This window comes from Equus caballus, chromosome X, assembly GCF_041296265.1.
Source record: "Equus caballus isolate H_3958 breed thoroughbred chromosome X, TB-T2T, whole genome shotgun sequence".
Taxonomy (NCBI): Eukaryota; Metazoa; Chordata; class Mammalia; order Perissodactyla; family Equidae; genus Equus; species Equus caballus.
Window position 1 is genome coordinate 45001919 of NC_091715.1, and position 241375 is coordinate 45243293.

Consider the following 241375-nt stretch of genomic DNA (forward strand, 5'->3'; position numbering starts at 1 on the left):
TTTGTAACTAGATAAAAGTGATGATTGCACAACATCATGTATGTACTAAATGCCACTGAATTATACACTTTAACAGGGTTACTTTTGGGGCCAGCCCAGTGGCATAGTAGTTAAGTTTGTGTGCTCTGCTTCAGCGGCCCGAGGTTTGCAGGTTTGGATCCTGGGTGCAGACTTACACACCGCTTATCAAGCCATGCTGTGGCAGTGTTCCACATACAAAACAGAGGAAGATTGGCACAGATTTTAGCTCAGGGACAATCTTCCTCAAGCAAAAAGAGGAAGATTGACAACAGATGTTAGCTCAGGGCCAATCTTCCTCACCAAAAAAAGAGAGGCTACTTTTGTCTTGTGAATTTTACCACAATTAAAAAAATCATTGCCTCCACATCTTAAAAAGTTAATCATAAATTTACCATGTGATCCAGCACTTTTACTCCTAGATATATACTCAAAAGAAATGAAAACATATGTCTGCATAAAAAATCGTACTCAGATGTTCATAGCAGCATTATTCATAATAACCAAAAGGTGGAAACAACCCAAATATCCACCAACTGATGAATGCATAAACAAAATGTGATATATCCATACTATTTGTCAATAAAAAGGAACAGAGTACTGATACGTACTACATCATGTATAAACCTCAAAGACATTTTACTCAGTGAAAGAAGCCAGACACAAAAAAAACACATATCATGAGTCCATTTATATGAAATTTCCAAAAGTCACAAATTTATAGAGACAGAAAGAAGATTAGTGATTGCCTGGGGCTGAAGGTGGGGTTGAGGAATGACTACAAATGGGCGTGAAGGGTCTTTTTGGAGAGATGGCAATGTTCTAAAAGTAGGTTGTGGTGATAGTTTTACAATTCTGTAAATATGCTAAAATTTATCGAATTATACACTTAAAGCAAATGAATTTTATGCTATGTAATTATATCTCAATAAAGCTGTTTGTATTAAAGGACAACAACAACACAGAACATTCTATCCAACAGCAGCAGAATACATATTTTTCTCAAGCACACATGGAACATTTTCCAGGATAGATCATATATTAGGCCACAAAATAAGTCTTAATAAAGTTAAGAAGATTGAAATCATATCAAGGATCTTTTCCAACCACAATGGTATGGAACTAGAAATCAATTACAAGAAGGAAATTGGTAAATTCAAAAATATGTGGAGATTAAACAGCGTGCTACTGAACCGCTAATAGATCAAAGAAGAAATCAAAAGAAATTTAAAAATGTCTTGAGACAAATGAAAATGGAACTACAACATACCAAATCTTATGGGATGCACCAAAAGCAGTTCTAAGAAGGAAGTTCATAGCAATAAACACCTAAATTAAGAAAAAGGAAAGATCTAAAATAAACAACCTAACTTTATTCCTCAAGGAGCTAGAAAAAGAGGAAGAAACTAAGCCCAACGTTAGTAGAAAGAAGGAAATAACAAAGATCAGAGTGGAGATAACTGAAATAGAGACTAAGAGGACAATAAGAAAGATCAATGAAACTAAGAGGTGTTTTTTTAAAAGATAAACAAATAGACAAACCTTTAGCTAGACTTACCAAGAAAGAGAGGACAAAAATCAATAAAATTAGAAATGAAAGAGGAGTCATTACAACTGATACCACACAAATACAAAAAATATGAGACTACTATGAACAACTATATGTCAACAAATTGGATAACCTAGAAGAAATGGATAAATTCCTAGAAACATACAACCTACCAAGACTGAATCATGATGAAATAGAAAATCTGAATAGACCAATTACCAGTAAGGAGATTGAATCAGTAATTGAAAACGGCCCAACAAAGAAGAGTCCAGGACCAGATGGCTTCACTGGTGAATTCCAGCACTCATTTAAAGAATAAATACCAATCCTTCTCAAACTCTTCCAAAAAACAGAAGAGGAGGAAATACTTTCAATCTCATTTTACAAGGCCAGCATTATCCTGATGCCAAAACCAGATAAGGACACTACAAGAAAAGAAAATTACAGGCCAATATCCTGGATTCAACAATACATTAAAAGATCATATAGCATGATCAAATGGGATTTATTCCAGGGATTCAGGGATAGTTCAACATCCACAAGCCAATCAATATGAGATATCACATTACCAAACCGAAGAATAAGAATCATATGATCATCCTAATGGATGCAGAAAAAGCAATAGAAAAAATTCAACATCCATTCATAAATAGAAACTCTTAACAAACTGGGTATAGAGGGAATGTACTTCAAGATAATAAAGGCCATATTTGATAAGTTCACAGCTAACATCATACTCAAAGATGATGGAACAAGACAAGGATACCCACTCTTGCTGGTTTTATTCAACGTAGTACTACAAGTCCTAGCCACAGCAATTAGACAAGAAAAAGAAAGGAAAGGAAGAAGTAAAACTATCTCCATTGCAGATGACATGATGTTATATACAGAAAACCTTAAAGACTCCACAAGAAAACTGTTAGAACGAATCAACAAATTCAGTAAAGTTGCAGGATACAAAATCAACATGCAAAAATCAGTTGCATCTCTATACACTAACAATGAACTATCAGAAAGAGAAATTAAGAAAACAATCCCATTTGTAATTGCAATGAAAAGAATAAAACACCTAGGAATAAATTTAACCAAGGAGGTGAAAGATCTGTACACTGAAAACTACAACACATTGATGAAAGAAATTGAAGAAGACACAAATAAATAGAAAGATATTCTATGTTCACGGATTTGAAGAATTAATATTGTTAAAGTGTCCATACTACCCAAAGCCATCTACAGATTCAATGCGATCTCTATCAAAATTTCAATGACATTTTTTCGCAGAAACAGAACAAACAATCCTAAAATTTGTTGGAACATCAAAAGACCTCGAATAACCAAAGCAATCTTGAGAAAGAAGAACACAGCTGGAAGCATCACTCTCTTGATTTCAAACTATATTATAAAGCTATAGTAATCAAAACAATGTGCTAGATGTCGACAGCCCCGTGGCTGGCCCCATGGCCAAGTGGTTAATTTCATGCACTCCGCTTCAGCGGCCCAGTGTTTCACTGGTTCGAATCCTGAGCACGGACATGGCACCACTTGTCAGGCCACACTGAGGCGGCATCCCACATGCCACAACTAGAAGGACCCACAACTAAAAAAAAAATATACAACTATGTACCAGGGGGCTTTGGGAGAAAAAGGAAAAATAAAATCTTAAAAACAACAACAACAGTGTGCTATTAGACCCTAAAAGTTCTCATCACAAGAAAAAAATTTTGTAACTATACGAAGTGATGGATGTTAACTAAACTTATAGTGGTAATCATTCCACAATATATGTTGTATGTCAAATCATTATGTTGTACACCTTAAACTTATATAGTGCTGTATGTCAATTATGTCTCAATAACACTGGGAAAAAGTATTTATTGGCATACAAACAGATACATTGATCAATGTAAGAGAATAGAAGCCCAGAAATAAACCCATGCATACATGATCAATTAATTTATGACAAAGAAGACAAGAATATACGATGAGGAAAGGATAGTCTCTTCAATAAATGCTGTTGAGAAATCTGGACAGCCAAAAGAGTGAAATTGGACCCCTATCTTACAACATAGTCAAAAATCAATTCAAAATGGAGTATAGACTTGAACATAAAACCTGAAACCATAAAACTCCTAGAAGAAAACACAGGGAGTAAGCTCCTTGATGTTGGTCTTGGCAATGATTTTTTGGATTTGACACCAAAAGCACAGGCAACAAAAGCAAAAATAAACAGTGGGACTACATCAAACTGAAAGTGTCTTCACAGCAAAGGAAACCATCAAGAAAATGAAAAGGCAGCCTATGGAATGGGAGAAAATATTTTCAAATCACATATCTGATAAGGATTAATATTTAAAATATGTAAAGAACTCATACAACTCAATAGCAAAAAAACCCAAATAATATGATTAAAAAATGGGCAGAGGAATTGAATAGACATTTTTCCAAAGAAGACACACAAATGGCCAACAAGTACATGAAATGTGCTCAGCATCACTCAGGAAAACGCAAATCAAAACCACAATGAGATCTCACCTCACAACTGTTAGAACGGCTTTCATGGAAAAGACAAGACATAACAAGGTTGGTGAAGATGTGAAGAAAAGGGAACCCTTGTGCACTGTTGGTGGGAATGAAAATTGGTGCAGCCACTAAGGAAAACAGTATGGCGGTTACTCAAAAAATTAAAAATAGAACTACCGTATGATCCAGCAGTCCCACTTCTGGGTGTATATGCAAAGGAAATGAGAACAGGATCTCCGAGAGTTGTCTGCTTTCACATCATTGTAGCATTATTCACAATATCCAAGACTTGGAAACAACCTGAGTCTATCAATGGATGAATGGATGAAGAAGATGTGGTATACAGGCATACCTTGTTTTATTTGCACTTCGCAGATATTGAGTCTTTCATGAGACCCTTCACCAGCAAAAGGATTACACTTCACTCAAGGCTCAGATGATGGTTAGCATGTTTTAGCAATAAAGTTTTTTTTTTAAAGATTTTATTTTTCCTTATTTCTCCCAAAGCCCCCCGGTACATAGTTGTATATTTTTAGTTGTGGGTCCTTCCAGTTGTGGCATGTGGGATGCCACCTCAGTGTGGCCTGATGAGCGGTGCCATGTCCGCGCCCAGGATCTGAACTGGCGAAACTCTGGGCCGCCGAAGCGGAGCGTGCGAACTTAACCACTTGGCAACGGGGCCAGCCCCAGGAACAAAGTATTTTTAAATTAAGGTATGTACATTGTTTTTTTAGACATAATGCTATTTCACACTTACTAGACTACAGTATAGTGTAAACATAACTTTTTTAATTTTTTAATTTTTTTAACTTTTGTTTTATTGAGGTTATGATAGTTTATGACATTGTGAAATTTCAGTTGTATGTTATTTTTTTTGAGTTCATAATAGTTTACATCATTGTGAAATTTCAGTTGTACATTATTTCTTTTCTTTTTTTTAAAAAAAAATTGGCACCCGAGCTACCAACCGTTGCCAATCTTTTTCTTTTTTCTGCTTTATCTCCCCCAAATCCACCCAGTACATAGTTGTATATTTTATTTGCAGGTCCTTCTAGTTGTGGCATGTGGGATGCCGCTTCAGCATGGCCTGACAATCGGTGCCATGTCCACACCCAGGATCCGAACCGGCAAAACCCAGGGCCACCGCAGCGGAGCATGTGAACTTAACCACTCGGCCATGGGACCAGCCCCTGTACATTATTTCTTGACTGTCACCACATAGATGCTCCCCTTCACCTCCTGTGCCCCCCCAACCCCTTTCGCCTGGTAACCACTGAACTGGTTTCTTTGTCCCAGTACTTGTTTATATTCCACATATGAGTGAAATCTTCTGGTGTTTGTCTTTCTCAGACTGGCTTATTTCACTAAGCATTATTCCCTCCAGGTCTTTCCATGTTGTTGCAAATGGGATGAATTTGTCTTTTTTTCTGGCTGAGTAGTATTCCATTGTGTGTGTGTGTGTATGTGTGTGTGTGTGGTGTATATATATGTGTGTGTGTGTGTATATATATATATATATATATATATATATATATATATATACCACAACTTCTTTATCCAATCATCAGTCGATGGGCACTTAGATAGTTTCCATGTCTTGGCTATTGTGAATAGTGCTGCTATGAACATAGGGGTACATATGTTATGGTGGATTGTTGATTTCGAGTTGTTTGGGTAGATACCCAGTAATGGGAAAGCTGGGTCATATGGTAGTTCTATTTTTAGTTTTCTGAGGAATCTCCATACTGTTTTCCATAGTGGCTGCACCAGTTTGCATTCCCACCAGCAGGGTATGAGGGTTCCGTTCTCTCCACACCCTCTCCAACATTTATTATTTTTAGTCTTAGTAATTATAGCCATTTTAACACGTATAAGGTGGTATCTTAGTGTGGTTTTGATTTGCATTTCCCTGATGGTTAGTGATGTTGAACATCTTTTCATGTGTTTATTGGCCATCTGTATATCTTCTTTGGAAAAATGACTATTCATATCCTCTGACCATTTTTTGATCTGGCTGTTTGTTTTCTTGTTGTTCAGTTGCATAAGTTCCTTTTATATTATGGAGTTAATCCCTTATCAGATATATGATTTGCAAAAATTTTCTGCCAATTGGTGGGTTGTCTTTTGGTTTTGATCCTAGTTTCTTTTGCCTTGCAGAAGCTCATTAGTCTGATGAACTCCCACTTGTTTATTTTTTCTCTTGTTTCCCTTGTCTGAGAAGACATGGTATTCGAAAACATCCTTTTAAGTTCAATGTCAAAAAGTGTACTACCCATATTGTCTTCCAGGAGTTTTATGGTTTCAGGACTTACCTTCAAGTTTTTGATCCATTTTGAGTTTATTTTTGTGTATGGCGTGAGATAATGGTCTACTTTCATTCTTTTGTATGTGGCTGTCCAGTTTTCCCAACACCATTTATTGAAGAGACTGTCTTTTCTCCATTGTATGCTCTTGGCACCTTTGTTGAAGATTAGGTGTCCATAGATGTGCGGTTTTATTTGTGGGCTTTCAGTTCTGTTCCCCTGATCTCTGTGCCTGTTTTTATACCAGTACCATTCTGTTTTGATAACTATGGCTTTGTAGTACATTTTGAAGTCAGGATTGTGATGCCTCCAGCTTTGTTCTTTTTTTCTCAGGATTGCTTTAGCAATTCGGGCTCTTTGGTTGCCCCATACAAATTTTAGGATTCTTTGCTCTATTTCTGTGAAGAATGTCATTGGGATTCTGATTGGGATTGCATTGAATCTGTAGATTGCTTTGGGTAGTATGGACATTTTAACTATGTTTATTCTTCCAATCCTTGTGCGTGGAATCTTTTTCCATCTCTTTATGTCATTATCTATTTCTTTCAATAATGTCTTATAGTTTTCATTGTATAGGTCCTTCTCCTCCTTAGTTAAATTTATTCCTAGGTGCTTTATTCTGTTTTTTTGTGATTGTAAATGGAATTGTATTCTTGAGTTCACTTTCTGTAAGTTCGTTATTAGAATACAGAATTGCAACTGATTTTTGTAAGTTGATTCTGTACCCCGCAACTTTACTGAGTTAATTATTTCTAATAGTTTTCCGATGGATTCTTTAGGGTTTTCTATATATAAGATCATGTTGTCTGCAAACACTGAGACTTTCAATTCTTCACTCCCTATTTGGATTCCTTTCATCCCTTGCTCTTGCCTAATTGCTCTGGTGAAAACTTCCAGTACTATGTTGAATAAGAGTGGCAATAGTGGGCATCTTTGTCTTGTTCCTGTTCTAAGAGGGATGGCTTTCAGCTTTTTCCCATTGAGTATGATGTTGGCTATGGGTTTGTTGTATATTGCCTTTATTATGTTGAGCTAATTTCCTTCTACCGCCTTTTGTTAAGAGTTTTTATCATAAATGGCTGTTGGATCTTGTCACATGCTTTCTCTGCGTCTGTTGAGATGATCATGTTGTTTTTATTCCTCATTTTGTTAATGTGGTGTATCACATTGATTGATCTGCAGATGTTGAACCGTCCCTGTGTCCCTGGAATAAATCCCACTTGATCATGATGTATGATCTTTTTGATGTATTGCTGTGTGCGGGTTGCCAATATTTTGTTGAGGATTTTTGCATCTATGTTCATCAGTGATATTGACCTTTAGTTTTCCTTTTTTGTGCTGTCCCTGTCAGGCTTTGGTATCAGAGTGATGTTGGTGTCATAGAATGTGTTAGGAAGCGTTCCATCTTCCCCAATTTTTTGGAATAGCTTGAGAGGGATAGGTATTAAATCTTCTCTGAAAGTTTGGTAGAATTCCCCAGGGAAGCCATCTGGTCCTGGGCTTTTATTCTTTGGGATGCTTTTGAATACTGTTTCAATCTCTTTACTTGTGATTGGTCTCTTGAGATTCCCTATTTCTTCTTGATTCAGCTTTGGGAGGTTGTAAGAGTCTAAGAGTTTATCCATTTCCTCTAGATTGTCCATTTTGTTGGCATATAGTTTTTCATAGTATTGTCTTATAATCCATTGTATTCCTGTGGTATCCGTTGTTATTTCTCCTCTTTCACTTCTAATTTTATTTATCTGAGCTTTCTCTCTTTTTTTCTTTGTAAGTCTGGCTAGGGGTTTGTCAATTTTATTTATCTTCTCAAAGAACCAGCTGTTTTTTTCACTGATCCTTTCTACTGCCTTTTTTTGTTTCAATAGCATTAATTTATGCTCTGACTTTTTTTTTTATTTCTTTCCTTCTACTGAATTTGGGCTTTGTTTGTCTTATTTTTCTAATTCAATTAGGTGTAGTTTGAGATTACCTATTTGGGTTTTTTCTTCTTTGTTAAGGTGAGCCTGTTTTGAGATGAATTTCCCTCTTAATATGGCTTTTGCTGCATCCCATATGGGTTGGTATGGTATGTTTTCATTTTCATTTGTCTCCGGGTATTTTTTTATTTCTCCTTTAATTTCTTCAGCAATCCATTGCTCGTTCAATAGTATGTTGTTTAGTCTCTGTATCTTTGTCTTTTTCTCAGCTCTTTTCTTGTAATTAATTTCTAGGTTTATAGCACTGTGATCGGAAAAGATGCTTGTTATTATTTCAGTTTTAAATTTATTGAGGCTTGCCTTGTTTCCAAACATATGGTCTATTCTTGAGAATGTTCCATGTGCACTTGAGAAGAATGTGTATTCTGCTGTTTTTGGATGGAGTGTTCTCTATATGTCTGTTAAGTCCATCTGGTCTAGCTTTTCATTTAATTCCACTGTTACCTTGTTGATTTTCTGTCTGGATGATCTATCCATTGAAGTGAGTGGAGTGTTGAGATCCCCTACTATTATTGTGTTATTATTAATGTCTTCTTTTAGGTTTGTTAATGGTTTCTTTATGTACTTTGGTGCTCCTGTGTTGGGTGCATAGATATTTACAAGTTTTACAAGTGTTATGTCTTCTTGATGGAGTGTCCCTTTGATCATTATGTACTGCCCCTCTTTGTCTCTCTTTACCTGTCTTTTTTTTTTAATTATTATTAAAGATTGGCACCTGGGCTAACAACTGTTGCCAATCTTTTTTTTTTTCTGCTTTATTTCCCAACCCCCCCTGATACATAGTTGTATATCTTAGTTGCAGGTCCTTCCAGTTGTGGGATGTGGGACGCCACCTCAACGTGGCCTGACGAGTGGTGCCATGTCCGCGCCCAGGATCTGAACCCTGGGCCACCACAGTGGAGCGCACAAACTTAACCACTCGGCCATGGAGCTGGCCCCTACCTGTCTTATCTTGAAGTCTACTTTGTCTGATATAATTATTGCAATACCTGCTTTCTTTTGTTTGCCATTAGCTTGGAGTATCGTCTTCCATCCCTTCACTCTGAGCCTGTGTTTGTCATTGGAGCTGAGATGTGTTTCCTGGAGGCAGCATATTGTTGGGTCTTGTTCTTTAATTCATCTCGCCACTCTGTGCTTTTTATTGGAGAATTCAATCCATTTACGTTTATGGTGATTATCGATATATGAGGGCTTAATGCTGCCACTTTATCACTCGTTTTCTGGTTCTCCTGCATTTCCTTAGTTTCTCGTCTTGTGTATTTTGGTCTACCAATCTAGTTATGTAGTTTTTTATATTGTGTTTGTTTGTTTTCTCCTCATTTATTATTTGTGTCTCTGTTCTGCTTTTTTGTTTAGTGGTTGCCCTGAGGTCTGTATTCAAGATCTCGTGGATAAGATAGTCCCTTTTCTGATGGCCTCTAATTTCCTTAGACTAAACCTATTCAGTCCCTTTCCTCTTCCCCTCCTAAGTTGTTTTTCTCACATCTTATTCCATCTTGTGTTATGAGTTTGTGATTAAAATGACAAGATTATCTTTGTTTTTGGTGTTTTCCTTCCCTTTGTCTTTAATGCTATATTTAAGTATTTGCTATCCTGCTCTGATACTGTCTACCTATTTAACTCCTTACTCTATGCTTTGTAACCCTTTTTTCCCTTTTTTTTTTCAAGTGTGAGGGCCTTCTTGAGGATTTCTTGTAGTAGGGGTCTTGTGGCTATGAACTCCCTCAGCTTATGTTTGTGGGGAAAGTTTTTATTTCTCCATCATATCTGAAGGATATTTTTGCTAGATAGAGTATTCTTGGCCGAAAGTTTTTGTCCTTCAATGATTTGAATATGTCATTCCACTCTCTCCTAGCCTGTAAGGTTTCTGCAGAGAAATTGGCTGAAAGCTGATAGGGGTTCCTTTGTAGGTTATTTTCTTCTGCCTTGCTGCCTTTAGTATTCTTTCTTTGTCATTCACTTTTGCCAGTTTCACTACTATATGCCTTGCAGTAGGTCTTTTTACATTGACATATTTAGGAGATCTGGCAGCCTCTTCCACATGGTTTGGGAAGTTCTCTGCTATTATTTCTTTGAACAAGCTTTCTACTCCATTCTCCTCTTTTTCTGGAATACCTATAATTCTTATGTTGCATTTCCTAATTGAGTCAGATATTTGTTGGAGACTTTCTTCATTTCTTTTTAGTCTTAGTTTTCTCTCCTCCTCTGTCTGGAGCATTTCAACATGTCTATCTTCAATTATGCTGATGCACTCCTCTATGATGTCTGCTCAAGCATTCAGGGAATCCACATTTTGTTTTATCACTTCCATTGTGTCTTTCATCTCTAATATTTCTGATTGATTCTTCTTTATAGTTTCAACCTCTTTTGTGAAGTAGCTCCTGAACTCATTGAATTGTTTCTCTACATTCTCTTTTACCTCGTTGAGTTTTTTGATGATAGCAGTTTTGAATTCTTTGTCATTTAGATTACATATTTCTGCATCCTCAGGACTGATTTCTGGGTACTTGTCATTTTCTCTCTAGTCTGGAGATCTAATATAGTGTTTGATATTGCTAAGGACTCTTTTTTTTTTTTGCATCCTGGCATTATTATGTTGCAGTTACCACCTATCGTCACTGGATGGGGGTCAAGAGCCCAGTATTCTGAGCCCTCTGCCTTCAACTGAAATCCCAGGGGCTGGAGCCACGCTGAGGGGGTAGGGGGAGGGATACTTTCTCCTACATTTTCCCTCTCTGCTCTCCTGGGGTGTTGGCTTGATGAGGTCACCCCCACACACACACTGAAAGCTTTCGCCCTTGTAGTGGGCTTCCCTCTAGGCTGCAAGGGCCCTATGGAGTCCTTGATGTTCCAGGGAACGATCATCCCCTCCCCTGTTCCTTCCCTCTGGGAGGCCTCTCCCAGTCCCCATTGCAGTCTTTAGGGGAGGGAGCGAATTTCTCTCTTACCCTATTCCACCTCCAAGGGGGGCTCCAGCCTCTCTGCCCTCCGTCGTATGGCTGTGTGGATCTCTCCAATGTTTTTTTGTGTTGAGTTTGGATGTCCTATGTTGGAGTATGGATTTTTTTCATTGTGTATTGGAGGGGGAAGATTTCTTTCTTTCTTTTTTTTGAGGAAGATTAGCCCTGAACTGACATCTGCTGCCAATCCTCTTTTTGCTGAGGAAGACTGGCCCTGAGCTAACATCCGTGCCCATCTTCTTCTACTTTATATGTGGGACACCTGCCACAGCATGGCTTGCCAAGCAGTGCCATGTCCAGACCTGGGATCTGAACCAGCAAACTCCAGGCTGCTGAAGCAGAAAGTGGGAACTTAACTGCTATGCCACCGGGCCAGCCCCTGGAGGGGGAAGATTTCTGAGAGAACTCACTCTGCCATGATGCTGACGTCACCAGTCAGTTGTACATTATTACTTGTCAGTCATCCTATAGGTGCACCCCTTCACCTTTGTGCCCACTTCCCACCCCCCTTTCCCCTGGTAACCACTAATCTGTTCTCTCTGTCCACATGTTCTTTATCTTCCACATATGAGTGGAATCATACAGAGTTTGTTTTTCTCTATCTGGCTTATTTTGCTTAACATAACAGCCTCAAGGTCCATCCGTGTTTTTGTGAGTGGGACAATTTTGTCATTTTTTATGGCTGAGTAGTATTCCATTGTATATATATATATACACCATATCTTCTTTATCCAGTCATCGGTCAATGGGCACTTAGGTTGCTTCCACATCTTGGCTATCTTGAATAATACTTCAATGAACATAGGGGTGCATAAGTCTCTTTGGATGCTGATTTGAAGTTCTTTGGATAGATACCCAGTAGTGGGATGGCTGGGTCGTATGGTATTTCTATTTTTGATTTTTTGAGGAATCTCCATACTGTTTTCCACAGTGGCTGCATCATTTTGCATTCCAACCAGCAGTGTACGTGGGTTCCTTTTTCTCCACAACCTCTCCAACATTTGTTATTTTTTGTCTTGGTTATTACAGCCATTCTAACAGGTGTAAGGTGATATCTTAGTGTAGTTTTGATTTGCATTTCCCTGATGATCAGTGATGATGAGCATCTTTTCATGTGCCTATTGGCCATCTGTATATCTTCTTTGGAGAAATGTCTGTTCATATCCCCTGCCCATATTTTGATTGGGTTGTTTGATTTTTTTTGTTGTTGAGTTGCGTGAGTTCTTTATATATTATGGAGATTAACCCTTTGTCAGATATATGATTTGCAAATATTTTTTCCCAGTTGGTAGGTTGTCTTTTCATTTCAATCCTGTTTTCTGTTGCCTTGTAGAAGCTCTTTAGTCTGATGAAGTCCCACTTGTTTATTCTTTCTATTGTTTCCCTTGTCTGAGAAGACATGGTGTCCGAAAAGATCCTTTTAAGACTGATGTCAAGGAATGTACTGCCTACATTTTCTTTTAGAAGTCTTATGGTTTCAGGTCTTACTTTTAAGTCTTTGATCCATTTTGAGTTTATTTTTGTGAATGGCATAAGAGAATGGTCTACTCTCATTCTTTTACATATGGTTGTCCAGTTTTCCCAACACCATTTGTTGAAGAGATTTTCCTTTCTCCATTATGTGTTCTCTCCTTTGTCGAAGATTAGCTGTCCATAGATGTGTGATTTTATTTCTGGGCTTTCAATTCTGTTCCATTGATCCGTGTGCCTGTTTTTGTACCAGTACCATGCTGTTATTATTACTATAGCTTTGTAGTATATTTTGAAGTTGGGGATTGTGATGCCTCCAGCTTTGTTCTTTTTTCTCAGGATTGCTTTTGCAATTCAGGGTCTTTTGTTGCTTCATATGGATTTTAGGATTCTTTTAAACTTAACTTTTATACACAGTGGGAAACTAAAAAAATCATGACTCGCTTTACGGTGATATTCACTTTATAGCAGTGATTTGGAAGTGAACCTGCAATATCTCTGAGGTATGCATGTATATGTACAAGGGAATATTATTCAGCCATGAGAAAAAAGGAAATCCTGCCTTTGTGACAACAATGACAGACTTGGAGGGTATTATGCTAACTGAAATAAGACAGATAGAAAAAGACAAATATTGGGGGCTGGACCTGTGGCCTAGAGGTTAAGTTAGGTACATTCCACTTTGGTGGCCCAGGTTCAGTTCCCGGGCAAGGACCTGCCTGACTTGGCAGTGGCCATGCTGTGGTGGTGACCCACATACAAAATAGAGGAACATTGGCACAGATGTTAGCTCAGGGAAAATCTTTCTCAAGCAAAAAGAGGAAGATTGGCACAGATGTTAACTCAGGGAAAATCTTCCTCAGAAAAAAAAAAGAGACAAATATTGCATGGTATCACTTATATGTGGAATCTGAAAAAAGGAAGTGAAACTCATAGAAACAAAGAGTACAAAAGTGGTTACCAAGTGCTGGGGGTTGGGGGAAATGGGGAGAGGTTGGTAAAAGTGTACTAACTTTCAGCTCTAAGGTAAATAAGGTCTGAGGATCTAATGTATAACGTGGTGACTATAGTTGGCAAAACTGTATTGTATAATTGAAATTAGCTAAGAGAATAGAACTTGAGTTCTCACCAATAAATAAATAAATGTATATATTAATACAACTACAACACCGCCTTCAGTGCCTCATCACTCTCTAGCTTCTGCCCTATTTCTCTATTCTCTGTCATGGGCAAACAGCTTGAGAAAGTTGTTTGCACTCCTGTCCATACTTCCTCGCCTCCTGCTCACTTTTTTCTTTTACCTTTTTGTCCTCTGGTCACTTCTTAACCCATTGCATTTGGCTTCTGCTCCTTCCTTCTTAACCCATTGTAATACGCCATCCACCCCTACCACTCTGTGTTCTCTGCAAGACCACCAGTGATCTTGTTGCTAAATCTAGTAGATGGTTTTCAGACTTTGTTTTGTGTAATATTTGGCGTGTCGACAATTCCCTCCATTTGGAAGATGATTTGCCCTTGGTCTCTGGGACATCACACTCTCCTGGTTCTACTCTTTACCCTTTGGCCACTACTTCTCGGCCCCTTTTGTGGGTCTCTCTTTCTCTGCCCTTTCCTTAAATGTTGGTGTTCAATAAGGTTATATCCAAGGCCCTTTCCCCTTTTCACTCTTTACAGTTGCAGTGGGCAATCTCACTCATCCATTCCTATGGCTTTAAAAACCATCTCCATGCTGATGGCTCCCAACTCTATAGCTCCTGCCTAGATTTCTTTCCTCAGTTTCAAATCTATATATCCAACTGCCTCCCAAATATCTCCCCTTGGATATCCCACAGACACTTAAAACTCAGCAGGTCCAAAGTTGAATTCAGTGTTTTTCCCCTGAAACCTGTTCTTCTTTGGGTGTTCTCTGTCTCGGTGAATCGTTCCATCATCCACTCAGCCACCTCAGCCATAAACCCAGGCTTCCTCTTTGACTCACTCTGTTAACTACCGCATGCAATGCATTCACTAATCATATTGATTTTTGCCTCTGAAATATTCTCTCATTCAGATTCTACATAGGGGTTCGTGGAGGGTTTCAGAGAATCCATGAGCATGCTGAATGGTAGGCAAAATTTGTCACGATTGTGTGTATTAGCATTTTTCTGAGGGGAGTATGCAGGCCATAGCTTATGTTCTCAGACAGATGTCTGACTCAACAAAAGTTTGAGCACATTGCTCTAACTCCATCCATTTCTCTTCACCCACCCGCCCCCTCCCCCAACTCTGAACAGATGTAGTCACTTTAAAGGACTATTTCTCCATTAACAGTCTCTCAGCTCTCTTAGGGCCTCAAATAAGGAGGGGATCTTGCTGAGGACAGGGACTGAGGCTAGCAGGGCTGGATGCACTCTGCCCCAGGGGACTCCTGTGTGCCATCATGGCCTGCTCCTCTCCCCTCTTTCTGCCAACAGATCATTTATTCTGTCCCTTTTCCTCCCCTCCCCCATCTCCCCTTCTTCTTCATCTTCTCCTTTTCCCTTTTCTCCATTCTTTTTCTCTTTTCCTCTCTTTTCCTCATATTCTCTCTAATGCTTCATTAACACACTAATTAAAGGGTCTCTGACACACATAGCTTGAAGTCTTTTAAAACCAAGACTAGAGGCAGCATTCACTCTGCTCATTGGATCTTTCTTGCAGAGAGCTTCCAACATCCCCTCCACAGAAGAGGAAAGGGGAGTAGGGGCCCTCAGTTTGGAGGTGTGGGATCGGAAAGTAGGGAGACCTCAGCTCCAAGTATAACTGTAGTGAGTTAGGAGACTTATGTGGGGCAGGTCAAGGAATCACAGACCACACAATCTTTGATTAAAATTTAAAGTTTGGAAGAAATTTTAGAAGGTACCTAACCCAATCTTCTTCCCATCTAGTCGAGATAGTCCTTCCTGATTCCTTTCTTTTCCTCACCCTGTACATCTACCAACTAGTTCTGTTGGCTCTGCCTCAAAATATATTCCATTTTGTTCCATTGATCTATATGTCTCTTCTTTCTTTAATACCACTGTTTTGTGTACTGTAGCTTTATAGTACTGTAGCTCTCTTGACACCAGGTAGTGTGAATCCTCCAACTTTATTCTTTTCTTCAATATTGTTTTAGTTATTCTAGGTCTTTTGCTTTTCCATATAAACTTTAGAATGATTTCGTCTGTGTCTACAATATAACTAGCTGGTATTTTGACTGAAATTATGTTGAATATATACATTAAGTTGGGAAGGATTGACATCTTAACATTATTGAGTCTTCTTATCCATGCACATGGAATATATCTTTATTTATTTAGATCTCTTTTGATTTCTTTCATCGGTATTTTGTACTTTTTCACCTTCAGATCCTGTACATATTTTGTTACATTTACACCTAAATATTTCACTATTCTGTTGCTATTGTAACTAGCATTTTTTAAATTTCAAGTTCTAATTTTTCATTGCAGGTATACAGAAAAGCAATTGATTTTTATGTATTGACCTCGTATCCTGTGACCTTGTTATACTTTCTTTTTAGTGATAGGAGATTTCTTTTTTGTAGATTGTTTGAGATTTTCTACAACCCCAGAAATTTTGATAAATTGTATTTTCATTTTCATTTAACTCAAAATATTTTATAATTTCTCTCATGACTTCTTCTTTGACCCATGTGTTATTTAGAAAGGTGTGGTTTAATTTCTAAATATTTGGGGGTTTCACAGCAATTTTTCTGTTACTGATTTCTAGTGTAACTCCACTGCGGTTGGAGGGCATACTTTGTATGATGCCTATTCTTTTAAACATGTTAAGATGTGTTTTATGGCCCAGAATATGGTCCATCTTCGTGAATGTTACCTGCAAGCTTGAGAAGAATGTGCATTATGTTGTTGTTGAATGGAGTAGTCCATAAATGCCAATGAGGTCAAATTGATTGATAGTACCGTTCAGGTAAAAGCATATTCCAAATCTGTCCGCTTATCTTTTTCCACCATCACCCTCCTTGCCCAAGCAGTCATAGTCTCTTGCCTGGACCTCCTAACTGGTCTCATAAATACCGTCCTAACTGGTCTACCTGTTTCCAGTTTTGCCCCCACTCTAATCTGTTCTCCGCACATCAGACAGAGTGATCATAGGCCATGTCACTCCCAGCTCAAAACCCTCCAATGGCTTTTCATTGTGTCTAGACTAAAATCTAAACAGCCTCTCATGGCTGACATGGCCCTACCCAGTCTTGCCCCAGAACTTCTTTCCTGCCTCATCTAGTACCAGTCCCTCTTGCTCTCTCCAGTCAGACTTCTTCCTGAAGTCCCTTGAATACACCAAACTCACTCCCACCCTAGGACTTTTGCCCTTGTGTTTCACCCTGTCTGGGATGCCATGCCTCTGGATCTTCATGAAAGAAGATCTTGTCATTCAATCTTGCTTCAATCGCCACGCCCTTGGAGAGACCTTCCCTGACTACTCTATTTAATCTTGCTCCCCATCCCCACCCAGTCACACTATCTTTGTACTGTTTTTTCTTTGTTTTCATTGACTTTTTGACTTTTTGAAATTATCTTATTAGTGTATTTGTTTGCTTGTTTGTGTCAGTCATCTTTCTTCTAAAGTGTGAGCTCCAGGAGAGCAGGGACCCTCTTCACCACTAAGTCTCCGGCACCTAGAACAACACCTGGCACCTACATATTTATTGAATGGCTGTGCTTTTGCTTGAACATTTCCAGTGACTTGGAGCTGACTACTTTGATCTATGAGGTAGCCAGTGCCTCTTTGAATGATTTTGTATGTTAGAAAGTCCATCTTTCTCTTGAACTAAATACTGAATTCTTGACCATATAAACAGATTAGAAGAGGAAAAAACCCTTATGATCATTACAAAAGATGCTGAGGACGCCTTTGATAAAGTTTAACACCTGTTAGTGATGTAAAAATGTTCTTAGCATCCTAGGAATAAGAGGGAAGTTCCTTAACCTGATAAAAAAGCATCCTCTAAAATCCTAGAGCAAACACATATAATGGTGAAACATTGAAACTTTCCCTTCAAGGTGAGTAACAAGACAGGGATGCCCATTATTGCTCCTTTTGTTCAGCATTGAACTGGAGATCCTGCACAGTAAGACAAGGAAATGGAATAACAAGAATGAGGATTCGGAAAGAAGAAACAAAACTGTCATTTAAATCTACCTTCTCATATCTTTTACCCACTGGTCCTCCTGTTTCCTGGAGGCCCACAGACCAAGGCTGTCCCCTCTTTTGCATGACAGCCCAGGTCGTCTTCCCTTTCTGGGCCTCAGTCACCTCATCTATAAAATGAAGGATTGGACAAGGTTATCAAAAAAAGGGCTTGTGGCTCCTTCTTTCCATGATTCTATGAGGCCATATCCTTTCTCCTGCAGGCTAAACATCTCTATTTTCCTCAACAGTTCCTAATAGTGATGATTTCCAGAGCCTTCCTTTCCTATTAACACACTTTCTTTTGTTTTTTAAAAATATATGGTGCCCTGAACTGGGACAGAAGGCGAAGAAAGGATAGGGAACAGAATGATTGGAGTAGAGAGAGTTAGACTGAAAACAGAGCATAAAAATGAAACGGTAGGGATAGGCAGCAGAGGGAATGGGCAGGGGATAGTACCTGAGGGAGAAGTTGCCTGAAAGAGGAGAGCTCCTTGACTTCTTTCCCTGGGATGGGAGGAAAGTCCCCTGCATGGTTTTGGGGACAGTGATGGGGACTGAGTCTGTGGTTGTCCACAAGCATTTGGTGACTCTGTCAGTCCTTCCTTCCAGCTTTCCTACCCCTGGGATCCAGGACCCTCCCTCTCATAGCTGGAGATGAGGGTGGGGTATTGACAAAAGCCAGCTCCGGATGGGAAAGGAGGCTGCACAGAGCCAGGTCCCTGTCCGGGAGGCAGGAGCAGCCGCCACAGTGGGAGGGAGCAGTAAGCCAACAGCTGAGGGAGACAAGGCCTGGGTTATTTTTTTTCCAATTTGTTGGCATGTGGGTGGATTTTTCTCCTTTTTTCTTCTCTCTTGCTCTCTGCCGTTTCCACAGAGATGTGGGAGTTTGCAAATTTGTCTCAGTGGAGGGGAGAGGCAAGAGCTGATTTGGGGGGTCCTTCTCAGGGACCAGGGGAGCAGAGAAGGACATTACAATCCTGGTAGCAAGAAAACTAGGACTCATTCCTTGGTGGTATCACTGGGGCAAGGAAGGCTCTCATTCTCTCTCCTTTCCTCTTGAGGCCGCAGGGATGCCTTCTCACCTCTGCTCAGCTTTTGCCTCTCAAATCCATCTTGCCTGGTGATTGCAAAAGCCTCTCTCTGCTTCTTGCCTTGCTCTGCAATGCCAAATGCCCTTTCCCCAAGGCTCTGGACAAACTATGGGCACACCTGAGACTCTCCTGCCCGGAGGTTGCTCCCCTCCCCAGTACCTCTGGGGGCCTGGGGGTGGGGGCCAAGGAGCTTTCCCTTTTTTCTAGTTATACATTTAAATGATTAAAGAAACACCCAGTATACCTATAGCACATGCTAAGTGATGAAAAAGTGTTTTAGGCTTTCAAAGGGAGCAGGTTTCTGAAAGGATTAAGGGGCGGGTAGTTTAGGGACTGCTTCCTAGAGGATGTGGGACCTAGAAAAACTGACAGAGTAGGCAAGAGCATGCCAGACAGGGGCAAAGAGTGTGAGGCTGTGGGTCTAGATGCCTAGATGGTGATCCCGGTTCTACCATTAATTTGTAACGTGATGTTGAACAAGGAAGTTACGTCCCTTCTCTTGGGCTTTCTTTCCTCATCTGGAAAACAGGCTGTATCTCTAAAGCTCTACAGATCTGTGGGGCCTGAATCCTGATTCCTGGCCTTGGGAGTTATAAGCCATTAAATGAAATCGTGTGTACTTGGAGTGCATTGAACACCATAAAGGGGTAGGATGACCAACTATCCCAGTTTGACTGGGACTCAGAGGTTCCCTGGGAAGCAGAACTTCAGTGCTGAAACAATCCTGGGCAAACCAGGATGGTTGGTCACCCTAGCAAGGACCACATCCACTACTTAGCGTTGTTAGTATTGTTATTATCACTAGAGGGCAACACTCTCTTATGCCTGGGAGGAGGCCTTATCCTCACCCAAAAGGTGCAGAACTGTCCCCTCATTCCAGGAGCTCTGGGACTTTCTCCTGTAGAGGAGAACACTGAGGAACAGAGAGATCTGTGGGTCTCAAATCCCAGGAGCTTCCTTTTGGCCTTGCCAGCCCCACTTGGTCTGATTTTGCCAGTTGTGCTCAAATCCCGATCAGCACTCAGATGCCCAGTCTATCCCATCGTGGCAGAAGGAGCCTGCTTCTCAGGGGAATGGGGAAATAGAGGGATGCTGACACGTAGCTTTGGTTTGTCTGAACATAACAGACACTTTCACAAGGCTATGCTGTTCGTCCCAAGCTTTGATTGTCTGGAGGTGTATGCATTCTACAAGGCCAGCTCCATTGATACAGGAGCCAGCTTCCTCCTTCACAAAGAATTGATTTCTGTATTACCTTATACCCCTTATCACAGTGAATTGTAGTTATAACTGATCTATCTATATATCCCATCAAATTGTTGATTCATGCATTCGACAAACATGGATTGCTTATTGCTTACTTACCATGTTCCAGGCTTTTTGCCAAACCCACGGTACAGTGGGAGCAAAACAGACAGGGTGCCTGCCCTTGTAGAGCTAACAGTCTAGTGAGGGAGGCAGGAGGGAAGCAAACAAAGAACTGCACAAAGCAACATGTAATTACACACTTGTGAGGTCTGAGGAAGGAGAAGGGCTCGCTGAGAGCATGTATGAGGGGGATCTGCCTCTTTCGGGAGTGAGAGAAGGTGCCGCTGATGAACGGACATTTGAACTGAGATCTGAAGATGAATAGGTGGTAAGTAGGCAAAGGCAGTGAAAAGAGCTTTCCATGCCAAAAGAACAGCAGTTGTGCAGGCCCCGAGAGGGGAAGAGCTCAGCTCCCAGGAGGAGCCATTTGTTCCTCGAGGGCCCAGCCTCTTTTTCATCTCTTCCTATAGCTCCAGGGCTGGCACACACAGATGCCAAATAAATGTCTGCTGAATTGAATTGTATGACATTTTGTCATGGAAAGCATCATAGGCTGGGGGTCAAAAGACTTAGCTTCTACTTTTTTCTGGGCAATTCAACTCAATTTTCCAACTGCTTACTGTGCGCCCACCATGCGCAAGGACCTGGGGCCAGGCCCCACTGGGGGATTGAAAGGTAAACAAAACTGTCTGTGCCCTTCAGCAGCACATGGCCGGGTGAAGTGGCTGACAGGTAGACAGGCCCCTTCCACTCTCTGTGCCTCTTTCTATCCAGTCCTAAAATGAGGGATTGGGACGACAGAATCTCTAAGGCCCCTTCCAGCTCTAACGGTCTTGACTTGCTTTTCCTCAAATGATGGCTGGTTAGATGGTAGAGGGACCAATGGAGCTGATTCTTCTATTTCTCCTGCCCTATGGCAGTCACATGGCATAGGACTGGGGAAATGCAGGCTTGGGTTCTGTTTATGGACCTTTCCTTTTACAAGGGTCTCAGGAGCAGTTAGGGCTTACTGCTTTTTGCTAGAATGTTCCAGCATTCAATGAACTTTTGTTTCTTTCTTTCCAGTCCCCTCTCCCCAAATACCTCCCCTCCTCAGTCTTCTTTTCTACATCTAGGACTGTGTTTTGCATATATCAGGGCTGGAAAGGGCCTTTACAATCATCTTATCCAACCTCTCCATCCAGTGTTTATATTCTCTATGCAACAGACCCTCCAAATGAGGCCGTGCAGCCACTATTTGAACACCTCCAATGACGGTGAACTCACCATCTTCATTAAGCTCTGCCTGTGAGAAGTTTCTTCCCTCTGGTAATCTATCTCCCTGTAATTTTCACCCATTGCTTCTGCCTGTGCCCTTTGAAACTAAGCAGAATAATTCCATTACATCGCCCCCATGATAGCCTATTGGATATTTGAAGCCAATAATCATGTCTTCAGAAGTCTACTCTCCTCTAGACCAAATATCATCTGTTCCTTCAAATGTTCTTCATTGGTTCAAATCCCCTTAGCATCTGTAAATATAGTTTAGTTTATGTAAGATTTATATTTCACCTGCCTTAAACTGATGTTAGGCAACTCATCAGTTACAACATGAAAGAAAGACAATTGGGGATTAAATTGTGGAAGAAAACAGACCAGAGCCCATGTAAAGGAAGCAGGAATAGATGTTGCCAGGTACCTAAAATGAACTGGATTATAATTGGACTTTGAATTTGGCTCGAAGTTTTATGGCAGCTAGGACAAAATTGGAAACACATAGGGTTATGTGGTTTTATGTTCTGACAGGATCAAGCTTACAAATTTTTCTTAAAATGAAACTCCAGACTAGCCTATTAGGATTCCTTTCTGTGAGACTGCTCAAGACTGACAGGTACTTTGGTTACGTCTTCCCCCTTCCCCCACTAGGGGGAAGGGGGCTGGAAGGATAATTAATTAGCCAAATGCTGTCTTAGTTTTAAGCACCACTATCTCTTTAGGGATCTCCACAGAGATGAGAGTCTTCCTTTTTGCTTCCCTTTTCCTTCTGCTATGTTCCTCACAGATGGTCACTTTCCTACCGTTCTGCTCTTTAAAGCCTGCAATCTTAAGACTCTGTGGAACACCAGACCTCAGGAAATAGCCCAAGTAAGGAATTGCAGTCTAATGGTCATACAGCAATCGTGCAAATCATTTATCTCTGTTCCTCAGTGTACTCATCTGAAAAAAAGGTCACTTCAGCTCTGATATTCTGGACTGTAAACTCCTTGAGGGAAAGATTAATGATTTTTTTTAAATTTTGATTTTCCCATCTTCTCTCTGGCAGCTAATAGATATATCAGAAGATCTGCTTATGGCGAGAGCTGTGAGAATCCAACAGGAAAACCCAAGTTGAACAGATGCCACCTTTGCATCTGAGGAAAACATTTCATGGCTCTCATTATCATGACGAGTTCTTGTTGACTGGATACTGGCAGTGGTGAGATGTCGTTTTCAGAGTTCTTTCCTGCTCTAGCTTCGCATTCCTTGGCAAAGCTGGCCCTAGGGTAAGGGGAGTTGGAGCAATCACACCAGGGACTGAGGCTTCTGGGAAATGGCTCCGGGAGGCAGCAGGCAGGAAAAGAAGGCAGTGCCACAGTCTCTGCTGAACAACAACAAATCAATACAAAACTCACCTTGTAATATGTAACATTTGGTGCATACAATATCCATGTAGACCCCCTCCCCTCCTACCATGTTACTCTCCCGCTCAAAAACTTTCCATGACTTTTCATTGCATATAAGAGAAGGTCCAGATGCTCCAGTTTGGCAATGGAGTCTTCTCGAAGCTGAATCAAGCCATACCTTTCCATCCCCTCCTATCCCTTACAACACACACACACACACACACACACACACACACACACACACACACACAGGTGCATCTCTCATGCTCTCTTCAACCAAATTACATGTGGTTCCCTAAACACACATTGTTTTCCTGACTCTGTTCCTTTCCTCCCACTGCATGTGGCTCCCTTCAACAGGTATTTCTCAGCCTATCACTTCTACCTATTGAAATCCTAAGCTCGGCTCCAATACTTTCCCATCCATAGAGACCTCCAAGCACCCCAGTCCTGGTGCCTCCATTCCAGCGCTTTGCACATTCTGTCTTGTTAGTCTTGTTTGTGACTTGTGGTTGTAGCTCTCTGACTAGACTGGGAGCTTCCTGAGGGCACAGGCTATGTCTGATTCACCCAGAGCTCTCCATCATCCTTCCCTGCTGTGTCTTTCTCCAGAGCACCATCTGTGCTGATGTTGAAGGGCTGCCGTAATAAAGTACCACAAACTGGGTGGCTTAAAACAACAGAGATTTATTCTCTCACAGTTCTGGGGGCTACAAGTCCGGAATCAACTGTTGGCAGGGCCGTGTTCCCTCTGAAAGCTCTAAGGAAGAATCCTTCCTTGCCTCTTCCTGGCTTCTGGGGGTTGCCAGCAACCCTTGGCATTCCTTGGCTTGTAGACTCCAATCTCCGCCTCCATATTTACATGGTGTTCTCCGTGTGTGTGTGTCCAAATTTCCCTCATAATGACACCAGTCATTGGATTAGGACTCACACTAATAGATTATGACCTCACCTTAACTTGGTTACATCTGCAAAGAAACTTCTTTCCAAATAAGGTCATATTCACAGAGTGAATATCAAGATTTGGGGATACTATTCAACCCAGTACACCATCCAACACGCTCTCTATGTTCTATTTATATATTGTCTCTCTCTCCTACTAGAATGTCAGCTCTATGAGGTTAGGGACTGTTGTCTATTTAGCTCATTGCTATATCCTCAGTGTCTGGAACAGTGCTTGACACATAGTTGACACTCAAGAAATATTTTGTGAATGAATATTTGTACCTATCTGCCCTCTGCCCCACAGGGAATCTGAATGAGAGAAGCAGGGATAAAGATGGGAATGCAGGTATTGCCTAGAACATAATGAGTGCTCTGTAAATGTTCACTGGATGAATAGAAGTATTTGATGGATATATTAATTAAACACTTACAGAGCACCTATTTTGTACAAGGTACTGAGGAAAGGTACAAAGAAGTGAGAAGGAAACATCTGAGCGTCTTGGCTATGCCTCTGTGTGACCCTGGGCAGATCATTCAAACTCTGGGTTTCACTTGCTTCACCCGTAAGATGGAGGTAAGTGTGTTTGTACGTGTAAAGTGTTTAGCACAGTGCCCAGAACATGGTAAGCACCAAAGACATGTTATTCATTACTGTGTAGTTGCTGTTATGTGCTAGACTCTGGGCAAGGTGTTTTTTTAAAAAAAAAAACAAACTGGCTTTATCTAGATATAATTGACATATCATAAAATTCCCCATTTTAAAATGTACAATTCAGTAGTTTTTAATTAACAGGGCTGTGCAAGCATCACTGCAATCTAATTTTAGAACATTTTCATTCTCCCTCCAAAAAACCCCATACCCATTAGCAGTTACTCCCCTTTCCCCAACCCATGCCCCAACCCCTGGCAACGATTACTCTACTTTTTATCTCTATGGATTTGCCTATTCTGAAATTTCATATAAATGGAATCATACAATATCTGACCCTTTGTATCTCTTTCAGCATAATGTTTTTGAGGTTCACCCATGTTTTAGGATGTATCAGTACGTCATTCCCTTTCACGGCTGAATAATATTCCATTGTGTGGCTATACCACATTTTGTTTACCCATTTATCGATAGACGAACATTCAGTTGTTTCTACTTTTTGGATATTATGAATAATGCTTCTATGAACATTCATATACAAGTCTTTGTGTGGACGTATGTTTTCATTTTTCTTGGGCACATACGTGGGAGTGGAATTCCTGGGTCATATGTTAACTCTATGTTTAACATTTTGAGAAACTTCCAAGCTGTTTTCCAAAGTGACTGCACCATTTTACATTCTCACCAGCAATGAATGAGGGTTCCAGTTTCTCCACATGCTCGTCAATATTTCTCTTTGTCTGTCCATTTTATTTTAGTTATCATAGTGGGTGTGAAGAGGTATCTCAGTGTGTGTGTGTGTGTGTGTGTGCGCGTGCGTGTGTTTTAAGAAGCCGATGTTTATTTTTCAACAACCCTACTTCCATTTTCTGTTTAAGAGCCTGTGGAAGAACAGCTTAAGACCACTCAGGGGTCATTCCTACCCACTCAGCGACCTGAGTGGTGGGAGCTGCAGACCAGTCTTCAGTGGCAGGCTGAGCACTCCAGTCTTCAGCAGGGAAATGCTGGATAGGCACAGAGGGCACCTGCATGCTTTCAGACCAGTCTGCGACCTCGAGTTTAGCAGCAGTAAACTCAGGAGCTGAAGAAGTCCATTCACCCTGAAATTCCTCCTTGGTCACAACCTTTGCTGCAGCAGCTGCTCTTCCTTTTCAGTCTCTTCAGATCTTTGTAGAAGTAGAGATCAGACATGACCTCCCATAGATGCTCATGGGAGATGGTGCCACACATGCGCAGAACTTCCCAGGCCAGCGTACACCACATCAGACCCACTGAGTGGGCTCCCTTTTTGTTGCATGGGAAGGCAAAGTCCACGTGGCACAGAGGAGAATCTGTGTTACACAGAGGCATGGTAGGCAGGTTAACATAAGACATCTCTGTGTGAGGCCAGTGGTTAGCCCTGGGATCAGTAACCACCAGAAGTCGTGGCTCCCTGAAGGTGTCCTAGATCTGGTTAGTGAAGGTTCCAGGAGTGAAGGGGCCAGGAATGGGAGTGGCCTTGATGGCAGCAGCACACTTCAGCACAGCTCGCTGGCTAGTATTTCTGGAGGACATGACACTAACATCAGCCAGGTTTTCAATGGCGACAATGGCACAAGCCATAGCAGAAGCTTCTCCCAGGTTCTCTTCAGATTTATTATGTAGATGCCATCACTTTTCCTTATGTAGATGCACTGTTCCATTTGGAAGTCAAGGTTGGTGCCACCTAAGTGGTTCTCAGCTGCAAGGAATTTAAGTACATCCTCCTTTTTCACCTGCAAGACATCAGGGGCTCCGGACACTGTAAAAGTTCCTCTTTAAGTTATGATGGGAACTCAGAACAATGCCTTATGGGTAGCACGGAAAGCTTGTGTGGTTTTGATCTGCATTTCCGTGGCGGCTAATGATATTGAGCATCCTTTCATGTGCTTATTGGTCATTTGTACATCTTCTTTGGAGAAGTGTCTATTTAAACCCTTTGCCCATTAAAAAAAATTGAGTTGTCTTTTTTGTTGACCTGTGAGAGTTCTTTACATATTCTGGACACAAAGCCCTTAGATATATCATTTGCAAATATTACCTCCCATACTGTGGGTTATCTCTTCTGTGTTAAATGTTTTTGCATGCTTTTTTCCAAGACCACCTCTGTGAGGTAGGTGTTATTGATAGGGAAATGGAAGTTCAGAAAGGAGAAGATGGAATTTAAATCTAGTTTTGTGTGACAGTAAAACTCGTACCTTCTCCTCTACCCCAACCTGCCCACAAAGATGAGTGACAACATGTTTCTGGCTTTAAGGAACTCATCTGGCGGAGGACATAAAACAAGAACACAAATGAATGTGCTATGAAGCAGAGTTCCACTTGTCCCACAAGTGCCACAAGAAAGGTGTAGGGGAAATGCAGTAGGAAGTCAAGAGGAGAGAGAAAGCGAGCACTTCTGGCTGGGGAAATCGGAGCTGGCTTTGGCATGCTGGCATTTAAGTCCTGAAGGCTGGGTATAGTTTCATTGGATGGAGATGATGGACTGAAAGAAGGAGAGCATTTCCAAAGGAGAGCAGAAAATGAGGGTTGAATGAAGGAATGGAGCTTTGATCCTGAGATTGGCTGCCATGGGGAGTCCCAGGGCTTGCTGGGATGGGAGATCCTGGGACTGCCTTGGTTGGAGGACAAGGAACTGGCTAACCCGTGGGATCCTGGGGTGGGCTGGGATAGGGGAACTGGGCATTGGCTTGGATGAGAGTTTAGGGGCGGCTGGAGTAAGGGATGCCTGTGATGTTGTGTGTGGGAGGTGCAGTGTACCAGGGTCTGCCTGGGATGGGGGAGATGGGGACTGGCTGGGCTGGAGGGACACAGGCCTGGCTGGGATGGGGAGATGGTCCAGAGACCGGCTAGGATGAGAGATCCAGCGACTGCCCATGACATGGGCTGGGGGGTGGTCGCCTGAGATAGGTCCAGGCGTTGGAGGGGATGGGGAATCCGATACTGGGCTTGGCAGACTCAGGGAATGGGGAGTCCGTGGAATGCCTGAACCTGGGGTCTCCCTGGCATGGGGGTTCCTGGGATGTCTTCGGTGAAGATCTTGGGCCTGGCGGACCCGAGGGACATGGGAATGGATTGGGATAGAGGGCTTCGTTAGGCTGCATTAAGTGAGGACCGGGACTGATGGAATGGAGAGATCTCTGACAGTTCCTGATGGGACTAGGCCTGGCTTGGCCTGGGTGCCTCGAGGCGGGTCGGGCTTCGGGTGCGGGTGGCAGCTGCAGGTGGGGCACGCGGGGGCGGCCTGGGCGAGCAGGGTTGGGGCGGGGGCGGGGGGCGGGCCAGCGGCCGGGGCGGTCCCGCGCGGCCGCGCTGCGCAGTGACTCCGCAGCGGGCGGAGCGCCGTGGGCAGCGTCCTCCCTAGCCGTGGCGGTGGTGGTGGCGGCGGCGGCAGCGGTAGCGGCAGCCGCAGCCTCAGCTCCTGCTACCGGTGCCGCCGGCCCCAGCGCTGTCTCCCGGGCCCCCCCGGGCCCCCGGGCCCTCGAGCCCGGTGCGTGCCCTCGCGTCCCGCCGGCCCCCTCCCCCGGCTGGGCCCGGGGGAGGGTGGCGCCGTGAGCGAGCGGGGACTGGGCTCTCTTGCCCGTTCCCCTGCCCCTGGGCCGCCAGAATGGAGGCGGGGTCGGGGCCCCCGGGCGGTCCGGGATCAGAGAGCCCCAACCGGGCGGTGGAGTATCTGCTGGAGCTGAACAACATCATCGAGAGCCAGCAGCAGCTGCTGGAGACCCAGCGTCGGCGCATCGAAGAGCTGGAGGGCCAGCTGGACCAGCTCACCCAGGAGAACCGCGACCTGAGGGAGGAGAGCCAGCTGCACCGCGGGGAGCTGCACCGGGACCCCCACGGCGCGCGGGATAGCCCCGGCCGCGAGAGCCAGTATCAGAACCTGCGCGAGACCCAGTTCCACCACCGCGAGCTGCGGGAGAGCCAGTTCCACCAGGCGGCCCGGGACGTGGGCTACCCGAACCGGGAAGGCGCCTACCAGAACCGAGAGGCTGTGTATCGGGACAAGGAGCGGGACGCCTCATACCCGCTCCAGGACACTAGCGGTTACCCAGCCCGCGAACGCGACGTTGCCCAGTGCCACCTGCACCACGAGAACCCAGCCCTGGGTCGTGAGCGTGGCGGGCGGGAGGCCGGGCCAGCGCACCCGGGCCGAGAGAAGGAAGCTGGCTATTCGGCGGCGGTGGGCGTGGGGCCCCGGCCACCGCGGGAGCGGGGCCAGCTGAGCCGTGGCGCATCCAGGAGTTCCAGCCCCGGGGCCGGCGGTGGTCACAGCACCAGTACCAGCACCAGTCCGGCCACAACCCTCCAGAGAAAGTAAGGAACGTGTGTTTGTACCCCCCGGCTCTTCCCCTCTAGTTCCCTCTCCAACTTGTCCGCCTGGTAAAGTAAGAAGCCAGTGTCTGATTCCATGTCCTTTTCTCCTGTCCCAGCCTGTCAGGAGAAGCCAGGTCCCCCTCATGCAGCGACACCCCTTCTCTAGTCACCCCAGACGGGGCTGGTCGGATGAGTGCAGGCGTCTCTTCTTTCTCAAAACCGTGGCCAGTGAGGGCCTAGAGCGGTCATCACCCCCTCCACTTCCTTCACCCCCTGGCTGTATCCTTGCCAGAAGATGGTTTTTCTTTTACTTATTTATTTTGAATATGCTGGTTGGGATTTTTATTGTCTGCGATGTTGTCAAGTCAGACCCCCAAGGGAAAGAAAGCCCTCCCCCCACTTTTTTTTTTTTTTTGGCCTATTCGGGTCTCTTCTGTAGGTCCTTAGTGCAGGCCTGATCTTGTCTCCTCCGGCTGCCTCAGCTCCATCCTTTCCCAGGGAGGCGGGTGGGGGCCAGAACGCCTGCTGGAGGTTGAGACATCCCTCTGAGGAGAACTGCCGTACATCCTGGCTGGGAGAGCAAAGATGGGGGAGCAAAGATGGAGGCCTGACCCTTGGCTGGTTCCTCAAAGACCACCCCCTCTCCACCCCCAAGAAAAACACCACCCAATTAAACAGTGTACCAGAAAGGGAAGTCTACAGATCTTTCCTCTTTTGGATCAGAGCCAGTTTCTGTGCTAGGGTCTGTGTGTCTGCCTATTTGGGACACCTTGGCAATATCTCTTGGGTTGGTGGGCCATGGGCTGGGTGCACTTCTTCCATGCAGATACCATGGTGAGCTGGCTGGGATGAATGTCAGGCTGAGAGAGTCAAGGGCACGCAGGCTCACAGGGCTGCCCTAAAGGCTTCCTGATTTCTGTTCCGCTGTACTGGAGACAACGCTGAACTGGGAGTTAGGAGACCCGGCTTCCCCTTCCAGCTCTGCGACCTTGACTGAGTCCCTTCCTCTCTCAGGCCATCAGTTCCCTCATATCTTTCTAAAAGGCAAGGTCTGCCTTAAATGCTCTTTGAGGACCCCTCCTGCTTAGATTTGATGGTTCTGTGGCTAATCCAGCCACACTACAGAGCAAGTCTGAAGTCCTCTAGCGAATGGACAGCCTTCCCCCTTCTCTCACTGCTCAGCTGGTCCTACCATGTGCCACAACCAGTAGAGTGTCTCTTGGAGGCTGGGCTGGGGGTGGGGAAGCCTTCTGCCTCAGGAAATCTGCTGGGAGACAGCTCTCTGCAACTCCCCCGTGGTGAGGCAGCAGGCTGGGGTGCTGGGTTGAGATGGCTGCGCCCCAGGAGCAGCAGCTGCAGCTCGAGGGCTCGGTTGGGCTCCACTGCAGTGCACCCTCAGCTGAATTTTGGTGTGGGCTGCCCCAGAGTAGTCTTGGGGTGAGGGAGATGGGCTCTCCTGTCCAGGTGGGGCTGCTGGGAACTGATTCCTGGAGGACTGCCTGAGTGCGGCTTGGGGCCCCACACTGGAGGAAGGGTCCAGCTCAGTCAAGCAAGGCCCTTTCAGGAGAGGGCCATGGTGGGGTGGGGGCAGTGGGCGACTTGATGGGCATTGTGGTCCTTGAGCTTGGGCTGCAGAAGACTTTTCTATCGTGGTCAGGCCAGTGATAGAGGAAGCAGCCTCCTTATGTGTGGCTCCAGGGAGCAGAACCAGGAGCAGTGGGAAAATTTGGTGTAAATCAGGAAGAACTTTCCAATCTGGCCATCTGCAGCACCATGTGGGGGTGGGGGCTGGCTGAATGTGTCCAGCAGAGGCCCAGTGGGGGTCAGAGAGAGCTGGAGAAAGCATAATTCCTGAATCGGTATAAAGCCCAGTGAAATGACCTAAGTCTTCCCCAATTCCAGGATTCTCTTACCCTCAGATTCTCTATCTACAGACCTGGGTCTGAATCTCTTGGCTGGCTGGGAGCCCGTTTGCTCTTGAGCTCTGTGCTTCTGCCATCCATGCAAGCCTGCCTCTTGGTCCTTCCCTCTTTTTGTGCACCCTCCAGGCTGTTTGTTGGATTTCCTTGCTTCACATTTCCTGCTGGATTAATAAGGGGATTTAAATAGTACTTTGAATTTCTCCTAACCATATATTCAATATTTGCACATCCATTTTTACCTTTTTTGGTCCTCACAACAGGCCCTGTGCAGTGAGCGTTAGCAACTCCATTTTAGAGATGGGGAAACTGAGGCTCCAAGGGGGAGGGACGTTGCTCAAGGTTATGCTGCTGGTTCCTAATGGAGCTGGGACTAGAACCCAAGTCCGCTTGTCTCCGAGGCCTGTTGTTTTTCCACTAGAGCTCTCCAACCCACAGGAATCTCTTGGCATCAGGACCTGGCCAGGTCACGAACTGGGAGAGGCCAGGAGAACCTTAGGTATCTAGAGGATTTGAGCTAAAGGAGATGACTCTTGGATGAGTGGAGGAGTCAACAGGGGAGGGGAGAAGGCTATGTCTCCCTCCTTTCCACTCTCCTTCCCAGCCAGGCGTCAGGAGGGCCTGTTGATGCAGTAGCCATTGCTGCCACCACAGCTGCTGCAAGGGACTCCTGTGCCAAGCCTGTTCTGTGTCTGTAAGGAGTGGGTGAGAAGGCTGCTGCTGGAAGCCAGGGCAGGCAGGGTGGGAGTTTAGCAGCAGAGGCTGCAGCATTGGGGGAGGATAGGTAGAGCCGGTACAGGCTGGGCGCTTCTGGTCCCCAGGCTCCCTCTGGTGGAGGAAGAGGGGAGAGACGGGCCTAGGCCCAGCTGCCGCTTGTTGAGGGCCGCTTTGCCTAGGGACTTATTCAGTCCTCCCAATGACCATGAGTGTCTGTCACCACAATCCACATTTTTACAGCTGAAGAAACTGAGGGCTCAGGGAAGTGAAGCAACACACCAGAGGTCACACTACCCATAAGACAGACTCCTGGTCCTGTGAACTTTCCCTATATGGTTGATAGCAGCTGTCATGTCCACTCCCACCCATGTCATGCCCCCAGGATTCCCACCTCCTCCCGCACTGTCTCATCTGGACAGGTTTCTGGATGCCAGGCTGCCTTCTGCTGTGCTCTGGGTGTGGCCTTTCTAGTGCAGCATAGAGCCAGATGAGGCCTGACTTCCTGCTGGCCGCTGGTCCTCTGTATGTGAGGGCTTTGCTTGTTTGTTTTTCAGTAGCTGCTGGTCTCCACCAATGCTCAGGTCTTTTTCTTTGGGATTGTTGCCTCTCTCCAGATGATTAGAGAAGGGCTGTGCTTTGGCGTTGATCTTGGCCTGACCCTCCTTGCAGGTCTGGTGCCTGGAATGATTTATAGGCGTGCTGGGGGCCACTGCTCAGTTGCTCCACGCTGAAGAGAGCTGCATTTCCCATACTTTTTGCATGGGCCTAGCTCTGGCTCTACTGTGGGCGGTGGGGGGCTAAGGCTGGTTTGGTGGTAACTGCATACTCTGCCCCCACCCCATGCCCGCCCTGCAAGCTGGCTCACTTTGGGGGACAGCTACCAGAGGGGCCAGCCTGTTCTTGACAGCCAGGGCAATGTGTGATCTACCACATGGCTGCTGGCCTGTCTCCTGTGTGCAATGGGGTGTCAGAGTGCTCCCCGCAGGAGCTAAGGGCACTGGGAGGGAGGGAGAGAGTGGGCCCAGGGAGGGGCCCTGGGGAAGTCTGTCTTCTTTGGGGTCTTGAGGATTCTTCCCAGGGGGATTCTCTCCTTCTTCCCAGGAGGAAAAACCATTTACTGTCCCCCTACTGTGTTGGAAGCCTTATACTTGTGTGGGAGGAAATGATAATGTCGAGTTGAATGAGAATTAGAGGAGTCTTGCTTCTCTGTCTAGATCCTGGGCAAGAATGGGGTTGTTTTCATCCACAAACATTTCTTGGCTGTGTGCACAGAGCAGAAGGGGCCACCAGGCTCAGCAAACACCGTGCTCTCTGTCCTGGAGAGCCCCTCTCCCCCTGGCCAGAGACACAGGGTTCCAGGCCTGCCCATTGCGATGGTACTCAGGACAAAATGAGTAGCAAGGGTGGTGAGGAATGGAGGTTTTTCGGACGAAGGAGAGATCAGGTCAGGCCAGGCCACTGGTCGAGGACCCGGGAGGGGAGCTCTGAAGAGAGTGGGTGTCTTCTGGTGTCCAATGGAGGGCGAGGTAGGAGTAAAACTGGACCCAGGCTTGCTCTCTGCTACTCTTTCATCTGTCCCACACCCTGCCTGCTGTGGCCTCTGAATTTGCTGGGAGTGTAGTAAAGGCATGGAGCATGGCGAAAAGGCCACACGCGTCCTGAGTGAATCTCAGCCAGGCACCACCCTATGTGGCTTTATGTAATAATAGCTAACATTTTTTTTAAACTGCATTTACTGTGTGCCAAGCACTATTTGTTCTAAGCGCTTTCCATGTATTAGTTCATTCAGTCTTCACATGAATCCTTTGATGTAGATATTGTTGTTAAATCTGCTTTACAGATGAGGAAACTAAGGACCAGAAAGGTTGTTTAACTTACCCAAGGTCACTCAATGAATAAGCAGCAGAAGTGAGAAGGAGCTAAAAGGATTCCAGGTGGTCGGGCCCCACAGTCTGCCTGCCTCCTTCTTACCCACCATGCAGTATTGCCTCTTATCTCATTCGCAGAGTCCCTTCCAGGTGGGTGTTATTATTATCCTCATTTTTCAGACGAGGAAACAAGAATCAGAGAGGTGCGGTGACCTGCCTGAGGTTACACAACTGCATGGGCCCAGAACTGTCTGGCTCCCGAGCCCATGGTACACCATTGCCTCCTGCAGGCTGGGTATGAAGATGTTGAAGATACTCCAGGCATGGCTCCGGGCTTGCCCCAGCAGAGCTCTGGGGACCACTGCTTGAGTCAGGCTCCCTCTCCTGATGGCCTCCTGGATTTTTGCCGTAGTCTTCTAATAGATGCCCCTCCTGCTCTTGCTCCATCAAGCCTCTGATGAGGTACGGCCAGGCCAAGGTTTCTGCAGAGCTCCAGTGGTTTCACTGTCTCTTGGCCTGCAGGAGAATGTTCAGACTCCTCTGCCTGCCATGCACAGTCCTCTTGGGATCTGCCCCCAACTTGCCTTTCTCTTCTCATTTTTTCATAGTCCCCTTTACATAGACCGGGCTGCAGCCAGACTGGCCTGTGTGCCCCAACGTTAGCTCACGCAGCCTTCTAATGACCTCTAGGTCTTTGCTAATGATGTTCTCTTCTCCTGGGCTGCTCCATCTAGTTCCCAGGCTGAGGCCTGCTGTTACCTCTCCCATCCTGTCATCTCTCCCATGTTTTTTCTTTCTTTTTTTTTTTTTAAAGATTTTATTTTTCCTTTTTCTCCCCAAAGCCCCCCAGTACATAGTTGTATATTCTTCGTTGTGGGTCCCTCTAGTTGTGGCATGTGGGACGCTGCCTCAGCGTGGCTTGACGAGCAGTGCCATGTCTGCGCCCAGGATTCGAACCAACGAAACACTGGGCCGACTGCAGCGGAGCGCGTGAACTTAACCACTCGGCCACGGGGCCAGCCCCTCTCCCGTGTTTTTTCGCTGGTCGCTCCCAGTGCTCGGTCTATCCCTGACCCTTGAAATGAGCACTTTGCCCCTTTTTGTACCTTGATGGTTATTTGTTTACATCTTGTGTCCTACTACATCGAGAGCCCCTTCAGATTGAGATTTAATGACATATATCAAGTGCATTTTGTGTCAGTCCCTGGACTAGGAGCTGTGGGCATGAAGGAGCTGGAAACACATAGCACAGCACATAGTAGCTGCTCAATAAATGCTGAGTAGACAAATGAATGTCAGATTAAGTCCTGGTGCACTAATAGCCAGAGATGCCTAAGTTTTTCTTCATTCCAGGACTCCTCTAGAGATGACTCAACTTCAGAATTCTCTTGGCTTCTGTATGGCTTTTTCCTCGTGCTCCCTGGAGCTGTTTGGCCTCTGCTCTCTGTGCTCCTCACGCTCACCAGCCTCCCAGTTGGTAGAATGTCAGGGTAGCAGACTCAGACTAGTCTTTGGAGACATTTAGGCCAATCTGCTTATTGTTAGCTCTCCCTCCTGTGCCACGGCCATGTCATACGTGGTCTGGACCCTCAACATAAGATCTTCTGTTCTGAAAGGAGCAAAGAGGCCTGTGTAGGACCTGTGTGCAGTTCGCCCAGTCCAGCGGGACGTTACTTATTTGTCTGTCAAATCTGTATTGGGCTCAAACCCTGGGCTGGACACAGTGTCTTGGAGTCGGAATAAGGTGCAGCCCCTCTGGCTCATTCCCTGCTGTCTTCCCTGGCAGAATCATAAACATTGGTCATGGGGAAGAATGATGAATAAATGACTTCCTTCCTCTTTTGAGGTAACTCATTTAGGGCAAGAGCATTTGCTAGTTACTCGAACTTCCTCACGGTGTTTGGTCTCTCCTCAAGCATCCATGTTGAAAGCATTTACACAGGGAAGCCCATTCTCAAACACTTAGCTGAAGCTCTCTGGGACCTTAGCATTTGAAGAAAGTGTGGTGCTGTGGAAGGAGGATTTTGTGTGACTCTAGGCAAGTCACTTAACTTCCAGAGCCTCAGTTTTCTCAAGTAGTAAATGGGGATAAAACTGTATTTTTGGATATACAAGATTCGTCTTGCCCCGCCCCCACAAAAATGTATCAGGAAATTTCCTGGCTGCCTAGCACACCCATCGAGGTCCTGATCAGGATGGAAGACTGAGAGACAAGGACGGAAAATAATACGTGAGGCTGCCCTGCCCCCTGGAGGTGGACTGTAGCAAACCAAACAACCCAGCCGAGGTTGTCGCATCACATTCTTTTCAAAACAAAGATGACAAGCCAGAGCTACGTGGCCCATCAGGATGATTTTGCTACCATTTTAGAAGGAAATGTATCACCATTATCACCTGATATGTACCATTTCACTAATATCAACCACATTTCTTTGCAGCTATGTGATTTTTATACCTTTTTTTGAGGGATAATATGACTACATATCTGGGCCTGGTAATTTCCTGCTGGATTCCAGGATGCAGTATACTGCATTCACTTAAATAAAACCAATATTTTCCTCTATATAACCACTTTAAAATTATTGTCATTATATCTGTGATAAAAAGTACCTAATTTCTTCCTTCCCCAAAATTTCCTTATAAAACTGGGAGGCATGTCACACAACTGTATATGTATAGGTGTAGGTATAGGTATAGGTATATGCTAACCAATTCATAAGTAACCCATATTATCGTGATTGTTGTGAGAATTAAATAAGATGACATATATGAAGTGTTCAGCACATAGTGCATGTTTAGTCAGTGATAGGCATTTTTATTATTAATAATAACTTTGCAAAAATGCCATGGAAGGGCAGGAGGGAGAAGCCATGTGGGAGCTCACCACATTTCTGAGAGAGAGGTCAGTCCAGTGAATATTGTGTGCCTCATATGTGCCATGCCTTGTGCTATTGCAGGTAGGGAGTGCTGTAATTAGTATTAGTTAGTTCCTGGCTTCAGGGTGCTCACAGTTTTGTGGAGAAGATGACCGTGGGGGCAGCCCTGTGGCCGAGTGGTTAAAATTTGCGTGCTCTGCTTTGGTGGCCCAAGGTTCGCTGGTTCAGATCCTGGGCGCGGACCTATGCACCACGCATCCAGCCATGCTGTGGCAGCATCCCATGTGGAGGAACTAGAATGACTTGTGACTAGGATATACAACTATGTACAAGGGCTTTGGGGAGGAAGGAAAAATAGGAAGATTGGCAACAGATGTTAGCTCAGGGCCAATCTCTCACCAAAAGGAAAAAGACTTCTTTAAAAAAAAAAAAAAAAGATGACTATGGAAACAGATGATTGCAGTGTGGTTTCCTGTGTGCTATGCCAGAGGGGAGCTAAGGGGGCCTAGGTACCCAAATGAGAGACGTCTACCCAGACTGTCGGAGAGGGCTTCCTGGAGGAGGTGATGTCTGAACTGAGGCTTGGAGGATGAGTGGAGCTAGCTGGGTAAAGAAGGACAGCATGTGGGTTGGTGAGAATTGGGGGCAAAAGAGAGGTTAAGGCAGAGGGGACAGCATGAGCAAATGTACAGAGGCACGGAACCAACAGGATACGTGGATGTAGAGCACTTTTATCAGGTCAGTACAAACTAGAGCACAAACAGGGAGGCAGAGAGGGTCAGGAGAAGAGTCTGAAGAGTTGGATAGCCCAGATCACGAAGACACTTGAATAGCAGGATAAGGAGCTTTATTCTGTTGGGAATTGGGAGCCGACATAGGGTTTTAAGCTGAGGGAAGAGGTATGCATTGCAGGGCATGGGGTGATGTGTTGAGAGCCAAGTTTTGGAGAGATCTCACTGGAGGGCAGTTCGGAAGATATATTGGAGGGCATTTGTGAAGAGGCTGGTGCGATAATCTAGACAATGGATGATAAGGCCTGAGCTTGGGCAGTGGGAGTAGAGATAATCTATTGGAGGAGAAAGACAGTCATGGTACATTGACAAGTGCTGTGACAGAGGGGAGTGCGGCCTACTCTGGGAGTTCACAGGAGTGTCAGCTATGTATGACCAGCAGGATTTTAATAATACCAGCATAAAAATCAAGAAACTTCAAGCTGGAAGGAGCCTTAAAAATCATCCAGCTCTCCAACATCCATTTATGGTAAAAACTCTCAATAAAATGGGGATAGAAGGAAAATACCTCAACATAAGAAAGGCCATATATGACAAACCCATAGCCAACATCATACTCAACGGGCAAAAACTGAAAGCCATCCCTCTGAGAACAGGAACAAGACAAGGGTGCCCACTCTCACCATTCTTATTCAACATAGTACTGGAGGTTTTGGCCAGAGCAATTAGACAGGAAAAAGAAATAAAAGGAATCCAAATAGGCAGTGAAGAAGTGAAACTCTCACTGTTTGCAGATGACATGATCTTATATATAGAAAACCCCAAAGAATCCATTGGAAAACTTTTAGAAATAATCAACAACTACAGCAAAGTTGCATGGTATAAAATCAACATACATAAATCAGTAGCATTTCTACTCTAATAACGAACTAACAGAAAAAGAACTGAAGAACACAATACCATTCACAATCACAACAAAAAGAATAAAATACCTTGGGGTAAATTTAACCAAGGAAATGAAAGACCTATACAACAAAAACTACAAGACTTTCCTGAAAGAAATGGATGACAACATAAAGAGATGGAAAGACATTCCATGCACATGGATTGGAAGAATAAGCATAGTTAAAATGTCCATATGACCTAAAGCATCTACAGATTCAATGCTATCCCAATCAGAATCCCAATGACATTCTTGACAGAAATAGAACAAAGAATCCTAAAATTCACATGGGGCAACAAAAGACCCCAAATTTCTAAAGTAATCCTGAGAAAAAAGAACAAAGCTGGAGGCATCACAATCCCTGGCTTCGAAATATACTACAAAGCTACAGTAATCAAAACAGCATGGTACTGGTACAAAAACAGGTGCACAGATCAATGGAACAGAATTGAAAGCCCAGAAATAAAACCACACATCTACGGACAGCTTATCTTTGACAAAGGAGCTGAGGGCCTACAATGGAGAAAAGAAAGTCTCTTCAGCAAATGGTGCTGGGAAAACTGGAAACCACGTGTAAAAGAATGAAAATTGACCGTTTTTTTTCACCATTCACAAAAATAAACTCAAAATGGATCAAAGACCTAATGGTAAGACCTGAAACCATAAGGCTTCTAGAAGAAAATATAGGCAGTACACTCTTTGACATCAGTATTAAAAGGATCTTTTTGGACACCACGTCTTCTCAGACAAGGGAAACAATAGAAAGAATAAACAAATGGGACTTCATCAGACTAAAGAGCTTCTTCAAGGCAAAGGAAAACAGGATTGAAACAAAAAAACAACCCACCAACTGGGAAAAAATACTTGTAAGTCATATATCCGACAAAGGGTTAATCTCCATAATATATAAAGAACCCACACAACTCAACAACAAAAAATCAAAAAACCTAATCGAAAAATGGGCAGGGGACATGAACAGACATTTCTCCAAAGAAAATATACAGATGGCCAATAGACACATGAAAAGATGCTCATCATCACTAATTATCAGGGAAATGCAAACCAAAACTACACTAAGATATCACCTTACACCCGTTAGGATGGCAAAAATAACCAAAACAAAAAGTGACAAATGTTGGAGAGGTTGTGGAGAAAAAGGAACCCTCATACACTGCTGGTGGGAATGCAAAGTGTTGCAGCCCCTATGGAAAGCAGTATGGAGATTTCTCAAAAAATTAAAAATAGAAATTGGATGATTGGATAAAGATGATATGGTATACACACACACACACACACACACACACACACACACACACACACACTGAAATACTACTCAGCCATAAAAAAGGATAAAATCGTCCCATTCACAACAACGTGGATGGACCTTGAGAGTATTATAAGTGAAATAAGCCAGATAGAGAAAGACAATCTCTGTATGACTCCACTCATATGTGAATGTTAAACATGTAGATAAAGAGAACAGATTAGTGGTTACCAGGGGAAAGGGGTGGTGGGGGGTGGGCACAAAGGGTGAAGGGGTGCACCTACAACACGACTGACAAACAATAATGTACAACTGAAATTTCACAAAGTTGTAAACTATCATAATCTCAATAAAAAGTTAAAAAAAGGAGATTTTTGGTTGGCTAAGGTTAAGATTAGAAGGGAATAGGAATTGACAGCTCATGGGTTTGTTTTAGGGGTGATGAAAATGATCTGGCACCAGATAGTGGTGATTTTTGCACCACTTTATGAATATACTAAAAATCACTGAATTGTACACTTTGGTTTTTTTTGCTTTGTGGCCTACTTTACTCACTTAAGAGTGGCTCAAAGACATTGTTTCAAATCAATCATTGTTTCATATAAATACATTGTGACTCAGAAATTCTGCACTTAAGTGATTTATCCTATGGAAATAAAGTAGAGATGCCAAAAACAAAAATCATCCAGCTCATTTTTCATCTTACAGATGAGAAGACTGAAGCCCAGAGAAAGGACTTGTATGAAACTACTCCACATGTGAGCAGAGGAACTCTGATTAGAAGAGTCACTCTAGTATTAATGCCAGTGTTCTAAGCGTCATTCTTTAAATGTGCAGTTTGATGCCTCGCAATCCTGGAAAGGTTGCAGGGATCATTATCTTTGTGTCCTCCAGATGAGAAAACTGGGGCCCATGGAGGCTGGGTGACTTGTTGGGGAGGAAGTGATAAAGAGGAGGCATCACCTAAATAATGGGTCTCTTGTTTGATGGTAGACGGACCCTCTGCTCTGATTGGTTCAGCCCTTTGGAAATCAGATTTGCTAGATTCATAGCTGGGGAGTGGCCCCAGGTTTCCCTTCCTCCACCCAGCTCCCAACCTTCTTTCTGTTGGTTTCTGCCTTAGAGGTCCTCATTTAATGTAACTAAGGCAGCTCAGAGGCAGTTTCTGGCCTGACAGCCAGGTCTGTCATCACCTTTTTTCTGTTTTCCTGGAAGAGGGTGGCCCTGTGTCTGTCATCACTGTGTCCCCATTGCCTTGGGCAGGGCGTCTCTGGCCTGGGTGCCTTTGTTTTAAGGCCCCGTGGTATGATACATAAAGAATGAATTTTGGAGACAGACAGACCTAAGTTTGAGTCTATGCTCTGCCCCAACCCACTGGATGACCTTGGGTAAGCCATTTTACCTTCTCTGAGCTTTAGTTTCCTCGTCTGTAAAATGGGAGGACAATACCCATCTCTCAGGATTAACCAGATCATTTGAAAGGCATTCCTTGATACTTGTAGGTGCTCAACAAACAGTCATTTCTAGGGGAAGAAAACCAGTGAAATAAGTCCTGATCATGCCAAAGCATATGCTGTTATACTTCATCTCATAATCATGAGATCACCTGAGATTCTTTGGTTTTTATAGGAGGTAACTCATCCAAATATCTAAATAGCACATCATTAAAATAGGACAACTTAAAGTTTAGCAAAACAAAACAGAACAAAACAAAAACAGTCATTTCCTTCTCATTCATGAAATCTCCCATGGACAATGACTTGAGGATTCAGTGCTAGGCAAAGATTTGCTTCCTCTGAAAACCGGTATATTTCCTCCTTCCTAATATGAGGCTGCCATGGCTCATTGTATCTTGCTTTCTGCCTCAGCTACCAGTTAATTTGAAGTATAGCTCTAGCATCTTTGTTGATCTCTTTTTCTGAGTTCTTATTTTGTAATTCAATTTGTATTCTTTCCTTATCTGTGTTATTGGAGTAAGCCACCTCAAATCCTTTGTGACTCAGGCAGGTGAATACCTAATGGGTGTAAATAGTTGAATGAGTGGAAGGCTGGAGAGGCCGGACTGGCGACTGGAGTTTGAAGAGGACTGGAGGGTGGTGCAGCCTGGGGCAGCCGAGAAGTCATCTGCGTGGATGACTGAGGTACTGTGAGGAGTCAAGGGGTTAGTTAGGGGAGAGTCAGTCCTTCGCTTGCCTATCTTGGTCCTGCTCTAAAAAGAAGCGTGGATTGGACAAGAGGACCTCACATTAGCTAGAATCACCAACCTCCCCATTTTGTATGTACCGTGTGAGAAACCGAGGTCCAAAGAAAGAGGAGGACTTGTTCTTAAAAATTAAATCAAAGTAGTACATATACTGAATTTTAAAAAGGCAAATGGTACACAAGGATGTATATAGTAAAAAGCTGACATCTCCCTGTCCCCCACTTCCCAGTGCCCAGAGGTGACCTCTTTTACCATTTAGGTTTTCTGGTGCTAACCTCATATCTCTAAATATATGCTTCATGGTTATTTCTTCATTTATCAACTTTAAACATTATCTATTGACTTTTTCCTGCTATGATAAATGAGAATTTAGCTTATTTACAACACTTGACTCTTTCTCTCCCTCTCCCAAATTTTGATAGTTATATTTCTATTTTGGTTCCTCTATTAGTTAACTTTGTAACTTTATTAAATACTATTTTAAACTGTGATTTTTTATTCCGTCAATTTTCCACAGTATCTCTCGACCACTCAGTTTGTAAGACTTAGTTATTAGTGCCCCATCCTTCCCTCCGTCTCTCCTCTGCCCTTCCATCTCCCACTTTCTGTGTTCTGTACTTTTGCATCCAGTGAGGTTGATTACATTTGCACTCTATCCTGTAATGATAATAAGGTCTCCAGCGCTTTATCTAGACAAATTGATTTTAAAAGTGGACCACCAATACACTGCGTTTATGTGGTTAATGACTGTGTCAGTATTATTCATTGCGGGGCCAAATAGTGTACTATAATTGCACCTTACTCCTCAGAGGTCCACTGTCACAACTTCTGTACTCCCAGGAAAATGTTTCTAACATTAAGATGAAATGAATTTTCCTTTCTTATGCTCTACGAATTGCTCAAAATCATGCCACTTTTTACTTTGTTTCATATTTGGACCAGGACTTTCTTTCCGCCTTTCTTATTTGTTTATTTACTCCTGCGAACCTTGGGATAATCATAGCACATCTTCTGGGGACATTTTACTTGGAGATTTTTTAGGAGAGGGACTTTTTTTTACTTCCCACTTAAATATAATATGCATATAGAAAAGTGCTCATACCACAAATGAGTAGCTTGGTCAATTTTTACAAGCCAGACACACCCTTGTAACCAGCACTCAGCTCCAGGTCTGTTTTTCATTTATCCTACCTGGTGCTCGGTGAGCCCTTTCAATTTGATGCACTTTGTGTTTTCATACGTAATTTCTTTGATGGTTTCGTCCCCTTCATTTTCTCTGTTTTCTCTTTCTGGAATGTCTGTTAGTTGGATGTCGAACTTCCTGGATTGATCCTCTAAGCCACTTACGTTTTCTCTCATATTTTCTATTTTGAGTTAATGGAAGGCCTGACTGAGATGTCTGTATATCCAGGTTGGCTCGTCCACTCACTGGCTTTATTTTAGGTGAGCCACCAGGGAGCTGACTGTTATAATGGGTGCCCTCCCAAATGCCAGTGTGAAAAGCAGTTTATTCGAGGGGCACCAACATGCCACTAGGTGCTATAGATCAACCCAGATCGTTTAATTCCTTCAGCCAGGGGCCCTCTGATATTTTGCCCGGGGGTGAATGCCAGGCAGCTTGTGCTCTGGATCTGGTGCTTGGGGGCATGGCGGGGAGGATTTCATATACTTACCTTCAGTTTGCCCCCCTGTTTTCAGCTCCTGATTGCTCCTGCCCTCCCTCCTACGTACCATATCCAAGTCCAGACTCTCTGGGCCTCTGCTGGCCCAACTGGCTCCCTTCTCAGCTGCAACCTTCTGAGTGGTGTCCCTGGCTTTCCTTCAACCGTGAACACTCTTCTCTTTGTTTTTTGCTTCTGGAAATTTGCTGAAATTTCTTATCCGTTCATATCACCCTCTCCCATCCTCTTCACTGTTGTTAGTTCCTATCTTATTTTATTCCTTCACTTTCATTTTAGTGGGGCCCTGGGAGAGAGGGGAGATAAATATTTATACTCTTATAGTCCAAACTAAGGCTAAAGCTACTTTTAAAAATGGTCAGTCCATTTTGAGATTCAATCCAGATTGAGAATGGAAATTATTAGTAAACCCCCCAAATACCCAACCCTGGGTGGCCTCATTTTGGCATGTGTTGTCTCTGGCTCCAGCCCTATCATGAGCATTCCTGTGGCAGCTTCCAGAGTGCCCCATTTTCTCTGCTTCTACCATTTAGACCATGTAGTCAAGACAGCCCTCAGCTGAGGAACTGGAGCCCTGGGTTCTGACCCCCACCCTGCCACTGTCTCCCTCTAGACCCCTGGACCAGCCCCTCCACCTCTCTGGGTGCTCTCTCTGTGACTCGAGACGATCTGGGCCTGCTGTGAGCTGTGGTTTGACAGGAGTGGGTGGGTGCTTGGAGAGCAGCCCAGCCTCCTTTGCTTAGGCAGTGGGAGCAGGTGGGCCAGAGGTGGGCCCCAAGCACACGGGAGGGGGCTTTGAGGCTGAGCTGAGGCTTCTGCCACAGCAGGCTGCTCTGGCTGCTCCTGCTGCCGCCTACTCTCTTTCCCATCATGGCTGAACCTCCATCCCTCTGCCTCCAGCAGAGGGAGGCAAGAAGGGAGGGCTGGAGAGCCAGTTCCATTTTCCTTTTCTTTCTCTCTTTTTCTCTTTCTCTCTCTCTCTTTTTTTTTTTTTTTTTTTACCATAGTTCTGAGCTGATCTGGACTGCAATACCTCTGTATAACCCCACTTTCCCTTTTTGGTGCTCCCCACTTCCGTCCTTGAATGATTGTCTCTTCCAGAAGCACTCCTTGAATGCTCGTGGTGTGGGGAGACTTGGGCTGCACTATGCGGAGGAGAGATCAGAGCCAGGTGAGGGAAAGAGGCCAAGCTTGCAAGCTGGTAAGGGAGATGAAGTGCTGCTTAGCTCTGGCGTGATAGAAGGAAGCTGCAGCTATAACAGTTAAAAGCATTAGTTTTGGAGTTAGACAGACCCAGACTTGAATCTCAGCTTCACTACTTATTAGCTGTGTGACTCTAGGTAAATCACATTGCTACTCTGAGCCTCAGTTTTCACATCTATACAATGAGAAGAATAGTAACTTCCTTGTGCAGCTGTTATGAAGAAAACACAAGTCCTAGACCATTGTAGGTGCTTCATAAATAGTCACTTTATTCTTTTTGGATTATTATAAAGCAGAATAGGGCCGGCCCGGTGGCTCAGCGGTTAAGTGCGCACGTTCTGCTTTGGTGGCCCGGGGTTTGCCGGTTCTGGTCCCCGGTGAGGATATGGCGCCGCTTGGCACACCATGCTGTGGCAGGCATCCCATATATAACGTCGAGGAAGATGGGCACGGATGTTAGCTCAGGGCCAGTCTTCCTCAGCAAAAAGAGGAGGATTGGCAGCAGATGTTAGCTCAGGGCTAATCTTCCTCAAAAAAAAAAAGAGAAAGAATATGCTAAGGACCAACTAAAGCCTGCTTTAGTGATTGAAAGGAGCATGAGGTTAGGAAGGCAGCATTTGACCTCCCCCCTCCTTGGGCCAAGTTGCCTAGGGGCTCCCCAGCAATTACAGGGTGAAGTTCACCCTCTGTTGCCTGGTGTTCAAGGCTCTCTCTGTTGTAGTCACTGCCTGTCTTTCTTCTCTTTAAAACAAAAATGTGAAGTGATACTTGCTTCTTTATTTCCTGAAAAAGGAATTTTAAAAGTGATAGACAAATATCTCCTTTGAAGTTTACAGCAATCTTTATCATCATCATCATCACCATCATCATCATGATCATCATCATCCTTATCATCCCAGAGCTTGTTCAGCGAGTGGTGGTAAACAAGGACTCTAGGAAGAGTAATCAGCAGCAAAGGGATAGCCAGCAACTGAAACCACCACGGCCTTCCTTTTGCATCTCTGCCCCCATCTTGGCCTTTGGTGTTGTGTGGATTCATTGCGGAAAGCTGTTACATTATCCAACAAGCTTTCTGATTTGTCTAGTTGTTCTTCTCTTTTAATAATGTTTTAAAGATTTTCTTGCATGTCACCATTACCTTATCCACCTGACTTCTATACCTGGCTATTGTCATTTCTAGGGCGGATTCTTGGCTTAAATTGGCCTCTTAGAAAGGAGTCTTCCTCTCCACCTGAATTATCTTTCAAAAGGTTTTTACTTTTGCTTTTCACATTATCGTGATTTAGCTGGCATTTGAATTTGAGAGGCATCTTTGCCTCTCCCCTAGTGCTTTTCCACTTCCTGGCTGTCACAAGTAGGTCTTCATGCCACTGTGGTCTAGGAAAGCTCTTGTGTGCTCCTCTGGGTAAGACCACAGCTCCACTCATTTTTCTAGCCATTCTGTTCCCTTCCTGACCCTGCACTCAAGCTGTAAAGAGCCATCTAGGGTTCCCTAAGCATAGTGGACTTCTTTATGCTTCCTTGCCTGTATTCTGGCTGTCCTCTGGCCAGGAATGCTTTTTTACCCCTGTCTACGTGGCAGATATCTACTCGACTGTTGAAGAAAATCTTCATTCTCCCACTGTTCCAGGCACTTGGAAACAGTGAACGAAACTGACAAAACCTCTGCCCTGCAGAGCTGACCTTCTAGTGTGTGAATGTGAGGGGCGGGGACAGAAAAGAAACAAATAAACAAGAAGATACAGAATATGTCAAATAGAGGTAAGTGCTATAGAGAAAAATAAAGCTGGGCAGGGGGATGGGGAATGCATAAGGCCCAGTCAACTCTACCATAACCAATATTTGCACAACCTTTTAAGCAACCTTTTCTCATTTAAGCATTTTCCAATGTTATTACGTATTCATTACAACCATAATCCTTCCAACAACTTTATCTGCTTAGTGCTATTATCATCTCTATTATATTGATGAGCAAACTGTGCTTTAGAGATGTAAATCACAGTTAGGAGGGGCAGAGCTGGAATTTGAACCTAGGTCTCTCTGACCCAAAGCTTGTGCTCATAACTGCAAAGCCATTGTGCCCCCGACAAGCTTCACCACAACTCTCTGAAGTTGGAATTTTTATTACTACCTATTTTATAGTTGGGGAAACTGAAGTTCAGAGAGGGAAACGGACTCATCCATGGTTGCACAGCAAATAAGTGGATTTGAATTCAGATCTGTCCAATGCTCACGAGTAGGCCCTTCTACAAATCCTGAGGCCTAGGGACCTATGGATTTGCCTGCCTCTGTATTTGTGGGGCCCAGGCAAGGTACCAGTTGAGGCCCTTGGCTGTCCTCCCTTCTCTTCCCACCTCTGGTTCATATGGAACCTAGAGATGTCTATGGACAACCCAGCCCACATCCAAGTCCTATCTATCTTCCCTTCCCCTTAGCCACCCGCTGAGCCTAGCAGATGGATCTGGTTAATAAGATTACACAGCTCCTGCAAGCAAGCTCAAGGAATATGGGCAGGGACTGCTGGGGTCCTGGGTATCTAGAGTGCAGTCTAGAAGGGAGGGGGCCAAAGATGCTGATGAGCATATTCCTTTAGCCCCACAGACTCTTTACCTCACAGAGAAGGGCCTCTAAAGTGTGGGGCCCAGTGTAAGGGCTTCTGTTTCCCAGTATGGCCTATGATACTGTGATTTGTAATAGGCTGGGCTCCAAGATCCTCCTCCTTTGGCTTCCTGAAGTAGGTCCTGCTTTGCAGTGAGGGGGGCGGCGCGGCATTCCATGGGTGCGGGCCTTCAGGGTCTCTGGCCAGTGAAGAACGGAGCCTTCCCAGCAAGCACTGCTGGATGTGCACACAAACCCTTAGGTCTCCTTCACAGTGTTTTGTTCATAGCACTCTCAGGACACTTATCTTCATTTCTTAAGAGCTTTTTAAAAACTATACATGTAGTGCACTCCTCCATTAAAAAACTTAGAAAAACTTGGAAAAGTAGAGGAGAAAAACATTACCCATAATTACAGCAAACAAAGGCAGCCACTCTGAACATTTAGTGCATTTCTCTCATTCTCTGCATTCTTTTCATATATTTGAAATAATACAGCACATACAATTTTTTCTTGCTTGTTTCATTTGAGCATTTCCCCATGTAATTGCATATTCTTCATAAGCATCATTTTTCATGGTAACTGATATACCGTAATGTACTTAACCATCCTCTGAAGGTAGGGCATAGAAGCCGACCCCATTTTCTCACTGGTCTAAATCATGCTGCAGTGAGCATCCTTGCACATTACAGCTTTTAATGAACTGGCCTTTTATAGGAATAATCGTATTCAGCTTATTTCCCTTTCTAGATGGTCCATGTGCCTGGGTCTGATTGATTCTTATAGTCATTCATTTATTCATTCATTCCATCACCATGTGCTTACTCTGTACTTCTGTGGACCAGACCTAGGGAACTGGGGGTATGGGCATGACTAAGACATAGCACCAGACTGCCAGGAGCTCCCAGTCTGCAGGGAGAGTCAGGCATGGAAATGGACACTTTCAGAACAGTTTGATCAGGGCTGTGATGGAGGCAAGAAAAGGATTCTGTGGGAGAACAGAAGAGAGCCTCCTCATCCAGCCTAGGGACATTAAGATAAGCTTCCTGGAGGAGGTCTTGCTTAAATGAGTCATGGAGGATGAATAGGAGTTGGCTGGAATAAGAAGGGGAACTTCCTGTTAAACACAACAAATTGAATAAACTTATTTATCTCTGCTGCTTCCCCAAATCCCACTGAACTATGAGTAAAGGAGTGAAAAACCGTAGAAACATATAAGGTCTGGGATGCTGGCCAGAAGTAAACTATTACACCTAGAGAGCCCCAGAAATTCTCAGGATTCAGAGGTACTATGAACCACAGACGGCAGGGTGAGGTGTAGAACTGAAAACAGGGAGAACATTGAAAGTCTGTTAACAGACCCTCTTAGCCTCTCCTCAGCCCCCTCCAGTCAAGGATTCCCCCCCAGACTCCGCCAGCCCCATCTCCGCAGATGGAGGTTGATTCTTTGGAGAAATTGAAGTTAAAAGGCTCTGGGATTGGGGGCATCAGGCGCAATAAAGGATGGGGTGAAACAGGGTTGCACACAAAAAGGATCTGCATCCTAAAACAGTGAAGCCCTAACTGCCATCCATCCCCTATTTCCAGGACACGTAGTCAGAAGCACGCAAGAGAGCAAAGGATTCCTCTCCAGGGAAACTGAAAGGCCCCAGAAAAAGACCTCCAAAAGGTGACTTTTGGGAGTGTTCCAACAAAAGAACAGGTTTTCAACCCAGTAACTCTGTAGTGAAGCCTACCACCTGTCAATCTCCATCAACACAGAGCTTCCCATCAGCTTGTTAGTGTCATGGGAACTGATCACCAAGGATCACTAGCCAAGGACCCTTAAGATAGGTATATTTCATTTTATGTAAATTAAAGCTCAATACGACTAATGTTTAAAAAATCCCCAAGCCTTAGGTAGCCAGAGATGATCAGATAGTACAAGGCTATTTGAAGAAGACCATCCACCTGCAAGAATGACCAAAAAAAGCAAACATTACCTGGGAAATTAAAGATACTGAGAGCCAAAATAAAGATTTCAGCAGAAGGATTAGAAACTAGAAGGTGAGGACATATCCTAGGAAGCAGAATAACAAGATGAAGAGAGGGACAACAGAAGAGAAAATATGAGAAAACTGGAGGATCAGTTGAGGAACTCCAACATCCAACAATAGAAGTTCCAGAAATAGAGAATGGAGGAAACAGCAGGAAGGAAATGATCAAAGACATAATATAAGAACATGTCCCAGAACTGAAGGAATGAAAATCCCACTGAGTAACCAGCAAAATAAATGATAAAAAGAGCCACACCAAGGTATGCCACTGTGAAATTTCAGAATACCAGGGATAAAGAGAAGATCCTACAAGCTTCCAGAGAAAAAACATACCATATGCAAAGGATCAGGAAAAAGAATGGCAATTGGACTTTTCAACAGCAACACTGGAAGCTAGGAGACAATGGAGCAGTGTTCTCAAAATTCCAAGGGAACATAATTTCCAACCCGGAAGTCTATACTCAGCTGAATTATCAATCAAGAGTGAGGGTGTAGTAAAGACATTTTCAGACATGTGAGATTTAAAGATTTTATGTCCTATGCCTCCTTTCTCAGGAAGCACTGGAGAATGAGCTCCAGCAAAATGTGGACAAAAACTCAGAAAAATGGCCAAGAAATCTAGAAAACGGGAACTCCAACACAAAAGAGAGGTGAAAGGATTCCCAGAATGGTGGAGAAGGGAGAAGATCTTAGGGCAACCTTGTGCAGGCCTAGAGAGCAACCAGTCTAGATCACAGCAGGGACAGATGTCTCAAAGGAAAAAGCTCCAATAGATGACCTGATGTGTCGAAACAGATTGAGAGGAGAACTGCATTTGTGGCAGAGTTTGGGGAGAATTGATCATATATGTGAAGAAAACGAAACAAGCAAAAAAAAGATAATAGTAATCAACGCCAGAGAAAAGAAAAAGTTGTATGAGAAAGGAAATGTAATTATAGCATATGACATGATTTATCCATTATTAGTATCGATGCAGTCATAATAATGTAAGCCACCAATATTGATTTCACCAATACTTCATGGTATAACTATGTGGTAGTGTGAGAGGAGGGGCCACACGCACCTGCATGAGGATTGGGGGCTAGAGGTGGTGGTGCGTGTAGGAGTGCTCTGTCCTCTCCCTGCATAGTGGGAATTTAGTACATAATATATAAAACTAAAAAAATAAATCAAGAAATAGAAGCATGCATGTGTTTTTTAGAAACGAGGAGGTAAATAGCCGAAAAAGCAGTTTAAAGACTCAAAAATGGTTTTTCTCTGAGAGTGGGAGTTGAGGGTAAGGAGGGGTAGAGTGGGGAATTTGTGTTTTTTGTTATAATCCTTGCAGTACTGGGTGACTTGAAAAATCTATATACATGTATTACTTTGGTAAAAAATAAAATTTAAAAAGCACACGTAAGAAAAAAATTTCAAAAATGGATTAACAATATGACCATATACTTTAGAAATATGAACGTGAACTCAGAAAGAAATAAAAAGTTGAAAAAGAGAATATTATTTTTGTTAAGATTCTTTTACAATTTGACTTTTTAAAGTATTTTAGGTATTGCTTTAATAAAATTAAAAAAAATTAAAAACCATGAAGAGAGGCAAGAGTGTTCCAGGTAGCAAATACTAGATGTGCTAAAAAAGTAAATGGGAGGGCAGAGTGAGATTTAGAGCTTTGGAGAGCTTGGTTTGTCTGGCAGGGATGTTGCTGGGGAAATTACTGAATATTTGAAGCAGGAGAACCACGTCAACTGATTTGCGCTTTAGAGATGCTCCTTTAACAGCCAGTGTGAGAAGGGAGCTGTCCATTAAAGAGACTTGCGGTTAGACAAGTTGATGTTTGGGAGAGAAGGTACCTGGCTGCCCCAGGGCTGGTTCTCAGCGTTTAGAGAGACCTGTGTGACCCCTGGGCCAGGGTACCCACCTCTTTCTCCTTGGGAAATTCCTGAGAAGAACCCTGTTCACCCCTTCAAGTTTCCTTAAAAAAAATCTACCTTCATTGGTGTTCAATCTCCTTTCTGTTGAACACCTGATTTTTTAGACATGTTACTGAAATCTTGGCTTGAGGACCAGTCTGGCTCTTTCAGGTAACTTGGCATATCTCATTTCTGATGCATTTTATGTTTATTAGCTTAGCTCTCAGAGGACAACCTTGTTTATCTAATTCCAGGTTCTTGGAGAGATGCACCCTATTGTTTCCCCAGGTACTGTTTATAGTTGGCTTGGAGGATCAAAATCAGAGGCAGGGAATCCAGTCAGGAGATGAGGGCAGAAACCCCAATATGGCAACTTGAGGGCCTATATTCTTTTCAATTATTCTGCCCTATTGTCCCCATAAGTCCCCAGATGGTTTAGGAACTTCCGATATTTTGCCATTCTCCCCTCCCCCATCTACCAGATTGCCTCTTGTACCTGGAAGCAGCAACATCAAAATCCTTCATCAGAATACACGCCGAGTTTTTGGTTCAGAAAATATACTCCCTATACCCATAGGCTTCAATAAATTACCGCTTATTGAGCTTTGCTCCTGAGGACGGGAACTGGCATAGCCAAGCCTTTTGAGAAAACTGGGATCCTAAGTGGACTTTCATTAAGAGAAGCCTGTGGGAGTAGCAGGAGAAATCTTTAATCTCCTCTCCTGACATGGATTGATACGGGGAGCCCTGGAGCCCTGGGTCTTTGCTTCTATGTGTAGATAGCTGAATCCAGTTGATAAAAGAGAGAAACTTTGGGATTCTGAAGAAAACGAAATATTTTAGGGCCTGAAGATTGGAACTCAACTAACAGAGCCCTATTGTCTTATAGATGAGGAACCAAGGTCCAGAGAGCAGTGACTTGTCTAAGTCTACGCTGCCAGATAAAGCATGAGTCATAAGAGAGCCCAGCATTGTTTATACCAGTCTGTGCTGCCTCCCAAAAGAGTGGTGGCCCAGCTTCGTGGCGTGAGAGGTTTTTTGACCGTTGGGTAGGGCATTCGCCCTGAAGAGGCATAGGATAGCACAACGTTAATGATGAGTGTTATCTATACATAACCAATAATATACTAAATGTATAAAGGGCTGTAAACCCCTGAGGTGGGATGCACTCCCACACCAAGGGTCCTATGATGCCGTATACCCTCAAACTAGTAGACTCAGTCTACAGTGAAGAGAACTGGCTAATTAGCTCTGCATCATGACTTGGAGCTCTTTTGCTCCCCTTAGCTGACATCTTAACCACTGTAACCCATCGTATAGAAATGCTTTTGAAGCAGAGGTACATATCTGATAACCTCTCAGAAGAAAGAGCCCTGGAGAGGAAGGGTCTGTCTTGACCTTGGGGAACTGGGATAAAGGAACTTAGTTTAAGGGTGTACAAGTGCCCGACACTGAGCTACTGGGACAGTGGAGCGTGGTGGTAAGAGGACGAGCTTTGGGGTTCGCTCTAAGCTCCCCTACTTGTGTGACCTGGGGCAAATCATTTCAACTTCTCTGAGTCTCAGTTTCATCATCTCAAAGTTGGATGAGTAATTCCCACTTTGCAGGATCAAAGGAGACATGCACAAGAAGAGCCTGCCACCATGCCTGGAACGTAGTAGTGCTCAGTGATCGTTCACATGCTAGTGGAGATGTTTATATTTGTTGCTTATGCTCTCAAGTAGACTGAGGTGGGGGACCAGTTCACGAGCTCCTTGAGGGTTTTTATTCCTGAGTTGGGGCCTGGTATCCAGTAGACTGGATAAGTATGTGCTGGGGTTCGGGGGTGGGGTGGAGTGGTAAGGAGACCAGCCAGCCTGGAGCAGAGGGAGAGAGGCTGAGGGGCTTGGCCTCAATTTTATAGGCAGCTGGAGAGTCATTGAAGTTAGGCCCGTCTGGCCTGGTGCCTGTGAATAATTGAGCCAGGCTTCAGATGCAATCTTGTCGCTGCTGAGTGAGATGGAAAGTTTTAATAAATGTGAAACGGTGCTCTGTGGCTCTGGTCCTCTGTCCCTTTACGGGGTTGTGAAGGCTAAAGAGTAGTACCTCTGTCGTTGGCTGAGCATGCCCTATGTACCAGGCACTGTACTTGGCTGAGCTTCACAGTCAAGGGATTCTCACCCCCTGCTCCATTTGACAAGTGAAAAAGCTGCAGCTGGACCTAGGGGAGTGCCTTTTGGATTATATGGCTAGTGAGTAGCAGCACTGGAAGCGCTGTACTCACTCACTGTCTGAGCTCCAGCACCCTGACGCTTGCCTGCCCCACCTCGGTGGTGGGTGTTCCATTCACTCTTCCAACAAATGCTCCCTTCTGAGGTTCACCCCCCTTCCCTGTGGGTCCTTCTCTCATTTTTCACTCAGCATAGATGATGCTCCCCTCGCTAAGGTGGTCTTGGTTCTTTCACCTGAGGACAGAGCCTGTGATGTGTTTATCTCTGTCTTCTCTGCAGTCAGTATGGGGTGCAGGGGCTGGAGGATAGTTAAAGAAGGAGGAAGAAGACAAAGGGAATGAGGAAGGCTGCCCCCCGCACTCTCCCACTTCTTCTTCCAAGTTCCCTCATCCTTCTTCTTCCCCTTCCCCACCAACAACGCACTAGCTCCACTGTCCTAACCCTCCCTCCACTACACGCACACACACACACACGCACACACGCACATACATGTGTGCATGCACACACATTCCTCTCGGGGAGGAGCAGCTGGAGGGGTGTGGTTCAGATTTCACTCATTTCCTTGGTTCCCTCAAAGTTGTCCCCAACTCCATTCTCTTCCCTTGCCCTTCCTTTGCCTCTGAGGGTGCCTCATGATGAAGAAGGCAGACCAATGTAATAGAAAGGAGCCCAGCAGCTGACTGACTTACCCTCTCAGCTTAATTCTCTTCATCTGGAAAATAAGCAGCTTGGACCAGGCAATTGGCAAAGCCTTTTCCATGTTGTTAATAATACCTGGCATTTGTCTGCTGGGTTCCAAAGGGCTGAATCACCCAACAGCCCTATGAGGATTGGCCTGATGTTACAAGTGGGGAGACTGAGGCTCAGATTCCGAGAGGGGAAGTGACTTGCCCGGGTCACAGGCCTGGTAAGTGGCAGAGTCAATATCTGAAGCTAGGTCTCTCTGTGTTTAAAGCTTGGGCTTTGCCCATGCCTGCAGCTGCAGACTGCCTCTCAGCCACTCCGAGGAAGGCCTCACTCCTCACCATGACCCACCAGGCCCCACATGGTTGGTTCCTGGCACCTCTTGGACCTCACCTCTGACCATACTTCCCCTCACTCACTTCACCTCAGCTACACTGTCCTCCTCCCTGTCCCAACAACTGGCCAGGCCCTTTGCCATCTCACGGCCTTTGAACTGGCTATTCTCTCTACGCGAAATACCCTACCCCTCATTTTCATAACATGTGTTAGGCCTCAAGGCCACTGCCTAGGGCAGAGGGAGAAGAAGAGTAGAGAGCATATGCTGACTGTCAGGTTTTTTTCTGTTTCCTTTTCAGATCTGATGGTGAGAATTCCAGAACAGTCAGGTCAGTACCTCCTTTCTTTTGTTGTTGGGAGATGGAGCAGGGACTGGGCTAGGGGTCTCCATTTTGTTACTTCGGGATCCAAGGGCAGGGGTGGGGGCCAACTCCAGGGGTTTTGTCCTGTTGGTATTAGGGGTGGGTATGGAGTGGGCTGGAGGGCTGGGGTGAATGTGACGGGCATGGGGAGGGAGTTGAAAACTGCTCCTCAGTTCTTCTGACCCTAAATGATTCAGGGCCTGGGCTGAACCCTGGAGGGGCTCATGGGAGCTGCCCAGATGAGAAAGCCAACCTACAGAGAGGTCAGCCCTGAACTTGACATCTTCTCCTCCTAGGAGAAGGGAGCACAATAGAAGTGGTGCTTCCCTGGTCTGGCGTTTGCGCTCTACCCTGAACTGCACTAGCCCTGAGTAGTGGGATTTGGATAGACTTTTGATGTGACACATTCTACACATTAGAAATATACATTATGAGCTTTGTGCAATGGCAGTATCGTAGCCAATGAGGTTTATCTGAGGCGCGATTATTGCTAATAGAAATATACATTATGATAACTGCACATTTTTTTTGCATGCTTGATAAAAAAGGTTTACAAGCTTTAGTAAGATTTTAAGGTGTGATCAATCTGCCACTTGAGGAGGCGGGAGTAAAACTAGGGTAGAGACAAGGGCTATTTGTGCATTTCCTAGGCCTTAACCTATCAGAAGCTTTGTGAAGCACGAATGTCAAGTATAGGGACTCTCTGAGAATGATGGGGGACTGAGGGTAGGGCCCAGTCACTCCTAGCACCCAGGTCAGGGGCGATGGGGTGGGCCTCTGAGATGACATGGGTCCAGGCAGCAGAAGCATAGGATGGGTACGCTGGACTAGCATATACAGGACGTTTGTGAAGAGTAGAATCCACTGAATGGATCAGTGGATTGGAGGAACGTTCCCTTTCCATTGATATACTGCAGCCCTTTACCAGGGTTCCCAGCTCGGTGAGCGGAGAGCACAGGTTGGATTTCAGCTCCAACTCATGCCCTCTTGGCTATGAACTCTTGTGCAAGGCACAGCTTGCCCAACCATATGCAGCAGCCCAGGTCCTGGCATGCAGGCAGTGGATATGGGAGAGGGGGGGCAGAGGATCCCAGCATACAGACGGAGGTGTGTAATGAGACACACCATGTCCTAGCATCCCAGGCAGGGGGTATGGAATGAGCACACTCATGCCTAGGGCCAAAGTAGAGGCTGTGGGATGGGAGCTCACTTGGCCAGCAGAAAAGCAGGAAGAATGTGATGGATGCAGTCAGGCCCAGTGTCTAGGCAAGGGGTATATGATGAGACACATTTAGTCCCAGCATGCAGCCAAGGAGTACGGCATGGACACAGCCTGTCCAAGCATTTAGGAAGGCACGAGTCTAGCAAATGATGTGGATCCTACTGTCCCACTGTGGGTTTGGAGAAAGGCAACTTGGGCTGACTCTGAGCACAGGACCCCAGGCGTCCTTGTTGCTATGCTTGCTACTTGTCGAGGAACCCAATTGAAGGCATCTCTACCTCGCAGCTCCTGCCAGCAGGGGAGTTCTTGCGACCTATAGTTCAGGGTATTTAATAATTATCATAATCACAAGTCATATGGTGACATATATTGGGCCTTTACAACTTACAGAAGTTGTCAGGGAAATTCTTTGGCGTGATCCTCTCACTGACGCTGTAGGTGGAACCTGGGCCGACCTTATCATCATTGCTTTACAGTTGAGGAAACTGAAGCTCGGCCTGGTTATGGGTTTTGCCTACAGCCACACGACTAATATATGGCTGAGCTGGGATTCAAACCTAGGTCTGCCTGGCATCAAGCTAAGAGCTCTGCCCATGCCATCCCTGTGGGAGCTCTTGACAGTCTTGCAGATAATAATCATCCTCATCCTAATATTAGTAATAATAACAGTTATCATTTGCTCCTTACATACTAAGAACTCTGAACATGATCTTATTTGATGCTCACAACCACCCTTTTAGACATGGATTAGGATCCCTAATTTATAGATGAGGAAAATGAACTTCCCCAGAGGGTCAATGCCTTGCCCAAGGAAAGAAGAGCAGTGGGGCAGGGTGGCATCACTCTGACTCATACCCTGGGCTGTCTGGTTCCAAAACCAGCGTTTGTTTAACTAAGACATGCTTCCCGACATCTATCCTGGGCCCACAGTCAAGGAGGCTACAGAGGCCTTGAGAACTTGGCAACTGGAGAACAAGGATCAAACTTGGGCTGTGGAGGGGCCTAAAACACAGCCCTTGTGGGGCAAGATCTTGCAAACGTGGTGGGAAGACCGTTTATCTTGGAACCAGGGCCAGGTGGGGCCGTCTGATGATGCTCTCAGGACCTGCATGTAAATTCTTGAGCTTACTTCAGTTAGGGGTCAGGGATAGCTTCCTGAGCTGGGCTGTGGAGGACTAACATGCACACTTTGCATAAGGAGGGCAGCCCTGGAAATGGAACCAGCATGCATCGGAAGTGCGGTGGAACTAGAGATGGGGGTAGTCGGTTGGGCTAAAACGATCTGGGCAGGAAAGAAGCAAATGTTAAAGTTCAGAATGCTGGTTGGGGCTGGGTCACACATGCCTTCTGTCGTCAGTGGGAGCTGGGGAAGGTTGGAGGAGAGAGGCTGGGCTCTGCAGCATAGAAAGGGCGGCAACTGGATCCAGGCACAGGGCTCCGTCTATGGCTAGGTTCCTTTCTAGTTACGTGACTTTGGACAAATCTGTTTGCCCCTTGGAGCCCCAGTGTCCTCATCTAATAAACATTGGGAGTGTGTGGAGGGGGAAGGTTAGGAGCATAGAAGGAACACCAAGGAGAGGGGCTAGGCCTTGGCTGTTGTGGAAGCAGAACAGCAAGGAGTGAGTGGGGTTGCTGGATTGAAAACCACCTGTGGCAGGGCTCCGGCCTGAGGGCTTCTAAGGATGGGGTGCCAGAGGAAGTGTGGAGTCTAATTAGAGCTGAACAACTGGTGGTGCAGGAGGGCTGTGGGCAGAGGAAGGTGCCTGGACTTCCTGTAGATTTGTGAGAAGTTGTCAACCTACAGGCACCTTAAACCAAGGTCCAGAGAGGGACTGGTGATGGCTCAAGGTCACAAAGCTAGCTGTCGGCAGAGCTTACTTCCTAGCTGTGTGTGCTCTTTGTGAAATCACTTAACTTCTCTGATCCTTAGTTTCCTCATTGGTAAAATGGGGACAATAATTCTGACTTCTCTGGGTTGATGAGAGAACTTGAAGTAAAGCAGTGCTCAGCATAAAATAGTGGCTCATTACATTGTATAGTGCCTTGCGCCCTCCCCTAACCCACTCCATTGTCATATACTGGATCGGCAAGCTTGAGAAATGTGAAGTGTGGAACTTAAAAACAGAGAGGGGCAGTGGGGGCCAATAACTCTGCCACCAGAAGCAGAGGGAGCCCAGGCCTGGAAATGCTGCAGCTGAAGTGAGGTCAGGCTGGAACACAGGGGCCCTAGGGACCAGGCTGGGGTTGCTAGGCACGCAAAGAGGAGAGCCAGAGGAGGTGGCCTGTTGCTAGGGAAGGAAGGAGGGGGTGGGGGAGCCAGGGACGTCTCCGTGGCAACGGGAGCAGCTGCCACTGCAGTCAGGAGGAGAAGTGGGAGGAGGAGCCACTGCTGGCTCTGTTCCCAGAGGAGGCCTCCCACTCTGGGCCTCAGTGCCCCCATCTGTCCAACGGGAGTTTGGATTAGATAATCTCTAAGATTCTTCGTTGTTTTGACCTCCTGGCAATCTGGGGTGGCTGAGACTTCATGGACCTTCTGTAGTTCCCCCATCCACATGTCCAAGACACCACCAGTCCCCAGAGCTGCCCCAGCTACATCCAGCTCTTCCCTCCCATGCTGCCTCCTGTTCAGCACAGCTTGATTGCCCACCCTGCGCAGCTCTCTGTTGCCACACTTCCTTTGCCTAGAAGCTCATTGCTCATGGCCTGCTGAATGCTCTCTGGCTTTGAGGGGTCCAACTTCAGCCTTACCCACTCTGGGAAGCCTTCCCTGGCTGCCTTAATCCACCTTGACTGCCTCCTCTCTCCTGGGCTTCTTTGGCCCAAGGGTCTGAGCGCTTCCTGCTATCCTTAGTAATCAGTGCTACGATTTATCTAGCTGCTTCTAAGAGCTGAGCTCCACACAGCACACTTGACATCCTCAAATCTTCACAGTAAATCTATGGGGTCATGTTGCGAATCTCCATTTTACATATGAGACAATACTCTGAGAGCTTATGGGACCTGTCTGAGGTCCCCAGGTAATACGTGGTGGGGCCAGGCTTGGAACTTGGCTCTGGATAATTGCTGCTACCCTAGGCCTGAGGCAGGGTGTTAGTTAGCAGCAGCAGCAACACTTACTGGGTAATAGCTAAAGCTGTTATATGCCAGGCACCATGCTGGGCACTTTACCTGTGTTCTCTCATTTAATCCTCACGATAATCCTATAGTCTTGTCATTTTACAGATGAGGAAACTAAGGCTTAGAGAGCTAAAATGATTTACCCCATGGTAGAACCAGCATAGGAATCCAGACCATTAGAGTTGTGGTCACCATGCTATCCTGGGGTTAACCCAGTTGTATTCCGGGAGTACATACAGAGCATTCCCTGTGTACTGGGCCTGTGGTGGGTGATGCATGGAGGGGGGATGGAAGTGAGGTACAGATACAGATGAGCTAGCTCTGGCAAGCCCAAATGGGAGTGTGCTAATGAGGAGAAGCCGGTTGTAAGGACAAGAGTCTAGAGGGGGTAGAGCTGGAATCTAACAGTGGGATGGAGGAAGAGGGAGGCAGGTGGAGTTGGGTAATTTTCCCAAAGGAGATACCTTTCCAGGAAGCTCACGAGGGGCAAGAAGGGCTAAGAGGGTCCTCTCCTTCGCATTTGCATTCCTCTACCCCTGCCCAGCCTGGCCCCACAAAGTGGGTGACCCTTAAGCTGGCTGCATGCCTGGTTGGCACCAAAATAAACTTGCCTTCTCTCCCCTTGCACTTCCCCTCCCCTCGCCTCTGTCCCCTCTGTCCTGGCTTTAATTAGCAGCCCTGGGAATGAGTCACTTGGCAGCAGGGGAGGGAGGGTGCGCCGAGCCCAGTGAAGCCTTCACTCCTGCCCCAAGCCTTTTGGGCAATGCCACTGTGTTCGTGCGTGTGGGTGCGCTCCTGCATGCTGGCTGGCTCTGTGTCTGTGCGGGTGTGAAGAGCACAGGGGTAGCGCTGTGTGCTGACATGTCCACGCATGTCAGGGTGTCTGCATAGAAACAAAGCTGGTTTTTGCTGCATTTGTTTCTGTGTGCCACGGAATGTCAGTGTGTGTGAGTGTGTGGCTATAAGCGTGTGTCTGTGGTAGCAAGTGTCGGGAAATGAGGGAGCATTTGGGTGAAAAAACATAAATGTTTTATAATTGCATCCACCCCTCCCTACAAGTGTTCTTTATGTGTTTTTGCTTATGCAAGCCCTGCACTTATATCCCCAATTTTCCCTTGTCTTAGTCTGGGTACATTTTGTTGCAGGGAACAGAAATCCACTCAAACTTGCTCAAGAATAAAGGGTTGGGGGGCAGGGAACTATTGTGAGGCTATGTCTCACAGAATTGTAGAACAGTAAATGAAGTGTAGCTAGCTCTCATGCCAACTGGAAGAGGGACCAAGAAGTCAAGGACCAAGATTGCTCTCTTCCTCTCTCTCTCTGCATCACCCGGGCCCATGTCTGTCTCCCTCCTTCTCTCATAGCTTGCTTAGTCCTTGTCATCTCTTTGTCACTGACTCCTCTCTCTGGACTGGCTTCCTCTACGTTCACGTAGCCTGACGTGGCTGCCAACCTGGAAGCTACCTTCCAGCTTCAGGGTCCACCCCCATATGACAGTGTTTCTCTCCAGCCTATGGTAACACAAGGCGGCAAGGGGCTGTAGGTGGGGGTCAGTTCTCTTAGAAGTGGGTGAGGGTAGAGAGGTCAGATGCTTGGGACTTGGTGTTTCTTCTGCAGTGACCACAGTGAGGTCAGAGCCTGGGGAGCAGTCTGCTCAGACACCCATGATTGTAAGATTGCCCCTCCATCAAGGTTTTGCTTCCTACTCCAATGCAAAGTGACCTTTTCTCACTATGCTTTCAAGTTCTGTGCTCTTACATCAAAATGCCCTGTTTTATGTAAAAATTTCCCCTTATTTTATGCCAAAATAGCTTTTAGGTGCCCAGTGCATATTACCATTGCTACCAGTGTGTGGTGATTTTCATAGCCTCGGAACAACTGGTGTAATGCTACTCATGGTACAGCTGCTACCAACTTCTTGGTTGCTTCAGGAATTTTTACATTTTATTAGTGCAGTGACTGAATTTATGGTTATCTGCAGTATGTAATTACAAGCACATATTATCAATATTATCAGCTTGACGCTTGAGCTTACTTTTCCCTTAATATAAACCCTGCAGTTTTTACATTAATTACAGAGGGAATTAACGACCCCTCAGACAAGTTTTCACCTATGAGTAAAGAGTTTGGAAGCAGCTGTGCCTGTAATGACTGTTCTCCAGATGCAGGGGCAATGTGCACGGCTCTGACCTCGGCCCTGGCCTTACATCCTCTGGCTGAGACTAGAGGCTGCCCACCACCTCCTTGGGAGCCTCCTGTTTCTAGCCTGGCACATAGCAGGTGCTGTTGTTATTTTTAATAAAAAGGATAGTTTTCTTGTTATTGTTAAAGCCGTCTTCTGTATACAAATGATAAATCTGAGTGGGAGAGGTCATCCAGGCTCAGGGCAGAGTCTTCTTCAACTCCTTCCCTCCCCTTTTTCGCTCTTCCAAATATTATTAATTGATGTGATTCAAAAAATGCTGTGTGTCAGGAATTGTTAGGAAGCACTCGACACACATTATCTTTAATCCTCCTGGCGACCCTGCCAAGTAGGGGTGACTGTACCCACTTTACAGATGGGGAAACGGAAACCTAGGGAGATAAAGTGACTTGCCCAAGGTCATCCATCCATCCATTTATTCATTCATTCATTCACTCAAAGCTAATTTATTCTGTACCTACAATGTGCCAGGCAGTGTGCAGAATTAAATGCAGTTGATACAATGATGAATAATAGAGTCCTGCTCTGAGGAAATTCACGTCTGGCTGGGAACCAGATGAGGAAACAAATTACAGACAATTACAGGGGAAGTGTAGCGTGTTGTGGGACCACCCCGGAAGTCTACCTGAGGGTCAGGGGGGCTTCTCCAAGCTGATGTCTAAGCTGAGACTTGGAGGAGGAGTAGAAGTTAGCCAGGTGAGGGGTGAGGAGGAGTGAGGAGAAGTGGGAAGTGTTGCAGACAGAGCAAAAAAGGTCTGCCAGGGCTGTGGGAGGAGTGTTTGGCACCTGTGTTTGGGGAGAACTAAAGCTGTATCTGCAGTGGGATAGGGCTGTCGTGAAAAATGGTCTGGAAAGGAGGTAGAAGGTAAATTGGGAGGCTGGGATGGAGACCCTGGTCAATTAGGCTCAGAGCTGAGGAGCTGCAGGACCCAGGAGCAGAATTTTCATGCTTCCATGCATGCCTGGTTCCTCGCCCAGCCTGGGTCAGCCTGGCTAGTGTCAGGCCAGGATTCCACTGACCGCAGTGCCCTCTAGTGTCCACCAGCCCATCTTGCAGCCTCCACCTCAGTGTGGATTGTCTGTCTCCCTGCAACACTTGCTGACCTGTGTGACTAGGTGCCCTTTGCTGGATGCTGGGGACACTGGGATGAATAAGACACGACCCCCTGTCCCCACAGAGCTCTCGGCCCAGAAGGGGCAACAGCATGTGAACAGACAGTGCTGAGAGAAACGCAGGGTAGGAAGGACACAGGGTAGGACTTAGGGCAGGTTTCCAGAGGGCACAACCTCTGAGCTGACTTGTGAAGAACAAGGGGGAGCTAGTGAAGTGGGGAGGTGATGGAGTGGGGTGGTGGGAAAGGGTCTTTTGAGCAGGGGGACAGCACAAGCAAAGATGAGGCGTGGACAGCAAAGTGTGACAGAGAATTGTAAGCACTTCTGTCTGGGTGGAGCACAGGTTGAAGTTGAGGGGAAGGCTGAGACTAGCTGGAGGTGGAGGGTAGGGGCTAGCTCACAGAAAGTTCTAGGATGCCTGCTACTAGCTCCTAGTAGGCACTTAATGAATGGAACCATATGAGGAGCTTCTCTGCCCTTTTGGGAACACAAACCCATCTGAGGATCTGATGAAAGCTATGCTCTCCCAAGAAACTTGTGCTTTCTCATTAATTTTTCATACAACTTGAGGGGCTTCAGAGACACCCCCCCCCCCCCCCCCCCGCCCCATGCCTATCCACGAACCACAGATTGCTGCCACATTGCTCTTAGTATAAATGCCGAAACTTTACCGTGGCCTCCAAGGCTTTGCATGGTCAGGCCCCTGCCTACATCTCCAGTCTTGCCCCTCTCCCCTTTGCTTTTTCCACTCAGCCATGTTGGCCTCTTCGCAGTTCCTGGAAATACCACCTCAGGTCCTTTGCCCAAGCTGTTTCCTCTGCCTGGAACACTCTCCCCCTGCTACCTCCACTTTCTGCCCAGCTTAATTCCATTAGTTGTTGAATGTCTATCTTCTCACACTTGGATATAAGTTCCATGAGATCAGGATGTTGACTGCCCTTAGTCACCACTGTTATCCGGCCCCAGCCCAGTGCGCAGTCTACAGGATCTGTTGAATAAGTGAATGAAGGCTCCACCAGTGCTCTGTGGCTGGGTCAAGCCCCTCACCCTTAGTTCCTTCTTTCTTTCAGCCACTAGTAGGTCATCACATGAGTCTACCCAACATGCTCAGATATATCTGAATGCCGAGAGTGGCCCAGATTAAGAGATATTTTCCTAGAAATCTTCACATCTTTGAAACGAACAGCCTTCCCATGGGTCTCCTCTGCCTCCCTGGGAGAAGGGTCAGACTCTCTCAGGCTTAAGCTGAGACTCTTCCTCATGTGCACATTCGTCTCACTGACTCCTCATGAGAACCTGTGAGGTAGAAATTGCCACTGGTCTTTTATAGAGAAATAAACTAGGCTTCGGAGGGGTTACCCAGGTAAAAAGTGGTAGAGCTGGAACTTGTACTCAGCTCTACCCAGCACCAAAGTGTAGGCTCTTTGCCTCACCAGAGAGGGGAAGGCCCTTGTCCAAGGTCACACAGCATCAGCCTTAGGGCCAGGACTAGAATTTCTGTCTCTCAACTCCTGCCAGGCCAAGAGGAAGATTTGGGCCAGAGGTGCAGCTCTTAGGGCAATAACTGCAAATGGGCATGAGGTGCAGCTGCCACAGGAGCTAGAAGAGTTGCTGAAGGGGAGAGAAAAAAGCAGGGGCTGAGGCCAGAGTCCTGAGGATCAAGGGGCTTTTGGGGGTGGGCAGAGGGAGAGGAGGCCACTAAGGGCCCACAGATGCTAACTTTGCCATGGTCCAGAGAGCCTCTCTCTCTTTGCCACTTTGGCTTTCTTGAGAGGAACTAGCTGCCCCGGCAGGGAGGCAGGAAGGCAGGAAGGCTAGCCTGTTGCCTGTCAGCTCCTATTCCTTCTAGATCACTGGCCCCTTGGCCCCTCCCAGGGCCGCCTTCTGCTCAGAACAGCCAGGGACCTGGACTCTGGGGCCGTGAAAGGACAAGAGTGCTCTGCGCTGCATCTGTGGTACTCTTCAGGAACCCTGTAGCCTTTGAAGCCTCAAAATTCTCTCCTTTCTCCAGCCCCGCCCTTATGGAGGGGAGAGAGAGAGAACTGTGATAGGTAGGTAGGGAGTCGGGGCACCTGGATTCTAGTCTGACTGGCTGTATAAACTTTAGGAAGACTCTTCTTGTCTCCAGACCTTGATTTACCCATCTGTAAAACCAGGTGGGATAATTTCCTTGGAAGAACAGCCTCTTGATTGTGAATAGCATTTCATCTGATTTTTGCTTTTCTCTTTAGGGAGCATTTCTTTAGCAAGTCCAGAAAATAACACAGAAGAGAGTAAGAGCTTATTGTAATGATCAAGAATATTGGCCAGGGCCTCATCTTGATTTCCCAAAGTGGGTGATTTGAATTTTACTTGATCTGGAGCACCCCAACATAGCAACCAAACAGAGTCTCTTTCACTGTACAGAAGATGAGAACGTGAAAAGCTTCTATGGAACGTTTCTGTGTTCGTGAGGCAGCACTATGGCCAAGGGGACAGATTCCCAATTTGGGAATGGCCAAACCAGGTTCTGATCTTAGGGTTCTGCCGCTTACTAGCTGTATTACCTGTGCTGAGTTACTTAATGTCTCTCCATCTCAATTTTCTCTTCAGGAGAATAGGGCTAGTGACACATACTTGACAGGGTGCTTGGGGAGATTCCAGTGGAGGTGCCCATAGGGAGCCCAGCCTGGGGTTTGGCCCAGAGGAGTCAGTGGGAGCTCTCAAAGCTGCTTCCTCTTACAAGGAGTTCCCAGCCCTCCTGGGGGAGCAGGGGAAGGAGCAAAGTTTCCAGTTGCAGTCTGGCCTACAGCCCAGCTGGCCTGGCCCCGCCTCCTTGGTTCCTCCTTCTAGGGAAGGGCTGGGGAGGAGGGGGTAGTGACACGGTGGAGGCACCGCCCGGGCCAGGGGGCCTGCCCTCAGGACAGGTCGAAATCCATGGAGCCCCCTGGGAAGAGTAGCAGGTAGGAACCTGGCTCCCCACCCTGCAGCCTGACCCCTTCCCTCCCTGCTCAGGCCTGGACTAGGTCCCTGGGCTGCTGATTCAGCAGCCTCCTGGCTTCCTGGTTCCTGGCTCCCCTCTTGGACTCTTGGAGGCCTTTGGCTTAGGGGAGGGACCCAGCTCGAGTGAGTGAGCCTGTGGGTATCTGGGTGCCCAGCACTGTAAGGACCCTAGAGCCCTGAGCAGCACAGTCCGTGGCCTGTGAGGGGTGTGATTGGTGGCTGCCCTGGTGTGCTAGCCTGGCCCAGCACTGCAGGGCTCCCCATAGCCGCTGAGATTCTCTGATACCAACATTCCAGCAGCCTAAGGGTCTCTGAGTCTCAGGTTTAGTGAGATAAGAGTCAAGGACTTGGGCTGGTGACTGGGACATAGATGGCACTTGAGAAACAATTGTTATGATGTTGAGGATTATTCCAGAGTCTCTGATGAGAAGAGTCTCAGATTCCAAGATTCTCTGTAAGGTTCTAAGATTTGGGCATCCTCGAATTTGCAACAAGTGAGATAGTGGGCATCTGGCCTGGCCTGCAGGCACATCTCCTGGCCTTTACTCAGTCTCTTGAATGGCCAGGCCCTGACTGTGACCTGCTTTCAGGGGCTTGTGGGGGACAGGGCCTAGCTGACTTGGAAGGGCCAGCTCCACTTCCAGCATCTGCCCTGTGCTGGGTAAGGCTGGGACCGGGCCCTCAGCCTCACTACCCTGCTGTCCCTCCTCCCCCTCCCCATTCTCTGGACTTTAATCACGAGAAGCAGGAGGCAGAGGGGCCTTTGGACCCGGCACTAGGGGTAGGGGCAGAGCACTGGGGAGTGGAGTGCAGGGGCCCTGCACCATGCTGGGGGGGGGGGGGCGCAACACTGGCCTTGGAATCAGAGGCCCCACCCACCCACTCAGCCCCCAGTCCTATCCTGTCACCAAGACCACTGAGACCTTGTCAGCTCTCCTCCGCCCTCGCCTCTCCTCTCCTTTGCTCTGGCACTCTCTGCCTCTCCCTGTCTTCTCTCTGTGTCTTTTGTCTCACCCTTTCTCTGTCTTCCTCTTTCTCTGTCTTTCTGCTTTTCTGTCTTACCCTTTCCTTGTCTCTTTCGGTTTCTCTCTGTTTTTCTCCCTTTCCTCCTACAGTGTTTCCTCCACCCGCCTGGTCTGGGTTCTTTTCCCTCTTTGGACCCAGAGCCTCTCCTCTCTTCATCCTTCCCTCCCTACTTGTGAGGGGTCTTCTATAAGGGGGAGCCCCCCCACACATCTTTTCCCTTTCTCTTTCATCCCTCCTTCCCTCTCCCCTCTTTCCTACCCGTGTGGCGTCTGGTGTGAGGAGGGCTCCCTTCCCCCTTCCCTGCTGTGGTGTCCCAGTGTCTCCGTGGCTGAGGTCCCCACGGAGTCACCTGGAGCACAGGAGGCCCAGCCTGGCTCTTTCGTCTCTGCCGCCCCCTGTTGTCGTTGTGTTCTGTTTGTGGTTCGAGTGCCGTCCTCTCTTTCTTGACTTTGTGGTTTTTTTCTTTTTTTCTTCCTTCCTTCCTTCCTTTTTTCCTTCCTTCCCTCCCTCCCTTCCTCCCTCTCTTCCTGCCCTCCCTCTCCTCCCTCCTTCCTTGCCTCCCACCGCCTCTTCCATTCCCTATCCTCTACCACCCATTCCTCCCAGTCTTCCCTTTTCCCCTCCCCAACTTACTCTCACCTCCTTGTACCCATTCCCCACCCTTCCTCTCTCCTCCCTCCCTGTCTCTCTCTGTCTCTCTTTCTCTCTCTGTCTCTCACTGTCTCTCAGGTCCACAGCGTCTCATACTCTACACCAGTATTGCTGTCCTACTCAGGTCCTTGACTCCATGAAGCTTACCCCCTCAGGCAGGCTGGCAGAGAGCAGGTAAGAGCTAGACCTGTCCTTCCCTCAATCCCTCACCCCACCAAGACAAATATGCAATATCATTGCCAGCCCTTCCCCTATTGCCCTCTAGCCCCCCCTGCCCCCCACCCCTGGGTGATTGTGTGATTGTGGCATGGGTGTCTGAGCGTGTGAGGAGAGTGACTGGGGGACAGGTCAGGAGACCAAAGAGGACATTCAAAATCTGTTTGTAGTTTGTGCTTCCTTAAAAAAATCCTTCGCTGGATACCTGCTCCCAAAAGCAGGAGTAGTTGGTCCTAGAATATGTAACATTTGAGCTGTTTTGAAAAATGAGTAAGAGTTTGCCAGTTGGATAGGAAGGGGAAGCGTGTTTAGGCAGAAGGAATAATCTGCCCACACTTTGAAGAACAACATTGTTTCCAAGTTAATTGGAAAACACATTTTATATTTTCTAATTATAATGTAATAAAATGACATATTAATAGCAACAGCAAAAAGGCTAGGCCCATTTGAAAGTTTAAAAATACTTGTGTTAAAGAGGAAATAAGGATGGAATGTATAGACTATTTAGAATAAATGTCAATGAGAATGCTATATATGAAAACCTAGGGGATATGACCATGGAGGTTCCCAGAAGAAAATTTGTGTTCTTGAGCTTTTATTAGAGAACGAGACAGTTTAAATTAAATAAACTAATTATTCTTCTCAAGAATCTAGAAAAAGTACAACCAAAAGAAAGCAGAATAAAGTAAGTACTATAGATAAAATCAGAAATTAATGATATAGAAAACAAAAGATTTGATAAACTAAGAGGTGGTTTTTGAAAAGACCAGTAAACTACACAGACCATCTTCTGGCAGATGTGACTGAGAAAAAGGCAATAAAACATAAATAAGGTATGACAAAGAGGATTTAACCACAGATTTTGAGGAGATGAAAAAAGTCATAAGAAAATGGTTTGTATAATTTTATACCAATAAATGTAAAAATTTAGATGAAATGGGTGGTTATCACGGAAAATATAAATTACCAAAATGACATAAAGAGTGGCAGAAAGCCTGAATAGAATAGAACAGTATAGAAGAAAGTTAAAAGATGGTCAAGTTTTTTCCTCAGAAATGATATCAGGCCCAGTTGGTATAAATGGAAGTTGTGGTATGATGGAAGTTCTGTCGAATCTTGAAAGATCAGATAATAGGAAAAGGTGGACAGCTTCCCAGTTCATTCCAGAAGGCTAGTATAACTGGACAGGTTTAGACAAAAAAACAAAAACTATAGCTAAATCTCATATATTGACAGAGTAACAAATATTTTAAATGAAAGATTATCAAAGTGAACCCATCAGTGTATGAAAAGAAGAATGTATTGTGACAAATGAAGGTTTGTCCTAGGAATGTAGGGATTGTTCAACATTAGGAAAACTGTTATTATAATTGATTATATTAATAGATTAAAGAGAAAAGATCATATAAGTATCTCTATAAGTACTGAAAAATTAATCTGATAAAATTACACATCCATTCTTGATTTAAAAACTCTTAGTGTCTTAGTTATCTCTTGCTATATTGGGGTAATTTGTTATGCAGCAATAGATAACTAGTACAGTAAGCTAGGAATCAATGAAAACTTCCTTAATTTGGTAAAGAATTTTTATCAGGTAAAGAATTTCATCAAATGTAACAATGAAGTACTAGATAAATTTCTGTTAAATTCAGGAACAAAATAAGGAAGACTGCTATCACTGTCACTAACCCATGTTTTTCTGGAAGTTTTAACCAATGGGATTGACAAAAGGAATGAGTGGTATAAGTATTAGAAAGAAAAGGTCAGAATTAGCATTATTTGAAGATGATATGGTTGTCGACTTAGATAACCAAAGAGAATAAAAGGAAAAATTATTAGAACTAATAAGAAAATTCAATGAGATGGGTAGATACAAGATAAATATACATCTAAACCATTAGCTTCTCTGAATACCAGCAATAACTAATTATAACATGTAATAGAAAAAGATTCCATGCACAATAGCAAAAAAAAAAAAAGATAAAATTCCTAGGAATTTATAAGAAATGTAAAATACTTCTCTGTAGAAAATTATAAAATTTCATCGAAGGCTGTAATAAGACTTGAACAAATCAGGAGTAGTATCCTATTCCTGGATGGGAAGATTCAATATGGTAAAAATGACTTTTTTTCCCCAATTTGGTCAAAGGGTTCAATGCATTTCTCATTAAAATTTCAGTGGTATTTTCTTTTGGAGTTGGGCAATTGGATTTTAAAGTTCATTTGGTAGAGTAAATGCCCATGAATTACTAAAAATTTTGAAAAAAAAACAATGAAGAGAGATTTGCTCTATTAGATACAAAAACTTACTACAAAGCTGCAGAAATTACAAATATTATATCACCACAGTAATAGAGGATTACATAAATGAGACAAAATAGAGAGTTTAGACAAACATATATTCATAATGGGAATTTAATTTATGATAAAGAGCACATTTCTAATTAGTGGGAAGTCAGTAAATGGGATGGGACTATTGACTATCATTTGGGAAAAAAGTTAAACCCCAACCTCATACAAAAACAAATACAAAAAATAGAACTGTAGAAGTGCTAGAGGAAAATCTAGAATATTTTTATAATATTAGGGTGGAGAAGCCTTTCTGAGCATGACTTAAAAACCCAGAAGCCATGAAGTAAAGGGCAATAGTTTTAACAACATTAAAGTTAAGAACTTCTGTGTGGAGAAAGATACTATACACAAAGTTAAAACAAAAACAACAAGCGGGGAGAAAGTATTTGCTACAGAGGTATTAGGCAAAGATTAATATCTCTGCCTATATCTATATCATCTCTTGGAAATCAATCAGAAAAAGGTGCACACCTATTTAAAATGGAGAAATAACATGATTTGGCAATTCAGAGAAGAAATAGACAATTAGCTAATGAATAAGAAAGGATGCTCACGCTTACTAATATCTAAAGAAATGTAACTAAAACAACAATAAAGTACCAATTTTAATGTACCCAAATTTACAAGATTAAAAGGATTGTGAGGAAACAGAACCTCTCATATTCCTTGATTAGAGTGCAAATTGGTGCCATAAAAATTTTTTTAGCTGCCACCAGAATCTTAAATGTGCATATACTTCCAAGCTGAGAGCCATGTCTTGGAGCTAGATTTCTGTAAGGTTTTACTACTAGATGGACTCCAATTTGGCCAGCCAGAAGCCTTTTCTAAAACACTCTAGTCCCAACTGCAAACATAAGTCATACTGTGCAACTCTTTATCACATGCTGTTGTAGGATAACATTCTCAACCAACTCATAATGAAAAGGTTGCATGATGTATGCTTCTCAAAATAAAGACAGAATTATATGGGTAGGAATAATCTTTGTTTTTAGCCAGTCTATAAAAATGTTAAAGCAACAGAAATAACTTTTATCTACATTTTAAACAAAACGTGCATTTCTTTGGTCCAGAAATTCAACTTTTAGGAATCTATCTTTCAAAACTACTTCCAGACATATGCAAAGATGTTTATTGCAGCATCGTTTGTAATAGCAAAAAATTAAAACAACCTACCTACATGTCCATCAGTAGAGAACAGCTTTTCCTTCACGATCCACCCATACTATGGATTACTCTGTAACAGATCAAAAGAAAAATATCTATATACTGGCATGGAAAGATCTCCAAGACTTAGTTATATGAAAAAATCAAGTTGCAGAACAAGGCTTCTAGTATGATCCCACTCTTGTAAGGAAAAGAAAACCCTCATGACTGTGAAAACATATTGTACACATCCTGTCATAATTTCAAAATTATTGGCCTTTTTCCTTGGTTCCATTTCCTTGCTTTTATTCACTCATTTCTCTCCTCTATACTGTTTACCTGTATCCAGCTGTTCAGATCTTGCTTTTCCTTTTAATAACTAGCTCAAATACCAACCTCATTCATTTAGCAAGCATTTGGCCTGCCTGCTCTCAGTTAGGGCCTTAATCTGAACCTTGATGGGATATGGGAGTGAATTGTTTCTGTCCTACCATTAGGGAGCTCAATTGTCTAGAAGGGAGAGAGACACATAGACAGTGACAGCATAGTGTGGTTCAGGATGGGACAGAAGTAGCCTCAGAGGGCTGCCAGAGGAGGTGCACCTAACCCCATCTTTCCCTTACGGGGAGAGCTGTGTGTACTGAGTCTTGAAGGAGTAATAGCTTTCCTTCATTCCCTAACCCCGCCAGAAATGGTGTTTCCCATTTTTTGGCTCTTCCGAGCAGGATGACCCAATGGGGGAACAGTAGTTGAGTCAATACCTTTGTTCAAGTCCAAGTTTGGCCACTTACCAACTCTATGACTTTGGGCAAGCCATTTAACCCCTGAGCCTCTGTTTCCTCATCTGTGTAATGAGGATAATGCCTACTTACCTCTCAGGGTTGATTTTAGGATTAGAGATGGTACATGTAAAACTCCTGGGTGGCTATCAACGCTTGAAGGGCAGGGACTACTCGTCTCTTGTTTTCCTCATAGCCGAGAGTGTAGCACTGGATTGGATTGGATCTAAAAGCTGTACATGTCTGGAGATGGTTCTGGAACAAAGGACGAGCCTGACCAAAGTGGGACTTTGGGATGAGGAGGCTTAGAGTAGTACATGGGTTGGAGGGGATTGCACTATAAGAAGAGAGAGCCAGGTCCCTGGTCTTGGCAGGAAGATGACACAGGAGTGAAAATAAGAATAAGTGGCCCTGGGAAATGGAACCCGGGCAGGGCTTTCTGGCCCTGGTTCTTGGTCCTGTTCTGCTGATGCCATCTCCCAATCTCACAGTCCAGGGTAGGGAAGCATAGTGGACCAATCCTTGCATTGGTGCCAACACCTCTCATTTTCGATCCCAACTCTGTCACTCACTAGCTGGGCGACCTTAAACAATTCACTTCACATCTCTGAGCCCAGTTCCTTTTCTGTTAAAAAGAACACAATTTAACACCAACATCATGGGATTTATTTATTGAGGAGTAGATGAGATCATAAATAGAATTGACCTTACTGAGTACCTGGCACACAATGGGTACTTTAAAAAGGGTAGCTGTTATTAGTATTCATTTCAGTAGACACTTAAGGAGTTCTGCTGTGGCCAGGGCCTATGCCGGGCAATAGTTCTTGCCTTCCACAAGTTCCCAGTGAGTTGGGGAGACTGAGGAGGGCTACGACAAAGGAGAGCATGGGGGGCTGTGGAAGCCCAGAGGTAGGGAACTGGCCTCGTCTAGGGCTGCTGGTACTGGTCGACTAGGCCTAAGGGTTGAGTCTTAGAGGATGAGTAAAAGGTAGCCAGAGACAGAAGGGTGAAGTGTGGAAGAACATTCTAGGCAGAAGGAACAGCATATGCAAAATAACCTGGATGTTATTGGGTAGGGCCAGATGTTCTTAACCTGGGTTGCATGGGTTCCAGATGGGCTTCAGGTAGCCCATGAACCTCCTGAAATTGAATTCAAACTGTGTGTGTGTATATACCTATGTGCATTTTTTGTTGGGGAGATGGTCCATGGCTTTCATTAAATGCATAAAGGGTTTGTGTTCCTCCAAAAAGGTTAAGAACCAATGTTGCTCGTGATGAAGTGTCATGTGAATGGATTCTAAATAGGAGAGAAATTTGACAAAATTTGTGTTTTAGAAACATCGTATTAGCAGTCAGTATGAGAAATGGATTGTATGCGTGGAGGCCAGCTAGAGGGCCTAAACTGGGATATTGGCATAGAAGACATGCATTCGAGCAGGGCTATTGTATTGCACTACTCCAGTGGGCACCATTCATATAGAAACATTTTACTTTCAAATTATGGAATCTAAATCTTTTGAGAGTTATTAATAAAATGGGCCTGATAGAAGGTGAGAGAAAGGGAGGAGACAAAGATGAGTTGGCATTAGCAGAGAGCCAGAAGGACATGAGTCCACGGTAATAGTGCAAGAGGAAAAGGGAACCCTTATTAATGCTCACCCAGCACCCAAAGTCCTTGGTCTCAGACATAATTACTAACTTCCATCCTATTCCTGGTTCTTGGAGATCCTGAGTGATACTGGAGACACTTACTTTTCTATGAATTTTGGAGAGGAATTACTTCTGATTTGTGAATCAGGTGGTTTCCTGAAGAAAGTAGTATTTGAGCCAGTCATCCGAGGTCCATAAAGATTTTGAAAGATAGGGATAGGGGAGGATGCTCTGAGAGTATACACAAAGACCTGGAGGTGAGAAATGGTGAAACTTAACATTGTAGGGTGCAGAGGTTAGACATGCTCAAACAGCTGTCTGGGGAAGTTCAGTCTTCTTTTTTGTGGTAGGCAGCTGGAGAGGCATGAGCAGTTCTTGAGTAGGAAAGTAACCTGATTGAATTAGCATTTTAGAAGGAAGGGAGACTAGGGAGGAAGCTGTTGCAGTAATCCAAGTGAGAGATAAGCTAAGGTAGCGGCTGTGGGGATAGAGCAGGGGAGACGGATTTGAGAGGTGATTGGGAGGAAGAGAGGACTGGAGTCAGAGACTGACTAAATAATGGGGGAGAGGTGGAGATGACCAAGGGTGAAGTTCACAGTAAGTTGTGGTGTTCAGGCCTGGTAATGGATTCATTCATTCAACTGATATTTATTGTATGTCAGACACTGTGCTGGGCATTAGGGATTTAGCATTGAACAAAACAGATGCTTGTCTTGGTGGATCTTACAGTGGGTGAGACAGATAATAAATAAACAACTAAATATATAAAATGTTTCTGGTGCCTCACCTCTCTGGGGCATTATGTTCCAGATGGAAGGAGCATCGAATGCAAAGGCCCTGAGGCAAGAGTCTGCTTGTTATGTTTAAGGGACAGCCGGGAGACCAGAATGATTGGAGAAAGAGTAAACAAGGAGTGAGAGGAGAAGATGAGGTACAGGAGCCAGATCATGCATAGCCTTTTAGAGCCATTTAGGAGATAGAATCAGTGGGATTTGGTAACTGACTTACTAAGGGAGCAAGAAGAATCTAGCAGGACTCCCAGGTGTATTTTGGGTTTGGGCGACTGGATGAATAGTAGTGCCTTTCACTAAGGTGGGAAATACAGGAGGACAGGTTTACAGTGGTAAGATGCTGAGTTAGAGGTCCCTGTGAGCTCTGAAGGCCCTAAGGGCCATCCTGGTGGAGCTTCCAGCAAGCATTAGGCTTGATGGGTCTGGGACCCGGGAGAGAGATCCATGCCAGAGAGAGAGATGCAGGGGTCCTCAGCCATACCAGAAGTTATGGAATGGAATGAGATCACTGACAGTGTGGAATGAAAGATAAGAGGACCAGAGCAGAACTGGGGAAGAGGTACCAACACATATGGAATGGGGAGAGGAAGAAGAGATGGGGGTGGGCAGAGAAGTAGGAGGAAAACCAGCAGGGAGGGGGCTCACGGAAGCAGAGGAAGGAAAGAGCCATTGGCACTCAGGACGGACTTGTTAAGAGTGGCAAATGTTACAGCTGGGGGAAGTAAGATGAAGGTGGAAGAGAATCTATTGGCTTTAACCACTAGGAGGTCTTGAGCGACCTTCTTAAAAGAAGTTTCCATAGCATGGTGGGCGCATGAGGCAGATTGCAGTGGGTTGAAGAGCTTGTGGGAGTACTGAGGTGGAGATGGCCGGTGTAGACGAATTTCTCAAGAAGCTTAGCTGTGAAGAGGAGAGAGGGACAGTGATTGCTAGAGGGAGATGTGGGGGCAGATAGAGGGTTTTTATTCCCAGATGGGAGAGACTTGAGCTTCTATAAATGTTGGTAGGAAGGAGGCAACAGAGAGGGAGAGGTTGAAATATGGGAAAGAGAGGGGATGATTGTTGTGGAGGAGGTAGCAGGGGTGGATTCCAGAGCCTAGGCCCTGGAGGGACTGGCCTTAAATAGTATAGGGGCCCTCTTTTTCTCACAGAGAAGGAGAGCAATGGTGGTAGTGGGAAAAATACAAGGGCGTTGAGGGGATTGGTGAAAGAAATGCTTCTGGAAAGCTCAAAGCAACAAATGGAGATCCTTGACCAAGCACATGGATGCTAGAACTAGGAGGAAGCAGAGAATACTTCTGGTTGGGAGTCAGGGAAGACTTGTGCAGGAAGCAGTATTTGAGCTGGGCTGTCAAGTTCAGATAGGATTTTAATAGGCAGAGATCTGTGCAGAAGGAAGAAACAAAGTTAGCAAAGGCATAGAGGCATGAAAAGGCTGGGCATGCTGATGGAATAATGAACAAGCTAGTTTGATGCAGGCTGGGTATGAGTGAGCAGGATAACATTGATGCCACTGATAATGACAGTAATAATAATAGTTACTGTGTGTAAAGCACCAAACCTGCCCTGTGGCAAGTGCTTTACATACTTGAATTTGTTTAATCCCACCTCATCCTGCAGTATAGATATTTTCTCATTTTTTGCAGATAAGGAAAATAAATCCTAGAGAGGTGAAGAAATGGACCCAAGGTCACCCAGCTAGTAGGTGGTGGGGCTGATCTGGAAACCCAGGTCTGACTCTAAAGCCCATGCTTTTTCCACCTGACAGGAAAGACCAGGTGAGGCCATATGGTGGGGGAGCCTTGAATGCCAAGTTGAGGAGTCTGCATTTTATCCAGGAAGCAATGGGGAGCCAAGGTGGGTGTCTGAGCAGAAGAGATTCATGCTTAAAGACTCCATTAGGAAGGCTAACAGGTCCAAGAGGGTAGGGAGAAGAAATCAGGAGGTGACTGCAGTGTCAGGGTGAGGGGTAGCAGAGGCCTGGTCTGAATACAAGAGGAATAAGCAGTGGGACTGAGAGATAATTTGTTCCTCGTGATAGCCTTGAGAGGTGTGGAGTTTTCTTCTCCTTTTATAGATGAAGAATGGGAGACTCAGAATGGAGTTACTTTCCTAGGACTTGAGCCCTGGTTCATGTAGTTTTGCTGGCTCAGTGACTTTGTGGAACAATGTGTCAGAGGGAGCTCTGAATATGAGGAAGGTGTGCATGTGTGCTTGTGTGCCTGTGTGTGTACGCATGTGCATGCTTGTCTGTCTGTCAGATGGACAGCAGTGCCTTCCCTTGCCTGTCCTCTTTCCTTCTCATCTCTTCCCCATCCTCTAGTTTCCTGGATTCCATACTTACTGCCTCCCCTGAGCCAAGGGATCTGGGAGTGAGGTGAGACTGTTTCATTGGCTAGCCCCAGAAAATCAGCCTTTCACTCCCAAGGCACGTGGTCCTCCCCTAGCCCAACTGTCTGTCCATCCACCCCAAGAAACTGTAGCCCAGCTCCAGTGAGTGCCACATGCAGACTGGCCCCTGGTACCACTCCCCAGTACCTAGGGACAGGCACTTGTTCCTGCATTGACTCCTCCTCGCTGCTGTGTGGGTACTGTGACACGTCTGTGTAGGTACAAACAGCCACCTTGGGAATTAGATTCAGTTCATGAGCAGTTAACAATAACCACCACCATATTCACATTGCTCTTGTTTGCCAGGCACTTGACGTATGTTCTAGTCCTTGCAACAATCCTGTGGAGTTGGCATCATGAGCTCCATGATGCTTACAGATGAGGAAACCGAGGCTCTAAAAGGGGCAATAACATACCCGGGGGACATAGCCTGGAAGCACTTGTAGAGCTGGCATTAGAACCCAGGTTTATTTGCTTCCAAAGCTGTGGGCTTGCCATATTCCATTCTGTTTTCCTGACCCCGAGCCTTGAGGAAATGCAAATCTTTGTCCTTCAAGGGCAGAGTGGATTTCTACAGATACTGCCAAGTTCACCCAAAGGACCTGGTAGAACGAGTCTGAGACTTGGAGCTCCAAGAACTCCAGGTTTAAGTCCAGACTCTACCACTCACCTAACTACGTGAGCTTGGGCAGCTTATCTAACCTTGCCAAGCTTCTATTCCCTTGTCTCTAAAATGATGCAGAGTTGTTGCAGGGGTTAAGTGAGATGATATACGTAAAGTGCCAGCATAGAGCAAGTTGCTACTATTTATATTAAAATGAGGTTGGGCACCTGTCAGGGCATATACTCTGGGCATGACCTTAAGACTGAGCCCAGCCTGGGTGTGGGGGAGGGCTGTCCCAGGAGGGGACCAGCAACAGACTCCTTGGAGACTGAATTGGGTGTGGCCCTGCATAATCCGTCCTACTGGCCTCCCCATTCAGACCCCCATCCTAGCCCCAGCTCCCGGGTTCCAGCCCTTCATGTATCTCCCCTGCTCTGCAAACTAATGCCTCTGCCTCTCTCTGTCACCTGCCGCCTGTGGCCTCTACCCTGCCCTTCCTGGCCCCAGGGAAGAGGAGGAGGAGGAGGAAACTGAGGAAGAGGAAGAGGAAGACGCTCATCAGTTCTGCTGTCCGGCCTCCGAGTGCAGTAGTCCCTCCTCTCGGTAACTGAGAGGACAAGGGTCATTTTCTATGCAGAAGCAAAAGCCTTAACCAGCCCCACCCCGCCCCTGCGATCCCCCATGGGACCCCATCCCTGCTTCAGGAACCAGATGGGCAAGCATCATGCCCCTCCCTCCCCCACCTCCTTCTTGGAATTCCCACCCCCCACTGCTGTCTCCCCTGGACTCCAGCCCCCAAATTATAAAGGCTGGAGCCCTAGGTCTGACTAAAATGTGGGAGCAGCAGAGCTTGGAGCTTGGAGCTTGGAACCTGGACTCTCCCACACCTGCACCCCACTTCCCAGGCACCCTGGAGCCTGCCACTCCTGGAGAGGTCTCTAAATGACATCCCAAGGACCTACCTCTGTCCTCTGTGAGCACAAACAGAGATGCAGGGTGCCTAGGGCTCAGAGGACCAGACGGGGGCGGGACCCAGCCTGCCTAGTTCCCCGTCGCTCTTTCCTTCGCTGTGGCCATCGCTGCCATCTCCTCCACTGCTTGAAGGCCTTGTCCCATGCCCCCTGCTACTTCCATAGGCCTTTCAGAGTGCGTGTCGTGTCGCTGTGTACAAAGGAATTTCCATCAATAAAAGCTGATCTCTTCTCTCTGTCTGATGTATGTTCCACCCCACTTCCGCTTCCCTCTCCCCAACCCCCCCAGGGCCTTACCTTCTTTCCTATCCAGGACTGGGAGAGAGAGTAGGCTTTGATTCATGGTAATATTAACACCCAAAAAGCACTCAATAAGTGAATGAGTGGTGTGGTGCTCCCACCATGGGCAAGCCTGTTGCCTTCTCCAGCCCATCAGCCCAAGGTGACCTGAGTTGGCCAACTTGGACATGTTGCTTGGCCTTTCTGCTACCAGGTTTCCCAGTGGGTAAAAGGAGGAGGGGGGTTGGATCAGAGGATTTCCAAGGGCTCCTCCAGCTCTGACGTTCTGTCAGTCTGAGATGCTACAATTTTAAGAAGCTATGATTACTTATGAACTTAAGATATGATAATTCAGTGACACATTCCATGCAATTCTGTGGTTTCTATTTCTACAATGCTGTGATTTTTGGATTCTCCAATCCTGTGGTTTTAAGATTTAATGATTCTACCATTTAAAACAAATTCTGATGATGTGATTTTAATATTCTGTGATGTTAAGAGTCCTTGATTCTGTACTTTCAAGGTTCTGATTTTACAACTTGAGGGATCTCTGAATCTGAGGGGAAGCCGTTTTCCCCAGATACAATGACCCTGAATATTTCCTGCCAGAAGCTGGTTCTAAGAATCCCTGGAGGCTGTTGGCAGGTGGGTGGAAGGTGTTTTTATGGGCTGTAAGACCCACACCTTCTATGATGTGTCTCTGTCAGGAGCAACGCCAGGAGGTCTCATACCCCGACTTTCCCTTTTTGAGCCTTTGGCATGAGACAAATCTGAGTTTACCTTCTGGTTCTGTCACTTACTTACTATCTGTGTAACCTTGAGCAAGTATTTTCTTCTCCTTAAGCTTCATTTTCCTCCCGAGTACAGTGAGAATATATCTACCTTTCTGGATTGTCATGAAGATTAGCAAGAAAATGCAAGGAGCCCAGCATAGAGTCTGGTGCACGGTTGGGCAAGTGTGCAGTGGTTAGTGGCTCTGGTTTTGATTAAGGCCCAGGTGAGAGTCCTTCCTCTCCTTTCTTTCCTTCCTCCCTTCAACATCCCCATCACACTGATCCTGTAGCTTTCCTGGAGGCTTACCTGATTCCCTCACTCTTTGCTTAACTCATTTAGTCACTCAACTCATCTACTCATCCACTCATTCAAATTCTCATTTGTTTCCCCTCTCCCTCCATCCCTTCCTCCATCCTTCCCTCTCTCTTTCTCTCTCCCTTATTTGCTTTTCCAGAAGGTATTGCTTGAGCACCTACTGTGTGCAAGGCTTCAGGCTAAAATACTGTGAGGGATAAAAAGTAAGACAGTGGCTGTGTTCTCCATAAGTTCTCCATCTGCCAAGGGAGGTGAGAAATGCTTTGGGAAAGTAGGCAAAGTATGATGGGCAGAAATGATTGAGCACATATGGCTGCAGTAATGAGCAAAATATGTTCCTGGCCCAAAGAGGAAGGAGCTGTCAAGGTGGGCTAGGTGGGGTGGTGTCCAGGAGGGCTTGTTGGAGAAAAAGGGGCAAGAGTGTAAGGCTGGGAAGGGTTTGAATAGGTGGCAGAAGTGAGGCAGCATTACAGGAGACAGGGATAGCATGGACAATAACCTGGGGAGAGCTCCAAGGTCATGTTGTGGAATGGTATGTAGACTGCTCTGTTCGACTGGCTCTCCAGGGCGTGTGAGTCTAGGTGACCTGTGGCTAGGGAGGAGGAGACCATTCTACCCTTCATTTGACTGGAGGTAGAAGGAAGTAGGGGGAGCAGGGGTTCAACTAAATGGAGGGAGAGGGCAAGTCAAGGTCAGATGGCCATCATGGGAGCCATCGTATAGACTCCTGTGTAGGCAACTGAATTGGCTCAGGGCCTGTGCTGTGGGAAGGGGAAGGTTTCTATCAGTTGTGAGGGAAACGTGTGTGCTTGCGCATATGTGTGCATGTCTTTATGTGAGGCCAGGCAGGTCTATCAGGAGTGAGATACTGTGGACTGTTATGTATCTGAGGGAATGTGATTGTGTGAAGCTGAGGGTGAGCAATTCTGAGTGTGAGGTCGACTGTGTGAGGTGGTGACTTTCTGTGTCTGGCAGGCTCTCTGCATGTGCCTGGTGGAGATAATCATAAGACTGGATGGGTGACTGTGGGTGGCTTTTGATCATGTGGGGCTGTGGCTTTTAGGATGACAGTTGTCAGGCAGGATGGTCACACAGATGTACAGACACACATGACTGCTACCTGTGGTCTTAGGGCCCCAAGGCAGCTGCTGAGCACGTGCTGTATGCTGGGCCCTGGCCTGGGCATGGATGGTCCACAGAGGTGAATCATACTAGGCCACTGCCCTTGGGGAACAGGGGCAGGGTGGGGGATGGACACTTCAAGAAGGAATCACAAGTTAGTTGGTGATAAGGACTGCCTGTGACATGAATGTGCATGAGACATAGAGTGGGGAGTAGCTGACCCTGTCAGGTTCTGTAGAGGGTGGGAGTAAGTCAGAACTGACTTCCCAGGATGGCTCACCTGCTCAGGGTGCTGCAAGATGCAGATGAGCTCACCCAAGCAGTGAAGTCTGCGGGTGAAGGGGAGAGGGAGGACCTCCTGGGCAGAAGAAACAAAGGAAGAGCATGAGTACAGCCATGGTGATATGGGTCAGCTTGCCATAGCCTAGGAAGTGCAAGTAGCCTGCTGTTGCCCATGTCTAGGAGCTTAAAGGTGTGGGGATGGGGGGTGCTGGACAAATTCAGCTAAAAAACTAAAAGTGGGACACTACCCTGGAAGGTAGGGGATTTGGGTTCTTGTCCTATGTGACCCTGGGCAAGTCACTTTGACTCTTTGGGCCTCAGTTTGGATCTGTGGGATCAGATGGTTCGTAAAGTCCATCCCAATTGTCTGGATCTTCTACCCTTGGCCAGCCAAACCCATGAGTCATTGCTTTCGAAGCTATGCACTTCTTCAATCTAACCTCAGTCTTTCTGGCTTCCTGGATTGCCTCCTCACTCACACACTGCACAAATATTTACCCAGCATCTGGCCCTCTGTGTGCTACTGTGGGAAGGCATGGGGAGCTAGAGGATGCAAGGATTCCACCTTGGAGGGGCTGCTCATGTCAGGTGGTGGGTAAGAGCATGAGCGTTTGTTTTGAATCCTAGTTCCATCACTGCTGAGCTTTGAGACTTTGGGCAAATTAATTCATTTTTCTGCACCTCAGTTTCCTCATCTGTGTTATCCACTTCAGGGAGAACAACCCAGACCTTGCAGAGTTGCTGGGCCTAGCAAAGAGTAACTATTCAGTCAACGACAACTGTTATTTTTAGGGCTGCAAAGAACCAGAGCTGGGATTCAAACCCAGGTCCGTGTGCTCCTAAGCCTGTGTTTGCCCACTGTATAACCCGTAGGCCCCTTTGATGGCCTCCTTCTCCCCGGCCGGCCCCTGTGCCAAGCCAGGCTGGCCTCAAGGTTGGAATCTCTGTGGTGCTGGGATTGGGTAGCAGAAACAGCTTGCAGAAGAGCTATCAGAAGAGAGGGAGGTGACTGGAGTCCCTCCGCCCCTCTGCCCCCACCCCTCCACTCGGTCCAGTCTCCTTGCCCAGTCTTCTTCCAGAGCCCAATGCCCCAGGCCTCATCTAGGTGTTGCTGACCTCCACGTCTTGTTTTCTTGTCTCTCACTTCCGGTCCCCCGCTTCTCGCCCAAGTTGTCATGGGGATAGTCCTCAGCATCCCTAGCTTCCTCTTGCCCTCGTCTTATGTCTTATGGTAGCCATAGCAACAGCCCCCATTCATTTCCATGGCAACTGCATCCTGATCCCATCCCCTGCTGGCTATCTGGCTCTAGGTAGTGCCAATAAAGGGAAGGAGGGAGAGAGACCTCCCATTAGGAACATCATCTGGAGAGGGTCAGTGCCCCCACTATGAATCCCTGTGGAACATCCTGCCCCACTTCTCCCCATCTTAGTGCCTTGGCTCACCAGGCCCCTCACTCCTCATCTCTACCAACTCCTCCTAGGTAGGACCCATTCAATAGCTTCCTCTCCCAGGAAGCCTTCAAGGTAGCAGGGGAACCAGCACAGGCTCTGGGCTTTGAGTCCCTGTTCTGCCATTTGCTAGCTCTGAGACCTTTGGCAGTGACTTTCCCCCTTGGACCCTTTTCCTCACCTGTAAAATAGGAATCCTAATTCTTCCTTCATGTTTGCCATGCAGATTAAATAATGTTCAGAAAATGCTTGACACAGGGAAGTTGTGCTGTAAGTGCAAGTTTATCTTTATTCTGCTCAGCCACCCCCAAGCAGAAGGAAGCTCTCTCCTGAGCTCCCCCAGCACTTCCTCTGTTCCCCAGCCCTGAGAACTTTCAGCTTTGTACTGTGGTTATTTGTGTAACGTGGTTTATTTCTCCCACTTGAGAGGATGTGCTCCAGTTTCCCCCACAAAATAGCCCAGCAGACAGTGCACATGGGTGTGTGTGTGCATGTGTGTGTTTTCTTTGCTCCTAGCGTGGAGGAGTCCAGAGAGAGTGGGGTCTCCCAGGCCCTTTCTGAAGTCCAGGAATCCAAACAGGGAACTGCATTTCTTCCGGCCCTGTGCAGATGAGAAACAGGTGCAGAGAGGTGAAGGGCCACGCCCAGGCACACCCGGCTGGTAAATGGCACTCAGGACCTGAGCTTAGGCCTGCCTAGCTTTTTACTGCAGAGCATGTTCTGTATGTGTGCATGTGTGTAAATGAGCATGTGCGGGAGAGAGAAGAGAGATTTTCCATGTGATCAACATGTCCCTGAGAGTTTTGGGGGCTCTGAGTTAAGGGATTCCACGTCCCTGCGTCCCATTTCTTCAGTAGTATGTATGACATCAGGAGCAATACCCTCAAGCACTGTCCTTTTTGCCAGGCCCTCTTGGGGGAACCTGTGTTGACAGCCTGACCTCCCTGCCACTATTCCCTTTGCAATCAAAACAGGCGTGAGCTCTCAAGGGGGGAATTGCTAAAGAGTGGAGAGTGAGGGCCAGCATGGGACCAGAAGTGGGGACAGGCAACGAGATGTCATGAAAAGACAGCCTGGGCCCTGGGATTGCATCCTGATTTTCTCACTTAATAGCTGCATGACCTCGGGCAAGTTTGCATCACCTCTGTGAGCCTCAGTGTCCTCATCTATAACATGGGGCTAATGGCATCTGCCTCAATAAGTTGCCAGGCTTCAATGAGCTAATTAATGCCCTTGCCCTAAGGATAAAGGTGACTCTAGGGTCCTATGGCAGCACAGAGGAAGGACCTGTAAGCCAAACTGTGTGGAAGGGGCAGGCAGACATGGAAGGGCACAGCTGAGCTAAATGTTGAAGGGTGAGCAGGAGGTAGCCAGGTTGGGGTAATGGGGCAGAGGGTGTATGAGGCAGGGGTCATGTCAGGAGAGCCATCCATGGCTTTGGTGAGGAAGTTGGAGGTTATCCTATGGATGATTCCTGCAAAACCCAAGTTAGATCACATCCCTCATCTCAATCAGAGCAAAAGTCAAAGTCTTTATAGTGGGCTCAGTGCCCTTCATGATCTACTGTCACTTTCCCCTTGTTCACTCTGCTCCAGGTACACTGGCCTCCTTGCTGTTCCTCACACATGCCAGCCACAGTTCTACCTCAGGGCCTTTGCACTGGCTCTACCCTCTGTCTGGACTGCCCTTGCCTCAGATAACCACACAGCTCACTTCTTCACTTTCATCAGGGCTCTGGTTATATGCCATTTCTTCAAAAAGACCTTCCCTGACCACTGCATCTAAAACAGCACCTTTTATCACTCTGCTGTAGTTTCCTTCCTCGCATTTATCTCTCCTTGAAATGATAGTATATATTTATAGTCTGTTTCTTCTACTATAATGTCACCTCCCCGAGGGAACAAATTTGATGTGTCTTGTTCACTGTTTTATTTCCAGCACTTAGCACTGTGCCTGGCATATAGAAAGTGCTCAATTGTTGTTTATTGAATGAGTTATGAGGAGCTGTGGAAGGGTTTTAGTGGAAGAGCAAAATGGTCAGATTCGTCCTTTGGAAAGCTCCCTCTGGCCACAGGATGGAGAACAGATTGGCAGAGGAGACTGGAGGCTGTGGTCAAAGTTCAGGTGAGAGGACTTACCAGCACGGCCACCAGAGCTGTTCATTGAATCCCTCATGCTAGAAGCTTTTATTGACCACCTACTCTGCTCCAGGCCTTGCGCTCTGTGCTAGCTAGGAGATTATCCAATTCTCTTCCTGTGCTGGGATTCTGGGAGTCATGAACACAAATAGCTGTCACGCTTTGCCAAAGCTAACCTGCACCATAAAAAGAAGGACAGACATGTGCTGTGTGTGGGAGCCCTGAACAGGATCGGCAATAATTTCTGGCTGGAGGCGGGCTTCAGGAGGGCTTCTTAGTGGTGGCGTATGACCTGAATCTTGATGGAACTAAGATGTGGGGGGATTTCTCAGATTGCAGATGGCAGAGATGATAGGGAATGCATTCCAGGTGGAAGGTACTGTATGAGCAGTTTTGGAGGTGGAAAGCAGAGGAGTATTTGGGAGAAATAGGATCTGGGCCGGGCTGGAGGGCAGAGTGGGATGGGATGGGGGGCTGGCAGTCAACCCCGCAGTATGGCTTAATGTTTAAGAGTGGGAGCTCTGGAGTCAGACTGCCTGAATTTGAATCCTGGCTCTATCATTAATAGCTCTGTGACCATAGATATGTTACGTAACCTCTCTGGACCTTAGTTTCTTTATATGTAAAATGAAGATTAGTAACAATACCTATCTTATAGGGTATTATGAGGAGTAAACAAATTATTAAATGTGTAGTGATAAGAACAGTGCCTAACGTGCTAAGTGCTCTATAAGCATTTAGTTATCGTGTCTTGGAGAGGCCTCAAATGCCACAATAAGGAACTTGGGCTATCTCTTGTGGGCAGTGGGAGCTACAGATAGTTCATGAACAAAGGAGAGAGTTGATCAAAACTGGGCTTGAGCCGTGTGCTGGGATGGGAAAGGTTTGAGAGGTTGATGGGCAGGATCCTGCAGTACCGAGGTGAAGGAGGGGAGCATCTTAGGTGCCTGGGGGCAAGGGGCTGGGCTGGGTCTGACCTCTGGAGGGGGACTTCACAGGCCCCTGAGGCCCAGGAGGAGAGAGAATTGGGGGTGGAAAGCAGCCCCCTAGTCTGTTTCCACCTTGCTCCTGGCAATATTGCAGACTAACACTTGGGAGGGTGGAGGATGAGCAGTGGGCAGGAGCTCCCACCAGGGCTGAGCCAGCCCCGCTGCTGCAGCCCAGGACCCAGCCTTGTGGGTGCAGCCTCCCCACTGCGCCAGCCCTCAGCCCAAAGTGCTCTTCTGCAAGGCTGGCAGGCCTGATGCAGCTCAAGCTCCTGCAGTGGTAGGGAGCCCCCCTACAGCCACCCCAGCTCGTCCCCGCCCTGCACCCTGACCTCTGCCAAGTGGCGGCTAGGGAGTGGCCCCTTAACCCTCTCACCCCTTAAGCCCCCTCAACCCTGTGCCTGCGCAAACAAGATTATTCTCTGGGCCCCAGCCACACCCATTCCCCACCAAACCCCTCCATGCCTCACCTGCATGTTCCTCCCCTCCCGACACTCCCCCTCTGTTCTCCCTGCTTCTTTGGCTCCTCACCATACCTGCTCAGCTCAGGGCACCTGGGCTCTGTTGCTACCTGGGTTCCCTGGCAGCCTGGTTGCCATGGCACCATGGGAGTAGGTCTGGCAGAACAACAGCTCTGGGTAACCAGGGCAGGCAAGGCCCAGTGCTCAGCTTCTGCTACTCTTCAGCCTCAAGACCTATGCTCCCCTCCCCCAGCTGAGCAGAGGGGGCCATGAGGAGAAAAAGGAAGTTGTCCCGCAGAGCAGCTCTTTACCTGTGAGGATGCTGGATGGGAGGCGCCTCCCACTGTCACCGTGCCTATACCCTTGCAGCCAGGGAACCCTGAGAACTGGCCAGGCCAGAATCCAGGCGGCTGAGGGCAGGGGCGGGGCTGCAGGGGGAAGGGCTGAGCAGGGGAGGGGAGAGCCTAGAGGCGCAGGATGCAGGAGGAAGCCTCGGGCCTGGGGACAGGACTGATCTGGAGTGGTGCTGAGGATCAAGCTGGGAGGGAAACCACACCATGTTGGAGACAGAGCCATGAGGGGATGGAGCTGTGAGAGGAAGAGGTCTGGGGGGAGGGGTGGAGCTGTGAGGGACCTGGTCGATAGGGGAAGGAGGCTTTGGGTATGGAGCTGTTAGGGGCCAGGACTATGAGAAAAAGGGACTTGAGGGGACAGGACTGGGGGGAAACTAGTCTGGGGATAAGGCTGTGAGGGGATTTGGCCATGAGGAGTCCAGGCTGTGAGGGATGAGTAGGACTGGGAACAAGACTATGAGAAGGCCCAGCCTTGAGGGAAAGGAGTCTAAGAAGATGGAGCTGTGAGGGGATGGGGTCTGTGAGGGGGGCGAGGGCGTTTGAGGATGGATCTATGAGGGAAAGAGGCTGAAGGAGAATGAGGATAGGGCTGTGAAAGCAAGGGGAGCCTGAAGGGAAGGGACTGTGAGGGTGGAGAGGAGACAGCTTGGGGAGTAGGACTCCCCTGTGGCCTTTAAGTATTGGGGTCCCTATATGTGTGAGGAAACTGGGGAGGAGGGGGTTGTGGAAAGGGATCTGGTCCACCCACTCTCAGTCTGGCCCAGCAGGCCTGTCTCTTGTTCCCACATCCTGGCTCATCTTATCTCATCCCCACAGTGTGGAGGGTGATGCCCCAGGCAGTGACCTGAGCACAGCGGTTGATAGTCCTGGGAGCCAACCCCCCTACCGGCTGAGCCAGCTGCCCCCCACCAGTAGCCACATGGGGGGCCCCCCTGCTGGGGTGGGCCTTCCCTGGGCTCAGCGGGCTCGCCTCCAGCCAGCCAGTGTCGCCCTGAGGAAGCAGGAAGAGGAGGAGATAAAGCGCTCCAAGGCCCTATCGGACAGCTATGAACTCTCTACGGACTTGCAGGACAAGAAGGTGCAGACAAGATGGCTCTGGCTGGGAATGGGAGTGGGAATGGGGGTGTGAGAGAACAAGGGAGGGATTGGGATGTGGCACTTGAAGGCGGTATCTAGGGAAGGATAGCGGGACTGGAAAGGGATAAGACTGGCTCCAGGACCCTTTACCCTAATGGGGACTCACTTACTCATTCGCTACCCATCCACTGAGTCTTGTATTCACTCAGCAGTGGTTGAGCTCCATGCCGGGCACTGGGGTATAAAGATGAATGAGACTTGGACCTGGGCCTCAAAAATCTGTCTAACGGGAGAAACACACACATATGTTGGCAATTTCAGAACAGTGTGCTACAATGTATCCCATATATTACACAAGATATTGTTTAGCTGAAAAAAGGTGCGGGGGGGGGGGGGGCAGGGGGGGACACAAAATCCTATATATAGAAAATAAAAAGGTGGAAGGACATATACCAAAATGTTAATTGTGGTTTACACCTAGGTGTTGGGACTGTAGGTGAACCAATCTTCCTTCTTTCCCTCCTTCCTTCCTCCCTCCCTCCCCCCTCCCTTCCCTCCCTCCTCCATCCCTCCCTCTTTCCCTCTCTCCCCTCTCGGCCCTTCTCCCTCCCTTTCTTCCCCACCTCTCTTCCTCCTTCCTTTCCTCCTTCTTGCTCTCAATCTCTTTCTTCCTTTCTTTCCTTTTTGGGCTTCTCTCTTTTGTCTTAACTTTTTTTGAGTACTGAATATCTACTTCCTGTAAATAAAAAAAAGAAAACCACGACCCTGTCCTGTGTGGCAAGTGCTATCTGAGATTAAAGTGAGAACAACACAGAGCTCAGCCTGGTGCACTCAGGCAGCCGTGAGCAGTTAGCTGTGACTTGGGTGGCTGTGTGGTTGAGGCCCAGGGAGAGGAGGCTGTAGTGAGTTCTGACCTTGTTCCCCTCGACCCTCCCCTGCCAGGTGGAAATGCTGGAGAGGAAGTATGGGGGCTCCTTCCTGAGCCGCAGGGCTGCCAGGACCATCCAGACAGCCTTCCGCCAGTACCGCATGAACAAGAACTTTGAGCGGCTCCGCAGCTCAGCTTCAGAGAGCCGCATGTCCCGCCGCATCATCCTTTCCAACATGCGGATGCAGTTCTCCTTTGAGGAGTACGAGAAGGCACAGAACCCCGCGTACTTCGAGGGCAAGCCTGCCTCGCTGGACGAGGGTGCCATGGCTGGTGCCCGGAGTCACCGGCTTGAACGGGGGCTCCCATATGGAGGCTCCTGTGGAGGGGGCATCGATGGTGGGGGAAGCTCCGTCACCACATCTGGAGAGTTTTCCAATGACATCACAGAGCTAGAGGACTCCTTCTCCAAACAGGTCAGCATCCCTGAAAAGATCCTTTCCTCCCCATCCCCATGCTCTGGCTACTCCTGCAACTTTTTACGTACACTTCAAACTAAAAGAAGTTGCCCAACAAGCATTTGATAACAACAAATAGCTACCAACTGAGTAGGGACTGTGAGAATGATGAGAAAGAATTGGCAGGACAAAAAATTATATAGTTAAAACAAGCAAGTTAAAAATCTGGGTGTAGAGAACACGTAAGAAAATTAAAGTTCTCACTCTTTTGCACTTCATCCACTATCAAATTAAGGCCTAACTAACAGGTGATGAGCTCCCACTCTGTGCCAGGTGCCGGGTATGCCTCATAATGACCTGTGAGATGGGGATCGTTATCCCGATTTTACAGAGGACACTGAGGCTCCAAGGCCCTGAGAGGTAAAGTGACTTTTCCAAACTGGATTGGAACTCAGCTCTGTCTGGTTCCAAAGCCTGTGCTCTTTCCCTTATACCACAGACCAGGCTTTGTTCTGGGCACCGTGGAGGAGACAGATGAACCGGCCCAGGGTTCTTGTTCTCAAGGATCTCCCATGTGCTGCCTGGCACAGACACATGGCAGACACATGACTGCCTCCTGAAGTAGAGTGTGCTCCGAGCCATGAGAAAGGATCACATTTGGTACTGTGGGAACCCAGGGGAGGGAGAAGAAACTTTCTTCTGGGAGAACCAGAGAAGGCTTCTTTGAGAAAACAACACTGGAGCTTGGCCTTACCAGACAGATAAGATTCAGCAAGTCAGAGATAGTTGGGAGGGTGTTGCTTGAATAGGCATTGAATTAGCAAAAGCATGGAAGGGTGGGAATCCAGCAGGCAGTGATGGTGTTGGGAGATCAGTTCTGGGCTTGGGGTGTATCAGCATAGCTGCTCAGGTACCAATCCCAGGTTTGCTATTTCCCAGCTATGTGACCTTGGGCAAACTGTTTAACCTTACTGAAACATGATCAATAAAATGGAGATAAAACCTTCTTTTATAACTGTTTTGAAGATTCAGTTCAGCTAGGTAATACGTATGAAAGCACATAGTATGTAGTAGCTGCTAAGTACATGTTAGTTTCCTTCCTAAAACCAAGGAGGTATTTGGCAGAAATTGTTGAATGAATGAATAAATGAAGCTTTATAAGAGAAGAAATCACTCTGCTCTAACTTCTGTGATCTGGCCCTGCTGTCAGCCTGGGCATGTTCCCTGTAGCTAATGAAAGGATATGTGGGGCGGGGAGTGGGGGTAGAGGAAAGGAAAGAAGTATTAAAGGGGAGATCTAAATCACTCACCTGTTTATTCATACAACAGACATTTTAATTGAACATCTCTTCTGTGTCAAGCAATGTGTTGAGCTGAACTAAAAAGAGAAACTGGGCCTGGACCCATCCCTCAAGGAGGAAATGAGGGTTAGGGGCTCACAGTCTGATGGCAAGATTGAGGAACCAGGCCTGGGCCCAGCTCTCAGTGCTATCCAAGTCTGATGTGTATTAGTTATCTATTGCTGTGTAACAAATGACCCCAAAATTTAGTAGCTTAAAACTGAACTTAAAGACTGAGCTTAAACAACAAACATTTATTATCTCATATAGTTTCTGAGGGCCAGGAATCTGGGAGTGGCTTGGTTGGTGATTCTGGCTCAGGGTCTCTCATGAGGCTGCAATCAAGCTGTAGGGTGGGACAGCAATCTCTAAAGACTTGACTGGGGCTGACAGGTCTGCTTCCAAGCTCACTCACTTGGCTGTTGGCAGGAGGATTCAGGTCCTCACCATGTGGGCTTCTCCATAGGACTGCTCATGGCATGGCTTCCCCCAGAGCCAGGGGTCTGAGAGAGAGAGCACAAGCGAGTAATGGAAGCTCAAGCCTTTCACAACCTAATCTTGGAAGTGACATCCCATCACTTCTGCCACATGCTGTTGGTTCCACAGACCAACCCTGGGACAATGTGGTACACAAGGGTGTGAATACCAGGAGACGGGGATCATTAGGGGTCAGTTTGGAGGCTGGATACCACAGGAAGGTGGTTACCAGCCATGGTCCAGATTCTCAAGGCTGAATATTATGGATTTCCTAAAAGAGAACCAGACAGAGGGCTCTGTGAGCCCAGAGGAAGCTGAGATTTTGGTTTACCTTGGGGGATGGCAGAGGCAGGAATGTGGATTGAATCAGCGAGGAGGTGGCATTGACTTGGGTCTATATAGACATGAAGGAGATAATGGGATAGCTGAGAAGGGAACTTGGCATTCATCCCAGCTACTGTGAGCTCACAATGGATCCCTGGGAGTTATTTTATATACTGCAGAGAATCTGTGGAGGTGGGGGAGGGGAATCCCTCTTCTTGGCTGACCCACCAGGAAGATTCCTCCTTTTTCCTTCTCTCCCTCCCTCATTCCCACCCTTCCACCATCCCACCATCCTTCCCTTCATCTTTCCTTCCTTTCTGTCTCTTTCCCTCCTCCCCTTCCCCCCACACAGGTAAAGTCTCTGGCTGAATCCATCGACGAGGCCCTGAACTGCCACCCATCGGGGCCCATGTCTGAGGAGCCAGGGTCAGCCCAACTGGAGAAGCGAGAGTCGAAGGAACAGCAAGAGGACAGCTCGGCAACATCCTTCAGTGACCTTCCTCTCTACTTGGATGACCCAGTTCCCCCACCTTCCCCTGAGCGACTGCCCAGCACAGAGCCTGCACCCCAGAGCCGTCCTGAGTTCTGGGCACCAGCCCCTCTCCCGCCAGTTCCTCCACCAGTGCCACCAGGGACCCGGGAAGATGGTAGCCGTGAGGAAGGCACTCGAAGGGGTCCTGGGTGCTTGGAGTGCCGGGATTTCCGGCTGCGGGCTGCTCACCTTCCCCTGCTTACCATTGAGCCTCCTAGTGACAGCTCCGTGGACCTGAGTGACCGCTCAGATCGCGGCTCTGTTCACCGCCAGCTGGTCTATGAGGCTGATGGCTGCAGCCCCCATGGGACCCTGAAGCACAAGGGGCCACCAGGCAGGGCCCCAATCCCTCACCGCCACTACACAGCCCCGGAAGGCCCAGCCCCAGCCCCGCCAGGGCCCCTGCCACCAGCCCCCACCGGTGGCACTGGGCCCAGTGGTGTGCCTGGGGGTCGGAGGTTGGGGAAGTGCGAGGCAGCAGGTGAGAACTCTGATGGTGGAGATAACGAAAGCCTTGAGAGCTCCAGCAATTCCAATGAGACCATCAACTGCAGCTCTGGCTCCTCTTCACGGGATAGCCTGAGGGAGCCTCCAGCCACCGGCCTGTGCAAGCAGACTTACCAGCGAGAGACAAGGCACAGCTGGGACTCGCCAGCCTTCAACAATGACGTGGTACAGAGGCGGCACTACAGAATCGGCCTCAACCTCTTCAATAAGTACGTGCTCCCCATTCCCTCCTCCTCGCCCCTTCCTGCCCTGGGCACTGTGACCCCTGGGGCTGAACTCCAAACAGTGATCCTGTTTCTGCCATCCTCTCATTTTGTGGATGGTGTTTCTCCCCAGCCATTCAGGGAAGAGGATTGGCAACAGGGTGACAGAGTAGAAAGCTCCCCCCACCCACACACACATACCATCAGAGGCAGTTCTAGTCCTAGTACTGCTTCTGACTGGCTGTGTGATGTTGGGTGAGATGTTCCCCTTTCTGGGCCCCAATTTTCTGGCTATGGGATGGATTCTGAACCTTGGGTCCCCCAACTTCCCTTTTTGGTGGGGAAGTGATAAGGTGTATAAAGAACTCTGCTCTGAGAAACAGGAGACCTGGACCCCTAACCTGCCTTTGGTGTGTTCCTTCCTTGGGCTTCAGTGTTTCCACCTATCAACTAGCAGGGTGTGTATATTTGAGGTGTTGGGGGCGGGGTGGAGTGCTGGACTAGTCAATGACCATGACCAAGCTCTTTCTAGGTATTTGGTCTTGTGCCAGGTGCTTAGGAGTGCGGTGAGAGTGTGACGTTTGATTAAAAAATAATTAGAAAACAAATGCCTTATGTCTTTATAGCCTATAAGACACTGCCACCTAGGTTTCTCACAAGAGCTCAGCAAGGTGGGTAGTGGTATCCCTATTTTATAGAGAAGGGACTGAGGCTTAGAGAAGTAAAGGGAATTGTTCTGAGTCATACGACTGGTAAGTGATGGATCTGAGACTCCTGTGACACCAAGTCTCTTCCAAATTCTAGCCTCGTGGGGTCCTGAGTCTCTGGGGTTTTGAATATGGGATAGTACAGACCCAGATTTGGCCTAGTGGAAAGTAGAGAGCACTTTGTCTGTAGAAACACTCACAGAGGCTGGGTGATACCTTTCTGGGTGTGATGTGGGATGCAGACAAAGTAACCTCTTTACTTCTTTCCTACTCTGAGGGTCTGTGACTCTGACAGAAGGGCTTAGCCTGGAACTCAGATCCCTCCGTGCCTGCTGGGCATATCAAAGCTCTTGGCATAGGGCAGGCTCTCAGTAGATCTCAATTTTCTTTCGGTTGTAGTGTGGCTCCAGTGGAGGAGAAAGTTAGGTTGAGGATACCTTGGAATTTTGAAGCTCTCTGAAATGGGAAAGTGACTTCCTCTCCTTGGGCCTCAGTTTTCTCATCTGTACCATGAAGGGATTGGACCAAATTATACATTTGACTTCCTTGGTTCTCTGAGGCCATGGTTGGGCCCAAAATTAGTTCAAGAAATGGGATAGAGGGCAGAGTTCCAGGAGGACAGTCATCTCATCTACCTCCCCTCTTTCTGCAGGAAGCCAGAGAAAGGCATCCAGTATCTGATCGAGCGGGGCTTCCTGTCAGACACACCAGTGGGAGTGGCTCACTTCATCCTGGAACGGAAAGGCCTGAGCCGGCAGATGATCGGGGAATTCCTAGGAAACCGGCAGAAGCAGTTCAACAGAGACGTGTTGGAGTGAGGACCCTAAGATGGGGCAGGCTGGGGCCAGGGATTCCTGGAAAAGGAGAGCAGGAGGGAGGAAGGGGGCAGCCTGTCCTTTTTGCTCAAATAAACTTTGCAAAACAGGATGAATAGACCTTCCTGCTCTCACACCCCTCTGCCGCAAAGAGGTCTGATCTCTCGGCCCTATTCCTAAAGTCTTCTGGGTGGCCCCAGGCAAGGCATGCTTGTCCTATGGCCTGCTTTGAGCCTCACTTTTCCTGTCTCTGAAACGAATGGGCCAATGGAAAGGACCCTTAGGAACCGCGTGTCTGGCCTTGATTTTCTGGGATGGATTCAATTTCAAACGTTCCATCCTCATGTGTACTTGCTTGGGCCATGGGTCCAGATTTTGGAATTCTTATCATTGGGGATGTTTGTCTGTTTGAGCAGGTCAGGATGGGTCAGAGGTTTTCTGCAGAGGAATTGAGAGTACCATACCCCCTTGTTTGCTCCTCAGCTGTGTGGTGGATGAAATGGACTTCTCCTCCATGGATTTGGATGACGCACTCCGGAAGTTCCAATCCCATATCCGGGTTCAGGGCGAGGCCCAGAAAGTGGAGCGACTCATAGAAGCCTTCAGGTGTGCCTACTTCCCAGTCCTGAAGCTGCCCTGTCCTACTTGGGGGGTGGGGCAGCATAGTATATGCTTACAAGTTATCTCTCTGAGCCTCATACTTTCCTCACCAGACAATGGAAATTATAAATCCTGTCTTTCAAGGCAGTTGTGAGGATCAGAGGTCATGTGCCTAAAGTATCTAGCTCAGCATCTGGGGCCTGGGCATCCAGTAAGGGATGACAATATCAGCAACAATAGCTAACATTCGCTGAGCACTTACCAGGTATCAGGTGCTGAGCTGGGCACTTTACATGATTATTTTGCCGAACAACCACAATAACCTTTTGAGTTAAGTGCTTTTATTATTATTCCCATTTTGCAGATGAGAAATCAGAAGTTTAGAGAGGTTAAGTAACTTGCCCAGAGTCATACAGTGAGTAAGCAGTGGAAGCAGGATTTAAACTCATGTGCCTGACTCCATGGCCCGTGCCTTTAATTCTGTCCTCTACTGTGAATGCTTTGGGGATCAGGCAGACCGGGGTATCAATCTGGCTCCACCACTTTGGGGTTTTTAGAGGAGAAACAGGACAGTTGCTGAGAACTTGTTTCCCATAATGGGAGAAGGGTTTGCTTTACAGTCAGAAAGATTGAGATTTTCATCCTGGCTTCACCATTTACCTTGGGCAAGTTACCTTACCACTTTGGGTCTCAGTCACTTCATCTGTAAAATTGGGCTGCAGGATTGTGATAGGATTACATGAGACAATGTACATAAATCCCCTGGCAAAGCTCTCTAAAAGGTAGCGATTGTGATTTTTACGTGCTAGTCTTGGGGAAACGCAAAAAAGAAGAATGAGGACAGACCCAAAGGACTCGGGAGTATTTCTTGGAGGAGAGGGTTAGTGGTGTCACACTGGGAGGATGACGAGTAGGTGGAGATTACTGGTGCCTGATCCTGGCCCTGACCCCTCCTGCCTTGCAGCCAGCGGTACTGTGTGTGTAACCCAGCCCTCGTGCGCCAGTTCCGGAACCCAGATACCATCTTCATCCTTGCTTTTGCCATCATCCTCCTCAATACTGACATGTACAGTCCCAGTGTCAAGGCTGAACGCAAGATGAAACTAGATGACTTCATCAAGAACCTGAGAGGTGACCCCAGACTTCCCTATCAGCTTTTCCTGTCCTTTACCTGGGAAGGGAAAGTGGACCGGGTCGGGGCTGGGGAGGGACGAGGGAGATGGCATGTGCTCCCTGGAAAATTAACCTGTGGTGCTCTCACTTTCTGCCAAGATCCATCCACTCATTCCTGCACTGAGTATTGACCAAGCAGATCCTGAACAAGAGAGAGAAAAGCTCTGGCTCTTAGGGAGCTTACATTAATTCACTCAGTCATTCATGTGCCTGTTCACTCGTCACTCCCTCTTTCCCTCTCTTCTTTGTTTATGCCCATAAAGACTCATTTAATTATTTTAGGTACCCTTTTCTCCATCCGTGCATTCATTCCCTCAGCCAACCAACCAGCCACCCAGCCAGTCGACACTGAGTGCCTGGTGTGTGCCAGGCCCTGTGATGGGCGCTAAGGACAGTGGCATTTGCCATAGTCCCTTCCCAGAGAGAGCTCGCTCTTTGTGGGTGAGACCAACTTGTGGTACCAGACAGCCAACACAAGACAGGAAGTGAAACATGATGTCAGACAGGCCAAAAGTACAATCACAGCTCAGGAGGGAGAGCCCATCTCCAATGCACTTCCTGTAGGAAGCAGTATTTTCATTTTAAGGTGGGCCTTGAAGGCATGGATAATGTGAGAGAACGGGTCATAGAGGAGGCTTACCTGGTATTAAGAATAACAAAGGCACAGAGGTGGGAAAATGTAAAGTTGTTTGGAGAACAATCAAGATGGGGTGGACGATCCAGCTGGGAAGGTCAATTGGAACCAATATACGAGAGCCTCAAATGCCAGGTGAAAGGTATCACCTTGACCTTTTTTTTATGGTTTATTGTATTGATGTTAAGCCCTGCCTCTCACCAAAGAGCAACCTACTAAAAATGGCACCGATGTTAGGATTATTTAAACAGAAACGAAAGAGGGAAATAGAATTGAGGAAAAACAAATAGACAAGACAAATTTGCTGACCGTCACAGTTGGGCGTTAAGCTCTCTGGCAGCTGAGGTAAAACGGCAGTGCGGTGAAGGACGTTCCGTCAGCACTTGTCCGAGGGAGAGGCCTGGCATCTCCAAAGGAGAAAATGTTTTCCCTAGCAGAAGGTTTAGAGAGAAGAGTGAGTGGGTTTCACTCAGCAGACAGTCAGGGGTGGAGAAGGATGGCAGACTCGGCAGGAGAGTGTGTCTCCCAGAATCCTGCTATTAGTCATTCGTTTGTTCATTCATTGGTTTCATTCATTCTCCCTCCCTCTCTCTCTGTCTATATATGTGTGTGTGTATATGTATACACACACGTGTATGTATAAGTATTTTATATATATGTATATCTTTTCTCCCTTTAATTAGTAAATAAATAAGGAAACAAATGAAACAAATACCTGCTCATTCCAGAACTTTTGGAAATATAGAAAATTAGCAAATTTCTTTTAATCACCCAAAATTCTGCCCCCTAGAGGCAACCTTGGTTAATATTTTGATGAATTCTAGTCTTTTTTCCCACGGATGTGTAACTTTTTATATAATTAAGATCATGCTGTGTGTACAATTTATCTCGCTCTTTTCACTTAACTTGCTACAAGAATTTTCTCATGCTTTTTGTAAATGTCAAGTTTTTAATAGCTATATGTTATTTTATTAGATGAATATCTTCAACTTTACTTAACTGTTCCTTCTATTGTTAGAACTTAGGTTGTTTCAGATTTTTCCCATAAGTGGCACTTGTACATATATCGTTGCACATAATTCCTCAGGGTAGATTCCTAGAAGAGGAATCACTGAATATTTAGATTCTTGCCAAATTACCTTCCAAAATAGTTATGTTAATATACATGCCTGCTTCCCTGCCCTCTTACTAATACTGTATATCATCATTTAACATTATTTTTGCTGGTTAAAAAAGAAAAAAAAATATCTGATTGTTTTAATCACAGTGTGCTCTGAGTTGTGTAGACAAAATCCCCACCCTGAGGAAGGAAGAAACTGGCTGTTTTGTTGAAGGGCACCTTTCCTGGTCTGATCTTGACCAAGGGTGCCCACTTCCTCCAGTCCTGGTCACTGTTATGGCCCACACCTGGTGTGGGGTGTTGTGGAGAACCCCTGCCACCCACTCCCCATATTCGTGTGTTGTATCCCTGTGTTACTCCCCAACCCAGGGGTTGACAATGGTGAAGACATCCCTCGAGACCTCCTGGTGGGCATCTACCAGCGCATCCAGGGGCGTGAATTGCGGACCAACGATGACCATGTATCTCAGGTGCAGGCCGTGGAGCGCATGATTGTGGGCAAGAAACCGGTAAGTGTCTTGGGAGGCTGCAGAGGGCGGACAGGGTTTGGATTTGGGTTTGCTTCTGCCACCGGGTGATAAGTCAGTGCCCCTCTCTGAGCCCCAGACTCCCATCACTTGCCGAATGGTGCAGGTTTATCATGCATTCCTCAGGGATCACGGTGCAGATTGAGGGAGACGCTCTATGGGAATGCATTTAGCACATTGCAAGGCACATAGTGGGTGCTGTATAAATATTAGCATCCTTCCCACCTCTTGTTCTGCCTTTTCATTCCAAGTAAGGAGCCAAGCTAATAGTTAGCTGATAACCAAAGCAAAAACACACTCTAGTCTTTTAGGCAACAAAAATTTACAGATGCCTTTCACCGAGCCTGGCATTTTGGCATTTCACTGGGCATGAGGGACACAGATATGAATCAGACACGGTCTCTGTCCTTGGGGACACTCACAGACCAGAGGAGTGGCAGACAAAGACACAATACTTCTGACTTATGGTTAGTTTAGGGGAGCACAAAGGAGGGACAGGTCATTTTCAGCCCGGGGAGATCAGGAACGGCTTCTTGGGAGAGAGAACACTGGAACTGGGACTTGGAGGAGGGGTAGAATGTGGCCATATGGAGCTGGGCAAGAAAGGCCTTCCAGACAGAGGGTGCTACAGGGACAAGAGTGAGCTTAGGCCTTAGTTGCTTAGACTCCTTGTGTCGGAGTGACAGTGATATGTATTAGAGGTCAACTTCATCTTGCAGTCAAAGTTAAGGTGCTGGAAGCCTGAAGCTGGCGTGCTGGCCTTGCTGACACCTATTTCTTTATGCCTTATCTAGGTCCTGTCTCTTCCTCACCGTCGACTGGTTTGTTGCTGCCAGCTCTACGAGGTGCCAGATCCAAACCGCCCCCAGAGGCTAGGGTTGCATCAGCGGGAGGTCTTCCTCTTCAACGATCTCCTCGTGGTATGAGCTCTCTGGGGGTGGAGATGGAGAGGAGGTGGTGAGCTTAGACCCTGGGTCTGGTGTGAACCATGTTAACATTGGCGGGTAGAGGAGTAGTGGGTGAGGTGCTCTGCCATGTGCTCTCTGCGGTCTTGGACAAGGCATAGGCATCTAACCCTCTTTACCTCACGGATCCATTTAGAGGTAGTGACAGCCACACAGGGGTAGAAAATGTGAGGACCAGGACAGACTTACAATCTGGGAAGTGGTAGGAAATGTCCCTGTCCACCTCAATAGCCCAGAGGGTTGGCTGGAGGAAGGTGAACCTGTGACCCTGCGGTCCATCTGAAACCTTCCAGTGGTTGGGGTGCTTGAAGTGATTGTTAAAACTGTGCTCATCGCCAGTGTAGATGTACATCTTTTAGAGCTGGGACTCTTAGGACTCTGCAGGTGGGAAGGGAACTTCAGGGTCTCCTGTCCAACCTCTTACCCAGGGCAAGAACCAGCTTCCTGCATGGCCCCCTGCTTGCATGACTGCTAGGAGAGATAGCTCTGACTGCTAGAATCTGTCTCCCAATAGGTTTCCACCAATGATCTTTACTTGACCCTTGGGATCACAGAGAACAAGTATTCTCCCTCTTCTCTGAGGCAGCTGCTCAGAAATTTGATGACAGTGGCCTGTCCCCTCTTGGTCTTATCTCCTTTAGAGCAGGGTCTCTCAACCTTGACACTATTGACATTGGCATATTGGCCGGATAAATTCTTTGTTGTGGGGGCTGTCCTGTGCATTGTAAGATGTTTAGCAGCAGCCCTGGCCTCTACCTGCTAGATGCCAGTAGTACTCCTTCAACCAACAATGTCCGGACATTGCTAAATGTCTCCTGTGGGGCAAAGTCACCCCTAGTTGAGAATTGCTGTTTTAGACGAAGCCCCTCCAATGCCCTCTCTGAGCCTTAATTTCCTCCTCTGTGAAGTGGGACTAATCCCTATCTCAAAGGGTTATCATGAGGATGAAATAAGAGCTCAGATGTGGAATAACGTAAGCCAGAGGAGTGCCTGGCCCATACAGGTGCTGAGTAAATGTTTCAACATCTGTCATGCACTGACGCGTGTGTGTGTCTAGCCCCATGCTAGGTGCTGCGTTCACAGAGATAAGTGAGACTCAGTCCTTGTTCTTGGGGAGCTCATGGTCTGAAGGACTAAATAAATGCTTTGTATAACTGTTCACTATAACCATCTGGAAATCAAATAATTTGCTTTTAAACGCTACTTGCAGACTGTCTGAGATGTTCACAACCTATGTTGGTTGAGTCCAGAGTGCCCAAGTACTTAATAAAGGCCTTGGGTTGTTGAGAGGAAGACTTGTTAACTCTATACATAGTTTCATTGGAGATTGCCATTGTGTGCAGGTCCCATAGGAATGGGCGAGATACACCAAAGCCAAACTCCTGCCTCTTGGTGCTCCTGGTCCAGCAAGGGGCGATCACATACTCAGAGTGCTCTCCTAAAGCCTGCCGGTGAAAGGCATTGAACCAGCACTCTGGAAGTTCAGAAAAGGGGGGGAATTCTGTGTGTGAGGAGTTAGGACAGGCTTCCTGGAGAGAGCAGAATTCAGTTACTTCCTGTAAAAAATCATAAATCCCTGTTGTGCACCATCATTACATCAGGAACTTGCATTTTCTCCCATTTCTCCCATTCTGCTTCTTAAGCTTCAGTTCTCCCCAACTTGTGGGTATGTGTTTGTGTGTATATGTCTGTTAGTAGTAGTGGAAGGGGAGAGTGGCTATGAGAAATAGGTGCCATATGGAAATTCCCTACCCCAAACCCTGCCTCTTGTCTTTTTCCTACCCTTGCCAAAGGTCACCAAAATTTTCCAGAAGAAGAAGATCTTGGTGACATACAGCTTCCGTCAGTCCTTTCCCCTCGTGGAAATGCACATGCAGCTCTTCCAGAATTCATGTGAGTCCCTTCTTGGATTCCAGTATCCCAAGAGTCTATGCCATGGCCCCTGTGCGCATCCTTCATCCACACCAACCTCCAGTTTTTGGAGTTCTTTGCAACGAAGCTGAAGTCTCCAAGGCACCTACTTGGTCCTGGGATGTAGGGAAGGCCAGGGTGGAGTATGACTTGGGTCTGTGTCCTGGGGAACTCGTGGTCTCGCAGAGAACCACGGTGTGTATGTTTTCTGGTGGGCTGAAGAGATGGTGATCATGCTGCGCTTTGAAGGACTGAGCCAGAGGATCTTTGTTGGGTGGCCTTCTGCGCAGCAGATACAATGTGAGTAGAGGCAGAGGTGTGAAGGAAGGGGTTCTAGAGAGCAGCCAGTGTTCAACTTGCCTTTACATCCCAGGGCATAGGGAGCAACAGGGACATGACTACCAGGAATTTGGGGGCATAGGGGGCAAAGGGGAGCCACTGAAGATGCTTGAGCAGAGAAGAGGCTGGATCAGAGTTGGATATTAGAAAAATTATTTCACCTATGAGCCACCTTGCTTGAGTCCTGACAGAGGTGCCCGACTTCCCCTTTTCCCATAGATTACCAGTTTGGGATCAAGTTGCTGTCTGCAGTACCTGGTGGGGAGCGCAAAGTCCTCATCATCTTCAATGCCCCCAGCCTCCAGGACCGGCTGCGCTTCACATCCGACCTGCGTGAGTCCATCGCTGAGGTGCAGGAGATGGAGAAATACCGCGTGGAGTGTGAGTAGCCCCACCACGTCTCCTTCCCCCTCTCCTGATACAGTGCCCTGCTGACGCCAATAATCCTGTCCTCTGAGAATCTCAGAGTTGAGGGTTAGCTTGTCCAACCTTCCTACCCTCATTCCAGGAACCCTTTGACCTCTGCTTGAATACCTTCAGTGACAAGGGTCTCATTACTTCTCAGCCTCAGATTATTATTCCAAGCCCTAATTACGAGCCAAGTCTTCCTTCTTTTGAAGGGCAGCAGGGAGAAGGATCAGGGTATTGGAGGTAGGACTCTGGTTTCAGATCCCAGGGATGCTACTTATTACCTGGGTAAACTGTGGCAAGTTGCCTGACTCCGAGCCCCAATTTCTTCATACATGAAACTGGGATAATGAAATCTCCTTCACAGAGTTGTGGAGATTCAATGAGATAAGGTAGATGAAGTGTCTTACATATTAGTAGGGCACTAGTGTTGAACATCTTAAGTGTCCAACAAATGTTCTTCCCCTTCCCAGCCTCTCCTGTCCTCTCTCCACATTCTAGTTTCTAAGCTGAGATCCAGTGACCCATCCTCCCAGCCCCCACGGGCCACACCAAGTCATTTGATCATATATAATGGAAAAGAGTGATTACATCTCATTCCTCCCAATGCCCTCCAAGTTTTCTCTTCTCCAGGCTAAGCAGTCACAGTTAAGTAACATGGTGTTAAGGAGAAAGAGGCAGGCAGACAGAGAGAGAGAGAGAGAGACAGAGGCGTCGGACAGCTCCTCGGTGAGGCCTTCACCGTTCCAGGGTCTATTCTACTCCTCAACAAGGCAGGGTCACCCATTTCAGTTCCTTGTTGGCCCAGGGACATTCAGAGAGAGGGGTGAGCATACCAGGATGAGGGGAGGGTGATAGACAAATGTTTCCATGACCTCCACAGGGAGGTGGGGGTGTAAGGAGGCCAAGGAACACAGCTCTGGACTCAGGCAGACCTGCTTCCAGAATGTCAGCTCCCCGATTTCCAGCTGCATGGCCCTGGGAAAGCTCTATGACTTCTCGGATTCTCAGTTTCTTCCTCTGAAAAATGTGGATGATAATACTTACCTCCGAATTGTCGTGAGGATTGAGAGAGCAAGTACACATAGTGCCCAGAATTCTGCTGGCGCATAATAGAGGATTTGATTCCTGTCGGTTTCCTGCTCCTGTCCTTCCAGGAGCCCTCTTCTCTGGAGCAAGGTGTCTGAGAACTGAGCGGACTCTGGAATGATTTCCCTCTGCCATAGGCTAAAAGGGCCTTCCTGCCCCTGCTGCAGACCACCTGCTGTGAAGCTCTGTTTTGAAGGGTGGGGTGCTTTGGGAGACCCAGCTGAGAGTGGGCAGAGGAGGGGAGAAGCAGAAAGGGAGAGAGAAAGGGGAGAGGAGCAGGAGGAACAGGCTCTGAGAGGGATGAAGGGAAGACTCAGCCAGAGGAGATGGTGTAAGATAGGACTGGGTGCTTTGGGGGCTTTGGAGATGTAGCTGAGGTTTTGGGGGAATGTGCTGGTTGTCCAGGGGACAAAACAGGAGTCCTGGGGACAGAGTGGGCGAGGAGGGGGAAGGCCCATGAAAGTCTGGGGTCAGTCAGGTGGCTTCTTGCTCCTGTTCCTGACCTTCACTCCCTGTCTCCCCCACTGCCACCCAGCGGAGCTGGAGAAGCAGAAAGGTATGATGCGGCCTAACATCTCACAGCCAGGAGGGGCCAAGGACTCAGTGAATGGCACGCTGGCCCGCAGCAGCCTGGAGGACACATATGGGGCAGGCGATGGGCTCAAACGGGGCGCACTCAGCAGTTCCCTGAGAGATCTTTCTGACGCAGGCAAGTCTTCTGGGCCCCTACCCTGGCTGGGGAGACGTGGGACCGGGTGTCTTCTTTGCCTCCTATCATTGACCGCCAGCCTTCCCTGTACCCGCCACACGTGCACACACCCTGCCTTCATTCAGAGCCCTGGGCGCCGCACTGTAGGGGCCTGGGAGCCAGGTCAGAACAGGTGGAGCCCAGGGTTTGGTCCAGGGAGTGTGAAGTGGGGCCACAGTCTTAGCCCCTCTCTCTTGCTGCTCCACCTCTCCTCCTTTCTTTCCTCTTCTGTCTCTCCAATACCACCTCTCCTCCTTCTCCATCTTTTCCTCTTGCTCCTCCTCCTCCACCTCTCCTCCTCCCCACCTCCCCCTCTTCAACGGGGGAAAGGGAATAGGGGTGTCTGTCCCCGGGAGGGGCCCAGGCCTGGTGCCCAGCTCTGGAGCCCAGCAGGGTGGGGAGGGGGGGTTGCTGCTCTGACGCTGGGCTCCTTGCTTGTGGGTGCAGGGAAGCGGGGGCGGCGTAACAGCGTGGGATCGCTGGACAGCACCATCGAAGTAAGTGCCAGCTCCTGCCCCACTCATCCTCTGCATGAGCCCTGCCCCGCCATACAGCCCCAGAGGAGGAGGGGACCTGTTGCTTCCCCCTCTTCCCTGCTGGGAACCCTGTGGCTGCCTCTCCCAGCCAACCACTCTCTCCATCTGTCCTCAACTCTGTCTGTCCTCACTCTGCCTGTCTCTCAGTCTGTCTTCCACTCTCCCAAGCTCCCTCTCAACCCCAGGACTGACTCCAAGTAGTGATGCCCTTGGAGTTGGGTGACAAGAAGCTCTTACCTCCGAGTCCTGCTCTTTGAGCCTGAGCAAGTCTCTCTGTCTCTCTGGGCCTAGCATTCTCCCTGCCTGCAAAATGGGGATGAGGAGGAGGCACTACTAATTCTTCCTCTCTCAGCTGAGTCTCAGATGAGATAGTGGATGTGACAGCAGAGCTCTGCAAGCTGGGGAGCTCCATGTACAAGTACAGGACTGTTACTTGCTTTTCATTATGCCGTGGGGGTTCCTGTCTCCCCAGCTCAAGCCCTCAGGGACCGGGTGGAGTTTAGGGTTGGGGGTTTAGGACATCTAGACTGGCCTGACTTCCCCCCCTCCCCGCTTCCAGGGGTCTGTTATTAGCAGTCCACGCCCTCACCAGAGGATGCCACCTCCGCCCCCACCCCCGCCGCCAGAGGAGTACAAGAGCCAGAGGCCCGTCTCCAACTCCTCATCCTTCCTGGGCTCCCTATTTGGAAGCAAGCGGGGCAAGGGGCCCTTCCAGATGCCACCACCGCCAACAGGCCAGGCCTCTGCCTCCTCTTCATCTGCTTCTTCCACCCACCACCACCACCACCACCACCACCATGGTCACAGCCACGGTGGCCTGGGGGTGCTGCCTGATGGGCAGTCCAAGCTCCAAGCCTTGCATGCCCAGTATTGCCAAGGACCCGGCCCTGCCCCACCACCCTACCTCCCACCCCAGCAACCTCCTCTCCCCCCACCTCCTCAGCAGCCCCCGCCCCTGCCCCAGCTGGGTTCCATTCCACCACCTCCCGCCTCAGCCCCACCTGTGGGGCCACATCGCCACTTCCATGCCCACGGCCCAGTTCCAGGCCCCCAGCACTATACTTTGGGCCGGCCAGGCAGGGCTCCCAGACGGGGGGCTGGAGGACACCCTCAGTTTGCTCCACATGGCCGCCACCCCCTGCACCAGCCAACATCCCCACTGCCCCTGTACAGTCCTGCCCCCCAGCACCCTCCAGCCCACAAACAGGGCCCCAAGCACTTCATCTTCAGCCATCACCCACAGATGATGCCAGCATCAGGGGCCACTGGAGGCCCTGGATCCCGGCCTCCAGGGACCTCCTATTCCCACCCCCACCACCCCCAGTCACCATTGTCACCACACTCACCCATCCCACCTCACCCCTCCTATCCACCCCTGCCCCCACCCTCACCCCACACCCCGCACTCCCCCCTGCCACCCACCTCCCCCCATGGCCCATTGCACGCCTCTGGGCCCCCTGGCACAGCCAACCCACCCACTGCAAACCCCAAGGCCAAGCCAAGTCGGATCAGCACCGTGGTCTGACGAATGGAGAGAGTGAGCTGGGGCCCAGGGAGGTCTGGGGAATCCACAGGAGAGGGGCCTTGCACCCTCTCTGCTTCCTCAGTTTTTCCAAAATATATATACACATAGAGATGTCCTCCTCCCTACTTCCTCCCTGCCTCAGGACCCCTCCTCTAACCCCCAACAGTCGCCATGGGGTTTCCTTCCAGATTCGAGGATCCTTACCACTTGAAGCCTGGATGCAGGGCTCTCGAGCTCTGGGGAGTGGTGAGGATCTTCCTGAGATCCTCGTCCTCGTTTTCCTCTCTTCACCCTCCTCCCTTTCTCCGCAGGGGTCTAGCTGGGTGGCCTCAGACCTCTGGACCAGTATGAGCTCCCTGTTAACTCTGGCTGGGAGGGAAGGGCAGGTGTCAGGAGCAATGAGAGCAAAGGCTTCCCCAGGGCACCCCTGGCCATGTGGGGCTAGGAGGGAGCTCTGTAGAGTTGTGGCCAAACCTCAGCTGGCTCGGCCCTCTCTCTGACCTCAGGGCCTAGCCACACAACTCCATGTGTCTCTCTGCCTGCTGGAGGACATGGACTGTCAGTGCACTCGGTGGGTGGGCCCCCACTTATGCTGTCCCCGAAATGGGGCAGTGCTTCCTCTCTGGAGCCAGTCTATGCCCTCTCTCCAGTGGGCCCCAGCCCAGACCTCTTCAGCTTCAAGACCTTGCCTCTCCTTGCAACGTTCTTATCCTGGTCAAAGTCCAGACAGGTTTAGGGGGGCTCAGGTCTGGGATGAGAAGGGCACTGCCCTCCCTCACCCATGTTGCATGCCCCGCCCTATTCCCTAACACCTACCCCACCTACAACTGAAGACAATGCACTTTACAGATATCGCCCACACACACCTCGCCGGGGCAGGGCACCCAGCATCAGCCCTGGCAAGAGAGGCTCCCAGAGGGCCACCATGAGCCCAAGATTTCCTTCCTGAGGCACAGATTGAAGCCTCAGAGCGGGGACTGGGAACCAGGATGCCTGAGTCCTTCTGTCTGTCAAAATCTCCGCTGCCTCTCCAACCCCTTTACAACCCTGTTTATTTATTATAAATATATTTTTTACAAGCTCCAGCTCCTCTTCTTGCCCTGCATACCCAGCTCCTTTCTCAGCTCCTGCCTCCCTCTCCCCTCTCCACCATGGGCTGAAGTACAGACAGACAGACCCTGGCTGTATGAAGGGCCAGGGACCCTGAGGCTTGGGGTGGGGGAGGGTGGCAGCGGGAGGGGCTGTATGGAGAGGGGCTGGGGTTCAGGCATTGTCTTTTTTCCTCCTTGTATATAAGAATGTATATTTGATGCCTCATAAAAGACCTTGTGCTCATCTCCCGCCTCTGCCTCCTACTTATGCCCCCTCCTCCACGGTGGAGCCCATGGAGAGAGAGGCCTTAGCCCTGGGAGGTGAGGCGCTAATGGTAGAAGCTCAGGCAACTGGATGGGTAAGATGCTTTGGTTGAGTGGGAGGTGGGCGTGAGGGAGGTTTTCCTATCTCATCTCATTAACCATCTGTGTAACAGAGTGGCCAGGGTCTGGGCTTTAGAGTCTATCCAGTTCAAATCCTGGTATTTTCCCTTCCTAGGCACGCGCACTTGGGGAAAGGCACCCTCTCTGAGTTGCAGTTTCCTTAATTTAAAACTTGGGGTGATAAGTCATTGCCACATGGAGTTGTGATGATGACATGAGGTAACAAACGTCAAGCAGCCAGCATGTAGTAGGCGCTCAGCAAGTTCCCTTTTCTTCTTTCGTAGGTTGGATATGTACAGGTTAGATACTTCCGTCTACTCTTGTAGCATCTATTCTCACCCTTCCTGTGGCTGGCCTGGCTTTGCCCTGGAGCCCTGCCCCCCTCCCCATGGCTGGCCACTCTTTTGTTCTTGAGGGTAGTGGGGTGGGTGACCTGAGCCAGGGAGCAAGGGGCTAGATACTTTATCAGAGCTCTGTGTATATACTTAGATGTTAAATAACAAATTGCTGGACTCCCTTTAGTTTGCAGAGGAGGAGACAGGCCCAGAGAAGGGAAGGGTCTTTCCCAAGGCCACGTAGCAAGTCAGGATGGGGATTCCTTACTTCTAGGCCAGGCCCCTGTCCAGTCCCCCAAACTGCCTCCCTATTAAATTGACATGTTTCCAGCACCACTGATCATGTCCTGAGTCTCAGCAGAGCCCAGGAGGAATGGGGAGAGCAATGGCTCTTGGTTAGGATCAGCAAGGTCCCAAGAAGCATCAGTCAGTAAATAATTTTGGTGCCTTCTTAGAGTGTGGAATGGCCTCTAAGAGGGAAGGGTTTGAACCAGTGTCTTTGTTTTCTTCCTCATATGCACATTTAAGCAAAAGCAGCAGCTGGGGCCATCTAAGCATTTGATGTCTCCTGGAAGACCAGCATTTGAAGAGCTTAGACCCAGGGCGTCCAGAATCAAGTCTAATCAGCATTTTTTTGTTTCTTTCCTGGTGGACCAAGCTAGACTGCCTTTGGTCGCTCCTCCTTCTCCCACCTTCAGCTTGATGCTGGTTTCGTCTTCCCAAAGCTCAGCTTTTAGCACTCAAATCATGGCTCAGTCATAGACTTGACTGTTGTGTTTGGCAAGTCAAGTAGCCCCTAGGAGCCTGGTCTTTTACCTGTAAAATAGGGATGATAATTTTACAGGGCAGTTGTTAATAGATGCATGTGAAATGCCTACCTCCTGCCAGACACACAGTCAGCTATTTTTGGGCCCCTACAGAAACAAGTACAAACTCCTTGTCTTGATGTTGGAGGTCCTCCACCGTGTGGCCCGATCTCTGTAGTCTTAACTCTCATGCCTTGCCCACACTTTGGCCATCCACTCACTGTTCCCTGAAAAGGCCTGTGTGTGTAAGTTCCAAACTCAGTATTTCACCTGTTCCCTCCCCACTGCCAGACGTGCTCCCCCAACATCTCTGGTGAAGGTTTTCTCACTCTTGTGAGATGGGCTTAAAGGACCTATCCCTCTCAAAATGTGCCCTTGATCACATTTTCTAAGATCCCTCATGTCAGTATCTATCTTCTCCACCAGTCCATAAGTGGCTCAAGAGTGACACTGGTCTGAATCATCTCTGTTTAGAGCACTGCTGAGCATAGTGCTTGGCACAGCACAGATGACACTAAAATTTTGTTGATTTGAATGAATGAATGAATAGTTCTTTCTAAGCTAAATCTTAGAGTAAGGTATCTTTGCATTGGTTGATTTGTTGATAGATGCAACCTGTGTACCCAGCTTTTGGGCCCCTCTGGGATCTCCACATGCTTCCATCAGCTCTTTCCTATGTTCTCCTCCTCCCCTCTTCATTGCAGTCCCAGCACTGGGCTGTCCCTGCCCCACCCTTCCCCTCTCCTCAGAGGCTCACTGTCCAGATTGGGGTGGGTGGGGGGGTAGTTCAGCTCCTCACCTCCCCATTTCTTCAAGGACCTGAAGACAGCAGGCCCATTGGCTTTCCTCATATCAAAGGTTCTATTGCCAATCTCTTTGGGGATATGGATGGGGAGAGACAACACATAACAAAAGACAAAAGTCCTAGAATCTCATAGAGTTCTTATCTTTGTCTTAGACCAATGCTGTCCAATAGATCTTTCTGTAATAATGCGAATGTCCTATACCTGCGCTGTTCAATACAGTAACCCCTAGCCACATGTGGCTATGGAGCACTTAAAATGTGGCTAGTGAGACTGAGGAACCTAATTTTTAAATTTAAATTTAAATAGCCACATGTGGGTAGTGGCTACCATATTGGACAGTGCAAGACAAGAACTTCAGGAGTGACCAGGCTGGTGGAGATAATGTCAATATAATATAATAATAAGTATAGGCCCAGAAAGAAGCACAGGCCCAGGAAGGAGGCACAAAGAAGGGAAAACCCAGCTTGGGATAGGGGGATCAGGGAAGGGTTTCTGGAACTGCCTCTTTAGCTAAATCTTGAAGGGTAAGTAGGAATTAGCCCAGTAAAGAGGGCATTTGTCAGAGAGAGTAGCATATGCAAAGGCCTGGAGGTGCACAGCTGTGTGATGTTTTAGTGGAATAGTGAGAAAGGAATGGGAGAGGGTAGCCCAGGTGGTGGGCACAGCATATCCCAAAGCACAGAGGTGGGCAGTCCCTGTCTCCTTATTCCTCTGTTGCCAACAGGTTTTCTCACCCAAGCCTCAATAGGAGCTAAAGTAAGACCAGGTGATACATTGGGCTACATAGTGTCTCCACTGTAAAGTTGCTATTTTTCCCTTTGTGATTAATGAGTATCTTGTGGAGAGATGCATTGAAATTATGTAAATATCCTGTTACTCCTCAAACTTTCACACACCAGTATTAGCATTCACTGATGACTCTCCAGGTTGCCAAATGGTGATTTTCAAACGCCATCATTCTTTTGACATGGATTAATTGGCTTTCCACTATCGGGGAGAGCTTTCCCTTCTACATTTATTTATTTATATCCTCATGGACTCATGGTTGTCTGTTTTATTCAATGAGTTATATATAACCTATTAATATAATTCTTTATTTTGATATTAAAAATGTCCCAGATTTGGCAAGCAAGAGTCCCTCCAAGCTGGCTCCTGTGTCCTTTTGGCAGGTCTCCATCTTTCTTTGAGAACTTGCTTGTTTTCTGGCACCACAAGATGCTCCAGGCCCATCTTGTACTTTCCCTGCCCCAGCTCTGGAATCAGTGATTCTTTCCCCAAGGAGTCCTGGTTCTTTTTAGTTGAGAATGGCATTTAGGAACCAAGATTTGGGCACTAAGTGTTATAGCTATGTTTTAAGAGTTTGCTTTTTTATTTGGAAAAAGCTTGAGTATCTATTGATGATTTTCTAACTCTATCCTTTAGAGAAGAACTTACCCTTTTCCTTCATTTTACTTATTTATACCAGTGTGGAGTTAGGGATTTTTATTTTACTCAATGAGTTATAATCTATTACTATCATAATTCACTTGGAATTATTGTTTTGAATATATTATTTATATGCATGAAGCACATAATCTCTCTCTATATATACATATATGTGTATGTGTGTGTGTATATGTTCACACAGGTGAGTTCACACAGATACCTTGATACCTTGAGGAGTCTCTTTTCATAATCCAGGCTAGAGATACTAAATGACTTTCACAGGGAGTAGAAGATTAGAAAATGGCATGGGGGGAGGGGATGGATTCCAGAGCTATTTAGGAGTTAGAACTCACATCTCATACCTACTTCAGAACTAAAAACTAAAAAACCTATTTTACAAATCAAAAAAGTGAGGCACAAAGTCACTCTTATCCAGTTCATCCAGAAAACATGGATGGGGTGAGTGTGGTCCTGAGCCTGGCTGAGCTTTCCAGTCACTGCTCTGCCCCAGGTCCATGCCAGAGCCTCTCTCCCAGGTGGATGGGTGAAGCCAACCTAGCCCCCAGTCCAGGGTGAGCTCCCTAATGCTTCCCAATTCTTAACCCTGCAGTGCCCAGACTCAGGTTGGTCCCCAGCAAGACCCAAGGCTTGAGACAGGAACCCGTTTCCTGAGCACCTTAGCGTGTATGTGTGTGGGGGGGGGGACACCATCTGACACTTTTACAGGCAGAATTGTATGGCAGTCAGACAGACTTGGGTTTCAATTCTGGTTCTGCCACTTACTAGTCATGTGACTTGGGTAAGCTTATACTTTTCTGAGCTTCAGTCGCCTCATCTGTAAAACAGGGATAACAATACCTATTTCATAGCACCTGGCCCTTGATGAATGGCAGCCATATTATCGCTAATCTTCATAACTACCCTGTAAGGAAGGGATTATATAGCCTCACTGGATAAAAGAGAAAATCAAGGTTCAGGGAGGTGAGGTACTTGGCAGATATCAGTGGGTAAATGTCAGATTCAGGAAAGTAGGGACCATGTCTGTCCATGTAGGGACTATTATATTCCCAGGGCCCAGAAAAGTGCCTGGTGCATAGCAGGAATTTAGAAATATTTATGAATGAATGAATTGGATCTGAATGGCTTCAAAGACCACGCGATTTCCATTTGCCCTTCTAGGATGCTGGGAGGATGTCTGGGCTAATGACCTCAGAGAAGGCTGTGGGAAACCTGGGCTAAGCTGAGACCCCAAACCTGGTCTCCTGAGTCCTGACTCCTGCTCTTTGCCCTTCACTGAGCTGCCTCCAGATGGAAAGGCTGAACTTCCTTCAGCCCAGGATTTGGCATATTCTCCCACCTTCTTCATTCCTCTCCTGCCCAGTTCTATTCCTGGTGAGAGCAAATGACAGGAAGAACATTTGACCAGGAGTCAGCAACTTCCTGTGTAACAGTGGGCAAGTTGTTTAATCTTTCTGGAACTTGTTTCCTCATCTACAGAATGGGTGAATTGACCTACATATTTCCCAAAACTGTTGCAAAGATTAAGGGAAATAATTGGTATGAAAGAGCTATGTGGGCTGTAGGATGCTTACACATATGAGAGGCTAGTGATTTTACTGTTATTAGCACCACCTCGCCTAGCTTTCTGTTTCCTGTCCAGATAGTTATTCAGTTGGGTCATTCATCTGTGCTTCTGGTGGAGAGAGGCTGAGGTTTCCTCTGACACCTAGAAAACTAGAAAAGAGATGTCACTATTTGTATTGCTTGAGACAAATTTCCTAACAAGCCAAATGGGGATAAAGATTCCAAACATTCAAGGTAATATAAAAATTCAGGTGATTAAACAAATATGAAATCAGGGGCCAGCCCGGTGGCGCAGCGGTTAAATGCGCATGTACGGCTTCGGCAGCCCAGGGTTCACCGGTTCGGATCCCGGGTGCGGACATGGCACCGCCATGCTGTGGTAGGTGTCCCACATATAAAGTAGAGGAAGATGGGCATGGATGTTAGCTCAGGGCCAGTCTTCCTCAGCAAAAAGAGGAGGATTGGCAGCAGTTAGCTCAGAGCTAATCTTCCTCAAAAAAAAAAAATATGAAATCACTACGCACAATGCCTGGCACAAAGGAGATTCTTAATGAGTTTTGACATGTTGTTGACTCTCAGAAATAAAAATAATGGTTAACAGATACTGAGGGTCTTCTATCTGCCAGGTACTATACAACAATCCTGCAAGGTAGCTATTATCATCCCCACTTCAGTTTCAGAAGTTGGGACTTGCCCGAGGTCACATAACTAGAAAATGGCAGAGCTGGTGGGACTAGAAATCAGGCTTGTCTGACCCCAGGGTGTGAGCTCCTACCGGTGTGCCCTGCTTCCTCAGATAGGATGTCCTTAATGCAGTCCTGAAGAATACAGAATGATGTACCTAACTGGGACACAGTATATGATTAGGAACAATTAACTAAATGAAGGAATGACACTCCCCACCCCCGTCAAAGTATTCAAGCTTATAGTAGATGGATAATATACACAGGAAATGTTTTCAAAGAGTATATATTATTTTCAGTCAATATATACTAAGGCTGCTCAAAAATATACATTCATTTTTCTTTTGTTTACTCAACATTAATTTACTGCTTACCATGCCAAGTGCTAAGGATGTATAAGGCCACATGATCCCTGCCCTTAAGGAATTCACACAGTCTGATGGGGGAAAACAAAATAAGCACTAAATCAGCATGTACACAAGTACTCTAATATGTGCACAGTAGTTGTTCAAACTGTATGCAGTAGGCCCACAACTGATAAATAGATGATCCTCAAATAGAATAGATGCCTGATGTATGGGCAAAGTACTGGTTTGATACTCATTCAAAATAGTTGCAATAAACCTATTCAGAAACTGCTCAATGAACATACACACAATAGGAGTAGAGGTACACATAGTAGGTACCCAAATGCATATGACAGGGGCTTTATACAACAAATACAATCCATGTACGCGGATGTTTGATAAGTACACTGTAGGCTCACAAATGGGCAAACAGTAGGTGTTTCATACGGTGGGCACTGGTAGGCAATAAATACACTGTTGCTAAACATCTGATAGTTAATATATATATACACACTCAGGCTTGTTTTGTGGGAGTACACGCTACAAATATGCACACAATAAAAGTGCATACAGAACAGCTGAAAACGTTCATTAAAAGGATGACTGACAATGACTCTTTGGGGGGAGGATGTAAGCACCATCTCTGAGAAGCCTCTACGCATAACCTTGGACGAAATAAATATTTCCTTCCTCTCCTTGGGACCCAGGATTCTAAAAATCCATAATCCCCGTGGTGTGAGCAGCCTCCTGCCTGGCTTCTTCTAAAGCCCCAGAGGTGTAAGCGCCTAGAGCTGGGAGCTCAGTACGTCTGCGGGCCAGCAGAAGGGGTCCCTCGCAATCAGGCACCCGAAGCCACCTTCCTGGGCCAGCACCGGAAAGACTCCGGAGACGGAGAGAATGTTGGGGCGGAGCTTGCGCTAGGGCTGAGGTCATCGAGGGGGTGCCAGTTGGGGCTCACCACCCACCAACGCCAGCTCCTCTTCCGGCCTGTCTCCATAACGCGCATGCGCACCATTGGCCTTTAAACGTGCACCGCCGGTGCATCCGGAAAAAGGATCCGGCAGTTTAATTACAATTTTGTTCCTCCGCCGCTGAGGTGGACTATTTACTCTCAGTCTGGGAGGTGCTTTTGAGTTCCCGCTTCCAAATAGGAAATCCATGCCTACCGATTCAGCTAGATCCCCACGGGATGAAGGCTTCCTACGGCTTGGCCTCACGCAAAGTATACGAGGCTCGGAGGGACACCTCCGCGGAGGGATCCGGTTTGTTGTGGTGAGGGGCGGGGGAGACGCTGACAAACCAAGATGGCGGCGGCGGCGATGGAGGCCGCGGCGGTGGGGAGGTAACTGTGGTGGTGAAGGCTCCGGTAGTCGGGAGGCAGCGGCAGGGTTTGCAAGGAACGGAGCAGAAAGAAGAGGCGGTAACAGTAGCGTCAGCCTGAGCCTCTCAGAGCGCGGCAGCCACACGCCCCCTAGGCCCCCGGCGGGCGGCGGCCGCCCCGCTTAGGGCCTAGTCTCCGAGCAGTGCCTCGGCTTCATCCAGTGGCGTCCGCCATGAGTCCTTAAGGGAGGTCCGAGCCCTCTAGTCCTAGGGCCCACCATGGAGCCGGGGTCCGACGACTTCCTACCGCCGCCGGAGTGCCCGGTGTTCGAGCCTAGCTGGGCCGAGTTCCGAGACCCTCTTGGCTACATCGCAAAAATCAGACCCATCGCTGAGAAGTCGGGCATTTGCAAGATCCGCCCACCCGCGGTAAGGCCCGGGACCGGTGGTCGCTTGCAGTGAGGCCGGCGATGAAGAACTAGGGTAGCCGGCGGAGAAGTCTGGGGCGGAGGGCAGCTCGAGATGTGGGGGAACGGGGTGGCTGGGACCATTGTAGATGCGGCGCGGGTTGGAGAAAGTCTACTGGGGCCAGGGGTCCTCTCGTGGTGTGAGGCTCCCAAGTGACCTGGGGCCAGAGACCCACCCCTACTCCTGCCCTGCCTTTCAGAATCAGTCGTGGTAAGGGTCGAAGACAGGAATGCCTAGTGGGCCGGGGAGAGTTCACAGAGAGGCACCCACACATCTCTTAGTTAGACAGGACCACTTAGGTCAAGGCTACGCTAAATAAGGACTTTCTCCCATCTACTGTCATCACTTCCCTTAATGCAGACAGTGTGGTGTAGTGGGAAGATCACAGCTCTGAAGGGAGGCAGACCTGGGTTCAAAACTGTACTCTGCAGCTTACCAGCTTTGTGACCTTGGACAAGTAGTAATTTCTCTGAGCCTGTGAAATGAATCCCATGAATGGTTATTTCGAGAACTGATTGAACTAGATAGCGTCTGTGTGTAGTAGGCACTAGGTAAGTGGTAATTATTGTGACTGCGAAGGTGTTTGATGTGGTCATTGGTTTGCTCCTATGTGGATTGACTCATATTTACTCACACCCTGCCAGACCAATCCATTTATGATAATATCCTGGCTTGATAGATCAGTCTCACGGGGAATGCTCTACCTGCCTCCCCTGAGGTGGATTCAGGGAGTTGTCCCATTCTTTTCCTAGTTGAAGGCAATGTCAGGGCCTTTCCTGCACATCAGTCTCCAGACTTCTATGGAGAGGCTTGAACCAGTCAGCTTGGGGGTGGGTTATGAGTCCTTCTCAGAAGACTTCTACTCTGCTCTATCCAAGGATGTAGGAGGTTCCAGAGAATAGGGTATTCTTGGACTCCCAGAAACAGAGTGGAGGTTAGGAAGTCTGCCTCCTTTGGAACACTTGATTTCCAGAGGTCGGTGACAAGGGCCTATCTTTGCTCCTGGGCCTGGCTTCAGGCCAGAAGACCCCCAGGGCTAGAATAGGTTGCCGCCTTGCTCTCATGGAGGATAAATGATGATAGATGTTGTTTAATCACCATGTGGGATTCCAAGGGCAGGAATTGAGTTTGTTTGGACCAGGGTGTTTTTGAGTGGGTGTCTCCTGGATGAACTGAGATGGGAAGCCTTACTGCCACCTGAGGAGGGCACCACAGGCCTCCTTATTCAACTTGGTGCTTTCTGGTGTCCAGCCACAGATCTAGGCTGGTTTCAAATGGATCCTCTGGGAGGTGTTGGGTAAGCTAATCTCTTCCTTGTTGGAGCCTGGCCACAGATCTCTGAGGTATCCCTGTCCATGATGAGGGAGTGGCAGTGGGTAGTGAGAGGTCAAGAAGGCTAGCAGAAAGGAGACACGAGTCCTGGGCAGCCTCAAGGAGGCGCTCCCTTAAGTGGTCCGGCAGGCCGGTGGGAAGGAGGCCTATCTGACATAGTGGGTAATTGAAGCCTCACTTTCCATTTTCCTACCTTAGAGTTATCTGAGCAGGCTGGCCTTGTGCAGGTGTTTTTACCCTTCCTTGGGGGACTAGAAAGGGGAAAAGTGATGTGTCCCTGGAGTGTGTGTGACCTGCAGGGGGCCATGATTTGTTGTGCTTTGCTTCTCTACCCCAACAGTGTGCTTCCCTCCAGTCCAAGAGACCTGCCTCTCTCTGGTTTTGTTCTGGTTTTTTTCTCCTGTAGGATTGCTCCTAGGCTACCTAAATTTAGGCAGGGGGGCCTTCTGGCTGGAATTTGAAGCACTCACTCAAGTGGTGTTTGGGCCTAGGGTGGAAGTCTGTATGGATAGGTGCTTGGAAATTGAAGGTTTGCCTGAGGAAGGCGATTTGGGTCTGAATTGCTAGACAGGTGACCGCTACTTTTGGGGAAGATGAGTGGGAGGAGAGCGTTGGTATCCTGGAGTAGACCTAAGGGGGCTTGGAAGGGCCCTGCTTCTTGCCTCAGGTAGCCAACGTTTTTATCATCATCCTGATAATATTGACATAGCAAGTATTTGGCACATAGGAGTATGGGACTAAAGGCAGGATGAGGGAGCTCATAGGTCCGAGGGAGAGCTGGGCAGGGTGGTTTGCTGGACTTGCACCCACAGCTTCTCCTCTAGGATTCCGGTTCTGCCATTTCCTGTCAGGTTGCTTGGTGATGCACTTGTTTTTATCTAGAACTTGATTCAGCAGGAAAGAAGGGTGCCTGGAATTTTGGGTTTGAGCTCCTTTCTACCTGGGTTACCTAGGAAACTGAGGGGAGTGCCCTACTGATGGGAGGCAAGAGGGCATGGGAAGCTTGTCTGGGCTTGAGCCATGCCATTTTAGTCTACTTTTTTTTTTTTTGCCCCTGCTTCACTGAGCCCCAGGTGTTTGCTGCCTGCTTGTGTGTGTGTGTGTGTGTTGTGGGGAGTGGTATGTGCGCATTCAGGTATGAGTCCTCTAGCCCCTTTTCTAAAAGTGTGCGTGCAGAAGAGGCCAACAGCTTTTTCTTCTTTACCACCCCCCCACCGCCTCCTTCCATTTGTGTGTATGTGGGTATGAATGCTGGTAGCTTGATGTAGTGCAAAGAGCTTTGGACCAGATGGAGGTCAGAAGACATGGGTTCTAGTCTTGGCTCTACCACTAACTCAGCATGTGATTTGGGAGAGATCGTATTTCTTCTCAGGGGCCTCACTTTCTCCATTAATAAAATGAAAGCATTGGTCTAGGTTACTCTAGGTTCTTTTCACCGCCCCCCAGCAGGAGCCAGAGCTTTGGGGAGGAGAGGACTGCATGGGAGTTTTTCGGAGGGAGGTCATTGGGGAGGGGGCTCTCCACAGCCTTCCTTTGGGTAGGACACAACAAGCTCCAGCTGGGCAGGGCAGAGCCTCCCCCACTTTCATTATCTTTTCCTGACTTCCCTGTTCCCCAGATCCTCCCATTCTTTGCCACCACAGTCAGGCTTCCAGCACTTACACCCCACCCCACCCCGATTCCTCCCCTGCCTCTTCCTATACTGGGCAAGTGTTTGAGAGAGGACCCACAGGAAGCCTTCCAGATTGGGTGAGTGATGCAGATTCTTGCTTCCTGTTTCTTGTTCTTCCCTGCAGTGTCTAGCTCAGGCCCTTTAAACTGAGAGAACATTAAAGGCCCAAACCTTTAAATCCTGCCAGAGCTGAGCTCCCCTGCATGTGTGTTGGGTGGTGGGGTCAGTCTTAGATGTGAAGTCTTAATGACGACTCCTTTGAATAACATTTTCATTTGGAAATCAGTTTAATTTTCCATATCAGGCTTGTGAGGAAGCCAAGGCAAGTGTTCATATTCTCACCTTACAGATAAGAAAACAGGTTCAGAAAGGTAAAATCCCATAGCTAGTAAGTAGTGGAGCTAGAACATGAACCTAGGTCTTCTGACTCCAGGTCCTGTGTGCTTTCCAGTACTTCCAGAGTCTGTGTCCTACAGCACATGCCTAGGAGATGAATGGTAAATGTGGGTGTAGGGAGAGTTTGAGGTCAATTGTTTTGGGCCGCAACTCTCTATTTCTGGAAATCCTAGCACTGTACTTTTGGAAGGGACTTGGGAGAAGTTTACCAGAGCATGTGCATGGGACGTTTGGTCTGGACTTGAGGGGCTACTCAGGCCCTGTTGTGAGTTCTGTTGGGGGGGGGGGGTGGTAGTGATTTGGGTGTTTGCAAGGTTAAAAGGTCTAGGGTGGCTAGAGGTCTAGGAAGGCATGAATGGGGTGCTGAGTTGCTTTTGGTGCCCTCTGGTCTTGCACTATGTTAGAATAACCCAACTCCCTTTCCCCTCTGCACCCCCTCAGGACTGGCAGCCACCCTTTGCTGTAGAAGTGGACAACTTCAGGTTTACTCCCCGAATCCAGAGGCTGAATGAACTAGAGGTGAGAAGACTAGCAGCTGGTGGCGGGGTTGGGAGATTGGATACCTGAGCTCTGATCCCGCTTCCCTCATACCTTCTCTGGCTAAGGTACTTTACTAGTTAGGCCTTTATTCTTTCCTCTGTGAAGTTGCATGGAGGGCATAGAGGAAGCTTTAGAGCTCTGAATTTAACCAATAGCAGGGGCATTTAGCATATTTGATCTGATCGTCTAAAGGCTTGGGATTTCCCTTTTCTACAAAGGTTTGCTTCTTCTGAAGCTCTCCTGTCAGCTCACCTCCTCTACCTGGGTCAACAAAAGGGAAATATGGGCTGGCTGAGACCTTTCTTGCTTGGCTAGCTGAATGTGGCCTCATTATCCAATTCATCCACAGCCCTGTACTTCCTACCTTCCTTCCGTGGTGCTTGGTAAGCTGGGAGGTGAGGTGGATGGGTGGGAACAAAACAGATTTGGTCTTTTTGGAGACTGGAATGGTTATAAACTTGGGCAGGGGGTCAGGCGGGCAGGCTTTTCCCTCTCCTTTTTGTTCTGTACAGGAAGTCCAGGCCCTTTGCATGGGTAGGTGAGGTTTTCCACTAAGGGCTTGAGAATGCCCTGGGGTAATGAAAGTGGATGCCCTGAAGGCAGTTCCAGGTAAGATCCTGGAGTTTCCCATGCAGGATGTAGGTCGGAAGTATGCTGCCACCCCTCTCCGTCATTATTATGTATCCACGAGCCTTACTAGATGTCCTGGGGGCGATCTTAGGCCCAACTTAATACCCATGACCTGAAAGCATACTTTTCTTCTAGACCACAGTTCCTCAACCTTGGCACTATTGACATTTTGGCCCAGATAATTTTTTGGTATGGAGGGCTGTCCTCTTCTGCATTGTAGGATGTTTATCAGCATCCCTAGCTTCTACCCATTTGGTGCCACTGGTACCCTTTCCCACTTATGGCAACCAGAAATGTCTCCAGGCATTCCTAAATGTCTGCTGGAGGGTAAAATTGCCCCTCATTGAGAACCAGTATTCTAGGGTCTGTCTAGGTGCTGTTCTGATCAGGGCAAAAATCATCTCTTGTAGGGGTACAAATTCCTTAGGGAAATGGATCTGACTAGGTCTGTAGGGGTACAGCTAGGGAAAGATGACACCTAGCATGAGACAGGGGCAGGTTTTCTAGAGAGATCATGCTGGCTGATGAGAGACAGGAGTAGGGATGAAGCCAAGGTTGGAAAGGTAAGGGACTGAGATGGAGGGAGTCGAATTCCTGGCCTGTTAGAGGTTCTCACAGTTAAGGAGCCATAGGTTGTGTCTTTCTACAAATAGACTTTAGTTTTCCTCATCTGTGAAATAGAAAGAATAGTACCTGTTCCCCATAATACAATTAGAGCAAGATAGTGAATGGCAATGACTTGTCTAGTTCTCCCTTGAACCAGACCTTCTGACCAGGGTGGGGTGCTTATAGACTTGGGGCCTTGCAAACCCCTTCTTGGGTCACTGAGATTTCAGGGAAGCCTTGTTTCTAGAATCTTTGGCCTGCATCGGGTCCTGGGTTGGCCAGGTGCCAGTGCTGCTTTGGTACACCATCTCTAAGTTCTTTAGGCCGTTCTGTATCTAGCATGCATTCTCACCCTTCAGCCACCGTGGAAGAAGTTTCATGGTGTGTAAGAAGAGGTGAATGTGCTCTTTTGGAGCCTTTATTCTCTGAAACATGCCTAGAGCTTAGATACAATTCTGGAGCGTCCAGAGAACCTTCATTGTTCCTCTCATAAGTCCACCCTTCTGGGGTAAGTGGACTGGGCAGTTATTTTATTTCTTTTATAATCAGAAAACTGGGATCCAGAGAGTAGAATTGATTTCCTCAAGGCTATACGGCAAATCAGTAGCAGAGGAAAAGCTAAAACTTAAGTTATTTGTCATTCAGATCTCTTTTTTTAAAAAAAATAGAATGTAACGTTGTGTAAGTTTAAGGTGTATGGTGTGTTACTTTGATATGTTTGTATATTGTAATATGATTGCCAACGTAGCAATATTTATCATATTACATAATTACAATATTATTGTCTATATTTATTATACTGACATTCAGATTTCTTGGTACTTGTTGTGTGACTTGAGGAAATAGGATTTCTCTAAAAGAGATGATGATACACAGCCCTTTCAAGGAGATTGGATGTAAAACTTTGGCTGTTGTGACCCAACCCTCTCCATTTTGGGACCTTGGACTTATCCTATTGACTAGAAGGTGGCAGAGATGAGAGAGAGGTGGGCTAAGCACTGTCTAGAGTTTGGGATCCAGTTCACTGGGAGAGGCCCTGGGTAGTGGGTTGCTCTGTACCTTTCTGCTTCCCTAAGATTAGGCCAGAAGACAGAGGTCAGGTGGAAGGGGAGGCCAGCCTCTTTGAGCCATTTCTTCTCCAGGCCCAGACAAGAGTGAAACTGAACTACTTGGACCAGATTGCCAAATTCTGGGAAATCCAGGGCTCCTCTTTAAAGATTCCTAATGTAGAACGGCGGATCTTGGACCTCTACAGCCTCAGCAAAGTAAGAACAGGTTTTTCTCAAACCTCTTCCCACCCCACACCTTAATATCCTTGGTACTCTGGGGATTCCCTTGGTTTGGATATTGGATCTCTAGGCTGTAATGGAAGGGGCACAGCCTGGTGGCACACAAGCTGTCATCAGAACTTCTTGGCATCTCTTGTTGCGATTTGAGTCTGAGTGGTGGTGGTAGGAGTCGTGGGTAGCCCCCAGGGAAGTGAGGGGCTGGAGTTGTCCTCATTGCCTTTCCTGTAGGCCTATTCCCTCATATGCATACACACAGCACATCCACGTCCCTTCCTGCTTGTCCTTGCAGATCGTGGTGGAGGAAGGTGGCTATGAAGCCATCTGCAAGGACCGTCGGTGGGCCCGGGTGGCCCAGCGCCTCAACTACCCACCAGGCAAAAACATTGGCTCCCTGCTACGCTCCCACTATGAACGCATCGTTTACCCCTATGAGATGTACCAGTCTGGAGCCAACCTGGTGGTAAGGATGCCAGGCCAGGGTGGAAGGAGGCTTTCCCTCCCAGATGCAGATTTCCACACTTCCTCTTAATGGAACTGATTCAGTGAACTGGAGACCTGGGAGCCAGACTCTACCCTTTTTTAGTGGTGCTTATTCTCTTCCCACACTGCCCAGAGTCAGAGGTCCTGGTGTTAGCTGCAGGGCCAGTCTACTGTCCATTATGTGACAAGGTTTTAACCGATAGAGGAATTCAAAGGAGGGAGAGATCTTTTGGGCCAGAGAGGTCTGGGAAGAGATGGAGTCTGATTTAGTTGAGGGGAGGTGGTTGGAAGGAGGAATGGCATAAGCAAAGGCATGAAAAGAATTCCCAAAATGTGCTGGTGTCAGTGGTAAAGATCAATCGAGCAGGGCCTATTGGTGTGGGTCAGGGGGGTGCAAGCACAGCTTTGGTTGGCACCAAGTGAGGGTAGAAGGAAGTTGTTGCTGTTACCGGCTAGGGCCCCATGCGCTGACCCTTACCCCTCACCTGTCCCCAGCAGTGCAACACACGTCCATTTGATAATGAGGAGAAGGACAAGGAATATAAACCCCACAGCATCCCCCTTCGACAGTCTGTGCAGCCTTCTAAGTTCAACAGCTATGGCCGGCGGGCCAAGAGACTGCAGCCTGATGTGAGTACTTCCTTTTTTCTAACTTAGAGCTTTAGGGGTGGAGAGAGTCCTCTCCCTCCCTTTGGCCAAGGCTCTGTTCTCTGTTCCACTCTTTCTTCTCTTAGTTCTCTAGTTCTGAACAGTGGTGCACCTCTCTCTGGCTTCGCTCTTGATATTTCTTCCACTCTCAGCTGAGCTTCTGAGCTGGGTCTTGATCTATTCATACATATCTTTTCTACGTCTGCCCTTCTTACGTGCCTTGTTCCTTTCCTGATTCACTCTGCTCATGGGGATAGAACTCTTCTTTTTCCTTATACCTGTATCCTAGCTTCAGGCAGAAGCTTACGTGCCAGGCATTCTTCTAGGCACTGGGGATACAACAGAGAACAAGGTAGACACTGTCCCTGGGCTCACTGAAGCATGTGATTTAGCAGATCACATTAGTCACTGCCATTTATTGGTAGTGCCAAACATTTTTCTTTTTATGTATGTTATCCCCAAACCCCCTTGTAGCTATAAGATAGGAATTAATATTCTCATTTTATAGCTGGGAAAACTGAGATGCCGTTTTAATTCCTTTCCAAGAGAGGGATGAGGAAGTGGCTCACTCACCCCCAGTCTGCAAAAAGCAGCTCTGAATTCATGCCTTGGCCTGCCTATGCCTCAGCCCTTGGCATGAGCTCAAGTGATATATAGTCCAAGCTATGTGTTCTTTTAGGATGGAGCACTCTGCCCCAGGTAGCAGTCTTCATTCATTTCCTTCTTTCTTCCCAGCCGGAACCCACAGAGGAAGACATTGAAAAGAATCCAGAGCTGAAGAAGCTACAGATCTATGGGGCAGGCCCCAAGATGATGGGCCTAGGCCTCATGGCCAAGGATAAGACTCTGCGGAAGAAAGGTGAGGCCTGACAGACTGGGGCAATGTGAAGGATAGCTTCACTGGGGGAGAGGAGGCAGGACCCTGGCAATTCCAGACCTGTACTTTAGAGCCGCTCTGCTTTCTCACAGATAAGGAAGGGCCTGAATGTCCCCCCACCGTAGTGGTAAAGGAGGAGTCAGGCAGCGACGTGAAGGTGGAGTCAACCTCACCTAAGACCTTCCTGGAAAGCAAGGAGGAACTGAGTCACAGCCCAGAGCCCTGTACCAAGATGACCATGAGGCTGCGGAGGAACCACAGCAATGCCCAGTTTGTAAGGACCCAACCCTGCCTTCCTAATGCTCTGCTTCTCGTCCCTTCAACGAGCATTTCCCCAGCATGGCACTGGACCAGGTTGCATTAAGCAGAAAAGTGGGCCTGGTGGGCCCTGCCATCAGGTAGCTCACTTAATTGGGGAAAGCAGGCCAACTCACATGGAACAGAGAACAACAAGAAAGGGTGATCAAGTGCTGTCAACATGAAGTGCTGGAATGGTGCAGAGAAGGAGACTTCCTCTCCATTGCTTCAGGATAAAGGCTAAGCTCCTCATTACCATGCATGATCCAGTCCCTGCTGACCTCTAGCCTCATTCCCCAGCACTGCCCACCTTACTCCTCTGCTATAGCCACACTGAACTACTTGTAGGTATGTTCGGTTTTTTTCCCTGAGACAAGCCATGCTCTTTCTTTCCCCATCCTTTGCACATGCTATTTCTTCTGCCTGTTAGAATTTCTTCCTGTGCTCTGCCTCATTGCCGAACTTCAGTTTGCTTTCAGATTTCAGTTAGTTTCAAGTGTCACCTTTTTACTGAAGTCCTTCCTCAAGGCTGTCTCTCCTTTTCTCCAGTTGATTTGAGTGCTCCTTTTCTAGGCTCCCACAGTACACTTATGGGCTGCTTTTGGCAGTTTCCATACTGTGCTTTAATTTTTATGAACACATGTCTGGAGTACTGTATGTCTTGTCTTATTCATCACTATACTGCAGAGTCCAGCATAGTGTTGAACACACAAGTGTTCAGTAAGTGTTTATTGAGTGAATAAAAATGGGAGATTCAAGATTGAGTGATAAACTCTGTTCTCACAACTCTATCAGTTTATTTGGGGCAGTAGTACATGCGTGCAGTTAAACTCCAGACCTAGCATGACTAGCCTGTAGAGGGCCATGAATGACCCAGCCAGCAAGCCCAGCAGGTTTCTAATGAAAGCTCTGTGGACTAGGGTGCTGTCTGGAGGAATCTGATGTTTTAAGGCTGGACAGGGCTTAGGTTGATAATTGCCTCCCTCCCCTGGCAGATCGAGTCATATATATGCCGGATGTGTTCCCGAGGGGATGAGGATGACAAGCTCCTGCTGTGTGATGGCTGTGATGACAACTACCACATCTTCTGCCTGCTGCCTCCTCTGCCTGAAATTCCCAAGGGTGTCTGGCGGTGCCCAAAGTGTGTCATGGCGGTAAGGCCTTCCCAGCCCCAGTCCATGTCTGCCTCATAGTGTATCCTTGCCTTCCTTCATCTAGCTTTATTGAGAGCAGCCTCCTAGCTCAGCCACAGTCTTATGCTTTGGGTTTCTGGGGTTGGGCTAGGCTGGGCAGAGCTTTGGAAGAAAGAGGAGGTGGAGACTCAGCCTTTGCTTGCATCCTCTGGGAGCTTCCAGACCACCAGGGGAGGTAAGAGTCATGATTAGACAGACTGTATGTGGTGACGTATAATCAAATGCTAAATTGTCTGTTAGAAACTCTGAGGTATAGAAGTTCGGAGGAGAGGAAAATGACTAAGGGTAGTAATCAAGGAAAGTGTCAGGAATGAGATTTAGAGGCTAGGAATATGAAAAAAAATTGTTCTTTTGATTTCCAAGTTTTTTATTCTTTGTTTTTTTTAGAAAGCTTGGAAAATAGACAAATTACCTATCATCTCAACACCTAGAGACAACCATTGTTAATAGTCTGGTATATTTTCTTCTCATTTTTTTGTTATTGCATATGTATATATGTGCATATATATGTATAAAAATAAAACTTTAAAAGTTTGGGATCTCAATTGTATGTCTTCATTTGTTACTTTATAATCATTTTTCTATATTGTTAAATTATTCATAGGTATGATTTTCTTGTAGGGGGTTCATCATAGGGGTATAATATTTATTTAGTTGTTTTCCTTCTGTTGTGGTAATTAGATTGGTTTGCAATGAGGTAGACTTTAACTAGAAGAGGTGGGCAGGCATTCTAGACTGGGGAGTGGAGGGAATGCAGAAGCAAGGGGATATGGGGAGAATGTACCTAGTGCAAGAAGGGCAGTAAGGATAGCAGCTGAAGCAGCAGTGAGGGCTCAGAGGCCTGGGAAGTCTGCCAGGTCCGTTTCATGAGCTTCCTACCATCATCCAAATTCTGAGTGCTTATCTACATTTCTCTCTGGGTTTCTGGAGAGCAGACATTGATAGTCTCTTGCCTTATCTTAGGGACTCAACTGTGGTCTTAGAGACCAGGTGTGAACAATGCACACACACATAGACAAACACAGGTGAGGAAAGAGACCAGGGCAGTACATTATGGCCTTGGTAGTGGTGGAGGTTCCTTTGGGGAGGAGTTTGGATAACAACAGACTGTCAGCTCTACTTGGCTCTCAAAGTGGTTGTGGGCCAGTGAACCAGATTGACATTTATTTTTCAGACATGAGCAGAGTGTATGTCTGACTCTGGGGTACATATGGCACTCATCTAAAACCATGAATATAGGTACAAAGGGAGGTAGACCCACGTCCTGTCTTCTGAGATAGTCTAAAGAACAGGAATAGCGTAGGGTTTGACACTGTAGAAGCTGGTGCCTTCATTTCCCATCCTCCAAGCTACTAGAATATTCAGTGCCATTTTCCCAGGCCTGTAGTTCCAATCTGGGCATAAAAAAGCTTCTCTAAGTACCCTGAATAGACTCACGCTTTAGCTTGAGAGAACAAATGGTGGCAGAAGAGCTTAGGATAGCATATTTAAGTCAGAGCCCATGGTTTAGATAGTAAAGTCGTAAAGGAAGAGAAGGCTGAAAGCATGGTAGAAGTGCACGTGCGGAATGAAAATACTAATTAAGTTGAAGTGCCAGGAGAAAAAAAGAGGTAGAGCTGTAAAGTGAGGCCTGCCACACAGGGCCTTGAGTGCAGACTCAGGGCTGTTCTCCCTACTCCTACCCCATATTCCAGCTCCACTTCTGAGGATGCTCCACCTCTTTGCCTCTGCCTTGGTGACATATTCTCCTTTGGGTTTCAGGAGTGTAAGCGCCCCCCTGAAGCCTTTGGCTTTGAGCAGGCTACCCGGGAATACACTCTGCAGAGCTTTGGCGAGATGGCTGACTCCTTTAAAGCCGATTACTTCAACATGCCTGTGCACGTAGGTGATGGAGGGCTGGGGTAGTGTCAGGGCTAGGGTCGTAGGTGTTGGTGCCTGATGGTCTTAGCTCTCCTGGGTCAGTGAGGCCAGGATATGATGGGCCACAATCATCCGCCATTCCTGTTCCCCAGATGGTACCCACAGAACTTGTGGAGAAGGAGTTCTGGCGGCTAGTGAATAGCATTGAGGAGGATGTGACTGTTGAGTATGGCGCTGATATCCATTCCAAAGAATTTGGCAGCGGTTTCCCCATCAGCGACAGTAAGCGACACCTAACCCCTGAGGAGGAGGTGAGTGGATGATTCGTGGTTATATGTCAGCTGTGTGAGCTTAAGCAAGTCATTAAGTATCTGAAAGACTCAGTAGTTCTGTAGGATGGAGATAATTAGGCTTGCCTTACGTGGTTGCTGTGAGATTCAGATGAGACAATGCGTGTGTAAAGAACACAGCCTCGTGTCTGGCATGGCATCTCTAGCCGTCAGATTGGCTATTTCCTTGTCTGTAGATTGGGGATAGTATCTACCTTACAAATTTGTTATGAAAGTTAAATGAGAAGGTGTATGAAATACCTGGCAGGGTGCCTGGCTCATAAGAAGTGTTGAGGGACTGGGATTGTATATGCAGGGAAAAATGAGAGCCCAGGCCTGCCTTAAGGGAAGGGTGCATTTTGGTTCAGAGCAGGGGCTTTTAACTTGCAGGTGTTTTGGTGGGTGGGTGTGTCTGTAAACCTCCCTCATATTGAATTGAAATTTTGTGTGTGTGCATTCTGGGGGTAGAACACCTTTATAATGTTTCTTAGATGTTTCAAAAAGGTCTAAGCTCAAAATTAAGGTTCCCTGGGCTAAAGATCTCAGCTCTTTAGCATAACCCTCATCCCCTTTCCACAAACACCTGACCTGACAGGAGTATGCTACCAGTGGTTGGAACCTGAATGTGATGCCGGTGTTGGAGCAGTCCGTACTGTGCCACATCAATGCAGATATCTCCGGCATGAAGGTACCCTGGCTCTACGTGGGCATGGTCTTCTCAGCCTTTTGCTGGCATATTGAGGATCACTGGAGTTACTCCATTAACTACCTCCACTGGTGAGTGGGGCCCTGGGGAGCCAGGGAGGCAGTCAGGGGTGGACTCCCTCAGGACCACAGGTGTGACCACTCTGTGTGTCCTCTTTCCACTTGGACAGGGGCGAGCCGAAGACCTGGTATGGGGTACCCTCGCTTGCAGCAGAACATTTGGAGGAGGTGATGAAGAAGCTGACACCCGAGCTCTTTGATAGCCAGCCTGACCTCCTGCACCAACTTGTCACCCTCATGAATCCCAACACCCTCATGTCCCATGGCGTGCCGGTGAGTGCCCAGGAAACAGGGACAAGGGTAGAAATGATTTAGTGATATCGGTGGTGGTGGTGGTGGTGGTGGTGATCGTCATCATCTGGAATCTACCCATGCCCCTTTCTCATTCCTGTTCTATCTTAATTGGGCTATATGTTTGACGCCTCTAACAGAGACCCAAAATGATAGTGGTTAGATAAACAATGCGATGGTGAGCCCTCTGGGCCACATGTTTGAGGACAACACCTTAGGTATGGCTTCTTATCACATCTACATTCCAGCCAGTGGAAGAGGGAAATAGGGGAAGAACAGGGCAAGACAAGTCTCCTTACTTATAAGGGCACACATCATTTCCATTTGTCTCCTGTTAGTCATAGCTTAGTCACATGGCCACATTTAGCTACAAGGAAAACTGAGAAATATGATTCCTATTCTGGATGTTCATGTACCAGCTACAAATTGGAGATCATATTATTATGAAAGAAGGTGAGAATGAATATCGGGGGATAACTAGCAGTCTCTGCCATACTTTCCATACTATAACCCTTCTCGGGGCAGTGGGTTTAGGTTTTTTACTTATTTAACAGGTCAAAACTTCTATGGTGGTAATTATTTTGCAGTATATAAGTGTATCAAGTCAATATATACCTTAAACTTACATAATGTTATATATCTATTATATCTCAATAAAGCTGGGGGGGTGGCTGGCAAATAACCTGAAAAAATGTGCCAGTATCTTTCAATTTTTTTTTTTTAAAGTTGAACCCAGAGTCATGGCTTATCCTATTCTCCTTCTCTGAGGACTTCTGTCCCACCCTATAAAATGTTTTGCTGGGTGTACAACCTGGCTTACCTGTAAGGGATTATATATTCCTGGGAATTTCTAGCATTGATTAGCATCAGCCAGTTTTCTAGTGTGGATCTTAAAATAGCCTGATCAGCAGTCCTGTAGGAACAGGAGTTAGTATATCCTCCACCTTTGCTGTGAGTCTTACTCTGTACTACTTCTCCTCCCCGCTCCCTTCCACGCCCCCCATCCCACCCACAGCTTTGCCTGTCCTTCCACTTAGTCTAATGCATGGGATATGGTAGGCAATCAGTACATATTGAATTAATGTCTCCTTGAGATCCCTGGATATCTGTACAGTTGGGCTGTGGACTAGGTCAGTGGTTCTCACCCGAATTGCTTCTTGCCTTCACCTTGTTTTGCTTTTCTACTGTATATTGATAATATTTTTTATAATATTTTAAAATATACATTTTAGTGATATTTAACCAAGGATTGAGGTATCTAGGGAATTAAAGGAAGCATCCTACCTTCTCTCAGAGGACAGTATCCTTTTCCCTCTTCACCTCACTCCATTTAAGAATTACTGAACTCCAGATATCAAGATGATCAAGGTCCCTTCCACTTCTGCTCTTCACAAGTAGACATTGGGTCTGATCTTTCCTCAGACTCCTTTCTTCCTGACACAGTATCAGACTGGACTACAGTGTCAAGGAAAATTCTAAGAGTAGAAGAGGATTCTCCTTAAGGATTCAGACACCTAAGATGCATATGTATAGCTCTTCAATCCTTACCTCTCTTTAAAAAACTTTTATCACAGACTTTTAAACATGTGCTCTTTGCTTCCACCTCCACAGCATTTCTCCCACTTATGGCTTAGCAACTTCTCTGGCCAGCTGCTGCTTTACCACCGTGCCCTCTGTCTGCCCTGCCCCTCCTATAGGTAGTTCCCAGCAGCTCCAGGCTTTTTGGACTTGGCAGTATCCTCTCAATCCAAGGCATCTGTGATTTTCATATTCTCATGCTGGCAGACTGCAGGTTAGCCAGCTGTAGCTCCCCCAGAGCTATCTTTAGCCTACTCCACTCCTTCCCCTTTGGTGGGAGAAGGCCATTTCTTTTTATAGATATATAGTGTATTATTTTCATTATAAAAGAAACATGCCCCCTTTCCAAAAATAGAAATAGGTCATCCTTATTTCCTCCACATTTTGTTATGTTTCCATCTGTTGTTTTTCTATGTAAATTTTAACATGGCAATAATCAGTATATGGATTTTATAATCTCTTTTGTAAGTTTAATGATCCAGAACAACACTGTCCAGTTTGGTAGCCACTAGCCACATGTGGCTATGGAGCACTTGAAGCGTGGCTAGTCCCAACTAAAATGTGCTGGATATGTTGGATTTCAAGACTTAGTATGAAACTAGGAATATAAAACATCTCACTAATACTTTTGTATAGCAATTACACATTGAAATGATAGTATTGTGGCCATATTAAGTTAAATAAAATATATTGGAATTAATTTCACCTGTTTCTTTTTACTTTTTTAATGTGGCTGCTAGAGAATTTAAAAGTACATATGCTGCTGGCATATTTCTATTGGACAGTGCTGGTCTAGAATGATTTTTACTTCCTTACTATGAACCATTTATAACCATCTTTAAAAAAAAAACCAGATTCACTGCAGTATAATTTACTTAACATAAAATTCACCTATTTTAAGTGCATAGTTCAGTGAAGTTACAGAATTGTGCTACCATCACCACAGTCCAGTTTTAGAACCATCTCTATCACCCCAAAAAGATCCCTCATGTACTTCTGCAGTCACTCTCCATTTGAACCCCTAGACCCAGGCAACCACTAATCTGTTTTCTGCTTCTAGAGATTTGCCTTTTCAAGACAGTTCATATAAGTGGAATAATTTGTGGTCTTTTGTGTCTGGCTTCTTTTCACTTAGCATAGTGTTTTCGAGCTTCATCCATGTTGTAGCATGTGTCAGAATTTGATTCCTTTTTATGGTGGGATAATATGCCATGCATGGATATACCACATTTTGTTTATCCCTTGACCAGTTGATGGACATTTGGGTCATTTTTTAACAGCTGTAGAATGTGAGGGGTGCTTTTTTAAATAACTACATAGGCAGCAGTAAAGTGGCATTGCCAAAATGAAGCTGCAGGTTGAGATGAAGAGTCAGAACCATTAGGTTCTATTTCTGGCTCTGCTACATGAGGCTTCTCTGGGACTCAGTTTTCACATCTATAAAATTAAGGCTAGGACTAGATCATTCAGCAAATATTACTAGAGCTCCCTCTGTGTACAAGGCCTCTGGCCAACATCCTGAAGGTACATAAACAAGTCCCTGACTTCAGGTATGTGCAGTTGAGTGGAGGACAGGTGAGTAAACAAGTGGAATAAAATGTTAGAGGTACTACAGAAGAACAGCAGACTGGGTCATTAGGATGGGGGAGTCGGGACGGCATTTGTAGAAGTGATGACCCTGGAAGGAAGAGTAAAAGTTTGCCTGTCAGGGCTGTGGCTTTATCATATGGACATGAGGATTCAAGTGAGGGGTTCTCAGCAGGGGCATTACCTGGTCAGATTTGCATGTTTTAGAAGACAATTTTAGTGGTTGGTTGTGGGGGCCAGTGCAGTAACGTAGGCAAGAAATGCTCATGTTGCCTCTAAGTAGGGATAGATTTGAGAAGAAGAAAATGTATTGGAGTTGGGCGCTGACGCATGACCCGAGTAAATGCGGAGATGTATTCATGAATGGGAAGATTCAATATTGTTGGGATGTTAATTCTCTCCACATTAATCTAGAATCCTAGCAGACGAATCATTGGGTTGAAAGGTATAAACATTTTAAGTTCTTGATATGTATTAGCAATTTTGCTTTCCAGAGAGTAGAAGTTATTGGTCCTCTTACCAACCCTCTGTTTCATCAGCATTGAATGTTCATCTTAAGAAACTTTGTGAGACTTCTCAGTAAAGATAGTGAACTAAACATACACATGGCTACTTCCGTTCCTTACAGAAACTCCACTAAAATGGCACAAAGATTTTTCTTAAGGTAAAAAATTATGGAGATGGAGAAAACAAGAGAGAAGACAGTGATAAAATTCTTGAAACTGGAAAACAGATAAGAAAACTGAATCTTAAGCTAGTACTGGAACATCTGAGAACCAACCTGATTTATACCTCAGAATCTCCCAGAGGTTCAGTAGTCAGTGGCACCAGGCATTCTGGGAGTAAAGATGAATGGGGTGAAAATAAAGATTGGTTCATGTCTGTATAAGATGATGTGAGATCCCCTCCTTTTCTGGGCAGCTGGAAATATGACCCTCCCTCACTCTAGCAAAAGACTAGAGATTTGAAGACGTTGAAATAGAAAATCTCTGGTTTGAGGGCTTCTAGGTATAGTTGAGGGTGCAAGTATAGTGAAATACTAAGATTCATCGTTGTTGACATACTCGATGCTGAGATTCTCAGCCGTCTTCCTTCACTTGGCTGTTAGAATACTGACAGCCAGACTTTTTTACTTCAGGCAAAAAATAGAGTTTTCTCTGGGAAATCTGGCCCAAAAGGAAAGACCTGGAGTTTCCCAAACTAAATGGCTCAGCCTGATCACCCTGTAGTGCAGCTCACAGTTGACAAACTTCACCTGTGTATTCAGAACTTCTATTCAGCTTTTTCATTTCTTAGCTGTAAGTAGACAGCTGCAGATTAACCGAGGAAACTCTAGAAAACAAAATACAATCAAACAGAAAAAAAACAACTTGGAGAAACAGATTAGGCAGGGAGAAGTAAGCTTCAAAAAGAAAAGGAAAAGAAACCTCATTAATATCTTCAGGGATGAGCATATATTGGAAACATGAAATATTTAGGATACTATTTAAAAAGAACATACTGAGAACAAAAAAGGGCTCTTGGAAATTAAAATTATGATAGCAAAAGTGAAAAACTCAAAAACAAAGTTTAGAAGATGGTTAAGGAAATCTCCCAGAAAATAGAATAAAAAGATAAAGGTGGAAAAAGGTAGAGAAAATTAGAGAATTTGTTCAGGAGGTTCAATATTCAAATAATAGAAGTTCTGTAAAGAGAGAATAGATGAAACTTGAAAGGATCAAATCATTAATGAAGTTGTTCAAGAAAATTTCCCGGAACCAAAAGACTGAGTTTCCAGAATCAAAGGGCCTACCCCAGTACATGAATGAAAATAGATCCACACCAAGGTATATGTGGTGATTTTTCATATCAAACACTGGGACCAGAAAAATCCTACAAGCTTCATGAGGGAGAAAACAGGTTTAATTCAAAGATTAGAAGTCAGAATGGTTTCAGACTTTTCACAAGCAACGGTGGAATCTAGAAGACTGGAGCCATGCCTTCAGAATGATTTTCAACTTAGAATTCTATATGCAGTCAAATTATCAAGTGTAAGAGTAGAATAGAGACGTTTACCAAAAAAAAAAAGTTTTTCCCACTGTTTCTCAGGAAGCTGTTGGAGGACGTACTCAAGCACAGCAAAGGAGTAAACCAAGAAAGAGGAAGACATAAGATCTAGGAAACAGGAGATCCACCACGGTAGAGTGATGGTCCAGGGAGGATAGCTGGTCCAAATTGGAACAAATCATAAGGCTCCATGAGAGACTGCTACAGAAAGGTGAAAACTGATAGGAGAGAGGAAACTTGGACATTTGTCCAAAAGGTTGGGATTAAATTACTAATACATGCATAGAAAACTAAGCAAATTGAGAAATAGGAGGCTATTTCTAATATAGTCTAGAGGCATGTTATTTAGGGTCATTAAGGTAAATGCCAAAATAATCAGAAGAGGTGAAAGTGATTGGCTGTGGTGAGTGCAGAATGGCAGGGCCTGCTGATTTTATAACAAATTTTGTAGAACCATTTGGCTCTTGAAACTGCATATATGACTGATAAAAATAATTATTGATGAAAAAGACTTGGCCAGTTTAATGAAAAGTGATATTTTAAATCTTTGTAAAAATTACTAGAGAAGTTGAAATATTTTGGTATGTACATTTCCTTACTACTTTTGACTCAGATCTTCCTGTCATCTGTCAACACAAATCAAAACCTTGAGAGCAGAGACCAGTGGTCCTTCCAGTTGAAGTTGGAAGGTCTGGGAATCCTTCAGACTGTGTTCCCTCAGGCTTTCCTTTGTTCCTTAAAGACCCTGCACTTAGATCAGATTTCTGCAGACTGTGGAAAACCTCTATCTGAATGACCTTGGCCTTTCTTCCTCAGGTTGTCCGCACAAACCAGTGTGCAGGAGAGTTCGTCATTACCTTCCCTCGTGCTTACCACAGTGGCTTTAACCAAGGCTACAACTTTGCAGAGGCCGTCAACTTTTGCACTGCTGACTGGGTGAGTCTGTAGTGTGGTGGGCTGGCAGAGAGAAGCAGGAGGGTTTTGGGGAAGCTCAGGCACTAGAGCCTCCAGACTTGGCCACGCTCAACCTTGAACCTCTCCACAGTTGCCAGCTGGGCGCCAGTGCATTGAGCACTATCGCCGGCTGCGAAGATACTGTGTCTTCTCCCATGAGGAGCTCATCTGCAAGATGGCTGCCTGCCCAGAAAAGCTGGACCTGAATCTGGCAGCAGCTGTGCATAAGGAGATGTTCATTATGGTGCAAGAGGAGCGGCGTCTGCGAAAGGCCCTGCTGGAGAAGGTGGGTGGTAGGGAGAGTGCCCTGAATCAGGCACCCTAGCCTGGCAGAGGTAAGGGGAAGGACCTCTTAGTAGAAGATGTAGCTTCTATTTTTGGGGTGTGGTCAACAGAACTAGATGCATCTGCATTGGAAACCACATTCCATTCTCTGCACTACCATTTACCAACAACCATGAGCAAGTTAATTTACTTCACTGACGTGAGTATCCATATCTGAAAAATGGGGATTATAATAGTACTTATCTTTTTGGATAGTCAGTGGATTAAAAATAATGTTTGTTAAGTAACTGACCCATAGCAGGTGCTGGTATAGCTGCTATTCATCATTATTTAAATAACCTAACAAGACAGATTGGCATGTAAAACCCCCACTGTTGATTAGCTGGGTGACCTTTTCAAGTTATTTAACCTCTTATAGTCTCATTTCCCCACTCTGTAAAATGAGAATAAATACCTAACTTGCAAGGTGATTGTAAAGCTTGAGCAAGCTGCTTTATGTCAAAGCATTTATTTGTAATGTATGTAGCATTATACAATGTGTATATATATATATACACACACATACATATACATATATATACAATATAGCAACAGTGTAGCAGCTGCTATTATAACACATGAAGAAAATGATTGAAATATGGGACATTTCTTAGGAAATGCCATTTTATTACCTTCAGATGGTTCAGTAGCTCAGATTAGGGTAATATCACCAAGTAGAAGGCAGTCTTCCTTTAATTGATTTCTCATGAGCATGTATCAGTTGTGTTGTAGATGAGTGGGACCACTACTCCTGTGGTTCAGCTGCCTTCTTAAAGCTTCCAGTTGACTTACCCAGTTAGGGAATTGACTTAGTGAGAGTCCTCCATAGGATTCCAAAGGAGTGCTGGTCCTGAGGGATCCCTTGCTGCCCATTTAGGGTAATACTTTGTTGTTTTAAAGCTCATTTATAACTTTCCTATGAGCATGGGCTGTAAGGAGAGTTGTAGCTACGGTAAGTGTTGGAAGTCTTGGGCATGTCAGTCTGTAACATTAGTTAGTAAGCCCCTGGGCTTTTCCAGGCATCATTTTCTCTCTCCGCTGTTATTAAATGATAACTCTGGGGCTGTGCCAGACTACAGGAAGGAGCCAAAGCAAGATGGGAAGACTAGAAATTCTCATCCTGACATTCAGAATTCTTTATACTTGGCCCTTACCTTAGAGAAAGGTTCTGGACCCCCAGTCTTGGAATTCTGTAAAAGATTGTGGGGGGGATCTGTGTGTGTGTGAGAGAGTGTGAATACTTTTCTGGGGAGAGAGAGGGCTCATAGCTTGCATCCAATTCTCAGAGGAGTCCATGATCCAAAAATACCTAGGGGCTTTATGCTTAGAACATTCTCTGGCTCCAGGGTCAAAATAGACTGAAGTCAGATTCTCACTTTTGGCAAGTTACTGACTCTCTCTGAGACTTAGTTTCCTCCTTAGTTTAGTAAAATGAGATAGGCCTGTGAAGCAGGTATCCTTATCTGAAAATTAGAGGGAATAACAGTAAATATTTGTTGAGTGCTTATTCTCCCCCCATCCCGCATAGTCACCATGCTGTGCATTAGATCCCCTAAACTTACTCATCTTCTAACTGAAAGTTTGTTCCATTTCAACCAACATCTCCCCATTTTCCCTGCCCCTCAGCCCTTGGCAACCACTATTCTGTTCTGTTTCTATGAATTTGGCTTTTTTAGATTTCACATATAAGTGATATAGTGTTTGTCTTTCTCTGTCTTATTTGACTTAGTATAATGCCCTTCAGGTCATCCATCTTGTCACAAATGGCAGGATTTCCTTCTTTCTCATGGCTGAATAATATTCCATTGTGTATGTATACCACATCTTTATCCATTCATCTGTTGATGGACTCAGGTTGTTTCCATATCTTGGCTATTGTGAATAATGCTGCAGTGAACATGGGAGTGCAGGTATCTCTTTGAGATCCTGATTTCATTTTCTTTGGATATATACCCAGAAGTAGATTGCTGGATCATATGGTAGTTCTGTTTTTTAAATTTTTTGAGGAACCTCCATACTGTTTTCCAAAGTGGCTGTACCACTTTTACATTCCCACCAATAGTGTACAAGAGTTCCCTTTTCTCCACATCCTCCCAAATACTTCTTATCTCTTGTCTTTTTGATAATAGCCTTCTAATAGGCGTGAGGTGATATCTCATTGTGGTTTTGATTTGCATTTCCCTGATGATTAGTCATGTTGAGCATCTTTTCATGTACCTTTTGGCCATTTGTGTGTCTTCTTTGGAAAAATGTCTATTCAAATTTTCTGCCCATTTTTTAATTGGATTGTTTGTTTTTTTGGTGTTGAGTTGTATGAGTTCCGTATGTATTTTGGATATTAACCCTTTATCAGATAGATGGTTTGCAAATATTTTCTCCCATTCCGTAGGTTGCCTTTTCATTTTGTTGATGGTTTCTTTTGCTTTGCAGATGTTTTTTAGTTTGATGTAGTCCCACTTGTTTATTTTTGCTTTTGTTGCTTGTGCTTAGGTGTCATATCCAAGAAATCGTTGCTAAGATCAGTGTCAAGCCACTTTTTCCCTGTATTTTCTTCTAGAAGTTTTATGGTTTGAGGTCTTATGTTTAAGTCTTTAATCCATTTCAAGTTAATTTGATGAGTGGTATAAGATAAAGGTCCTGTTTGATTTTTCTGCATGTGATTATCCAGTTTTACCAGCACCATTTCTTAAGAGAATATCCTTTTCCCATTGAGTATTCTTGGCTCCCTTGTTAAATATTAATTGACTGTATATATGAGGGTTTATTTCTGGGCTTTATTCAGTTCTATTGGTCTGTGTGTCTGTTTTTATGCCAGTACTATACTGTCTTGATTATTATAGTTTTGTAATATAATTTGAAATCAGGAAGTATGATGCCTTCAGCTTTGTTCTTTCTCAAGATTGCTTCGGCTATTCAGTCAGGATCTTTTGTGGTTCTACTTATTCTAAGTGCTAGGATACTTTTCTAGGTCGTTAGTTGCTTTACCTTTGTTAATCCTCATAACAACCTAATGAGCATGGTACCATTATCTCCCTTTTACAACATAGAGAAACTGAAACCGAGAGAAATTTAATTTACTCAATATCACACAGCTAATAAGTGACAGAGTGTGATTTCTAATATGTAATGGACTCAGATGTTAGGCAGAGGTTAGGTGTTAAAGTCAGTATAGAAGACAAAAACTCTTAGTCAGATTTCCGTTTAAAATCTCTAAAATTGCCCATAATGTATGGCATTTTGTCGTCTTTCAATTACTCCAACATTGCTGCTTTTTCTCTGTTTTTGGAATGGATTGCTGTTTCTTAATCTGAGCAACAGATGACATCATTGGCTTATTATAGGTTTGGAAGCCCATGTTGTTGAAAAGAAAATTGTGTCTTTAAACACGGGACACAAGCACATAGAGTTTCATTTCTGTAAGTTATATATGTACACACAGTGTGTCCTGCCTGCTAAGCAGCCAGCATGGTACCTGGAACACAGTGGGCCCTCAGTGACTTGGAAGCCAGCGTTGCTCCCTAGTACACAGCCTACTCTCACACATTGCTACCTCTCTGGTGCCTTGGTCCACCACTTTGCTCACCTTCTCTCATCCTAAAGGCCCTTTCTGCTGATCTGAGTCTTACCTGATTTTTCTTCATCTCACCCACACTTATCTTGCCCTGGTTCATCTAATTGCCCAGCTTTGAAAGTCTGGACTTCATAGAGACAGTGTACTCCTTGGAGTTTGGTCTTCCCCACAGTTCTCAGCATAGATTTGAGTCTAATGTGAGGCTCAGTGGTGGCTGAGATGGGGGTTTCTGCGGCCCTGTTCTGGTTCTATTAATGTGTGTGGGTTGAACCACTCCCAGGGCATCACGGAAGCTGAACGAGAGGCTTTTGAGCTGCTCCCAGATGATGAGCGCCAGTGCATCAAGTGCAAGACCACGTGCTTCCTGTCCGCCCTGGCCTGCTACGACTGCCCTGACGGCCTTGTCTGCCTTTCCCACATCAATGACCTCTGCAAATGTTCCAGTAGCCGGCAGTACCTGCGGTGAGCCCAGGGGCCTACCTGGAGGAAGTGGGCTAAGGGGGGGAATGCAGAGCTGGACCAGATGTGCTCTTCCCTGTCCTCTTCCTTCAGGTATCGGTACACCTTGGATGAGCTCCCTGCCATGCTACATAAGCTGAAGGTTCGGGCCGAGTCCTTTGACACCTGGGCCAACAAAGTGCGAGTGGCCCTGGAGGTGGAGGATGGGCGGAAGCGCAGTGAGTGATGGGGGGACGGAGGGACTCTACAGGCAAGTTCTATTCCCTTTTCTTCTGTACCTCCAACCCCTTTCCTCAATACTGCCTACTCCTTGCTGCTCTCATTCTCTCTCCAGGCCTTGAAGAGCTGAGGGCTCTAGAGTCTGAGGCCCGTGAGCGGAGGTTTCCTAACAGTGAGCTGCTGCAGCGACTGAAGAACTGCCTGAGTGAGGCGGAGGCTTGCGTGTCCCGGGCACTGGGTCTGGTCAGCGGCCAGGAAGCTGGGTATGGTAGCAGGAGGCGTTGGGCACAGATAGTCTGCTGAGGAGCCAGCACCTAGGAAAAGTACTACAAGGGGTGGACTCTGAGTACCATTGGGCAGACGACATCAGCAGGAAGCTGACAAGCACTGCACTGTGAAGTGGCCTGGGAGGTGTTGGGGAAGGCAAGGAGACCAGGCACCTAGAATGGAGAAGAGCACCTCAGTGCTAAGAAAGCTAGAAATGTTTCTTTTTATCAGTACCTAGAGGAGATTTCAGACAGGATGGTGGATTTTGTGGGCAGGGAGGAGTTGTGGAAGGTTTAGGGGCAAGAAAAGGACACAGGAGCATAAATTTGATCATAGAGTTCACAGTAGAGGATGGATTGAAAAGGACGTCCAACTTCTGTTACCGTCAACTAATTTCTAAGCTCCCCCTCAAATATATCCTCTATTCCTCTCTTCTAATTCTTTCTTCTCATCATATGAATGCGCTTGTATCTTAAAACCCTCCCTCTAACCTGGGCAGTTGGGGGAAACGGTGAAGTATGAGAGATCAAAGTGGGCAGGTGTGAGGAAAGGTGTTGGGTCTCAGCACAGAGATGGAGGGAGGGGACTGGGTTTGGACCTGAAACCCCACATGTGAAACTCCATAGCCCCCACAGGGTGGCTGGTCTACAAATGACCCTGGCTGAGCTCCGGGCCTTTCTGGACCAGATGAACAACCTGCCTTGTGCCATGCACCAGATTGGGGATGTCAAGGTGAGGAGGGGTGGACTTGGAGTGCTGCTGAGGGATCATGGGGATTGGGGGACCTGAGCAGCAGGCCACTCTTGGCTCTCTTAAAAAGTGTCAAGTATTTGGGCCAGACAGGATACACATGTGAGAATAACGGGAGGTAGGAGACAAAGGGTCTAGCAATTGCCCCTTAAAAATGGGATTTGAGGGGCAGGTGGCAAGGGTACGAGTACAGGATGCAAAGTCAAGGGAGGGTTTCCTGGCAGAGGTGGAAGAGGAGAAAGGAAGTAACAAGGGTGTTTGTGGGCCTGGAAGGCTGAGTCAAGTGCAGGAAGGTAGAAGAGAAGTGGGATGGAGAGGGTAGTGGTTACCAGCGTGAGCCATAGGGGTTTGTGAGAATGCCAAGCATAGCAGAGCATTTTAGTGCAGAGGGTCTCCTGGTGCTATACATCAGAATCCTCTGGGGACTTAAATAAAGCACAGACTTCTGACCAACCCCTGTAAAGAATCTCTAGGGGTGGGGCCCAGGAATCTGCATTTTAACACATTCCTTAGGGTATTCTAACAGGCAGTGAGCTGTTAGGAACCACTGTCTTATAGCATAGTGAAGGAGGAGAGCCCAGCCCATGTTAGGCTCTCTTCACAAATACTGGAGGGTAAGAAGGTAGGTGGGGCAAGGGTATCTGGTGGTGGGACCTCTGAGTGGGCCCAGCTGAGGAGTGTGTTCTTCATCTATATCCTGGTAGGGTGTTCTGGAACAGGTGGAGGCCTACCAGGCTGAGGCCTGTGAGGCCCTGGCCTCACTACCCTCCAGTCCAGGGCTACTGCAGTCCCTGTTGGAGAGGGGGCGGCAGCTGGGGGTGGAGGTTCCTGAGGCCCAGCAGCTCCAGCGGCAGGTGGAACAGGCGCGATGGCTGGATGAGGTGAAACGCACGCTGGCTCCCTCAGCCCGAAGGGGCACCCTGGCTGTCATGCGGGGACTGTTGGTTGCGGGTGCCAGTGTAGCCCCTAGCCCTGCTGTGGATAAGGCCCGGGCTGAGCTGCAGGAGCTGCTGACCATTGCTGAACGCTGGGAGGAGAAGGCCCACCTCTGCCTGGAGGCCAGGTAGGTCCAACCTCTTCCCTTCCCTGCTCTGCCCCAATCTTCAAAGTTTAGTGAAGAAGCTGAAGATGATTCCAGTGGGTGGCCTTGGGCACCAGACTCCTGTGTTGGTATATTGACTTTCCTCCCCTCCTCCCCTTTTTTATTCCCTATCTGGACTTTTTTTTTTTTTTTTTTTTTAACTCCGTATACATATAAAGACAGAGATAGGCTCATGGGGAAGCAGAGATGGACAGATAGAGATGTAGAGAGGACTGGCTCCACAGGCTGATGTGTGCATATGTACAGGAGCACAAGTACCAATAAGCAGATGAACAGATGTCAGTAGAAAGACACCATGCACAGGACAATATGACAAACTACAGTATAAGATTAATACCACAGGTTGTCTGTGTAGGCACTGCCAGCAGTCTGACAGACTGGCAGACAAGCAGAGGCACAAGGGTTGTGGCAGAAGTTAGGTGCATGCAGTCTGGAACAACCAGGGACTGGCAGCCACCCACAGGCAGAATACATGCAAGTAGGCCCAAGTGGCAGCCCCTAGGGGCCTATGTTGATATATTTGGTGGTCAGACTGGGCTTTTGCTCAGGCAGACCACCCCAGGTTGAGGCCTCTTTTTTTTCCCCTACCTTTAGACAGAAGCACCCACCAGCCACACTTGAGGCCATAATCCATGAGGCGGAAAACATCCCTGTTCACCTGCCCAACATCCAGGCTCTCAAGGAGGCTCTTGCTAAGGCCCGGGCCTGGATTGCTGATGTGGACGAGATCCAAGTGAGGACCCTGTTGCCCCCTACCCTCTACTCCAGACCTTGAGTCCAGCCAGGAGAGATGGCATATATTGGGTTATGCTGGGTTGGGTTGGGTTCCTAGAGAGAGGAAGGGGTCACAGCACATTGTGAGAAGGCAAAATGTGCTTTGTGAACAGTGTGAGGAGGGGTTGCGAGCCTGGCCTGAGGGAAGAGAGGATGTTGGTTAGGGTAAGAATGGTGGGGGTAAGGAGGATAGAAGAGGCAAAACACAACAAAATAACCAGTCTGGTGTCCTGGGGGCTGAGCCAATGGTTGTAGGAGCTATGGGAGAGAGCCAGGCAGGTGGGCATGCCTGCCTTAGGACAAGCTCTGTTGTTTCCTGCCTCAAGATTGCATGAAGTCTAATCCATCTGACCTGCTCAGGGGAGCACAGGTGACATCAATAGATGTGGCAAGTTAAATTGAGCTTTCTCTTGCCCCTGTACCAGAATGGTGACCACTACCCTTGCTTGGATGACTTGGAGGGCCTGGTGGCTGTGGGCCGGGACCTACCTGTGGGGTTGGAGGAGCTGAGACAGCTAGAGCTGCAGGTACTGACTGCACACTCCTGGAGGGAGAAGGCATCCAAGACTTTCCTCAAGAAGAATTCTTGCTACACACTGCTGGAGGTGAGGCTTGAGACCCTGACCCACAGCCTCTCTTGCTCTTGGCCTGCCTGTTGTGTGACGGCTCATATGAGAACATGGGGTTTTGGGGGCTCTTGGGAGGGAAGGAGAGGGGATAGGAGGTAGGGGAAGCCCAGTCATCCCCTGCCCCATCTGCCTGCCTCAGGTGCTCTGCCCGTGTGCAGATGCTGGCTCAGACAGCACCAAGCGCAGCCGGTGGATGGAGAAGGAGCTGGGGTTGTACAAATCTGACACAGAGCTGCTGGGGCTGTCTGCACAGGACCTCAGGGACCCAGGCTCTGTGGTAAGGAGCTTGGGCCCAGATGGGAGAAGAGCCTGGTGATGATAGAGTGCCTGAGTCGGGTGACCATGGGCAGACCGCTTACTCCCTGAGCCTCAATTCTGGTTTGGGAGTGGGGTGTTAATGGCACCACACAAGGGAGAGGATGGGCTGCTGACCTTCTCTCCTCCTGTCCTGGGCACGGCAGATCGTGGCCTTCAGGGAGGGAGAACAGAAGGAGAAGGAGGGTATCCTGCAGCTGCGTCGCACCAACTCCGCCAAGCCCAGTCCACTGGCATCATCGACCACAGCCTCCTCTGCAACCTCCATCTGTGTGTGTGGGCAGGTGCCGGCAGGGGTGGGAGCTCTGCAGTGTGACCTATGTCAGGACTGGTTCCATGGGCGATGTGTGTCGGTACCCCGCCTCCTCAGCTCCCCGAGGCCTAGTCCCACCTCATCCCCACTGCTGGCCTGGTGGGAGTGGGACACCAAATTCTTGTGTCCGCTGTGCATGCGCTCACGGCGCCCGCGCCTGGAGACCATCCTGGCACTGCTGGTAGCCCTGCAGAGACTGCCTGTGCGGCTGCCCGAGGGCGAGGCCTTACAGTGCCTCACAGAGAGGGCCATCAGCTGGCAAGGCCGTGCCAGACAGGCTCTGGCCTCTGAGGATGTGACTGCTCTGTTGGGACGGCTGGCCAAGCTTCGCCAGAGGCTGCAGGCTGAACCCAGGCATGAGGAGCCCCCTACCTACCCTTCAGCCCCTGCCTCTGACCCTCTCAGAGAAGGCAGTGGCAAGGATATGCCTAAGGTGAGCTGACCAGCACAGCTCTTGTCCTGAAATTCCTGTCTCTTAGCCCCCACCCATATTTAGGCTCCAGCCCTGCCCCTGCTCTCTGACTTTCGGTCTTCTTTGGCCCAACCTCCCTGCCCTGTTCTGCATCCTGTCCAGATCCCTAGACTGCTCCCTGCCGGCAGCCTGTGTCTACCTTCCTCCTCTAGGAGTTGGAGGGTCCCAAGTTTGGGGTTGTAGGGGAAGAATAGGGCCTGGTTCTTCAGTTCAGTTACCACTACCTATTCTTGCTCTCCTTGGCAGGTTCAAGGGTTGCTGGAAAATGGAGACAGTGTGACCAGCCCTGAGAAGGTAGCCCCGGGGGAGGGCTCAGGTAAGAGAGGTAGGTCTAGGTGTGGGTAGGCTGTTTATTGAATATCACCAGAGTGACCCACGTGGTCCTCAGCTCTGTTGTGGTGGTGGGGATACAACCAGGGGCAGCCTCTAACCAAGCCTGTCCCTGCAACCCCCCAGACCTGGAGCTGCTGTCCTCGCTGTTGCCACAGTTGACTGGCCCTGTGTTAGAGCTGCCTGAGGCAACCCGGGCCCCCCTGGAGGAACTCATGTTGGAGGGAGACCTGCTTGAGGTAACCCTGGATGAGAACCACAGCATTTGGCAGCTGCTGCAGGCTGGGCAGCCTCCAGACCTGGAGCGGATCCGCACGCTTCTGGAGGTGAGGAGAGGGATCACGGGCAGGGCTAGGAGGTCAGCCCAAGCAGGCAGAGAGCCTAGGCCTGACCACTGGCCCACACCTCTTTATGCCTATCTGTGATCACAGCTGGAGAAGGCAGAGCGCCATGGGAGCCGGGCACGGGGCCGGGCCCTGGAGAGGCGGCGGCGGCGGAAGGTGGATCGGGGTGGGGAGGGCGATGACCCAGCCCGAGAGGAGCTAGAGCCAAAGAGGGTACGGAGCTCAGGGCCAGAGGCTGAGGAGGCCCAGGAGGAGGAGGAGCTGGAGGAGGAGACTGGGGGTGAGGGCCCCCCCCAACCCCCCACCACTGGCAGCCCCAGCACCCAGGAGAACCAGAATGGCTTGGAGCCGGTGCTAGGGGCCAGTTCAGGCCCCTCAGCCCCTTTGTCCACTCTGACTGCCCGGCTGCACATGCCCTGCCCACAGCAGCCGCCTCAGCAACAGTTGTGACAGTGGCTGAACCTAGCACAGATCCCAACAGAGACCCCGCTTGGCCTCAAGGATCCTTTCTGACCATCAAGCCTGCTTCTTGGGAGGTGGGCAAGTAGGGGGGATGGCCACCCCCCAACTCCAGCCCACCCCTGAGTCCCTTGACTTTTATATTCTGACTCCAAGGTATTGTTCAGACCTCAGCTCCTGGAGGCCGGGCCCCTGGAGTTTCCCTCCCTGGTAGCCTCTAACCAGCATTCCCAGACACCTGAGGCAGATAGACAGACGGATGGGCAGGTGGGCAGGAGGGTGGCTGGGGCTGGGCCAGCACCATTCCAGAGACAAGGCCAGTGCATATGCAAACTGGGGGACTCTCCTCTCCCTTCTCGCCCCAGTTCTGGCCCTGGCCAGGCCATGCTACACTAACCTCACCTCACCCTCTCACTCTTTCTCTTTCCTCCCCCCTTTTCCTTCCTCTCTCCCTCCTTTGCCTCCCTCTCCCTTCTCCCCCCTTCCCCTGACTGTTCTACCCAGGAGGAGGAAACTTCACATAGCTGTGCTCACAGTTTTTTTATTTTAAATGAATTTGGTTGGGGAGCTGAACAGGGCTCCCTGTGATCTGAAGAAAGCTTTTGGTGCTTGTCCTCACAACCCACCTCGACCTTTCCTCCCTCTCCTGCCCTGTCTCCTTTCCTCCTCCTGGGTTCATGTTGTAATAAAAGAAGATTGTTGGTGTGTAATTAATTTGTTGAAAAGAAAAAAAAAAGCAAAACAAGAAACTTGGTTCCAACCGAAGCCTATTTTAATTTTATTTTATTATTTTCCTCTTGTTAGAAATAAAACCCTTAGCAACATTTTTTGGAAACATGTTTCTCAAGTGCATTTCTCTTTGAAGGGGGAGAACAGTGCCTCTATCATCTGTCAGTGGAGCAGCTGCAGTGCTGGTGGGAGCACTAGGGCTGAAGCCAGGGAGCTCTGGGTTCGGAAACTGAGTCCTACCAGCTTCTCCTTAACCATGGGCAAGTTGTCCCTGAGTCTCCCCCTCCATTCCACTGCCAAGCCAGTTTCCCCATCTGCCAACAGATGGGCCCTGGCACTTCTCACCTAAACTCCTGCCACAGCCTCCTCCAACCTTATGTCTTCCAGTGTATCCTCCTTGAGCCCCTAGAGGGATTGGAGTGGGGCGAGGGCTTTACTGAGGTATAATTTACACACCATAAAATTTAACTGTTTTAAATGTACAATTCAGTGATTCAGGAGGGATGTTTCTAAAGTGTGGATCTGATCATGTCACTCTACCCTTAAAAGCATCCATGATGCTTCATTGCCCTTAAGATGAAGACTACATAATCCTTCTTTCTCAAATGCTTTCCTGTCCTACCCATATGCCACATTCAGGGACCCTTCCCTGATTTTTTTCCACCCTGAAGGCTTCTCTCTGCCCCTCTGAATGGGGACTAAAGCTCAGATGTGTGGTCATTTACAACCCCTGAGTTCACTTTTTTAAAAACAGCTTTATTGCAATATAATTTACATGCCATACAGTTCACCTACTTAAAGTATACCATTCAGTGGCTTTTAGTATATTCTAACTGTGCAACCATCACTTCAAAAGATTTTAGAATGTTTTCATCATTCCAAAAAGACTCCACACTCCTTAGACATCACCTCCCTACCCCGCTCACCCAGCCCTAGGCCACCACCAATCTATATGGATTTGTCTATTTTGGACATTTTACATAAATGGAGTCATACAATTTGTGGTCCTTTGTGACTGTGTCCTTTCACTTAGTGTAATGGTTTCAAGCTGAGTTCACTTTTATTTTTAATTTTTATTTTTTTGAGGAAGATTAGCCCTGAGCTAACATCCATGCCCATCTTCCTCTACTTTATATGTGGGACGCCTGCCACCACATGGCTTGCCAAGCGGTGCCATATCCACACCCAGGATCCGAACTGGCGAACCCCGTGCCGCCAAAGCGGAATGTGCACACTTAACCGCTGTGCCACCGGGCCGGCCCGAGTTCACGTTTAAATATAGATATTAATGGTGCTTTTATATTGGACAGATTTTTTTCCCCTTCTGGGCTCCAAAGTCTTTAAAATGAGGGTGTTGGACTAGATCAGGGACCATCACTACTCTCTGCCCTTTCTCATCTGAAGGCCCTGTGGGTTCATTTTGGTCCACTTCTCCCCCTTACCAAGACTTCCAGTTAATAGGAACCTAGTGATGAGTGAGAAAGCCCACCGTCTTGACAGCTTTGATTGGTAGTGGGTCTGGCTCAGCCCTGTATCCCGTCTTGCAGTCAGGAGGCACTGGGCCATACAAGTAAGGGGAGGCAGGGGCTGGTGGATACCCCTGTCCTGGGCCCAGTTCGACCCTAGACCTCAGTCCAGGGGAAAAGGCTGGTCTTTGTCTGCCTGCCTATATGGAATTGATCATGAAAAGAGGGTTGGAGATGACCTTAGAAGAGACTGAGATGTGAGAGGTGGGACAGGGCCAGGAAGGGGCTCAGGCTCAGCACTTCACTACCGCTCCCTGCCCCAAGGCAGGCATGCCCCAGAAGAAGTGGCCTGACAGGAGACGAAGAGGGTGCCTACCAACTGTAGTAGCTCCCAGGCTAGAGAACTGTGAGGCCCAGGCTGGGGTCCTCTAGGATATGGACCCAGCCCTCAGCCATTTCCACATGGCCTTTCACATCTTGGCACTGCCCTGCCCCATTCCTCATGGTGGGCGTGCATCCCAGGAGCTCTGGTTGCAGATCTGTCCCCCTTTCCCAGGCACTTGCCTAGAAAGAGAGGTGTGACTGCCTCAGGGGGGCTCCAGATGGGGAGAAAGAGGATTAGGAAAACAGAGGGTATCTTTTCACTTCAAAGTCATTTTCTACTGTAGAGACACTGCCTTGCTGCAGCATCCTCCCAGAGTTTGCCACAGCCCTCAGGGTGGCTCCTGGGTCTGCAGGTGACAAGGGGGTGGGAAGAGACTCACTTCCACTAAGGACTTTTCCCAGCCCCTTCCCTCAGGTCCAGCCGACTCCTTCTTTCCCACACCCTAGTGCCTCCACTATGCCTTATGTGGTGTCTGAAACCCTCTAGGGTTAATGGGTTTGTCTCTCCCACCCCCAAGCTCCCCAGACTGGGAGCTTCGGGAGGGAAGGCAAGGCCCAGGTTTGAGTCCCCTGTCCCTGCTTCCAGTCAGGGGCCTGCACAGTCTGGGCTCAGAATGAGGGAGACAAGAGCAGCATTTGGAGCCCCAGTGTGCATGTGAACACTGTTCCTTTTGCATTGCATAAAGCTCATTGGTAAGAGTGCTACCCTATGAGAGTGGGGACTGAGGTCCATGGTCACTGGGGCCCTGAAGGGGCAGACACTGACCATGCTTCCCAGAAGTCCTGAAATGGTGATGGTGGGAGAAGAGGGGTTGCGAGGCAGAGAGACAGGGCCCATGTCCCTGGGGCACTCAGGTTCCAGGAAAGGGAAGGGAGCAGCCCCTTGTGAACCCCATCCTAGGTGCCAAGCTCCATGTGAGATATTTCATAAAGTCCCTGTCAGACTTACAGGAACAGACTCCTCGAAGTACAGGCATATCAGCCTGGCAGAGTTGGGATTCCCACCAAGTCTCTGTGAACAAGTCTGTGCTGCATGACAGAAGGGGTTCTAAGTAATCAGCCTGCCCTCAAGAAATAGTTCATAGTGAGGGCTCAGTGTTGATCTGTGCTATTGGCAGGTGGGAACTCAGCAGTGCTATAGCCAGATTGGCCTTAGTAGGTAGAAGTCCTATTGCTGAACTTGTGCATAACCTCCATGCCTGCCTGTGTTTGATATGTATTGCTGTGTAACAAATTACTCCAAAAACTTAGCGGCTTAAAGCAATGACATTTATCTCACAGTTCCTGTAGGTCAGGAATCTGGGTGCAACTTAGCTGGGTTTCTATTTCAGGGTCTCTCACAGGCTGCAATCAAGGTGTCAGCCGGGGCTGCAGTTATCTCAAGGCATGACTGGGGAAGGATCTCCTTCCAAGCTCACTCACATGGCTGTTGGCAGGATTCAGTTCCTTGCAGTTGTTGGACAGAAGACCTCAGATTCTTGCTGGCTGTTGGCTAGAGGTGACCCTCAGGTTCCTTGCCATGTGGACCTTTCCACAGGGCAGCTCACAATGTGGCCACTTGCTTCATCAGACCAATCAAGTGAGGAGAGAGAGAATTGTGTGAGTGTGAGACAGAAGTCACAGTCTTTATAATCCAATCTCTGAAGTGACATCTCATCACTTTTGCAATATTCTCTTTAGAAGTAAGTCTAGGAGTAAGACCTAGGTCCAGGCCACACTTGGGAAGGGATTACACAAGGATGTGAATACCAGGAGGTGGGGATCATTGGGGGCCATCTTGGAGACTGACTACTATAATTTGTTCTTTGGCCCCCAATGATTCACATCACTTCCATGTGCAGAACTCATTCACCCCTTCCCAAAGTCTGTAAAAGTCTCACTCCATTTCAGCATCGCCTCAAAGTCCAGAATCTCATCTAAATTGGGTCCAGGTGTGAATGAGGTGCCTCAGGTGTGTTCCTTAAGTATTATTTTTCTCCTGTAGATCTGTGAAACTTAAGAGACATCTATCCCCAACACACTCAACATACAGTGGTGGAACAGGCACAGGATAACTGTGACACACTCCAGTTCAAAAAGGGGGGAAAATGGGGGAGACAAAGGCGTTGCTGGTCTATAGCCATTCTGAAATCCAACTGGGCAAATGGAAGTTCCTTGATTAGGTTTTAAGGCCTAGGGATAATTCTCCATGGCTCTTGGCTCTGCTCTCTGGGTACTTGGTCCCATCCTCTCTGCCTTCCTTCCATGAAAGGTGGCACATGTTTGCAGCCAAGTAGTTTTCCCAGTCTGTTTCCTGCCAGTAGAATTTTGGGGGTCCAGTGGCTTCTTTTCATTTTGTGCTGTCTCTAATCAGCTGCCACTGGGAAATGATTCCATAGATGGGCTTGGTGTTTCTCTGCTGTTGGCAGGTTGGGCATTCAGCAGTAACTATAGCCCGATTGGCCTTGGTGGAAGTCCATATTGTGGAGCCTATGCATAAACTCCATGCCTGTCACCCTGGCCATTTTGTTCAGGAGTCCATTGGGTAAGGAAAAGGGTGACAGGGATAGAGATTGGCTGACGTCTACAGAATAGGACATCTTGTCCATCTGATTGAGATCCCCGTCTACAGAGGATTACCTCTGGTGCTTATTTATGTGGGACACAAGTATCCTCACACTCTGTCCCCATTCCAAGAGGGACATCGATATGTCTCTTCCCAGACCCCCTTATTAAGAATACTTCAATCCCGTTCTTTTCAAGTCCTTGACCGTCTAGCCAAATCATTAGTAACTATTCATGAATCAGTGGAGATCTATACCTCTGACCATCTATGTGACCAGACAGTCTTTCTACTCTGGGGAGAATTTCCCTTCTCATTGTCCTTCAGGATCAACCCTAAGTGGGGTTATAACACTGCAGCTAGCCACTTCCAGCTGGTGCCAGCATATCATGAAGAACTATCTGTAAACCAAGGTTGAATATTGTGTCCCTTAGTCATCTGGTCACAGGTAATGCCCCATGAGGCCTCAGATGTGAGAAAGGGATGGCAGTACAACCAGTGGGAGTATGGTCCACTCAGGCAGCTTACTTGTGGTCTTCTAGACCTGCTTGTACATACCTATTCTATTTGGTGGTGGAGTGCTTCTGCTCATGGCTTGATGGGGCAGTTAACACAAAGCTCACCATGGGCAACTCAGCTTGCACAGGTCACATGGTGTCCTACACTCAGGCATTCATTCACAAAGTAGATCTGCTTTTTCATTTGTTATTTTTCTCTGCTTCTGAGACTCCTATTATCATGACGTGGCCACTTCTAATTTTACCCTCCATTTCTTTAGTCTTTAAAAAAATATTTTGTATGTCTTTATATTTTGCTGCTGATTTCCAGAAGAGGTCCTCAATCTGGTCTTTCTACTCACTAATTAGTTCTTCAGCTGTAGCCCTACTACCCTTTATGCCATCTATACCATGTGTCCTCCAATAATATGTCCAGGAACTGGGCAAATCACCACAGGATGGGACTTGGGACCCCCAGGCCCCAATATGATAAGGACTCAGGCCAACACTTCATGTATGACCTGATCCTACTCTGACTGGTGGACCACAGTGACAGTCTAGGTCACTGGGAATTAACATTAACTCAGAACCAGTACCTAGTCTATTTGAAAAGGTCTGGATATTTCCCTGTCCCCAGGGCACGATTACACTGGCTGCAGGACTCTGTGGGAAAAGCAAAGAGGGGGTTTCACCACACACACTTGTGAAAAAGCATAGCAAGGTCCTTCTTCAAGTGGACATTCCCCTTTCTTCAAGGGGATCTAGTCTGTGAACTGGAGGAGAGGCTGGGACTCTACATTTTGGGGACTACATCGGGCCTCCGTCTGCTACACTAGATTATTTTAGTTATGTAAATCAACTAGGACCTTGTTAGGCTGTTCAGCTCTTTTGACCCAAGGGAAACCATGTTTAATTAGCCACCACTATAGATCCCCACAGGTCAAACCATTCTGACTACTGCCCTGGCTCTGCTGTCCATTATAGGAACCAGACCCAAATTGTCTCTGGAGGTGATTCTGTCATCCCCATTGAAATCAGGGGGCCCATTATCATGATCTCTCACCATGACCGCAACTTACAGAAAAAAACCCACCACAATGTTTTTTAAGAATAGTGGTGCTCGCAGATGTATTAGTTAAGGTCAAGTTAGCTTCTGGGACAGAAAAAAAATCTCTGTGATTACTTTTCTTGCTTCTGTAATGTTCCAAAACAAGTGTTAATAGTTGGGCTACCCTCCTCTAAGTGGTGATTCAGGGGCCTAGGCACCTTCTGTCTAGATGGTCTGCCATATTAAAAATGTCATCACCATTGTACTATTGTCATTTCCTCTTCTGGTTGGCTGGGATGGAAAGACCATGTGGGAGGTTTCTATGAGCTAGGCCTGCATGTAGTGTGCATTACTTCTACTCACATTCCATTAGCTAGAACTCAGACAGTGGCATGGGACACTGGAAAATGTGGTATAAATTTGTCCTGAGGAGGAAGAGAAAACAGGCTTAATGACCATCGAGCTAGTCTCTGCCACACCTCATAATATATTTCTCAAAGCCAATGTGAAAGGAATGTCCACATAGTTAGAGGGTGAGTTAAATGGGTTACACATGATGAATTGATTCCAGCATTCTTATTGCCCTGAACATTTGGAAGGTGGCTATGCTCACCGCTATACCAGCACCACTAGCGTTTAGATTCCTTCAACTACATTTTACATCTGGCGTCTTAGCCTTATTTAACACAGGCTAGTGTTGAGTCCAGCTTTCAGTCAATCAATAGAACAAATCTTAGAAATACTCCTAGATGCTTCAGCTAACACAGTACATCCAGGATTGCTGGTTAAGTGCACCCATATTGAAAAGTTTGGCTCTACCAAAACCAGATAGAGACATCACAGGAAAAGAAAATTATAGACCAATATCCCTTATGACTATAGATGCAAAAATCTTCAACAAAATACTAGCAAACCAAACCCAAGAGCATATTAAAAGGATTATACACTAAGTTCAAGTAGGATTTATCCCAGGAATGCAAGAGTGGTTTAACAGCAGAAAATTGATCAAGGTTATACATCACAGTAATAGAACAAAGGAAAAAACCTACATGACCATCTCAACTGATGCATAAATAGCATTTCAGGCACAGAAAAGGCATAAAGCTAATAAACAAATTCAGCAAAGTTGCAGGGTACAAGATCAACACATAAAAATCAGTTGCGTTTTTATTCACTAGTGATGAACAATCCAAAAATGAAATTAAGAATACAATTCCATCTGCAATAGTATGTAAAAGGATTACCTAGGAATAAATCTAACCAAGGAGGCCAAAGAATTGCATATTGAAAACTAGAAAACGCTGCTGAAAGAAATTAAAAGAGACCTAAATAAATGGAAAGGCATCCTGTATTCATGGATTGGAAGGCTTTATATTAAGATGTCAGTACTACCCAAAGCAATCTACAGCTTCAACACAATTCCTATCAAAATTCCAACAGTCTTTTTTGCAGAAACGTGGAAATGCCAATCCTCAAATTCATATGATATTGTAAGGGGCCCTGAATAGACAAAACAATCTTGAAGAGAAAAAATTCCCAAGTGGTTTTTGACAAGTCCATTCAGTGGGGAAAGGATAATCTCTTCAAGAGATGGTGCTGGTACAACTGGATTTCCACATGTAAAAGAATGAAGTTGGATCCCTACCTCACACCATATACCGTTAACTCAAAATGGATCAACAACCTCATGGGTTTATGGGTGTATATGAGTTACACTCATAAAACTCTTAGAAGAAAACGGGTAAATCTTCATGACCTTAGATTTGGCAACAGATTTTTAAATATGACACCAAAAGCATGAGCAATGAGAGAAAAAATATATAAATTGGACTTAATCAAAATTAAAAACTTTTGTGCATCAAAGGACATTATCAAGAAAGTGAAAAGACAACCTACAGAATGGAAGAAAATATTTGCAAGTCATGTATTTAATAAAAATTTAATATCCAGAATATACAAAGAACTCCTACAACTCAACAACAAAAAGGCTAACAACCCAATTTAAAAATGGGCAAAGGGGGGCCAGCCCCGTGGCCGAGTGGTTAGGTTCGCATGCTCCACTTCAGCAGCCCAGGGTTTCGCTGGTTCGGATCCTGGGCGTGGACATGGCACCGCTCGTCAGGCCGTGTCGAAGCAGCATCCCACATGCAACAACTAGAAGGACCCACAACTAAAAATACACAACTATGTACTGGGAGGCTTTGGGGAGAAAAAGAAAAAATAAAATCTTTAAAAAAAAATGGGCAAAGGATTTGAATAGACATTTCCCCAAAGAAGATACACAAATGACCAACAAGCACATGAAAAGTTGCTCAACATTACTAGTTATTAGGAAAGTGCAAATCAAAACTACAGTGTGATACCACTTCATACCCACTAGGATGGATATATAATAATAATAATAATAATAAAAACACTGGACAGGATGTGGAGAAATTGGAACCTTTGTACATTGCTGGTGGGAATGTAAAATGGTACAGCCACCGTGTAAAACAGTTGGCAGTTCCTCAAAAAGTTAAACAAAGAATTACCATATGACCCAGCAATTCCACTCCTAGGTATATATCCAAGAGAATTGAAAACAGGTACTCAAACAGATACTTGTACACCAATGCTCATTGCAGCATTATTCACAATAGCCAAAAGGTGGAAACAACCCAAGTGTTCATCAACAGATGAATAAAAAACCAAAATGGGGTATACACATATACTGGAATATTCCAGTCATAAAAAGGAATGAAGTTCGGACACATGCTACAACATGGATGAATCTTGAAAACATTACTCTAAGTGAAATAATCCAAATACAAAAGGACAAATATTGTAGGATTCCACTTATATGAAATAATATAGAATAGGCATATTCATAAATATAGAAAGTAGGTTAGAGGTTACCAGGAGCTGGGGGAAGTGGGGAATAAGAAGTTATTGCTTAATGTGTTCAGAGCTTGTGTTTGGGGTGCTGCAAAAGTTTTGGAACTAGATAATGATGGTGTTTGCACAACACTGTGAATGTAATTAATGTCACCTAATTGTACATTCAAAAATGGTTAAAATGGCAAATTTTATGTTATATATATTTTACCACAATAAGAAAAGTTTGCCCCAATCTAGTTACATTTCTTTCTGATCTATCATCCATAGAATCAATTCCCACACATATTACTGAGGTTTCGGCCAATATCAGTTAGCTACATTTTATCATTTTTGTGTGTATGTGGCTTTCTCCTCACAGGTCCAACTCTACTTCCCCTGGGACATGCAGGAATCTGAATCAAGTAATGGGTATAGAGACACCAACAAGTGATATGTGTGAATCGTGAGAAAGATTAGCCAAATCATTAGAGGATCCCCAAGTCATGCAGGTTCAGCCCATTAGACTGGGGAGGAAGTCTGCCTTTGCCACCAAGGGAGGCTTAGTGGTGGTTGGGGTTTAGGGAACTCAAATCTATCCAAATCAACCCTGATGTTACTATGCCAATTCTCAAGGTCCCATTTTCCCCCCAATCAATGGTCTTTTGGTTTCACATAAAGGACCAGGAGATCTTGTGAACTCAACCTGCATTGTAATTCAGCAACCTGCAGGATTTGGCTTTATGTCTGATTTCAGGCTACATCAGTTCTGTGACTAGAAGAGATAGAGATTTCTTGTTTTTAAAGTAGACTTTATTTTTTAGAGCAATTTTAGGTTCGGCAGAGTGTGAGAGGCCCTGTTCTTTCACATCCTTACCAATCTTTCGTACTGTTAATTTTTCACTTTTGCCAATCTAAGGAGCATGAAGTGGTATCTCATGTGGTTTAAATTGTCATTTCCCTGATAACTAATGAAGTTGAGCATGTTTTCATATACTTACTGGCCATTTAGGTATTCTCTTGTGAAATGCTCATTCGACTCTTTTTGCCTATATTTCTGTTGATATCTGCCCTCTTGTTGAATTGTACATTTTATAATGTAGATATGAAATATTTGATGGCTTAAGTGATGCAAATACTTTTTCCTATTCTGTAATTTGCCTTTGCACTGTTTATGGTGTTTCTGAGAGAAAAGAAGTTATTATTTTTAGTGTAGTCAATTTTATCAGTCCTTGCCTTTTATTGTTAATAATTTTGATGTCTTGTTAAGAAATCTTTTACTATTCCCAAAGTCAAAAATATATCTCCTGTGTTATCTTCTTTGCTTTTCACATTTAGGTTTATAATCTATCTGTGAATTATCTGATTTTTCCGATATATGATGTGAGGTAAACATCCAATTTAGCGTTTTTTTTTCTATTTGGACACCCAGTTGTCCCAACACCATTTATTAAAAAGACTGCCCTGGTACCATTGCTCTACTGTGCCACATTTTTGTTAAATCAAGTTTGCAAATATGCATGGGTCTTTTTCTGAGCTGTTTGTCCAAGTAGGCTAGTTTTCTACTCTTGTGCCAATACTACGATCCTAATTACTATAGCTTTATTAAAAAATCTGAACATCTGATAAAGCAAGTCCTCCCATATTGTTCTTCTTCAGGAGTCATGGCTATTTTTGGCCTTTTTCAATTCTCTATAAATTTTGGAATCAGTCATGTTCCACAAAACAATAACAACCCATCAATGCTTTAACTGGAATTGCATTGAATCTGTAGATCAATTTGGGGAACTGACATCCTTGTAATATTGAGTTCACCAGCCTATGAACATGGTATATCATTCCGTTTATCTACATCTTCTTTAATCTCTCTTTAAAGTTATATAGTTTTCTCCATTAAAGAACTTACATGTCCTCAGATGTATTTCTAGGATTTCTAAGTAACCGATTTTTAAATGCCATTTAAATGGTAATTTAAAATTTTTATTTTCTAACTGTATCTGCTTATATACAAAAATACAATTGATGTTTGCAAATTGATTTTGTACCCAGTGAACTTTACTCCTGGGATGTTTATCTCCATTCTTCAAATATTTTCTCCTCTCATTTATTTGTTTGTTTAGTCTTACACTTTCTCTGAGACTATTATCAAGATGCTGGCACTTCTATTTTCCATTTCTCTTGGTTTTTTAATTAATATTTTCTATATTTTTATTCTTCCCTGCTGCTTTCTGGGAGAATTCCTCGATCTGATCTTCCAATTCACTTATTCATTCTTCATCTGTATTCAACCTACTATTTATCCCATCTATTGCGTTCTCTATTTCAACTGTATATATTTTTTGTAGCTAATAATTCCACTTTTCTGTGCCTGAGGGAAGGGGTAAGGGATGATCCTACAGAGAAGGTGGTGATGAGCTGTCTGGAGAGGTGAGCAGGGGTTTGCCAGATTATGAGAGAAAGGAGAATCAACCTGTGGGTTCAGCAGTAGCCAAGGCCTGGAGACCAGACAGCAGGGCCCAGCTTTTCCTGCTGGGAATGGCTGGAGCACTGGAAGTAGGGTGGGAGGGAGATGAGGTAGGAAACTGCGGGGCCTTGTACTTTATAAGGCCAGAGTCACTGAGGCTGGTGGAGAGAGAGCCTTGACTTGTGAGCTCTGCAGGCTGTGGTAACCTGTGGAAAGATGGCAGCTTCAAGGCAGTGTTGGAGGACACCCAGCCCTTTGAGGTGAAGAGACTCTCCTCCACTTCATGCTCCAGCTCCATCCCCCTTCCCTTGGGCACCTGCCAGAAGGTCCCTCCTTTTTTTCCTGGAGAGGAAGGTAAGTGGAGATGGGGAAGGAGACATGGACCCAGAAAAGGCACCCTAGAGAACTTGTGATTAGATCTGGATTTTGTGGGATGCTGGGGCAGTGGGTGGAGGGAGGGAAGTGATTCAAATAAGGAGTAGAGAAAGGCAGCTCTGATAAAGGCAGGAGTCTGTGTTAGAGAAAGAAGATGGGGAAGCACCAAGAGCTTGCCTTTGAACAGAAGGCCCTAATCTGGAAGAATTTGGGAGCTGAGGCTGGTGAGGGAGGGGCCAGACCCTGGAGGTAACCCCAGGGTCATGGCCATCATTTCTCAAAAGCCACTGCAGGTCATAGGAACTTCTCTCCCTCCCCTAGCTGCCCCACTGCCTCCTTCCTAGTGGTTTCCTGACACTCAGGCCCCAGGCTCTTCTGAAGTTCTCCCATCTTTCCCACAGATCCTTCCCTCTTTGAGGAGAGGGTGCCCCATGATTTATCCTCACTATCTTCTCCACATAGGTAGCCCCAGGGCCTTGACAGGAGTGAAACTTCCTGGATGCTCTGTTCCACTGATAGCTTCTACAGTGCCTCTTTTCTTTGAGAGGACCCCACACATCATCCTTCCAGGTGATTTTGGACAGTGGAATATCTCTGAGGTTTTCTGATAAAGCGTTAGCTCTAGGGAGGGAAAGATAGCTTCTGGACTCATACAGGGCTGTGGAGGTGTGTGGAGGGCATAGGAGCCGCATCCTTAGGGTCACAGGGAGGTATGAATAATGACTACCATGGCTTTGATCCAAAGGGAGACTTTGAAAAGAAGGGGTTCCTGAGGGCCAGAGTCAAGGAAATTAGTTCAAACAGGTCAAGAAATCAGAGATAGAGAGGCATCTGTGAGTCCCCCACAGTACAGAGTAGAAGCCCTAGTTGGGGTCCAGGCTTCCTACAGGATTGAGACCACCAATCTAGCCCTCCCAGAAGGGAAACCTTTGCAGAGGACTTAAGATATGGGTATGAAAAGGAAAGCAAGCCATAAGGCTAATAGGCACATGAAGAAATTCTCAAACTAAGCAGCAATCAGATAAATATAAATATAAATTAAAACAAAATTAGATACGATTTTACACCTATTAGACTGGTGAAAATAATTTTAAAGCTGAATAATCTCAAGTGTTGGGGTGTGCATGCGTGTGTGTGTGTGTGTGTGAGGCTATAGGAACTCACATAAACTGCTGATGGGAGTCAAGATGGAGCAGCCATTTTGGAGAGCTTAGTCAAATCGAGAATATACTCTCTGACAGAGCAATTCTGCTCCTTGACATACATCGGAAAGAAATTCTCCCAAAAGTGCATAAAGAGACAAGTTGGAGGATGCTGATCACATCAAAACTTGTGATGGCAATGAATTAGAAGCAATCTGGGTGTCCACCCTTGGCATGCAGACAGGAAAAATAAGGAGCCACACCATGGAGTGTGGTGAGGTAGTTGAAGTTGATGGAAGATTTACACACAGCCTCTTGAATATATCTTATAATATATTGCTGCCATTATTCATCAAAGCCAAAAAGTGGAAATAACCCAAATGTTCATAACTGATAAATGGATAAAATGTGGTGTATCCAGACAATGGAATATTATTTGGTAATAAAAATGAGTGAAGTACTGACCCATGTGATAACATGGATGAAACTTGAAAACATTATGCTAAATGATAGCTGCCAGTCAAAAGATACATATTGCATGATTCCATTTATATGAAATGTCCAGAATAGGCAAGTCAATAGAAACAAAAAGTAGATTAGTGGTTGCCTAGGGAGGTAGTAGGGAGAGGTTGGAGGGAAATGGGGAGTGACTTCTAATGGGTACAGGATGGCTTTTTGGGGTGATGAAAATATTTTAAACTTGTTGTGATGATGGTTGAACAACTCTGAATATGCTAAAAGACACTGAATTGTAAACTTTAAGTGAGTGAATGATATGATATGTGAATTATATCTCAATAAAGCTGATATAAACATACTGTTTATATATAAAGCATCTATGTATCTATCCATCTATCAATCAGCTATCTATCTGAACATATTTCTGCCTCTTTGGAGAAATGGTTGATTCCAGGGCTGGGACCAGAGGGTTTGGAAGCACTTAAAAATGAAAGGAACATGTCAAAAGCACACAGAAGCCAACTTGAAGGATCTCCCAATGTCTAAATCTGGGACAATTTGAGCAAGAAATAAATACTGGATGTAATGAATTATAATCCATAAAATAAGAATTCACAAGTCCATACAGATATAAACAAATGAATGAATGAATGAATAGAGAAAGCAGTCTTCATTACAGTAGAGGTCTAACTAATAAAGTCTAGTAAATGTAGAAGTAATGATTGAAATAGAAAAATCACTATTTGGCAAACACCACAATAACAATTGTATCAGGCATGAATCATCAGTGTAGGCTAAAATTAGTGGGTGAAAGCTTGATGAAAAACAGGACATTTGCATAGTTACTTTCAGTATCTCCTCACAAGTTAGTTACTAATTACAAAGGTAAAAATAGCAACTTTACAGAGGTGGACACCACCTCAGCCAAGTGATGAAGGTTAACATCAGCAATAATAAGACATATGGACATCATATACCCCGTTATGATGGACTGAGAAGGGTGCATCACTTCTGTGGTATTCTTGCCAAAAATGCATAGCCCAAATCTAATCATGAGAGAACATCAGAAAAACCCAATTGAGGGACAGTCAACAAAATAACGGACTAATATTCCTCAAAAGTGTCAAGGTCATGAAAGACAAAGAAAGACTGAGGAACTGTCACAGATTAGAGGGTACTAAGGAGACATGAAAATTAATTGTAATGTGGGATCTCAGAACAGGAAAAGGACATTAGGGGAAAAACTGGTAAAATCTGAATAAAGTTCAAGGTGAAATCTGAATAGATTAATTAATAGTATTGTATCAATGTTAATTTCCTGGTTTTGATAATTATACTGTGATTATGTAAAATGGTAACATTTGGGTAAGCTCAGTGAAGGGTATATAAGAATTATTTGTACTAGTTTTGTAACTTTTTATGTCTTAATTTATTATAAAACAAAAAGTTTAAAAATTTTTAAAATTTGAAGTACACATTGCTGTGTAAACAAGTAGGAAACAATGAAATATACAACATAACACCCTTAGATACATTACAAATACATGCAAACACAACAATATATTTTATCAGAACACATACAAACAAAAGGTATGCATTAAAAAATTAGCTTGATTCCCTGAGAATGGCTAATAGGAAAAAAAAAGGGAATCAATCAATCAATCAATTCATCAGGAGAGGAAACAACTTGGACCCTAGAAGTTTTTCTGGAGGTGGTGGGATTGGATTTGGGCCTTGCAGGATGGGTGGAGGAACTTGGGAGAGTTAAGGGGTGGTCTGAAACTATGATAGTGGCAAAATGTGGGAGAAGAGCTAGACGGGGCTTGGAGTTGTTACCAAGAGTCTGCCTTGGTCTGAGTGGAAGGACCTAGTTCAGAGGGGTTGGGAGTTGAGACTGACTATGGATGGACTCAAACTCTGGAGATGTCTTCAGGGCCAGTCTCCTCTCTGGCCAGTTCATCCCCTTAACTACTGCCAGGGGGTGCTACTGGGATTGAGTCCTTTCATGCCCTTTACCTGGTATTCAGGCCTCATTCTCTTCTAAGGACCTCTCTTTCTAGCAGCTCCCTGCTCCCTGGACAATGGTATCCGCTGCGTTGTCCTGTGATCAGCTCTAGACAGGAGGGTAGGTAAAAGGCCAGGCCTTTCCCCTAGACTACGGCTTAGTGTCAGACTGGACCAGGGGCTGGTACATGCATTACTGCCTGTTTCCCCTAACTGTAGACTTCAGTGTCCCCAGTTGGGCCTGTCCTGCTGTGTGGCTTGTGTGATCACGTGTTCAACCTGTAGCTTGGCCTGGGAGAGCCCCGTTATCAGCCCCTCTACACAACCAACCACTGCAGATGAAAAGCTGAGGCCCAAGGGGAGCAGCAAGGGGCCCAGAGGAGCAGGCACATTGAAGGGTACTCAGAGCGGAGGAGCCACCCACTCAAAGCTGCTGAACTGCCTGGGTGTGAATTCTGCCTCCACTGACTACTGGCTATGTGAGTTTCGGCATATTACCTAGTCTCTTATAATCTCAGTTCTCATGTCTTTATATTGGAGACTAGTAGAATAATAGTACCTACCACAGAGGGTTATTGTGAGAATTAAATGAGATTATGTATTTAGTGTCTGGCATAAATTAAGTTCTCAGTAAATGTTAGCTGCCGTTATTATTAGATGTTCTCAGTCTTGGTCTTTGGGCTCCCAGAGCTGGAGTGAGATTGCTTACAGCTCAGAGGAAATATCACCCTGGCTGTGGCTGCAGCTCTGGCTCTGATTCAGAGGAGGTAGAGGGGTGCTGAGAAAGGGACGAGAAGGGGGCTGGGGGAAAACATGGCCTACTATGTATTTATTTTATATAGTTATGATAAAAAAGAAAATACACAGTATTAGAGAAGATGTCTTAAATTTGTGTAAATATTTAAATAAATTATCTTCACATTTTTAATAACATACTCGAGCAACTTCTGTGAATATACATTTTACATAAGGCTTTATGCTGGAGATGCCTACACGCAATTCCTGATCAAGACTTTTTACTAATGACCTCTTCAAAATCTTGATCATTGCTATTAATGAGAAATGCTTTTTTTTCTCAAGCAGGTGGTAGTGAATGGAAAAGGAGAATTTATGGTTTTTTCTCCATTAGCCAGAATTTATATTTCATTCTTGAAATCATTTAAATCCAGTTGAACGTTTTAATAGTTTTTAAATGATGATTCTTTTCCTCAAGTTATCCACAGATGTTACTCTACTCCTTTAACATTTTTTTATTATTCAAATTATAACAGCAACAGTACCAGAGAATGATTTTTCACCTCACTTTTCCAAAGTTGGATTTTTGCTTTGAACCCCCAAAACTCTGTCAGTTCACATTAATCTATTTTCACATGGTCCTTCCAAATTTCTATAAACTATATTCAGGGACTCAAAAAGTCAGCTAATCTTTCCACAAATTTACCAAGTGAGAATCATTCATGGAAAAAAACTTTGAATTTTTTCTCACAAACTTTTGAAAATATTCCTCCTTTGGATCAGCTCACACACTGATGAAACAGCAGAGAGGGATGTTCTAATTCCTTCTCTTTATACAAAGCTGAAAACAGATGGGAGGTTAGTGCCTCGTATTTAATTAGATTCGCCATACTGATAGTACCGTTTCCCGTGGAAATCAGATTGAAAGGCAGACTCTTACAGATAAGGGCTTCTCTGCATAAAACAATAAATAAAGCAATGTATTACTTGAATCTCAGGGTTTTCACAACAAACTCTAGATGCAAAGCCTTTACATCTTCCTATTACTGTGGCCTCACTCACTATACAGATTGTTTCAAAATATTCATAAAAATGCAATACATAATCCTAGATTGGGTCCTTTTGCTATAAATTATAGGGAATTATTAGGATAATTGGTGAAATTTGAGTGGGCTATGAGGATTAGGTGGTAGTGATGTAGCAATACTAATTTCATGACATTGTGGTCCTTGTCTGTGGAAAAGCACACTAAAGTATTCAGAAGTGATGGGGCACTAGGTCTGCAACTTGCACTCAAATGGTTCAGGAAAAAAGTTCTCTGTGCTGTTCTTGCAACTTTTCTTTAACTTTGTGATTGCTCCAAAATAAAAAATAATTCATGAAATATTTGCTTGAATATTGTAACCTGGAATCATCTGCTTGGCATTGTTGCTTCTCTCAATAATTTTCCATGTAAGTCAGACATTTAGGCTGAAGAATGAAGGGCTTGTTGGGCACCCAGATCCAAATTTGAGATGATCCTCATGACTTAAACATCATTCATGGACACAGAGTTGGTCTTAGAAATATGACGACACTGCAGTTTTACTCTGAAACTTGTCCATTATGGTACTGTGATGGTTAATTTTATGTGTCGACTTGATTGGGCCATGGGTTGCCCAGATATTTGGTCAAACATTATTCTGGATGTTTCCGTGAGGTTTTTGGATGAGATTAACATTTAAATCAGTAGAGTGAGTAAAGCAGATTGCCCTCCCTAATGTGCATGGGCCTCATCCAATCAGTTAAAGGCCTAAATAAAACACAAATGCTGACCTTCCCCAGAGTAAGGGAGAATTCTTTCTGCTCGACTGCCTTCGAACTGGGACATCAGCTTTTTTCTGCCTTCAGACTCAAATGAAACAATGGCTTTTCCTGGGTCTGTTGGCCTTTGGACTTGAGCTACACCACCAATTCCCCTGGGTCTCCCACTTGCCAACTCCCCCTGCAAGTCTTGGGGCTTGTCAGCCTCCATAATTGTATGAGCCAATTCCTTATAATAAGTCTCTTTATCTGTCTCTATACATCCTTATTGGTTCTGTTTCTCTGGAGAACTCAGACTAAAACATATTTTGGTACTGAAAGTGGTTCTAGAAGAACAGAATTTTAAGGATGAGTTTTCTGAATTGGTTCTGAGGTTTCTAGAATTGGCTCTCTAATCCGATTAGATTTAAAGACGCTAATAACTCTATCCCAGTAGTAAAGAGAGCACTGATATTCCATGGCATGAATTGCTTATAGAGATACACAAAATATCACCATTGGATACTCCTAATAAACCACTTATAAGAAGCAAGGATCTGGGTGATTGTATATATGATACTTTTGAACAATTTTGTCAAATTAATGAATATAATGAGATTGTCTGGTTGCTCCTAATGTTTCTGGACAAAGAGGGGGAAAGAAAAGGACGAGCTCAAGGATTTGAATTCCTAGTGTAAGAGCCACATAAATGACATGAAAGCTTTTATGTGTGCCCTGGAGACCCTTATCTCCTGCACCTGCAGGGCTGAGACTGCTGAAAATCAAACCCAGAATCTCATCCTGCAACTGACTGAGTTACAATTCAAGTTGAACTCCTAGCCTCACAGGGTGTCTGCTGTTAAAGTGAGAGCATTGATGGGGAAGGGATAGGATCTTGAAAGTTGGAACAGTTGGGCTAGGTCTCTTTGAAGAATACTGCCAAAAATCTATACTGTTAATCTTTCTGTAAGTCTTCCCCAAAGGGATCTACAGCCTTTTACTAGAGTAATTGTGCATTGGGTAAAAGGAAATAATCAGATCTTTTGAGTACTGCTGGACCCCGGCTCTGAACTGACACTGATTCCAGGAGACCCAGAACGTAACTGTGGCCCACCAGTCAGAGTAGGGGCTTATGGAGGTCAGGTGATCAATAGAGTTTTTGCTCAGGTCTGTCTCACAGTGGGCCTAGTGGATCCCCAAACCCAACTTGTAGCTATTTTTCCAGTTCCAGAATGAATACTTGGAATAGATATCCTCAGCACCTGGCAGAATCCCTACACTGATTCCTTGACCTGTAGAACGAGGGCTATTCTGATGGGAAAGGCCAAATGGAAGCCCTTAGAACTGCCTCTACCTAGGAATATAGTAAACAAAAAGCACTACTGCATCCCTGGAGGGATTGCAGATATTAATGCCATCATCAAGGACCTGAAAGATGCAGGATTTGTGATTCTCACCATATCCCTGTTCAGCTCTCCTATTTGGCCTGTGCAGAAGACAGATGGATCTTGGAGAACGACAGTGGATTATAGTAAGCTTAACCAAGTGGTGACTCCAATTGCAGCTGCTGTACCAGATATGGTTTTGTTGCTTGAGCAAATTAACACATCCCCTTGTATCTGGTATGCAACTACTGATCTGGCAAATGACTTTTTTTCTCCCTACCTGATAATAAGGCCCATCAGAAGTAGTCTGCTTTCAGCTGGCAAGGCCAGCAATACATCTTCACTGTCCTATCTCAGGGGTATATCAACTCTCCAGCCCTGTGTCATAATTTAGTTCGCACGTATCTTTGTCACCTTTCCCTTCCATGAGGTAACAAACTGGTTTGTTACATTGATAAAATTATGATGACTTGACCTAGTGAGCAAGAAGTAGCAACCATTCTAGACTTATTGGTAAGATATTACATGTCAGAAGGTGGGAAATAAATCTGACAAAAATTCAGGGGCCTTCTACCTCATTGAAATCTCTAGGGATCCAGTGGTGTGGGGCATGTTGAGCTATCCCTACTAAGGTGATGAACAAATTGTCGCATCTGGCCCCTCCTACAACTAAAAATGAGAGGGCCTCTGGATTTTGGAGGCAACATAGTCCTCATTTGGGTGTATTACTCTGGCTCATTTACTGAGTGACCTAAACAGCTCCTAGTTTGGAGCGAGACCCAGAACAAGAGAAAGCTCTGCAACAGGTCCAGGTTGTTGTGCAAGCTGCTCTGCCATTCAGGCCATATGATCCAGTAGATCCAATGGAGCTTAAAGTTTCAGTGGCAGATAGAGATGCTTTCTGGAGCCTTTGGCAGGTCCCTACGGGTGAATCGCAGTGCAGGCCCTTAGGATTTTGGAGCAAAGCCCTGTCATCCTCTATGGATAACTACTCTCCTTTTGAGAAACGGCTCTTGGTCTGCTACTGTGCCTTAGTAGAGAATGAACACTTGACCATGGGCCACTAAGTTACCATGTGACCTGAACTGCCCCTCATGAACTGGGTATTATCTGATCCACCAAGCCATAAAGTTGGGTGTATACAGTGATGCTCCATCATCAAATGAAAGTGGTATATACATGACCAGGCCCAGGCAGGCCCTGAGGGCACAAGTAAGTGACGTGAAGAAGTGGCCCAAATGTCCCCACTCCCCACTCCACTGCCTTCACTCTCCCAGCCTGCCCCTATGGCCTCATGAGGAGTTCCCTATGATCAGTTGACAGAAGAAGAGAAGAGTTGGGACTGGTTTACAGACGGTTCTGCAAGATATACAGGCATCACCCAAAAGTGGACAGCTCCAGCACTATAGCCCCTCTCTGGAACATCCCTCAAGGGGATGAAGGGAAATCCTCCTAGTGGGCAGACCTGTGAGCAGTGCACCTGGTTGCTCATTTTGCTTGGAAGAAGAAATGTCCAGATGTGTGATCATATACTCATCCACGGGCTATGGCCAAAGTTTTGGCAGGATGGTCAGGAACTTGGAAGGAACATGACTGGAAAATTGGTTACAAGGAAATATGGGGAAGAGGTATGTGGCAGCCTTCTCTGAATGGGCAAAAAATGTGAAGATATTTGTGTCCTGTGTGAATGTTCACCAAAGGATGACCTCAGCAGAGGAAGATTTTTATAATCAAGTGGATAGTATAATCCGTTCTGTGGATATCAGTCAGCCTTTTTCCCCAGCCAGCCCTGTCATCACTCAATAGGCTCATGGACGAAATGGCCATGGTGGCAGGGATAGAGGTTATGCATGGGCTCAGCAATATGGACTTCCACTCATCAAGGTCAACCTAGCTATGGCTGAGTGCCCAACCTGCCAGCAGTGGGGACCAACACTAAGTCCCTGACATGGCACTATTCCCTGGGGTGATCAGCCAGCTACCTGGTAGCGAGTTGATTACACTGGACCCCTTCCATCATGGAAGGCACAGCTTTTTGTTGTTATTGGAATAGATACTTATTCTGGATACAGGTTTGTCTTCCCTACACTTAATGCTTCTGCCAAAACCACCATCTGTGGACTTACAGAATGCCTTATCCACAGTCATGGTATTCTACACAGTATTGACTGTAATCAAGGAACTCACAAAAAAAATGCAGCAATGGACTATGCTCATGGAATTCACTGGTCTTAATATATTCCCCACCATCCTAAAAAGCAGCTGGCTTGATGGAGCAGTGGAATGGCCTTTTGAAGACCCAGTTACAGGGTCAGTTAGGTGGAAATACCTTGCAGGGGTGGAGCAAGGTTCTCCAGAAAGCTATACATGCTCTGAATCAGTGTCCAAACGTGGTGCTGTTTCTCCCATAGCCAGGACTCAGGGGTCCAGGAATCAAGGGGTAGAAATGAGAGTAGCATCACTCATTATTACCTGTAGTGATCCACTAGCAAAATTTTTGCTTTCTGTTTCTGTGATCTTACGCGCTGCTAGTCTTAGTTCCAAAGGGAGGAATACTTCCACCAGGAGACAAAACAATGGTTCCATTGAACTGGAAGTTAAGACTGCCACCCAGCCACTTTGGGCTCCTCATGCCTCTGAATCAACAGGCAAAGAAGGGAGTTACTGTGCTGGCTGGGGTGACTGATCCTGACTACCAAGGGGAAACTGAACCACTAGTTCACAATGGAGGTGAGGAAGAACATGTCTAGAATATAGGAGATCCCTTAAGTGTCTCTTAGTGTTATTATGCTCTGTGATTAAGGTCAATGGAAAAGTCCAACAACCCAATCTAGGCATTGCTACTAATGGCCCAGAGTCCTCAGGAATGAAAGTTGGGTCACCTCACCAGCTAAAGAATCACGACCAGTTGAGGTGGTTGCTGAAGGCAAAGGGAATATAGAATACGGAGTGGAAGAAGGTGGTTCTAAATAATACCAACTACGACCACATGACCATTTGCAGAAATGAGGATCGTAATTGTCATAACTATTTTCTCCTTATTTTGATATGAATATATTTGTGCACATGTGTATACATATATTGTTTATCCCATAGCCTATGGGATAATATATATATTTGCTTTGTTTTCTTCCCTCTCTTATCCTCTTGTCATGTAACATAAGATGTATTGATTTATCTCATAATATTTAAGTATTGTTAACTTTACATCGTGGTACTTAAGTTATGGGATATAAAGGAGTAGAGTAAACATCACTCAAAGACTTTACCTCTTCTTCTGGGGAAGGAGTTTGTGCATTTTTGGTTGTTTTCAGGAATGTATCATGTTAGGTGGAAGTTTGACCTTGTTATTGTCTTCATTTGGAGATTAAGTTTGAGGAGGTGCATATGAGTGTCAAGTTGACTCGGGGTAAACTTGTGATGGTTAATTCTATGTGTCAACTTGACTTGGCCACAGACTGCCAGCTATTGGGCCAAATATTATCCTGGATGTTTCTGTTTGTTAGAGTGCTTTGGGATGGTATTAACATTTAAATTGGTAGAGTGAGTAAAGCAGATTGCTCTCCCTAATGTGGGTGGGCCTCAACCAATTCGTGGAAGGTCTGACTAGAACGAAGGCTGACCTTCCCCAGAGTAAGGGAGAATTCTTTCTGCCTGACTGCCTTTGAACTGGGACATCAGCTTTTTTCTGCCTTTGGATTCGAAATGGAACATCAGCTCTTCCTGGGTCTCAAGCCTGCCGGCCTTTGGAATGGAACTACAGCATCAATTCTCCTGGGTCTCCAGCTTGCCAACTCACCCTACAGATCCCGGGGCTTGTCAGCCTCCGAAATTGTGTGAGCCGATTCCTTATAATAAATCTGTCTGTCTCTCTGTCTCTTTCTCTCTCTCTATATATATACATAAATTCTATTGGTTCTGTTTCTCTGGATATAGATTTGGAAATAAATATTTGTATAAATTAAATCTATTTATATACTGGGTTCTCAAAAATGATTTTTAATATTGGGATGCATTAAGAGTACATTTTAAAAATAAATTTCATTGAAATTTTAAAAACCCACATGTGGTAAATGAAATAATTTTTGGTTAATTTGATAATGAAAATTCTAAAAACTCTATTCAAAATAAATATTACACTCACGTGAACATATTTGAATAACAGATATTTTGAAGCTGCAAGGGCTTATAATCAGCCCACTCTAATGAATCAGTTTAATTAAGCAATTCCACTGTTACGTTTTCATATCTTTTTCTAAAGGGAAATAATTCAGAATGAAATTCCATCAAAAATCAGCATATGGCTAATTGTTAACATCAAAATCCAATAATACAGAGATAGGGAGAAAGAAAAGTTGGAGAGGAAGAGTGACAGAGATAAAGTGGAGAGAGAGAGAAAGAAGGAGGGAGGAAGGAAAGGAGGGAGACAGTGAGGGAAGAAGGGTAAAGAGAGAATGGGAAATCGCAAGTGAGAAAATAAACAAAATCAATTATGTTCCTTTCAGCACACCTAATGATACATGCTGATGATTCTGATAACAAAGATATAACTTCTATAACTTCTGTGTTACTAGAAAAAACTGTAAAAAGAAGAGATTGAATCTAATAAAAATTTAAATGTTCTACATATGCACACGAAACAAAGTATCTTGATGAACAGGAGCAAAATAAAAATCAAACTAAGTGGAACGATTCCCAGAGAAGGTCAGAGGAACCCTGCACAGTGCAGCCCAGATAGAATTGCTCTCTGATGGCAAGAGCTGTATATTAAGTCTTTCATGTCAGCATAATAATCACTGGGTCTAGAAGTTCACAGAGGGAATCATGTGGATACTGTAGTATTCAAATACAGTTTCAGAATATTTTAAAACTGGCAAAAAACAGTTGTAAATGCTTGTTAGAGATCTTTTCAAAACATTTTTCATTACTTAAAAAATTACAGCTATCAATAACTCCCACAAGTGGAACCAATTTGCAGCACTGTAGGGTACCTGGGCACATGGGTTGGGAAACTCCACTTTAATGAGTGAGGGCTTGTATTTTTGCCCTTTGAAGCTTCTAATTTGAAGAAATATCCATTTAGTTTTTTTGCCTTTTCTTTTTGGGCTTAATGCTGTGATGAACACCCTTGCATATGTCCCCTTATATATCTGTGTATTTCCCTGGAATTTATTATGCCCAGGGGCAGAACTGTTGGGTCATATGGTATATGCATATTTTATTTGACAAGGTACTGCCAGACAGCCCTTCAGAATGGCTGTCCAAGTCCACACTCCTACCAGCCATGCAGGGCGGTTTGTAGGTCCTCACATCTCCACCACCACTTGGCATTATCCTACTTTCTAACTTTGTCAGTCTTACAGATGTAAAGTCATATCTCACTGGTATTTTAATTTCTTAGATTTCCAATGATCTTGAATACCTCATCATATACTGTTGGCTTTTTAAGTTTCTTCTGCAAATTGCCTGTTTTATGCCTTGCTCAATTTTCAATTGGTGGTGGTGTTCTCTTTTTGTTGATTCCTAGGCGGTGTTTGTATATTCTAGGTATTAAGTCCCTTGTTGGTTTAGACATTGCAAATATCCTCTCCCAATCTGTAGATTATCTCTTACCTTTGTCCATAGTGTCTTTCATTGAGCACAAATCCTTAATTTTGATGTAATCATCAAAGCAATCAACTCTTTACCATATGGATTATAGTCTTGAAGTTTTATCTAATAAGTAATTCCAAGCCCCTAGGTCACAAAGACAGCCTCCTACAATTTCTCCTATTAACATTAGAGTTTTATCTTTCACATTTAGGTCCTTTATCTGGAGTGCATTTTTGAAAGTGGTGTGAGGTAGGAATATGGGTTTTATTTTTCTCCATGTCATGAGCCAGCTTTTTCAATACCATCAACTTAACAACCGTCATTTCTCCATTGATTTGTTCTGCACTAGGTTCCTTATTATACACAGGTCTGTATCTATGCTGCTCTATTGGTCTACTTTTCTTTTTTTGTGCTGATGCCACACTGTTTATATTACTAAATTCAAAGAAACAAGGAAGAAATAATGATAAGGTCGAAATAAATAGAATAGAAACAAAAAACAATAGTGAAAATTAACCAACCAAAGCTGGTTATTTGAAAAGACTACTAAGGGACACAGACCTCTGACAAGAGTGATAAAAGAAAAAAAAAGAGAAAATTAAAAAAACCAAGACACAGAATGAAAAGGGGGCAATAACTATGAACAAAATAGATTTTCCAAAAAAGAATTATGAATGATATGCCAATGAATTTGAAAACCTAGATGAAAAGAGTACATTCTTAGAAAAATATAACATGCTAAAATTGGCACAAAAAGAGAGGTCTCAAATAGTCCAGTGAGTACTAAAGAGACTGAAATGGCAGTCAAAGCACTCTCCTCCTCCTAAAGCCCAGCTGCTTTTGTAGGTGAGCGGTAGCAAACTTGCAAATTTCCGATCTTATGCGTATAACAAATAAATTAAATAAAAATTTAAATGTTCTACATATGCACACAAAACAAAGTATCTTGATGAACAGGAGCAAAATAAAAATCAAACTAAGTGGAATAACCTATCCATTTCATTTTTTGAGCCTAGTGTAACCTAGATTGCAAGACCAAATAAGGAGAATCCAAGAAAAGAAAATCCCAGGGCCCCTTATGAAACAAAAATCCCAAATAAAATGGTTGTTAGTTAACAGACATTAACAGTGTATTCAAAAGTACAAATTATGACCAGGTAGAGTTTACCCCAGGAATATAAGGATGTTGTGGTTCAACATCAAAAGTCACCATATAGGGCTGGCCCCGTGGCCTAGTGGTTAAGTTTGGTGCACTCTACTTCGGCGGCCTGGGTTTAGTTCTTCGGTGTGGACCTACACCACTCGCTGGCAGCCATGCTGTGGTGGGACCCAACATACAAAATAGAAGAAGATTGGCACTGATGTTAGCTCAGGGAAAATCTTCCTCAAGCAAAAAGAGGAAGATTCACGGGCTGGCCCCGTGGCCGAGTGGTTAAGTTCGCGTGCTCCGCTGCAGGCAGCCCAGTGTTTCGTTGGTTCGAATCCTGGGTGCGGACATGGCACTGCTCATCAGACCACGCTGAGGCAGCGTCCCACATGCCACAACTAGAAGGACCCACAACGAAAAATATACAACTATGTACTGGGGGGCTTTGGGGAGAAAAAGGAAAAAATAAAATCTTTAAAAAAAAAAAAGAGGAAGATTTGCGACAGATGTCAGCTCAGGGCAAATCTTCCTCAGCAAAAAAAAAAAAAAAAAAAAAAAAGTCACCATGTAAATAGTCTGAAGGATAAAAGTCATGAGATTAGCTCAATTGGTGCATTCCTTTTATGTTGAAGTTAGTGTGTTATTTTGATTTTAAGAACTAGGTAGGTTCCATTACTACTGAATTCCATTTCAGGATAGTAAAAGTTACACTGGGTCTGATGAATTGAGACTTACTGCTCTCAGGTGACATGAAAGCATGCTGAGGACCAACAGAACACTGTCTAGTTCCCTTAGAGATGGTGAGGTCTGAATACTGCCCTGTAGGCTGATCCATGGTTTAAGTGAGAAGCCCTGAGGCTGCTGTGGTCCACTTCCCTAAGTAAATGGAGAGTGCCCTGTCTCCAGGACTCAGGATCCTCAGACACCGTTAGTAAACCATCCAATGCCCCACCAGGTCAGATTTCCTTCCAGGCAGAGTCACGGAGGTTGAGACTCCTTCTGAGAACCTGTCTGCCCAGGGAGGGAGAGTCAGTGTAATCTGGGAAGGGACAGTCCAAGTTATCTGTTGCTGATGGTGGCTGAAGGGAAAGTTTTGGGGAACTGGGGTGTCCTGAGACAGAGAAACAGTGTTGGTCAGGTCAACCTCAAAGAAACCTAAACTAGATTCATGGAGATGACGATGGGTTCAGAACTCTGGGATGAGCAAGGGTGACATATTCATTAATATGGTGTGGGTCCTAAATATGGTGGCAGACTTGTCTGCTCTTAGGAGTAAATATGCCAGACTTTCTTATCAGGAAGATAGATAGGGCTATTGCATAGACTCTGAATTGGCATTAAGATGCCCTACTTGAGGAGGATATTGATGACAGGTTCTCTTCCCTGTTCTGCCAGTTTTGAAAGTGGGAACTGGGACAGGAAGGCGGCAACACGTGCTAGGTAATTTTGATTTTAATGGGAGTGTCCTAAGCAGCTGCCCTCCCTTGTTAAGGTCAGCTGTCCACAAGTTGACTGGGACTTCTGCAAGGGCTCAACCCAGAAAATTGGCTATTGTGGGTCAGACCAGGTTGTTACATATGGTGTGGGGAGGTCCAGTTATACTCCGACTGGACTGCAGCATATTACTGTTTAATTTGCAAGGAATATTTCTACCTGATATGTTAGCAGACACACAGGGGTTAGGCAGGAAGGCACATACTTCAATAAGGCGACCCATGGTAATAGGGAGCCATTTCATAAGATAAGGGATAATTGGCTTGATCTTGATTTCAATTGCAGCAAACAGCAGATCTGACGAGGCAAACGGAGCATGGGGAGACAAAGCAGAACAGGCAGCCTCAGTGTTGAGAGGGAAGTGTCCATTTGCCCATCAATAAAGACAGGTATACTAGGATTGGGGGAAAAAAGGAAGAATAGTGTGGCTAGGGGTGATCTGAGTAGACTCAGTGTAACCCCCATGATTCTTTTCCAGGCTGAGGGTGGCTGAGGTTTACTCAAGTACTCATTTTTCCAACAGCCAGCTTTTGAGTTTTTGTTTTTAAACTAGAGAGGTAATTTCCAAGACACAGTCCAAGATGGGACTGTCCTTCTAATGTACGAGGTTTGGTCTTTTGCTCTTACAGGGACGCGAGTTTAGTCTCCTGCTTTCTCCCAGTTGATTTTTGAGTTTTATTGTGAAATGGGCTGATGAGCCAAGGGCTGCATTTGGAATCTTTCAGGAATGTTGGGCAGCAGTCCACAGACGAATCTTTGGAGAAATGACTACTCAGAGGGGCCTTCAAAATCCTCCACCTCAAAAAACTTTCTATAGCAACCATTTACTTGATTACAGTAATCTTTTAGGTATCCATGTGATTTGGCTTTGCACCTATTGGCTTTAGTCCAATCAGACTTAATAAGGCCCAGCTTCTTTAATCACATTCACTATTCAGGTGCAGAAGGTAGAGGAAACTGTACTCCATTAGTCATACCACATTATATCTTTGATCAGTAGAATGTATATCTTTTTATTTCTTCATTCATCCCATTTTCTCTTCATTCTACACTCCTATTTCTAACTCTCTCCCACCACAGGCAGATATTATAGCATGTTGACTGTGATTCTCTTTGATTCTATGTGTTGTCAGGTGCAAATGTTTTGGGGGTTTTGAAAACTGAGTTTCTTCTAAAATTTTAAATGCATTCAACATACAGAAGTTTCTAAAACTTAGTTGTACAGTTTAAACGAAGAATAATAAAACACCCATGTACCCACCAAACAGGTTAAGAACTAGAGATTTAGAGTATTCTAGAAGCCTCTTGTGTATCCCTTCACATATCTCCTTCCCCTGCTCCAGCGGAAACCATTTCCTGACCTTTATGTTCTCATTCTCTTGCTTTGCTGGAAAGTTTCGCCTCCCACGTATGTATCCCTAAATAATATACTGTTTTGCTTTGAAAACCTGAGTGGCGAGCACACACCTAGCTGGTGACTGAAGTTATTTAGGTGAAGATGCCCAGGAGAGGATAAGCTGAGCAGAGTCTCTCAGTCGTAGTCTGACTTCAGCTTCCCTAGGAGTTTACTAGAGTCACTTCTGGGGAACTCAGTGGGTGAGGTCATCTGTGAGTCCAGGGAAATACACAGCTCACCACAGTCAGGGCATCAGGGCTGCTGTGTGGACCAGAAATGTGTTGTCTGGTAAAGATACGGATTGATGGGAAGTAGTCCCCTCTGACTTCTCTACTTCTAATCGCCCCATGACCAGGCCCCGCCCGCCCCCGCCGCCCCCGCCGCCCCCGCCAGAGTAAATGGCAGCAGATAACTTCTGTGGGCTGGAATGTGTGTCCACACCTGATCCAGGCTGCTGCCCTGCTTGAGGGGAGGGCATGTAGGAGCTTCGGCAGCACGTGGTCAAGATTAGCCAAGTACAGTTACTCTGAGCCAGGCCCACCTGGGTGTTCTATCCTCAGGTTGATAGAGGACAGATGGGCTGCGTCCACCTCAGCAAAGACCATATCCTAAAGGATGAATTCCATGGGGAGTGGGTGACCTAAGACAAAGAAATATAACCTTTCTGTTTATTTTTTCTTTCTCTTTTTCTTGTTTTGTTTATTCCCTATTATCCACACTCCCATTCCACCTCAAACCCTGCCACATAGGCATCTCTTTGAATGTGTTTAACTAATATTCTTTTGTTTGTGTGGGTTCTTGTAAGATGTATATTTGGTGTGCCTATGTATTTGTAACTTACATGAATAGTGTTTTGTAATATGTCTTATACTTTTTTGCTCAGTGCTATGTGTTGGAGATCATCAGTGTTGCTCTGTGTACATCTGTTCACTGATCTAACTGCTGAAAGGCCAACTATGGAGTGCATCCCTTGCTATTTCCCTGTGTACTTCCCTGGCGATGAACACACACAATGCCTCTAACTCCTCACTCTTGCAAACCACACCATAATGAACATTCTCCTCCATGACCCATTATAGATCTGTATGAGAACTTCAGAGGGCCCATGGGGATACTGAATTTGCCCATGTACTGCCACATTCATCTCTGGGATGGCTGCCAAAGTCCTCACTACCACTAGAAGTGCTTGAGGGTATCTATGCCCCACATCCCCACTACAGGACTTGGCCTGATTCAGCTTTTTAAAATTTTGCCCATCTATGAGATCTAAAGTGAAATCTCGTAATTTTATTTTGTACTTTTCTGATAACTAATGCATTTGAGCATCTTTTCTTATGCCTATTAGCTTTTTGGGATTTCCACTTCAGGAAATTGCTTTTTCAAATCCTTTGTAAACCTGTTTGTGAAGGCCTCTTCCTTGTTTTTCCATTCTATGTTGGCTCCACTGATAGTCCTGATCCTGTGGGAAGGCTGGACCCTAACCAGAGCTTCTATACTCTGTAACAGGCTCTGTAGTGCCTTGTAGTTCCATATGAATTTTAGGACCACCTTGTCAAGTTCTGCAAAAAAGCCCGAGATTTTTATAGGGATTATGTTGAATTTATAGATCAGTTTGGGGAGAACTGAAATTTAATAATACTGAGTTTTCTGACCCATGAACAAGGTGTATCTTTCCATTTATTTTGTTCTTTTAGCAATACAAGTGTACAGGTCTTTCACATCTTTTATCAGATTTATTCCCAATTCACATGTTTAGATGTTATTGTAAGTGGAATTTTAAAAATTTCTATGTCCAATTGTCCATTGCTATATACAGTTGGTATACACAATTGTTTTGTGTATATTGATCTTGTAACTTGTAACTTGCTAGACTTACTTATTAGTTCTAGTAGTTTGTTGTTGTTGTTTAGTAGATTTCACTGGATTTTCTACATAGACAATCATGTCATCTTCAAGTACAGTTTTACTTCCTCTTTTCCAATCTGGATGCCTTTTCTTTCTTTTTCTTGTCTGATTGCACTGGCAAGAACCTCCAGTACAATGCTGAAAAGAAACGGTGAGGGCAGACCATCCCTGTATTGTTTCTGATCTTGGAGGGAAAACATTCAGTCTTTCACCACTAAATATGATGTTAACTGTCGGTTTTCGTTAGATGCCCTATATCAGGTCGAGGAATTTCCCTTCTGTTCTTAGTTTGCCAAGAGGTTGTTTTCTTTTTAAATTGGGAATGGATATTGGATTTTGTCAAATGCCTTTCTGCATTTACTGCAATAATCCTATGGGTTTTTCTTTTTCTGGGTTGTTAACATGGTGCACTGCTTTGATTGATCTTCTAATGTTAAACCAACTCTATATTCCGGAGATAAACCCCACTTGGTTGTGGTATCTTTTAAATATATTGTTGGATTTGATTTAGTAAAATTTTGTTTAAAATTTTGCATCTCTTGAACTTTCACCTTTGACACCATTTCCTCAAATTTGCTTTCCCACCAAGCACTTATTTTCAGTATGAGCCACTTCTCCTGGTCATGTCCTCTAGATTGTGTCTGGGATGGTTCCTGAGGCTGGGACTTTTCCCAAAGTCCTAGGAGAATTTAGAACAAAGACTGAAAGCATTTTTGATGTGGTCAGCCCTACCTCTGAGAGTGTGAATCAAATCCTGGCAGCAGTCTTGCCCTTCATCAGACTTGTGTCCCCAGCCTGAAGAGCTATCACCCCCTTTAAAGCCTCTCAGTACCTGACAGGTTAGTTTCAAAGAGAAAAGCATTATGAAATGCTTAGGAAATCCCTTACCCTAGATTAACCCTCACTGTCATTGGTCCCCCATTTGGTATTGCTCTGCTCCAATGAGGAAAGAGCCAATACAAGTCACCTCTCAAGAGGGGCCCACCCTTAAACACTGCTTGTTGTTTTCCCACTGAAGAATCCTATCTCATTCTGACTACCTAATGAACTTGATATCCTACACCCTAAGAGGCCCAAATAACTCCTTCAAATTCCCGACTTTGTGTTTTTTTGTAAATGGATTTTTTTCCAAGATATTAGGGGAACACACAGGGCAGAATATATTCTGTGCTTTCCTCACTGCACCAGAGAAGCTCTTCTTCTCCCTTCAATTCCCTCAGCACAAAAGTAATAATGGTAATAACAGCAAATGCATATAAAGTGCTTGCTATGTGCCAGACACTATTCTAAACATGTTACATATATTAACTCATTTAATATCCTCAATAACCCTATGAAGTAAGTTATTCTTCTATTATTATCCCCATTTTTATAGAAGATGAAACTAAAGAATATAGAGGTTGAGTGACTTACCCAGCTCTGAAATAGCAGATCTGGGATTTGAACCCAGGCAGTCTTGCTCCAGAGTCCATGGCACCACCATGCTCTCAAGTGACAACTGTGGCACTGACCCATTCTTGCACACTAGTAAAACAAAGTTCTATACAAACTCTCTCTAGGGCTTCAGAATATGTCACGTTTTTGGTATCTGTGGTGCCTTTGGCCAAATCTGGCATCAGTGAGAGTTTCTATAAAGCTTCAAAGAGGAACATTCATAGAACAACAACAAAAAGCCCTTGGAGTCAAGCAATAATGAAAGAAGAATCTTCAAAGTAGCCAGAGAAAAAGAACACCTGAAAAAAAAGACAATTAGACTGACAGCAGACTTCTCAACAACAGCAATGGAAACCGGAAGTCTGTGACACAATATCTTCTAAACGTTAGGAGAAAAAAAAGATAACTTAGAAGTGGAGATCTAGCAAACCTACTTTTTTTTTGAGGAAGATCAGCCCTGAGCTAACTGCTGCCAATCCTCCTCTTTTTGCTGAGGAAGACTGGCCCTGAGCTAACATCCGTGCCCATCTTCCTCTACTTTGTATGTGGGACGCCTACCACAGCATGGCATGCCAAGTGGTGCCATGTCCGCACCTGGGATCCAAACCGGCAAACCCCGGGCTGCCGAAGCAGAACGTGCACACTTAACCGCTGTACCACCAGGCCAGTCCCTGCAAACCTATTTTTTAAGAAGAATAAAGTGAAATAAAGCTATTTACAAATAAATACAGATTGAGACAGTTTCCTGTTAACAGATCTACACTAAAGGATCTTCTAAAGTATATATTTCAAAAAAGAAAATCATCCCATAAAGGAGGTCTGAGTTATAGGAAGGAAAGTGAGCAAATAAAATAGTAAACAAGTATTTAAATCTAAACAAATACTGTCTGCATAAATAATATTGTTAATATCTATTTTGTGTGTATGTTAATATCTTCCTTAGAAAAGAAAGAATTAAAATAGTAGACAACAACAACATGTAAATTGGGAGACATTAATGTTTTATAAAGTCCTTGCTTGGTTTGGGCAGGGGATTATGATAATGTTAAACTTTAGACTTTAAGTTTTATAAATATATATGGTAAAATTTCAAGACTAAATACTAAATCTCTGGAGGGACTAATCAAGAAAAAAAGAAAAAAGTCACAAATAAATAATATGATCAATATAAAAGATATAGCAGAAATTTAAAAATAAGAGGTTACAATTAATTTGAAAACTTAGATGAATTGGACTAACTCATTTATTTATTGGATGAGTCCACTATAACCTTGACCAGACAAATACAGTAGATAAACAAAGATGCAAAAATTCTAAACAATTTATTAGCAAACCAAATCCAGGATGAGTAAAAAAAGATTTAATATAATATGAAAACATTGGATTTCATTCCAAAAATGCAAGAGTGGTTTAACCCTATGACTCTGAGGAGGCAGCTCAGTCCTCCTTGTCAGCCTTAGAGAGAAGAGGAGGCTGAGAAAGGGGTAGGCACCATGGGGAAGGGGGTCTCTGGAGAAGGCAGGCTGGGGAGGGGCCTGGTCTGGGAAGGCCCCCACCTTGCCTATTATTACCCTGCTATAATAATACACACAACTCTGAGGTAGGTACAGTAAGCTCATTTTACAAATATTAAAACTAAGGCTAAAAAAGTCAAGACAATTGACCAAAGTCACAACGCTAGTAAGTAGTTGAGCTGCAGTTCAAATCCAGGTTGGTCCAGATCTATAGCTCATGTTCTGAACCAGTATGCCATTCTTCCTTTAATACTGATAGTAGTTGGTATTCAATGAATGGTGGCCAGATGCCAGGTACTTTACACATACTCTAACACCCACAACAACTGTCCAAGGTGGGCATTAGGTTCATTTTACTGATGAAGAAACTTGACACTTAGAGAGGACAGGTAACTTGGCTTAGGTCATACAACCGAGATGTGAGGGCTCCATGTTTTGAAACTGGGCCTGCCAGACTCCACAACCCACTTGTCCTAGATTATTCCAAGTATGAATGAAGCCCAAGAGGAGCTGAACCCTAATGTCTGAGGACAAGATTGGTAGGCCCAGTCCATTCTCTGAAAGATGAGGGTTTTTATGTCATGGCTGGCGTCAGGATCAGAAAAACTTCTCTCCACAATGAGATCTCCATACATGGGGATGAGGGAGACTCTATAACCCTCAGGACAGTGGGAATGACCCCAACCCCAGGGGGAGGTCTAAAGGAAGTAGGTAACATAAACAACATGGTCTAGATAAGGAAGCCAGGGGCACTGGAAACTGGTGTGGACAAGCTCATGGATAGTCACGTCCAATCAACTTTTCATTACCTTTCTGAAGAGTTAACAGGTTAGCATGTCAGGGGAGGCCACAAACTCCTCACGTCAGGATTTTGGTATGTGTCAAAGTCTCCTAGGATGTTCTCGTGGAAAGACAGGTGAATGGTGAGTGTAGTTAGGCAAATTGGCGCATATCACACTTTCTTCTCATCTTTAGGCCTTTACCCATGCCGTACCCTTTGCCTGAACTGCCCTCCTCTCTCCTTGTTAGTCATCCAGGAGATTCCTACTGATCTTTTAAGACTCAGTTCATATGCTATCTCTTCTAAGGAACCTTTCCTGGTCCCCTGAGCTGGGTTGTGTGCTCCTTAGGGGCCTTCAAAGTCTATTGTACCACCACTGTTACTGCATTGACCACATTACCCTGAAATTATGGTTCTGTGTCTGGGTTCATCTCTGTGTCCTCAGTGCAGAACAGGAGGCCTGACACATAGAAAGTGGTCAGTCAACTTTGCTCAAGTGAACTTATAACTTGTTGGCTGGTTAAACCCAGAGTGATAATGATTAATGAATTGATGTTGGCCTGAAGAGGGAGGTCTCTGGTTGCGTGGCACAGGAACCTGCGTGTATTGATGGCGTTCTGATGAAATTAGTGGATGACAAAAACCAGGGGAGTAGGTCACACATTAGACAACAGAATTAGTATCCAAACTGTCATGGGCAGGCAGAAACACTGGAGCCGTGCTGGTCCCCAAGGCGGTTAGGGGAAAGTCAGGACTAAAACCTCACAACCTGTTGCAGTCTTGACAATGGAAAAAAGTTTTCTTGAGCTGAAACTTACCTCTCTGTGGTGTCCACCATTATAACAGCACTTACTATGTGCCAGACTTTGCATCAGCTTCTGTACCATCCCCCACCAAGTATCACAGAAAAAGTCTAATGGGGGTGATATGCTTGGCCTGGGGACCAAGAAACCGTTCCTCACGGGGCAGGAGAAAGGGGAATCCTAGGTAGGATCAGAAGGCTTAATGAGAGCTGAGGCTTTGGTTTTCACGAAGTAACAGGCTGGCATGACCACACAGCAGTTTGAAGGCTCTTTGAGAGAGAGGCAGGTCCACCTTCAGGAGCCCCAGGGTATGGAGCCAGTCATAGAGAACATGGGGCTTTGTCACCACCCTACCAACTGTAAACTTGCTTCTCAAAAGATCTCAGGAGCTATCCTCACTGCTTCTTCACATCCTTCACCCTTGTGAACAATGACACCCAAGCTCCTTAGCATGGCATGAAAGACCTTCATGCCTAGTCTAGCTCTCAATGCATTTCTCTCTCTATCCTCCACATTAATTAATTAATTCATTCATTCAGTTTATTCCACAAATATTTATTGAGTGTCTACTAAATATTACTATGCACTGTTGTTGGCACTAGGGATACAGCAGTGAACAAACAAAAGTCCCTGCTTTGTGGAGCTTACAGTCTACTGGGGAAAGACAAAGACTAATCACAATAAATATATATACAATATATCAGGTGGTGATCAGTGCTTTGTAGAGAAACATAAGACATAAAGTAGGATAAGGGGATAGAAAGTGCTGTGAATGGGGCTGTTTTAGATATGTTGGTCATGGAATGCTTCTTTAGGGAGGTGACATTTGAGCATTCTGGAAGTGGGTGGGCAAGTCATCAAATTATCTGGGAAGGAGAGTGTTTCAGGCAGTGAGAACAGCAAGTAAAAAGGCTCTGAAGAAGGAGGATACCTGATGTGCTTGAGGAACAGCAAGGAGGCCAGTGTGGCTGGAGAAGAGTGAGTAACAGGGAGAGTGATAGGAGATGAGGTCAGAGAGGTGATGGGGACCAGACTGTGTAGAGACTTTTGGGCCATGGTGAAGGCTTTGGCTTTTATTCTGAGGGAGCTGGGAGCCATGGAAGCATTTTGAGCAGAGGAGGGACATGATCTGATACGGATTTTTAAAAAATTTTAAAGAAGAATTAGGAATAGGTATTAGAACACTAGGCAAAAGAAAAAAAAGCAATTACTAGGAAAACAAAAAGGTATACAATGAAGGATATGTAACCAGAGTGTACTACATGGTTTAGACATGAACAATATTTACAATGTAATACTTATGCAAACAGTGATTATTGGTTGAACAAAAATTGTATAAAATGCTTAAAGAAATAACAGATGCAACTGCAAGGATGAGCAAGTAACAAGAGACTACTAGGGATGACTAGGCATATTAGAACATGTAATACATGGAGCTTGTACAAATGAAAAATACAGTTGTTGAAATAAAAAACTCAGTGGACAGATTAAACAGCAGATCAGACACAGCTGAAGGCAGAATCAGTAAGCTGAGAGATATATCTGAAGACATTGCCCAGAATGAAGTGCAGAAAGACAAGGAGATAGAAAATATCAATGAGATGTTATAAGATATGGAAGATAGAATGAAGAGGTGCAAGATATGACTAACTGGATTCTGAGAAAGAAAATATAGAAAGAATGGAAGAAAGGCAATATTTGAAGAGATAATGGTTGAGAATTTTCCAGAAATTATGAAAAACATGAATCCAGAAGTATGAAGCACGTTTCCAAAGTATAATAAATAAAAAAGAAATGAATTCTAAACATATTAGAATGAAACTGCAGAACCCCCGCACATCCTCCTCCAAAAAAAGAGAGAGAGAAAAGATCTTAGAAGTAGCCAGAGTATAAGAAAACAAAAACACCCACAAAAAACAGCAATTACATTGATAGTGGACTTCTAAATACCTATAACAATCTATCTTTTAAGAATGAGGATAAAATAAAGATATTTACAATATAACAAAGACTGGGAGAATTTAACACCACAAGACCTGTACTAAAAGAGCATCTAAATATTGTACTTATAATGAAGGAAAATGATCTCTGAAAGATGATCTGAGATGCAAGAACGTATGCATTTAAGTCCAAACAAACACTGTCTATATAATACTAATGATGATGTATAATTTGTAAAGTTAGAAGAAAAGGAACAAACTGACATACTCAAAACAATAGCATGTGGTCAAGAGAGGAATGACTAGAGCTGAAGGTTTCTAAGGTTCCTGCAATATTCAAGAGGGAGGGTAAAATACTGCTTAACTTTAGACCTTATAAGTTAAACATGCATGGTAAAATTTCAAGGATAACCACAGAAAAAATAGAAAAAGAATATGTAAATTCAAAACAATAGGAAGGAAAAAAACTGAATAAGAAAGCAAACAAACAAATTGCAAAACTAAAAAAGCAGGCAAAAAAAGAGCAAAATGAAGCAAAGAAAAGGTGGTGGTAGGAAATGGAAATAAAAAAGTATGATGACAGCAACATGTCCAAATATATCACAGTAAATGTACACAGACTAAATTTGCCCATTAAAAGACAGAGATCATCAGACTAGATTTTTTTTTAAAGGTCCAGCTATATGCCATTCCCAAGAGAAATAATTAAAGCACAAGGGCATGAAAATGTTGAAACGTAAAAGGATAGAAAATTGTATACTACACAAATCCTAACAAGAAAAAAGCCTTGTGTTGTTATATTAATGTAAGATAAAATAGACTTCAAGGAAAAATGCATTATCAGGAATCGAGAGGGTCATTACATATTTACCAGGAATATATAATAATTCTTAATTGGAATATTTCTAATAAAATAGCCTCAAAATATATAAAGTAAAAAAAGAAAACTACAAGGAGAAATAGACACATTCACCATCTTAGTTGAATATTAACACACCTCTTACAATTATTGATCAATATCATGATAAAAAATCAGTATAGATATAGAAAATTTGGACAATACAATTAGCAAAGTTGATAAAAGACATATGTAGAACTCTGTATTCAACAATTAGAGAACATACATTCTTATAAAACACATAGGAAACATTAAAAAATACTGATCATGTGCTAAGCCATAAAACAAGTCTCAGTAAATTTCAAAGAGTTATTATCACACAGACCGCATCCTGTGACCATAATGCAATTCAGATAGAGTTCAATAACAAAGAAATAAATTAAAAAATCCCCAAACATTCGGAAACTTCAAAACACACTTCTATATAACTCGCAGGGCAAAGAAGTAACCATGATGGAAATGCTGAAGTACTTAGAACTGAACAATAATGAAATATGACATATGTGAACTTGCAGAAAGCAGAATTTAGAGGGAAATTTATATCCTTAAATGCACAAATTAGAAAACAAGAAAGGCTGAAAATTAATGAGCTCAGTGTCCAATTTAAGAAATTAGAAAAAGAACAACAGAATAAATCCAAAAAATGTGGAAGGAAGGAGATCAAAAAAGATAAGAGCAGAAATTAAAGAAATAGAAAACAAAGACACAATAGAGAGGAGCAACAAAGCCAAAAGTTGGTTCTTTGAAAAGACTAATAAAATAGACAAACCTCTGGTGAGATTGATCAAGAAAAAAAGTGAGAAGGCACAAATAACCAATATCAGCAATGAAAAAGGAGACATGACTACAGATTATATACAGCAGAGAATAAAAACAATACGGGAACTTTATGCCAATAAGTTTGAGAATGCAGACAAAATGGACCAATTCCTAGAAAACTATAACTTACCAAAATTGACTCAAGAAGAAAAAGAAATCCTGAATAGTCTTCTAACTACTAAAGGAACTGAAGCAGTAGTCAAAACTCTTCCTACCAAAAACAAAGAATAGAAAATAGCAGGAGGCAGAATTTTCCAGTTGGTATGTGGATTACAGGTAGGTGAAGAGATACTGATACCCTCAGCCGTGGAGGACATAAGGCACTGGAGACCCTAGGCAGGCCACCTCTCTATGGGCAGCCTCCTGTGGAGATCCTTAGAGGGTGGCCCTTTAGTGAAATGGGATCTGAGAAACCCCTCTGCAGTCCCTGCAGGGGGTGAGCATGAATGAGTAACATCCAGCACTCAGTTACTGCTCTGTGGTAAATGTGCTAAGCAGAGCCAAGGAGGAGCTCTATCACTTGGACAGCCTCTTCAGTAGCCAGCTTCTGTAGTCTTCTGCTCACTGAGGACAAGGGGCCTGTGGAGCTGCTGGAGGAGTCTGTTTCAGTTGCCAAGAAACACCACACACAGCCCCAGCTGTGACTGGCTGGGGTGGGGTTGGGTGCAGGGAGGCCAAGCAGGGGCTTCTGGAGGGTGTAGCTCCAGGCAGAAGCCCTGAAACTCTGTCTTCACAAATATCAGATACTTCTATCCGTTTGCAGCTGATGAGCCCTTTTAATGATGTCCAAGCTAGCTGCAGGGTGATGGTTCTAACAATGATGCATGTTCTGCAAATAAGAGCTTCATCATTATTTTGAAATAGTTAATATAAAAGAGTTCAATTGGATTTGAAATCTAATCACATTATCACAAGAAATTTTAACAATATATTTGTCAGTGAAACAAAAAGAAAAGCTGCTAGATATCATTTCAATTGTTAAACATTTTTGAACTTAAAAATTGCTTTCAAACACTTTATCACTTAGTTGTACAAAGAAAGATTTTCATTGATATTGACTGCTAAGAATTTTAAGAACACATCATTAAAGAGTCTTAATCAGGATCTGTGTGCAGCCATTTCAAGCATAAAACCTGATATTAAAAAAACATGTTATGGAAGCAGATTTCAAGTTTCTCACTTAGAATTTTTAAGAGATTTTATTTAGAAGTTTAATACTAATTCAATATTAAAAAGGAAAACACCAGACCAAGATGGTTTTACAGGAGAATTCTACCAAACAGATCATTCCAAAGTCAGATACTACCTGCCAGCATATTGTAAAAGAGGGAGCACTGACTCATTCTACGTTACTGGCAGAACTTGATGACAAAAGCAAATAAAGACAGCAGGAGAAAAGAAAATTAAAGACCAATTTTACTCATGGACACAGATACAAAAATTCTAAATAAAATACTAACAAACTGAATCTAGTACTGTATAAAAAGGAAAAGATCATGACCAAGTTGCGTTCATACAAGAAATGCAAAGGTGGTCTAACATGAGGAAAATCTATAAACATCATTTACCACATTATCAGATTATTGGAGGAAAAAAACCATAATCATCCTAAGAAACATAAAATGTACTTGATAAAAAATTCAACACCCTTTCATAATTCAAAAACAATAACAAAAACTTCTTAGCATAGAGAAACAGGATGGAACTTGCTTAATCTGATAAAATCTGTAGAAATCTACACAAATATCATTCTTAACAGGGAAAAGTTAGTAATGTTTCCTCTAAAATACCCAACAAGACAAGGATGCCCACGACTATCTTTTGTATTCAACATTATACTGGAGGTCCTGGCCATCTCACTAAGACAAAAAAAATAAATTAAAGGCATAAAGATTGGAAAAGAAAAAACAAAACCGTCATTTTATATAGCTGATATGGTTGTCAACGTACAAACACAAAAGAATACACAGACGACTTAAAAGGAACCAGGGCTCCTTGAGAAATGGTTGATTCTACGGTTGGGACAGGAAAATATAAGATGAGTAGGAAGCATCTTGTAGTGCCAGGAAATAAGAAAGTGCTCAAAAACAAAAGGATGGGGGCATGTCAAAGGGACACAGAAGCCAACCTGAAAGAACTCCTGGTGGCCAAAGCTGGGACAATTGGAGCAAGAAGACAAATAACATAGTATTGGATTATAACTCAACTTATTAAATAAACATGCATGAGTCCATGCTGATAGGAACAAGCAACAGAACAAATAAGTAAATACATAAATAAATAAGAAGAAACAAATCTTTTTTTACAGAAGAACTCCAAATAATACATGTAAATACAACCCCTTCCAAAGGTGGAGCTTAAATCCTCTTCGTCTCCTTGAGGGTGGGCTAGATTCTTCCAAAGAACAGAGAATAAAAAGGGAAAAATAGTAACTTTACAGTGGAGAAAGCTGGCAGATACTACTGTAACCAAGTGATGAAAGTCAACATCATCAGTGATGTCATGGGGATATCAGATACCCCTGAGATGATGTGATAAAAAAGGCACTTCATCTCTGCGGTATCCTTTCCAAAAACAACCCCAGTCTAATTACGAGGAAAACTTCAGACAAACACAAATTGAGGGACATTCTATATTACATCTCAAAATTGTTAAGGTCATGAAAAACAAGGACAGACTGTAAAACTGTCATAGACCATATGACACTAAAGAGACATGACAACTTAAATGCAATGTGGTATTGTGAACTGGATCCTAGAACGGAAAAAGGGCATTAGCAGGAAAACTGATAAATCCAAATAAAGTTTGAAGTTTAGTTAACAGTAATATACCAATGTTGCTTTCTTAGATTTGACAAATATACCATGGTGAGGAATATACAGGAATTCTCTGTACTATCTCTTTATTTACTTTTCTATAACTATAAAATTATTCTAAAATAAAAAGTTTGCTTAAAAATAATAAAAACAGGGGCCGGCCTGGTGGCGTAGTGGTTGAGTGTATGCGTTCCGCTTTGGCGGCCTGGGGTTTGCCGGTTCGGATCCCGGGTGCGGACACGGCACCACTTGGCAAGCCATGCTGTGGTAGGCATCCCACATATAAAGTAGAGGAAGATGGCCACGGATTTTAGCTCAGGGCCAGTCTTCCTCAGCAAAAAGAGGAGGATTGGCAGCAGATGTTAGCTCAGGGCTAATCTTCCTCAAAAACAAATAAATAATAAAAACTTAGCAAGGTGAACAGCTATAATATCAATATAAAAAATAAACGTCATTTCTATACATCTGCAAAAGACATAAAACACGTTAAATAACAACATCTCATTTATAACAGCAAAACCCATAAATAGCATATTCAAGGACTTATGCAGAAAATTATAAAGTTCTACCAAAGGACATTCAAGAATATTAAATGAAAGAATATATCATGTTTATAGTTAGGAAGACAACATCATAAACATATCAATTCTCTTCAAACTGATCTATAGATTCATTACAATTCCAATATTTTTGTAGAACATGAAAAGCTGATTCTGAAATGTGTTTGAAATAACAAAGGGCCAAGAATATATGATACTGCTGAAGAATAGAATGAGATGATTTTGCTCTATCAAATATCAAGATTCTTTATGAGGCCAGCCCTGGTGGCCTAGTGGTCAAGTTAAGCAGGCTCCGCTTTGGTGGCCTGGGTTTGGTTCCTGAGCATGGACCTACACTGCTCTGTTAGCAGCCATGCTGTGCTGGCAGCCCCCTTACTAAAAAATAGAGGAAGATTGGCATGGATGTTAGCTCAGGGTGAATCTTTCTCAGCAAAAAAAAAAAAGATTCATTATGAAACTAAAGTAATTAAGGTAGCGTGGTACTAGTTCAGGGACAAAAAGTTGCCCAATAGCAGAGATCCCAGAAACAGACCTATACAGATATGGAACTCTGATGTATGACAGAGGTAGCACTTCAGATCATTAGGCTATCCATCTGGAAAATAATGAAACTGCCTCCCTACCTTATACCACACAAAAATCAATTCTGGTTAGATTAAGGACTTAAATGTGAATGGTAAAGCTTTAAACTTTTATTAGAAGAAAATAAAGAATATCTTTATGAGCATAGCTCAGGCAAGACAACACACAAAAAGCGCTGGCTGTAGAGAAAAGATTTAATTATTCAACTCAATTAAAATAGAAATTTCAGCTTATGCAAAGACACCATAAGGAAAAAAATAAGCCACAAACTGAGAGAAGATATTCAATACATATAACTGACAAATGATGAGTATCTAAATAATTAAATAACTCCTACAAATTATTAGAAATGATAAAAATACCAATTTTAAAAATGGGCAAAAGATATTAATAGTCATTTCACAGAAGAAGAAACATGAATGGCCAAGAAACATGAAAAGATGCTCAATCACATTAGTGACTGGAAAAATGCTAATTAAGTCCACAATGAGATATCACTTTACACTCACTATAATGACAAAAATTAAAAAGTGAGGCAATATCAAGTATTGATTAGGGTGTAGATCAATGGGATTGCACATAAATTGCTGAAAGGTGTGTAAATTGGTACCATCAGTTTAAAATACATTTTGGCATAATCCTGTCAAGCTGAATGTTTACATGTCCTATTAACGAGCAATTCAATTTTTAGGTATATACCTTAGAAAAATAGGTGTGCATGTGTACCAGGAGACACATACAAGAATGTTCATAGTAGCACTCCTCATAAGAGCAAAAAGCTGGAAATGACCCAAATGTCCATCAACAGATAAATGGGTGAATAATTTCTTTTATGGTCACCCAATGAAATATTATGTAGTACTGAGAATGAGTGAGCTACAGCTACATGCAAAACATAGGTGAATCTTGGAAACACAATAATAAGTGGAAAAAGTAAGTCACAGGAGACCACACACAGTATGATACTATTTTTTACGAAGCCTACAACCAAGCCAAATAAACAATGTATTGGTTAAGCATCTCCACAAACATGAAAAAAAATATCAAAAAGAGCAAGAGAATGTTACACACAAGACTTAGGAGAGTGGTAATTTCTGGCAGGGGTGTGGGGAATGGGACAGAAAATGACATAGGGATAGATGCTATTGTTAATATTGTTCTTGGGTGGGGTTGTGAGTTCTTGGGTTTTCATTATATTATTACCTTTGTAACTCATGTATATAATCTATACATTCTTTTATTATATATCTAATATATTTTATATAAACAAACAGAGAATGAGAGAAGAGTAGGAAAAAAGTGAGGAACGATACCTCTTTTGGAGAGTTTTGTTGTTAGGGCAATAGAGAAATAAAGTCATAGTTGCATAGAGAAATAAAGTCATAGTTTCAAGGGGATATGGGATGAAGAGGGTTTAAAAATTATTTTAAAGATGGGAGCAATAGGAGATCAATGGAATGGGAGAGTGAGGACTTTGATGAAATAGCTATCCCTCTAAAACAATGAAAATAATGGGCAAACCAGCTAAAATCAACCATTTCAAAACTCTGGCGATTAATTAAAGGCATAGAATGAAGTGAAAATCATCTATCCAAGAGAAACTACTGAATCTTGGTAAGACAGCAGGTTCCGTGACATTTTAACTTGTGGATATTCCCATCCTCCCTCCCTCTCCAGCTCAGTAGTGCAGTAGCCAAAAGCTTACTAAATTCCAGACAACAGAGAGGTCTGACTGCTTTGGCCAGGAATTTAAAAGGAAATCCTGGAGAATGAGACAACCATAGAGAACTCTGAAAAGCTCTGACATATTCCTGGAGACCTAAAGGGCTGTGCACCTACTCAAGGCTATGTGCATGCTCAAGAAAGAGCTAGAAAAGGAGAGGGCCCAAGACAATTACTTCTGGCTGACTGTGAGGCTCTGTGCAAGCAGTATGTGAAAACTAAGGCTGCCTTGTAAGCTGGCTGCAGTTTGAAGGCATGCCTTCTCACACAGATCCCCTTGGTGAAGGGTGGAAGACTATAGCCAAGGCATTTAATGGAATGTGACCAATCACTGGGTGACCACCAAATTATACTTACCTAGGTTTAAACCTAGGTTTAAAAATAAAAACAAGAACTTTTAAGAAATAAGCTAGCAGATAACTCAGGGGCCACATAATGCAGGGAATATAGAATCCACAGAATTAGTCAATAAAAGTCACTAGACAAATAAACAGCAACAAGAAAAATAACAATAAAAACAACCACATATACACACAGAAAACACAAAAGGGCAACAAACCTTGAGGGTGGAAGAATGGGATACCAAAGTTGTTAGAATAGAGTACCTAAAATGTTCAGTTTTTGACAAAAAATTATGAGACATGCAAAGAGACAATAAAGTATGTTATATATACAGGAAAAAAATCAGTCAAGAGAACATGTTCCTGAAGAGGCCCATGTTTGGCACTTGATAGACAAAAACTTTAAATTAGCTATTATAAACATTTTCAAAGAACTAAAGGAAATCATACCTAAAGAATTAAATGAAAGTATGAGAACACTGTTTCAGCAAAGAGAATATTAATAAAGAGATAGAAATCATAAAAAAGAATCAAATAGAAAATATGGAATTGAAAAGTATAACTGAAATTAAAAATTCACTTAGAGGGGCTCAACAATAGTTTGAGCTGGCAGAAGAGATAAAGGGTAAATCTGATGATAGGTCAATAGAGACTATCCAATCTGAAAAGCAGAAAGAAAAAAGAATGAAGAAAAGGAAACAGAGCTTCACAGACTTGTGGGACACCATCAAAAGTACCAACATACGCATAATGGGAGTCACCAAAGGAAGAGAAAAGGGCCACAAGATCATAAATTTGATGAAAAATATGAATCTATTACATTTAAAAAGATCAGGTAGAATAAACTGAAAGAGGTCCACACCTAGACACATCATAGTGCAACTGATGAAAGTTTAAAGACAAAAAGACAATCTTGAATGCAGCAAGAGAAAAATGACTTATCACACACAAGGGATCCTCAATAAGATTAACTACTGACTTTTTATCTGAAACCATGGAGGCCAGAAGACAGTGTGATGACATCTTCAAAATAATGAAACAAAAAGACTGTCAACTGAGAATTCTATATCTAGCTAAATTGTCCTTCAAACATGAAAGAGAAGATAAACAAAAACTAAGAGAATTTGTTTCTAGCAGACCTATCCTACAAGAAACACTACTTTCAGGCTGAAGTGAAAGGACACTAAATGCTAACTTGAAAGTAACTACATAGGGATTATGAAAGAAAGTAGTTTTGTTTGTAACTCTTATTCTCCTATCTGTTTTAAAAGACAATTGCATAAAGAAATAATAATAATACTGTGTTGATGGGCTTATAATGTATAAAGAAGTAATTTGTATGATAATAATACTATAAAGGAGGAGAGAGGGAACAGAAATCTACTGTAGCAAAGTTTTTATATACTATTGAAACTAAGTTAGAATTAATCCCAAGTAGGTTGTTTCAAGATGTTAATTCAAGTAGGTTAATTCAAGATGTAATATCCCCAGGACAACCACTAATAACCTAACTCAAAAAATATATAGTTAACAAGGAAATTTAAAAGTTACAGTAGAAAATATCTACTTAACCCAAAAGAAGAGAGGAATTGAAGAACAGTGAAACAGAAAAGGCATATGACATACACAAAGCAAATAGCAATCCTTTACAAACCCTTCCAAAAAACAGAGGAGGAAACACTTGCAACTCATTCTATGCAAACAGTATTACCCTGATACCAAAACCAGACAAAGACATCACAAGAAAAGAAAACTACAGAACAATATCCCTCATAAATAAGATGTAAAAATCCTCAACAAAATACTAGCAAACCAAGTCCAGCAACATATAAAAAGTATTATATAACATGACCAAGTAGGATTTATTTCAGGAATGCAAGGTTGGTTTATTATCTGAAAATGAATCAATGTAATACACTATATTAATAGAATAAAGCATAAATTCCAGATGATCATCTCATAGATGCAGAAAGAGCACGTGACAAAATTCAACACACTTTCATGGCAAAAACACTCAGAGAACTAGGAGGTGAAGGGAACTTCCTCAACTTGATAATGTAAAACCCAGAGCTAACATCACACTTAATGGAGAAAGACTCAATGCTTTCCCCCTAAGATCAGGAACAAGACAAGGATGTCTGCTCTCCTCACCTCAAGTCAATATTGTACCAGAAGGTCTAATCAGGGCAATTAGTCAAGAAAAAGAAATAAAAGGCATCCAGATTGGAAATAAAAAGTAAAATTATCTTTATTTGCAGATGGTATGATCTCGTATACAGAAAATCCTAAGGAATCCACCAAAAAGCTAATAAACGAGTTCAGCAATGAACTTGCTGATAGGATAGAAGATCAATAAACAAAAATCAAATGTATTTCTATACACTAGCAATGAATAATCAGTGAATTTAAGAAAATAATCCCATTTATAATAGCAGCAAAAAGAAGAAAATATTTAGAAATAAATTAACAGAAGAAGTGCAAGACTTACACATTGAAAAGTACAAAACATCTCTGAAAGAAATTAAAGATCTAAATGGAAAGACATCTCATGTTCATGGATCAGAAGACATAATATTGTTAAATGGCAATACTTCCAAAATTGATATATAGATTCAGTGCAATCCCTATAAAAATTTCAGCTGTTTTTCTTCAAAAATTGATGAGCTGATCTTAAAATTTATGTGGAAATGCGAATAGCCAAAACAGTCTGACAAAGGAAGAACAAAGTTGGAAGACTCCCATTTCCTGATTTCAAAACTTACTACACAGTGACAGTAATCAAGACAGTGTTGGCTGGCATAGTGACAGACATAACAGATCAATGGAATAGAATTGAGAGTCCAGAAATTAACTTTAACACTTACTATTTATGGTCAGTTGATTTTTGACAAGGTTGCCAAGAGAATTCAGTGAGGGAGGGAAAAAATACTCTTTTCAACAAAATGCTGGGATAACTAGTCATCCACATGCAGAAGAATGAAATTTGGACCCCTACCTCACACCATACACAAAAATTAACTCAAAATGGATCATCAACCTAAATGTAAGAACTAAAACCACACAATTCCTAGGAGAAAACACAGGAATAAATCTTTGTGACCTTGGGTTAGGGAATGGTTTCTTGGATACAACATGAAAAGCACAAGTAACAAAACAAAAAATAGATAAATTGGACTTAATGACAATTAAAAACTTTTGTGCATCAAAGGACACCATCAAGAAAGTAAAAAGACTGGGGGCCGGCCCAGTGGTGCAGCAGTTGAGTGCGCATGTTCCACTACAGCGGCCCAAGGTTCACCGGTTTGGATCCCGGGTATGGACATAGCACCGCTTGGCACGTCATGCTGTGGTAGGTGTCCCACATATAAAGTAGAGGAAGATGGGCACGGATGTTAGCTCAGGGCCAGTCTTCCTCAGCGAAAAGAGGATTGGCGGCAGTTAGCTCAGGGCTAATCTTCCTCAAAAAAAAAAAAAAAGTAAACAGACAATCCACAGAATGGGAGAAAAGATTTGCAATTCATACATCTGACAAGAGACTTGTATCCAGAATATATAAAGAACACTTACAATTCAACAAAAAGACAAATAATCTAATTTTAAAAGAGCTAAGTATTTGAATAGACCTTTCTCCAAAAGATACACAAATAGGCAATAAATACATGAAAAGATATTCAACATCATTAGTTATTAAGGAAATGCAAATCAAAACCACAATGAAGTACCACTTCATACTTACTAGGATGGCTATAATAAAAAAGACAATAAAAAGTGTTGGTGAGGATATGGAGAAATTGGAACCCTCATACATTACTGATGGTAATGTAAAATGGTGCAGCCACTTTTGCAAACAGTTTGGTAGTTCCTCAAAAAGTTAAACATGGATTCGCCATATGACTGAGCAATTCCACTCTTAGGTATCTACCCATGGGAAAAGAAAACATACATCCACACAAAAACTTGTGCACAAATGTTCAGAGCAACATTAGTCATAATAGCTAAACGTGAAAACAACTGAAATGTCCATCAACTGATGAATGAATAAACAAAATGTGGTATATCCATACAGTGGAATATTATTTGGCAATTAAAAGGAATGCTACATGCAACAACACGGATGACTCTCAAAATCATTAAGCTAAATGAAAGAGGCCAGTCATAAAGACCAATGTATTGTATGATCCCATTTATACGAAATGTCTACATTAGACAAATCCATAGATAAAGTAGATTAGTGGTTACCTAGGATTGGGTGGAGGGGAGTCATGGGGAGTGACTGCTAGTGAGTATGAAGCTTCTTTTTTGGGCGGGGATAAAAATGTTCTAAAATTGATTATGGTGATGGTTGCACAACTCTGTGAATCTACTAAAAAACACTGAATAGTACCCTTTAAAGGGGTGAATTTTATGGTATGTGAAATATATCTCAATAAAGCTGTAACACAAAGATTGGAGCGACCATAGAATGTCTGTGCGCTGATGGGAGTGGTCTTGTGGAGAGGTGAGAACTGCTGGAGCAATGTCTTCAAGGAGGTGAGAGAGCGTGGGATTTAGTGCCAAAGTGGAGGGATGGATTTTGACGACAGCAGGGACAGTTTATCCGTAACAGAGAAGGCAGAGTATGTGAGTACAGATGTTGTTTGGTGGTTGGATGTGGTTTTGGGAAACTGGAGGGTTCTTCTGATGGTTTTAATTTTTTGGTCAAGCAGGTAGCCTAAGTATAGGATGGGAGAGTAGGTGTTGGAGATTTGAGGAAAGAGAAGGTATAAAACAGTCATTTAGGAAGGTAGGAGAGTGAATGGCCTAGGGAAGTACAATGGAACAAGCAGAGAGTTGGATTCAACCAGGGCTGGGGTTTTGCCAGGTAAGTATGCTGAAGTGACAGAGGGCAAAGGAAGTGAGGACATATGCAAGGGAATGATTATAATGATGAACCACAGAATCTAAGTTGATTAAAGGAAGGACATGGGAACATGGAGGAAGTAAAGGGTAGTGAAAACATTCAGTCCCCGTGGCATTGAAGGATTGTTGGAGTTTGGGTGCTAGAGGGAGTGAGCTGAGAAGGGTAGGAGGTACTGGCTGAATAGCAGGATAGCAGGATGCCTGAAACTGAGATTATGGAGGCGATGCAGTCACAGGTACTGATTGGAAGAAGGGTAAGACTATCAGAGTGGGTGGCTGAGGTGGGGTTGAAAGCCAAGAGCAAGAGCATTGTGGGAGAACGGATCACAGAACTGAGAGACAAGAACATTGGAAGGGTCACCTATGAGGATGTTAAAATAACCAAGAAGTAGGACTAGGGTAGTGTTATAGAGAGGGACAGTGAGCTAGTAGCTAAATTCTCCTAGGAATGAGCTGTGACAGGGGCAGGTAGGTGTGTATGTCTGTACTTGACTATAATACAGACGGGTGGATGATGGTATAATCTGATGATGTGAGATTTAAAACAAGGTGGTTGATATTTACATAATCTTAAAGTATCTCTCCACAAATTACTTAGTAATTACAAAAGAAAAAAGAGCAACTATAGTGGAAAAACCTGGCAGACGTTACCTTCAACAAATAGTCAAAGTGAACAAAACCAGTATTGAGATAAACTGACATCATGTGCCTCCTGATATAAAACACTTGAAGACACATCTCTTCTGTGGTATTCTCGCCAAAACTACATAACTAAACTATAACCACAAGGAAACATCAGACAAACCCAAATTCTATAAAGTAACTGGCCAGGACTCTTCAAAAATATCAAAGTCATGATAGACAAAGAAAGACTAAAGAACTGTCCCAGATTGGAAGAGCCTAAGGAGACATGACAGCTAAATGCAATGTGGGATCCTGAATTAGATCCTAGAAGAAAAATGATATTAGTGGAAAAACTGATGAAATCCAAATAAGTTCTGTACTTTCAGTAATAGTATTATACCAATGTTAATTTCCTAATTTTGATAACTGAACTATAGTTGTATAATTTCTTAACATTTGGGGAACGTGAGTGAAGGATATATGGGAATCCTTTGTACTATTTTTACAACTTTTTAAAAATCTGAAATTATTTAAAAATAAAATTTTTTTAAATTCTAAAAAAAAAGCCTGTTTTAGGAAAAGGGAGAGAAAATCTCTGGGCAGGGCAATTAGAGTGAGGACACCTACCCCCATCTCCTGGCATCCTGGTAAGAGGGGGATGAGGGGTCTGCTGGGGGAGCAGAGTGCTCGGGGCAAGCCAAATTTCCATTCAAGCAGTGACTCTCAGGAGGGGGTGGACAGTCAAGGGGTGTTTGTGGGCATTTTTGACTATCACAATAATTTGAGATCACTAGTGACATTTAGTGGGCATGGACCAGGAACGCTTAGCACCCTGCAGGGCACAAAACAGCTCCACACAGCAAAGAATTGTGCCCTGTCCCATACAAGTTTAGAACGCCTCTGCAGACAATCATGTAAGTGCAAAACCTGTTCATTCATTCATTCATTCATTCAACAAACAGTGACTGAGAGAGCCTACTATGTGCCAAGCACTGTTTTAGGTAACAGGGATACAGCAGGCACAAAACAGACAAAAATCTTTGCCCTTCTGTAGCTTACAATCGAGTGTGAGAGTCAGACAATAAACAAGAAACATAATAAAGATGTAACATATATTATATAAGAGAGTGAGGAGCACAATGGAAAAAACAGAGGGTATGTGCTAGGGGAGAGCTGCAATTTTGAACAGAATGGTTAGTGTAGGCCTCACTGAGAAAGTGACATCTGAGGAGAGAGGCCCAAAGGAAGTGAGGGCCTGAGGCTTGTGGATATCCGGGGGGAAAGCGTTCTAGGTACAGGGGATGGCCCAGTACAAAGCCCTGAGGTGGAAGTGTGCCTAATATGTTTAAATAGCATAAAGGAGGCCAGTATGGGTGGAACAGAGGAAGCAAGTGGGGAGAGCGGTAAGAGATAAAGTCAGAGAGGTTATGGAGGTCAGATCATGCATTTTGATATATGCGGGAAATTCAACAACCATATAAATTGAGGGAAGACTGAACTTTGTTTAGAACTTTATGAACAATTGTTCATCATCTAGGAAAATCACAGCACCCTACCTGTGGTTTCTGAGTCACCAGTCAACAACTGTGCAGCTGTCACATTCCCAGGGCTAAGTATCATTATGTGGAAGACCATTTCATTATGTCTTCTAATGGAATTACATCCCAGCCTTTACATATTGAAATACATATTGTTTCATTACAAATTACTCTTCCTTTACTCTCCTTTATATTACAATTAGGACATTATTTGGTTTGAGGGAATTATGTGTGTAGACAGATTCTATTATCTATGCACTTCATTTCAGAATAGTGAAGGGGGAATTTCAAAATAATACATTACAATAAATGGAGTGTTGGGTCCAACAGGTATGAGAACTACTAAGGCATGGCAAGAAAATGAAGGGACTATTCAAAAGCCAGGGAATGAATGGAGGGAATTTTGCTGATGACTGAAGGTGGGTTCTAGAAGGCCTAGTCAAAGGATTTCAGGATGAGGACAGAAGAGAGGGCGTCCAGGGCTGTATGGGGATGTAACTAGGAGACCCTTGGTCTTCTTGCAGTGACTAATATGATATAAAATAAAGGTCCTGATCCACTTTTTCATCTAAGTTGCTCCCACCCCGGAGATCTCTACTGTTTAACACAGAAGCTAGACAACAGAGGGTTCTCTTCTCCATGAGGCCAGAAGCAACCAAAGGCCAGGCTCCATTTTTTACCCACAGAACAGTCCAGAGCCCCAGGCTAAGCTCACAGGCGCTCTCAAGCCAAGCTATTGCTATTATCAATGCACCTCTAACCTGTTTAGGGATGGGAAAGAGGTAGAAAGAGGATAAACAATAACAGAGAAAGACAGAAGCATTCAGAAAGAAGAACCAGTGGGGGAGGGTCAGAGACAGGGAGAAAGCAAAGCCAAAGACCAAGAGAGATAACATTCTTTTCAATCACGACAGTCATTATTCACTGAAAATTTTCTAGAGGCCAGGCGCTGGGCAAAGTGAGGCACATGTATTGCCTCAGGTGGAGATTATTAGACAGAGATAGCGACAGAGGGGCAGGGAGGGAGGGGGAGAGAGAGAAGAGACAGAAAGGCGGGGACGGGCGGTGGGCTCCGCAGGGTACTCACCTGGTTGCCGTCTGGGGCCGCAGGAGCACTCGCCCTCCCTTTGCTACCCGCACGATCTTCCGCAACCCGCTGACCTAGGGTTGAGAGGCCGCCCAGGTAAAAGCTCGCCCAGGTCCCACCCCTCACGCGCTTCGGCCCAGCCTCTTTCCTGCGCGCCCCGGACCTGCATCTTTACAGCTTCTCACCCGACACCTCCGGCCTTCGGCGCCGCCGCTGCCGCGCGCAAACAGATTCCAGGGGCAGACAGCTGGATCTCGCGAACACCCGGGACGCGTCCCTCCCGCCGTCTAGAGCAAGAGACGGGTAGCAGGCCTCCACCGCTACGGACGGCTCCCGGGCTCCCATTGGAGGAGTGTCCTCCCCTCTTCCTTGGGATTGGCTGGAGATGGAAACGCTTTATTTTTACCCTCAAAGACTGGATCCAAGCCGAAGAAAACTCCGCCCCCTCGGGGGTCTTTGATTGATTTCCGAGCCAAGCCAACCCTTTAATAGGATTGGTCAGCAGGAGAGGGCTCGTTATTTCCCTTTGCTACTCTATTCGACAGGGCTTCCTGAGGTTAGTTGGGATCACGCAGGCGCGAAACCCAAAGCGAGGCCTCGCGTGAGTCACTGCACAATGGGAGATCCCCAACTTCTTGACGTTTTAATCTCCATGAGCCACCTTGCGTAAGCCAGGACTCCGCTGAGACATGACTCTGTCCTCGGATTTCCTGTAACTCTACCCCCCACCTGCAGGGATTTCTGAGCCAGGTTTCTTTCGCTCAATGTGAGTGTAGTTCCTAATTTCATCCATGGAGGATGAGGTGGTTATGGGGGTCTGACCAGTCACCCACCAGTGCCTGCTACTTACTAAGACATTGGTAAAGTGACAGCCTTCCTAGGAGCCTCAGTTTAATCATCTGTGAAACGGGAAGATAATTTAAAAATCTTTCCTGACAATGTCATTGTGAGGAGTAAATGAGAGAATATAAATTAATTGCCTAGAGCATAAATGGTTAAGGTTTCCCCTCCTACTTCTTGCCTTTCCCATTGTCTCAGACTGAGGGAACTATGGCCTAGAGAGGCAAACTGATTGGCTTGAGGTCACACAGCAATAAGGCCCAGAATAAAACCCAGGCTTCTGTCCTCCAAATGAAAGATGTTTAAGAAGGAAGGAAAGGGGCCACCGGTGGCGCAGCGGTTAAGTGCACACGTTCTGCTTCCGTGGCCCGGGGTTCGCCAGTTTGGATCCAGGGTGTGGACATGGCACGGTGTGGCAAGCCATGCTGTAGTAGGCGTCCCACATATAACATAGAGGAAGATGGGCATGGATGTTAGCTCAGGGCCAGCCTTCCTCAGAAAAAAAGAGGAGGATTAACAGATATTAGCTCAGGGCAAATCTTCCTCAGGGGGGAAAAAAAAGAAGAAGGAAGAGACACGAAGGTCCTTCCTATTATCAGGGGTTCTTAATTTGGGTTCACAGAACTCCAATCCAGCAATCCAGTCAGAGGACAGGGTTTGGAGGGGTCCATGAATTTGAATGGGAAAAAAATTACATCTTTGGGGCCAGCCTGGTGGCTGAGTGATTAAGTTTGCCACTCTGCTTCGGCGGCCCAGGGTTTCACCGGGTTGGATTCTGGGTACGGACATGGCACCAGCTGTCAGGCCGTGCTGAGGCAGCATCCCACATAGCACAACCAGAAGGACCCACAACTAGAATATACAACTATGTGCTAGGGGGCTTTGGGAAGAAGAAGAAGAAGAAGAAGAAAGAAGATTGGCAATAGACGTTAGCTCAAATAAAAAAAAAATTACATCCTTATTTTCACTCTCCTCTAATTGAAATTTAGCATTTTTTTTCAGTAAAGAATGTAACCAACCATAGTAGTAGTAGTACCTGTGACTCTGTCACCAATAGAAATCACAGAGATTTTCATATCACATTATAGATGTTGCAGATCTCTTGAAATATCATGTAATCTCATCTCTATTTTAAAATCATGATAGTCATTAGACCCCCCCATTAGATCTTATGATTTAATGGATTAGCCTGGAGCACATATATTACTGTAGCACATATTTGCTTTTTCGATATTTTAATAACTATATTTCAGTATAATCAGTTTCTTTTGTAACTCTAGGTATTTTATTTTATGCATTTAAAAGATATTTTCTGAGAAAAGGTCTATAGCCTTCACCAGATCGCCAAACAGGTCCATCGACAAAAAATGTTAAGAACATTTGTCTTAAACTCTGGGCTCGAACAGGACAAAGACTTGGTCTATCATGTTTCCTTGTTGTATCCCTATCACCCAGTTTAGTATCAGGCACAGAGTAGGTGCTCAATAAATGTTTGCTGAATGAATAATAGGCTTTCTCTCTAACCATCCTCCACACCTCCAACCGAGGGAGCCAGTGCTGGCCTTTTTAGTCACCTAAGAAAGAGGGATATTCCTGAATCTAGTTTTGCCTCTACTAGTCTGCTTTTGTTCACAGAAGTGGGTGGTACTGTAAAGGTCTGGCCCCAGGAGATCCTGGGAACCTCACCCCCAGGAGCAGTGTCCTCTGCTGCAGAGGACTGCGTGAAGGATACAAAGACAAGAAGCTTCAGCATGGGAACAGGCCCTAGGGCATATTGGGTCCACGGCTCCTCATCCTCCTCTTGGTTTCTGTTTAGGATCCCAGCAAATGGGGCCCATCTTCTCTGGTCTTCAGCAAAGAGTATATTTTGGAGTTGGATGTGACCTTAAAGACCTTCCAGAACAGCCCTCCCTTTTGGAGGCCCAGAACAGGAAGGAGCTGAAGCCAGACCACACACTGAGGAAAGAGGGAACAGGGAACAAGATGTCACTCTAGGCGAAGAATATCCTCTCCTCTCATGCCTCAACCCAGGACGTGAGCACCCTGGCCAACTATATGAGAATTCAATAATTGGCTCCTAACAGTGTCCCTGAAGCCAGAGGCTCTCTCTGACAGGATGGGTGAAGAAGAGCCTCAAATGCCACGATGAAGGGTTGGGGATTTGATTAGGGGACAGAGAGGAATCAGGGAAGATCATGCTGAAGGCCAGGCTTCAGAGGTCTGCTTCAAGGCTAGACTCTATCTTGGGATCTTAGGCAGGTTGCTTCCCCTAAGCTGACCCCCCAGCACGATTAGCCAAAGTTTGCAGATGGGAAAACTGAGGCCTTCTAGAGAGGGTGAGGGAGTCAGGTTGTGAGACGGAGCAGAGAGAGGCAAGCGTATCCAGGCCACCTGTCTCTCAGACTGGCTGTGATCTTCTTGCCAAGCTGACCTCTTCCTGGCCCACTCCAGGCCCTTAGCCGCTGCTGCTCCCCACCCCCTCCCCCGCTCCACGTCACCACATGCTCAATGGGACTGGCTCCTCATATTGCACATAGGTTTCTCTTTCCTCTGCACAAGATGCCTTGACTCAGGATCCTCTCAGCCCTGGCCCTGAGGCAAGATGTTCCCTTTTCTGGGCCAGAGTCCCCTCTACTCACTTCTGACAGTGCGGTCCCAGGTCAGAACCAGAGGCATCCAAGCCTCCATGTTTTCCCCAAAACGTTTATCAGAATCATGGAGTATGTCCAAGATCTGGTATCCCAACCATTTCACAGAGGAGGCCCGGACAGGGAAGGGGCCTTGCCAAAGGTCCCACAGGAACCTGGTAGTCATCCCTGACTTCTCTCAATCCCTCTTTTCCTGTATCTAAAGCCTATCGATTCCAGCACCTTAAAAGCTCTCATAGAATAGACACATTTTTCATGCAGGAGAATTCCAATTAATTTATGTAGCTGCCTCCCCCTCAAAGAGATGAAGCATAACTCCCCACTCCCTAAGCATGGGCTACGCTTACTGGCTTCCTTCCGAAAGAATACAGTATGGAAAGGGGGGGCGGAAGGAGTCATTTTACAGTGGAGAAACCTGACATACACTACCTCAGCCAGGTGATCAAGGTTAAGATCAACAGTGAGAAGGCATACTGATAGCATATACCCTTGATATGATGCAATGAGAATGGTACTTTAATTTGTGTCTTCCTTCCCCAAACCCATAACCCCAGTCTAATCATGAGAAAAACATCAGACAAATCCCAACTGAGGGACATTCTACAAAATACCTGACCAGTACTCCTCAAATGTTGATGATTCCAGGTCATCAAAAACAAGGAAAAGCCTGAGAAACTGTCATAGCCAAGAGGAGCATATGAAGACATGATGACTAAATCTAATGTGGTATCCTGGCTGGCATCCTGGAACAGAAAAAGGACATTAGGTAAAAACTAAGGAAATCTGACTAAACTATGGACTTTAGTTAATAATACTGTTTTGATATTGGTTCATTGTGACATGTACCATACTAATGTAAGATGTTAACAATAGAGGAAACTGGCTGTGGGGCATACAGGAACTGTCTGTATTATCTTCGCAATAATTCCGTAAATCTAAACTTCTAAAGTAAAAAAAAATTATTTTAAAAAACTTCCCATATCCGCCCCCATCACGCCATTCTCACCTGAAGTATATAGCTCAACTTCCTCACGGCTCTCCCTTCCTCCAATCCATTCTCCTGGCAGCCAGCAGAGGGCATTCTCTAAAACGCAAATCAAACCGTGTCTGAAGGTTTCCAGCAAAATAAGGGCGTTGGGTAGAAAGTTCGGGAGCTATATTGCAGAAGGCCCACCTGGATGTGTGCATAAGTTATCGTTATGATCCAGAAAGAATCTGGGAGGTATTTCTGGTATCCGTTGAAATAAAGTTACTGTATCCAAAATTTAAAACAACCCGGCCTTTCCAAGGTCTCCCAGATAAAACCTGCCTTTCAGTCACGCCAACTCCCGACCACCCCCTCATCACATAGCTACATATAGCAATTTCCCTTGGCTTTTCCCTTATCTCTATGCAAACTCCTTGGCCTGGGCATTTTTTCTTGCTTTCTCCCCCAGGCCCAGCTCCAGGGACCCTGCAACCGCCCCCCCTCACCCCGCCCCGAGACGAGAGAGCACTCCTGCATTATTGGGTTGTGACGTCCGGCCGATATTTCTTTCTACTACATGCGAACGAGAAAAATTGATTCCTCAGGCTCCCCCCACGCCCAGCTCACACTAGGTCCGCGGAAAGGTTTGACGCACGATAAATAAAAAGATGAATCACTGAATAAATGGATGTTCTAGGGCGCAAGGCGTTTCTGTGAGCGAGAAGGGAAGGCGTGGGAAGCTGTCTACTACCTGGCTGGGTCCACTGCCGGGCCGGGAGAGGGAGGGGCTTCCTGAGCCTCGCCCTGCCATTGGCCAGGAAGGTCCGCATTGGGCTGAACCAACACCTCTGCCGCCCCGCGGAGCTGGCTCCCAGCCAGCCGCACCCCCCCCCCCCCCCACCGCCCGCCCCCTTAACTACCACCTTGCAGGCCAGCGCGTATACCAGGCGGCTACATGCGGGCTTGTGGGAAGGAAGACTGGCTGCTGGGGATGGCGCACCGGACGGGAGAAAAAGACTCGAAAGCAGTACTTTGATTTTGCTCAGAATTTTATTAGGATTACCAGGGTTCACAGGGAACGAGGCGGGGCTTCTGGGGGAGGGGAACAGGAATACCGCAATGGGGAAGCGGCCTTGCATAGACACCGAGGCGGCCTAGCGGGCACAGCGGGGAAAGGCGAGGGATGGAGGGGAAAGAAAAGACTTGGGAGAACAGGGTGGCAGCAGAGCCCCCCAAGGCCACAGTAGCCCTCCCTGCTTCGGGATCAAGGGTGTCCACTCCATACAGCACGAGGGGGGTGGATAGAGAGGCCCTGACCAAGGCATCACAATAAATACGTTTAGCAGCACACAGAAGCCTGCGGGGGAGGAGGGCCAAAAGGGAGGGGGAACCTCCTTTCCCTCCCCCCAAAATAAGAACTCTACAATTACTAACCCATAAAAATAAACTTTAAACCCGTGTAAGAAGTCGTCAGCCCCCAGAAGTGCAATGTGGGGCCGCACGGCCCTAGCTGAGGGGGAGGGCAAATGGGGTAGGGGGAGAAGGATACAGAGGAAGCCCCCGCAAGGGGGAGACTTTTATCCGGTTTTGCCCCTCTTCCCCGGGTTGGCCCAAGCGTTTTGGACCTGAAGCACCTCCTCCATGTAGGAGTCTTCAGAGTGTTCCCCTCCTTCTGAATCTTCGATTCCTTCCTCGTCATCGCTGTCCTCACCTTGTTGCTGGCTGCCTGCACAGGGGAGAAAGGCAAAAATGGAGGAAGGTGGTTAGATGGGTAAGTAGATGTCACTCTTAGCAGGGAACAAAGCCCAGAGCCAGGGCTTTTGGGGGCCTGGGACCACTCACCAAGCGCCTCTGCTTGAAACAAGTGTGTGTGTGTCTGTGTGTGTGTGTACTCAAGGAAGCCCAGAGGGGAAACAGGAGGGAAGCAGGAAGGCAGGGTGGGTTTCCTGCCTCTGCCCTATCAAAATTGATACATGTCTGAAAGTAGCTTTTTCTCTTCCTGTATGCATCAGTGTGTGTCTCGTCCTGAGTTCCGATCTCAGCTGAATAAACCTATTCATCCCGAGGCAGCTCCCTTGCTCCTTCTCCCCAGTTTGATCCAAACAGGCCCCAGTCTGTCTTCTTCAGCCCAATTCCCCACCCCCACTCCCACCCTAACGTTGGGCAGATAACTCTGTCTCCCCTTCTCTGAAAGAAGATATGCCATCCTGTGGGAGGGGGTGGGGCTGGCAACTCCTTCAGTTTCCCTACCCTACCTGAAAATGTGTCTAGATTGAGTCTACTCACTCATTCAATGTCTCCTTCCTCAGTGCCTTGCTCTTTTCCTCAATGGAAGGGACCATTTGCCAGGTACCCCATGGTCAAAATCTCCAGGATTGGTTGGTCTTTCTGCTCCTTCCACCTCCCCCAGGGGCCTGCGTCTCCTCCGTTTGCCTGCCTAAGCTAGACTCAAACATCTCCCTTGCCTGCCCTCTGCCATCCCGTTCGTTCCTGGCCAAGGTTTGACCCTATTAACTTATCCCCTGCTTATTCCCTCCCCCCACCCCACTGTGGTCTGGCTCTGCCCCTACCAATCCATTGAAACTACTCTTGCCAAGGTCACAGATGATCTATTCAGCCCCAAATCCAAGGGACACATCCTAGTCATCATTTTACTTGACCTTTGAGCAGCACTGGACACTGCTGACAATCCCCTCCTTCTTAGAACATTCCATGACCTGGTTCTCCTCCTAACTCTACCCTCTCAGAGCTTCAGTTTTCTCATCTATAAAACGGGGATAATAGTACCTACCTCATAAGAGTTGCTGTGAGGATTAAATGAATTAAAACAAGTAATTTACTTAGAATAGTGCCTGGCACATAGTAACCACTTCATTAATGTTAATTGGACTTGGATACAATAATGTTAATTTGCCCCAGAATCCAAGGCTAGGACTCTGCTCTGGCTTGTTACCCCCCTTTCTTGACAACTTCTGACTTCTCAGACATAGAACCAACCACCTGCCCCTGGGCCACCTGTGCCTTATGTCCAACAAGCCCTTCTAACTCTGTGTGCCTCCCTACATCCCATCAGTCCCACCAATAAGTAGTTCCCCATCCCAGGAAATGGCACCTCCTTTTGCCAGTCATCCAAGCCAGAAGGAAACCTGGGAGCTCCCTTAAATACTACATTCTCCCTCAAACACCCACGTGCAACCCTTCCTCAGCGTTTCCCAAAACGCTCTTTGGTGAACAGTGAACAATGGTTTCTGTGGTCAAGAAGTTTGGGAAATGCTGGGTTCCACAAAGTTTAAATAGGTTTCTTACAGCAGAGCTTCTTAGAGCCTTAAGGTGCTAATGTACGTGTAATTCCACATGAAGATGGTATTATTGTATGCAGTATTTCCCCAACATATTTGACCACTGAACCTTTCAGTGGGAAGCAGTTTTCAGAACTAGTAAAGGGTCCTCAGAAGACAATTTGGGAAACTCTGTCCACATATTATGCATTTTCACCCTTCCAGGCCCTTGTTCATGTGATCCCTTCCATGAGAATGCCCATAATGCTTTTTAACATGAATGCAACCTCCAACTCAAATGTCACTTCCTTTCTCTAGTTCTCCCCTTCCCCACTCTTAAGGTAGAATTAGCTGCTCCCTCCTCTGCGTTCACACAGCACACTGTTCATTTCACCCTCAGTTCCCCAAACAAGCCTGGGAGTTCCCAGAAGGCCAGGGCTGGGTACAGAGTGTGCTGAATTGCAATGTGTTTGCCACTTTTTTCCCTGTCTCTCCGAGTGAACGTGTCCTTAGTTTTCCACCCACTGCCTCCTATCTCTTCTCCCTTCTTCATATTTGTCTTTTGCTTTGTTACAACCTATCTACCCATCACCTACAACTGAAATTTGTATCTTTGGTTTTATTACATTTGTAAGTTAAATGTTCCCTGGCCTTGCTTTGTTTAAAAACTTGCACAGAATGCTTTTTTCTTTTCTCCACATGAGCAGATTGTGCTCAAGCTTTGATACCCTGACCCTGGCCAGCTTTTCTCTGAGAGAAGAGAAAAGAGGGAAGATAAGAGGGACTCTAGCTTACCCTCCTCACTGCCCTCCTCTTCTTCCTCCACCGACGATTCTTCTTCGGAGATGCTCTCTACCTCATCCTCATAGTCATCCTGGTTGTTGCTGTTATCCTGATCTGTGTTAGGGTGTTCAATGTTATTCCTGTAGTCTTCAATGTCTCTGTCGTCATCATCGCTGCCTTCATTGTCACCTTCATTGCCATCATCATCACTGCCTTCGTTGTCACCTTCGTTGCCATCATTATCTTCATAATCACTGCCCTCATTGTCTCCTTCGTTGTCACTGTCACTGCTGTCCTGGTTGTTGCCATTGCTGCCATGATTGCCACCTTTGGGGTTCTCATCATCACCATTGGGGTTCTTGTTGTCACCATCAGCATTCTTATCACTGTCGTCAGTGTTCTCTTCATTGTCATCAGTGTTGTTGTTGTCTTCAGGGTTCTCACTGTTGTCATTGGAATTCTCGTTGTTGTCGTCAGGATTCTCGTTGTTGTCATCGGCACTCTCATTGTTGTCAGTGGTCTCGTCATCAGTGCTCTCATTGTTATCAGTGGTTTCGTTGTCATCGGGGCTCTCACTGTTGTTGATAGTCTCATTGTCGGGGCTCTCATTGTGGTCAGGGCTCTCGCTGTCACAGAGGCTCTCGCTGATGTCAGTTATCTCATTGTCAGTGGTCTCAAAGCAGTCAGTGGTCTCCATGAAGTCAGAGATCTTGATGTCATGAATGGTCTCACTGTCAGTGATACCATCACTGTCTGAGGTCTCGCTGATAATGTCTTCCATTGCGTGATAGTCATCAGAGTCTTCCACAATCACCACCTCACATTCGTCCCTGTTTTTACTGTGGAGAAGGCTGGGGTTGAGTATAGGGTTGGTGGGAGGTGGTGTACCCAGGACAGACACTGAAAGGTGGTAAGTAACTGGGGAGGCAGTAGGCTATAAGGGCTCCCAGGGATGAGGTGGGGACAGTCCCATTTCTGCCTGACTGCATAACCTCACACCCCATTTCTGGGCATCACTCCCCACTTGTAAAACATATCGAAGTGGATTATCTCAAAGGTCCCTTTGGCTCTATAAATCCTGCGTGACACTAGCATAGTCTTTGCCCCATCTATAACAAACCACCTCTCAGCCACCAATCCCCCATCACCTTTCTTCCTTTTCTTGCTTCTTTCTGTTTGCCCTGTAGCCTCCTTCTCCCATCATGTAGTAGCGCAGAGGGTTAACCCACAGGTCATTCTTGATAATCTATTGAAAAAGAGGGGAAAAGGGAGAACAGAGCTATGAGTACAAGTCCCAGAGCTTACTCCCAATTCCACAGGCACCCTAGCAGAGGCAAGCCTAGCAAGGCCTTCTCTGACTGGGAGGGGCCCCACCTCAGCAATCCTGTCGGCCTCTGGGAGGCTGTGCTTTGAAAACCAGCTAAAGAAGCTGTGGCTGGTGTCCTGGTTCCTGTGCCTGTGGGCCTGGGGTTCCTGGCCCCGGTGCCAGCGGATTGGGGTGGAGTGAGACACCAGCCGGCCTGTGGGGAAAGGAGGCTATGGAGAGGGCACTGGGCAAGGATACACGAGGGACCCATGGATTTGCCCTGAGACTGACTCTTACCCGAGCGGTTGCGTTGGAACTCCTTGACAATCACCATGTTTGTGAAGTAGGGGTTTGTCTGGAAGTACAGCTTCATTTTGTAGCCCATGGAGATATGTCTGAGATCCTGTACCTGCTCAGGGTGGGGATAATGGTGGAATCCCCACAACGCCCTGGACCCTCCCACCCCGGCCCCTCACCTCCAAAGATTGAATTCCTTGCCCAGTCCTAGTGAAAAATATCTCTTTGGCCTGACCTGCAGATTGGTCAAGTAGCGGAAAATGTCTTCATCACGTTGGTTGATCAAGATTGAAATTTTGGGGTGGTTGAAGAACTGATGGAGGGAGCAGTTTAGGTCAAGGAGTGACTGTTCAATGAGAGAAGGAGGGAGGGGAGGCCAGGCAGGGCAGAGCAAAAGAGAGGCTGGAGCAGAATTTTTTCTGTGTTCATGTGATGTGTGTGGAGCAAGTGGGTCATGAGACATAACCAGTACTTTTATTCCCTTGACACTGTGTATGTGGTAGGAGCCTGTGTTTATGCAATGTTAAACCTGTGTTAGATGGCCTTGGCATGGTTCATATGTGCTGTCTGTCTGGGTGCTGAGAGTCTATGTCCATGTGACATTGTGTCGTCGGGTGCTGAGGGTTTGTGTTCACGAGACATTGTGTGTCTGGGGGCCAAAGGCCTGTGTACAAGTGATGCTGTCTCTGTTTGCTGAGGGCCTGTAGTCACATGATGTCGTATATTTGGGTGTTATGGGTCTGTGTCCACATGATGTTGTGTGTCTGGGTCTGAGTGTTTGTGTCCAAGTGATGCTGTGTCTGGGTGCGGCGGGCCAATAGTCACACGATGCTGTATGTCTGCACACTGAGTACCTGTGGCCACATAATACTGTATTTGGGTGCTGAAGTCTTGTGTCCACATGAACTGTGTGCCGGGGTGCTGAGGGCCTGTGATCATGTGATACTTTGAGAGTGCCAAGGGTCTGTATCCATGTAATTCTGCTAGGATGTTAAATTCATGTGTTCCTAACATGTTGTATGTACGTATGTGTGTCCCCCAGAGATGAGCTTATCAACAGTGATTCTTCTCACTCTCCCCTTTCCTTCATTTAACTCCTCGATCTCCATTCCTAGGTACTCCTTCTGATCCTTCAGAGGCTCCAGCCCCTTTCTAGCCCTCTTCTCTCCAGCCAGGACTGGAGTCTCCCTAGTATCTAAGCAGAGACCTAGCCTTGCAGAGCCATGTGTGACTTAGGAACCATTTCTGAGCAATTTCTCTGCTGTGCGCCCTTCCCTTCCCTCTTTACTGTCTCTGAGTCAGTTTATCTTCTGTGTGCCCCTCCCCTCCTTTCACCACCTCTGGTCCAATTTTTCTGCTGTATGCTCCTCTACTACCCTCCCCCTTTCACCGTCTGTGATCTATTTTTTTATGTTATGCTCCTCCTCTCTCTGCTTACCCATCTGTGGTCCAGGTTTTATGCTGTGTGCCCCCCTCCCCCCTTCACCATCTCTAGTCCAGCTTCTGTGCTGTTTTGCCCCCCTCCTCCCATCCCCCCTCCATCAAACTTAGCCTTCTTCCAACAGGGGCCCGCCCCCACACCCTTTCAACCTATCTGTCCCTCCCCCACTTCCCTCCATTTCTGTCATGGGCTGCTGGCCCATGAGTATAGATGACAAGGATACTGCTTTGACCCAGAAGCCTGGGATATGCTGGATGATGAGGTCTCTGCGCTCCAGGAAGGGTCTTCGCATCTGGATGAATTTGCGCTTCAGACGGAGGAAGGCCTTGCCCGCCTTGATGTTCACCGCCTCCAGATCCAGTTGAATGTTTTCCAGTGCCTGTAGGATGTAGTCTATCTTCTCGGCATTATTCTCTTTGCTTTCCTTCTTCACCTTCCTCTGCTTCCTCTTCTTCCTCCTCCTCTTCCTCACACTTTCCTTTTCATCCTCATCGTCGTCTTCCACTATGATGACCGCCTCTTCCTTCCCCTTGGGACCGGCTAACCTCTGGTACCCCCGCCCCTCTGCGCTACAGGTTTCTAGGGCCTTCTCTCCAGCAAAGCTGCTGGGCTCCATAACCTGAAAGTCAATTCCCAGGCTTCCCCCAAAAGCCTCCGAAGGAGAGAGTGCTTCCAGGCTCTCCGTGGGAGGGGGCGCCTCCCCATACCCTGACTCGATCCCAGGCTCCCAGCCCGGACCCCCAGTACCCAGGGTGAAGTACGCGCGGATCCCTCCCTCCTCCAGAATGACATAGGGCGGCGGCGGGGGCAGAGTGGGGCCCAGTCCCACCCCCCTCATGTCAACCAGCACCTGTGCGGCCTCGGTTTCTTCCCGGAGCCTTGGACGCTGCTGAGGGGGAGGCAGGGGCAGTCGCAGGAGCGGCGGCGGCTGCAGGTCGTGTTGAGGGGACTCGGAGCTACTCAGGCGGCGGGCCTTGGAAGGAGGCCCCTCATCCGGGTGGTCCATGGTGACCGGGCTCACGCAGCTTAGGGGATCGCGCTCGCCCCTTCGCTCTCAGCCGGGCCGCCGCTGCCTGCCACACCTGCAGCGCAGCCGCCGCGCCTCAGGCGCCCAGCTCTCCGCACAGCCTCGCTCTGGCGCTCCCTCCTCCAGCGCCTGCCCTACTCCCTCCGCGCCAAGCGCCCGGCCCTCCCTCTCCCTCGCGGACTGGGCCCCTTCCGCCTCGCCATTGGCTGCCGGCCGCCGCGGCGCCGCTCGCGCTCCCTCGACCTCTGCCCGCTCTCACGCAATCCGCTTGCCAACACCGCACCTCATCACTTTCCTATTGGCTCCCCTCGTGCCCGCCAGTCATCGGGCTGACTCGCCCAGTGACGCGAGGGAAACTGCAGGGCGATTGGCTGCGAGGGAAGCTAAGGGGAAGAAGACCCTTCCAACGTTTTATCCAATGGGGAAAGTACCAGTGGTTCTGAAGACCAAAAAACAAACGCAAGCTCTGAGCAGGATGTGCTCAAATAAAATTGGGAGAGCCTCGCTGCCGCTCTCCCCTTCTTCTCCCCTCCCCTCCGCAACTACGTGCTGCTTAAATCTGCCCCTTCTCCTATCCCCGGGTTTTGCCCTGCTGCGACCTCTGATATGGCCTCTCGGGACTCAGGTTGCCCTAAACGAGCCTGGAATTTAGAAACCTAGAGCCTTTGGTTTGGGGCCAGCTTTTGACGTGGCGTTTTCCGTCTCTGCAAAATGGCTCTAGAAATAATCACACAAAAAAAACTAACTTTCCGTCCGTTATTTCAATGATTGTGATTTCAGTTCATCTGCTAGATTTTTCTAGGACTTCATATCTCCTCATCTCCTCAATACTTCATCCCATCCTTTCCTCCCCCTTTCCCCAGTGTATCCTGTTTTGAATTGTATTTTAGATTTTTTTGGCCAGATGGATGGTCTCTTGTGAGGCATGGTAGTGGGGTTCTGGCTTTGGTCTGGGATTCACATTAAGAGCTTCTCACTTTGTAACCCTAACCAAATCAGTGCCTCTCTGAGCTTCAGTTTCCTCTCCTCTAAATTAGGCGTCCCTAAAGAGACATGCAGGAAACTACCCATTGCGGCCTTGTTGTGGTAGCCGAGAATTGGAAGCAATCTAGAGACCTATCACCAGGGAAATGGACAAGAAAAATGCGATATATGTATAAGATGGACCACTAGAATGAATTAGATCTACATACAGCAACATGGCTGGGTCTCTCAAAAACAGAATGTTGAGTGAAAAAAGAAACAGAACAAGATTTATAGTACAATACTGTTTATGTAAATTAAAACACATAACAATACCATATATTTTTCATAGATACACGTATATGTAAATAAACACATGAACGGTGGATTGGAAGAACGTACGTTAAATACACGAGAGTGGGTGTCTATCTGGGAGGGGTGATGGGGTAGGGGTGGGTGATGAAGGGGACAAAATAAAACAAAATAAAGAATAAAAGGGCCTCACATGGACTAATGATGATATAGTGTGCCAAGAACTGAGGAGTAAGGTCAACTCAATTCTGTGCATCTGAGAGAATAAATAAACAAATGGTAAAGTAATTGAGTGCCCGGGGAGCAGGCTGGCTGGGTAGACTCCCAGGCTTGAGTGTTTCCCCCCCTGTGGCATTTCCCTCCCTCTGAATTTAGTCAAAGTTTACCAAAGTCCCAGCTATATACAGAGGACTCTTCGGAAAGATTCCTGTCCCAAACTGAACAATCCCTCCAGAAGCCATTACTTTGTGTGTGGGGGGGGCATTTCCTAACCCCATCAGTTTCCCCCAAGTTTGATCCCTATGGTGGTCTAGTTTCAGGAACACCTTGTTTGGGTTTTGGAGAGGAGACTGATACAGGAGTTGGGAGTGGTACCTGGGGGTTCCAGGCTTTGGGAAGAGGTGGGGTCCTGTTCCCCATGTTCAGAGCCGGCACCAAGGGAGGAAGATCTTATGAGGTGGGAGTCTACCTGCTTGCTACACACATATGTACGGTTTTCAAGTTCCATCTCTCTGACCACTCTACTTCCTACTACAGGCACATGCTCTAGTTTGTCTTCTTTCAGTTAGGTGCATAGGTGTGTGTGTGCACATGCATACATCATATGTCTCCACATACAAGCATTTGCTCACATGGGTGTACCAGGCAGGGGTGCCTCCCCACACAAAGTCCCACAGACACACGGTATCTCACTTGACCATACCTCCCCACATGTGGTCACACGGGACACACACGCACACGCACACACACACACACACACAGAGTCAGAAAGAGAAAACATCCAATATAGCATTATTCATTTCAGTTTTCCATTTACAAAATCCAATGGTGAATCCAGGCAGTTAGAAAAAAGAAATGGAGGAAAACCCTCCTGAATGTACCCTATCTACCCCCCCCCCGTGGTCCCCCCACCCTACCCCCTGGGAAAGGCACCCCCATCACTGTCACTGAGAGAACAGGTACCCCCCACCCCCAGCCTCTCAGCCACTCTGGCTTGCCTTTCCAGGGCCACTCCACAGCCAGGCTCATTAATGTCTCTTCTGCCTAGAGTGCCCTCCCCATTCCTCTTGGGTCAAGGCTTCCCCAGTTCTGAGACTGTTTGGGGGTAGGGAGGGAGCTTAGGACAAGGGCTTCTAAGAGAAGGGAAAAGGGTGTGGATAGATACAGATCTCCCCCTCCCCGAGGAAATGAGAGGGGGACAGAGAACCCAGGCAAGACCAGGCAAAAGAGTGCCAACTTGGATCACCAGTCCACAAGAACTGGCCTTGACGTGAGCCCAGAGTGGACTCTACCCCAGGAGGGAGGCTTGGGATCCCCCACCTGGAGAATCTGGCTTCAGTCTGCTCTCATTCGGGTGAAGGTAAGGGTGAAGGGAGGAAGGGGGAGAAGAGCTGTCTGGGGGAAGGAATTTGGGGGCTGAGGGCCCAGAAGGCCAAGGGCTACCACGGAGGGACTTGAGGCCCCAAGGCTTGAGGGGGACAAAAAGAGGTCAGATAGGAATGGACTCAAGTCCACAATTCCTAGGAGCTTATACCACTATTACCAAGGCCCCCAAAGAATTTTCATTTGCAGGAGAGTAGCGTGGACCCAGGAGACAATTCTGGAATTGAATTTCACTCTGACCCCAGGCTCTGGGATCCAGCTACTCTTGAGAGTTCGGTTCTCTCCCTACACTTCCCTGGGAGGCTGCTCCTGCCTGTATGGCACCCACATCAGCCTTAGTGGGGCTGGAGTGGATTTCCATCCTCAGGAAGAGTTGGGGGCCAGGGATCCAGGAGGCAGCTTGAGAGAATGCAGTTAAGCTCGGGTCTCTTCAGCTCGAGGCACGCAGCTCACATCCTGCTCTTCACCTAGCCTGGGCCCACCCCAGGGGCCCTTCTCCCTCCCCTCCTGGCTTCTCAAACAGATGCTCAAGAAACACTTGGGAGTTCTGGACATGGTGGGGAGGGAGAAGAGACCAGGCTTGGGGCCAGGGTTAGCTTAAAACAACATTGTACACAACATAGCAATTCAGCATCCCTGCTCCCTGGGGACCCAGCACCCACTTTGGTCACTCTTGCCAGCAGATCAGTTTCTCCCTAAACATCCAGGCCTTGCTAAAGGACTTGGAAGGGGAGGGTGCATGGGAGCAGAGGGGCAATAAGAGCTCTGGAAGTCTATTTTACAGGACAAATTTCCCCTTTCTGGACATTGTCAGAAGGAGAGACATTAAAGCAAGAAAGCCTGTCTCCTCAGCTATTAGTAGAAAAACCCGCATTTTCTTTTGTTTTCTTTTTTTGAATTGTCACTTCTGGGGGAGGGGGAAGAGGAGGGAAAGAGGGAGATTGTAGAAGTGGAGAAGGAGGTGGCTGAGACAGGCACCACAGAACAAGAAATACCTCTTTCCCAGTCCCCCACCTGATTCCCAACCCTGGGGAGGTGTTGGCAAAGGTGCCTAGATTCCAGGTGGTTCAAGGGGCTGGGGCTGGAGCTCAGAAAGAAACACTCTTGTATGGGGCCCCATCTCTCCCTTTCAGTTGGCCCCATCATGGTGACCTTTTGCCTGCCTGCCTGCCTCCAGGCTGCTTCACATGACACAGTAGGGTTCTCTGGGAGCTGGGGCACCTCCTGTGCTCCAGCAGGGGGCGTGAGTCCTCAGGCACTTCTTGAGGTCCTTGTTGAGCAGGAAGCAGACGATCGGGTTGACAGCAGCCTGGGCGAAGCTCATCCAAACAGCGGTGGCCAGGTAACGGTGGGGCACGGTGCAGGCTTTCACAAACACTCGCCAGTAGCAGGCCACGATGTAGGGTGACCAGAGGAGCAGGAAGAGCAGTGTGATTGCGTAGAACATGCGGCCCAGCTGCTTTTCACCCTTGACCTCGTCCATGCCCAGCAGCCGCCGGCTGGCTGCGTGCCCATTCTGCCGGATACCCAACAGGGTTGGTGGCATGGGCCCGCGGCCAAAGCCGGCAATCCAGTTGGCAGCAGCCTGGCCGGTGGCCCCAGGGCCATGGAATGTCCAGTTCTGGCTGATGGCTGGCACCATCTGCACTGGCTTCATCTTGCGGTGACGGTACTCGAAGAGGAGCAGCTTGCCATAGACAGCATGTGTGGCTGCCATGAGCACAGCCAACATAAGCATGAAGCCCAGCGTGTCATTGGCCTTGAAGTAGCGATGCTCAAAGATGCACTGGTCCTCCTCACGGATAAACTTGTAGGTGCCCACATCAAAGACGGGTGGGAAGGCCATGGCCACAGACAAGGTCCAGGCCATGCAGATGACAGCTGCACATGTCCAAAGTGTCATGCGCTTGGCGTAGAAGCGGTGGTGGGCGATAGCCATATAGCGGGTGACGCTGATGCAGAACAGCATGAAGGCCGCATGGAAGCAAAAGAGCACGGCCATAAAGGCCACAATCTTGCAGCTGAGCGCACTGAAGGTCCATGAGGAGCCGTGGCGCACAGAAGCCAGCACAAAGGGGAAGCAGACGGCAGATCGTATGCCATCGGCCAGGCACAGGTCCAGCAGAAAGTAGTAAGGAGCCTTGTGTAAGGCACGCTCCTTGAGCACCAGCAGGGACAAGATGGCGTTGCCTGCCAGGCTCACACACATGATCAATCCCAGCAACACCAGCTTCACGTAAGCTGATGCTGATGGGGGGGACAGTGCGCCGCTCACCTCCTCGGGCTCTCCAGTGGTGTTGGCCATACTGAGGGGCAGGGGCTGTTCCCAACCCTACGGGGTCAGCCAGTCTGGTACTTGATGGGCCCTGGGGGACTCCATCAGTTGTCCTGCTGGGCCGCACCTGCTATTGGGGATAATGGGGGAGACACAGACACAGAGAGACAGAGAGATGGGGGCAGGAGAGAGACAGGGAGAAAAACACACACAGAGGCATAGAGACAGAGTGAGAAAGGATGGAACAAAGAGATAGCAAATGGCGACAAAGATATAAATGGATACAAAGTGAGACAGAAATGGAGGGGAAGAGAAAGAGTGACAAGAGATAAGGAGAGAAACAGAACCGGAGAGACAAGCAGAGGGGGAAAGAAGGAGAGAGAGAGGGAGAGACAGAGAGAGAGAGAAAAAGAAAGAAAGAGAGCGAGAAACACAAGAAAAAGAGACAGTGAGAAGAAACAGGTGGAAAGGAAAGGTGAGGAAGAAACAGAAAAGGCAGTGTTAGTGTGTCCACATGGCCTCCCCACTTCCTCCCCAGCTAGTGTCAGGTTCTTGGCCCACTGCTGCTCCTACCCCTCCTTGCTGGGTGAGGGTACTTCATCTTTCTGGTTGTCCTCAGTTACCTGTTTCCTCCATTGGTGGGTCTGTGGGGCGGGGATGTTGGTGTTGCTCTTCTTCCCCTTTGCAAAGCCGTCAGGTTGTGTTTTTCAAACTTTTTTGACTGTCACTCATAGTAAGAAATACATTTTACATCACAACCCAGTACACATACACACGTGTGCACACATACCTGAACCAAAAGTTTCATAAAACAGTACTGATTTTATGTGTAATGTGCCCCATTAGTTTCTATTTTATTTCATGTTTTTTATTAATGCTAGTAGCCACTGGTTAAATAAGTTCCCTTATTCACGATCAGGAATGTGTTTAACACATTCAAGAAACAGCAGGAAGACCAGTGTGGTTGGAACAGGGTGGGTGAGGGAGACAGTGGTAGAAGTCAAGTTCACAGAGGTCAGATCGTGTAGGACTGTGGGCCGTGACGAGGACTTGGGTTTTTATTTTAAGTGAGGTGGGGAGTATGTGTGAATATAAAGATGTAGGTATGCTTGTGTGTATTCATTTGTTGAAAAACTATTTATTGAGCATCTACTGTGTGCTGGGCACTGAGGATACAGCTGTGAGCCAGATAGACAAAAATCCCTGCCCTTGTGAAGCTGCCCTTCTAGATAATAAAGATACCTAGGTGAAGTACAGTAGGTCAGGTGATGATAAGTTCCTAAAAGTACAAACAAAGGAGGGAAGCGGGATAGGAAGTGCTAGGGGTGGAGGAGGTGCAGTTTTAGATGAGGTGGACAGAGAAGGCTTCAAGGAGGAGGTGCTATCTGAGCAAAGACCTGAAGGAGGTGAAAGAGTGAGCCATGTGGATATCTGGGGAAAGAGAAGTCCAGGCAGAGGGAACAGCCACAGCAAAGGCCCTAAGGTGGGACTACACATGGTAGGCTACTGTGGGTGGAACAGAGTGAGTGACGGGAAAGTGGTGGGAGGTGAGGTCAGAAAGTTGGCAAGGCCAGATCACTTAGGCCATGGTAAAGACTATGACTTTTACTCTGAGTGAGATGGGAGCTATGGGAGGGTTTTGAGCAAAGGAAAGATGTGATATGACTCAGGATTGAATGGGATCCCACTTGCTGCTGTGAGGAGCACAAACCATGTGGGGCAAAGGTGGAAGTGGGGAGACTACTTATGAGGCTCCTGCAGCAATCCAGGTGAGAAATAATAGCACCCCCATGCCCCTTGCCCTACTTTATTCTCGTCCTAGAATTTCTCTCTTCTAATTTACTGTATAATTTACGTTTAAAATTTGGTTTATTGCCTGCCTCTCCCTATTACAATGAAAGCTCAACAGGGGCAGGGATGACAGACTCATCCACTATCCTCTAGAAGAGCAGTGCATAGCACATGGTAGGTCCTCAGTCAAAAGCTGTTAAATCAATTGGTTGAAGGACTAACCGGGCTGGTGGCTCAGGGAGGGCTGCCTGGAGACATCTAGGTAGGAGTTGATGAAAAAGCAGCCTGGGCAGTGCACGAGTGCGAAGGCACAAAGTTTGAGGGGAAATAGGAGAGCTCCTGGTATGTGCTGGCTGGGGGCAGGGGCTGTGGGGTGTGATAAGGTAAGAGGGCAGGGCCAAGAGGGAGGGTGGCAAGGCGTCTGGGCAGAAGCTGGAGAAGCTCAGAACTACTGTTGGGGCTGGGATGGGCTTGAGGTTGGGGGAGGCAGGGCTTGAGTGGATGTCTTTCTACCCCCTCGCTCCCAGGAAAAAGTATCCCCTTTGCCCTGTTTCCCAGTTAAATCCAACCTGGCCTGTCACAGCCACCTGGGGCCAGGCTTTTTTGATGGCATCCCAAAGTCTCAGAGGTGCTGCCAGTAGGCCACAAGAAGGTGCTAGGGCAGGAGCTTGGGAGAAGTGGGGTTGGTGGGCCCCTTTTGGCCCCTGAATGCCTCATAGCTCCCACAGAACTAGGGACCAGCCAACAGGTGGGTGTGTGTAAATGTACACACACACATACACACACACACTCAGACTTGAGGGGATGCAGGGGGAAAGTGATAGAGACAGAGAGAGTCAAAAAGACACAAAGAGTGACAGAGAAGGAGAGAGGAGCAGAGAGAGAGAGAGAGACAGATGGAGATGTGGGAGGGAGGGAAAAAGAGAAACAAAGAAAGGGGAGATAGTCTTACACGCAGAGAGGAAGAAAGAGAAATAGAAAGCGGAAGAAAGAGTGAGGAAAAAGAGACACAGAAAGCGCGAGGGACAGAGAAAGAAGAGAAATAGAGACAGAGAAAGAGAGAGAAAAAATAGAGACAGAGGGAGAGAGGGAAGGAGGGACGGAAACAGAGACAGAAACAGGGATAGAAGGCGAGGGATAATGCCAGGAAAGAGAGAAAGATAAAGAAATTGAGAGAGACGAAGGTGGAGAGTGAAAGACAGCTACAGAGAAGGAATGCAGACCGAGGCAGAGACAGAGACAGTCTTTCTGTCTGCAGAAACAAAGATGGATAGAGAGAGACACACACACACACAGACACACTAAGACCGAGAAGGTAGATAATGTGTAGCCCAGAGTCTCAGTGAAAACAAAAACAAACACTAAAACAAAACAAAACAAAACAAAAAACAATAGCAGCAAACAAACAAAACCCTGGTGTTGTCTGGAAAGCTGGGGCAATTCTGTAAATAAATGAGAGGGTTCTTTAGAGCACAGACTGGCAGCCACAGCCTGGGTCCATCCTAGGCCAGCACGTAACATATATACACCTGTTCGTGCCCAGATGCCCTTAGACACAGATACACAGACACCTACACACACACACACACACACGGAGGGTGTATTGTATATGCTGCTTGGTTCACACAGGCACAGTGTACCCCGCCTAAACATCAGTGCTTCGTCCTCAACAAAGGCATTACTGCCTTCTAGGGGACATTTTGGAAATTTGTAGGAGGATTTTTGGTTGCTACAGTGCCTGGGTGTAGGATGTCTTTCTGACATTTAGGGGTCCAGGGCGAGGATGCTGGCCATCCAGTGATCTTCTGGGCAGGTCCCCATAGCCAACATATGTCCTGCATCCCTTAGGACTTTGGACTTGTAATGAATTGAATCTAGAATCTAACTCTATTTCACAGATAAACACAATTTTCCCCCTCATTTTAATATACCCTGAATTATCCAGGAATATAGCTGTCATGTAAATCCAGAAGAGACTGTACTTTGTTTTGTGGAGCAGTTTACTTGAGTTGTTCACTATTTCGGAAAATCTCACCACTAGGCCTTGGCCTGTCATTCTCCCCTTCTCCTAAATTCATGTTTACTCATTATAAGACATTATAAGCCTATAATTACTTCATTGACTCTCTTGGGAAGTGTCACACCAAGTATTTATATATTGAAATACAAGTTATTTTCTTATAAATCAATTTTATCTTTTATTTATTTGTATCAGAGTTGATATAATACGGATATTGTATAAAATTCTATATGGATTTTCTTTTGAAATTATATATGCATAGAAGTTATATTATCTAAGAACTCCATGTCCAGATAGTAAGGGGTGTTACAAAATATGTTACATAAAAGAGGGCGTTGGGTATGGAAGGGCTGAAAATTGCTCATATACACAGACACATTGAGACACACACACACTCACACACACATGTGTAATGGCCCATAAACCCACAATTATAACTCTCCTAACACACACACACACAGGTGAACTCTCAAATCCTGGCAGATAGATACACACACACAAACCTGCTCACTGTCACTCACACGTAGACTCACATATACCCTTTGTCCCCATATACCTGATTATTCAAATCCTCTCACATATTCAGACAAACTCTTGCAACAAAGGACATGTACAAACACTGTGACACACATTAACACTCAGATTCAAAGTCACTTCCATATGCCAGCATGCTCACATGCACTTGAACCCTGCCACACACATACACACACAAACACACAAGTATGTATACACAGACAGAATCCCCCTCAGATACCCACAGGTATATGTGCATGAAGAAAAAAATAGGCAACTAAAAAGCTGCTCACGTATACACATATGTACATACTCTAATGCACGCTAACACACAGACACCGACCCATCCAAACCCTCTCACATAGATTAGGCACACTCACCAACACAGATATGTACATCCTAGCACATGTACACACAGATACTCATTCACATACACACTAACTTATGCAGAGAAGTATACCAGCTCCAATATACACACACACAGCCCTCAGCAATATGCAAGCACAACCAAACACAGAGAGAATAACCACCTATGTATACAAGATACATTCTTGCACACACAAACATGTGTATACACACAAACTTGTTCACAACACACATGCACTTACATGATACACACATCTTGCAACAGGTATGCACCCAGAGACAAACTAGGGCATGTGCACAGACCAGCCAACTCCTCCATGCACAGGTGGAGACATTAGCAGAGCTGCCTGGCTGGTGGGCACCTGCCGCAGCAGGGGGCCAGAGCAAGAAGGGGCTCCAGGGTGCCATGTGAAAAGGGAGGTTGTAAATGTTCGGATCACTTCCTGTTAAAGCATCCCTGATAGTCTGATGATTACTTTGATTGCCACTCGTTCATCATCAGTGAGGCTCTTTGGTCTTGCCTATACATGTACAACGTTTGTTTTTCTTTTAATTTGATCTCATTCTTATTTTTCCACAAAAATAGAAAGCTGTTATGATTGTTGCTGTTATTACTATTATACAGTATTAGGTGTTCCTAAAAGAAATATAATTATGTTATTAATTTCCTTGATTGTTGCTTTATTTAAAAATTTTTTCTTTTAGAACATTTCAAACATAAAAGAGTAGAAAGAGGGGCTGGCCCGGTGGCCGAGTGGTTAAGTGTGCGCGCTCCACTTCGGCGGCCCGGGGTTTTGCCTGTTCGGATCCTGGGGGCGGACATGGCACTGCTCATCAGGCCATGCTGAGGCGGCGACCCACGTGGGACAGCCAGAGGCACTCACAACTAGAATATACAACTGTGTACTGGGGGGGGGGGGCTTTGGGGAGAAGAAAAAAAAAAGAAGGTTGGCAACAGTTGTTAGCTCAGATGCCAATCTTTAAAAGAAAAAAAGTAGAAAGAATCCTGTAACGAACCTTAGCGCACCCATTGCCCAGATTCACCAATGATCAACTCATAGGGTCTTTTTTCGCCTATAACCTCACCCACTTCCCCCACTTCCAGAGTATTCTGAAACATATCTATGATACCATTTCATCCACAAGTATTTCAGTAAGTATTTCTAAAAGATAAGGACGCTTTTAAAAAATTACAACCATATCATTTTCATTAGTTCTTTGCTTATTGATTTACTTGCTACTGGCTTTTAATATTAAAAATTAGCCAAATCTTATTCTTGGTGGGATTTCATAATTAACTATTATTTTTTGGTTTTAATTAAAAACATTTGTCAATAAATGAATGGCGCCTGACTACAGTTGAATTGAGTTGATTCATGAGAGGAAAATCTAGGCGTTTCTGGCTCCATCGTGGAGTGCTGCTTTCTTAAGAATGCAGAAGAACTCAAATTTGTTTTTTGAAAAACTCAATTTTCAGAAGTCACAAAGGTCTGCTGATCCCTTCAGTACTTTATCTTCAAGTAATTTCATTTTTGAGATGATAGTTCTTTTCCCATCAAAATGGACTTTTTGACTAAAGCTGGAAAATCAGGAGACTCACAAGACAAACACAGTTAGTCTCCCCTCCAAAAAAATCCAAGATGTCCCTAATTTAAGCAATTTAATGAGGATTCTCTCAAATTTGGATTCAGCTGCCCAATGAGCCCTCTCTTTCTCTGCCTAAATGTTCGATTTGCATGGAAAAGTTATCAAAAGAAACTTCATTTCCCAGTAGGCTATGTTGGTCAACCGACCACAAAACACTCTATTACACAGAGAAAGATTTGGACTTTTTAAAGCACCCGGAGGTGCAAATCAAGAAACCGGGCTCTTTCATGAGATGAGTTAAAACATTCTTAGATGGAGCTCAACCAGCTAGTGACAGGGTTGCATAATTAGTAAGTAAAGCTAAGATGACCGTTCAGCAGAATCTCACATTAGCAGTCTGCCGGGAAATTGTCCACACTATATTTGAGACCCACGAGGTAAAGGGAATAGGAAAGGGGCCACTTTCAATTATTGTTATTAGGAGACACACTGACAACCGGTCAAAGGACATCAAGGCAACACTAACCCAGAAGTTCATCGAATCGAAAGGGTTTTCATTTCGTACTGATGCAATTCTGGATGTTGATTGACAATGCTTATAGTACTAGTCAGAAAGCCTGAAGAGAAATGCAAGAAGCACCAAAATAAACTAAGGTTGAAATATTCAAAAGGATACATGAGTATTCTGAAATATTGTGGAAACTTTGCGTAAGGTCGTGGACTGATGCTGCTGTTGAGAAGGCAGGAAGTTGACATGCGGAATTTGTTCTGAAAACGCAGAGATTCATTCATTCACTGAGGAGCCTCACCTATAAAAGTTTGCCTGAGGGGCCGGCCCGGTGGCGCAGCAGTCAAGTTCGCAAGTTCCGCTTCGGCGGCCTGGGGTTCGCTGGTTCGGATCCCGGGTGTGGACCTAGCCTTGCTTGTCAAGCCATGCTGTGGCAGGCGTCCTACACATAAAGTTAGAGGAAGATGGGCACAGATGTTAGCTCAGGGCCAGTCTTCCTCAAAAAAAAAAAAAAAGTTTGCCTGAAGGTCTCATTTCCACAGTAAATGATGCTAGGTGAAGTTAATAAGATCCAGGGCACTACCCACGCGCTTGTCAGCTTTTCGCGAAGCACTGGGATCAGTATCCCATTCTCCATCGTTTTAAACCTAAGTGTGTAAGGATTTTGTGAACGATTCTCACTTTGCTGATTTGATGCTTACTGGCTTCAACAAATGGCTCTTTGAGCACATGAACAAAATGACAGCAAAAATTTTGAAGACAGTCAAAAATATATGAAAGTATACCGACGAGGTTTACGGATTTGAAGCCAAACTTCAATTTAGAGGAAATGAGGCCAAGTATGGTTCCTGGGTGAGGTTTAGTCGGTGTTATAAGTTCAACACTAAAGAAGACTTATTAGGATGAGTAGAACAATGTGTCTACTTAGGGGAAAAGCTTCATCGTTATTTTTAAATACTCAAAACGAAAATTTTCTGTTGGATTCAAAATTCATGAGCATTTGTTACAAGGAATTTCAACATCACATCTGATTGAAAGAAAAGAAAGAAGCATTAGATTTAAAGAAGGTTTCACCTTTGATGTACAAATTTCAAAGACTATGAATTATCCAAGTTCTGATTATTGACGAGAAAGGAGTTTTAATCAATAAAAAAAATACCCTTTGACCATTTGCTGTCACCTACTTATGCAAGCAGTTTCCTGTTGAGGGTAACTACCAAGAAATAGAAGAGATCATGTAGCTATTTCGAGCATAAAACCTGGGTCTCTGCCTGGCCTTGGCAAGAACCAGTAAGTTATAAAAGGGAGGTGAAAAAGGGAGGCACGAACAAGCAGTTGTTCCATTTCTTAAGAAAATTTGGTATGGTATGAAAGCATCAGCCATATTCAACACTAGAAACTGCATCTGATGCTTCAGAGAAGCCAAAATGGTACCTGATGACCCCAAAGCTTGTGCTTTTGAGGTAAGCTTTGCTGGCCTGCAGGACCATGCAGCTATATTTCACACATTCCAGCTGATTACTGAAGACATTAGGGCAAACTGTGTCTCAACAAGCTCCACGGAATGGATCTTACTTTCGACAACATGCCTTCCAAGATTGAGAAGTGGCAGGTCACGATGGAAGTTTATATCCGTGCTGAAACTACTAGTGGTTATTTGCTTCATTTGTTTTGTTTGGGTTTTTACCGAGAAACACAATAACGATGTAGAAGATCTATGCTCAGTACCAACTGATTTACCTAATCATGATGAAAATGGCCACAAGTGAATCAAATGACCATGAAATAAATCAAGGCAGTCATGACCAGAGGCTCAGAAGAAGTGGGCACGAACGTTGACCACTACAAATTTGCACGAGTGAATAAAAACTTATGCTTACAGAAGTGAACTCAAGTGTGCTATGACAAAATTCTGAAAAGATTTCATTGGGAAGTTATATACAAATTCAATATTTAATGACTCTCTGAAAACTTCGCATTTTTGTTTTTCTTACCACAATTGGTATAACGAAAAGAAAATGTAAAGAAGTCCTTTTCATCAAACCCCAGTACCCCTAAATCCTCTTCGGTTTACTCCAGTGCGCCATACAAATATTTCACCTTTTCTGTGTGCCTGGCTGTGAATGCCCTAACACATTCACATCTAGTCATATTGCATAGACACACTAGCACACGTGGACAGATATGTGCCCACAGGCACACGTGTTACATGGAGATTTGAATTTGCACTTACATCCAGACTCACACCAGCTGATAAGTGCAATCAGGTGCTCATACACACACGTACACACATACTTCCTCTTCTACACAGAAATGGTTAGGTGTGTGTGTAGGTGCCCACCTACCGGCAAATCATGCAAAGATATACAAAACACACACACACGCACACACACAGATATAACCACTCTTTTATAGAAATACAGGCCTAGGCAGAGACATATTCGCCATTCACATGGGCACATGCAGACACATACACCTACAAACCAAATCACATGGTCCTGCATGCTTTCAGACACAATTGTGTGCACAGACATCAGAACTGACATTCAGATACAGGGCAAGTCCTGTGCACATCCTACAGATCCAGGCCCTACCCACTCCAGGCTCTTACACTAAAAGATTAAAACCCACTAGCTTATACAAACCCTGCCCTGGCACACATACATATGAACACAGTATATAAATCTGCCCTGGCACACATACACATACACATACACACAGTAAAGATATGCTCACACACACAGACACATTGCTCAGGCTCACTGCTACAGACAGAGGCAGGCAGGCGTGTAGAGCAATGCAGGCTCATGCATACACATCCACATAGCCACCAATGCTTGTGAACACAGACAGACACAAAGCCTCAGATGCACACACCCATTTACACCTACATATAAACTCACATGTCACAGATATACACATCCTAGTACATGGCCATATAGGCACAAATCCTTTATACAAACACACACACACACACACACATCACGTATAAACCTGGATACCAACCTTCTTACATTTGCAGACACTCACAATAGAGATTGACGTGCGTGCTCACGTATGCAGACATACTGGCAATGCAGGGTAACACCTGAACTCACATGGACACAACACTATCACAGACACAGATGTGTGCACTCATACACCCGGATTTGCACACACTGGGAAATACACACACAGGGCCAAACTCCCTCCATTGACCTCCTGGACACACACTTCCTTTCTCAGACACCCCTGGTTTTATACACACACTGGGACACATATAAGTATAAAACAAGTTTTATGTACAAGCACCCTCTCACATACACACAGGATCTGCTCATTCTCTCACATACACATGGAGACAGCTAACGTGGCAAATACGCACATAGAAACTACCCCATTCACACTTGCAGATGGACACACACTGTTACTTACACATCAGCACATCAATAATTACGTACTAGGTAACACCTTATATGGCACAGAGGACTCATTATGTGCCTGGCACTGTCCTAAGCACTTTTCAAATATTAACTCATCCAAACCTCACCCTACGAGATAGGTGGTATTATTACTCCTACTTGACAGATAAGGAACTGGGGCTTCATTGAGGTTAGGTGACTTGCCCAAAGCCGCACAGCTAATACACGGCAGAACTAGAATGCAAACCAAGAGCCTGGCTCCAGAGACCTTGCAGATCCAACTTACTCACATGCAGAAGCACATTCACTTCATACACATACACAGATACACACCACTCTAGCACAAGCACATGCAATGCACACACAAGCCATGTATTGACACACTCAGCTGCAAACAGCCACACACATGCACACACAGACACAAACATGGACATGCTCACATTTACAGACACTCCAGCCGAAGTATATATGCCCTAGGAAAGATACACACATTCATAAACACGCCCATAAACACACAGCCCACTCAGATACACCCACACTATCAAACACACAAAACACCCAGATGTACCACCTACACACCAACCAGAGAAATCCACACTCACATACAGATACACCCATATTCTCAGATACATTCCCCACCCAAACACACCCAAACACTCTCACACACACTATCCAGATAAACTCACATGCACACCTCCCCACCCAGATACACTCACATTCACACACTCCGCACAGATTCACCTATACACTCTCTCTTTTACACACCACCCAGATACACCCTATCTCTCTCTCAAACACCACCCAGAGGGAACCCCACACATCCTGCTTAGATAAACCCACTCTCACATGCCCCAACCCAGATAGGTGCACATTCTTTTTCTTACACACACTATTTGGATATACCCAATTTCACACACATACCCAATACTGATACAGCCACACTCTCTCACACACATCCCGTCCAAACATACCCATCCTTGTACACACACACATCAAATACACCTACAGTCACAGGCACTACACCCAGATACAGCCACACTTATTCAAACTCCCAACTCAGTACACCCACACTCTCACATACACCATTCAGATACACTCAAACTTGCACACATTCCCAACCCAGAACCCTCATACCCGACCCAGGCACAACTAAAACCTCTCTCACACACAGTATCAAGACACACACCCACGGTGACACACACACCACTCAAAGACACTACACTTGCACACACTCCACCCAGCTAATCACACCCACAAATTCCCAACCCAAATACATCCACACACACAGACACCCACGTACACATAATCCAGAGACACCCACTCACACACAAATCCTATCCACATTCGCTCACTTTCTCTGTCTCTCTGTCTCTGTCTGTATGTCTCTCTCTCTCACACACACACCCCAAGCACAGCTCCACTCACCCAGCCCCACCCAGATACGTTCACCCTCTCACACATACACACACCATCCAGATTCATCCCATACGGACCACTGAGATACACTCACACCCACACACATCATCTAGATGCACACCACCATCTAGATACATTTGCATTAACATCCCGCCCAGATATATCCAGCTCTCACACATGCCATCCAGGTGCACCTCCCCAGATACTCCATTGACCAGATACATCCATGCTCTCATCCCCTCCACACTACCCAGATGCACACACACTCCAAACACACTTCCCACCCAGATATGCCCCCCAAATTCTCTCTTTCACACACCCTATCCAGTTATACACACACATACCCAGGTGCATATACACCCAGATATACAACAAAAACTTTCACAACACACCATCCAGATATACCTTACTACACACTCGGCCACCCAAATACACCCATGCTCTCACGCACCCACCATCCAGATACACCCACATTCAAACACACTTCACCCAAAATACACCCACACACTGTCTCACACACAGCCCAGACATACCCCGACACCCTCTCTCACATATCATCCACATGCATCCACATCTCACCCACACGTCATCCAGATACACCCACTCACACCTCCAATACACTCACACTCACCTCCCAACCCAGTTAAACCCAAACACTTACACCTCATCCAGATATATCTACGTACTCCTCCCACCTGATACATCCGTGCTCTCATACACCCACACTCAGAAACACCTCACTCTCTCTTACACAGACACACAATCCATATCCCCTCTCTCTTAATCATCGTCATCCAGAATACCCACATTCCACACACACAATGCAGATACACCCATACTTTCTCACACACCCCCACACACCATCCCCAGATACCCCCAATTGTATACACACTCACACTCCCACCCTCACCCCGACGTACCCAAATTCTCTCTCTTACACACACACACACACACACACACACACACAACATCTAGGCACTACAGGTACATCTAGGTACATCTAGGTGTACTCCATCACACGCTTTCATTGCCTAGATACACTTGTGCTCTCACCCACCTACACACCATCCAGATATACCCATATTTGAATGCCCTCCACCCCCAAACGCCCATACTCCCTCATACACATACTCTACCTAGGAATACCCACACTCTCTCTTACACACACAACACAGATACATCCACACTATCAAACACATACATTGCCCAGATATCTCCCCACTCTCTCCTGCACCATCCAGCTATACCCATACCCACGTATCCCTCAAATATTCACATCCTCACACATCTTTCCACCCAGACACACCCAAACTCTCACTCATACCATCCTCCACTCAAATAGGCCGATGCTCTCATAGTACCTCACAAATGTACCATTAACACACACCCACACTCACACCTGCCCCTCCCAGATATACCCAAATGTCTTACATACACACTCCACCCAGAAACACCCGGGCTCTCTCTTACATACATACAACTCAGACCCCTTCTCTCGCTCTCTCTGTCTCTCTCTCTCTCTCATTCTCTCTCTCACCAAATATAACACCCTTTTCTACACACACACACACCCTACTCTACCCAGATATACCTTCACTTATACATATATATTCACATCTAGGTTTCTGCCTGGACGGCATAATTCGGGTGCTCTCCGTGAAAACCATTTATCAACCCTAGACACCATACAATGCCATTTTGTCCTGGGTCTTTGATGGGGAGGGGAAGGGAAGGGAAGGGAAGTCTTTGTCTTTCAAAAAATCCTTTCCTAAAGAGGTGACAGGCCCCCTTCCCTAGTAGGACATCAGCCATGATTGGTTCCCACTTCTTGAATGTGAATGATGACAGGAATTATCCTGAGACCCACACAAAAGCCCAGCACGTGGTCAAAGTCAGAGAGGCTCCAGAAGAGGTTCATGGATTGCTCGGGTGTTATAGTTTGCAATCCTGTAGGATGTCTACAAGTTAGAGGCAGACATGGTCTAGCAGGGTGCCAGTGACTCAGACATGCACATAAACACACGCTTGGGTGTGCATAGCATCACACAGACTCATAAGTACCCTCCCTTATCATCTCCTCAGGGATAAGGTCTATCTGCATAGGGCCAAGGCCAAATATTTCTCTCACACACATACCATCAGATAGGCACATGCACAAATACCTACACTCATCCCTATACATAGGCACACTCACAGCAATGCACACTCGCACTGCACATGGTCCCACACGTTCACATCCATTTACTCTCAAACATAGGCATGCATGCATGGCATACCTTCATATGACATAATGTCCATGAAGGACATACATTTACTCACAAACACAGGTGTACACACAGGCATACTTACACACGACCACAGTCAGGCAGACTCTGTATCACACCTAACGAGACAATGAACAAACATAACACATAGAGGTGAGCTCCCAAATGTATACACACACACACACACCTGGACATGACCACATAAGCATATTCACACACACTCACACATGGGTGTACGCACACACATAAATGCTCAGATGTGCACATGCTTGTCAATGAGATGATGTCTGCATATACAGACATTCTAACACACATAGACTTATACACACAACCGGGCATGTCCGCCTCTGAGCACATTCACATGCTTATAGACTTGTACATCATTTGTTCCTATATGCACACAATCAGACATGGAGACACAAATGTACTTACAAAACATACTCACACAATCATGGCCAGATATGCACACCTTATACATTTGCACACGTGCATACACCCATATGAGAAACTACGCAAACAAAAGAAGATTCATTTACACTCACATTCCCGGACAGACTTGGACACAAAGGTATGTTCACATACACGCACACATAGAAGAGCAGTCACATATTCTCACGCACTTGTACATCTGCACGAGAAGAACTGATAACACTCAGCACAGACATACACATGTAAGACATCCTCATACCACACACACACATACACTCAAACACACTTATAGGCCCAGAGTGGCACAGACATACATTCACTTACACTGTTCTACAACATATGCTCCAGAACAAACAATGGTATATAAACACAAACACACATATGCAAATAATTAGAGCCGTACAAACTGGTACATTCACACACCTGTACCTGCAGACAGGCACGCGCACAGGCATATTCACATGCACACGCACGTGTGCATGCACACACACACTTAGATGTGCATGAACACACAAATATACAAACATGTTCACTCAAATTGCGTACAGCCAGATGTTCACACATACTAGCAGATACACATACATATACACTCACAGTCACTTCACAGGCATATCCACACTCACATATTCACACTCATACTCAGAAATCCAAACAAAACACATAATCAGACACGTGCACCCAAGTATTATGAAACATAGTTACTCATGCATATCACAATGAGACATGTACTCACATATAACAGTGTATCCACAAACATAATTAGACATGTACACAAATGCATCTATTCACCTGTGTACACAGTCTTCTGTGCATATGTATACAACCCACCCCACATCCATACCCATATACATAGTCAGATGTGCACACATAGGCATATCCACAAAATATATTTTCATGAACAAAACATGTACTCACACACTCTCCCTTACTCACACAATTAGTTCTCCTTATACTAGTGTGACCATCTACACTAACATTTCCCTAATCAGATGTGGACCCATAAGCCTGTCTACAGACAATATCTCCCCAAACATGCACACCCATAATTCAAAATGCTAGAGAGCCCACATGGACATTCACACATAGGCCTACTCATACATATACATGACAGACCCACCCACACAGAAGCATGTTCACACACACATACCCTCCCATGCATGCATGGACACACACACAGATGCCCTTACACTCACAAACGCACCATTTAGATGCACCTAACTCATATGTACACATAAACACACATGAATATACACAATCCGCTACAACTAGGCATTCACCTAATTGGATATGCATACCCAGGCATTCTGAAACCCTCATACTCATACATATACAATCAGACATGTACACTCAAAGACAAATTGATACCACACACATATACAACCAGACATTCAACAGGCCTGTTGGCTCAGAGAAATACACCCTCACTGAGGCTCAGAATCAAACATACCTATTTGCTCACCCAGACAGACATGCAAAGTCATACCCACTCCCCTACACACACACAAACCTACCCAGACACCCATACACTCACATACACCATCACATAGCCTGTTCACACACACAGACATATACACACCCACAGTGCCCATGAACAGACACACACACACAGACTGCGCACACAGCTACACACCTTCAGTTGCACATACAGTATACACCCATGCTCAGGCCCAGATGCCTCTGGACCACAGGTTGGGTCCTCTCCCTTCCACATCAAATGCTTCTTCAGAAAAGTCTACTCTACACTCCAAAGCCCCATCGCTCCTTGCCCCCACAGAGGAGGTAGTGTTCTGGGCCTCAGCCTTTCTCCTCCTCCTACTCCTCCCCTGGCCTTGAGGACCCTCTGCCAGCCACACTCCCTCACTCAGTTTTTCACCACGTCTCCGCACCCAGAAACCAGCCAGTAACCCCCACTGTACCCCTAGCCCAGGCTCTTGGTTAGCAACTCCCTGCGAACTGTCCCCCACAGGTCTGGCTGCTGCATGGGCCACACCCCAGCTCTCCCCGAAGCCCTGCGATCTCAGAAGCTTCAGCCTTATCTACAGGCCCTGCCAACCACTGACCACAGGCCAAACTCTTGCCAAGTCTCCCCTCAACAGGGAGACGCATACATCGTCAGGGCCAGAAATGCTGCAGGCTGCAAGCCAGACCTCTGTTAGCTCATGGGGGCCTCAAGCCTCTGTGCGTGTGTGTGTGTGTGCACAGACAGGAGCAAGTGCAGGGAAAGGAGCCTGGAGTGGGGTAGGGGCAGGAGCTCTGCCCACAGCTACCACTTGTAACTTCCTACAAATGAGGTGGAACAACATAGAACTGCTCCTACCTCCCCTCCACTCCCCTCACCATTTGCCTACCTGCTGTCCTCCCCAGATCTCTACCAAGAGCCTGAAGAAGAGGGGCCAGTCCCTCCCCCAAATAATCAATAGCGGCATTAATCATGAATAACCGGCAACAATATTGACCATGAGCTTTGCTGACATTGCTGAAGGGCCACTTCTAGGCACATCCTTTATTTACACACACCAACTCATCTGGTCACTACACACACTCATGATGGAAGAGTTACCAGTCTCTTTGACAGATGGGAAAACCAAGATTCAGTAAGTAGCATACTTTCACTCAAGTTGCAGAGCTAGTAGCGGCAGGAAGTGTCCCTGGAGAATCCATGTTCTCCATGAACCAGGCTTTCTTGCCCCTCCAGACATAGGGACCACTGGCGACATGCACAAGGCCATAAGCTCTGGGGGTCCCAGATACAACGTGGGTGTCTGAAACAGAGATAGACAGCCTTGTGATGGAGGCTGGGGACCACCATGTTGTGCCTGGCCCCTGCAGGTTGTTGTGTGACATGGTCCTTGCCCCCACAGAGCCATCAGGCAGCCTAGGGCCTGGAAGTGCTCCCCACCCCACCTCACCTTCCTTTCAGCCCTACAGTGACTTCCTCCCCTTTACCCGGGAATCACAGCAATATCTTCGGTAGCGAGTGAGCAAAAGTCTGCTACCTGTAGGGAGAGACAGGAGAAGAAAAGGAAGGAAGGAAGGAAGGAAGGAAGGAAGGAAAGCAAGAAAGAAAAGGGGGAGGGAAGGAAGGAAGGCAAGCAAAGGAACGGAAAGGGGGGAGGGAAGAAGAAGTGGAGGGTGGTCTGGGCTGGGAGCAGCTTCTCTATCATGTCTACCCACCTGCCTGCTCACACACACACACACACAGACACACACACACCCTGCATGCAGGCCAAGGAACCTGGAGGAGAGTGGAGGAGGAGGGAAAGGGAGAGGAGGCAGCTGCAGGAGGCTGAGCCTGCCCGGGGTGCAGGCATTGTGAGGAGAGCACGGCCCGGCTCCCAGGCGTGCCTTCCACAGCTAGCACATGAGGAAATATTAACACAGCCTGGTGCCCAACCGCGACCATAATGATAAAAACAGACCCTGTGCGAGGAAACAGGTGGTGGTCCCCTTTCTCATGGGACATTTGGGACTGAGAAAGATGAGGGTGGCTACAGGACTCTCCAGGTTTGGGTGCCCAAGTAGCCCTTGCGATGGAGCAGAAAGAGAGAGACTAACAGAGTCAGAGAGAGACAGAGAGCAAGGCAGTGATGGAGACTCTGAAATATGTGTGGGGAGACAGAAGAGAAGTCCCAGCCCCCCACCCTTGGTGGAAGGATGCTGACTACTTACCTGGGCTCTCTCAGCAGGGCTGTCTTGGAATCCAAGGAGGGGGCCTCAAGACGTCTGACCCAGGATGAATCACAGCCCGGGCCACACTGTGGGACCCTCAGCGATCTGGCTGGCCAGTGACACTCTTGCTCCTGTTGCCGTGGATACAGTTGGGCTGGTCTAGATTGCAGACATCAGGGGAAGCAGGCACCGGAGGGGTGCACTGGGCAGGGCTGCGGGTGTTGGAGAACACCAGGTGGGCAGCACATAGCCTTGGGGTGCCCAGCTAGCTGGCAGGTGGGGATCTGGGCAGGTGCTTCCCCCACTACACAGTCCCACCCCCATCTTCGTGCCACTGCCAAGCTGGGAGGGCGGCCAGCGCTGGCCCCTACGACCCGTCTGCCCGCCTGGCTATTGGTCCCCCCTGCTTCCCTGTCTGCCTGCCGGCTGCTGCCTTTTGTCCTCAGAAGACACGGTCCCCGCGGGGCCTCTGCCAAGCCTCTAGCAGATGCTCAGGGTCCAGGGCTCCTCCCTGGGAGCACTCGCGCCATGGCCTGGGAGAGCCCCAGGTTGAGGGGGCTCTCATCCAGGCTCACCCCGCTCCCCAGGCTGGGCGGGGATGGGAAACAGGAGTAGGTCCACAGCCAGAGGCAGCAGCAGAGGTGGTGTTGGGGAGGGGATGGACGCCAGAAAGAGGGGGTGGGGTGGAGAGAGAGGCTGGCCTGAGAGCTGTGTCCCGGGTTTTAGATCCGGGTTGAGGAGGGTGGCTCAGAGCATCCGAGGGGGGGGTCCTGATGCAAAACAAGGGCACCATGGGCACGCCGGAGGGACCCTCCTGGCCTGGAAACCACCCCGGCTCACACAAATCCAGGTCCCAAGATGCTAGGGACACCCAGCCTGGATGGGGCATCAGCAGAGAGCCCGGGGTCCTAAGCTGGACCCCATCCGGCCTGTCCGTCCCCCCTCTCCTCGATTTGCACGGTCCCTGCCTCAGGGACGGGCGGAGGAGGGAGGGAGGCAGGGAAAGAGAGGGAGGCAAGGAGGGAGGCTGAGCAGGCAGGGAGACTCCCAGCCACCAGCCTGGTCCTCCCTGGGGCGGGGCGGGGAAGGGGGCTGGTGAGGCCGAGGAGCAGCCGGCTGGCTGGCTGGCTGGCCGACTGGGTGGGGATGCTGGCGTGGCGGCTGTGCTGCCAGGACAAAAGCTGACTGAGGAGGTCAGACTCCAGCCTTTCTGAGATGCTTGAGAGAGGCACACCGTAGAGGTGGGGAGAGGTGGCCAAGAGGCTGCGGAAAGAGCAACCCACGTGGGCTACAAGTGCAGAGGAGGCCGGAGGTGGGCAGCCTGGGGTCAGGGTCGGGGCAGAAAGGTCCTGTGGAAGTTTCTCAAAAGCTTTGAGATGGGAGGGATACTTGGAGCTCTGAGAGGTAGGACAGGTAACCTTATTTAAATAGAATGGGTTCTACGGGCATTTTCGCAGCAAGGCCTGGAGGTGGGCTGGGGGGCCGGTGGCAGGGACCTCTGCCCAGCTCTGAACAGCCCCTCTCAGAATATCTCCCAGTGCCACCCCTGCTTCCTCTGGGCCAGTAGACAGGCACAGACTCACACTTAATGCCATGTTCCAGGACAACAGAATGGGACAGGCAAGAAGAAAGCCTGGTGGGCAGAGATTTGAGGATAAGGAAAAAATGTTTCTGTCCTGAATGGATTAAATTGGGGCCAAATGACGCCGTAGTGGTTCCCCTAATTTATAGCATTCAGGAATTCCAATTCTCTTGATATGAGTAACTTTCTTTTATCTCCTTTCTTCCATCATCCGTTGGTTCACCCATTTCTTAAGCACGGCTTTATGCTAGCTAGGCCCAGTGGTGGGCACTGGCAATACAGGTGAATCAGACTTGCTCTCTGCCCTTAGGAGACCCTTGCTCTACCACCAAACTGTGGTCCTGCAACTCACCTGTACCTGAATCCCCTGGAGAGCTTGTGAAATGTGGATCCTCGAGCCTACCTCCCAGAAATACTAATCTAGGAGCTTGGAGATGAGGCTCCAAAACCTGTATTTTGACAAGGACCTCAAAATGTTTATTATTATGCTCACTGAAGTTTGGGCACCATGCTTTGGAGAGGGAGAGAAACCCATGAGTCAAAGATAAATTCACAGTGGAAATTAGAAAACATTTTGAACTGACTGATAATGAAAATATTACACCTGAAATCCTGTGGGATGCTGCGACGGCTGTGCTTAGAGAGAAATTTACAGCCTTAAAGTCATATGTTATTTTTAAAAAGGCTGAAAATCCATCTCAAGAAAGTAGAAAAATCAAATTAAACTTAAAGAAAGTAGAAGGAGAGACATAAGAAAGATAAGAGCAGAAATCAATGAAATAGAAAACAGAAGTACAACAGAGAGGATCAACAAAGTAAAAGTTGGTTCTTTGAAAAAACTAGAAAAATGATAAATCCCTGAGATTGATCCAGAAAAAATATATAGAAGGCACATAATGTGTCAGGAAGAAAAGGGGGCACTACAAGAAGGGTCACAGATACATTAAAACATAATAAGACAGTATTATGAAGAACTTTCTACCAACAAATTTGAAAATTCTGATAAAATGAGAAAATTTTCTGGAAAAATACAATTCACTAAAACTCACACAAGAAAAAAATTTAAATCTGAATAATCCTATAACTATAAATTGAATTTATAATTAAAAAGCTCTCTACAAAGAAACCTCCAGACCCAGAGACTGCCCATGGTGAATTCTACAAAATATTTAAAGAAAAAAATAACACCAATTTTCTAATTTTACACAAATTCTTCCAGGGGATTGAAGAAAAATTATACGATCACTTCAAGAGATGCCAAAAAAGCGTCATGACAAAGAACTTAGCAAACTTAAGTTTGCTAAGAATATAAAGGAAATTCCTTAATTTAATATACGTTATCTACAAAAAAACCCTATAACAAATATCATACCAAATGGGGAAATGTTAAATGCTTCCCATCTAAGATTGGGAATGAGGCAAGAACGCCCACTATAACCACTTTTATTCAAATTGTACCGGAGGTCCTGGCTAGTGCACTAAAGCAAGAAAAGTAAATAAAAGACAAGGATTACAGAAGAAGATACAAACTTGCCAATTCATTAGTAGTCAAGAAAATATGAAATAAAATCACACTCACTCGAACGACTAAAAAGAAGAAGAGAATACTGAATGTTGGTGAGAACGTGGAGTGACTGGAATTCTCATTCAATGCTGATGATAGTATAAATTGATATAATCACTTTGGAAACTGTTTAGCAATATATACTAAAGGCGACCATGTGTACACCCTATAACCCGACCATCCTACTCTTAAGTACACACCCAACAGAAATGCTTATATACGTTTACCAAAAGACATATGCAATAGTGTTCATAATAGCGCTATCTGTAATAGTCCAAACTGGAAACAACCCTAATGCCATCAACAGAAGAATGATAGATAAATTGTGGTATATTCATATAATGAAATACTACACATTGATGAGAAGAAATACCCCACAACTACATACGACAATATAGGTGAATTCTGCAAACATTACGCTGAGCAGAATAAACCAGACGCAAAAGAACACTTACTGGATGATTCCATTTATAGAAAATTCTACAGCAGGTGAAACTAATTTATGGTGATAGAGTCAGAACCTTTGGGGTCTGAGTAGGGAAGCCCAAGGAGACTTTCTGGAGTGCTGGGAATGTTCTGTTTCTTGATTTCTGTGCTGATTACATGAGTGGTTACTTAGTAACAATTCATCGAGAGCTGTGCGTTTATGCCTCGTGTGCTTTTCTTTACGTATATTATACTTCAATAAAAAAAGTTTTTAAAAAACGAAAAAGTACAATAAGCAGTCAGACTGTTTCATCGTAATGGGAGGCAAGGGTGGGAACTGGGAGCCGTGGGGGCTCAAAGATGTCAGGGGTGGTGTGTGGAGAGGTGTTGATACCCAAGATAAGTGTGGAAGAAGTGAAAGTGAGTTGGAAGAAGTTTAAGAGGCAATACAGTATAGTAGCTAAGAGCACTGACTCTGGCTCCAGGCTGCTTGGGTTTGAATCCACGCCTCTTACCCTCCTTGCACCTCAAGTTTCCTGTCTGTTAAATGGGGTAATAATAGTGCTTACAACATAGGGTTGTGAGGATAAAGGAGGTAATATTTGTAAAGTGTTCATCATAATCTCAAGACATATAATTAGTACCATGTACTTCTTGATTAAGTGAAAAATGGTGACTAGGTGAGTGACACAGCCTGTACAAGGGCTTGGGCGTCCCAGAAGGCAAGATGCGTTTGGAGCATGGTGAAAGCAATTTGCTGTGGCCTGGGTGGGGGATACTCCTCCTGCACAAGCCAGACCCTGAATGCCAGGCTTAGGATCTCCTGCTTTCTCTTGAAGACAGAGATATTGACCTGGACTCCTACTATCTTGGTTTGCCCTCAGTTAGCTTCCAACTGATGTCCTTCTAAGGTCCTCAGGAGAAAGAATTGTTCTGGTGAGGTCGTTGGAGATGATGAGGAATGGCGATGAGGAAAGAAGGGCTTGTAAAGGAGGGTGGGAGAGAGGACGGCTGGACTCAAGCCCCCCACCCTATCCTTCAACCTTCCTCCCTTGCCAGGGGGAAGAAAGGGTTCTCCAAAAAGGCCTGTCTGTGAGATACGCACATAGGAACCAAGAGGCGGAGCTGTAGCGGGGAGAAGCCGGGTGGGGGGAATTGGGGGGAATTGAGTCATGCTCTTGTAGCCACAGTCCCTTGTTTTAAATCAACTCCAGCATTCTAGGAATGGGAGAGCCTTGGTTCTCTTCTGCCTGTGCCCCTCTGTTTCAGCCCTGAGCAGGTGGGGAGACTAAGCACATTTTAGAGGATTTTAAAAGTTCCTTATTTCCTTCTTCTCCTTTCTCTGAAATGACAGTGTTCCGCCACCAGGTGGGCAAAAGCACATTTGTGAGGCTGCTGTGATCTGTTTAACCTGTCCAGGCTGCACTGGATTGGGAGAAAGAGTGCCATGTTTTCCTATTCAATTATGCTTTAAAAAATTTAACATTTTCAAGTGTGAAATGTGATATACAGATATAAATGTGCATAAGATTTATACATGCAGACTGACAAACAGTTATAAAGTGAACATCCATGAAACTACTGCTCAGCTCAAGAACTAAAACATTAAAAGGTATCCAGAAGTCCCTAGCATAAATGATTCTTTTATCTCAAAAAACCAAAAACACATTCCTATCGTAAGAAATCTTCTACTTGGTGTCTAAAGAGATGTTTGGTACCATTGTTTGGTACATTTCTCATCCACGTTTAACTGTCCGAGTTACTGAATCTAAACAGGGCTTTTACTCCAGACTTGAATAAAGATGCTCCGTTACAACTTGTTTGGGAATTTTCCTTAGTTGGGGCCCCCTTTCATTCTCTAAACAAACTTTAATTTTTTTATTTTGAATATTTCAAACGTAGAAAACAGAGAGTAGTAGCATGAACACACACACACCTCACCAAGATTGGACAGTGAATAAGATTCTACCATATTTGTTTCACCTATTCCATTTTTTCTTTTGTTGAAGTATTCCAAAGCGAATCTCAGACATCGCATCACATCCCTATATACTTCAGTAGGCATTTCTAAAAAAGGATATAATTTAATTAAACCATTATGCCATTATTACACTTAAGCATAGCAATAACCCCTTGGTGATGTCTAATAATAAGCAAGTCTACAATTATCCAATTGTCCTAAAATCAAAGGTCTTTTTACAGTTGGCTTGTTCTAATCAGAGCACATTGCATACCAGACACTGGTATGTCTCTTGAGGGTCCCTTAGTAGACCAGGCCCTCTCTTCCCACTTCTTGTGTCATGCCCTTGACTTGTTGCAGTTGTGCTGTAGAAGGACTCATCTTCCAAATTTGTCTGTTTGTTCCCTTGTGGTATCATTTAATGTGCTCTTTACTCCCCGTTTTTCCTGGAGATGGAAGTTAGCTCTGAGGACTCTCTTGCGTTCGGGTTATTTATTGTTATTTTATATGTATTTTTCTTTCTTTCTTTCTTTCTTTTTTTTTGCAAGAACACCTCATAGGCGTTGCTGTGAGATTCCTATTTCATCACACCAAGAAGCATATAATATTTGGTGGTCCTGCCTTTAATGATGTTAAGACTCATCAGTAGGTTAAGGTGTAATAGCTTGATCTCTCCGTGAAAAATTTCCCCATCAACCTTTCATCTAATGAATTTACCTATTGGTGATTGTTGCCTGAATCAGTTATTTTATTAGGACTTGCAAAGTGGCAATTTTTCTAAAATTCTATCACTTTTCTACACTTATTAACTGGCATTCTTACATAAGTAAAGACTTTCCTTCATCAGCTCGGGCTATTGGGTTACCCAAAATACAGTTGATACAGGAAAGACAAGATAAAGATGTAATTCTGTCATTACAAATGCCAATTTTAGATTAAGGAATTGATGCTCTATGGTTCCAATGGTCCCAATGAGGTTTTAGTTTAGACTTTTTCTTTTGCTTGTTCTTGTTTTTAGCGTCATTACAAACTCATAGTTTTCGCTTTTTTAAAAAGTACATTCAGTGCGTTTTGATCCATTGCACTCATTATTCTATTTGACGTTCAAATTCTCTCTCACTTGGCCAATGGGAACCCCTTCAAGTTTGCTCCTGTGCCTTTTTGACATGAAACTAGTAGTCTTTGATAGTTTTCTTGGTTTCTAGTATGAAAAGATGTCCTATGCTCATATTGGACATTTCCTGCTCCAGACCTCGAATCAGCCATTTCTCCAAGGAGTCTGGGCTCCTTTTAGTTGGGATGTATTTGGACAAGAAAATAAGGGTGCTAGGTGTGCACATTGATACTGGGTGTCACTGCTTCTAGGTATTTTCAGTGAGGAGAGAAAGAAAATTTTTTCTTTGAGAGAAACAAGAAAGTCATTGGATTGTATTGATCTTTCTAATTTAAAATTAATATTCCAAGGTGTTTATGCAATTTTTAAATTTTGTACTTCAAAAGGGGCACTGTTATACTGAAAATCTTGGTTCCTAACAACATTTATATGGTGAATTTTTTGCAATAAAGTAACAAAACCAATATTTCTACCAACAGTTAGACTCTTGAAAGAATCTTGCTAAGATTTCTTAGCAGCTCTATTTGTCCTTGGAATATATTCCACTAAGGATATGCGTTCAAAACACTGTGTTCTAAAGTTGCTGGAAATAATACATCATCTTTGGAAGCTATGTCATGAATGTGGTATAGTTGGGTTTATTCATTACAGCTTGTTTTCAATTTTTAGGGATTAGTTTTAAAATTTTTAATCGAATTTTAATTTTCGAATATGTAAAACATTTTTATGTTTCCAATATATAGTCTAAACTATGTAACTTCCATCCTGGCCCTACACTCTGTTGCATCTTCTCCCTCAAAGGTTACTATCTTTTATTAGCTTTTGGTTTATCCTTCCAGTATTTCTCTTTGCAAATATAAGTATCTACCTACGCACTTATATGTGTATATCTATATATACTTATACTTTGCATTCTCCCCTTTCTCAGGCAAAGGCAGTAGACTAGATAGACTGTTTTACTCCTTCTTCCAGCATCTATTGAGTGCTTATTACATTTCCAGCACTGTGCTGAGGTGCTCAGGCAAGAGTGATCCCACTTATCACCATGTTCTAGTATATTTTTCGGTATTACAGTTAATTAGGGCTGCTGCTCTTATCTCTGTCTCTCAGGAGGCAGTGCTCCTGGGTGCCGCCTCAGTGCAACTTATTTATCTCCCGCTATCTTGCAGTGAGCGCTGACAGTGACAAACACTTGTCCCTCAGCATGTCAAAAGAATAAACATTTTTAATTACACAAGTAATGCATGAGAACATGTACATTGTGAGACGCTCGAACAACACAGAAATGTACGGAATAGCAAGCCATGGTTTGCTCTCACTCTCGCCCAATTCCACTGCACTTGACTGAAACAATTGTTCCTATGGTAGTTGCCAAATGGTGATTTCCTAATTCCATTGTTTCTTCTACATTTATTAGTTCACATTCTACAATAAGGAAGAGCTTTCTCTTCTCCTTCATTTATTTATTCATTCATTCATTTAATTTTCTCATATGAATTTGTGGATTCTTATTTTATTCAATGGGTTATAAACGGCTACATTCATTATTTATTTTGATGCCCAAATTGTCCCAGAATTTGACGGGGGGTGGGGAGGTCCTG

The 241375-nt window shown here is 45.5% G+C and overlaps 4 protein-coding genes, 1 non-coding gene and 1 pseudogene across 55 annotated transcripts; 3 read left to right on the forward strand and 3 right to left on the reverse strand.

Annotated features, from left to right (window-relative positions):
• Positions 1-25499: 25499 nt before the first annotated feature.
• Positions 25500-27499, reverse strand: LOC100061494 (small ribosomal subunit protein uS2 pseudogene; annotated as a pseudogene).
• Positions 27500-27930: 431 nt separating this feature from the next.
• On the forward strand, positions 27931-106056 carry IQSEC2 (IQ motif and Sec7 domain ArfGEF 2). 11 transcript variants are annotated; one of them, XM_023634195.2, is made up of 16 exons: positions 27984-28935; positions 54406-54435; positions 66861-66956; positions 86655-86916; positions 87858-88259; positions 90735-91630; positions 92984-93145; positions 93630-93752; positions 94711-94877; positions 97043-97182; positions 97995-98120; positions 99959-100058; positions 100635-100796; positions 102448-102621; positions 103108-103157; positions 103756-106056. In XM_023634195.2, the coding sequence occupies exons 1-16, from the start codon at positions 28229-28231 to the stop codon at positions 104719-104721; spliced, it is 4563 nt and encodes a 1520-aa protein (XP_023489963.1). In that variant the 5' UTR covers positions 27984-28228; the 3' UTR covers positions 104722-106056. The 11 variants fall into 11 exon arrangements, with proteins under 11 accessions (XP_023489964.1, XP_070113160.1, XP_070113157.1 ...); XM_023634196.2 differs by lacking the exon at positions 66861-66956 and having other exon boundaries at positions 27931-28935; XM_023634201.2 differs by lacking the exon at positions 103108-103157.
• Positions 54902-55047, forward strand: LOC111771665 (U4 spliceosomal RNA). Its single transcript, XR_002805593.1, has one exon. It is a non-coding gene; the product is annotated as a U4 spliceosomal RNA (small nuclear RNA).
• A 7174-nt stretch (positions 106057-113230) lies between the features above and the next one.
• Positions 113231-150599, forward strand: KDM5C (lysine demethylase 5C). 38 transcript variants are annotated; one of them, XM_023633553.2, is made up of 27 exons: positions 113444-113931; positions 117812-117889; positions 120289-120411; positions 120725-120895; positions 121411-121545; positions 122299-122422; positions 122533-122714; positions 123733-123891; positions 124022-124105; positions 125692-125811; positions 125943-126101; positions 126715-126896; positions 126995-127157; positions 133203-133322; positions 133432-133626; positions 137516-137697; positions 137788-137912; positions 138029-138176; positions 138807-138912; positions 139635-139993; positions 140627-140765; positions 141232-141411; positions 141575-141712; positions 141897-142496; positions 142782-142860; positions 142992-143191; positions 147579-150599. In XM_023633553.2, exons 1-27 carry the CDS (start codon positions 113782-113784, stop codon positions 147741-147743), a joined length of 4566 nt encoding a protein of 1521 aa, XP_023489321.1. In that variant the 5' UTR covers positions 113444-113781; the 3' UTR covers positions 147744-150599. The 38 variants fall into 38 exon arrangements, with proteins under 38 accessions (XP_070113143.1, XP_070113145.1, XP_014584407.1 ...); XM_070257036.1 differs by having other exon boundaries at positions 142782-142851; XM_014728918.3 differs by lacking the exon at positions 147579-150599 and adding an exon at positions 143297-144503.
• Positions 150600-202911: 52312 nt separating this feature from the next.
• Positions 202912-210306, reverse strand: TSPYL2 (TSPY like 2). Its single transcript, XM_023633266.2, has 7 exons — positions 209209-210306; positions 207780-207857; positions 207545-207656; positions 207316-207461; positions 207090-207187; positions 205954-206780; positions 202912-203606 (listed from the first exon to the last, which is right to left on the reverse strand). The coding sequence occupies exons 1-7, from the start codon at positions 209989-209991 to the stop codon at positions 203458-203460; spliced, it is 2193 nt and encodes a 730-aa protein (XP_023489034.1). The 5' UTR covers positions 209992-210306; the 3' UTR covers positions 202912-203457.
• Positions 210307-211265: 959 nt separating this feature from the next.
• Positions 211266-234126, reverse strand: GPR173 (G protein-coupled receptor 173). Of its 4 annotated transcripts, XM_070258251.1 has the most exons (4): positions 233129-233852; positions 232067-232221; positions 222251-222391; positions 211266-215294 (listed from the first exon to the last, which is right to left on the reverse strand). In XM_070258251.1, the coding sequence occupies exon 4, from the start codon at positions 215192-215194 to the stop codon at positions 214073-214075; it is 1122 nt and encodes a 373-aa protein (XP_070114352.1). In that variant the 5' UTR covers positions 215195-215294; positions 222251-222391; positions 232067-232221; positions 233129-233852; the 3' UTR covers positions 211266-214072. The 4 variants fall into 4 exon arrangements, with proteins under 4 accessions (XP_070114352.1, XP_023489134.1, XP_014584415.2 ...); XM_023633366.2 differs by lacking the exon at positions 232067-232221 and having other exon boundaries at positions 233129-234126; XM_070258250.1 differs by lacking the exon at positions 232067-232221 and having other exon boundaries at positions 212294-215291; positions 233129-233838.
• Between the last annotated feature and the right edge of the window lie 7249 nt (positions 234127-241375).

What these genes read in the sequence shown, in the direction of transcription:
- KDM5C (XM_014728918.3), top strand. Translation starts at nt 113,782, where the DNA reads ATGGAGCCGGGGTCCGACGACTTCCTACCGCCGCCGGAGTGCCCGGTG. An exon ending in AGAGGCTGAATGAACTAGAG is followed by an intron (nt 117,890 to 120,288) that starts GTGAGAAGACTA and finishes TTTCTTCTCCAG; the next exon opens with GCCCAGACAAGAGTGAAACT. An exon ending in ACCACAGCAATGCCCAGTTT is followed by an intron (nt 122,715 to 123,732) that starts GTAAGGACCCAA and finishes CTCCCCTGGCAG; the next exon opens with ATCGAGTCATATATATGCCG.
- GPR173 (XM_023633366.2), bottom strand. Translation starts at nt 215,194, where the DNA reads ATGGCCAACACCACTGGAGAGCCCGAGGAGGTGAGCGGCGCACTGTCC.
- IQSEC2 (XM_023634195.2), top strand. Translation starts at nt 28,229, where the DNA reads ATGGAGGCGGGGTCGGGGCCCCCGGGCGGTCCGGGATCAGAGAGCCCC. An exon ending in GGCAGGCTGGCAGAGAGCAG is followed by an intron (nt 66,957 to 86,654) that starts GTAAGAGCTAGA and finishes TCATCCCCACAG; the next exon opens with TGTGGAGGGTGATGCCCCAG. An exon ending in TGATTGTGGGCAAGAAACCG is followed by an intron (nt 97,183 to 97,994) that starts GTAAGTGTCTTG and finishes TGCCTTATCTAG; the next exon opens with GTCCTGTCTCTTCCTCACCG.
- TSPYL2 (XM_023633266.2), bottom strand. Translation starts at nt 209,991, where the DNA reads ATGGACCACCCGGATGAGGGGCCTCCTTCCAAGGCCCGCCGCCTGAGT. An exon ending in GTTCCAACGCAACCGCTCGG is followed by an intron (nt 207,462 to 207,544) that starts GTAAGAGTCAGT and finishes CTTTCCCCACAG; the next exon opens with GCCGGCTGGTGTCTCACTCC. An exon ending in AGAGGAGGGCAGTGAGGAGG is followed by an intron (nt 203,607 to 205,953) that starts GTAAGCTAGAGT and finishes TCCCCTGTGCAG; the next exon opens with GCAGCCAGCAACAAGGTGAG.